At 40.7% G+C, this 288,358-nt stretch overlaps 5 protein-coding genes across 30 annotated transcripts; 4 read left to right on the forward strand and 1 right to left on the reverse strand.

Annotated features, from left to right (window-relative positions):
- Positions 1 to 32,854: 32,854 nt before the first annotated feature.
- LOC143695712 (uncharacterized) lies at positions 32,855 to 83,353 on the reverse strand. Its single transcript, XM_077190838.1, has 5 exons — positions 83,217 to 83,353; positions 79,428 to 79,524; positions 37,903 to 38,095; positions 37,058 to 37,821; positions 32,855 to 33,989 (listed from the first exon to the last, which is right to left on the reverse strand). Exons 1-5 carry the CDS (start codon positions 83,351 to 83,353, stop codon positions 33,717 to 33,719), a joined length of 1,464 nt encoding a protein of 487 aa, XP_077046953.1. The 3' UTR covers positions 32,855 to 33,716.
- Positions 82,571 to 179,730, forward strand: EPB41L3 (erythrocyte membrane protein band 4.1 like 3). 24 transcript variants are annotated; one of them, XM_077184359.1, is made up of 26 exons: positions 82,571 to 82,759; positions 113,623 to 113,843; positions 118,639 to 118,836; positions 137,891 to 137,995; positions 140,241 to 140,283; positions 143,040 to 143,115; positions 144,659 to 144,877; positions 145,191 to 145,278; positions 148,772 to 148,924; positions 150,977 to 151,074; positions 152,419 to 152,594; positions 154,682 to 154,902; positions 158,434 to 159,000; positions 163,001 to 163,054; positions 164,935 to 164,970; positions 165,138 to 165,203; positions 165,680 to 165,871; positions 169,075 to 169,149; positions 169,563 to 169,664; positions 171,653 to 171,775; positions 172,293 to 172,685; positions 173,705 to 173,836; positions 174,274 to 174,372; positions 175,446 to 175,526; positions 175,793 to 175,909; positions 177,144 to 179,730. In XM_077184359.1, exons 2-25 carry the CDS (start codon positions 113,634 to 113,636, stop codon positions 175,901 to 175,903), a joined length of 3,618 nt encoding a protein of 1,205 aa, XP_077040474.1. In that variant the 5' UTR covers positions 82,571 to 82,759; positions 113,623 to 113,633; the 3' UTR covers positions 175,904 to 175,909; positions 177,144 to 179,730. The 24 variants fall into 24 exon arrangements, with proteins under 24 accessions (XP_077040474.1, XP_077040504.1, XP_077040493.1 ...); XM_077184389.1 differs by having other exon boundaries at positions 154,736 to 154,902; XM_077184378.1 differs by lacking the exon at positions 177,144 to 179,730 and adding an exon at positions 176,756 to 176,958.
- LOC143695683 (uncharacterized) lies at positions 169,981 to 171,646 on the forward strand. The gene is made up of 2 exons (XM_077190423.1): positions 169,981 to 169,998; positions 170,413 to 171,646. Exons 1-2 carry the CDS (start codon positions 169,981 to 169,983, stop codon positions 171,439 to 171,441), a joined length of 1,047 nt encoding a protein of 348 aa, XP_077046538.1. The 3' UTR covers positions 171,442 to 171,646.
- A 24,766-nt stretch (positions 179,731 to 204,496) lies between the features above and the next one.
- ZBTB14 (zinc finger and BTB domain containing 14) lies at positions 204,497 to 210,707 on the forward strand. 3 transcript variants are annotated; one of them, XM_054643673.2, is made up of 3 exons: positions 204,497 to 204,792; positions 206,943 to 207,011; positions 207,414 to 210,707. In XM_054643673.2, the coding sequence occupies exons 2-3, from the start codon at positions 207,009 to 207,011 to the stop codon at positions 208,755 to 208,757; spliced, it is 1,347 nt and encodes a 448-aa protein (XP_054499648.1). In that variant the 5' UTR covers positions 204,497 to 204,792; positions 206,943 to 207,008; the 3' UTR covers positions 208,758 to 210,707. The 3 variants fall into 3 exon arrangements, with proteins under 3 accessions (XP_054499648.1, XP_077040628.1, XP_077040623.1); XM_077184513.1 differs by lacking the exon at positions 204,497 to 204,792 and adding an exon at positions 204,987 to 205,003; XM_077184508.1 differs by lacking the exon at positions 204,497 to 204,792 and adding an exon at positions 206,553 to 206,648.
- A 10,649-nt stretch (positions 210,708 to 221,356) lies between these two features.
- On the forward strand, positions 221,357 to 240,916 carry AKAIN1 (A-kinase anchor inhibitor 1). Its single transcript, XM_054634899.2, has 2 exons — positions 221,357 to 221,645; positions 236,618 to 240,916. The coding sequence occupies exons 1-2, from the start codon at positions 221,630 to 221,632 to the stop codon at positions 236,806 to 236,808; spliced, it is 207 nt and encodes a 68-aa protein (XP_054490874.1). The 5' UTR covers positions 221,357 to 221,629; the 3' UTR covers positions 236,809 to 240,916.
- The last annotated feature ends 47,442 nt before the right edge of the window (positions 240,917 to 288,358 follow it).

A 288,358-nucleotide genomic window follows, 5' to 3' on the forward strand; every position in this document is an offset into this window, starting at 1 on the left:
TCCTCTTCTCATCTCTCTTTATTAGCAAGGCTTGATCTCAGACCTCAGAGTTCCTGCTCTTCGTAGCAGCACTTAGAAAATTGAGGGAGAGGAAATGAACATACGTGTCCCCACTGTGATAGGGGAGAATTGAATTCAAGGATGGAGCTGAAGGAGCTGGTCCATGTCATGCAAAATTGCTCTTGGTGTTCAGGAGAGGTTTCTTGCTACTGTGAAAAGAGGAATCCTATTTCCATTTTCAAAAACGAAAAAGTAAAAAGAAAAAGCAATGAAGAAAGAACTACAGCCTGGCCAGCCTCACATCAGTAAGTACATTACAAAGCAAGTCCTCACAGTTTGTCACATACTTGGACATACCTGTCCAAGTATGTGACAAACTGAAAGTTTTTGGAAACAACTAACACAGATTTATCATGACCAAGTGGAAACTGATTGACCTGATTGCATTCTGCAGCAAAAATGTGGATATTTCTCAGGTATCACACTATCCCCATTGGTTATGATGCTGTTTGGGTTTTGCCTTCTTTTCTTTTACATGTTCTCTGTATTCTTCACACATATATTTGTCACTCTGTCACCTATTGTATTAGTAGATAGTTTTCCCAGTGCTTTCCCATGGCCTTTCTGTAAGCAGAAAGACAAAACAAATTCCAGAGCTCCAAGCCCCAGGATGTACAAGGCCCCAGTGCTGTCTTGGTTCTTCCTGGGAACCAAGGCTGAGAACAACTCTTGGAGATACAAGGGCAAAGTACAACTCATGGGCAAAGTACAACTAGTGCTGAAAGGGGGGACTCCAGAGAAAGGGCTAGACCTGGGGGGGAATTGCATCCCCACTTGTGCTCCTAATTGGTGCTTTTATCATTTTTGCTAATTTTCTAAAACCTATAAAAATGTACTCACCCTGATGGGGTGGACTTTTGTGGACATCTTTCCATAACTGCCTTTGGAGGCCTTCAAATAAGGATCCCCTTTTATGTTACCTCCTTACTAAAATTATCTTGAGTTTCATTTCCAGGCTGAGAAAAAGGCAACAATTATCTTAGATGAGAGGACGAAGTGTGCTTTTAGCAAATTGGTGGATGATACAAAATTTGGGGTGAAGTAGCTGAAGGACTGAAAGGCAGGACTCTTAAGCTGAGGACCTTCTGCAAGCTATAGCAACCTCATGATGCTCAATAAAAACAAGCATGGAGGCTTGTATCTGGGATGTATCTGGGATAATCCATCACATGCATTGGGGCTGACTGGCTGTGGAGCAGCTCTGCTGGATGGGACCTGGAAATCCTGACAGACAAGCTTAACGTGAGTCAGCCACACGCTGTTATGGCAGTGGGAACCATCTACACACATGCATTGGGAGAGCATGTGCTGCTTCCTTTCCTCTTGGCACTTGTGAGACCACATCTGGAGAGCTGTGACCAGTTTCGGTCTCTCCAGCACAAAGAAGTACATGGATGTGCTGGAGAATGTCACAAAGATGTCTGGAGCACAAGACATAGGAGAGTAGAAGGAACGGGATTTTTCAATTCTATAAAGGAAAAGAGACTAAATTGCTGTCTACAACTACCCACGAGGGTGTTTACAGTGGAGATGGGGATAGATTTAGCAGTGACAGGGAAACAGGATGTGCTGCAGCCATTGTAAACCCCAGTAGTTAAACTCTGAAACAAGCTGCGCAGGAGGTCTGGGCAGACTCCATCCTTGGAAAATGCTAAATATCAGGGCTTATTCTTTACTGTCATAGTCCAAAAAGCATGCAGAAAATTTGTTGATGAACATCTATATAGCAAAACCTTTACATGTTATGATAGTCTTTTCTCTCTTGTCTTTCTCAGCTATGTCTAATCCCTTCACCCTTCCAACACTAGGTGTTTCAAACTGGTTTTCCTGGGTATCTTTTCTCTCCTTGGAATTCTCTCTGCACTTGGTGGCTTCCAGAACCGGACACTGGGCCTTAACTACTGATCCTAGGCACCACATGAGGGAAAAAAACAACCTGTTTCTTAAAACTCAGGTATGATTTTTAGGTTACAGGATAGAAAAAGTTAGTTTGTTTTTTGTTAAAGTAACATCACAACATCAGCATGTATGTAGTTAGGGATCAACTGTATGAGTTAGGTCAGCTTCTGTAGTGGTGGTATTTGGCTGCATGGTTCATACTCTGTTTTTTCACTTCCTCTCTCACTCCCCTGCAATTTGATGCATTGAAATTAATTTTACAAACTTCAGGCAGTTTTCAAAGGTGTAGAGTTTGAAGTATCCTTTTCAGAGTGCCCCAAATTGGCTTTTGTTCCTTCTCTGAGATGGAATTTATTAAAAGAGATAGTAGGTTGTGGCACTGTATTACCCACCACACCAAATTTGTAGCTAACATCATGCTCAGTTGCAATAACAGATCTCTTCAGCACTGAGGGTAAATAACCATCACCAAAAAAGCCGCAGCATTTCTTGAAACTTTTAACTTGTTCTTCCTTAGCCTTAAAGTGAAGCTTTCTGGTTTGTTCCACAAATTTCTTTTTCAGAGATGCATTCTGAACTTTTCCTGTTCTCAGACCTTCTTTGTCCTCAATGAATATTCAAAGAGAATTGTTCCAAGATTACTTTGGCTTATTTCCCTAGACTTCTTCCTGGAATTTCAGCTATCCTGACAATTACAATACTTTTAACTCTTTATGAGTATTAAATATGTTCTTCCAGATTATGGCTTGTGTCTTAGTCTTCTGCTTAAAACTGCATTAAATGTCTGGCCACAAATAACCTTAATTGCAGGTGAGATACAGATCCAAAATAAACACTCACTTTCACTAACCCTTAAAAAAATCCCAACATAAAAGCCACTGGTTTTGCAGGTAACTGCTTTTTATGTAAACATTTACAACTGACTTGGTTCTCCTGGATCCTTCTTCTTACCTTTTTTCTCCATACAATCTATATTAAGTGTGAAACTCTATTTCTTTTTACTGATCTTTACTTTTTCTGTTTTGCCTCAGAAATACCCTTCACTTCACATTGGTCAGTGTTTAATCTCCACATTGATATTCATTTCAAACTGGACACTTCCCCACTGTTCCAGTATTGTCATTTACTAAAGTTTTCCAGAAAGTGATCTGACATAATGGATGTTTCACAAGCTTCATGTGGGCTGACATTACTGAAGCTGTACTATATGCTGTTATGGTAGAAATTATGTACTTGTTTTCAAAACAAATGCTTGCTCTTAGTAGTGATCTTAATTTTTCAGGACAGAGATTTGGTCTAAATATTTATAGCTGAGCCAGTTCTGCAAGAAGAGTGACCAAAAAAAAAAAAAAATCACGTGCATCCTAAAGACTGAAATTACACTTTTTTAAATCAAACATTCTGATTAGATAGTAAGTATGCAAAGGCTATAAACAGGTATTGTTTAGGAATGTATTACTTAAATGCAAATGTTCAGATGCTAGGATTTGCATTACACTTCTTTCTATCCCCTGAACAGCTAGTGCATACCAGCTAAAGACAAAAAACTGGCAGAAGGGAAGTAGTCTGTCATTCATGGCTAGCTTAACATGAAGCAGAAGGAAATGGAGAAATAATCTTCATAGTTCTTATTGATCCCTTTATATTATTACAAGCTAGAAAGTCAAGCTATTTATTGACTGAACTTTGGATAGCCACCTCTGATTAGCTCAGCTTTCATGAGCAAACCTTACAGTTCAGTGAAAATGCTGCATACTGTCAGAAAGTGTAGGAAGATGTGAGGTTACAAAACAGATGTCATTTTTCTTCTTTACCAGATAAATTCAAAAATATTCAAGGTTAACCTTATCACAGTTGATGACAAAACAGAAGGTGTTGACATGCTTCTGAACTTACATTTTTCTCATTTTTATTGAAAAATAAGGTATTTGTCAAAGATTGACAAAATATAGACTCACAAGAAGGAATATATTAAAACTATAAGTATTTTTCTGGATGAGGCAATACTTGCTTACTGAAGTTCCCAGACCAAATGTAATGATGCTTCTACACTCATGTTGCCTTTGCCAAACATACTTACAGAGGAATATCACTTAAGTTCCAGTCTGACATACTTTGGTCACAGAGGTTTCTCCCTGGAAAACTTTGAATTTGCAAGACCAGCAAGTTTGGATTCTTCACTGGCAAATCAAAAAGGGCTGAGGGACCTGCCTTGGGGCACTGTCCTGTGCCATCTTTAGTACAGTCTTTAGATTCAGACAGAGAGGACAATGCAGCCCTTGATGTCTCACAGTCTGTAACAAACTCAGCAAAAAAACCTGCTATGAGACCAAGAAAATCTAGGGTCATGTGTGTTTCCAGACCAGTTCCAGGAAAGAAAACTTCTTACTATCTGAAGATCTTTGATCAGAAGTTATTCTGTGCTCTGCATTCTGTAAAAACAGATCTCTAACACCCCTTTGGTGGTGGATTCGGAGAAGGTGGAAATTTTCTTCAGACTCCAGATCTAGAGGTAGGTGTAACCATGAACTTTTGAGCAAGATGCATTAGCTAGGTGCCTGGCAACTTGGATTGTACTAGAAATAAAGACATACTCTCATTTTCAAGCTTCTTTCTAGAATAGGAAGGCTTCAAAATATTAGAGCTCAATTCAACAGGAATGAGAATAGAAGAAAATTGAACTTACAAATAAGTGGAGTAAAGTAAGAAAAAAAAGGTGGCATTAAGACTAAACAGACCAAGTATTCTCAGAAGACAAGGATCAAGTCATCTTTTAAAATCCCATAATCAGACACTCATAATCTTTTATACCACTCATAATCTTTCAACTTTAGCTGCACAGAATAGACCCTAGTGATAAAAGTTAAAGGCAGCTAATCTGTACGAGTCCTCCTCTTGATGCTTTTCCACAGATGATCCAAGATACCAAGCTGGAACTGTATTCTTTGGGTAAGAAAAAACCACCATTGAGTCTAAAATCTAATCTTAATGGCCATTCATATTGATCCAGTTGGATAAAAATATTAAAGCCTAGGGCTGTTCTTCCTCCAGGGGATGCAGAGTACCGAGTTCCCTCTCCTGGGATGATCAGCCATGAGGGGTCCAACACGGCAGAATCACTTTTTTCCCCTCTTCCTTTGGACCTGCAAGGAGAGTATTATTTCCAATGCAAGCCCTCTCTTCTAAAAGAAATTAATTTCCAATTTATATTGCATCAGTTGCAACGCTAGAAAGCACTGGTGGACTTTTGCTGGCATTTTCCTAAGCTTCTTAAATTCATCACTTCTTAAATCCAGAAGATAAATATTCACAGGATTTTTGGTTTAAAACTAGTCCTGTTGGGCTGTTTTTTATGAGCAAACTTTTACAAAAGTGCTGCCTGAAATGAAATGCGAAGTAACAACATTTTGGATTAACAAACAGCCATTTTTAAAATAGCTGCTTTTAATTACTGAGCTCTAAATCAAAAAGTCAGTGCAACATCAAGGGATGCTTTTCTCTATTGAATGTGAACATCATTTAAAAGTGAGATGTCTTCTAACCCTTTAATTTACACCTTCTAGGGATGGTTCTGAGTCACAGTTCTAATTTCTCCCTATTTTTTCCTTCATGGGTTGCAAAACACATTTCAAAGTCTCAAATAAGTGAAGAGACTTGATCCAAAATTCCTTGGCAAATCTCCCTCCTATTGTGAGGAATATTGGATGCCAAGAGTCCAAGATTGAACTCTGTAAGGACGGAGTTTTCCCAACACTCCTGGGTCACTTCAAATATCTTTTGAAAATCTGATCTTTGTATATTGGGTGGCTGAAGTGTTGCTATCTGTATTTTCCTACAGTAACATGCCTTTATCCCTAACATTGGGATAAATGTTTACTATTTTTTTTTTTTGTCATTTTGACATTTCAGAAAATTAGAAGAATGCTTGATTTCGATGTGGCTCTTTTACCCAAAACAGAACCTCCATATGCCTCAAACTCACATAGAAGAAGAGGAGTGCATTAAATGTTGCCACCACTGAGCCCTGGTACTCATCCCAAAAACATAATAGAAGACTATCATAATTATGTAAAACTTTTTACAAGGCTCATAGTGTTACTACCACAACACTGCTTCTGACATGAATGAGATGAGTTTCATTCACAAGAGAGACAAATTTCATTCAGGTATTTGTTACATCCTGCTGATGGCTTATAGTTTCTAGTATCTGAGTTTTTATCTTACCTAATGGAAAATATATTTCTTGACTGTGATATTTTCTGAAGGCAATTTACTCAAGAGGTGCAGAAGGCAAGCAGTGTGGTGGGTGATTTCTAATGTTCTGACAGTACATAGTTTGGTATGGGGGAACATTTATTAAACAAACAACATTAACTTGACCTAAGACTGAAGTTTGATCTCTAACAGGAAGACCTATCTAATGATTAAACCATGGAATTAGGCTGTGAGGAGTATAGCTAATAAAAGCCTGGGGTTTTTATTACCTGGGATTATAACTGGGATGCTGCAATTCTTCATTCCAGACACATGCTGACCACAATGAAATCCAAGGACCAAGGGAGATGATTTAGAGCCACTCACTGAGAAAAGAGCTGCTTCCAGCCAGCCAAGGAAAGGATTAATATGGGAGTGAAGGCTGGACTCTGACCTCTTTTGAGGCTAGGTGCCTGAGGGAAGCATTCGAGGTGATTCACAGCAGGGCAAGATTCATTGAACCAGAAGGGAGGTCTTAAGGAAGCTGACTCCACTTTTCTTAGCTCTGTGGTATGTAGCTGAGAACAGGCAAGGTTTGCCCCAGGTAAAACAGACTGTTTTGCCCTAGGCAATCACAGAAGAGTTGGAATGACCCTGAGACCAGATAAGTGGGGATCCCCACCCAATAGGGGTGTGATTTAGAAAATGAGGTACTGTTCAGGAGAGTGGGCTCTGTTGGGAGAAAAAGGAAAAAGGAGGGTCACTTATTACCCCTTGACAGAGCAGATTGATTTGGCTGAATGGATGGGAGTACAAAATGCTGCCACTCTTTCTCTCCCCTACCTGTAACACCAGCATTTAAGCCTTAGAGGAGCTGTGCTCCTGCAGTGACCTGATAAGATTCCCAAAAACACTTCATCCAAGAGAAAGGGCATACTCTTAGAGCACAGTGTTTAATGTGTTCTGGTCATTCTTTAAATTTTTTTCTGTAGCCAAACAAACAGCTTTTAACATAAATTACAATGATTTCAGTAAAGCCAGGGAGAGAGCTTTGGAGTTTAACAAAACCAGTCTTAAAGCATGCAAATTTGGTGAGTTTTTGCAGTGGGTTTAGAAATAGCTGTCAGAATGTCCTTACAATTTGTGGTGTGGTGTGGCATAATGAATTTGGTGCCACCACCAAATTTTAGATATTGAGGGCTAGATAGATATTTGAAGAAATTTAGGTGCTCAGTCCTATGAATGTAGAGAGGGCTTAGGATGAGAGTCAGCTGCCTCGGCTCAGATGGACAGAGTCCTTTCAGGTGCCTGATGGTGCCCAAATAACCTGCATCGGGCAGGCAGACATGACGTGGTCCTGACATGCAGGAATCCCACTCGGCTGGAAAGGCCCCAGGAGGACACCCATGGGGAAATACAGTGAACTCTGGACACCCAGGACAAGGCACTTGAACCACTTTCTCAGTTTTTGGGGCAGTGTTTGCTTCAGGCCCAGAGGTGCCCATGTGGGCTCTATCTGCTCAGCCCTTGCTGGGGAGTTCCACACCCCACTGCATTTTGGGGGGGAAGACCATTACAGTGGGTAGTATCCATGTCCAAATTCACCATATTTCAAGGGAGGAATAATATTTTTTTTTAATTCTGATCTGTGAAACCTAAGTGAAAATTTAGTCCTAAACCTGTATTTTATTATGTTTTGATAAAGCACTGCAAAGATTATCAATGCTTTATTAAAGGTTTTTAATATGCTTGATTGCATATATCCCAGCCAAAATCTTCTCCATCCTACATAGGTATTTATCTCAGCCAGCAGATTTTGTTTGCTCAGATCCAAATTAGAAAGTATTTAAAGCAGATAGCACATTTCTAAAAATATACTGAATTTACAATGAAGCTTTAACATTCTCTTGCTAAATTTCACACATCTGACTTGATTTCTGAAAAGAAAAGGTAAACACAGAAATTTTCTTCATTAGTTCTCATGCACTGCTTGCAACAATAAAAGGGGAATATTTCCTATATTACTCCTGTGTATTTTAAGTGGAGAAGAAATGCCCATTCCCTTTACAGGCAAGGAAGTAAAGTTTCCAATTGCAGTTAATGCCATGTTTTGTTCTATTTATTGGTAATGTAAGCTCCTATGCAAATTGAATGGCTGCTGTTCAGACACAGATGAATAAAACAGGGGAGGATGAAACTAAATTACTTCTGTCTGTCTTAACGGGACTTTTTAACAAAATCTACTTTACACAGCCACGAATCTTGCCAGGTTAAATTCTCACTTTAGCCGTGTTCACATTCTTGCTAATTTATTTTAACTGCAGCACAGAAGGTTAGGGTAATGGGAAGAGCTGAGAGTGGAATGGTTACAGTGAAACCTGCTGCCTGTATTTAGATAATTTTCCTTCCAGTGACAGTCCATTAAACTTCTGAATTGTTTTATTTTCTATTAAAAAAAAAACTATTTGCTTAGTCTATGAGTCCCAGGAACTAATGAAAGAAGCCTTAGAAGAAAATCATCAGATTTTTTAAAAGTAGAACTAATATGATGTGCAGAGCTTGTACAATACTATAACTTTTGACTTTGTAGAAGATGAGAGATAGTGTTACACAAAAGATACTTTTTACAGAGATTACAAATGTTCATTTATCCATTAACTTTAAAAAATAATAGTTTCAAAATTCAGGTTTAACAAATTGTTCTAGTCACTACTTTAAAAAATCAATTTCTATATTAAATATATGTGGTATATTAGTTGAACTCCATTATTTTTTGCTACTGAACAACAGAATATAAAAAGGGTTTCCATTTTAGTATCATACAGGTGTACCTTGATTTTTATCACAGAATTCAATATAAATAACATTTTGAAATCATCAGTTATCCAAAACTTTTAAGAAATTTTAAGATTAGTTTATATGATACCTTCTCTTTTCTACCCCTTTCTTCTCTTTACCTGATAGGGCCTGCTAGCTCTTCACTTCTCCGTCACTTGATTGGTCCAACTACTGCAAACTAATTGTGAAGATAACAGCAGTCACTGCAACAAGATAATACACATCTCCCAAGTGATGTGCTTAAACCCAAATCTTACCATTATGCTTTTGAGTACATTATGATCTCATATTTGTCTGCATTTTTCTGTATTTTTGGTGATGTCCAACTTGTTAAGAAATAGAACATTTCTTACTTCTATGAACATTTATGTTTGTTGAGAGAGCCCAAGCTGTCCAAGCATGTTGGAGTTCTCACATTTCACACACAGGTCTGGCCTTTAAAAACTGCTGAGAACATACTCCTGGGCAAAAATGGACCCTGAGCTATCCAAAAGAAATATAAGCCAATGAAGGAAGAAAAGATGACTGTGTGGCCTTATGTCTGTACTTATGGGAGTATGAGATATTTCAGACAAGAAAAACAAAGGATGACAATGCAATAAAAGAAAATATATGCAGCAGATTTAAAATGCAATTCTTAATTCATTGCAGGAAGAAACAGTATTTAAAATACCTGTTCCAGGCTGCAGAAGAAACTTCAGGCCATTACATTAAAAAAGACAACAAAAACAAAACAAACAAAACCCCAAACAATAACAAAGAAAACAAAAACAAAAACAAAAACACAAAAAAAACCCAAAAAAAACCCAAAAAACCCCTTCCTTTTTATGACAAAGTGGGAGAGTTTTAGCTTTGTGTACAGATCCAGAAATATCTCAAATTTATAGAATAGTTTTAGTTATAGCAATTCTTTTTAAGAGAATCTGACCCTAAAAATGTAAAAAGTCAGTAAAGTAGTTGTTAGAAAATACGACTATCTTCATATTCAACACAGGATTCAGTTTGATGCATGCACTACTCATAGAACTCAATTTCTTTCCTAGAATGTGTGGTGTTCTCTACTATCCATCAGGACAGGTCTCATGGATGGTATGTACTGCCTTGGCTAGAAACTGGCATGGAATTTTTCATATAAAATACAAATACAACATTGTTAAATATACATTTTATTTAATCTACTGTCATGACACATGAAGCTATGGGTGTTAATGAAACACCACAAATCAACAGAGTACATAGAAGTTAACAAATTGGCTTTTGCCTTTTTTCTTTCTTTTTTTTTTTTAATTTTCTGTACAATATGAGTCAATTAAAGTTATGATGACTGAAAGACAAACATTTACCTGTTTTTACACCCAAACTGAATGCTGGTCTGGGTTCTTGATTCTTACAACTGGTACTTCAGTAGTCACTGACTGAAAGCTAATGCTGTGTGCCATTTTTTTAATCTGTATAGACTGTAAAATTTGTATGAGATCCTTAGTATTTTGCTATGTGAACCAATTTCATGAACCATGAAACCCAAGAGTCTGCAGGTAGTCAAATCCATTTCCTCAGAGCAAAGCTGTGTCATTCAAATGTTCAAATACATTACTGAATTTGGAAGGAGCATTTGTGGCATGTTGTCCCTGAGTTAACCCCTCACCAGAAAAATACAGGGTGAAATTAAGACAAGTTTCTACCAGCAGGATCACCATGTCCCACACTTAGGAAATTATTTTTTTTCTGAGTTTGGAGCATTTAATAGGAGCATCCTGATCAAGGTCCTCTGTGAGGTTGTATTGGATGGATATCCTGTTCCCCTGAGAGGACACAGCATTGGGGAAACATCTCATGGAACCTGTAGCTGCTGAAAGCAGAGGCTGCTGTGCACCTGGTCCCCAGCCCTGCTCCACAGCCAGCTCATTTAGTTGGGAACGCTGTTCACAACGATAATGGTGTTTCATCAGCTTCTGCAGATAGGCCCACAGACATGTTCAGGAGCGTTGGGACCTTTTATTTCCCCCTAGGCACAGTATGGAAAGTTGGTTCTGTAAGTTATATGGCAAAATGACCTTACCAAATTGCTGCCTACACTTTCCTTTCTTTCCTTTTATATGGTACCAGACTGGACGATACATTTGTTAGTGCCCCAGTGAGCAGCCAGCCCTGTTAGGTGCTCCACCCTCTGTTTTCACATACCATGAGAAGTGAAGTGGGCAATGCATCATATTTGGGTAAAAAATATTATTCTGAGAATGAAATCATCCTTTCAGAGTTTTATTTTAATAGCAATTTCCCCCACCCCAGGAAAAGATAATCAGACCATGTAACCTTACTATTCGCAATGCAAGTAGTGTGAAAGCTGCGCCATGGTCTCTAGGCATATCTTGGAATTAAAAAACCCAGCAAACTTATAGCAGCCCAGTAAACAGAACTGTATTTACCTCAGCAATAACACCTTCTTTGTGACACATCATTTTCCTTTCCCCCTTGCAACTTCATAAGCTTTGGAAAACATGTTTTTGAAATATCTCTGTGTGTGAAGCTTATTAAATTAGTCTGTTCCGTTTGGTATTAAAAAAAAAAGTAGATTAAAACTCAAGTCATTTCATGGTCTGAAAAGAGTGTCAATAAAAGTGAAATAATGTTTGTACGGTTTAGTAAGGTGGGTTAACCTTTCAAAGAACATAGCAAATGCTTTGTGGAAAAAGAAATTACATTCACATGTCCTCTTGGCTTCGTAGAGGTAGTTTTGTAATGCATCATGAAAGAGCTGCAAATACTTGTATTGAATAGAAAGTATGCTGATAGTTGCCCTGTGGCAGGTTTAAGAAATACGACAGCCAGAGTACACAGCTGAATGGTTGCTGTGTCAGTTTTGACATCTGTTTTGGAAGAATTTTGTCTGTCTCTAAAGCAGTGTGAACCTCAGTGTACAGTCACTTTGGAAGTGTTAGCTAGTCCACGTTGTGCTGAGCACATTGATGCTTTGGAGTGTCAAAAGCTGCTCAAGATATTTTAGCAATATAGAAGCCCGTTTCCTTTGACAGAAGATTCAAGACAAGGCTGTGGGAGAGTGAAATTTCTTCTGGAAGATTACACCCATTTCTATATTAAGTGGCAGAAAATCTTCCAGTCACTCTAGCCTTTGAAAATTATGATCTAAATTCTGAGTCTGCTTATATCCTTCCCCTGACTGGGTGGCTGAAGCCCAGAAATTGTCTCCACTGAAACAAACTGACTGTGTATGTAGATGAGGAAAGCTGTGGGCTTGAAAGAGCCTAGAAGAGTAACCAAAATGGGGAAGGCAGGGGAATGTGGTACAGCACGGAGAACTCTGTGCAGTTTAATCATTTTTCTGCACACGTTTGTTCTGTTCCCTGTAATAGCTTATTGTAATCTAAAATTCAGTTCATTATGAACGGGTTTTTTCCCATTCTGTTAATTTGAGAGACTTTTACAATTAGAATTCTTAAACCAAACTCATTTAATGTTCAAAAAGACAGAATTGTGGCTAATTAAAGATAACAGCAAATCAACCACATAAAACAATCCCATGCTGTACTGAGTATGATTACAACAGCCAGCGTATTGAGCACTGTGAGATATATCTTCTGTTGCTGATGGGGAAATATGCTGTGTCTTCTCTGATACTGCAATTTCCCCCCCTTTGCTCAGGTAGCATTTATCCATTTTAAAAAATGCTGTCATCCTGCAGATTAGTTGCAGGCAACAAGGCTTTTCATAGTCTGGCTCTAATTCCCCATTATGATACAGCACTGTGCCTGAGGCATTGCACTGCAAGCAGTAGCAAAGATTTACTTTCTACCAGTCAATGCTGCACAGGCACCAGAGCCAATCCTTCTATCGACACTGCCTGCTTAAACAGCTATGGATGGTTCATCAACCCCCCCTGTGCTAACAGAGAAGAGCACACAGCTCTCATTATTACTTTTCTTCACAGTTTTCTTTATCCTTCAGTTTTGTTTTTCTTACTGAAGATTTTAGCAGGCCACAATGGAGTGTATCTGGTTAATAGGCAAGGCATAAAATAAGTTTGGAAACATGTTAATCAATTTGCGAGGAATTTTCAGGTACTGAAATAACTGATTAACATTCAAACCTGTGCATAGGCGGAGACACACATTATCAGCATCAAATTAGATGTCAATTTAAACCTGCTAGCTGAACTCAAGCTCCTCTTCAAGAAAATCTTGGGACGTGCAGACGGATATTCAAAAATAAAAAGCTTTGAATTCTGTTGTTATAATAGGGATGACACAGAGAGTGTCTGGACTAAAATTATTCCACTCAAGATTCCACCATTAACCTTAAAGCCTGAACTTAATTTCACTTTATACAAATTAAATGAAAATCTGGAGAGTCAGATAGAAGTAGTCAAGAGGGTCTACTTTTGTCTCAAGAGTGACCCTCATTTATGAGGTTGTGGATATAGACTTGAACTGGCATAACATGAATAGTCACACTAAAGTGTGAATTTTTGCAGAGTCAGTGACCTTCGTATTTCAGACCATTATTACTAGCACAGAAATAAAATAATGGAACAAAGATACAACTCATCTCTTGGAGGACTTAGCTGATATTTTAGGATACTTTGTCTGCTGACAGATGCTAACTAAGCTAGAATAGTAAACATAACCTTCAAGTGCTCATCTTTGTAGAGAGTGTTTATCTGCCCAACTAAACCAGCACAAAAGCCAAAGATTTGCTGAAGACATATAAGGCTCCAGTGCAAAGAATATACCTGTTAATATTCTCTTCTAAGAAGTAAAGCTACCTTTATTCTCACTTATAATGGATTTGTTCTGAAATTATGGGAGCATGAAAAAGAATTGCAAAATTCTCTTGCCAGTTTTGCACACTTTCAGGGATTCTTGAGCTGTCAGAAGGGGACAGAAACTTATTATTCATGAGAATCAGGCCCACTGTATTTAACAGCACAGAATAACACTTGAAAACTGTTCAAGAATGGATAAATCTAGGAAAAATAATAGGTAATCATTAATTAGATTTGGAATATATCACACATCTCCCAGACTAAGGTCCTTTTAATTAAAAATGAGTGTACAGATTCCAGTTTTCCCTGTATGAAAAAGTCATAGACTTTATTTTTATCTACAATTGTTCTTGGCAATCCATGCCAACCCGTAAATACTCTGGATTTTGTCCCAAAACCCTCCAGTAAATGACCTCATTAAAAATATAACAGTATAGAATAAATTGGCAGAACATGATTGCAGCTTCCAAAAGGCTTAATCTTTTAATGTGCACAATTACTCTAGTAACTGGGGGCCAAATGCAGATATAGGTGGAGGGTCTCTGCTACTTAATATTAATAGAAATATTTGTATTTAATATCTGTTTGTGTCTGGATTTAATCTGGCTTAAACTGTCAACTGACTTAATGAAGGTACTGCTTAGGCATTTTTTCCAAAGTGAATGTTTAAAATCTGTGAGGGTAATTTGGGAAAACTCGTTATTTTGTAGACATAGCCTTATTTTTGTATCTACTTTTAATTATCAGGATATGTCTGGACATTTCTGAATCTCACAGATTCAGAAACATGTGAAACACCATTTGTACCAGAGGTCCCAGGTCACATCTCTTTACAGAAAAAGCAACAAAACCAGAGTTGATTTCATTCACATTTCTCAGCATGAGAGCTTGGAAATAGAAGTGTTACTATAAATAACAAGGAAAAAATGTAGATTTTTACTAAAATCTAAGGACTAATTTTTCCTTAGAATAGGATCAGTACCATTCCAGTATTTCTGGTCTTCTGTTTCTCAGAGTACCAAGATATTACATCTTCAGTGCAAACTGCTCAGAAATTATGATGTTGGGACAGCATTTAAAAGTATTTTGTATCAAGTCAAGTACCTTCTGATATTTTATAGGTATAAAGGAAAGGATTTTTTTAAAAGCCCATGATAAAAGCTTCATTTGGAAAATGTATGTTTACACTTTCAAACAGAAATGCCTATAATTCTGATTATGTGAAGCCATTTTTTCTGACTATATTTATTCAGCATTTGTGACAGTCACTTTGGCATCATCTCCTTCAGCATTCCCATTACAGGCAATTATTTTAGTATGTCAGAGTAATACCCTGGAATCCCTTTGACATGGAGATCTCCCTGGGTTTGGGGACTGTTCTTGCTGCAAGGAGCTGATTTCATTAAGCAGGATGGACTAAAGGCTCAGTCCTGAAAACCCAACAGAGTCTTGCTGTTGCTTGCCATGGCAATCCCCAGGGAAAACCCTGGGGGCCCAGATGCTAAAGCAGGGAGTTCATGGCTTCCTCTACACTCCAGCTTGGTGCTCTGGGTTCAGCCTGAAGGGGTTGAAGTTGACAGCCCATGTCCATGTGACTGCCTGCTTGCTCTGGCACCTCGTGTGAAGGGACATCCTGGACAGTTCCATGTTTGCTATCCAACACTCATGATATGGCTTTGGGTAGTGCTGGTCGTGGCGTGGACAAGTGCTGATCCCCTGGTCTCTGAGTGTGGTGGGTCAGCTTGGGCTGCAAATCCAGGTTCTTCCTCTCCCTCCTCAACAGTGCAGGGGGGAATGGATTAGTGCAAGGAGTGATGAAGCCAGTGCAGCAGCAGGTTTCCTCTTCAGCTGCATTTCTTTAATTTTCCCCTCAGACTCCTGTCACTCCTTTCATTGTATTAAAATTAAATCTGTTAAAAATGTTTTTACTGTTAGTTCAGCTGAAAACTGAGCTGGGCTCTCAGAGTGCTTTAGCCTATTTCATTCACAGTCATTTATCTTTCGTCATTTTGTATTTTTTAATGAGGCTTTCCTCCACACAGAGCAATAATCCTCCATCACTCAAGGCAAGAACTACCCCCATAGGTCTTCTTTCTCCACGTGGAATCCCACAAAATATGGACATGTTATGGAAGTTTAAATGTCAGTATTCTTCCACAATGCCTGTTGGTGATCAGGAATGGCAAGATGAGACTTTCATGAATGCCAGACAGAAAGAGACAGCATACATTTGGTGTTTCTAAAAAGGGAGAATATAACTGCCCCACTTAGGCAGTCCTGTGTGATGTCCTGTGATCATCTGCATGCCTTCCTACCCTCCCTGCCTCCCTCCCTTATCTCCTCAATTTTCCTAGTCCATGAGACAGGTGAATGAACAACGAGCTTTTAGGGCAGCAAAGGCAGGAAAGACAGAAGACTTGGAGGGTGATGGGACTGGTGCTACCCCTTCAGAATCTGACTGCCAAAATTAATGGCCCACAGAGCACAGTCTCATCCCTTAAGACTTGTTGGGGAAAAAAACCCAATCTTTCCACCTTGATGAAGGAGGGTTTGCTGAGTGGCAGAGGGAGCCTTGGCTTAGAGACTCATGGTAGAGTGTGGGCATTATGGGTGGAAGACAATGGGAAAGGTCAGAGCAAGGGAGGTGTAGGTTGTCAATGTCCAAGCACACAGTTTTTAGGAAAAAAACCCCATGCCTTGTATGTGTATTGACTTTTTCTTGGCATGTCCCAGGGGAGATAGAGCCACAGCTGCTGTGCTGGGTGAGTGCCTGTCTGGATTGCATTTGCTCCACCACCTGTTGCAAGTGGGGAATCATATTGTCTATTGTAGAACGACAGACTTTAATTGCAAGCAAATAAGCAAGGGCATGGCTGCAGCTCTACTGGCTCTATTTTGGCCAGCTGCAGCTCCATGAAGAGAATGCCCAGGGGAGGAGAGAGGACCTTAGCCCTGGTAAGAGACTTTTCAGTAAAAGCAGAGGAGAAAATTCACTGTTTGCCCATACAGATAAAGGATAAGGAAGGAAGGAAGTAAATAAATAAATATAATAGCTCTCCTTTAATAATTTGCTTCTAGCAAAGAGATATATCTGAACTCCTGTTTTAGTTCAGAGGATTGCAGTTTATTTCTAGACACTGAAATTCATACAGAAACCAACAGGTTTTCCTGCCTAAATAAAGCAGGGGAGAAAAAGCTGTAAGCATACGGTAGCCTTAGAAATCTTATATGCATGTTGCAGTGAAGATGAGAGAAAAACAGCTACTCTTGCTGAACACACCACTGAGTAATCCACCATGATAGCCACACTGCTACCTTGAAAGAAATCATGCTTGTTTTAATGCGGCACGATGGATGAAAAAAATAACCTTGGATCCACGAGGAGCTGGAGAAAGAACTAATCAATCATGTTCTGTTTCATTCTTTCTAAACAACTATTGTTGCTGATAAAAGGTAAGTAAATAGAATTTATTATCCCAGTGGAGGAAAGCTGAATTAGTTGCCTGATGATAAGCTTCCACGCCGTGAGCAAATTGCCTGTTTGCAGACACTCCAAGCTCCAGGGAATGTGTAAGGTCAGAGTTACTCCTTGTGCTGAAACACTGCACTTGGTTTGAAAGGCTGTGCAGCTGGTGATCCTCACCCAGCAGGGATTCACAGGCTGCATTCTGGGGCCTCCCTCACTTGCAGACTTGGCTTGGCAGCACCAGTGCTTTTTATGTGGCCAGGCATTCCCTGCCCAGGAACCCGGGATAAGGCTTCACAAATGAGGGACTCAAACCTTTCCGAGCAGATCTATTGCTGTATACACTGGGAAAAAAAAAAATCAAAAAACAAACTAACTTCTGCAAGCTGTCACATGGGGAATGAATCCCTTTGGCCTGGAGAAACGGGGCTTGGGGGCTCATGTGACGGAGCAGCTGTGGGTGTGAGTGTGGATGTGGGCTGGGGGAGTCTGTCTCAGCTCACACACTTGCCACTGGCCAGATCTGACAGCAGGTCCAAAGTTATGCAATCTTCACACCCTGAAAGTTGCATGAAAATGAACTGTAGTGCAGGTCCAAAGGCCACTTTAGTGCTTCCTCCAAGGGGAAGGCTGCTATGGAATTATACCCCTTATACAGATATATACCAGACAAGGTAAATAATGACTGGGTTGCTCACTTAAAAAAAAAGAAAACAAAAAAAAACCAAACCAACCCCACAGTGAAGATGAGGTAGTTCACAAATTGAGAAATCCCTGTAGGAACTGTCACTACAAGAATTTTATGAGTGATTAGTTACTCATCAAGTTATTCCTCCTGTCTGCTTTTCCTCAGATAGTTCCCCTGTTAACCTACTACACCTCTATAAATACATTTAATTACTGTGGAGCAAAATAAAAGTTCTGCTACAGAAATGTGCTTTACAAGAGCAGCAAAAAATTTGAAGACTCATTGCCCTGAGTGTGTGGGATCAGGCAAAGGTCATGTGGATGAAATATAACATGATCACCTAATTAAACCATCTCACAGGGAGCACACACATGGAGAGTGTTCTGAGTCTCTCTTAACTCTGTATGCTTTTCTTAAATTTTGAAGGCTTTCCTCTGAAGTACTTTTTTCTTTATTTTTTCCCTTTATAAAAAGGCTCATTTGGAATTGTTCTGGAGGGCTTAATGATTTCTTCAAAAAACAGGCATGCATCATTTGAACCTTAGCAGCAGCATTGTTTATACTCACAAGTACAGCATAAATCTTGGCTTCCAGATCACTTTTGCTTCTGGAACAGTGGGGGGTTGTGCTAGACTGCAAGCCAGACGTTTGGAAATGAGGGAAGGTGAGATTCACACTTTGTTATTGGATTTCTTAGATATTGACCAACAGCAGAAAGGGTGGAGATGCTCCTGGGATCAGCCTGACTTCCTGGAGGGCAGAAGAGTCCAGTGGCTACAGACTGTCTGCCTCCATGATCTCTCTTTACTTTGCTCTTCCCCACATAATTTGGTCTTTTATCCATCCATCTCTACCACACTCCCCAATGTCTCAATATTTATCCCATGTGCACTTACTCTGCCTTTCCAGTCCTACTCCAGCCCTCTTTTCCCACAAATGGATCCTCCCTCTCCCTTGGCACTTCCTCAGATGCACCTCCTTTAACACTCCTCCTTACCTCCAATGCCAGGCAGGGGTTTCTGCCCCTTCAGCTGGCAGGAGCCCCCACAGCAAGGTGATGAGCTCTCTGCTTACAGGGGTCTGACTTGACCACTCCATACCTGGCTGTGGAGTAACCTGGCTGCAGGCAGCATTTCAGAGGACAAGCTGCCTCCCCCAAAGCTGTGACAAGGACATCTAAACTGAAATAATTAATTTGTCAAGTAAGTCAAAAGAAAGTTTAATGGTGAGGCCAGTTCCCTGCCCACAGAAGAAAAAGAGGATGGTCGTAATATTTCTTAAAATGAACAGGAAAGCAGATTCTTTCCTCATCTCATCCACCAAAGCTGTTCTGTTGTGAAAACTCTGGAGGGGGGAAAAGTCAGCTGGTAGAAGATGTTTTTGTACGTGGGTTGCTGCCCCAGAGCTACTGTGCAAGGCAGCAAAACTGGCTGTCAGATGGAGGCTGTCAGTCTGTGTCATAGTGGGGGTAGCTCTCCGTTCTGCCTCGTGGAGCAAACCTCTGCCAGCAAGGGGACAAATCTCTTGGATTTGCCAAGTAATGGCAACCATTTACTCTGCTTCTCCCATAACTCTTTTGCAAAGAAAAAGTTCTCTATTCAAATGCCCAGTGTACCTTCTAAGACACCTAGATAACCTGCCTTCCCTTGAAAGGGAGGTGTCCTGGCCATATGTGCAGACCAGTATTTGCAGAGGTAATGCCTTGTGTGGCTATCTCACTGCAAGGAGATCCAAGCTTGGCTGGAAGCAAGCCTTTTGTGATTCCTATCCTCACAGAGCCATATAATAGAAGAGGACTGTGATCCAAAAGCTAAGCTTTCATTAATGCCAAAATAAAACTCATTTATAAATAGAATGCGAACCAGGTCATTCTTGCCAATCCAAGTTTGTAGACAGTCTGAAATAACAGCTCTGAGCAGTATATAAACTGTTCCCATTCTTCTCAATGTGGTGCTAACTAGGAAATCTAATTATCACAATTTAAATGTCAGCATCATTAAATGTTTTGCTTCTGAATACTCTAACAGAAACATCCAGTTATATGCACTTATTACATTCCCAAACCACCTCCCATATTTTTCACCGTATGCCAGATGTGCCACCTGTCCTCTGCCCAGTCACCAAAACCTCCAGATTCCTCCCTACAATTTTTACTACAAAGTAATTTAGCATTGTCAATCTGACAGCCTGGGATACATCTTGAAAAGCTGGGGAGAAGGTAAATAAAATTTAGTGTTGAAACAAAGACAGCAAGAAATCCATTGCATGCAGCAATACTAATTTAATTGAATATAATACTGGTTTTATTATTCTTTTTTATGTTCAGTTTGACCCAGTAAGATGTTCATGCTTGCTTTCATCTGGATCTGATGGCATTTCAGTTTGTTGAGGAGCTGGTAACAAAGATATTGGCTAGAAAGATGAGGCAACACATAAGGGTAAATATTTGTCAGAAGAGCAGTTGCTGCTGGTTCCTCAGTGCAAGCACTTTTCACTGGTTGTTGCATATGCTGTGCCAGAGGCCATATTGAGAAAATGGCTGTTAATAAGTTGCAAATAAACCCACGATTTATTTCACTATTCACCCAAAGCTTTTTTTTTTTTTTTCTGTTGAAGATAAGAAGCTTTGTTTTAAACACTTGAATCAAATGGTTACTTGAAATAAAAATTGAAATTTCAGACTCACTCATGACAGAATCATAGAATCATTAAGTTTGGAAAAGACCTTCAAGATCATTGAGTCCAACTGTTAATACAGCATTGCCAAGCCCACCATTAAACCACGTTCCCAAGTGCTACATCTACACGCCTTTTAAACACCTCCAGGGAGGTGACCACCACTTCACTGGGCAGCCTGTTCCAATGCCTGACAACTCTTTCATGAAGAAGTTTTACTAAACCTGTCCTGGCACAACTTGAGGCCATTTCTTCTTTTCCTTTTGATTGATATTTTGGAGAAGAGGCTGAACACCATCTCATTATAACTTCCCTTCTGTTAGTTGTAGAGAAAATTGAGGTCTCTTGTGAGGTTCCTCTTCTCCAGGCTAAATACCCCCAGCTCCCTCAGCTGCTCCTCAAAGGCCTTGCTCCAGACCCTTCACCAGCTCCACTGCCCTTCTCTGGACACACTCCAGCACCTCAATGTCCTTCCTGAACTGAGGGGCCCAGAACTGACACAGGATTTGAGGTGCAGCCTCACCAGTGCTGAGTACAGGGGGGACAATCACTGCTCTGGTCCTGCTGGCCACACTGCTGCTGATACACACCAGGATGTCATTGGCCTTCTTGCCCACCTGAGCACACACAGGCTCACGTTCAGCTACCAGCTCCCAAAGGATCTTTTCCCCCAGGGTGCTTTCCAGCCATGCTGCCCCAGCCTGTAGTTCTGCAGGGAGTGCAGGACCCAGCACCCGGTCTTGATAGAAGGGCAGTGAAGATGGTGAAGGTGTGAGCACCCATCTTCACCCCTGGATAGTCAGTTGCTCTGCAAGAATGTTGTAGGAAACAGTATCAAAAGCTTCACAAAACTCTAGGTAGACAATATCCACAGCCTTCCCATCATCCACTAAGCACATCATCTTTTCATAGAAGGAGACTGGGTTAGGCAATCAGGACCTGTGTTTCACAAGCCCCTGCTGGCTGATCCCCAGGTTGTCCTGCATGTGTTATGGCATTCAAGATGATCTGCTCCATGAGCTCCCACAGCACCCAAATCAGACTGACAGACTGACAGGCCTCTAGCAACAAGCCTGTGCTGACCTAGAGTTTGTATGCGCAAAGTGTAGACGAAAATTATTGTACTGAAAAGCACATTCTATGCATGAAAAAATCAAGAGATGAAGAGATGGGTTGATGTAGAGCTGCTGTAGTATGGCTCTGAGCTGCTGAAGCTCCCTCAAGGTTTTCCCTTGAAAACCCTGTGGTTGGAAGTGCACAATTCTGGCCTTTCTGTCTGCTGCCTGCCCAAAGGGTGCCCATGCACAGCTCGTGTGAAAAAGCAAGTCCTGTGTCTGGAGCAGGCTGAGCTCTCACACAGCTCCTGAGCATGTCTGTAGCCAGTGGGGGAATGGTTCTGCCCATGACAAAAGCTGACATCTGTCCCAGGTGTCTGTTCCCAAATAAGACATTGCTCAATAGGAGAGACAGATCCAGAACAAGCAGCCAAGGCTTCTTGAGGACAGGCACAGACACCTAACTTTGGCTGCTGGCAAAGGAATGTGTCCAAAGTAAGAATTGCAACCTGAAGAACCTGTGAACAGAGCACCCACCCTCATGGGTCCTCCTCTGACCACCATAGGTATTTTACATTGCAAGCCATCACTTCTCTGAGTGGTTGCCATTGCTTCTCTGAGTCATGGCAATGTCCTTAAAATAACAAAATATATTATAGAATTAATTTCTTGAGATCATGGGTTTGAGGTTAGACTATGAGCTAGACTTGCAGTCCTGACAAGAAAGGCTGTATCCAAATGCCTGATGGCAAAACATATTTAATGTGAATTACACTGGACCGCAGAGATGGCAGCAGTTGATGACACTTTAGACTGATTTTCCAGTGTCTCTTGTATCAATAGATGTATAAACAACTGCCCCAGGAGCTGTGCAAATGGATCAAAATGAACAACCAGGTCTCTGAACTGTAGCCTTCTTTCCAGATGTTCATGTGAGACACAGGTTACAAAAAATGTCTCCCTGATGATGTCACCTTGGACAGGAAGATAAAAGAGAGCTTCTTTTGTCAAGGCACCTGTACTAACCACATTCTCTCTTTCCTTTAGATAATATCACTGCTGTCAAAATCAAATTGAATACTTTGTAGTTTCAAATCAGGAAACATGAGTGTTCTCTCAGAATAATCTATAGGTGAGATTCAAATTGCAGTTCCCTTTAAAATGTAGGCTGCTGCAGTCTGTGTATTTGTTCTAAAGTTTTCCAACTCAACAATTTTCTTGAAAAAGAGAAGGCCCGGTTTTCACTGGTACCCACTGCAGACTTCAAATAGATGCAAATTGTGATTTTGGAAACAACTAATCAATGAGCACATTAGCATAGGGACTTTATCTCCCATATAACTGGCATGCAACTTCATGAATCCCCTCATTTGGTAGACCAAAGAGGTCCTCTATTCACTCAAGTTGATCAGCTCAATACCTCCACTTCTGAACTTGGTGTCTCAATCAAAAAGTGTAGTGTGGGCTACTGCTTGTTTTGAGCTACCTCCAAGAGCTAATTGATAGTTCGTTTGATGCATCTTTGCCATGAGTTTTGGAATGATACACCAATGGAAAAAAAAAAAAAGAAAGATTCATAGCCAGCCCAAAGAGACCAAAGATCTCTGGTGAGGAACTTGGTGAGGAACCATAAAAGAACAATTCAGATGGAAACAGCATTGGATTTCTAAGGGTATTTTGTTCTTGTTATATCTTTTCATCTCTTTCCAGTCTGCTGATGCTCAGAGCGGAGAGTGTGTGGTCTCATTGCAGCCATCCAGAAGGAGAGAATTAGTGGTCTGCTCCATGACAAGATTAAAGAAAAAAGAATTGTAAAATAAATAAAAGTTTAGTTGGATACCACCATTGTCAGTGGGAATGAAAACCAATCCAAATTTTGAAGTACCCATTCACAGAGGAAAAAATTAGAAAAATAACCAGATATTCAGTAGTGGGTCGGATCTTAAGCCTCTCTAGGGAAGAATAGTCTCCAGAGGTGAGTGGAATCTTAGCTCCCGGAGCAAGTCTGCGGCAGGATCTGGAGCTCATCTGTGAGTCTCAGGATGGTGCTGTCTGGAAGTGCAGTATTTCCAAGCAGGCAATGCTTTATTGTGTGCCATACTGCAAATACTTTTGCTGTTCTGATCTTACCAGACTGTGAACTATTTTCTTTCCTGCTCCTGGGGGATCTCACAAAGGAAAATTATAAACAAACAAACAAAACCTTCTCTTTGTTCCCATGTCCTCTGACTGTTCAGTGAAGTTCTCCTGTGAAGAAGAGGCCTGAACTGCAGCTGAATGGGCAAGCTGAGCTGAATAAATACATTTTGATGAGTTGAGATCTCAGAACTCCTCAGTGGTAGAAAGTGCATTGATACAGATCCATCAAAGCATTTAAAAACTATGTCCAAGGCTCTTAGTACTGGTGATATTTGACCGATAATGAAAGTAATTTACTTGGCATCATCCCTTCCAGAAAGAAAACACACTAATGGCTTGTTATTTGATAACTGATTTCAGTGGAAACATTACTCATTCTTGAATAAGGTTTTCATCCATAAAGAGAGTATCTAATCAATGGCAGAGGTCTTGGCTAAAGTGAAAAAGTATTTGGAGACCCTTTGAAAAGTCCTTTCCTTTGGCTCAGATAGTTTACATAAAGCAATATGATGAGGTTTACACTTTGAAAACTTCTTTCACTGAAAATGGAAGAAAATTTTAACCAAGAAAGTATCTTTTACCTGATATAGCTTTTGCTCTAATAAATTATTTCTTCCTGCAAATGGCCTACTAATCAAAATAAAAAATGAATGTACTTTTTATTCTACCTATGTATGCTATTGAAATTTTACTTTGTTCAGCTTCTATAAAAGGGACTTCTTTTTTTTCTCAACTGTCTTTCTTTCCAATTTAATAAATATATAAACAAAATATGTAATACAAAACACATACTGGAAAAAATTGCTTAAATGTAGAAATTAGAGGAACTAATATGGTTTCTGCATTATTTATTTTGCAAGGAGTAAAAAATGCTGGCCAAGAAGTAGCTGAGTCATATTAACCTCTGCTAGCCTGAAAGCTGGAGACACTCAGAGATGATTGCAGGCAGCTCTAAAGCTACCCCAGGTAACTGCAGTGCAGAACTGGATGAAGTAGACTTTAGTAAAAGGAAAAGCGCATAATGTCTGGAGAGATGAGGGATTGCAATGGCTATTTGTTGGTCTTTGAAGAATTTTTTTTTTTTTTCAAAAACCTCATGTCTGTGTTTACCAGCAGTACCAAAGTTGACTGGTGAAATTTTTTATGAAAACATAGTTCTTAAATAAGTATGGCAAATTTTTTAAAGAAAGCCATTTTGCAAAAATGAACAGTAGCATTTGTAATAGCTAAGGAACAGAAACCTCTTAGGTACCTCACAGTATTCACCTAAACTGCTAGTAAAGAAGATTCATATGTATTTTCTTTATTTTATTAATTCACTTCTCTTTCTTAACAAATGCTATTTTCTTATAATTTTTACATGGTTGAATTAATCAAGACTAGTGAGAATAGCCCTATTTCTATTCAGGAAAAAAAAAGATAAGAACCAACCTCAAGAGTCATGATCATCCTGGTAAGAGTTACTCAGATGTGCTTAATAACCAGGGAAGATAAAGTTTTCTATTTTACTGGAAGCATGCACTGTGTTTGGGAAAATTCCTTATCTCTCTATGTCCTAAATACCAATGTGGAAATTGAGAAATGGCCCCTCCTGTTACACCCATACAGGAGATGATCTGCAGCCTGCAGGATGCGTTTGGTTGTGCCAAGCCGTTCCTGCTACTCTTAAATCCTGAAGAATTATTGTTCAAAGGAAACTGGAGACATCCAAACCCATGTCTCACATCCTGGAGGTTTTAGAGTTTCCATGGGATTAATTATTTACTGGGACCTAGTTTGGGTCTGGAGTACAGTGAGGGAAATTACATTTGAGTCTGAGAGCACAATATTCACCTCTCTCAAGTCTGAACTCAGCCATCGGTGTCTGCATCAGCTGCATCAACCAGTCACCAACTGGAATAGAATTTGAAATACTTTAGGAGCAATTGCTGATGGTTTTCTGCCTAGAAGCAAGATAAAACAGATTATATCTGCAATTCTAAGGCACTCTTTTAATTCTGAAATGGTAATGTTTTCTAGACCAAAATGCAGTTAAACTGAGGGACAGATAAAAATGGATAATAAATTATCCTGGTTTATTGTAGGTCTTTTGATAACATTTTCTATACATATGTTTGTAGGACTGAGCTTATAAATCTACAGTTTTAATTATAGAATTCTGAAGTTAAGAATATTGAGTCTATGCTGTCAAATCTTTAATTCTGAGATGTTTCTCCCCTGTTAATAAATGGAATGATTTTGCCAAGGAATGTCATTGATTTTTTTTCCATTTTGCATTTCATTCATGACCACTTTCATTTTTCAGAAAAAAAATCCATTTCTGCAACAACAAAATTTGTTGGACAGTTGAACTGCTACTTACTCTTACTGTAACATCCTTCTTAGTTCATGGTAAAGTTATTCCATAAGATTTTCTCTCTGTGTTGTGACTTACTTTAAAAAGGATAACAGACAGAAAAATCCTGAAATTCTTAAAAATCTCTGACATTGATGTAGAATGCTTTAATGCAATATAAATGGAAAGTTTCTGTGTAAGACTTTGGAAAAATTATCCTGTTTAGGCTACAACAGTCCATGGCATCACAAATTCATCTTCATTGTGATAAAAATCTCTCAGCTGCTTGAACTCTCTCTTAGTCATTATCTTATATCACAGTAACCTTTGGTAATCAGTACATATTAGCCATTTTCCTTCTGTTTATTATAAATCTGAATTAAAATCTCAAATCCTATTCCAATAACCTGCTTTATTATCTTTATTGTAGGCATGAAATCTAGTCCATAATGTTCTAATAGAGGGGAGCACTTAATGGTTGTATATAAAAGTAATTTCATTCCTTTAGAAGCTTTACTGAGCAAGGTGCTTGAGGATTAAAATTGCCCATAATGTTATCAAAAGAATGTAAAACATATTGAAAAAGTTTCATAAACAACATAAAAATGTCCACATTTCTGTTATCAAGATAAAAGGCCACAGAGTAAATGCAAACTGACAAGTTTAATTCTAATATTAACTTTGAAGGCACAATACATCCTCTGAAGTGGCACAGTCACAGGCTTATTGGAGAAATGATGACAGATGACCCACATGACTGATCTTCTTCCCAAACTGCTGATCACACTTTTCAGTGGTGTTCTTGTTTCCTGCACAGGTGTCAGGCTCTGCTCCCTCCCAGGGTGGATCATGGGGCCTCCACCAAAATCAGTGCCACACATCCCTTTACACTACCCGTGACTCTGGCACTTGGCATGTATGACATGGGATGGCAGGTGTGGTTGCAAGCAGTTTGGAAAGATTTTTAGAATATAAATTCATTTGTGAATAACAGACTGACAAAACAAGGCTTAACTGCTGCAAGCAATACAGCCTGCTAGGTTACGTGTGTAAGGCTTAGTGTAGTGGGACTGAATGCCATAAATTATTCACAGAAAAAGTTATGGCTTTCACGAAAATAATACATATATGGATATGTATATTAACTTATATTCTTTAAGGATTTTATATATTCTCCAGTCTGCATACAAGTAACACTCAGAAGTCAGAAAACATATAACCCTTCCTATGGCATTGCTAACAACCCAGAATACAAGACTTCTGCTCTTTATATGCTCTTTGCAGTTGTCCCGCTGGAGTGATGACCACAAGAAGTAACCATTCAGTCTCACCCATAAACCCCACACAATTTTATAGGTAGGCTGTGTAATTAGAAATGTTTTTATGCCTAGTCTCCACATTAATATCCATGCTAGAAGTCATAATTAGAGCTAATTGCTGTCTTCTGTTGGGCCAAGACTCCAAAGTGGAAAAGCTGTATCCTTTGCTTATGGCTTTATTGTCTTTCCAGCAACACTTGAAAATTAGGACCTCAGTTATGAAAAGCTATTTTCCTCCACTGACATGATTAAGAATTATGCTACAGGTGTTAAAGAGTTACTGAACTGAATTACTTAATTAATTACTGAACTGATCCATTCTGCTGCTGTTGCAGTTGTGTGCCTTTTATTTTAGTGTGTGGGGTTAATAAATTGTATAAAAGCAGTTAAATATGTCAACAAATTTGCAGTTATTGAGTCTAATTGATGCTACTCTGTATTTCTTTATGCATTACCTATTGTTTGCAGGATCTATTTCATCTTTCAGCTTATTTGAAGTCTTTTGTTTTTTAAGTAGAGCCCTCATGAATGTTAATAATCTCTTTTTTTTACTGTAATAAGAAGTCTATTTGAGGTGCTATTTTAATAATTAGTTTTGATCCTTTTTGTTGAAATTGAAAACGAGATTAAAAACAGATTTTATGTTGATACTCACCCAAGACAAACGTTATCTCACCAAGGAATTACCATCTTCTCTCTTTCAGTCACCACTGTGGAAGGGCTGAACTGATTTTCTGGATTTTTTTTAATGATATATGTAGGTAGCACTTGTCTTGTGATAACTTTTGCAGCTGTCAGGAAGTTTAACCCTTCCTCTCCAGAATTTGAAATTTGTGGTCTAATGAGGGATAACAGTATGGTCTGAAAACACATGTGAGTTCATTAGACAGTCCTGCCTCAAGCCTTTTTTTATTTTTGCATATAACATGCCCGGCAGATTATGAATCTTAACTATGTGCAATGATTCTTTTGCAATCAATCCATGCTGCTAAATCACATACAATAATCTCAATGGTTTTAATAGCAACTGTCACAGTAACTGTAAGTGACATTGAGGTATGACAGAGCCATAATATAAACGCTATCAGGAAGCACCTCTACAAACTTTCTGATCCTCAGAATGTTTTCAGTTCACTTGTCATCTTTATTTTTTCAACTATAAAAGCCAAAGCTTTAAAAGAAAATAGTGAAAATAGGCAGCTACACAAGCATGCTCCGCTTAATGTCTTAGGCTTCTTGGCAGCTCACATCAAAACAAGCCCAGCCTTACCTACAGCTGGATCTGGCTCTCCACATCCATCCTTGCCCACCTATGACAGCAGATGCAGTGCCCATGTGGCTGGAGGCTGTCCTCTGAGGGCCACGCAGTGGGAGATGTGGCCAGGAACTGTGAGAGGGAGAGCACAGGCTCGGCAGAGCAGGGCAAGCCCCACAAATCACAGCACCTGCCTTGCAACTAGCTCTGATCCCCAGCTATAGCAAAGGGCAATTATAAGCCCCTACTACTGCACATTGTCAAGGAAAACAAAAAAGAAAGAAAGAAAAGCAAGAAAGAAGGGAAAAAAAACCACAAACAAACAAAAACCCAAGGGTTTGCAGCTTGCAAATGTTGGTAAGATTTCAGTCTATAGGCTCATCCCAAACTCCTGAGGATCTGAATCCTACTTCTACTCCCCTCTCCCTACATGTCAAAGCTTACCTCCCACTTCAGAGAGCTATGTACCCTTCCCAGCTCAGCCCTTGACACAAACCAGGTGCATGAGAAGACAAAAATGGGGAGCTGCCATGCTGTGCTTTGGGTATGAGTCCTTAGCATTGCAGTGGAGGGTGGTAATGGCAAATAATATTCCAAATAAGTATTCATCTGTCTTTAACTATGAGGCACCTGTTCGTTCAGAGGACTAAGGCATATGTTTGTATCCCCCTGTGTTGCTAGACTTCTTCTGTGAGTGTTGGCACAGAAATGCAGGCTCGAATTTTCACCTTCAGATTGGAGCTATTTTTGTTGTATCAGTGAAAAAGCCCAAATTACAAACAGCCATCTAAGAGTACAGAAGCATAATTTCCACTGTCAAATTAAAAAAGGTTTAGTCAGACATGACAAAAAGCATTTTATGTGAGCTTCATGAACATGTTCAGAAGAAAAGATGGATTTTCAACAAGCTGAAAAGGGACACATTAAAAGCAAATGTAATGAAGCTTTGCTGCTCTGGTACTGTACAGCATCCTGAAGGGATTTTTCATGTCATTGGGGTAGAGAGCAGTGCTTCTCTTGAAGCATTTCCCTAGACAGCCTCAGGAAATCAAGCTGTGACACACATCTGGATAGCTCTGTACACAAATGGCATCACATTTAGAGACAGACTTGGCATGGAAAAACCCATAGTCCATGCACAATTACGCATTTCTGCAAATTCTCAGTTCAACAAGAACTGTAAGTAGACTGAACAGCTTTATGAGCAAGTGACTATTTTTCCATGCCACAGACCATCAGATATAAAACTTTATTTGGAGAACCATCTACAGGAGAGTTGGCTGATATTTTACCATTTTGAAAAAGATATCAAATCACAAATCTTCAAAAAAGCACAGTAGGAAATATGAAACATATTGGAAACATATTGGAACATGGCATGATCCACTGTTTGCACTAAAATAATAGGTGTGGAAGATTAATTCAGAGAATCAGAACAGCGTAAAAATTCGTCAGACTGGAAGTATTTAAGCAGCTGAAAGGGTTATTCATACAAATTAGATGTTGCTTTACTGTTTATCCCTAAAGGAAGAAAGGTTTCATAACTTTGTGGGAGAAGCTGTATTGCTCCAAGGCTGCAATACACATCTTTTTCAGTCTATTTTGTGAGAGGAGTTCTAATTGACAGCAGGATGGGACTCCAGCCTGCTTTATGGAAGACTGATTTAAGTGCTGTAGGTTATATGGTGTTGCAGTTAGATAAGGCTGCTCCTTGCAGGAAGCCAATGTTCACAGAGTTCTAGGGCTGCTTCAAGTCGACATTGTTTTTACAAGTTGGGGAAAATCTCTTTGTTAAAATAGAAATATTTTTTCCACTGAAACACAGAAGGACAAGAAAGTTAGAAGCTGTCTTCCTGTTTGTGAGATCTTTTTCTGGGCTTTTCAGGGCTGGAAAGAAAAAAAAAAGTCATTTGCTCTTGGCTACCTTTCTGGGGCCACACACACTCTGCCTGTCTGGTTGACTGCTTGGTTTGTGCTTCTTTCCATCCACAAGCTAATGCAAAGCTTCAACCGAATCAATGCCCCATTTCCTGGTTTTGTAACCAATTTTCAGTGAAATCCCTCTAGCCATGTGGCTGAGCTTCCAATCCAGCCTTCCTATATTGTGTTGCACCTTGGGCGGTGGCTTGTCTTGTTTCAATTACCACTAAATAAATGAGGCTTTAATTCCTCTTTCATTTCATCTAAAAGAAAGACGATCAGCATGCCCTTCCACTTCAGTGTGGTCTGGGATTGTCCAGACTTCACACTTGCAGGCAGCCACCAGTTCTGTCCAAAAACACAATATGCCTCCTGCATATTCACGTCAGCCAGACCAAGGACAGATGTTTCTCTGGTTTTATTGCACTTTTGGCCTGGACTGATGAGCCATTATAAGGAAGAATGGACAATCTGCAATACTGCCATCTCCTTCACTTTGACATAGCTTTCCGATTGAAAATCATCTAATATGTTTTAATTTGAAACATGGGAGTGTATGCGTTCTATCCCAAACTTTGAACAGAAGTATTTTCATTTCAAACTAAAGAATATATATACTTGGCAGTGCTAGCTGGGAGATCCATGTGGATTTATTTAATTTTTCAAATTAACTCAGAAATAAATTTGATGGCAATGAAAAAAATGCTCTTTATTTTACAAGCATAATATGGTTTTAATATGCTGGCATGTTGTTAATGATGCGTAACATATTTCCGTTCATCAAAGTCACAAAATGGAATTGCAGTGGAGCCATTTGTTGTTTTCTCATTGAGAAGTAGGAAGAATGTGCTCTGTGCAGTATCTGAATTACTCACAGAATCACAGAGTGGCTGAGGCTGGAAAGGACCTCTGGAGGTCACCTTGTCCAACCCCCCTTGCTCAAGCAGGGACACCTACAGCAGATTGCTCAAGGCCCTGTCCAGATGGCTTTTAAATATTTTCAAGGAGGGAGAATCCACAACCTCTCTGGGCAACCTGTGCCAGTGTTTGACTGCCATCACTGTAAAAAATGTGGGGGTTTTTGTGTTCAGATGGAATTCTTTGTGATTTAATTTGTGCCAGCTGCCTCTTGTCCTGGCACTGAGAATCACTGAAGAGAGCCTGTCTGTCTCATCTTTGTTCCTTCCCATCAGGTATTGACATACATATGTAAGATGCCCTTTCTCTTCACCAGGCTGAGCAGTCCCTGCTCCCTGAGCCTCTCCTCCCACCTCAGAAACTTATTACTGATCTACAATTAATGATCTCTAGGGCCATTAGCTGGACCTCTCTGCAGTGTCTCAGCATCTTTCCTGTACTGGGGAGCCCAGAGCTGGACCCAGCACTCCAGCTGTGGCCTCACCGGTGCTGAGCAGAGGGGAAGGATCACCACCTTTGACCTGCTGGCTACATTCCTCATCCTGCAACCCAAGGTGCCACTGACCATCTTTGCAGCAAGGGCCAGTTGCTGCAATGAAGGTGACATCACTGGCTGGGGATCAGCTGCTCATACATCAGAACCTCCAGGCCCTTCTCTGCACATACATCAGAACCTCCAGGCCCATCAGAACCCTCAGGTTGATCCAGCTGATCAACCCCCAGCCTGTACTGGTGCTTGGGGTTGATCCTCTCTAGTCACTTTGCAATTTCTTTTTATTAAAGTACATTAGATTCTTACCTGCCCATTTCTCCAAGCTGTCAAGGTCCGCCTGGATGGCCACACAACCTTCTGGTGTATCTGCCACTCCTCCCAATTTTGTCTTATCTTCAAAGTTGTATTCTGCCCCATCGTCCCAATCATTAATGAAGAGGCCCCAGCATTGAGCCCTTGTGTGCTAGGGACTTGTCCTCAACTGGACCTACTGCCATTGATCACAACACTCTGGACATTCAGGCAGTTTTCAGTCCACCCCACTGTCCTTTTACCTAACATATATATTGACAGCTTATTTATGAGGGTCTGACAGGAAATAATGTCAAATGCCTTTCTTGCCTTGAAATGTTTCAGGGTAAACAATGTCCACTGCTCTCCCCTCAGCCACTGTGCAGGTCACCTCATAGCAGAAGCCTGTCAGTCCCCTTAAAATGACAAATAATGTATTTCATGCTATTCTTTTTAGGGGTCAAGCTATGGAGCCTGAAAAAGCAGCATTTCATGACATTATGACAAAATAGTTTCATAATTCACAATAGTTTATTTAAAGTCTCTTCTGTACAATTCAATAGATGTGCACTACAGATTGTTATTATTATAAAATTAATTGAAATTATTCACGAAATAATGAGACAATCAATAAATAAAAGCTCCGGAGACATAGAAATGGCTTTTTCATTTGCAATTTTAAAACAAAAAAATGGCATTTTCTTATCATCAGTGAAAAATTGCTCTCCTGACATGGGCAAAGAATGATGCTAAAGTAAATTCCTTTCACTGAATAAAAATATGGTGTGGGTTGAATTTAAAATTTTAAACAGCATGATGTGGACATGCAATTATAGTCATAGCTAGCAATAAACGACCAGTTAGATCATCTGGTCAAGTCCCCTGCCAATGCTAAATTGAATTTTGCATTCAGTTTTTATTTTTTTAGGCAGTTTGGACACCTTCAGTAAATGTGATAAATACATGTTTAAATAAAAGTTATTTTGTGGTGTCTCAGTAGCCTGGAGAGAGAAAAAGAGAGAGAGAAAGAGAAAGAGAAGTATCAATTCAAACTACTCACTGTTGATACATCAGGTTAGTCTCATTTCAGCTTTACAAGGAAGAGCTGACAAGCTTTAAAGGAGGCCTCACTGCACAAAGAAATCGATGGTAAAGTGCACATTGATTTCAATAAATCTCTTTCAGTCACCAAACCCTATATTAGCTGGGGAAGGGATGCTGCCTCTTCCTGTCTTTTTGTCTTTAAACATCACGTGTGCTGATGATGGTACAAAAATAAAGCTGGGGATAGCTTTAATCTCAGGTAATAATGTTCTCCAGTTTGAAAGCAATCCTCAGGGACTGGCAAATTTTAACAAACACTGCCCTGGTCCCTCTAACAAACCCCAGTTTAAAATGACCAGGCAGGGACAAAGCAGCTTCTGTGGTGTAGAGTTTCCTTTACTGGAAACAGAGCATTTAAACAAGTGCTTTTGGATTTTGCTGTAAGCAGGTGAGCTGTCACACCAGGATACTTTTCAGGAACATGTTGCCATGGCACAGCAGTGAGGATTGGTGCCATGGTGGAAGGTCTGCAGGATGTGCCTGGGGCCAGAGGATGCCAGTGCTGCCAGCTGATGTGCCAGTGATGGTGGGGATGCAGAGACTTTTCAGGAAGGTCTTTCTGCAAAGAAAACACCATCTGCATGGTATATTACTATAGTATTCATTACCACTTTTACGGGCACCTAAACTTAATTGCAAATCTGCACCTCTGGCCTCACTCTCAGAGCATAGATCTCAGGAAAATGTTGGACTCCTCCTTCAGAGTATGAAGTACAGTTGCTGCCAGCCCCTCTCCCACCACTTGATCTCCTGGAAGTGTGTTAATAAGCAGTGGCAGATGAAGCATTATTAATTGGGTTCATTTAAAGTAAAAAACCCACTTCTGCCACACAAATAATACAGAGGGCCCATAAAAGTTTGGATATATGAGGCCAGCCCACACTAGGAACTGCTGAAACGTGTGGAAATAATGATGCTCTCTGGTGTAAATGGCTCTTTAGAGTGATGCTGCAAATTCTTCCCTTCATTCATCACCCTGTGCTCACAGGATCTGTGCTCTCCTGAGCCAGCCCCCTGGGATATCCCACGTTCATATCACGGTCAGAGATGAACGTCCTCTCTGTCGCAAGGATTCAACTTTTTATCACCTATTACCACAAGTTGTCATGTCAGGTTACTGTAAATCAGATTAACATTCCTCTAATGCAGACTTTGCAGGGAAAACTTGGCAGGGGAGTTTCAGAAAGGGGTGCTTTGGATGGTAATTTTAGTAAGAAGAGACTCCCATATAGTGTGCTAAAAGCATGAACAACAATATAAAAAAAAAAAGAGAAAAAAAAAGAGAAAAAAAAAAGAGAAAAAAAAGAGAGAAAAAAAAAAGAAAAGGCTTAGAGCTGTTACATCCTATTAAGTAACGATGTAACAAATGTATGTAAGCCACCTCCTGAAACCCGGTTTTGGAGATAGGAGCAGAAAGCACCAGCGGAGGGTCAGCGTGATTTATTTCTCTTTTACCTGCCCCAGAACACCCTCATTTCCTGATGAACACAATGGCTTGGCACAACTTGAAGCCCAGCAAGTCAGATTTCTCTCAGCAGACATCCTGATCACTCTGATAGATATTTTAGGAACTCACCATTAGTTCCTTTAATTAATGCCTCTCCAACAGGGACTGGCGTGGCCTTTTCCCACATCAGCAGAACAAAATACCCTTCAGCCATTTTGTCCCAGGGCTGGGTGATCGCTTATGAATTACCTGAATCCAGTTCCCCTAAAGCCCCAGGTACCTACTGCCACCTTGGCAAAGCACCAGCTTCCCCCAGGAGCCTTCACAAACTTAGCATTCACTCACTTTGTCACCTAGCACACACTTGTTCTACACACCTGGACCATTCCTAGAGCCCACCTCGACCTTGGCAGAGATAAGAAACCCCTTATAGTGTGGGGTGCACTGTCAGTCCATTCCACAATAACCAGTGGAAATCTGTGGGGCATGGCAATGCCACTTTCCTGCTCACAGCTTCACTGCTTGCCTGGCAGCCCTGCTCCTGCTGGGCAGCCTGGCCCACACCACGGTACCACACGCTGGAGCCACGTCTCTGCTGACATCACTTCGCTGGATTCCTGCTGATGCATCGGCCCGGGTCGTGTCCCAAGTCACTCACCTCGTCCAGAGCGTCTCTTGCATATCAATTTGCAAAGCTGTAAAAGTCCTTAACTGTACATAGATCCATAGTAAAAAAGAAAAAAAAAAAACAAAACAAAAAAACTCTCTTCAATAGCAGGATGTTCCCTCTGAGCCGACCTAAGCATAACTTATCAGAGAAAATTATCTCATATGCTGAACAAAACTTTCCCCATTGGAACTTCAACCTTTGCCACTGGAAGCTGGCACACCGTGCCCCGCCTCCCAAGGAGATCTCCCCCACGGGTATCCTTTGAACTCTTAAGACTACATGTGATGGATCTCAGCAATTATTTGCACTGTGGGCAAACTTCAGGCAGAGGTGCCAGCAGGGGCTGCTGGCTGGAAGCCAAGGGACGCCACAGCCCTTCCTACGGCCGCCTTGCACCGTGGCCTCTGGGACACAGCCCTCCCTGCCCTGTCACTTGCCGCCTCCGGGAAGGGAGACGGCCTTCCCTGCCGCCGAGCAGAGGGATTTGCTGGGCACTGTGTAGTCAGCAGGCTTTCTAAATGCAGCAATTCTGGCTGCCTCCCACGGGGGATAAGTCAGCCTCGGCGTGATTTACAAACCTTGGCAGGGTCAGGTATAATCTTGGTGTTAATGACTTAGGCATGACACCCAAAGCTCCTGGTCTGGGAACAGTCTTCTGCTTGTCTGGAGAGACTTCTCACTACCATTTTACCAAAGACAAGTCAGCTGAGAGTAGTTCTGGTTCGTCCTCTGTATGCCAGGAAATTCTCACTACTGTATGGGTATTCCCATCACCTCCAAATGTGGCTGAAAATTTCCTATCTTGAGACAGCTGTGTTCCCAGGAACTGCAACCTCACTTCCCCAGAATTTCAGGGTGGTTGCTCTCAGATCTAAGGGGGAATTTCCACTGTTTGGAAACTGCTTTTTCAAACTTCCGCCAGTGCAGCTGCATTCTTGTTTCTGTCTCACAGCTCCCAAATACTGTCCTTCCATGTGTCTAGAGTGCACTTGTGAACGGGCTGCCTATAATTTAAATAAAGAAACAGACTGAAAAGATGAGGTGCTCAGGTTTTTTTGTGGGCAGCATTGCTCGGGAAGCCCTCGGGAAGCTCAACCGGCCCTATCCTCTAGCTGCTGCACAGAAGTTTGCGGTTTCCCTGGATCTGTCACGGACTACTCACCCTGTGACATCCTGCCTGAGCTGCCGCTGCCTGCTCGGGGCATTAGTGACCATGTTCAGATGGTTCGGACCGGGCGGCAGTGCCTGCATCAAAGCCTCTCAGCGCCTGCTGCGGCAACGAGCTCCGCGTAAGCCTAACAGCACGGAACACCGGCATAAAGTAACCTCACGGACCCGCTTTTAGTACTTTCCTTCTTCCCGCAGAAAAGAAAAAAAAAAAAACAACAAAAAAAAAAAAACAAAAAAAAAAAACAAAAAGAAAAAAAAAAAACCAACAAAAAAAAGCCAAGCCAAACCAGGGACCGTGGTGGGGTGGCAAGAGGAGCCCGTGCCTCGCACGACTCCTCACCTGCCCCGGCCACCAGCTCCGCAGCAGGAGGGTCCCGCAGCGCGCTGCCCACTGCCGCCCCCGCGGGCGCTCCGGGCGGGCGGGCGGGCGGAGGCGGGGCGGCGGCGGCTCCAATGGGGAGGAGGGGGGCGGGCCGAACCGAGCCGTGCGGTGCCGAGCCGAGCCGTGCCGGCTGCCGGAGTCTGACGGGCGCTGCAGGTGGGAGCCCGGCTCCGCGACGGCGCGTAACTTCGCCGGGCCGGGGCTGTCCGGGCTAGCCTTCTTTGTGGAGAGAGGCAGGAGCCGCGTCCCTCCCGCAGCGGCGGCGGAGAGCACCTCCCGGGACAGGCTCAGGTGAGGAGCCCCCGCTCCCCTCGCTTCCCCGGCCGCCCTTGCTGCCGGCCCGGCCTGGCTGCGCTCAGCGGGGCCCGCGGGTGGCGATGCGCAGCGGGACCGCCGAGCTGTCCTTGGCTTGAGGTCAGCGGGGAGGGCCGAGGGGCCGCGCTGCCCCCGCGGGGCGCGCTGCTGCTGCGCATCGCTCCGCGCCGCTGCGCGGGCAGGGAGGGCTGGGCCGGCGGGGCTGCGGCGCGGGGGCGTCTCTTCGCTTCTTCCATTCCCCTCTCCGCGCTTCTCCTTTTGGCAGTCCCGTGCCCCCGCTCGTCCTCGCCGTGGGTCGTTTCGGGGGTGCCCGGGCAGGGTTTGCCCCCGCTCCGGTGGCGGGGCGGACTTGCTGCCCGCGGTGCGGTGCGGGAGTGCCGCAGGCGGGCTGTGGCTCCTGCCGGACCCTGTCCCTCAGCCGCCCTTCCCGCCTTTCTGCCCTCCGCGGAGCGCAGCATCTCCCGCGGAAGATCAGCCCGCAAAGTTACGCGCGGTGCAGGCGGGGGTGGCGGGTGGGCTGCGGGGGCGCGCAGGGGCCGCGCTGCGCAAGCCGGAGCGCGGCCGGGGGAGCATCCGCTGGTCAGCCCAGCCGGTGCTGATGAGGCGCTGAAACCCCTTTCTGGGGCTTGGGGCTCGTGGTGATGAAGCCGCAAGGTTCTGCGGGCGGCGGGGTCGGTGCTGCTTTAGCGTAAAAAAATGTTTAATAGTGGATATTAATGAGGTGTTCCCCACCTTCCCTCCCCCTTTTCCCTACCTTTTCGGATGTTTAAAAAAAAAAAAAAAACCCGAACTACTCAGCTGGTGACATTTACATTTCTGTAGTAACAGCAATTCATTAGAAAAGTGATACTAGCAGGAAAATGAAAAGTAGTAGTAATGGAGCCCCGGGGTGACTGCAGATAGCGCCGAGGGACCGTAGCCCCCCCCGCTCCCCGGCAGTGGACAGCGGAGGGGGAACAGGGGGCGTTTGGGAGCCTGTGGGAATGCGGGGGGCTGGGAGCGCAGGGTGCAATGCAGAACTGGAAGCGCCGAAACTCTGCATTTTGTGCATAGTTCAGTGCTGGGTGGCCATTTTTCTAATCTTTTTCCTGTCAGGCTGTTAGACCCCCAAAATGCTCATTTGGGACTTGAAAAAACACCCCCTCAGGCTCCCCTACCCTTTTGTTAGGGCTGTTTCGATGCCAAGTACTTGTATTTTTGTATTCCAAACGGGTGATCCTTCATCAAGCTTGAAACCACGTTAAGATGTAGCTAACCATTTGTGAGGAGGATCTTTTCCTCCGCTTCTCTCTGGAGTTTGCATGTTTGTTCCTCTGTTACTTCCAGGGAAGCATTTAGTCCCTAGTACGATGGCTGAAATGGTGGCACGCAATTCAGTGTGCTGCCAGATGCTTACCTTCTTTCAGAGTTTGGGATAGGCTCAGGCAGTATTAAAAGCTTGCTAAGAGGATACTGTTTTATGGTTTCCTCCATTTTTGGGATCTGCTAGAAGCAGTCTAAAAATACTGGATCATCATTCCTCACACTTGTAACTACAAGACTTTCAAAGAACTGTTCTTAGATATGCAGCTTTTATTTTTCTCGTCCCCCCTTTTTTTAACCTTGCAAATTATTGGTCCTTGTACTTAATAGGGAACTACTCTTGTATCCTTGCTCTTGTAATTTGAAGGCATCACTATTGATTCTGAATTGAGCATTTTTTTAGCATCAAATCTTCATTATGACACAGAGTTGGGTATTTTAACTTGCTGAAGAGATACCCCCTAATGTTCCTAGAAGCATCCAACCTTTGCCAAGTGCCACAAACATGTGCAGTTTGTGCAAACTTGCCAAGAAAATGGCCTTTTTTTTTTTTTTTATTGGGAAACAGATTATCACTATCTCAGTACTACTTCTGTCCTTCCTGCAGCAGCATTTATTTCAGCATATGAAGTTTCTTGAAGTCCCTTGCTCAAATATTGGTTGCACATTACTGCCCAGAACTAGCTTAGGAAGGCACTTTACTATCTCATGCAACCTTATCTGCCATTCCACAACTTCATAACAAACCCATTGGAACATGAAATGACCTTGGAAAGGTATCTTTCAATCTGACACGAAGCATTCTCTTAACAGGGAACAGCACTGCTCCACAAAGAGCTGATGTTTTCAAATTGATGCTTCTAAACTGATTTTATTTGGTTCTTTTTTTTTTTTTTAAGAAGGAAGGGAGATGGGTGGAATATTGAATTGGAAAGGAAAATATTTTTTTAAAAACAAACCCACTCAGCTGAAGTTGAAGCACCACTCGGCTTTAGAAGGAGGTGTATTAAGAATGTACATATGATAGTGATACTTAAGTCTAGGGTGAAAACAAGTCTTTAATTTTAATCAAAGGAAAACAGCATTTCCTCTGCCAATTCTGATTTGCTCATTCATAAGATCTTCAAAAGCCCAAATTATTAGTGGGACTAATTGAAAGCTAGTTGGGTGTGTCAAATGGAGAAAAGAAGTGATGAAGTCTGAAGGAAGCTTTACATTTAGTTGTATTGTTCTTGATGTCATAATGTGAAGCTTCTATATGGAAAATATTCCAGGACCCTTTCAGTCCCCAAAATGCTGCTCCTCTGGAAAGGCTGCAAGAGCACTTGAGAATCAGCAGCAGTCAAGGAGGAGCTTTGCAGCTGCGGGGGAATTAATGGAGGGGGTGCCTGGCCAGTAAGCTAAATGGGATTTTGGCCCAGATGCTGGACTTGAGGCATCAGGCCTTGCAAAAGGGTGGTGAGTGCTTTTGTGCCCATGGTGGTTTTACCTCTCAGTGAGATGGTGCCTCCTGTAGAGCAGCGAGGAGCGCCAGCCGCCCACCGCGCTCCAGCCTCGGGAGCTCAGGGTGTGAGTGCCACCTGCTGGGTGCCCAGCCACTCCGTACCAATTTCACATACATCCTTTATACATATGCATGATGCATTTGTGTTTACATGCATATGCTGTGGTTATGTACGTGTTTATTTGCATGCAGGTGTACAGCTTTTCCACACACGTGTTCTTGGGTGAAACTATGAAACTTTGCTAAGACAGACCTGAAGCTCCTCACCTTCTGAGGACTTAGCACAGCTTGTGTTTGGTGACACTCAAAGAGCACTTGGGCTTTGTATTTCAGGGGTAAAGGGGAAATGTTGAAAGAGCTGACATTTAGTGCTGCCTTTGTTTTACTGAAGGCAAGTGGGAATTTTCAGCTGCATAGCTCATGTCTCATGGTGTGGCAAGCTTTCACAAGCACCTCAATGGTCAGATCTCAGGCTGGCAAGGTAGAACTGAAATGGAGGCCCAACAAACCAAACTCAACTCTGTAATGTATCACTTAAATGTAGAATTTTCACAGCACTGCTGATTTCATATTTTTCTTCATCTTAACTCACATATGTCCAAAAGATTTATGAGCATCCCACCTGGATACAAAATATCACTTCTCATTTAAATTACCTGCAGACCTATAGGACTTGCAGAATATTGATGGACTTTTTTTTCTATTTTAAAGAATACATTTTTCATATTCACTCTCTAATGTTTGCATATAAGAGTAAAATATAAAAGTTTGATTCTGACCCAGAATTGCCACTGAAGGTGACACAATAAATCCAAATCTGACATAATTCCCAGCAATGACTTTCCAATTTCCACTAGCTTCCATCTCTCCTAGCCTGCTGGGGCATTGCCTGGAATGATGTTTAAACACCAGTTTGATTCAGCTGAACACTGAATGACATCAGTTGCAGCACCAAGGCTTGTAGTTGTTCTGTGTTGTACTGACACTATTAGGGAGAGATGCACAGCCCTGGGTACTGGGGCTTTGTTGGACAGCTAACCTCATTAAGGCTTTATTGCTTACTTATTTTGTGGTGTGCTGGTGCCAGATGAGTCTTTTACCCTGTCTGTGGATTAGGAGTGGGTCCAAGCTGAACTATAAAAGTTTCCTGAAAACTTTTAAATGCTTTCAGCTGGAAAACCTATATTGATGTACTCTTGTGATAAATTGATAAAACGCTTCACATGGTTTTGAAAGCATATTCCACCACTTGAGATCTGCACTTTCAAGAGTGCATAGCAGTCAGAAATGAGTTGATGGAGCAAAAAGCAAGTAGTGTAATTGCAGAGTTCATCTTAAAGTGTGATTCTAGCAAAAAAAAAAAGCACCTGCCATATCAAGAGGGATTAGAAGACAGGCTTTTGAGGAAGGGGACCCAATAATAACACATAACTCAAGTTCACTGTCCCCTAAAATGTTCACAGTTAATTTGATGCTTGACAAATTGTGATTTCAGTGTCTGGTGAAGAAGCAATTGACCCTAAAATTGCTGCCTGAAGCTGAACCAACATTTTCAGTTTCATAACCAGTGTCATGCAAAAATAGTATGTGAAAAGGAACATGGGAAATTCAGAATGTCCCTGTGGTCTTGCTCCTATGTATCTCTCCTCCCCCTGACCCAAGCAACTGGCATGTGGTGTAGGCAGTGGATACTGCTGCAATTCTCAAGGCAATTTACATCTCATTCATTCATCCATCCCATTATGGCATATTGTGACCTTTTTTCCCCCCACAAACCTTCTGAGCTGATAATGGAACTCTGCCCCTTATAACGTGTCAAACTTGAACAACCACCTCTTGTTTTCACTCAGAAGTGTATCTGCAGTATTGTCAATGGGCTGCTGCTCTCCTGTCTCCTCCCCATTCTAAATAAACCAGTTCAGCAGCTCTCTCCTGCACGAATTCTGCCAGCTGTGAGTCATCCATACATTTTTGTTTTGTTCCTTCCTTGTTTTTGCACACCATGTTTCCCACCTACTCAACATCTGCTTTCGTGTGACCTCTCATATCCTGGTAAATTTGTTAATGTTAAGCTTGCTCCATGCTACCATCAAAATCTGACTTTCCTTAATATGAAGTCCCATGACCAGTCAGGTGACTCAATGGCCTTTACAGTCCTTGGGAGTACCTTGGAGTTGTGTCTGCTCCAATAAAAATGTTCTCCCAGTAATTTTAGCTTACCTTGCAGGGGTAAAAGACAGGTAATATCTTTAGGGCAATCTGTAGATACAGTCACACTGACTGTAATGGGGCATGGTTGCAGCTCTGGGGAAGGACTGGGGTACACAAGTCTGACAAGAGAAATCAGAAATGAAGGCAAATCTTTGCAATCTCTTTTCCCTTTCCTCCCCAATATTCTTCATATGAAGGCACTGGAAAGGCTTCTACTGTAAAAGCACTCCTACAAAAACAGCAACAACAACAAAAAAAAAGTTGTTTGCTAGCAAAGTGGTAAATATGTGAGCAATCATCTTCCTTTTTCTGTAGCCTTTCGTGCTGTCTTATTAATGGGCCGTGAAGGCTGAGGAGGAGGTAACTCATCAGCCATTATCCATCGAGTAGGGGGGAGCTGCAAATTAGTTGCTTGTGCCAGTTTCATTTTTTTTTTGACACCAGCAGATAAATTTGCCTTCACAAGGCATAGTTTTTGCAGAGATCAAACAGAAACTGCATCAGGGGCTGTGCTGGTGGCTCACTGCCCTCCTGAGTTGCCTTGAGATTTATGGAGGTGAAAATGAAAGTCCCTTTACTGGGACCCAGCAGAAGAGCATTGAGTTGTGAGGATGACTATTCCTGAGAACAGTGGGTTTGGAGAATTTGGGTGGTTGAAACATGTGAACTGAGAAGATATATCCCAATCTGTTGGAAGGGACTTTGTAGTGGCCTTTGCTTTTTGACATCTTTTCAGCCTTGTCCTGGTGATCAGTCTGATGGTCACGGAGCTGCTGGGAGATGATGACAGCATTTCCTTCACTGCCTCCTTTCCTTCCACCACAGGCTTCAGCATTCTCCTCCCCTGCTGGTCTGTGCTCAGGACCTTGTGCACTTCCTGAACTTGCACATGCAATTGATTTCTCCAGTCAAAAGAAGAGCATGCCTTTGTCTGCCCTTACAAACACACATGCAGTTTGTTAAGGTTAACCCATAGCAATTGGCATTTTTACCGATCTCTTTGAAGCATTTTGTCTCCAAAGGATTAATAATTAAAAAAAAAACCCCAACCAAACAGAAAAGAAAAAATAACCCAAACACTAAATTGGTCGACTGTTTTGGAACAGTTGCCAAAAGAAATCAATGCTGAGCCTGGGAAAGCTGTAAAATTCTTTCTTGGGTTTCTACTAGTAGGAGAGAAGTGACACACACTGAGTTTGGTCACTCAGACACTGTTCAAAGTCCAAATTGAAAAAAAAAGTCTTTTCAGCTTGGGTGTTCTTGATGGTTTGCAGATGTGTTATAGTGCATAGACACTCAGCTGTGGGGTAGGCTGCAGGCCCCCTTAATTGCAAAGAATAAATTACCAATCCCCCATCCTTGACTGAGGATTCTGAAACTGAGCAGTCACTGTGGTGGCTTTGCCTTCCTTCCTTGCCAAGTGTTACATCTCCTCATCAAGGATTTTGAAATGTGAGCAGTATAAGAGAAAATAAAATACCTTTTTCTATTTGTGATATTGCACACCTCTTACTGCCTGATGGGGGAAGTACAGTAGAAGGCTTTTTTTTTTCTTAAAAATACATTTTCCCCCCTCACACAATGTTCCCTCTGAGGTCAGCCTTGACAGATCTTTGTTAGACTGTAATTATTATTCTTTTAATAACATCGATATTGTGGGGTCTTTTATTTCTTTCTAGAGTAAATTGGAGAGTGGAGGATTGTTTATGTTCAGTAGTAAGAGTAAACAGTAGTGTTGTATTTGTTCATTGAATCTCAAGAGGTTTTTTTTTTTTCTTTTTCTCTTCATTTTCCTGCTGATGGCTATGACTGTGTTGAAACCATGGATTTCACAATCTGGATGAACGGCTGCCTCCTGGAATATGGATAATTTTGGTGAGTCTGCAAAATGAGTTTCTCTTACTTCTACTTGCTTGGGAGAAAGAGGAAGGATGTTATGTATTGGAAGTTGTGCTTGATGAAAGCTAAGGTTGTTTTTGCAGTGTTGGTTTTGTCAATGCAACAGGCAAAGCTTACTAAATTTAAAATTATTTTTGATGGAGTGGGTTTTTTCTTTCCTTATTCTGTTTTATCACTGGCAAAGGTGAAGGAATTAACATGCTCTGTATTAATTTGAAATAGTGTCATGTTATGAGATTGAGTGTTATTGTCTTCGTAATAACTTTTAAATTACTTTTCTGTAAGACATGCTGTGAAGCAACAGCTTAGAACATTTTAATTTTTCTTTTCTGGCTCATTCAGTTGTTTCTGCAAACAGTTCAGACAGAAGATTCATTGGATGGCTTTTTAGAAAAGCACTGTGTTGTTTTTCTTACTGTTCCTAATGCCGGTGTTGCCTGTGATGTGAGCTTTTAAGAGAAGATGTGTTGATGATGTGTTTGTATTAAATATTGTAGAAGAATTTTCCATGAAAAGGTCTTCCATCCCAAGTAGTCTCTGGTGAGGTTTCTTTTTTTAAAATTAAAAAAGCTCAAAGCTCTGTCAGGGTCACACTCTTTCATTGTGTGCAGACACCAGACCTGCAGAATATTCTACTGGGGACATCTGCTGTTGCTCCCTGAGGAGGAGGTTTTGGCACTTAGGGCTTTCAATAAAGGTGACTGGACAGCTGCAGGGAAAACATTTGCTTTGAATAGATCAACCTGGAGATCTGGTCCAGGAGCATGGCTGGAGGTGGTAGTATTTACCCAGTGTTGTCTGTAGGAGTAAAAAAGCTGCCTGGAGGTTGGCAGCTTAGCAGCCTTGGGATTTATCTCTGAGCTATTTAGACCTAGCAGGAGTGACTCATTACTACTAATAGGTTTAATTAGGGAAAACAACTTGCTTCACCTCTCACTTGTGTGGTGTCAGCCTTGCTTATGTACAGCCTTAAGTTTTGAGGGACAAGACAAATGTGATTTGGGAGGGGGGTTGGCTGCATGTCCTATGCCAGGGTGAGGCGAGTGCTCCTGGTGCAGGGATGGCCCTGTCCCGGGCAAGGCGTGGGAGCGAGCGTGGGGCTGGCACTGGCTCCTTGCTGACAGATTGTGGCTGAGTTTAGCTGGTGCACACCCCTTCGGGGGAGGGGGAAGGTTGACATTGGCTCTCTCTCCCTCTCCTCCTTCTTTTTCAGTCTCTTGAGTGTGCACAGTCCGTGTCACCTGCATTCTTGCACTGGTGCAAAGAGCCTGAGACCAAAAGGTGGCCATCAAACTTAAGAATTTCTTATCAGGGACAGATTTAGAGAAAATTTGAGATAAAGCCTGATAGTTTACTTTTGATCATTTCTAAAGTATTGTTGCTTAATCCTTTTTATTGATCCCTAGCTTATGCTGGGAAGCTCTTGTCTCAGGGCAATTTCCAGAGTCCTGGAGGATAATGGCGTTAATCACATATCATGTGACCTTTTAGGCAGAATGAACATTTGTTGCACTGCTGCATTTACCTTTGCTCTTAGTTCTGGTTATGTTTTTCACTCCTCAGCTGCATGGCTTGAGTGCAGTTAAGAAGCCTTCTGCATGACTGGTACTCGGTAATTTGGTGACTGAGTAGCAGTAAGGTCTGTAAGGCAGCTGCTGATTCAAATTGCTGTCCTTTGATGTGCTAAGGAGCCTTGAGGAGCCTGAGAGAGCAATAGCTTCTGGGGCCAGGAAGCAATGCATATTTACTGTGATGGACACACTGCTCAAAACTCTTTGAGTCTGAGAACTAGCAGACTGCATTCCTCATAGCTTTGCTCCAGCATGTATGTTGCTTTTTTGGCCTATTTTGGAATCTGCATGAGTAATTGGCTCTCTTGTTGCACCTATATAAAGAGATGCTTCTTCGATATCTGGAAATGCAGTAATGAGTGCTGAAGTGCTGCCATCACCATGGCACATCAGGGAAAGTTTGATGTGATCACATGGGTGAGCTTTCCACCCAAGTTTTATTCTTAGATTTGTTTTTCACTTTCACTCTGATTTGGTTATATTTGAATTTTTGGCAAATGCTGTTAACAAAGTTAAAATCTGAAACAGCAATCTAAATCACAGAGCAAAGTGTACTTTGCATAAACAGATAAATAGCAGAGCTAAAAGTTTAAGGAGTGCTTTCTTTTCACTGAAAGAGTGACATCATTACAAGCTCTTCTCAGTGGTGGAAGGCCAAGAGACAGTGGATACCAGTTGAAATTAGAGGAGTTCACACTGGTTACAAGGGTAAAATGTTTTCACTCTGAGGACAGACAGCTGGGACACAGGGACACAGGTTTCCTGGGGAGGCTGTGCAGTCTCCATCGTTGGGAGTTTTCAGGACCTGACCAAACAAAGCCCTGAGCTGGATCTCACAGCTGGCCCTACTTGGAGCAGAAGCCTGGACCTTGTGAGCCTGCTCCTAGCCTGAACTAATGTGTGATCCATTAAAAAACCACTTGAATTTAGAGGGATCTTTATGCTGGGAAAAAGAGTAAAACTGGAAGAGTCAAGTGGCATGGTCATGGAGTATGTTGTGATTACAGCAAGCTGGTGGTGGCTGCTGTAAGATGAAAAGGGATGTAGCATCTGGAGTGCTGTCTGGGGCTGTCTGTGAAGGTTTGTTGCTTTTAGTTTTTAATTGAGCAAAGCAATTAAAACCTGACACTTGCTGCTTCTGAAGAAGGTCTACGTTCTTTGTTTTATGCCAATGGTAGCTCTATAACTAATTTCTAAAATTTTGGAAATAATAAGTTGACTTTTGTTTATATTGGTTAACATACCACTTACTTTGTGGGAAGAGATTTCAGGAGAAGGTTCTTCATGCGGAAGACTTCCAGTCTTTTAGGGATTTTTTGTTTAGTTGGTTGGTTTTCTGTTTGTTTTTTTTTTTTTTAGAGATTGATATATGGCTATTTGCACTCCTTCAAAAATTGTGTGGGAGTGCAAATAGGAGGCGGATGAAAATCTGTGGGTTGATCAGACTGAACATGGGCCAGCTCCCCGAAGTGTTGTAGGTGCTTATGGGTGGTATGTGAAGCCAAACAGTGCTTCTGTAGAGAGGGAGAAAAGTGGTCAAGGTACTGGCACAGCCTTGCAGGGTGAAATAGGTGGACTTAAAAAGAGGAGTGTGGATGTGTCAGAGATGACCACAGAGCCTTTGGGGGATCCAAGCACTGCTAATGGTTTACATAACCCTCCACCCTCCAAGTGTTTTCCTTTGTGTTTTCAGGAGGATGGCCTGCAATATTGGAGTTAGTCTGGCAAATACTTGAAAGAGAACAGAAAATGTCTGCTTTTGGTTTTTTTGCTTGATTTTTCTTTCTACTGGAAGGGCATTGGTTTAACCTACAGATTAGCTTTACTCCTTTGTGTTTGGAGGCAACACAGGTGAATGTGGAAAACAACAGTTAGTAATTCCAAATGGGATTTTAAATTTTTTTGCTTATTTTTGCACTTTGTAAACCACTATTCCATCTGCTTCCACCCACATACTTAGTGAACTGTCATTCTTGCCAGTCATGCCCCAGCTGTGATGTGATGCAGTCAGTGAGTGAGCTCCCAGCTAGGCCAGAGTTTCATCCCTTTCATGTTCTGAGACTGAAAGCCACCAGGATTATTGCTGTGAGAAACTGAAAGCTTTAGATTTTAGGCTTAACTTTACCTTGTCTGTAGCCACTCTGCTCTGTGTGTCTGCACAGTGTTTTCAGAGTTACACTTGTGTAATAACTTAACTGTAGGGGCTTTGTGTCCACTTTCCCTACAGCATCAGATACTACACTGGGTAATTTGCCTTTTTTAAAAATTTCTTTTATACATATGCAAAGCTTTTGTATTTGTTCTTCTCTTTGTTTTTCCCATAGCTGGTTATTTTCAGCTGTTGCATGCATAATAGTGCTGATGAACAAGTATTTAGTCTGACACATAAAAGCATAGCCGTAAAGAAAATGAAGCAGGGGAAATTACAGTGGCAAAGGTTCCTAAATTATAGTTGTATAGGAAGATTGTGATAAGGAAGTAGTTAAACATTGCTATTTAGTCAAACCTACAACTGTGGCTGGTACTTCAATTGTCTCCTCCTTTTGCTGACATTTAATTTGTGTGGTTGGTGAGATATTCTTCCTGCTAATAAAGTCCCTGTTTTATTGAACCAGAAGCTTGTGGAAGTACATGGGTGTGTTCTCCCAGATCATTTTAGGTCAAGAGTGAAACAATTGCTAATTATTTTGAGATTTACTTGTAAAGGAAACGTTAGGTGCTTGCTATTAGGTGCTTACCCACTGTTAAAAAAATAAATAAACAAAACTAAGGCACAAATCAATCTTCCCATCTGGGACCAGATATGTGTCCAGTTTAGATATATACTGGGAGGCAAAAGTAATAGGACTGAAGGGGGATATTCACAGACTGAAGTATCAATGTTTGAGCAGGCTGTGTGCTTGCTACAGCTGCAAAGCCCATTGCTTTTATGGCTGCAGTATGTTTGCTCACAAGCCCCAGCTCTGATAAACACATGTGATCATCGTCCCGTGCGTGCCTCTCGTGGGGTCGAGCAGCCACTTGTCAGCGTGATGTGAGTACAAGCCACCATCTCCTAGCAGCAGGGCTCATGTTGGAAGAGCTTTGCTTGCTCTTAGAACATCCCAGCAGTAACCTGCAAGAAGCCAAAGACCATCTTTCATCCACTGGGATGTGGGACCAAGGAAATGTTTTATGTAGGCTTTTCACAGAAATAAGGAGTAACTAGGGCCCTTTAGGGAAAAAGAAAACTTCCACTGATCATCATAGACACTGTATTTTCCCTTCTGGAAATAGCCATTAGGATCCATGTTGGTGGTAGGTCATAACTTCCCTTTGTCTCTCCTCCCAGCCAGTTTATAAAATGCCCTGAGGCAAGCAGGGTTACTGTGGGTAATTTTGTTTGAACAAGAATGGATCACTGTGAGCAAAAGGTAGCTTTCAGTGGTAAAGATAACTGCCTTTGTGCTTATCTTAACCTCGGTGAAGCTATTACCATAGATTTGTTAGGAACAGAATGAGGTGAAGGCAGTGGCCTGGACTGAGCAAAGGCTAAAGCAATCAGTGATAACTTGGCTGTCAGCAGAATTGCACTGCTGGCAATCTGGTCTGAGGCTTTGCACAACTTTATTGTCTGCTTGGCTCCCAGCTGTTCCTGCAAGTGTGTCCTTCAATAAGCAAAGGAAGGGCCAAGGGTTGTCTGCCTGCAATTTCTGCCTGCCCTTTGCATTGTGAGGCCAGTCCAGAGTGGGGCCAAAATACTGCAGAACTGGCAGTTGTTTGTGGTGGAGCCTGAGATAAGTGGGTTTATCCAGTGTCCACGAGGCGAGGCTGCTCAGTTTGGATCTTGGCAACTTGGCTCCTTTTTCTTCGTTTTCTTTCTCACCAGAATAGTTGTGCTGAGGTTTGGTGTTGTTGAGTCCTATTTTTAACACCAAAGCTCGCTTATCTCTCGTTGAATGTGTGGTATGTTTCATTTGAGAGAGAAGGCATTTTATCAACTGTCACAAATGAGCCTTCTTGCTAGAGCTAATTCAAACCAACTGAAAAAGGATTCTTCCTATTTAATTTTAATTTACATGTGGAAAGTTTTCATGCAGTTGGAATCAGTACAGTTTATTGTCAAAATAAAGAGATGCGAGACCAGGCCACAATTCTCTCAACCCAGCATTATGTTTGTCATATGATCTTACAAAATTCATATGTGCCTAATTTATTTCAAGAATTGTGGGTCTTTTACACCAAACTATTATATCTGTAGAGGAATAAAAATCTCTTTGCAGTTGCCTGGTATTGAAGACTGTCCCTTTATGCAGAGATATAATTGCTGGACAGTATATATTTTTGCATTAAGGACAATCACTGCAGCTGTGAGTCCTGTCATGTTTATGCATGACCAGATATCGCAATAGGCTGTAAGAGTTTGCTGCAAGGAGAGCTTTCATTTTTCAGGCTTAGGAAGTGGGCTCCATCTAGTGTTTAATTTAAAGATTAGACTCCAGTTCCTTTTCTTAAACGCCCTTGCAGTGTGGAGAAAGGACATAGAGGAGGAATTGTGATAGGCATTGCTTTTGCTGATGATTATCTAGAATGAGACTTTTTCCTGTACAGCCAGTATGGGAATGGAAACTGAAGCACTGCATCTGTTTTACATATGCACATGAAGCTAAAATAATTCTTTTATGAAATAGCACATGGATAAAAAGAAATTAAACCAGCATTGCAGTGATGTGATCCTGGAATATTTTGTGGTTAGTTCCTCTCACAGTGTTTGATGTGGCATGTTGGAAACCAGCGTCATCTACAAAATCAAAGTTAGAAAACTTATTGTGGGGTTCTTTTACAAAGTAATGAATTTTGAAATGTGTATTGGGTATTAATATCCAGTCAACAGAATATCTTCCAATATGTAATGCTTCTATAAAGAAGCATGTGGGATTCCATCCTCTATAGTTTTCTCAGTATTTCAGTTTTTGTAATATTTAACCCTCCCTCAAATACTAATTTTTTTATTAAAAATTATATTGCATTCTGAACTATTTTTAACTAAAATAGAATAGCATTTGATAGTTAATCGATCATGTCTCTAGTGCCCCGATAATAAATGCTGTGAAACAGAGACAAGAAGCACCAATAAGATTATTTTTTTTTATTTTTGGAAACTGGAACAACTTGAGAAACTTCTTAAGTACTTAAGACTGAATTCAGATTTACTTATTACACTCCATACTGAAGAAGCAGGAACTCAGAATTTTGGTCAAGAGGGCACAGCAGCAAACCTGCAGAGAGGAAAACCTGGGCTATCTGACAACTGATTCATTATTACTACAGTGGGGTTTTGTGTGGTTGTGATTTTTCCCACTCCTTAAAGGGACATTTGGGGCCACTTAAACAAGCTTTTACCCTGAGCAGTCTGGCATTTCGCAGCACTGTGAGACTGATGAGGAAAGAGGCAGGTGGGCACCATGGCTGGGCTGAGTGTGACTGAAGCAGCCTGAGCCACCACCCCTCCCTGCCTGCCTGCATGGGGGTGTTGCAGACCCCTGCCCTTAATCAAAGACACTGGGGTTGTGGGTGCTGCCCTGGTGTTGCTCACATTGCGGCTGCAGAGCTGCCTGCCCTTGCCAGGTGGAGGAGATCCCCCACGCAAATCCCCAGACAACTCTTGGCTTGTGTTCTGCCACTTGCCTGAGAAGTGTGGAGCAGGGGCTGGGATCCAGGCCTGAGTCATTGGCAGAGAGCCTGTTGTTGTTTCATCTGTAAAATATTTGGGGTCTGGGCTTTCCACTTGACACTTGTGAGCCGAGTGCGGACGAAGTTAACGGGAAATATCTGGTGCCAGGAGGGAGTGGCAAGATGGTAGCTTGGACGCGGGGTGAAAATGGGGAGCTGTTGTGGTGGGGTGCTGGGCTGCCCACGTGTCTGCAGTGTTGGGGGAAGGATTGGAGCTGAAGAGGACAGCCGTAGAAATGGGATGTGGGTGATGAAACCCCCTGGGCATGGGGCATCACTGCCAAGCCCTGGAACCTCCCAGTGTTTGGCTGTGCTGGTTTCATTTGGCTGAGGAAGGCAGCCAGAAGTTGGGAGGGGGCTAGAGTATGTATACATACACACACTTTCTTGACAGCTCATCCTTTGTTGTTGTTGTTGCTTTTGTTACTTTTTTTTTTGTTTGTTTTTTAATTTAAGCTTTTAAGACACTGGTGTACTTGGCAACCTCTAAACTTCCCCTGTAGGTGTAAATTTGCTCTCTCAGCCTCACAAGAGATGATGACATTGGAGTAGACATCTGGATTTCTTTTACTATTAAATGCCATCTTCTGTAGGAAAAGAACAAAATAAACCTACATTTTGTTATCTTGTTGAGTTGTTTTCTAAATATAAAATACCACATTGTTAAATTTAGTTTCATTTTCCATGTTACTTAATTTCACACTTATTCTAGAAGTGAAGGACAAGGACAGCAAACATGTTTGTGTCACTTGAGGCTTTTGGGTCTTATGGTAATCTAGTAGATCACTACATATTTTGTGGGTTTTGTGTTTATTAGTTTCCTATCTGGAAGATGTTGTTATATTTCAATTTCTAAACAAAAGTTGGAAATACCTGTGTTTTCCTTAAATCCTTTTGTCACTTTAAACATAATGAAATCTGGGCCAAATCTAAACTGCTGCTGTACCTTTAAAATGTATTTGTAAGGTTGCAGAAGGGCAAGGCAGTATTTATTTTTTGTCTGCCATCAACTCAAACACTGTACCACTCACAAATGCCCTTTGCATGGTAACGAACACCGAACTTTGAGCTGAGGTCAAAGTAACCTCAAAGGTCCTACAGGTGGCTTTTGCAGTCACCCACCAGGTAACAGGATGGGACACTTCACTCACACTGTCGCTTGGAATCTGTGAGAGGCGAGCTGTGAAACCCCTCTGCTTGTCATATCCAACACGGCTGGGATCACAGTGGTGGTGTCTCATGACCAAGGGAGATGGCTTGCTGCTGGCAGGGGAGAGAAGGTCCCAAAGTAGTTGTCCTTTTCCCCCAACATGGCCTCATGGCACAACTGCACCAGCACTTCCTGGTTGTGCCCAGGATGGTATATGGTAAAGCTCTGTGGAGGAGGAAAAACCTCAGGAAGTCTGGATTTATTCATGAGGATCAACAGCAAGGCAACATGGTGGTGGCACCAGGGGAAGCTTGTAAGTCCTGTGTGTTTGCTGCATCCAGCAGGTCCCTCTGCTGAGCAGAGAAGAGACTGAAGGAACAAAGCAAATGCCAGATAGTCCCTGTGCACTGCAAAATGGCAAAACTGAGGGTAATCTAGAAGACAGATGCTCTGCTGTACTTGGAGAGCTGTTGCAGAATTTGTGACAGGAATTGAAAAGGAAAGCAGAGGACATGAGGTTGTAAAGGTGGTTCCAATACATGAAAATTGGGTTTGGAGCTTTCTGATCATTCGTGTTGCACTGTTAGAGAAGTAAAATGCTAACACAGAGATGAAATGGAAAAGAGCAGAAATAATTCATGGTTTGAAGTAGTGCAGGTCATGAAGATGATGTAATTATTCCTAACCTATTTAACCTGAAAGAAAAAGAAAGCTATAAATAAAAGGGTTGGGAGGAGGAGGAGAAAGCGTTTGACTATTAAGATAATTTAACTATTTTAGACTTGTTATCTCCAAGTAAAATTATGGAATAAAATAATTTGTCATCTACCTGTTCTTTTTTAAGTTAGAAGTAACAAATACACAGTGCTGTGAAAGTAAATAGTAAGGGCAGACAGTTGGCATCAGCTAATTGATGTGTGGGGTAGTGTATTTTGAGAGAGAGTACACACTAATATCAATTAATTAGACTAAGTGTGCTAAGATCCTTAATTTAGACCAGAGGTATTTTTAAGGTGTGTGGATGTGGTTTAGCACTGGATTTGGCAGTGGTAGGTTAACAGTTGGACTCGATGTTCTTGGAGGTCTTTTCCAACATAAACCATTCTGCATTTCAGACATTTTCTCACCTGTGGTGTGATCAGGTCCTGGCTGTTAATGTTCCTCAGCATGGTGGGCACAGCCACTGTGTCACAGTAGATGTATGTTCACCTCTCTTGCACTTTTGTCCCTTTTCCCCACACAAACTTGAGCCTGCTGGCCTGGGAGCTGGACCCAGCTAGCACCTACAGTGTTGCATTGGTTTTGGTTACCTGACTTGAACTCCTTTCTTGCTCTGCTGGGGATTGATGTCTTTGGTAGCTGCACAACCTCTTGGGTCTCTGCCATGGTAGCATGTGACATTGGAAATTTATGAGCCAGAAATGTGCTGCTAAAGGACATTCATTTAAACTGAAGGAAGAGAAATAGGGAAGGCAACTTTACTGTCCTGAGACTGAGAGGATTGGTTTCATAACCTAAACCATTGCTTTTATCATTAAATTTTCTTTTTAGTTGAGAAAGAGATGCTATCATCCTCCTTAATGTGCCCATAAGAAATGATAGCAAACATCATCACATTGTAGCTCTGTTCTTATGAGTTTGATGTTGTGAAATGTCTTGCTTTTGGTTTCTTCTATGCTGACACATAAATCATTTCTGAAGGAAAGCTTGTGCTAATTTGTAGACATGAAATTAGTACAAATTTGCCTGTTATTGCTGACGTAATTTCTTCTTTGTCTGACCTCATTCACCTGGCATTAAAATCATATTACTGTATCTCGTTTAAAAGTTGCTATAGCTAAAAGGGAAAACCTTTGCTTTAAGTGTTTTGTTGGCTTGATCTAATCTATGACCTTAATGTCTACTCTGGGACTGGATCCAGATCTTCAGTGCTGACAAGTGCCTTTTAATGTCATTTATTTATTATGGGGAAAACAATTTAAAAGCTTAGTTATTAAAGCCACTTTTTATAGGGGAAAGTAATGAAATTGCCTGGTCTGAAGGTAGAAGTTACACAACTTAATATATAGTTTTAAATAGCATTATTAAACCCAAATACACGCCATTAAAATCATTTGAGGTTTATTTGGTTACAAGACCCAAGCAGAGTTCCTTCTAAAATGAGACTTTGTAATGCAATGGCCAAAAGTTGCTGGTCTGCCAGCAGTGCAGTCTGCAGGTTACAAGTAATCCAGGTTTTATTAGTTTGCTATGCCAGACTGCCTGCCCTTGCACTAAGGCCCTTTTGCTTGAAGCCCAAGGAGGTTTGCAGCTATTCTCCATTAAAAAATAGGCATGAGGTTAATTGGAGTTATCTGGGAGCTGATTGCTGTGTAAATAGCAATATAAAACTAGATTGAACTGAAATATGCAATAACATTTGTGATGGTTTTATCCTTCTTCTCAGATTTCTGCTTTGCTTTTAAGTTATAAGGGTGCAACACACACTTAAAAGTTTTAGATCCTAGAAAAATTGGTATGTGAGCTAAATTTGTCAATTAAAACATCCATGTCCTTGCATACAAAAAAAAATTTATAACTTTTTTCTTTTTTTTTTTTTTTAAGAATGCACAATTCAATATTGAATTCATGAAAGTTTGTTTCTCTTAATAATTTTGGTTAAGGGAAGAGTTGTCAAGTAGTCAACTGGTGTGTAAAAGAAAGTGTTGAATTAATGTTGTGAAAGAAGAAAAGTAGTTTCATTAATTCCAGAGGTGATTTTACTTTTTGTTTGATTTAATGGCTTTCACGCCTTGATTTTCATTAGCATGCAAATATTTCTTCCTTACTGTGCTCAGTGTTGAAAAAGATAAAATAAAGCAAAATACAAAGAGAAGCTATGAAGACAAATCTTTTTCTTCCAGAGAAAAATGTAAATGTTATCAGTACTAGGAGAAATAATATTAAAAAAATATATGCTTCTCAGAAAAGTGCAGTAATCAGAGTTTTGAATATTTCAAGAACAATTTTGTTGTTACATAGATATAGCTCAATCAGAGCAGGAAAAATGCAGTATTGATAAATGATGATGCCACCAAGTGAGATATTTCAGGTGGTATTGTCACCAAAGTGTATTTCTAGAGCTCACAGGAACTAATCAATGCTAGACTACACAGGAGTGGTAACTTTCCTGGTTGGACTTATTTTACCTGCTGTATTTCAATGTGTTTATTTTTTAATAGAAAATAAACCATCATTTCTGGGATATTTGGAAATGATAACTTTGACACCCATTATGAAACACCCTTCTATTTCCTTTTTCTGGATGGAGGTGTGAGAAAGAAAACTCATTTTGTTGTTGAGAGAATGTAGTCCTCTATCTTTTTTACAAAGGAAATGTGCCTTGAAAAATCTATGGCTGCACTGCATCTCGGATCAGCCTATTTTTATAACTTCATACATATGTTGCAGTAGGAACTCGATTGCTTTGCATGTAAAATTTAGTGTTGCTGATGTTAGTGGTACTACTCTGTATATTATTAAAATGGCTTGCTGCAACATTTCCAGCTTTAAAAAAGTAAAAGTGGGAAGAGCCCTGTTGCTTGAAGCCTGCTGGCAAGAAGGTAGGTGAGAGAAGGGTACGTGCATTAAGAGGGGTTGCAGTCTGAAAGTGAAGCAGAAGGTGCAGAGGCCATCAAGCAATTAAATTAGACACATGCCTAATTTATTAATTCATGCACATACTCCATATTTGCTTAAGACTGAGTATTTGAATGGTCTCAATGTCAAAAGGCCTTCTTACATGCTTGAGTTTAAGTGACTTTATAATTCTTGGATTATTAGGAAGAAATTCTTTACTGTGAAAATATTGAAGCACTGGAAGAAGTTGCCCAGAGAAGCAATTGATGGCCCATCCCTGGAAGTGTTCAAGGCCAGGTTGCCTAAAATTTTGAGCAACCTGGTCTAGTGGAAGGTGTCCTTTGCCATGGCAGGCAGGGTTGGAAGTTGATGAACTTTAAGGTCCCTTCCACCCCAAACCATTCTGTGAGTCTCTGATTATGTCCCTAGCTGTCTTGGAAAAATATTGCTCCTAATAAATTCTTATAGCTTGAAATAGGAATGAAAAATTTTAAGCCACCTATTCTATCATTAGAAGAAGGAAATAATGAGACAGAAATTGAGAACCATTTTTTAACAAATGCAGTCCCTCCTCCCAAAGCACACTTGTAACTCCTTGTTGGGGTTTCCCTTTGAAGTCTTACTGTGGTTTTGCCTGACCTGTTGTTTTGTTACAACACTCAGATGTGCTTTTCCCTCCCCACTGCATACAGATGTCTCCTTTGGATCTTCCCCTCGCTTCATGATCTAGTGCTTCTGACCTCCACTTGCTGATGTGCTTGGTGCCTCCCCACTGTGACCAGCTCTTGCTGTCCTTCCATGCCCTCCTGTCATGCTGCAGGAAGCCCAGGTGCCTCTCACCAAGTCCTCCTGTCTCTGGCAGGGCTCTGCCCATTGTCTCAGCCCTGGGTCCCTTCGATCTCACCTCACTGCCAACCTCATCCCATTGTACCACACCTTTGCTGGCCCTGGGCCAGCTGCATGCGGTGCTGTGCTGCCAAGGCTGGTGACTCTCTTTGCACAGACTCACAAGTGGCTGGATGGTTTCCCATTCTTCCCTTGTATCCCAGTTTTCCTAATTTAAATGCTATGTTCGCGTTTACCAGCTCTTTTCATTTCCCTCCTGCTCTGGTTTTTGTGGCTCTCCTGAAGCTGAAGCAAAGTGCTGCAGACCCACTTTCTGATTGAGATCAGAATGGAAGCACAAGGCCCAGGACCCTAAGAGCAGCATTGGAAAGCTTGTTTCTGTTTGGATCACTTACCAGGACAAATCTTTTGAACTGCATTAAAGTTTTGAAAAATGAGTTTCCCTTTAAAAGCCTTGCATTTTCTTGTGGTTATAGGCTGAGAACTGATTTGGACGTGTCCCAGAAGTAGAGCCATTTGGCTTGCTGTTGCTATCTAGAATGGTCACCAAAGACAGCTTTTGTTTTTTAACCTCTACAGAATGTTCCCTGCCCGTAATTGATGTCTGATGCCAACCTTAGATATGTACATGGTGTCTCATGGGGAGAAGAAAATCATTGCAATAAAGTTAACATTTTAGTTACTGATGTGTATTTTCCAAATGTTCATATTTACTGGAAGAAACTTTAATTATTTCATTTTAATGCAGTTAGATTTGTTCTTATGTCAGGCACAAATGAATCAGTGCTTTTCTGGCTCATCACAGTTATTCTCTAAATAATTTTTATTATTATATCAAATCTGAACTATTGAATAGGAATACACTGAATTACAGCAGCTTAACTATTTTTATTTTTATTTTGTACAGCATGTTAGATAAACACTTCTTTCATCCATCATGGGGTACTGTGTTTTGAACGAGAATTTGTGTTTTGGCCACATACATAAAGATCTACTTGTGGATTGAAAGAATATATATCACTACTGCTGGTGAAAACATCCTTCCCTTGCACTTCCTCAGGACCTGCTGGTGCTTGCTCCTATGCTACAAGATTTTACCTTCTGGAGATTTTCTTTCTAACCATGGTTAAATGGCAGCCTGAAGATAGCCCAGGTTTTAATATCGCCACTGAGCAGAATAACACAAATGTCCTGCAGTGTGTGTGTGGCAGATAGTGGATAAATTAATTCTCTCCTCCTCTGGTATCATGGTTTTTAGCTTGGAGCTCTGCCAGTCCAGCAGGAGAGCATCCTTCTCTTAACTCTTTTCCGCCATCACCATCTCATGTTCATGGTCCAGTTCCTTTTCTCCCTCTCCCTGCAGTACCTCAGCTTTCACTTGGATGTTTCTTCCAGATTGACAATTGATAAAATACAGAGTAGTCCTCTTAACTTCTATGTTTTAATCTTCTGTTTACATATTAAACAATTTTTCTTGCTTGCTGCCTTTCTCTAGGTTCTCCTTTTCCCCTGGTTCCTGTACAAAATATAGTCAGAAAAGGACTTTTATTAACTGTCAAGTTTTCAGACCAGTACCTCAAATTCATAAATGGCTCTTGTGAGCTTTTTATCTTTCTAAAGGCTCCCTTTTGTGGTGACACTAAGAGAAAAGCAGTAATTGCTAATTACAGGCCTGCTGGGTGTCCATGGGCTTCTCCTGCCTGCCCTGCTGCATCCCAGGAATTGGCTCTGGCTCCAGTCCTATGCCCCTGTTGCAATATCTGCCTTGAAGCAGCACTTGGGAGGGATGCAACTGCTGTTCCTTCCTACAGTGACATACCTCCTCCTGGTAATGAAAGCAATATACCATTAACAGGCTCTTGTAAAGCAGAGAAAAGCATTTTGCAGTTATTAATCAGATCCAAACATCCTTATTTCCACCAGCAGGAGGCTGGGCTTTTATATGCAGAGATCTATTATCCTTTCTTCTATGTGCCAGAGAGAGACTTCTTCTGTACAGACTTTGCAGCTTCTTCCATATGCCTTCCCCAGCTGGGATGGTGCGCTTTGAGTCCAGTGATGATGATAACTATTATTTTATTATTATTATTTATTTTTGCTAGCGCTTTGTGAGAGGTAAATTTCTCTCCCTTTAGGGTAGATTCTACCTGGTATGGAGCTGAGATACATCCTGTCTTCTTTTGTGGGTCTCAGAAGGTAACAATTCAACACAACACATTGGTTGGAGCAACAGCAGTTGATGGAAAACACTATACCAGCACAAATCATTAAAAACAAACCCAAAAACCCAAAAAACCAAGAAATCCCCCAAAAATGTACTATTGGTTTTACAAGTATCCCATCCTCAGAGATGGTGTCTGTGGCCTCTTGCCCAGCAGAGAAAATTTTTCTTAATGACAGCTCCCTGGGAGGACCATTGGAAGAGATTGCCCCTAATTAATTGTCTTCCTTCAGCATCTTCTCAGCCTTTTTCCTGAGAGATCAGGACATCTCATTTGCTCATGAATCCTTCCCCCTGCCCCAAATTGATAAAACATGTGCCCAGAGTTCACCAGACACTTTGGCAATTACATTAGCAGAGGTGCTGCTCAGGTTTCTGTGTTGCATTTGGCAGTGTCACCCGTGGTGGCTGCAGAGGAGATGGTGAATAGGGTGGCTGGTGGTCAGTGGCCCTGGCTATCATTGCCAAGGGATGGAGGGAGGAATGCTTTAGGAATGCCAAGTGAGTCCCAGGCATTGGTGGCTTTGCAGGGAAAGGAAACTGCTTTTATTCAACTCTGCAAACACTGCAGAGAGTCCTCAAAGTCTCTGAAGCTCAGTAAGTTGTTCTTAAACTATTTAACTCTTGAGTGTGAATATTTGGTATAAACATAGCTGTTCAGCTAAAAAAAAACAAAACAAAAGCCTTTTTTTTTTCTGTGTGCATTTTGTTCCTGAATTAGGTTTCCCATGATTAAAGGGTTTGTCCTCTTTCCTCATTTAGAAGTATTCCCCCACCTTCTTTGCAAGTGTAAATTGCTCTCCTGTAATGAGATCAATGGACCTTCACTGATTTACAGTGGTAGAGAATAATTTGGCTCGTTATGCATTTGATGAGATATGATCTGTGGTTATCTTGGCATGGACAGATAGTAAAACATTAAGAACTAATAAAAAATGTCATATTCTCCAATACTGTGCTCTGGCTGTGTATACATGGATAAATTATTCCATACAAGTGGAGGAAAAGTATCCATGGGTCAGCCCAGATGGAGACTTTTCTCCATTTCCTACTTCTGTTGTGAAACTTTGTTTTGTCAGTCAGGGTAAGTAGAGGCTGTGGTTCAATCTTGGGTGTCCTGGCAAAGTGCAGCTGCTCTTTACACAGGCAAAACTGGAGGGTTTGATTGCGTTTTTTTTTTTGTCTAATGGAAACACAAGTCCTAATGAAGTCTCTTACAGTGGTACCAGGATGAGGTTAAGGGAGATTGTTTTGAGTCACAATCGGGATTTAAAATCAAACAAATCACCTCAAAATTGGTTTTTCCTGTAATTTGGCTAAGTAATCCATTGCTCTTTGACAGCCAGCTGACTACAGGGAAGGCTCTTGCATTCCTGCAGGTTTGGTGCAGATCCTCAAAAATCTCTACCCCTGTGACAGCTCTGGTGAGCAATTTTTGCTGCCTGGAACTCTTGATCCTTTGGGAAGAAGTTAAACATGCTTTCTTAATTTTACTTTTCCTCCAAAAAAAGTGTGTTGCAATGGTATTTTCTGTGATATTGATATGTGTTCCATCCCTGGTATTGGGAATTTTGGAAAGGGAAGTGAGAGTATAAGATAAAATTGATTGTGAGATGTGAGGAATGTACTTTAAAAGCACTAATGTGAATTATGTGCAAGTCTTTTTCTGTAGTTTGGTTTCAGAGGTGAATAATTTTTGTTTCTTAAGTCTATGTGTCTCTCAAATTCACAATTTAGGAACGTGGATATTGCTGAAAACCTAAGGTAAGTTTGAAACAGCTCTGCTGCTGACCAGCTGGTTACTGCAAGTTCCTGCAAGTTCTTTGTAGAAATACATTGTTTCCTTATATGCAAATGTTTTTACCCTCTGTATAACACTCTAACGACTTAGATAAAGATCTGGTTTATTCATGTCTTGCATGTAGAATTTTCTGGACTGACTTTTTGCCCTATACAGTACACGTGGCATTTTTACAAAACACGCTAAGAGGAATGGGAATAAAATGTCTAAAGGGATCACCTTGAGCTTAGAACCTTCATTGTTATAGTGTAAAGATTCAGAGAGTTTTGAGTTTTTCACAACGTGGGTGCCACTGGTGAGTAGGGTTGGGTTATGTCTGTTTTCAGTAATGGCAGAGCTCTTTAGTAGGTTGAGTTTAGGTTTGTTTTGATTTGTTTTGGGTTTGTTATTTTTTGGGGGAGGGGGAGGAAGGCGTGGGCTATGGTTTTGGTTTTGATAGAGAACCCTGTTGTGCTTATGAGATTAGAATATTTTACACACTTTGTGGATTAGGAAGCGCTCAGGAGAACAAAGATGGTTTTGGTAAGGTGAAATAATTCTCCAGCCTCTTGGAGAATTGAACCCTCCTCAGGAGGCTTGGATTAAATTCCTAGGCTATGCTACATTAAAATTGCTCTTTTCCTCCTCTCAGTTAGTGCTGATGACCTGATGGGAGTGTTTTAGCTGCTCAGTGAGGCCTCCCTGCTGTGAATCAGAGAAATTCTCTGGTGGCAGGAACCACAGATGAAATATCTGTGAGTGCATGGCAGCCCTTGGGGCTGCATGCTGTGGATGCTTTGCTTTGTTGATCCAGCAGCTTCTTTAGAATGAGGCATAGCAGCACTGGGGTCTGTGCAGAGAGCTGCTGCCTGGGCTGTGGCTGTGCAAACCTCCTGCGCTCCAAATCCAACAGTGACATCTCTGGGAATCACAGACATTAACTTCCTTAAATACTCTGGATTTTCCATGATTTCATGGCTCTGTCTGATGCCTCTTGTCTGCTGTTGCCAAAACATTCCTCTGGTTTTCAGCCATGATACTTGTGAGAAAAACATGTTTGCAGAAGTGGAAGGGGTCCTTATTTGATGAGGCCAAACCAAGCTGAGGTCAAATAGAGCAGTGGGTTGTTCCAGGGCATCCTGAAGTAGGTGGGAGCCTCGTGTGCTGGCTGGTGCTGGCAGAGGTTTTTCGTTTACACCATAAATTTCCATAATTGGGCAGGACTTTATTTTGCTGCATTTTGTACCAATTTCAAACTAGAGTAGGAAATTAAGGTTTAGGTGTTCCCCCTCCTCCACTCCTTCCACAAGAAATGACAGCAAAGGTTTTTAGACTTGATTTTCATTTTTACTATTATTTTTTATTCTACCTAAATGCCTCATTCTGCTTCTAGTGACAGTGATGGGAGGAGTAAATGCAGATCTGCCAGGACAAGTAAGCTCTTGGTAGGTTTTTCAGATTTGGTTTTGCTTTTTTGAGAGTATGCTTCACCTCAACACAGATTTCATTCACTTGTGTTGCAGGTCCAGGAATGGGAAACCTTGTCTCAGGTTCTGTAGGATATTTGTAACTAATGTGAGCCAGCATCCAGGTACAGCCCCTGTGTCCTTGGCATTGTGCTCCAGTAGTGCCCAAGCACAGCAGTGACAGCAGTCTGAAGCAGGAAGGATTTGGGGTGCTGAAGGGATTTGGTGTGGCATGTTCTCTGAGTGGCAGATGGAGTTCAGTACCTTCTCTGATGTCACATGTGATTGTGGTGGCAAAGAGCTCTTGGATAAGGTTCCCTAAGCTTTTGAAACCTGAGCCTGGTTCTTTGAATTATTCTCTGAAGCTACCCAAAAGCAAATGCAAATCTTTTTCATCTTTGGTAAAAAGCAACGTGATCCAAAATATCGTGTGTTAATTCAGTGGCTGCATTTCTTCTTGTTCCTGAAAACTTCCCAAGTCAAGGCTGTGCTCTGAGCACGGTTTTGAGGTACATCAACCAGTTTTAGAACCTACAGCTTAAAACTGTCATGGGGTTGCTCTTCTCAAGTACAGCAGAATACAAAATCTGATCATATATGAGAATATGCAGAATAATATTAGGAAGTGAATAAACTACATTAAAAATTTTTAGTAACTTTTGTAGGACCACAGTCTTTATGATGCCTAAAGCTGTTCTTTTAAAAATCTTTTATTGGAATCTGTTTTTTTTAAAATTTTATTTTACGTGTCTATCATTTCATGCTGTTTAAGATTTCACAAGTGAATATGCTCTGCTTCTGTGGAAAAAGTTAATAAGCTGCAGATGTGATTTCATTCTCTCCAGAGGTAAATTTAAACCTAGTAATTCCTTACAGGCTTTGAATCAGTCATTCTTCTTTTCTTTTTCTTAATACCTAGCTGATGAATTACAAAAGTAATTCAAACTTTGTTTTCGATGTCTTTTCTGCTGGTAGCTGGCAATTCTTTTGCTTTGATGCATATCAAATCACGGCTCACTGAGGCTCCTCACAAACAGGAGTGCAGAGCTCTCACATTGCCGTACTCCTTGGGGTTTACACTTTGGGTTGAGAACATGAAGTCATTGAGGACTCTTGATCTTAGAAGCCTTAGAAAATTTTGGTTTTGAAAAAATGAATTCCCACCACCCCTGGCTATTGCTTAGAAAGTCATTACTCTATTGCTGTTTTTTATGCCATTTGCACAACCTTTCAGAATAATATGCTTTAGAAAATTGTGCAGTGAGTCTTGACAAAATCAGATTGAAGGCTCAAATAACAAAGGCTGAAATTGTAATGTTCCTACAGCTAATGAAGTGTAATTTACCAAGTCAGTTCAATAATTTGCCTCTAAACTTCAGAGTAAGGTTTTATTCAGTGACTGTCAAATTTAAGATACCCCAAGCCTCGCAGATGAAGCAAAGGCCATGTTTATAGCCCATTTACACTGGGAACCAAACTGCCTATGTGGAGCTGTGCCAGCTTGGGACAGATGAGAAACTGGCTCCCTACAGAGAGTATCAGATCTGTGTTTTTCACATCTAGTTTTTGACCCTGACATCCAATGCAGTAACCACAAGTGGAGCTGAACTGCTGGCAAACAACTTTCCTTTTTATTTTTGTTCCACAGTAGAAACGTGTCAAGTACAAATAGTGAAGTTCACCTGCTGTTGTAGCAGCCCTCCTCTCAGAATTCTAGCAGAGGACAAGATACCAAATGCAATCACACCAAAAAAACCCTAGGAATGTAGCAGATGGGGCTTTAGTAGTTTGGGAAGGGGCAGAGGATGATGAGGAAGCAAAGCTGGCCACAGCAGGGACTCTGTTAAAGTATTTTGTCAGACAAGCAGCAAAACAGCAATGCCATTGGTGTGGGAGGTGATTACACCCCAGCTGAGATCACCATCAGCTGTTTGGGGTGGGGCCATGCATTAGACCTCGGGGGGAAGCTAGTCATATCACTTACTGGGTCAATTAAATACTGTAGGAACACAGCATCCTACCTACATTGCTGCAGTGGCAATGGATGGATTTACCTTCCATGAACTTTACACTTGAGAAACAAATTCATTCTCCATTGTGGGCAAAGTGTAATTAAACAAGAATCTCAGAGGGATGAATCAGCTAAACCTATTCCTTTCTCCAGCTTCCTGCTTTTTCTTCAACTTTTGTGTCTAATATTAATTTGATTCTTTCAGAGACAGACATTTTAATTGATTAAATATACCCTAGAGGTTGATAATATGTTGCCAACGTTTTTAACAATATGTTCCTTAAAAAAAATCATCCATCAGCTTCATGCTTTTCTCAGAGAGGGGGAAAAGAAACCTGTCAATTCTATGTCCTTCATCTTGTTCCCCAAAAGATCCATCATTTCTTCTTGTTGCACATCTGGTTTAGTACTTCCTAGTTTGTGTTGATTTTTTGTCTGCCTTCAGATGAGGGTAGTTAATATTTCCAGAAGTGATGATGGAAGAAACATACCCTTTTCCTTCTGTGGGAAGTGGTTTGGGGGACCTTTTCTAATGAAGGCTTCATGAACTTGCAGAGTTTGCCCTGCATTAGTGGGGCTCCTTTGAGAGCAGTGGGCACTGAGGGGCTCCCTGAGTGAGCAGGACTGTCTCAATCCTAGGCTTGGACACGAGCTGTTAAGAGGTGTGCTGGGTTCCAGGTCTAGATGGGCAGTCCTGCCAGGGACTTTATTCTCCAAAGACTTTTCCCTTGGTGAGTGTGATTCCCATTCACCATTACAGTGCCATGCAAAGGAATGAAGTTTTTAGGAGTTAGGGAGAGCCGCAAAAAACTGCACTGGTGGAACAAGAGGGAGTCCTGTGAAGCTCAGCATAGAAAAATGCAGAGAACTGCACCTAGGAGGGAATAAGCAGTGGCTGGGGAGTGGCTGCCTCTGTAACAGGACTGCAGGAAAGGACCTACAAGTCCTTTTGGTGGACAAGCTGAACATAAGTCAGCTGTGAAGGGCAACGACAGAATCACAGACCATAAAATCATTTAGGTTGGAAAAGACCCTTTAGATTATTAAGTCCAGCCATAAAAGTAACACTGCCAAGTCTTCCACTAAACCATGTCCATGGTTAAAAAAGAGCACAGATGGAATGTCAAGAGAAGTTCCCCCTAGTCAGCAAAAGACAGGTTATATCTGGAGTCCCATGCCCAGTTTGTTCCCATGGAAGAAAGGCTTTCATTTTCAGAATGAAGGTTATCTAGATAGCAAGGAGGCTGAAGAATAAAATGAAGGACCAAGAGAGGTGGAAAGTGTGATTTTATATATCTCAGAGAAGAAAGTAATCAAAGAGCAATCTTATGAATTGTCTATAAATAAGGTGGATCAGCCTCATCCTGGAAATGTACGGTAGCAGGATTTCCTGCTAGGTGTAAAAAACCAAATTTCATTGTAAAGATGATCAAATATCAGCAAATGTTGCCCAGGGAGTATCCAGTCTTCATCCTGGAAGGTATTCAGAACTTGACAGAACAAATGCTTGAGCAGTCTGATCTAACTTTGAAGTTAACCTTGCTTTCAGCAAGGAGATAGGACTTAATGATTTTGATTCTTCCAATCATAATTATTCAATGATTCAATTCAAATCCTATGCTTTTTGAACCCTTTTATTTTTATCAGACTGCTAGTCAGGTGTTTCTCATGGAAAATGTTTTTCAACACAATTTCTCCTGATTTGAAATACTTCAGCTAACTCTTTTATCCAAAAGGAGTCTATTTCTCACCTGGAGGGGAAGAGAAGGGATTTGGGCTTTTTACCAAGCCAAAATGATCTTAACCTTGTTTTCAGGAATGAAAGGATAATATATTGTTTTACCTATATTAGGATTTTTTTCTGTTCTTTCTCAAATGTTCTGTTGTTCTTGTGCTTTCAGGCAAAGCCTATTAGCTTGGCAGGCTGCATGGCTTTTTGGCAAGGCCTTACTGAGTGAAGAGCTGCACAAAAAGTTTAAGTTTAATGAGGATTTGAGTTCAAGTTGGTAAGACTAGGCATGGATGGAAGGGAAGCCTCCGAGTAGAGACTGTGATGAAGATCAGAAAGTGGGGGAAAAGAAGGAAGCAGGACAAAAGTCAGGGGAAGGGACTAGAGAGTGATCTCTTTGCTTTGTCCTAGGTAGGACTTGTTAAAGGGTGTGCTCAGAAGCTGACCAGCTTCTGTTTATATTTTGCAGAAGGGCTGTGATAATAGGGCAAGGCCATGGGGGTGATGAAGTAGCAGGCTGGGCTGGACTGATCCGTTCAGTCCTGTCCATTACTCTGAAGTTCCCTACTGGGGCTATGTCAATTATCTGAATTTTTCCTTTTCTGAAGTTTGAGCTGTGATTTGAGAATTTCAGTACAAGAATAATGAGCTGCAGCTGAAAAGTATTGGGATTGTGCTAGAAGATACCACGTGGTATAAATGATCTTGCCTGGGTGGCACCAGTTGGGCATCCCAAACTGATGGATGCTTTTGACATTCATGTGTGTGGCTCAGTCCCCTGTGCAGAAAATGTGGTTGGAAAGGTGGCAATTATCAGTATTGATGGCTGTTCTTGCAGTGCTCGTTTATCAGTGTTAAGCACCACAGGAAAGGAAGTGAGGAAATTGATAACACTGTCCTCATGACTCAGTTCCTTAAATACTCTTTACCTTTTCCACTAGGCAGCAGTTCCCTCCTGGCCAAAAAAAAAAAAAAAGAAGAAAGAGGAAGGTTGAACATAGTGCATGTAGAATGCAACTTAATTCTGCCATTTCTAAGTATTGACTTCTATAAGGTTAATGTATTCTGGTAGGTAATTTTATCTATAAAATTGTGTTCCTATTAGATTGGTCAATATTTTTGTTGTAAGCATTGGCCCTAATCATTCCTCTGAAGCTTCTCAGTCTGCTTGCATTACTCAGCATTACTGATGTAAAAGGAGAAGTCCAGGTTGTCGTGTCCAGTTTGCTTAAAGAAAAGGTAAAATTATCTTTCAGAGTCTGAGTGGACTGTTCTGCTGCATGGGTTTCCAACAGTTCTTTAACCTCACTGATAGTGAATACATGTTTCTTCTGAATTTTGGCTCCTGCTTGTGATACTGTTGAAGCCTTTATTTTTAGAGTTGCTATCTTTTCTCCTGCTGCCATATCTGTCTGCTGAGTGTTGCACTCCTGCCAAGTTTCACTTGCTCTAGACACAACATAAACATAATTACATGAAAGAAATGTGAATTTCCTGGGATTCGCTGTGAAAAGGGGGTTTAGTTTCAAAATAATTTCACTTTAGTACTGTTCCTAGTCTTAATTCTGGCTGTATAAAGCAAGGGCTACCTGTTGTTGATGTATAGCTTTAGGAGCTTTAGCTCCTTTCACTGCCTGAAGTTTTGAGATGCTACAAGAGAAGAAATAATAAAGTAGCTTTATGTGTATTAATGGGAAAAAAATTGTTATTTTCATACTGACATCAGAAAGGGATCACTAAAACTGTGAAATAAATTGGGTGTGAGGGGGAAAAAAAAGGAAAATACAGGAGAAAAATATTTTATCTTTCTTAAAAGGAAGGTGGTCCTACTAGTAGATGGTACTAAGGACAGAAAAGATTTTATTCATTGTCCTCTGAGGTCTGTCTTCATCCCAAGGTCATTAGTTTTCTGATTATTAAGACTATCATGTAAACCACAATGAAAATTTGGCCATGCTTTGAGAAAATAACTTTGATGCTAAGAAAAGAAAAAAAGGAAAAAAACACAGCAAAACAACAACCACAAACAACTTTGTTTTACTTAGATCAGTTCAGAAAATGCCTGCTTTTAGTTAGCTCTGATGAGTAAAACTTTGAGGTTGAACTTGTGTAATGTGCTTTACTTGATACTTGAACATTGCTTTGATGACTTTTTTTTTTAACTTGTGGCAGAGTCAAGGAAACAGAACTGAATTGGTAATTTGGATGAGTCCTGGCATCTGATCCAGTGCTGGTGCAGATGGATGTAGCTGCACATCACAGCTATTGTAGCAACAGAGATCCACTGAAAACAAATTTTTGTTAGGATCTAGGGTAGATGTTATGTAAACACATAGGCAGCTGATTTAAAAATTAAAAAATAAGAGAGGCTCTCATTGAGAGACACAGAAGTAGTGGAATATAAAATGTTAATTTTATTCCTGATGCTCTTCTGTATGATGTAGGACTGTCTGATATCTGTTGAGACTAAAAAGGGTTTGATTCTCGCTTATCTAGATAGTTTTCTTCAGCTGGGAAATAAAGGTGGTGCCACAAGCAATGATGAAGGGAAGGAACTGCATCAAGTAATTGCAAAACAAGGCATGGATGAGCCCTAGTACAGAAGACAAGGCTCTTGGGGAGGCTGCACAGTTCATGGGTAATGTTCTTCTCTAGGATCTTTAGATTAAAACCAGCTCTAGAGAATAGGCCCCAAACTACTCCCATCCTGAGCTGTGAGCCCAAGAAAATATTATACTACCCTTGACCACATGTGGAGCAGTGTCTTGCAATGATTTAAAGGAAGGAAAAAAAATTCTGTGCCCATCTGTGTGAATCTGTGAATATTGGCAATGTTTCTGCTGGCCTGAATAACTTTCAGGCTAATTTCTGAAGTTCCTGGCAGAGCAGCCCTGGAGCTGTGGGGGCTGTGCCCTACTCTTCCCTTCCTCTTCACTCAGAGGCTGATGGCAGCTCATGCCCTGCCTGTGCTCAGCCTGACATCGTGCCAAAAGGATGCTCCTTGTGCCTCCTCTCTGTGGAGGGGGACAAAAAATATGCTTGGGAAAGAGGGATAGTCCAGACCACGTGTTTTGAAAGTTCTCTTCAACAGGGAAGGATTGGTGAAAACCCAGCTCTTCTGTGTCTGCTCATTGCATGCTAAGATAAGATAAAGTTGTGAAACGGAGCAACCTATTTAAAAATATTCTTCATTGTTAGAGAAAAACATGGGCATGAAAGAGGGAAAGACGGGGTTGTGATGTGGGCTGGTCGTGCTCTCATAGCACCCATTTAAATTCCCATTTATAGTTTCCTAATACACTCATCTCCTTTTTGCCTCAGAGCTATTTTAATTGAATTTGCTTGCTCTGCCTGCCATTTAGCTGTGAGCTGCCCTGACTAAAGGCAGTTCCAATGCAATAACAAACCGAGCTGTTTCACTAAATTTCCGGCATTAGGAGCAGCTGACCTTCATGTGCTGCACTGGGGGGGTCTGTGGGGTCTGATGCTGAGGGATGCACTCAGAATCAACTGCACACGTAGCTTGGATGAGAAATTACTGTAATTGTTTTAACTGTCCATATTAAACACAATTGCTGTCTTTTTACGTGCTGGTGTGTTTGTGTCATTTTCAAATATTGTCTGCATTTGAATTGAATTATCAAATGGGCTGAAATGGTAACCTAGAATTCTTTTGGGATGAGTGTGTATTTTGTAATAATTAGTTCATTGCTGAGCATAATTTAGCTCTTTCTCTTGAATGTACTCTTTTCATTTATTTAGAAAAAAGTATTAAAAAAATTCTCCACAAATACAGCACTGCTACTCTTGGATAAAATGCAAATAAAGGAACTGAGTCAAAACTGTACAGCTATTAAAATAGTCTTTGTCTAATTTGCAAAACAGAGCAGTCAGACAATGCATTGTTTCTCTGACACTGTATTTCTGTTGGTTTTGTTGGGCTTGGCCACCCTGCACAGAGCAGGGACAGCCTTTCATCATTAAACTGATGAGTTTTCCTGTCCTTTTGAATAGTGAGGACTTCACCTACTGAACTGTTGAGATTAGACCTCTTTGTTGAAGGGAGGAGTAGCATGTTTGCTTATGTAAAGGTACTGTGGCAGACAGTATGGATAGAACAGACTTTGTTTTTTTCCACCTGTGTTGTACTCCTGATAGTCTGTTTAAGGCCCTTGTTGAGTGAGTGATACGATTTTCAAACAGGTTTAGAAAGTCTCTGTTGTTTCTCAGTGGCTTGGTTGGAAAAGAATGTGTTGAGATAAGGCCTGTCAGTATTGCCGATGGGCAACCCACGTGCAAACAAGCAGAGAGGAGGCTTATTTGTGTGGTTTATAATGCTGCTGTAATTCCTAGTTTTATAAACAACCCAACTGTCCAGGCAGAGAAGCCCTCTTGTGAAATCCAATATAATTATTGGCTGCTGCCAGAGAGCAGAGTATGCGTTAGGAAATGGTATGGAGGAAGCAGGGCTGCTTCTGTCTGACCCCTCCTTTCCTCTCACCAGCGTGCTCAGAGTCAGTGCAGCTTTCAAATCTGATTTGAAACCTGTTTGTTTAAGCAAACTGCTGGCTCTGGTCTTGAAAATCATAGAATCATTAAGATTGGAAAACGCCTCTAGGACCGTTGGGTCCTATACCCCAGCTCTGCCCAATCTACCACTAAACCATGTCCATAAGTCCCACATCTACATGGGGGTTTTTTAACACTTACAGGGATGGAGGTTCCACAACTGCAGTGGACAGCCTGTTCCAGTGCTTGTTATCTTTTTCAGTTAAGAAATTTTTTCTTAATATCCTTCTATTGCTTAGAATAACTTGAGGATACCACTTCATAAAATCACTTACTAGAGAACATAATAGGTCTTAGAACAGGGGGATGCATTCTCAGTGTTATAGTGAACACTTGGACAAAATGTCTTGATTTCTTTTTCTCATTCTCATAGCCATGATTAGTTTGAATTTCTTCTATGCTAGAAAGTAAACTTTATCAGAGTACAATGAAGACTACAGAAAGTAAGGAAAATTATAGTCTATAGAGGTATAAGAAGCCTGGGTAAGAGCAGGCTTATTGTCAGATAAGATAGACAAATATTGTCTGTCCACTAAGGAGTCTGAGATATACAATGCTATTATTAACTAAAAGATTTTTAAAACTTTTCTTTGTTGGGGTTTAAGAAATGTCACATGACTCAGCATGATTCATACCACCTCTCCTTCCCATGCCTAATTTTCTCATTTGAGTAGCTGTTACAATACTCAGCTTCCCTTCCACGAGTTTTTTTACTACTCTTTGGAACCATAAGGTTTAAGCAAAGTAGAGATGTAGGTGGGAGGAAGAAGAAAGAATTGAAATTATCTAAGAGATGTGGTATATTTTTATTTCCCCAAATGTATGTGTATAAAGAGAACCCAGTGTAGAAACAAATATAGGAACATTGGAAATTTGTGAAAGAGAATATACAATACAGTTGAAATTACCTTATTGCTACGTTGCAATGCTTTCAAAATACTTCTGCTGATAAAAATTTCAGGCTGGTTTTATTTGGCTCCACTTTTTAGTATTTTCATCTCATCTATTCCACAGAACCTAGATTTCTCAGGTCAGATTAATTGTTGGTCCTTCATAACGAACCAGGTTGATCATATCTTGATAATTAAGATGAAGTCTTCCAGCAGTGTGATCCTGGGATCCTCTGGAGTCATGCTCAGCTACCCAGGACACTGAAGGTGTTCTTCACACCTTTCCAGCTCCCTTGAGCTTGAGTGCAGGGCTTGTGGAGGTGAGTTCCCACTACAGGTGGGAGGTGGAGGTGCTCTCTGGGCTCGTACAAGCTCAGCACTCACTGTGTGGTTACAAGTAGCTGTTGTTTCTCCCTCTCACTCCGCTTCAAATATGACATCTCTGTGCACGGTTGTTCCCCATCTGTAAAGTTCTCAAATATTTGCAAAGGCCTAAGTGTAACTATAACCGCTTTCTGTGGTCTAAGTAAATCCTATCCAAAATATTCCTTATTATTTAACTTAGTAATGCTGTAGGCATTTCAGAAATGTCTCTATTCTTCACTTTTTTTTTTCTCTTGGAAGCAAGCAAAAAAACCTGAACTTTTCCTTACACAGGGCAAGTGTTTTATAGGTTTCAGGTTCTGAAAGAGGTAACAAGTGGTTAAGAGCAGTTGCTGTACTCATGGTAGAAAAGCTGAGGGTATTAAGGACTTCAAAGATAAGAAATTAAGATGTAACATGCTACATTATCTTACCATAATGGCTCAGTTTGCATGTACATAATGCATGGTAACTGCTGTTTTATGGCGAGTTTCTCAGATGCTGTAATTGCCTGGTGAACGTTGCGTTGCTCTGTTCATCGACTGATGAATTCTATACAAACTTTAGACACATCACATAATGGGATGTCTGGGAAGTTGCAAAGTGAAAATTTTATTTGATAAGCTGAAGTAAAATTGATAAATAATAGGGAACATAATTTTAGCTTTAAAGATGCTTTGAAGAAGGTAAGTGAATAAAATATCCACATTGATGATGCAGCTTTTGCAACAGACCTTGTAATTTACATGCATTTCAAGATCACAGTCAATTACAGAAAAACAAAACTTTGCTTTGCTTTACTTTGTAAATTCATCATTGGTGAGTTTAACTTCAGAAGTCCTTACCTTAATCATTATAGCTGACATACAGCTATAGTGACAGTCAGAGTATTTGATTTCGTGGGTGTTGTGGAGTATAGAAAATTTATTTCTCTCAAAGGCTAGACCTTTTGTCATGTTATTCATTCCAAGAATTGCTCATCAAAAGTTTATTATTACTGTTGTTCTTATCATTATTATTTGCTACTTATTAAAAATAGGGGAAAGGAAAACAAACTGAAAACCTACCAGTGAGGAATTCACTGATGACATGAGAACACTTTCTTCTTGAAGATAATTTCAGAGTACTACATGAAAATGATCCTGCTCTCTGAAGGGGTTTGGCACTCTTGCACCCTAAGAAATGCATCACCACAATTGTGGTGGATACTCAAGGCTGAGCTCTCCAAGAATAAGTCACTCTATCTCCTGCCTTTTTGTCTGGTTGGAACACGAGAACAAGAGCTCATGTTTCATCATTCCTCTGTATAATCACTTTCAGGTTCCTTCAAAGCATGGCAGAATCCCCCACAACGGAAAATAAAGCAAGACTTTGTATTGCTTAATGCAAAGCAGAGGGTGGCTGGTGCAGGGAGAGACACAGAGGCTCTGCACCATGAGACACTGCCACAGCATCTTTGATGCTAAGCATTCCAATCCATCCTGTGCAGTGCCATGACAAATAAAGACAAGCAGTGCTGGTGGTGTAGCCATGGTGGTCTAGGATGGATGGTCTAGATGAGCAAAGCTTGCCTCTCTGTCTAGGGGACGGGTTTTTTGTTTTGCTGTGAGCCCGAGTGGGCAGGGATCCTGTTTGATTTATCGCAGTGTGTGTGGTGATAGACAGTCAGCGTGAGCAGTGCTGCCTGTCAGCTCACACACTGCCAGGGCATGTGCTCCTGCCTGCCTTGTAGAGTGATCCAGAGGGCTACTCAAAGCACTGAGCTTGCTGGGGCAAGCATGGAGTGCAGAGGACTAGGAGCAGTAATAAAACCTTATGAACGCAACCTTTCCCATATTTCATTTTCATCTTTCCAATTTTTCTCCCCAAAATGTGAAAGGAAGATAGGAGAGCAACTCATTGAAGTCATCTGAACCCTCTGAAGGCTGTTTTATGAGTTCATTTATCTGGCTTGCTTGTGTTTCTTTGTAACTTCTTTCTTCTGCTGTTCTTCTGTTATTTTCATCTATAAAAATAACTCTTAGGCTATAGATTAGCTGCTGTACAAAGAGCAGTAAAATGGCCCAAACCTCCAGGAATGGACTTAATAGCAAAGTCAGAATTGGAGGAGTTTGGGACATTTAATTCCAAACTAATCGAGTTATAGAATTTTCTTGCAATTGTAAAGGCAACAACTGTGCACTGCATATTGTGTAAATGTAGTGCTTCGTATCAATGCCACTGTGTTTTTCCTTTGAGAAAGTATTTGTAGGTTTCATTATGTCTTACACTGTGTGTCTTGTCAGGAGAAAACAATGTCTTAAACTGAAAATGCTCCTTTTCCAGCCTTGTTGCCCTTGTCTGGCACCTCAAGCATCAACAAGGTCTGGTTGCTTTGCTTGAGAAAGGACTGTTCATTCATGGCAATTGCAAATTTCTCCTAAGCAGATGGGTCAAGATACTGAAGTGCAGAGTGATGCAATCCATTACCATGGTGCCATCAGAGTAGAGCGGGCAAGTTGGCAAACTGAGGACCAGCCCTGTGTGTAAGCCCTGACACTGTTGACATGATTTTATCTTGAAACAGAGATTCCAGTCCTACTTTTTCTGTTTGTTACTTTGTTTTGAGAGAGGAGCTACATTAAAACCCTGAAAAGTGGGAGGGCTAGGCTACTCTGGTTGGTGTGTTTAAGAGGGCCTTGGAAATAATTTGACTGAAGTTTGAGAAAAATTAGTTCAAATGTGGAGGAGACTATAGCCTGGAACTCTTTGGTTCACAGGCCCTTTGTAAATATATTATTTTAGTTATGGATTTGAAACCACTGACATGTGCTTGACTTTAACTGTCACCAGTGGCTCTGTGTCAGCCCTCAGGTACACTGAAGGGATGCTTGCTTATTCCTGGATTTGGGTAAGGAATGGAAAGGCAGTGTGTGCTTTGTGTGGTTTTGCTCAGCAAATAGATTTTTCAACCTGAATATTTGTTCTTGTTTTAGTTTAGAAACCTTAGAAACTTCAGCACACAAATTGTTTTAGTTTTGGTTTGTTTTTTTTTTTTTCTTTTTCTTGAATGTGATGACAGGAATTGTGACATTTACTTTTCTACCAAAAAAAATTGTGCACCCAAAAATTAATTTCCTGGGAAAGCAGCAGAGCATCTCTTCTTCTAAATGCAGGATCCTTATGTAAGCTTGTGCATTCCTATCAGCCTATTTTTCTGAGTAACTTTTTTAAAGCAGGCGAGCTGGCCTGATGCTTAAGGCATCGAGGATGTTGCTTGGCAACTTTGGGCTGTGCATGCGTTTCTGTGGGAGCAGCTGGACAGATGTTTGCACACAAGCTGACTGGGAGCAGAGCCTGGTGGTCACCAAGTAAACCCAGTCCTAAAATTATTGTTTCAAGGGATGTGTGATAAATTAAACATTTGCACTGTGAGAGGCTGTTCATGATACTTGTTATTTGAAAAGTGTAAAAAGCTTTTCAAAAGGTGAGAGGCTGAGATGCCTTTCTGGCTATTTTTTGGTGCCTAGGGGACAGACACATACCATTTGTCATTTGGGTGAGTGAAATTTGTTTGGTTTAAAGCTGTGAGTTGAAGATGATGGTTTGTTATGGTGTGTATTGCCTTTCCCCACCCCCCCAACTGTACCAGTGTCATTTTGATGCTATTAAGAGGATTTACCCTTCAGAGATTCCAAGGCAGATATCACAGAGCTGTTTTGTAGGTCTGTGTCAAGTTAGCAACTGGCTGCATTTCAGTTAGAAAGAAGACAGTGGAGTGTGACCCTCTGCTACTTTCTATCCTGATATACAATTTGCTGGGTGCACACAAGGCATGTAACTTTAAGGTATGCCACTATATTTGCTGAGGAAAAAACACAAATACCCTGTATCAGTGAGTAACTTCTGATTTTTCCCCATGAGTACTGATAGTGAGAGCGAGTTGCAGAGGGAGTAAGCTGTTGAAGCAGAAGGAAGGAATGAATGTCTCTTCACTACCTTCATGTTAACTGGCAGTGTCCCATGAATTGGATGTGAGACTTAAACTGTAATCTGGATCAGATGATGTTTTAATGCATTTTGAAAGTGTCTGAGCAGCTATGAATTTCAGGTGGAGGAGCTCCTGGCTATGTGCAGAGGCTGTTTGCTGGTGCTGGGCCAGCCCCTGTGAGCCCCACTCAGGTGGGGGCTGAAGGATAAAGGTATAATTTTGATCAGTTGCTCACATAAATAAAGGCTGATGCCCAACATCATCTGATGCCAGCACAAGCTGGCATGGCCCCTGACAGAGGCAGTGGTGTGATATTGCTGTCATTTTCACTGCTCATGTCACACCACACCACCCACTCCTCAGTCTCATATTGATGAGCTCTCACAGGAAATCATAGTGAGCAATTGATCAGATTTATTGCTTCTCCTCTATTTTCAGTTCTAACTTGAAAGGGTTTGCCTGCTTCTTCCCACAGACTTAATAAATATTTGGAGTGGCTTAGTGAAAGGGGCAGGAGGTGGAGGTGGGAAGGAGCAACCGAGAAATTGTGGATTGATAAAGAGGTTTCTCCTGTTGGTATTGCAGATGTCTAACTGGGAGAATGTGGCAAACTGGGCCAGGGACAGGCTGTGAGGAACAAGGGTGACATCTGGCTTGGTGGGCTTGGAGCCACCAGGCACAGCCCCAGGTCCTTGTTTTGTGAAGAGCAGCCACTTCTGCTGTAAAGTTTTGTGCAAGGGAAGATGTAAGAGCAAGATGAGGCAGCATACTGGGAACAACTGTGCACTTTTCTAATTAGAGACAGAGAAATTACAGTGCATAAATTGGGGGTTTGCTTTGTTGCTGTTGTTTTCTTCAAAAAGTATATTTGATAGATTAAAAACACCAGCCCTTCCTCTTTCTGAGAGTTTACTTATTGTTGTCCAATCTGGGTTTTTCTACTCTTCTGTCACTCTGGGAGATTAAAAATGGAGAGGGATAGCTCAACAGGAAAGATAGTGAACCTAAAGTTCTTGTTTAGACATGCCAGGCCAGAAATGTTTCAATTGTAAGGAATCCTTGAGCCTAAAGGAATCCTTCAACCATTGAAGAAAGCAACCTGGGACATCTTAGCCTATAAGACAACACAGATAAAGGATAAATGTGTTCTGTTTCAAGCAGGCCTTCTTATCCTTTCCCAATAACATTTTAGTATGATGATAAACATTCATTGTATTTTAAACAAGAATCTACTACTGCTTCCCTTAATTGCTTTTAACCTTAATTAGGATGAGAGCTGAACTGTGTTGGGTGCTATGCAAACACTCATTAAAGTTCCTTCTCTCCCTGGTAAATCTTGCAGCTAACGAAGACAAATGATATGAAAGCAGTTGGGGGCTATGCCTATTAACCTGGCCACTGCAAGCCATTTTATTATAGGTGTCATGAGGAAGAGACATCTTCCTCATGGGATTTGTAGAAGGCAGTTATGATTCAGGATGGCATTTCTATTTCTGATAGTAGTCCATAAATTTGAGAATTGATTCTTCTTTGACTCAGTGAGACTCTAGCTTATGCTTAGGTAAACTTCATCTTAAATCTTTCTCTGAATTAGGTGAAAAGACATAGAAGAGCTAAAAATAGTTTTATAACTAAAATGCAAGACTGGGTTTAATGGTATGGAAAAGAAGGAAGGAGGCAACCTAGTAAAGGAAAATAGTCTGTGTTGACCTCCATAGAGATGGTTGCCATCTGGGAAGTTTGTGGTCCTAGAGCTGCTACTGGAAAATGAAAATTGTCCTTGCCTCCCTTATTGTTGGGCTGTTCAGGAACACTAATGAAATGAAAATAAATTTGTACTGACTGCATATTGTACTGTCGGTTTCCTGTAGTCAGCATATATTAAATCAAGCTACAGTTAAACTGTATTAATGACTATGAATAAACAAAATAAATAAAAAATTAAAACCTTAACTGTGATTCAAAGCTTCAGTTTATTATTCTCTCTGAAAGGTAACTCTCATATGTTTTGGTCACAGCCTCTGGTTCATCCCAAAGCATCATGTATCTATAAAATGTGACTCCCTTTGGATCATAATGGGGGCTGGAGAACTGCAGCAGGAGGTAATCCTTGATAATCCAGTTAATGCTTTCAGCCAGAAAGTAGCCACAGATATGAAAGTGGCAAAGGGCAGTGCTGAATTAATTGCAGTAAATCTTCTATGGGCAGGATTTCAGTTGCACAGTGCTGGGGCCAAATTTACTTATTGTTCCTTTGCTAGTTTTAAAATGGGGTGGATTTGGCAGTGACTGGCAGAGAGTTACAGACAACAGACCACATAAATCTCTTCTCTGAGGTCAGTAAACCAGTGTCAAGAATGAATCTAACCTGCTGTGTCACTGAGTTCTGCTTAAAGATAGCTCATCTACAGGTTTACTACTGACATATTTGAAGGCAATGGTAATATTGGCCAATTAGTGGGCATTATGTTTGTAGTGAGTGAAGACAGAAATAGAAAATTTGGTTTGATTTCTAAATCTTACCTTCATCTGTTCACAGTGATCATTCTTAATTATGAGAATTTTGTTTCATTGCCATGCAGAAAGTTAAGCTGCATGAGTCATGGACAGAATGGTTTGCTTTTAATAAATGGAAGTGGATACGGTAATAATAAAAAAAAAAAGAAAAAAAAAATCAGTTTGACTCCAAACCCATCTGCCCGTCTAGACAGATAGTGCCAAGCTCCTGTCTGCTAAGAAGTATCTTCTTAATAATGCTGTATTAATGCTAGGACTTTTATAGTACTTGCCATTTCTCAAAGTGCTGTGCCCAGCTAATTCATCATTGGCTGGACTTAAGACGGCTTTTTGCTGAGTTTGATAGCATTTTTGTGTCTTGCTTTTCTGTTATGTGCTATTTTGAATGCCATGTCCAATCAATTAGAGAATCACAAGAATGTTTTAGGCATCAGTTCCCAGAGCTGGGCAATAATCCTTGTCCCTGTTCTTCCAGGGTTGCCTATTCATCTTTTCCTGGCAGAGACCATGTGTCTCCCCATTCCTCTCCCCTATAAAAAAAAGTCCTTGTAGTGGCCAAATGCTTTGCACAGGCCTGTTTTCCTTACCACTGTTTTCCTCTGAGTGGAACCCTGTGGGGAAGGGGTGTGTGTGTGTGTGTGTGTGTGTGTGTTGACACCTTTTCCTTCCCCACCTTTAATTTACCTGCTTCATGTTTGCTATTATTTCTTCTGTGGCTTTTTCTTCCTCCCTTTGAAGGGCTTTCCCAAGCAAGTTGCAAGTGTTTACCAAAGCTGAGAAACTGGAAGGGCAAAAGGGGTGTATGGATAGAGGGGAGAATGGAAGGCTGAACTTTCCACCTATTTTACCCCCTTCCCCAGCTGTGGGTCATTCTCCTGGGGGATTCTGACTCTTGCTCATACAGTTGGGTCCTGACATCTCAATACAGAAAATGGAGAAAATATGGGGAAGATATATGGTATGAGGGGAAGGAAAACTGCTTTAGAGGGAAGATGAAGAGATGCCTCTCGTAAGGGCTGAGGAGGAATAGATGGCTGGGAAATCCCTGGCCAATAGGTATGGTGCTAATAGAGAGAGGGGGAGAATGGGCCAAACTGGATATGAGAAGAGGAAAGGGGATGGTGTAAGAGGAGCAGGGTGGGAGAAGTGTTCTGCAGTCACTGAAATAAAGAGGAGATGGTGTGTGGGTGGTAGCACCCAGGGAGCTCATGTCTAGAGCAGAGGGTGTGGGGGGTTCAAAGGCTGTGCGTTCAGAGCAGCTGTCAGTGTGTGGCATCCCACCTGCATCCCACCCAACCTGGTCCTGTTTTTAAATAAGCAGAATGTAGGAGTTAAAAACTCCTCCATGGCAGGCAGCAAGGGCTGTGTGACTTGCTGCCAGCAGGGCCTTATGTGGAGGTGAGAAGGGGTTGCCTTGGGCTGCACCAAACCTGATGTGTTGGGAGTTGAATGGAACTCATTTGCTCCTGACATCTAGGTGTGAAGCACCACCTCCAGAAAGAAAAGAAAATAGCAAAAATAAAGTTATTGTCCCATAGCAAGGCAGGAGATCAGTCTCTTCTCATACTACCTGGACTTGTCATCTGGTGTCTTCCTTTTCTGTAAATGGACACTATGTTAATTCCAGTGAAGTGCAGGGGGGTTATTCACATTTCCCACCCATGTAAGAAGAGTATGGATTCAGGCTTGCTATAAATTACTGAAAATTTTTTTTAAAAATTAAAATGCTGAATAATGAAAACCTAAACTTCCTTGGAGCTTTCTTCTGACAAAAGTCATGACAACTGGGGCAACAAACCCACTTTGGAATTAGAAATTAACATTTGAAAATGAAAAAAAAATACTGTGTTGAGAGCTCTGAAACTTGGGCCCATATTGGTAGCCCAGAGGTACCAGCTGCCTTTAATCTGTTGCAAAGATTTCTTGTTTGTAGGAGCAGCCTGTTAATACCACTTGATGCTTTGAGGTTAAGTCAATGTGCTGGAAGTCTTCTAGAGCCTCAGATGAAAGATGCCATTATGCATGCAGAATATCCACAAAAGGGATCACAGAGAATAGTGTAACTGTGGGGTAAATCTGCCTGCAGTACTGCTCAAGGACGACATGGGTGGCTGGGGAGCACTAATAACTCCTGTGATGTGTCTGCATAAAAGTGATGTCAACACCTTCCTCTGTAATGGGCAGTGCAAGAGCTGCCAAAGATTGAGCTGGTAAATTCTTGCTGTTTTTTCACAAATATTTCTCAAGTCTCCTAGTTTGCTTTTGAGACTCAATTTGATTCAGAGCAAGTCAGTCCTTTTCTTACTTTCCTCTTGTTTTGTTTTATTTTTTTTCAAATCAAACCTTGTTAACTCTAATGTGCATCTTAGCTGTCAAGTCCATTCCCTTGTGATTTGTGATGGCTTCCAGAGCTCCTGGTGGAAAACAGTATACAAGTCTTGTTATTTCAACTGCGTGACCAGAGGTATGCCTCTCTTAGTTGATGGCATGCATTTTCCTTTTGAATTCTCTTTCCTTCTCAGGCACATTACAGTGTGCCAGGCACTCTTGCAGAGCAGGTGAAGAGGGCAGTGTGTGGCTGGCTACAATTCCACGTGAAATACAGAGCAGCACAGTTTTGCAGATCTGAGAAATGGTATGATTCTGCCTACTGTCAAAACCTCCTTCTCTTCTTAAATCCCCCAGAAATGCTGCTAATTAAAAGAGCTGTTCCCTGCCCCTCCCTCTCCCCTTGATTCATGTCGGAGCCCTGAGTATGATTTGGATCTCATAAGCTTTGGGAGCTCTGTAAGTGCCCTATCTAAAGAGAGAATAAGCCTCATTTATCCACTTCACTGTACCAGGATTGAAGGTGCAGCATCAGACCGTGTTCATCTGTCACTTTTCTGCAGCCAAGCCATCACTGCCCTTCCTGTGGTCAATTCCTCCTCCAGAAAAGAGCACGTTCAGCTGCTTCTGGTCCCCTAGAGAAGCAAAGGAGCAGTGCCTCTGAGCACGGTGATGCAGCAGTCTCAAACCCAACAGCCACTCCTGTGTGTGTAGAAGGGAGAAGTCAGTTTTGTGCTCTAAGAGGAGCTATGTATTTACCATACTGGAATGGTGCAAGTCAGATTAATCCCCTCCCAAACTGCTTTTGTATGCGCTACAAATTTTTGATGCTTTCTGACATGTGGCATGTTGTGGTCTGTACTGGAGTACAAACTTGACTGTACTGGAGTACAAACTTCAAAGTCATCTTTGGTTTTACATTATCCCTTTTGGATCAGGAGCTGATGTGCAACAGGACTTATATTTTATTCTTTTTTTTTTTTTTATACTTTGGCAATATTCTTGAGGGAAATATGGTTCATATTTTAAGAACATGTAGTTTGTCACTGAAAATTAAAATTGAAAAGGCCCCCCCATTAAAACCCCCACATGTAATTCAAAGCTAGATCTTGCCAGCTCACAGCTTGCTGCTTTTAAGCTGACAGGGAGCTTCTCAATCGCAGGGGTTTGCCTGAAACTGCTGCAGCTATACTCATCTCCCTAAATACAGGGATTCATTTAGCTGAGCCAAAAACCGGCCGAATCCTTCCGGACACAGGTGGGGATCCCTGTGCTGGCGGGGTGGCTCTATGCCGTGCCCGGGGAGCAGCCTGCGGTGGCCCAGAGAGTAGGGCCGGCGGGAAGGCTGCCTCCACAGACCTGCTGGCATCCAGCTTTTGCCGCTCTCTCCTGCGTACAGTTCTTTTTTTTTTTTTTCTTTTTTTTTTTTTTTTTTTTTTTTTTTTTTCCCCCTTTCCTTTTTCCCTCCCTCTCGCCGGAGGAGCCTCGGCAGCCCTGATTTGCTGGGGAGCGGCGGAGGCTCGCTCTGGGCAGAGCCGGGCTGCGCTGCCGCTGCTGACGCGTGGCCGCCGCCGCGCCGGGAGCAGCCCCGCGCCCGCCGCCCCCGCGCTCCGCTCCGCGGCCGAGGAACCTCCGCGCCGCTCCGGCCCCGCCGCCTGCGGTGCCCTCCCCGCAGCGGGGAGCTGAGGGTATGCCCGGGGGGGCGGGGGCAGGTCGCATCTCCCCCTTTTTATAATAGATACCTATTTATTTATATACGTGTGTGTGTGTATATATAGACATATATAAATATATATGTGTATATATATCTACATCATTCTTAGGAGCCATTTTTAAGTTGGGGGGCGGCGTGTGCGTGCGGCCAGGCTGCCTGGGGGAGCCGGGGCAGGCAGCGAGCGGTGTCCCCGCAGAGCGGGGAGGGCGGCGGGGGCTCTGCGGGGACACACACAGGCTCGGCTGCTCCCGCCGCAGCTCTGCCGGGCGGCGGACGGTGGGAGGGCGAGCGCAATTTTAATTTTTTTAGGACGATACGCATTTCTGTGGGAAACTTCTGTAGGCGGCGGAGGGGGGCGGGCGAGGCGTGTGGCGTGGTGGGGCGCACCCCCAGCCCCCCTAGGGCCGTGCCTCGCCCAGTGCCGCGCTCACCTGGGGGACGCCACACCTGGGCGGTGCGGGGGCCCGGCCGGGGCTGCGCTGCTCGCCATGGGGGGGTTACCCCCTACCCCCCCGCCCCGGGCCGTGGCTTCTGCAATGCGGTGGGTGTGGTTATGCACGGAGCACATCGCAGCCCCGGACCGCTGCAGTGGCAGCACCGCGCCGGCCCCCTCCTGGCCGGCAGCGAGGGGCCCCGCCGGGCCGGGCTGGGCTGGGCTGCCCCGCTCCGCTCCGCCCCGCGCTGGAGCCATCGCGCCTCCCTGCACCAGGTGCTCGGGAGCGCGGCTCGGACACTGGAACCCCTCACTCACTCTTCCCCATCCCTCCTCCTGGCCCCGCGGAGCGCGGCGTGGAAGTGTCGGTGCCAGGTGTGTGGGGAAAGGGGAATAGAGAAGCCGCGGGTGCGACCAGCGTGGGGGCTGAGCGGGTCCGTCGGTGCTCCCGCATCCTGGGTGCGGCTCCGCGCCCTTGGGCTGCCAGAGAGGGACCGGTGCGGGTCGGTGGAAAAGGATTTTGTCTTTTTCGGTTGTCCCATTTTTAATTCAAAGGCGAAACTTCATCACATATAGCGAGAAGCTTAAAAACTTGCACTCCTGTGGAAATCGCAAGAGCAAATCATCCCTGTCTGGCCTTGTGCTCTCGATTTAATTTCTCTTGGGGCTGTGCTGGAGGAGGAAAGCGCTGGGTCAAGGCGGTTGTTACTCTCACCGCGGTTCTCCGGCGTGTGCCCCTGTTTGAGGCAGAGATGGAAACTGTTTCCTCCACTGAACATGCACATTGCTTCGAAGTTGAAGGAAACTACTTACAGTGTTTTTCTGTCAAAATGATTGCAAGTCAGAGGCCCGGTTGCCAAAAAAAAAAAAAAAAAAGGGGGGAAAAAGCTCCGGGTTAGGTGTGTCCCATCCGCATCTGTTCTTTTACAGCCTGGTGAGCTGAGTGATACTTTTTTTGTTTTACTTTTAGTGTTGTCAACAATTGTCTCTGTCCATAGAAAACTGAAAGGTTTTTTATAAAGAAAGCAAGTATTATTAAATCCTATTAAGAATAAGAATTTAAGCAAACTACATAAGGCTTGGACCAGTAAAGGTCAGATGCAGTTGAATGTATGCTTTTTCTCTAATTCTATGGAGAAGAGTCGTTTCAGAGAGTATTAAAAGGTCAAGATCATCATGCTGCATCACTGATGTTGTTAAATTCACTGCTCTTGCTGCACCTCTGAGTGTGTACATGCATAATAAAGTATAGGCAAATACTGCTATGCTGGTCTCCTTGGGTTGGAAAGTTTCAGCTCTAGTGTGAGGATGGGAGCTGCATGGCAATCAGGGGAGGAGAGGAGAGCCTGAGAGCACTGCATTGGGGTAAGAGCTGCTGGAAGTTTATTCCTTATGGCACTGCATGAACGCGAAGGCTCCTTGAGCTGCTGGCGTGCTGTCGACCTGCTTGCTGCGGCAGGGAACACAAAACACATCGGGAAACATTAAAAATACACTGGCTCTATTTTATCAGACCAGCGCAGCCCCGGCCTCTCCCCTCTCTAATTGCCTGCAGTCGCATCCCTCTGTTAGTGGTGCAGCTGATGGCCTTTTCTCCCCAAAGGCTTCCCCATAGGACGAGGAGCTGGTCGGATGCGCATCAGGAGCTCATCCCATGGGAGCCCGCTGCTGCGGTGGGCAGGTTTAGCCTTGGGGAGGAGCCGCGGGGGAGGGGGGGCGCAGGGTGTGGCACCCATCCCCATCCTCCCCCTGCGCCTCAGCCTTGGCGGCTCCTCGCTGGGCAGGGCTGTGGCTGGCTGCTGGAGAGCTGCACCAAAACTGGAGAGGGCTGGTTGGGTCCGGGTTCTGTTCTCTCTTCCCAGAAGGAGCAAGTGAAGGTGAAGCTACAACTTACGTAATGTTTCATTTAATCGGGATGAAATCTTTTCTTGTCTGTAGTGGAAATCTGCTGAATATTTAGTCTTTAATGAGAAATCATTGTTATTCAGAGATTTTTCTTTGAAATCCGGGAAGGGGTAGGTGATGGTAGATTTGTCCCACAGCAGCGTGGTCACACCTATGTTTGTTATGTTTGTTGTTAGATGCATGGTTGTGAATTTCATGGGGGTTATGCATGGTTGCTTTCCTAAAATATGTAAAATGTCACTTTTTTTTGTATTTCAGGCATGATTATGAGTTAACAGAAAGTTCTTGAAATGTGTTAAATGTGTTATTCACGGTGGGTGACATTCAGACTCTTTTCATGGAAATCTCATGTACCAGTAAATGACTGCTTGTTGTCTGAGAGAAAACATCAAACCATTTATAAGTGGTTATAAAAGACTTCTTGTCTCTCATGAGATGAAGCATCAGCTTTATTTCTTGGGCTACAGCGTTTTCAACACAAAAGTGTGAAACTATGTGACTTTGTCACATCAAAGTACATCCTTGGCTGAGAATCTGTGTGCGTTCAGTGCATGTTTAATATAAGTTGGGCTTTGAAAACAAAGGGTCAGTCTATGCAGGGAGGGCTGTTGTGAGTCTGCAGGATTGTGTTTTCTCAATGTGTACAGCATGGTCCTAGGATTTTGTGGTTTAGCGTCTTATTTATCACATTTTTACAGGAAATATGTTATGACTGCAGTGTTTGAATGTTCAAAGTGTTTTGTTCAAACAAAATTTCTCTCTAATCAAGTGAATATAAATGCATGCATATAACTGAAAAATATGATTGCTGTCAACTAAGCTGAAAATTAGACTGAAAGTGTTTTTTCTGGATGATGGATTGTTTCTATTTTGTATAAAAGTTGTAGAGTATAAGAGTGTTACCCAGAACTAGACTTAAATAAGCATCACTAAGCAGTTTGAGTCAGTAGCTTAAAGGAAGTCTTTAAAAGAGATGAACCACTGGAAGAATGATAGATTAGCTAGCTTTTATTGCATGTTTCTCTAAATTTTCAATCTCCAGTGTTAGCCATTTATAATGGCTGGGGAATGGTCCAAGTCTAAATGAGTATATGGACACATAGCACTGACTCTCTCAATAGCTCGCTCGAAACACCCAAAGAGAAAGGCTTGTTTGCTTTGGGAAGATCTCCATTTCTTAAAGGGAACAGCCCAGGTAGTGGAGAAGAGGAGCATAAGCACTTTCCCTGGCTTTGGTAAGAGAAAACCTACAGGCCCTTTGCTCCCTGCCCTGCCACTCTCAATCATTGTCACCATCACCATCAGTGCAGAGGAAGCTCGGGAGGATTGCTGAGGACTGAGTAGCTCTGGAAAAGCAGAAATGGGTCAGTATTTGGGACAACTGAGTTAATCTGAGACAGTGTGCTGTATAGGCAGCAAAATCAATATCTCCTGCACCCTTCCTGAGTAATTCATATAATGCAATTTGAGTAATTGTCAGCTTTTTGTCTCTGGAGGAAAATGAAATTTTTAAATTTTACTTCGTCTTTGTATCAGCAGAGCTGGCTGTTCTTGTATAAAGTGGGTAAAAGCAAAAAGGAAATTATAATCTATTAAATCATGAATCTATTTGCATCCTATGGGATGCAGTATATGAAAGAGTATTACATAAATGAAAGTTTAAAAAGTACACAGAACAAAAAAAAAGGGGGGGGGGTGGCTTTTGTACATAGACCTCATCAATTTTTACCCTTTCCTTTATAGATCTTGGAAATACTTTGTGTGCCACAGACAGAGACTCCTTTTCAGTGGCTTCACTATCAAAACTGATCTGTTAGCAAGCTAGAAACAAAAGAAGTACTGAAATCTGCATGAGGATCCTCCACTGCATGTTTGATCCCACTGAGAAAAGTCTTTCAGTTTAAAGGGTTAAAAAAGAATGTGGAAACTGGGGACTCAGAGCATGTGTTGGGGATAAAGGGCTAGAATAAATGGAAAGCATATGTGAATATAAAAAAAAATTCAGAAAGGGTAAGGGAATGTGAAGAGGAAAAAGCAGGATACAATTTTGAATACCTGTTCGTGTGCGGGTATTTGTAAGAAACAGATGTTTATTGGCAAATGGGTCAGGGGCAAGCAGTCACAGCACTGCTCTATTAGGTGAGACTTGGGAGAAGAAAGCTCCTGTGTGGGATAGAGGATGGTTGATGATTCTGATTTAGGGCTATGTTAAATTTGGGACTGCAAAGGTGTAGCATGTGCTTATTGCCTGGCTTTTACTGCAGCCTTTTTCCCAAAACAGGAGTTGGTTTTTGTTCCCAGATGGGCTCCAGGTAGCAAGTGAGTGAATAATTTGAGGTGGCAACAGCTGACCCTGGTGGGCTTTTGTTTGGAGCCCTGTTGATGAGCAGTGGATGTTCATGGGATAGAAGTAGGGAAAACACCTGGTCCTGGCCCAGATCAGGCTAGGGCAAGCTGCACACTTAGGCCTGTGGTTTTCTTCCGCTCTGTAGTTGTGTCCTGCTCCTCCAGTCAAGCTCTTGCCTATTGCTCCCCCTGCATGTCCCCTTTCCCTGGCTGAAATTACTGGCTGGATCCCCCTGTCTTTGGGCTCCTTGGTGGAATCCCTAATGGAACCCTATCCTCTGGCACTCTCCATTTTTCCCATCACCCAAGAAAGTGGCCAAGTACTTGGCCACTCGCTTGCTTCTCCTCCTTCTCATTTGGGATTATTCCTTTATATTCCTTATCCTCAGAGCTTCATCCCTTGCAGCAGCTCAGTCACAGCACTCTCCTCCTCCCAGGAGGAGGTGAGTAAATCCTGGGAGACAGCCACATGCTGGGGTGCACCAGCAGCCTTTTCCCTGGTGGCAGGAGCTGACACCACTCATGGCATCCAGGGAACTTGACACTGCTGGTAGCAATGGAGCAGGGGGACTCCTTGGTGGTGGAGGTTGCTTTGTTTAGTCTTTATGAATCTGAGGGCAATTATGTGTAACACCTCCAGTTCCCTAGGATGTATTGGCTGCAAATAAAATCTAGTTTAATAAACCAGGAAATGCAAACAGGCTGTGAAGAAGAAGAAAAAAAAATAACAAAAAAACACACCAGCTCTTCCAGACCTAGGAAACATATGTTTATACTAACTGAGAGACCTGTTCTTGCACCCTGACTCATGTTGGGGAGTATCTTAGTCCGCCAGTCTTCCCACGGAAATCGGTAAGCCTGGCTGTGAAGCAAGGCTCAGTTTGGTTTAGATGGAGGGATCAAAATCTGACCCAGCCAAATTGTAGCTCAGGTCAGGAAGCTGAAATCTTTCTAAGGACACTGGAAATGATTACTTCACCAGGTGCTCTGTATTTATCACTCCCTTCTTTCTATTAAATTACTGCTGTTGCAGAGCAACTGTTGGGGCAGATGGAACTTAGCCCCTCTGCTCCCAGCACGGTGTGATTCCAGAAGGTGCCCCACAGATGCACTGGAGTCCATACATGGGACATATGCATATATACAAAGAGAAACAGCACTGCTTGCCTGTGAGAATTATTTGTAGCAAAAAAATGATACCTCTACTTTGTTCCTGGTAGTGGTTCCTAACCTTACGTATCAGTAAATACCAGGTTTGATAAAGTCAGTGGGTGATGTATAAAAGTGTGTGCTCAGGAAAGCAGGGTCTTTTAGTTTGGTCTGATGGTTTGATAGTCCAGGCACTGGTTGCACAGAGCCCTCTGTGTGCGGTGTCTGGCACCGACATTGGCTGGGGAGGTTGGGGAATGATGGGCAGCTGCCTTTTTGGAGGTCAGCATGTCACTTTGTCTGGGAGCAGGCATAAAACACAGGTCTCACTTCCACCTGAGGGGCTGGCACAAGGTGAAGTGGCTTCTTGTAAGCAGGTTTCTTAATTGATCATTTTTTAATGATCGTGCAGTTTGCTGACACCAAGGTGCTGGAGGGAAGGAATGGCATTCAGAGGGACCTTGACAGGCTGGAGAGGTGGGCCCAAGTGAGCCTCTTGAAGTTCACCAAGGTCAAGTGCAAGGCCCTGCACGGGGGTCAGGACAAATCCAAGCTCAAATACCGGCTGAGAGATGGATTGAGAGCAGGCCTGAGGAGAAATACTTGGAGGTGTTTATGTAAGAGAAGCTCAACATGACAGCAAGGCATGATCACAGTCCAGAAAGCCAACAGCATCCTGGGCTTCATCAAAAGCAGTGTGGCCAACCAGCTGAGGGATGTGGTTCTGCTCTCATGAGACCTTACCTGGAATATTGCTTCCCTCTCTGGCTCCCCAGCACAGGAGAAGTGTAGACCTGTTGGAGCAGATACAGAGGAGGGCCATGAATGTGATCAGAGGCCTGGAACACCTCTGCTAAGAAGACAGACTAAAAGAGTTGGGGTTGTTAAGACTGGAGCAGAGAAGGGGAGACTGCATTGGGACATTTAAGGAGCCTTACAGAAAAGATGGCGAGATTTTTTACATGAGCATGTAGTGATAGGACAAGGAAAAATAGCCAGGTTTTCTAGAGAAGTTGTGGATGCCCCATCCCTGAAAGTCACAAAATCATAGAATATACTGAGTAGGAAGGCCCCATCAGGGATCATAAAATTCAACTCCTGGACCTGTCCAGAACACTGGAACATTCACACCGTGTGCCTGAAAGCATTGCCAAAGGCCAGGTGCTCAAGGCAAGATTGGATGGGGCTTTAAGCAACCCAGTCTAGCGGAAGGTGTCCCTGTCCATGGCAAGGGGGCTGGAACTTGGTGAGTTTTAAGGTCCCTTCCAACCTAAATTATTCTAGGATAGTGGCAGTATGTTGCTACTTTAATCATGTGTCTAACTGGGCAATGCTGTTGTAAAATCTCAAGAACAGCCCCAGAAGGAAGAGCCCAGCTGTAGGATTGAAAGGTAAAGTGAGATGACAAGGGGTTTTTTTTAACCTTGGAGTTTGTCTTTTCCATTTCTTCTATCTTTCCCATTTAGATCATTCCAGAAGACTAAGGTTTTGGTCAATTATATGTGCTTAAAGAGAAACACTGTAATGTAGTTTCCACTGTACTGGAGCATTATTCTTGTACAGCTGGAGCTGGCAGCCTTTCATTCCCTTACCACCTCCTTTTTTCTCCTAAAAATAGCAGCACACTACAGCAGTATTACAGGAGAGGCAGAAGAACGTTTCCTGAGCAACAATTTTTGCCGGATAGTGGTTGAGGTAGCATCAAGAGCAGATTTGGGGGAAGTTGGAGGAAGATATAAATAGGAACAGAACAAAATGGGACAAAGATAAAATTGGTACGGAGAGGATGAGGCTGGTCAGTGAAAAGCCTGTGGATGGTGATGTTCACTGGGCTGTGTAACAGTCTGCCTGGGGAACTGGGAGAAGCCTCAGCACTTGAATCATTTAGGAGTTGTCGAGACGGAGCACTCGGCAGCTCTGTAGGGGTAACAGACTCACGGTGCAGATCGGAGGCGTGGGTGACATGACCTAATTTTCGTCTCTGATTTCTATGATTTATTAAAGAGTTTTGCAGACTTTCTCTTAGCAAGCTTAGAGCTGGAATTTGAAGCATGGCAATTAGGAGGATCCTTTAATAGTGTGCTAGCACTGTTGGGGTTTCATCAGTTACTTGCAGGGGTAGTGTGCTAAGTGCAGAAAACAGAGGCTGGGGACAGGCTCTATGCCAGCTTAGATCTGGTATTGACAGTGGTTTGCTTTCTGTGTTCAGTTCTGCCCTCAGTGCCACTACTAGTATTTGTGGATTACAATAATCTATTCATGGGCTGTAATAGATATTTTGGAAAAAAAAAAACCCAAACCATCACCCACAGCCACTCCTGATGCCACCCTATTTAATGACACTCTCAAGAAATAGAGAATAGCTGATTTGTCTCACTATCCTGATCCTGGGAATCCCTTCGTGTCTGGGTTGGAGAAGCAGAGCCAGCAGACAATGCTTCTGCCCTCACCAGTTTTCCAAGATAGGGAGAAAAGACAGCACCCACTTCCTTCATCAATATATTTAAATATATTCAACCAGGCTTTCTGTCTGCATAAACAATGTATCTACTTTTATTTGCACAAACTAAATATGCCACACAATTACTGTGATGGTGAAATGCTGGTATACTTGAAAGTATATATGAAAGAAATGCTGAACTTACTTGAAAGCTAAACTAAACATACTTGAAAAGCCAACCTTATGCTTCTAAGTGTTGGTGCTAAGATTCTTATTTCTGATCTGTTACTGTTGGCCACAGCTCTTGTGAAGCTCAACCACACAGAATTTCATACTTAAGGTTTGAAAATATTCTCTCCTCATCTGCTACTTCTTTGACTTAGATTTCTTGACTTATTCTTCATTGTATGAACCTGAAACTGTTTTTCTTACACTTGCATCATATATAAACTAGCAATATTTTAATGTGTAGCTTCTCTGCCAACATGATAACGCAGAGCAGTAAAGCCAGTCCTTTTCTCAGCCCTAGGGGACAGTGATTGAATTAAGGATGCAGAGCTGAAGAATAAAAAAAAGTTCCTTCCTTTTAAATTGTTACCAGCTTCCCATTGATGTGCTGTAGAACAGACATAAAATGTCTCTTGTCAGTACGGGCAAACTGCGTGGTTTTGGGGTTACCCATGGGGGCAAAATGGCTACATTGACCAGAAGGATACCAGCAGCCTCTGTTACAGTAATGTCTGTATTAAAGCAAACTTTTTACCTGGATTTGGACTTCCTCCTTCTCGAGCTCCAATGTTGTTTTAACCTATCTGCTTTGCAGACGTGATCTCTGTATTTTCCCCATCCCTTGTTGCTCTGAATCACCTTGCCTCACCCCAGTAGGAGTTTGGGTATTGTGATTTATTTTCCTGTTTCCCTGTGTCCTGCATTTTCCATCATCTGAAGTGCCCCTTTCTAACTCTAGCCAGTGTTTCTTCTATCTAAAAGCAAAAGAGCTGGTACAAAAAAAGATGCCCCTCATGACCTTCTGATCCTGTGATGCTGCTCTGAAGAATGTCGTTGGTGTAGTTATGCCTCCTTCTTTAAACCAGTCTGTGGAAGTCAGTATAAGTGTTTGATATTTCCATAGATTCTTAGGAAGTCTTGCTGTGCTTTTTCTTTGCCCAAGTGAAAAAGTTCTGGCATGCACTAGAAGATGCGGCAACAAAACCTCATGTTAAAAACTTTCTAATTGCTTAATAAGATACCCATCACTCTCTGGCTTCCGAGCAGCTATAAAGGGATAAAACAGATACATTAACTACATACTGCATTGTGTGCTTCACTGAAAATGCTTTGCCACCTTTCTTTTAAGGCACGCCAAGGTTATCATTGTTCCTAACCTGCAGAACTGTGAGTGTGCTTCCTTGGTAGCGTCCTCTGTGCCTGGAATGTTGTTGTAAGAAAAAAAAATCTCTGCAGGACAGTATTTGGCAAACAGATCAAGGTCTCAGCCAAGGAAATACATTGTCTGTTCATTTTCTAAACAAAACTAGCACAGCTGAAAGCATGTGTTTTGTATCTGGTTTCCACTGGCTGTATTTTGATTTTGTAAAGTAGATGTGATATGCAATTATTTCTGCAAACGTGACGTTGTTTAAAAAACACTAGTTGTTAAATATTTCTTAATTAAATGTTGGCTGCTGAGTCTGAAAGAAACTGTCCAGAAATTCAGAAGGGATAGCATAAACATTAACAAGAGTCTGAATAAGAGTTTACATAATGGATAGAATTATTTCCTACTTAAAAACATACTGGAGATGTGGGCTGAGCAGAATTCACTCTTTGACTAATCTCATGTTTAAGCCCAACATCTCTACATTTCCAGGCAAGGAATCCTGCTTTCTGCTGGCATTTAGTCTTTGTTTTAAGACCTTGGATAGCCTACTCTTAGCCTACTATTCTGAAGTTGTGGTGTATGGAAACCCCATTTTATTAAGACTGTGGACATTTTTGGAACTTTATTTCTTTCTCAGTTCTGGTAGGACACACAATGAGGAAACTATTGATCGCTTATACTAGAGAGGCACAAAATTGGTATAAGAGTAATAATATAGCATTGCTTAAGATAACAGTCACTCCAGTTCTGAAAAATGCGTGGTATCTTCCAGTACTGGGGTTCCATTAGAAAAAGGCAATTCCTTGAAAACTTGGTGTGAGCTTGGAGTATTTCACAGACACACCAAATAAAATGAATTGGAAGGGACCTTCAAGGATCTTCAAGTACAATTCCTGGCCCAATGATCACACCATGTGCTTGAGAGTATTGTCCAAACACTCCTTGAACTCTGCCAGGCTTACTGCTGTGACCCTTCCCTGGTGAGCCTATTCCAGTGACCAGCACCCTCTGGGTGAACCTTTTCCTAATCCCTAACTGAAACCTCCCCTGACAACACTTCAGGCCATTTCCTCAGGCCCCATCACTGGCAAATGAAGTAGTGACTAGCAACAGGAAAAGTTTTCATTCAGTTTCAAATAAAAAGCCACTCAGTCTCCTTTGTCCTTCCTGTCTGACCCACAAGTACAGTACACAGAGCTCTTTCCAGGTGCAGATAAAGGCCTCAACTTTGTTTCTGTCGCCTTCCTTGCAAATCACAGCATTTCTTATCGGTAGGCCTGCCCCGAGTCCTCCCCTGCTTTGGAAAACAAATGGTAGGAGGTAGCAGTGGGGACAAGGACGAGGTGCTGGGCTCTCCTGGCTTGCAAGGAGCAGGACTTCACCCTGTGGTGCTACAGGACATGGCTTCCCCTTCTCAAGGATGCTCTGTAGCAGCTCCTGGGGCTGGTGGCTGACTGCCTGCTGCGCTTGGTCTTTTGTCGTAGGCGCCGCCAAGATGAATAATTCAGTTTGTCAGGTGAAAATTTAAATTGCATCAGTCACACCTCTTCTAGAGTTATCCTGTGATTAAAAATGACAAACGGGTTTCAATGAAATACTGTTTTCATGTTCTCCTAACCTCTCAACACATACGTATTTGAAGCTTAAGAGTGTCACACGCACTCTTTGAAACCCGTCTTTAAAATTATATGTTTAATGTAAGGAGGGAGAAAAGTTTCACCTGTAGTTTAGAGAGAACTGAAAGGGTATCCATTTTCACCTAAAATATTGACCTTTTTTGCCTTGCTGCTAGGAGCAAAGCCATAGCTGTTCAGGCTTTGAATTTCTGCACCTGTCTGGCATGATCTCTTTGCTGAGAAGTGATGCTTATAGACTTGACAAAACCTGAATGATTAATCTGGTAGCCTACCAAAATAGCCTTACAGTAGCTGATAAATTTATGCACAGTTATGGAAATCCATTAAAACCTGGATGTTGAATTGTTAATCTCAAGCAGTAGTATAACATGGAAAACCAATGCACTCCTTTCCTGAAGGGGCCCCACTTTGTTTAAATGGCTGGTAACTTCCAGCAAGGTTGCAGCTCCATCCTCTATGAAACCAACCTGCAGTTTCATAAACATGAAGGCTGCATCTTGGCACTCAATTTTGCTCTGACACATGAGGCAAAAGGCAAAACCAAAGCATGATGTGACTCCTGAACATGGTGAAGGAGACACCGAGGAGGCTGATCCCAAACATCCCTAAGCCTTGATCAGCAGACTACAGGCTCTGGGCTGTGAGGATTGCCAGCTGGCACTTGCCAATCATGCTATGAATGGAGCCTGCTTGCTGGTTTTGGTAATAGTGCTTCAGCAGTCAAGCAGATGTTGCCCTGCTCTATAACAAATAGTATCTGGAGATACAGGCTCCTGGGTTTTGGTGTGCAGAGTTGCAGAGCTCTGGGATTGAGGATGATGTGCATGTCTGTCCAGCCTGCAGGTTTAGATTGGGGAAACCTTTTAGGCTCAAAGGCTCAGCAGGTGCCCCAGACATTTGGGGATTACAAAAATAACAACATTTTGTGGCTGTTTGGGGGGATTTTCTTGTAGTGGATCTGAAGGGCTTGTGGATGATGAGTCTTTGAACCCCATGCTGTGTTCCCACTGGGTGTTACACTGCCTTCACCTGCTTTGTTCAGCTTTCTGGGGGTCTTCTTATGTCACGTTACCAAAAAATACAGCATTAGCTTCAGACATCTTCTCCCTTTTTCAACTGTGAAGCCAGTAATTTTCTTATAAAATATCAAGTCCTCTTGAACACTGCAAGAATAGTACCAGACAGAAATGTTGTCAACTAGCTTTGCTATTCAAATAATCTCTTACATGAATGTGAAAAATACATTTTCAAGATTGAAGTGCTAACCCCAATTTACTGTTGCAATCTAAAGTAAGATATCAGGCCTTTCATTATTTTAATTCAGGCTCCTGTTTAAACTTTAGGCTTAAACCAAACAGCTTTGTAGATGCTGTTGGTTATAGAGCTCTTTCTAGTATATTTTCCATACAAAATGTGTAAACACAAGCAGTGTTTATGCATCAATTTTCAAGCTCTTTGCATTCCAGCTATTGGCACTATAAAAATGCATTAGTTTAATTGTTAAGATAATACTACTTTGCCATTTAATTTCCCTGGTAAAAGATGAGACCGTTTTTAAGTGAATGGAAGGTTTTTAGCCAAAAACCTGTAAAGGCAAGAGGCTTTGATTCTAGTTCATGGTCTTGGAAATTGGAAAAAGAGCCTTTTAAGGACTACTTAGAAAGAAATGGTGGATATTGGTGCCATCTCTTAGTGTGGCAGCTGGAAAGTTTAATTATAGGCTGGGAAGTCAGTTAGGGATTAAGGAAAGTGGTAGTAGAAGGGGTGAATGTTAATGACAGCTGTTTGCTGTAGGCTTCAATGAGGCAAAAAAACATATAGAAGATAAGCGTAGGGACAAACATATGCTGGCTTTGAACATTCAAAAACACCAGGCCTTTGTGCCTTGGCATGTGACACCAGTTTGAGAGAATTCATTTTACCCCCCTTGCACTTGTGGAGGGGGGAGAAATTCTTTCTTTCAGAGTCCCCAGCACAGGGGAGCTTGTGTTCACAGTTGGAAAACAGCACCTGGGCCAGGGATAAATATAAACCAGGAGAGAAGCATGTACTCATATCCTCATTAGGAGAGTGGAGTTGGCCTGAGAGAAGGGGATCCATATAATGAAATGTTTGGTCTGAGGCCCTGACATGCCCATGCCTTGCACTGGCTTTGCTCTTGTCCCAAGCAGCACACTGCCTGTGCCTGCAAAGACCTGTGAACTAAAACAAGTTAGAAAACTCATGGCATGGAGTGTAGGGGTTGTAAGCACGTCGTAGCTGGGGTTGCAGACTCACACATGCAGTTTGAGGGAAACTCCAAATCCTTTTGCTTTTGAAAGCAATACATTGGGAAATAGTTCTGCATCTGCTCAGGGTACACATAAATCCCATTGTACAGGTCAGGCACTACTGCTGAGGTTAGAAACACTGCAAAGGGCAAGGTTGGTTACAGCCATCACAGTGTTAAGGCTGAACCAGTCTTCCTGTCATTCTCCCAGGCACTCAGTTTAGGTTTTTCATTCAGGTACATTCAGTCTGTTCTGAAAATAGCTAAATAGCATTTTTTTTTTCTTCTATGGCACAGGTTTTTCACTATATAAATTTTGTTTGAATGAAGAGGAGTTGGAAGGGATGTGTGCCAGACTTAAGCCTGCTAGGTGCATACATGACTTAACAAATCTGCTTTCTAACAAAAAACTGCTTTCTGCAGTAAGCAGATGTCATCCTCTGAGAGGAATGAGGATGATAACATGAACCATCTTTTGAGAAAAACAAAGACTCCCAAAAAAAAATCAACCCCCCCCCCCCAACCCCAAGAAACTCCCAAAGGCAACCCAAAAAACCCAACCAGCCCACGAAACCCAAACCAAAAATACAGCCTTTTTGTTATGAAGAGTGTTTGAAACAGATGTGCAATCATGGCTTGTTGGTGTTTCTAGTCTTAGAGAAGTTTGGATTTATCCTTCTTGTATGTGAGTTTTAAAATTGCCTTCTATTCAGCCATAGTAGCAGACCTGCTGTACCTTGCAGACAGCTATGGCTGCAGTATTAGAGGAATAAACTCAAAGAATCATCTTCTCCATTAATATTGAACTAAGTTGAACATGTGCTTTTTTCCTCACTTTCTGTTGGATAAAATTTCATAGATTTATAGCTGCACATGATCTTCCTTGACAATTAAAACTTGCAGTGCACAGAAATGTATTTAGTTTAATAAGCTGCAAAACTGTCTCGTATGAGACTTCTGGGTGTTACAACACTGAGGTTGTTGCAAAAATAATTCAGCCTGTCTGCACTTACTTGCATGTGACCAACCTTAATGAATGTATGGCTGTGGTGTATAGGGTGGTACAGTCGACTGCTTGAAAAATAACAAAATAATATTCATTAAAAAATTGGGAGCTTTTGGGTGCTTGCCAGTTTTGGTTACAGCTGGAGCTGGGTGGTTGAGTGAAGGGGCTGATGGTATCTTCTGTCCTTGCTGGCTTGAGTAGGTGCTGGGTGGGTGCAGTGGCACACAGAGGTTGTGGGCTCCCTCTTTGGCCCAGCTGCTTCCCACTCACTGGGGAGGGACAAAGAGATTTACACCTCTGGTTCTTGGAGAGCTTACAGTTCATGGGAAGCTGTCTGGCATTGGACAGAAAGCACTTCATATGCTATTTAAAATGCTGGACAAGAATTCACAGCAGGCATTTCCTGTCATCTGAAGTGTGAGCAGAGGAAGAGGAAAAAGGAAAAAGCCCTAATAAAATGCATCTCACTTTAGGGATGGAGAAGCTGAATAGTTGAACCTGTGTCACTTAAGGCTATGTCAGTGCAGACCAAGTGCTGAATTGCAGATGAAATAATAAGAGATAAAAAGAATCCTTGCCTTTTTGAAGGCAGTGCACTTTTACAAGACTGTAAAAGATTATAAATGGGGTGAAACAGGGAAGAACCTCAAATGTGTGTGGTTTGGAAATTGTGCCCTTGATTGTGTGCTTGCATGTTAGCAAGAGAAGAAATCTCTAACTTGCTCACTCTGCAGGCCTGCTGTGGTTTTCTGGGTAGTTTCAGTTTTGGTGGGGTTTTTTTTCCCTCCAGTTGATTCTTCTCCCTTCCTCCCTCTGACCCTCCAAGTCCCCCTTGGAGAACTCATTAATTGCAGCTGTAATTCTGAGGCTTAGATGCAGTTCTGGGCACACATGACCCTGCCATGTTCCTGGTCTTACTTACTACTAATGGATTAGACAAAAAAGAAAGTCTCAGAACCCCACCCTGAAATATTGCAAGCTGCTTTTCTTCTTAAGAACTCCTAAATATCCAAGCCCACACTTGCATCCACTTAAGCCAGCTTGAACTAGCTTCTCTGCAAGTTTTCAGTTGTCTGAATGCCAACCATTGTCTACCACTTGGTTGGAATGAAGCAGAATCCTATATTGGCCTGTCAGCTCTTTCTTGGCTTCATGTCCCCAAGGCACGTTCATTCTCAGTACCAAAGGTAGGAAGAGAAGGTCTTCTTGGTAGTGTAATGTAGGCTGGGGTTTTGTTCCCTCCTGAGAAACCAGTATTGAAATGGTTCTTAAAATACATATTAAAGGAATCAGTCTTGATTTCTCTCTTTATTTTTCCATTTTTTCATTGCTAAGGCAGAGCATGTCATTCATTTCATGAGCATATTATGATGCCCAGAATTGACCTGAAATTGCAGTCTTTCCTCACCATTTAACTTTTGGTTCACTAAGGGTTGAGGCAAACGTTTGCCAGCATACTGAGAGGAACCTGACACTTCTGTTGCAAATAACTTTTCCCCAAAAGCACTGCTTGCATTGGAACAGTTTGGGCTCTGGCTTGCAGCCATGGGTTCACCTAAGCATGTTACACGAAGTGACAGGTAGACAGAGGTAATACATATTTTAATGTGCTTGACTCAGCTAGAGACCATAAAATGAGGGAGACTAGACTTTCCTTTCCTAGCAGATGTGAGCTTGCTCTCAGTTTATTAATAAGTTGTGACACTGCCAGCAATGCCACTTAGGTCAGCTTAATGGCCCTGTGGCTCTTGAAAGTGGACAAGAACTTTTGAGTTCCTGCCTTGTTTGGAAGGTGTTCTCAGCTCCTGTGAAACCATTACAGCAAACATGCTGGGGGTCAGCCTGGCCAAGTTTCTAACACCCCCAAGACCTGTCAAGTAACTGGAGTGTGTATGGCAGCAGTGAGTTGAAACTATAGGTGAAAATGGAAATTTTTCCAATTGGTACTGCCTAATATTTTAATAAATATGAGAATATCGTGGCATGAATGTACTTTGGATACAGGGAGCTGCAGTTGTTCTAACATAAATCATGTGCACTCCTGTCACTGAAACTAGATCTTGTATGATAATAAATGCTTTAATTTTTTGAATGGTACCCAGAAAAAGAGAAGGGACTTTGTAAATATAAAATTTTTTAAAAAATCAAATAATATCTAGCTAGTAAGTAGGGCTCTTTCCTCACTTTTTGTTGGATAAAATGTAGCTAAGTTAGTTTTTATCCATTATGGAGATCCTTAGGCAGCAGTGTGGAGAAAACAGTGTGGGATTATGAATGAATCAAAGGTTAAAACTAAGCTGATAATATTGTCATAATATGGTGAAAATATTGAACTCTTTGCTAGCTGGAGGTACGAAGAGAGTAAAGTTCAGATATAAAACTGTCCTTGCAAGCTGTTCAGTGTCAGTAAGGACAGTTGATCTTCAGCTGAAAGTAGGGTTTGGATGCTGTTGCTCTGGAAAGAGGTGAATTGATGGCAAAGAGAACAGAGCAGAGAGGAAAGAGCCTGAGAGAGAACTAAAAATAGGACTGCCAGAAGAGGCAGAGGAGAGAGTGGTCTGAGGGGCAAACAGCAGCTGTCTGCGAGCTGCAGAGCCATGCTATGCACCCACTATTGTCAGGGTGGGGAGAACTCAGTACATTTCAAGAACTAGGTCAGACATTTGGGAAAATTTTCCCAAATAGCACGGCTTGGGAGTCATTGCAATAAATGGAGTTCCCCATGTATGAATGAAGTTTACATGGGGAACATGTAAACTTCAGCATTGTGGGATTTTAGTAACAGTTGACATAAATATATGTCAGGTGGAGTTCAGACAAGGTGGGCTGGGAAGGAGACCATGGAGCATTGAAGTCAGTGTGCAAGATGAGCTCCTAATTAAGATCCACTATGCATCTGATGTGCTTGTTTTGTACTTTTGGCATGCTTGCATGTCTGGACCTCTCAAAGAAAATGTGGTGGCTGCTGCTGTAGGGATCATTAATGCCATTCTGGAGCTGGGGGAAGAGTTAGTTGGTTTCTTGCTTCTTTGCAAACTTCTAAAGCAACGATTGCTTGAGGATAAAGTGTCTGTGGCCTCAGCTGTAGTGAAACACATGCATATAGCGAAGGTGACAGAGAGCAGAACGGGTTGGAGCCCAGCTGCAGGGTACCACTTCCCTGGAGCATTCATGACATCCAGGGAGGGGGTGGATTACCTCATTCATTTTTTAGTTCAGATGTAATGGCACTGTGAATATTGGCACAGAGTTTTGTGTCCCCATGGAAAACAGACTACAGAGGGAGCAGAAGAGGGGAAGGAGAGGTGAAATGTGACTCTCTTGTTAATCTAGCATCAGACATAGCTCTAGGAGAAGCTTGTGGTTGTTGAGTCACCATTTGTGATGCTCTAGGGAGTATTTCCTACATGTTTATTAGCTCCTGAGAAGGTTGAATTGTGCACTAAGAAAGTTGTTTGATATGTTAAACTTTGAAATTATAAATGCCTTTCTAAGCAAATTTTCCAATAAGGAGTTAGACAGTTACCCAGTTACTTTTTTTTTTTTTTTCCACCCAAACTAGCATATAGTGTGGAATGTAAATGAATTTTACATGCTGTGACCTGAAGGGTACTGAAGGAAATGGATTGGTACAAAATAATCATTAGTTACAATGCACAGCAGTCCTTTGTCACTTGGCCAGAGACTCTTGCATAGGCTCCTGCATAATATCAGGAGGAAAGATGGCAAAAGCCACTGTTCATGGACTTGTTTCACTGATTTGGGCATTTACCTCATTAGCACATGTGACAAGTTTGAAACTCAGCACATTAAATAGGATCCGGTATCAAAGTCTCTCACTTTGTTGCTGAATTGTAGCAGTCTCCCTTAAATTATGGTAGATTGTAGTGACAGAATTAGTGGCCTTTTGTAGTGGACAGAATTTGTAGTCTTAAAAACACACTATCAAACATTTAGCAAAGGTATATATTTTTAAAAAAGTATGTGGGGAAGGAAATAATTTTAGAGTCATTTATTACAGAGTTTGGGAATTGCAGCATCTAGCTTAATTACCTTCACTTCTCCTTTTAAATTATGAATATTGATACAGAATATATATTTTTTATTCTCATTTTAAATGCTCACTTTCTGTTGAGTAACCTAGATTTATATGACTTACTTTTTTTAAACCCTAGTGATTTAAAAGCTGCAAAGAACTTTTCTTTCTGCTGCAAGAGTTTGTCTATTCCCTCTTTTTTTTTTTTTTTTTTTTTTTTTTTTTTTTTTTTTTTTTGTGATTAAGCTGAATTACTGCAACTTTCTGCTTTCTTGTTTTGCCCTCCTCCCTCATTTTTTGTTTTCTTCCTGCTGTCTTGTGGGGACACTTCAGGCCACCTGTCTGTCCCAATTGCCTCAACCCCTTCTGTCCTCTCTGAGCTGCTGTCATTTCTATGTGTCTGAACTCCAAGAAGGTCATACACATTGCAGAGGAATTGCCAGATCTGGTGACATCCATCTTCAGAGACAGCATAATCCAGTATAACACTGGGTCAGGACTATATAATGTAATTACTATGGAGCTGTATGTGGAGCATTTCAGGGTTTAATAGGTAAAAAGGGTTAGAGCCTCTTTAAAGAAAGCTATTTTCTTTGTCAGGCTGTATTGGATGCTGGTCTGCAAATCCTTGTAGCATGGTGTAGCTGCACAGATGGTGAAAGGTTTTGGCTTTACTGGGATGTTATGTGAAGACACCGAAAGCTTGCTCTTAATACCCTAGAGAGCTGATTGTGCAAATGACCCTCAGGAGTGAACTAGTGTGCATTGGGAGATGTGAAAGGAGCTTCCTGTGCTTTGGAAACATGTAACTAAAAAAGTTCTAAAACATCTAAATCCAAGTGTGACTGGCTCTGGAGAGAATCCTGCTTTCTGGCTGTTTTTAAGTGAGCTCACTCTACAGATGCCTGGACCCACCATAAATATACTTGTTGTTCGTGCATTTCCACTGACCAATTTGTTCCTAGAAGTCCCTGCTCCCACACCGTCCTCAGATCCTGGTTTGCATCCAACACATGATTTTACAGCTGGTGTCTGTGAGGCATTAGGGCTGACTGCTGGTTATGTGCATTTGAGTCTTGGGAGTGGGGGAGAGGGAAATGTTGAACTGCATTTTCAGATGATGCTGGGAGATTGTTTTTGCAGTGACAGTGTAACCTGGAGCACACGTGTCATGGGCTAGCTGCTGGTGCCAATTGAGCAGTATTTTTGTAATCTCTAGCAGGTAATTAAAGCTCTGGGGAGCATAGAGATCCCAGAAGAGTTTAGGTATAAAAACCTAGGTGTCTGATGCCATGGGTTTGGTTGTTTAGGTACACAAGATTTTAATTTGTTTGGGGAGCCTGTGGTTTCCTGATGCAGTGCTCCATAATGGAAAGTCTTTTACTTGATATTGCAGGATGTGTTTTATATTCAAAACTGACATGAATGCCCAGGAGATTAATAGCTAAATATGAAATGAATAATCCATTTCAGAAAAACAGAGACTGTTACAACTAAAAACACTGTGATACCTCACCGTCAAGTAGTCTTGCTGCACCAGACCCATTTAGTGTCTTCAAAAGTTGAAACACAGGGTGTAAAATTAATGTTAGTATAGGAGGGAACAAAAGGAAAAGAGGAAGACTAAGTAGGAGCACTTTTGTCCCCAGTTCTCAGCATGATGGCTCTCACACACAGAGCTGCCTTTATTTAACTAGGACCCAGCATGAATTCAGGGTAGTTCCTCTGCATTTTTTTCACTGCCTGTGACTTCTTCCTTCCTTTTGCATCTGCCTGAATTTTTGAAGTCTTCTCAATTTTAATCCAGCATGGAGGAATCCACCTGGAGCTCCTAGAGATGGAGAGCAAGCAGTGCTCTGGGATGTTGTGGGGGGAAGTCATTGCTCAGGCATCCTGCCTTGCATGACCCAGGTCAGACATCTGCTTCTGAGAAGAAGTGATTCATGACCCCCTTAAAAACTGCTTTTAAAATGCTCCGCTCTGGGGAGGTTTATGGAAAAGCTGCTGAAGCTGAGCGTGCTGCAGGGCAGCAGTGCCTGTGAGCCTGTGCCAGGGCTGGGAGCTGGGAGCAGAGCTTGCAGCCAGGGTGCTGATTTGTGTCGTGCTGGGAAGGAGCAGTGCTGGACACTGGGAATGGCTGTGGCCAGCTGAAACATCAGGCCACTGCCTGCAAAATGCCTGTCTTCCTTTCTTCCATCTCTGAACCACACTGGATTGGAAAAAAAGGCCACAAAAACGTAAGTGAATTCCCTCCAAACCATAAAAATGGGGGAAAAGTATCCAGTCACTGAAAAGAAATCCGAGCAAACCCAAACAAAAAAATTATACCGCTACATTGCCTTTGGACGTAATAATCTGGGGAGGGTTTGATTTGTCAGTGAGCATTCCTTTGTGACTTTTTTAATCACTATTCAGTAAAATAAAGCAAAAAACAAGTGGTTTAATTGCTGGATTTTAATTAATAAGATAAATCAGAAAAGTTGAGATGGTATTTTTAAAGTACAGTTCAAATTTTCTTTTACTGCATAGGCTCTTCCATCCTCTGAGCTGGAATGATAAATGTCTGGTCAGAGGGAGTCAGAAGCCCTTGGAGGAGATGAGCTTGATGCTGTGATTTGTACCTTGTCTGTCTGATTCTCTTGTTTCTGTGAGGTTAGGCAGGTCACCGGCTTGGGAGCACTGGAGCACAGTCTATTTAGGTACTGCATGAAACAAAAAATATTGTTCACAGGTGTTACAGTATTTTGGCCTGAGGGTAGTGTGATAATGTAGCACACCTGCCATGTGTCAGCAACCCCGTGCAACTCTTTTTTTTTTTTTTTTTAAAGTTTGAATTGGTTCTATTTTCTGCTCAATATAAGAGAATATGAACTTTAATGATGTGATGCCTGAAGCACACTCAGCTTCTGTGACATTAAATACAACTTTTAAATAGTGAATGCTGCACAGGGAGCCCCATGTGCACATTTGGCTCCAGAGCAATTTAGAAAGGTCAAAACCTCATGTAAATGTAACCCAAGTAATCAAAGTCACTTGTTTGCAGAAAATCAGCCTGTGCCATCGAGGGCTGTTTCTTGCCTTTTTAGTTTCTGAACGAAGTATTTATCAATTGTTTGTAATCAAACTGCAACTAGTTTTGCTGTGGGGTTTTGTTTTGGGTTTTTTTTTTTTTTGCCAAGATTTTTTTAGTGAAATGTGGAAATGAGGGGTGAAGTTGGGTGTGTTTCTCTGCAATTCTCTCATGATCAACATCTGTGGGATGTTGCTGTATTCTCCATTACGGGTTTCTTCATTTCCTTCTCCTCCTCCTCACATCGGCCTCCTTCCTGTAATTCCCTGTTGTTTCTCACTATACAGACTTACTAAGTTATTTGTGTATTATTTCTGGTTCCCTTTACCTTCCTGCAATGCAGTATTTGAGTGGATTAAAGTTTTCATTGGGAGCAGACGTTTTGCTGAAGTCTGTTATAAGAAGCAGTCATGTTTCTCAGGAGTTCTGCTTTCACTTTTGGGTTTTTTTAATGAATAAAACAACTGTCAGGTTTGGGTTAAATTGTGCATTTCTATAGTTAAAACCCAGCACTCTCAGAGAGGTGTGTGCTTGCCAGCTCGTGTACATGAGATCTTCCAGGCAGGAGCCATCTGCAGGAACTGGCTTGAATGGTGGGCAGTGGCTGCAATCAACGCTGCTTTTGGAGCTGGTGGATCAATCCTGGCAGTGGGGGATGAGGGGGACAGAGCCACCCCTCACTCTGGATGCAGGGAAGGGTCCAGAAGCAACTGCACCCCATGCCTGGAGACCTGAACGGCGAAATTAGTGGGAAAATGCAGTTCCCTTCTTCCGCTGGTAAATCCATGTTTGCCCCTGGGGAAAACTGCTTGGATCAGCAGGACAGGAAAAAGTGATCCAAAACATGCTATGATGGCCTCATTTTTCTTCTCCTGTTCAGAAATTAGGGTAGCCTTGGGGTGCTCTAGATGTTCTGACCTCCAGAAGGTGATCTGTGGTGTTTTCAGGGAAGCTGGTCAGTCAGACTCTTCATAAACCTTGTGTGCAAGTGGGGCAGCAGAAATGGCAGTGATCCTGGGCTTTATTGCTGTGTGAAGTCCCCCCTTCAGAGAACAAAACAGACCCAGGTAATTTCATTGACTCATAGAAATTAAAGGTAAACAGGGGACAAAAATGTCTCCCTGTGCATCCAGGTGCTCTGAAAAAGAAGAGAATACATGCCCTTTGTGAATTCAGGGTTGTCAACCAAAGTGGAAGGGGTAGCAAAATAGAAGAAATCTTAATATCTTACACTTTACAAAGTTGCAAACAGAGAATTTTGTTGCTTTTTTGTCAGTATGCAAGTGTCCCATGATGACTCCACACCGCTATAGATAACCTCTTCTTGACTGTCATTATAGTTGATATGCTGTCTACTCTAAATCCCACTTGATGCCAATCAAGCTCTTGCTCCACTGTTTGCAAATGCTTGATTACTTTCTGTCTGCAAGAAGCTTGAATGTATTGCAAGGCTCTTATCAGCCCCTCTTTCTGTTCCCCTTCCCAGAGTAAACAAATCCAGCTCCTTAAGTGTTTTTCCACTGGTCACATTTTCTAAAGCTGCTATTGTTCTTCCTACTCCCTTCTTGACACTCTTCAGTGCATATTTTTCAAAAAAATATGAATCCCAATCTTAAATATAATATGCAGTATACCTCTCCCTGATGCTGCAGAGAGCAGGACACCTCCAGCATTATGTCCCACAGAAATTCATCAGACCCTCATGCTGCTTCATTCCTGCTGCCTAAGTCACATCTTCCTCACCACTTTTCACTTCTGAGTCCCCACTGCTGCTGCCATTACCCTTACAGGAATGCAGTCAGATTCAGCACATATATGGTTTTCTTTCAGACTCCTTTGCTCTTCTTTAAATCAGGAGAGGATGCCAGTGGTGTATCCCAACCTCATCAGTGTGATACTGAGCACGGATCAGGCAGTCTCCCATCTTCCACTGATCCCCAAATAGCTGCGATTCCTGAAATCAATAAGTTTTTGCAGGTTAGCATCATGGTGCTGATAACTTTGTAGGCTAGGTGGGCTAGGGTTTGGGTTCTTCTAATCACTTGTACACCTTTCCACCCCCATCCTTCCTTTTTCTTTTGTGATAACATAAGCTATTTCTGTACTTAACTTATGAAAAAGTCATGTGGGGCTGTTTTAAAAGCCTTTCTAAAGATAGGCTCTGTCATCTGTACTACTCTACTTCCTTTTTATCAGCTGGGACAGATGCCCTGTCAGAGAGAGAGTGAGAGAGGCATTACTCTAGTTTGACATGACTTTTTGATACATTAATGTTGGCCATTTGTTGTGTTTTGTTCCTTATCTCATTATTTTTACAGGATTAGAAATCCTTTTGCAGTGTGCTCCAGTAACTTTGATATTAGAAGTATTCTGGCTTTTCTGCTTCCACATTTCCTTTGTGAGACTGGGTGCTGTGTTTAGTCTTTTCATTTCTTTTAGACCTTACCTGGCCTCTCTGGCATCTGCATAGCAGTGGTTAATGGTTTAAAGATGATTGATGGTGGTTCCCCAAGCACTGTAGGAACCTTTTCAGTGCTCCTGCTGTCTTGAAACCACTTGGCTGACTGATGTGTTTGCTCTGTTCTTCCCTTACTCCATCCAACCTGAACTTGCACATCCTGTGTGTCAAATGAAATATGCCCCCATTATCTGGTCCCAGCTAGCTGCTGTGAAATGAGGCACTGGAGAATTCAGCCTTTCTCATATTTTGTAACAGGCCTGGTTTTCCTTCTCATGTATTTATAGAGACTCTCTTCTTATTGTTTGCCACATCTCTTGGTTAATTCTAAGTCACTTGGCATCCTAGTCTTCATTTCTCTTTTATGTTCATCCCTGAGTCCTGTGTCTCTGGTTCTGCTTTGCTGTACAATCCCTTTTTGATATATTCCTCCCCTTCCCAGGTCCTTTCAAAGCTTCTGACAGTTTCTGTCCTCAGGCTTTCTAGGTGAAGTTTCTCCAGAAACACTTGGCTGTATTTTCATTTTGTGGTGGTGCTGCCAAGGGGTGCATGTGTGCCTGGGATCAGGGAGTTTTGGGTCCTGACGGGTAACTCGTGTCTGAAGTTCCCTTTTTGTCCCCTTTGAAAGGTGTGTCTGGTGGTTTTAAGGTGCCTTCTCCATCTCCTCCAGATAATATTACTACTTCCTTAGATGTTGCATCTGGTTTTCCTTTCATCTTCATCAAGAAACTTCAAAGAAATCCGTATCATGCGCCTTTCTAGAAGGCCAAACAAATATTTTAAATCATGCTATATCTTGCAACACCTCCAAGCAGTTTTGTTTATTATTGCTGATTAGCATCTCCCTGCCCTCCCTGCAGTCTCCCTCCTGCATCTGTGCTTGGGCCTCTGTCCTTTGCCACCACATCTGTTAAGTCATTTAGCCCAGAGCACTCTCTGCTGGCACAATGGCAGCTCATCCAGATGCTTAGCACCTTTCTCCATTGGTTTCCCTCTTGTCTCTTTTCTTATTACTTTTTTGACTTTATTTTAATGCTTTTTTTTTTTTTTTAATGTGCTGGCTCTAATGAGTTTGTGCCTATATGTGTATATTTAAGGTGCAGTAGTGAACTCCCAGCACAGCTGGTGTGTCTGTGCATTGAAGCATAAGGGTTGCACTTGCTGGGCTGGAGCCCTGCAGCTGTGTCAGACAGATGGGGTACCCATCAGTGCCCAAAGGAGGGCTGTTGTTTCCCCCTCCCCATCCTGTGGAGATCCAGCCCTCCCAGCTGAACCACCAGGCACCCAAAGTCACACGGGTGCCAGCATGAGAAAGGTGACAGGAGCATGAGGTTGGGAGGGGGCATCCAGTGGCCCTTTTTGGGGTTGTTCCCACCCATGTCCATTCGGGACACATCTCTCCAGGCCCTTTGACTTGTTGATATCTACTGAAGTAACTGTAAGGCCAGGGAAGTGCCTCCTCTGTGAGGCTTCCTGTTCTGCAAGGCTGCTGGCACTGGTGATGGATCAAGAAAGAGCTGGTTTGAACTCTTGGGGACCCTGTGCCAGGTGTTTGTGGCTTGCGTGCCTCCTGCTTGTGAGGGTGAAACTCATCCACATTAAAGAGGATCAACAGAAAATTATTGTTTTCCTAAAAGGGAACCCAACTGGAAAACTGGAATGAAGTGAGCTGAGGTTCAGGCAGTTTGATGAAAACAGTTTATATTTCAAGCTTAGAAGTCGGCGTTGTGGTGTGCATTCTTTTCTTGAAACATACATTGGCATTTCTGTCACTGCTCATTGCAGCAATATTGTTCTCCATATGCTCTTCTCATCAGCATCTCATCGTTATTGGATAAATATGTCTCTCATTATGCAGAAAATTATTTTTGAAGTATGGAATCATTATTTTGTTACATAATTTCCAAATTTGGACCTTTGCAAAGATTTATAACAATCTTCAAGAATTACTGTAATTAAAGGAGAACTTTCTACAAAGAGAATTAATCAGATCAAAGAAGCATTTAAATGTAAATCATTAATCCATGCATTACAGGAAATAGTTAGTGGCTATGTATAGTTCATTTAATTATACTTGGTTCAATTTTGTTTTCTCATTACATCACAATTTATTCGGAATCAATTTGCAATTTCTTGTCTAATGTGACTTCTGTTTGCTTAATATAGCAGATATTTTCACTACCATGTATTTATATATAAATAAAGGTTCATTTATGACTGCAGCGTTAATTAAACTGTGGGCTCTGCTGTCAATTAGCTGTGAATTTTGTTGCTCTGTGGATGCAGCACAGAAAGTCTGTGCTCTGAAAATGAGAGGTAGAGTGTCAAGTTTTTGAATGTATGAATTTGTACAGTAGATTGAGGCTGTCACTTGCTGCAGGGGACCAGGTGACACAGAGGACAACATGGTTTTGGTTCCCTTATGGAAAAAAGTAAATTATGTTCTGTGAGTCTATGGTGAGTAATTGGTAATGGAAATGGGAATCTCCCAAGCTGTAATAGGTTGGTAGCTGAAGGAAAGAAGGCCTAGGTGTTGTGTCAGGTTTTAGGATGCAGGAGTTTTACATAAGTGGTTTGCAGGTTTTGTAATCCTTATGTAATGTCTTTGTGTAGTGTGAAGGTAGGAAAAGATTTATTTTCTGTGATTTGGTTACATTATATGTAAAATCATTATAGAATGCCATGTTGATTTTTTGAGGTTGCGTTTTAATACTTTGATAGTGTGTTAATATCTATACTCCCTTACCTGTTGTCAGCAGCACTAAAACACTGACATTTTAATATTTTACTGATATGTCTATTTTACACTGCTGACAGTACATACACTTTTAGCGTAAAATTTTAGTAGTAGATTAAAAGAAGCTAGTTTTGGGCTTCCCCTGTCCCCCTGCCCCTCCCTTTAATCAAAAATCTTAATTTTCATTCTGATTTTCATTCTGCAGCCAAATGTACTTTTGCCTTGGACTATCCAGTTATAGCAGCATCTGTATTAAGCTTGGATTCAGCTAATCTTTTGGAATCTTTGAATACTGGGTTGTAAGCCAAAGTGTAGCTATCCAAGAGCACATCTGGCTTGCATAGTATTACCTCATTTGTATAAGTTAGTGCTCCCAGTTTCTCTTCATTGCCTTGTTTTCTGTTTGCTGGAAAGGGGAATTTGATACAGAGGCTGTGCTGGCAACAGAAAAAGTTTAAGGAACTTGAGTGTTTTCTTTCTTCCTGTGCTGAAATTCACATTAGAAGTCATGGTTTTGGTACATAGCCAGTTATAGTAAATAATCAAATAAGAAATTCTCAGTCAGCTGGGTGCTTGATTAATGTTCAGGCACTACCAGCTATTCTGTCAGGTTTGCTGCATACAAACAAAGGCAGAGTAATATTTATGTTGGTAAATTTCTTAAGATTACTGTTATTTCTTTCAATAAGTGAAATTACCTCTTCCTAGGAGGATTGTTGTGCTACTTATAACAAATGAAATGCTGTCAGAGTTCATGTGGATAAGCAGCTGTTTGCTGAGGAAGGCAAAACAACTTATTGGTTTGCACTGAGAGAGGAATGTTGTTTCCTGCCTTGTAATTAATGTATTTTCAACCCGCGCTAGATGGAAGGAGATAAATCTTAACAGTATTCTCATCTGAGGAGTTAGTAAGAAATGGGATTTGCAATGTGTTTGCTTTGCTTCTATTTACACCTGTAAGAGAACAGTGTGGGAAGAACAGTATTTTGTTCTCAGTATTTGTTATTAAACGTGCTGCAAGCATGGGGAAATAAAGACATTTGGAAATGGGCAGCCCTGGGTTAATTAAATCCATCTGCTGTCTGACTAATGATAGTAATATTGTATCCAGGAAATCTCTTATGCTGAAAGATTTGATAAAGCACACAAAGTTTTCTAATAAAGCACTCTTAGAGCCAGCAAGAACTCATGGAACTGGAGAGAAAACCAGTGACTCCTAGAGAGTAACTCACTATTGTAAGGCTATGCTTCATGCAAGAATGTCCCAGAAGGATATAGGAACCTCATTTGTTGTTCCCTGAGATTCAAAATTATAACTGGCAGGAACATTAAAACTTGTTTACATCTCATCCTATAGTGAAGTTGTGGTTTATGGGGTTATTTTAAATGTCTGTTTCCATACTTGCAAACAGACTGGATACAAATGTTCATTAGGAAAGAAGCTACACAGGTGCAAAAATGAGCTTTCAGAGGCATGGTGATAGCAGCTGATAGACAACAGACTTTTGGTTAGTACTGGCTGGCAAATTGATCCTATAGAGATCATACAGCAAGTAGGATGGTTGCTGTTTATTTACACTTCTCTAAGTAATATCAAGAGGAGGGAAAAAGTATTACAACTTAGTTCATGCATTACTCTTTGTATTGGTCATAGGTGCTCTTTCATAATGTTTGAGCAATGATTTTTGTAGCTGTAAGTTAGGTTTTGGTAACTTACTAATTCATGATTTCCAGAAAAGAAAACTGAACACATAGTTTGAGTTTACTGCAGTAATTATTTGATTAATTTGAATTTCATGTCCTCAAGCACTTGTACAAAACAGGGTGGGGTGGGTGGGGGCAAACTTGAGACATTTGTGGAGACCTGGTGCTTTTAAAGCAAGGCAGATATAATGAGTGTCAGATGAAGAATAGTTTATTCCATGTTGATTTGACAGATGGGTAAAGCAGAACTCTGAGATGAATATTGTTGTTCAGTTTAATGTCTAAAGCATACAAAAAAGAATGGCTTAGGAGAATTGAACATGGAGGATGGGTTTGAGTGATCTGCATTGGAGGAACTTGTTTAGGCTTCCTTCGTAGCAAATTGAAGTCGCTCTAGTATGTGATTTATCACAGCTTAAAGCAGGAATTTAAAATAGGTCAGACGAATCCCTCTCTGAAACGTCTGTTTTTCTGCTCTGCATTTAAAGTGACCATCTCAGATATGGACAGCTGAAGTTTGATTAAATGAACACCTTTCTCACTGTCACATTTTAAGACCCAAGTTAATTATTGCTTTTTGTAGATGCTAAGGACAATTTGTTAAATAACACATTTCAAAAAATGGTTTTTTATACAGTTGTGCCAGTTTGAGTGTAGAAATTTATGATGTGTTTCTAAACACATGTGTCACATGTTAGTACCTTGAAAATGTGGCCTGAAGCATAAATCTGCCGTGTATGCTTTCTAGTTCTGCTTCTCTCTCGTGCTGTTTTGGCTGGCAGGGGGTGGGAACAGGCACCCCCCTCCTCACAGTGCAGGAGCTGAGCACAGGCTGAATGCTGTGACTTGCTTTGCTGTGCAGAGACATGTATTCACTGGAGAGCTTAGCCTTGAAAGCGCAGAATACACAAGTGAGTTTGAAAATAGTAATTGGCCTCGTTTATAACATTTTCTGCCAACCAATTTAGCTTATCAAACATTTAAGTGAAGAAAAAGAGAAAGATTTGCACTTCCCTTATGTTCTATAATAAACTTGCCTCTACTAGTAAGCATTGTAGTGTATGTTAGGAGTTCACAGTGACTTTCTAGCAGGTGAATTAGCCTATGTGTGTTTTGTGGAATCACCTGTAATTGCACAGTAGCCATGGCTACCAGGTTAAAGAAATCATGTCCTGATGACTAACAGAAATAGATTGCAGGAAACTGGTTTGCCTTCAAGTTGCTTAGTAGCAAACTATTCAAGAATAAGTTTGTGAGGTCTGAGAACATATGAATAACAAACATCAAAGCACACTCCCTTTGCTGAACTGACACAGTCTGCTTTTTCAAATCCTTGTTTTGGTAAAAAAATTACAGTATTTTTTTTAAAGTTTGGGTTTGCAAGTATTTAGTTTGAGAATTGGGTGCCAGCCACATATTTGCAACAAAACTATTTAATTAAAGTAGCTAAAATTTTGAATGAAGATTGCTAATATTTTCATTTTGATTTAGTACTGGACAAAGTTATGTAGAAACATAGACTTTTCACATTCAATGAAAGTTGTATTCCCTTCATTTGAAATCTAACACTTAGAATGACTTAATGGAAGTCTTTATGGTTTCTTTTAGATGGTCTAGCACTTATAAAGAAATGACAGAAATGTAGATGAACTCAAGTGAGGAGGACAGAACAGGGTTTAAGGGCAAATGTATGTTTGCACTGTTATTGGTGGACCCATTTCAGATGTTTCTAGTATTAATAGAATCATTAAATCGTTTAGGCTGGAAAAGACCTCTAAGATCATCTAGTTCAGCTATTAATATATTGCTTGGAAGCATTAAAAGTACATTTCCAAAAGGGAGTGCAGATGTTGAGGAGCTTAAGTCCTGTTGATTTAAATGTAAAGGACAAAAGATTTCCTTTTTCAAGTTTCCACATGGTTTAGAAACCCAAACTCCACTGGGTTTTGTTAGATTTAAGGCCCAATATGTTACTCTCTCTCTATGAATTGCGAGCTATGTATTCTGTATTTAACTTGCACATAAGTCCTATGATGTCTGTGTATTACTATGTAGAATAAGATTTTTTGGCAACGTATTTTTTCTCTAGAGTATGGATGCATTTACACCTGGTTTTTTTGCACCAGGGAAGCTTTCCTAGGGATTCTGTTTGGTCCAGTGTGATAGGCAGTTAAGTTTTAAAGGCTGAGGATATTGAGAGTAAAACCATCTGATCTTTCACATCCATGAGATTGTACTTAGTAGGTCTGCTCACCCTGTCTTGCAGAATAACCAACCATGACTACAGAATCGGGATCAGACTCCGAGTCCAAGGATAAAGAGCAGGATCAGGAGGAGAGCCCTGCGCAGGAAGGGGCGGCAGAGACCCAGCCTCAGGAGCAGCAGCCACAGCAGCAGCCGCAGCAGCAGCCGAGTGAAGAGCAGCAGACTGCGCTCGAGCAGTTCTCGGCTGTGGCAGCGCACAGCACGCCCGTCAGAAAGGAGCAGGTAAGGCAGCCCACGTACACACACTCACTGCACGCAGCTGGCTGAGTGCCCACCTCCTGCTCCCGGGGAATAACCGGCCTGGCACGCGTGGAGCGCAAATATACGTTCAGATACGCGTGGAAGGGTGTTTGATGGGATGCTGTAGGTCTGGGCTGGTTGGTCTTTCGCGTTTAAAGGAAAAATAGTTCTCATGCAGAATGTTTTCAAATTCACGGCAGGTATTCCTGCCCCCAGTGCTTAAACAGGAGGGCAGTCTCATTAACTAAGCAGGAAACATCTTCGACCTTGCGTTTGCATTAGATAGCAAACAGTGTCAGTTTTTATGAAGCTGAAAATGTTTTCAGAGTTCATTTCTTTTGACACCTGCTGAACACTGATTTCATGCTTGCTTGTCTGATGTGTGAGCCATGAAGAAGCTGTGGTCCCTTAAGTTTCTCATGGGTCTGAAATGACTGTATTATAATTACTTGAGCTATTCATGTAATAGGTTTCAGAAGAGCTATTGCATGCTTTTCCATTTAGTTCATTGTTGCACTTATTAAATTTCCAGAAGCTGCTTTCTTCTTTCCGTTAATAATTTCCAGTCAATAGGATTAACAGGCATTTTTCTTCATGGGTAAGTGACACACAATTAATGAGGTACCTGCAAATCTCTTCCTTTAGCTTTGTAAGGTTATGACCCTCATCTGATTACATTTACCTTTGGAGAGTGGAATAAGCCAGTCTAGCTCCTCCTTTTCTCCATCTTTTTAAAAATTCTGGCTGTTTGAAGTGGGCTCCTGTTCTTTTACCTGGTTGGGGTAGACAATGCTGGTGAAGCAATTTTTATCTCTCAAATAGATCAGAAGTTTCCTGAGATTAGTTTGGGGAAAAGAAGCAAAGCTTCTCCAGAAGAGATAGGTGTTGAATAAACTGGTCATTGATTAAAAATGTAATTCTATCAGTCTTTGGCATAAGTATTATTATTTATGTGGATGTTTTTCCAGATACCTTCAGTAATCTTTCCACTTCAAGTTTCTTTTCACATTAAAAATGTAAAACAAAGAAGCAACAGCAACAAAAAACTCCAAACAACAAAATAAGCCCAACTCCAAAATAACCACACACAAAAAAAAAGCCCAAACTAATTTAGATACCAAGCCTGTCCACATGTGTTTAGAGGTGTGGGGTGCTCTCATGTGCTGCATGATTCCTTTTTTTTCCCAAAGATCACCAGTGAGCTGCTTTCTGTAGAAGGCAAGATAGAAGAACTGGGTTAGTGAAAGGGATATGTGACACCTTCCTGCTGAGATTACCAGACTGAATCCAAATGTCCATGCTGTAAGCAGACTGCCAAATCCAACTGCACTGATCAGCCCAGTGTATTTCATTGTGCCTTAAGTGTCTGCATATCAGGAAAGGAACATTTAAATGCAGCACTAAGAGACAAAGCTGTTTGCAATAGTGTCATTAAAAAGCCAAAAACTGAAGGATCTTATTCTCCCTCTTGCTGTCCATAATCACAGTGAGAGAGTGTATTTTTGCTCTTACTTGTATGAGAGAACCTTGGGAAAGAAGATTTAAGTTACCAATCCATGACAGTAACTTTTCTTTGTCATCCTATGCCCATAAAACCCCCCAACAATTTAATGTAGGTGAATAACCTTTTCATATTGAGATTAACAGGTATCAGAAAAATGAGTCCTTCCTATCAGGTGTAATAATGCAACCTCACTTTCTGCCTGCCTTCCTGTCTCTTTGAGAAAGAAAAGGTGGCATCACAGAAGGTCAGGCACCAAAGTTTCTGAGTAACTACCATAAGTAGATGGGATTCATGTGTTTTGCAAGTGTGGCAACATCACTTCATACCCCAGTGAGAAGCTGCAGAGCTAAAGATCCAAGATCTTTATTGCTGAATCCCCTAACTCCAGAGGCATCCTTTGAGAGGAGGTCCAGATTTAGAAGGGCTTGAACATAGTGTGTCATACATGGGAGAGATTTTGCTCAAAAAATGCAAACCCTGAAGCAACTTGTGCTGCATTAGAATTTTGTCCATAGTACTTTAAAAATACTGCAAAAACAGGACACAGAAACTACAAAAAATAACCCCAAAACACCCAAAAAAACGCAAAACAAGCAAACAAACAAACAAACAAAACAGTGCAGAAATACCTTGGAGAAGAATTTAGGAGAAATGAATCCATGTTGCAGAGTGAAAAATAATTCACTGTGTACATGGGTCTTTCACTGGCCATTTTTTTTTTCCTGGATTCCAGGATGTCAGGTTTCTTTAGGAAGAAGAGACTTAATACAGTCTGAAAGTACCTCAATGCCTGAACATGTCAGCATAGTTTGGGGGAATTTTCTCTAATGGTTCTTGGCATGTTTTGTTCTCCAGAAAAATGAGAGGAAAACCTTTTGTATGATTTTAACCTAGACACAGTCCCCTGATCTTAATGTAGATGGGAACCTTAACAAACAAAATAACCTCAGTAATATTTTTTAATATTTATAAATAAGCAAAACTCTGCAGTAGTCTTGAACTACTGACTGTCTTTATGAAGGCAAATAATGACTAGTCCATTGGGATTCACATAAATTGCTCACAGGCTGAGTATGGTTCTAAGATTTAAATGGATGAGGGGTGTCCTTGTTGTGAATTTTTTTCTCAAGCAGCTTTTCTGTTTTGTTGAAAGAGATTAGTTCCATGCTGGGGTATTTTGTTGGTTGTTTTTTTGTTGGAGCACAGGGCTAACCCTCACGTGACAAATGTAATAAGCCACTGGTAAGACAGTGCATTTTTCCCCATCGCTGGAATTACTTTTTTTGCCAACATATATGCATGTGCACCTTTCCTGGCAGATTTCTTTTGACAAAACATACAGAAATCATCACAGCGCCTCTGCCTACCAGCAGCAGTGCAGTTTTGCACAGAGGCCCAAGCAGGAGGCATCTTCAGTGTTGTTTATTTCTCCTTGCACAAGGCTGGACCAATTGCCAGCTGGCTGCAGATGTGGTAGAAGGCTAGCTGGCCTCAAGCCTTGCTGTGATCCCAGGGGGTCTCTCCCTCTTCATCACAGCTGCTGTGAGTGTTAAATGCTCAGCAAACAGCTGATCCACTTGCCTACATTGTGCCTTCATCTCCCACCAGTTTTCAAGGTATGTGAGTACCTTGACATCCAGGTACAGAGCTGGTGTCCAGCTGCTGGAAGGAGGAATTCCTCTTGTGCTGGAGCTAGATGGGGGAAGAGATGGCTGGTGCTAGGTTGTTCCTGAGGAAGAACATTCATGGCCCAGAAGATGCAATAGATTTTGAAAGCAACTCTTGCCTTTTTATCTTTTAAGCCCCACTCTTTTCCAGTTTCCCCACCCAGGAATGCCCAGGAGGCCATTGCTGTGTCCTCCTTGCAGGGAGAGGAGGACTGTGAGGTCTTGCCTTACCTCTTTGTAATTTGTGGGCTTTGGTGGCAGCTAACAGTGTAGGGATCACAGCCAGCTCCAAATTGTCCTTTCCCCCCTTGTCAGAAGGCAGAGGAGAAACTTAAAGTTTGTTTCTATTAAATCACTCAGGGACAGTACCCCGTGATTAGAGGTACAATGTTGTTTCAGGTTATATGATGCAACATTGTTCTTGTCTCAAAGCAGCTTAAAGCCTTGGGATGGATTTGCTCCATTCTCATGAAGGTTTATTATATACAATGAATGGAAACAGACTTGCAGGATTAATTTACAATATATTTCCACTAATGCTTGTTGCTTATTACACTGAAATAATTCAGAGCCAGAGCAGGTTGGGGTTTTTTTGCCTTGTAGTGAGATAACAGAAAGATGTTTTTATTTAACTTAAGCTCTAGATGAGGTATTACTGCACTCCTGTTGAGGTTTTGTTTGGAGTCTATCAGGGATATAACTGATGAGAAGGGTAATGACTGCAGCACAGTGCTGTTGCTAGGAAGGGTGAAATGCTGTAGAGCTGTTCTGGCTTTCATCTAGAGCTGTGGAGAGGACTGGGGACTGTGCTGCATCACGGGAAATTCAAATGCCCTGACCCTCAGATAAACCCGAGCAAAAGCAGCCAGGGTCGTTTACTTCTTGCCCCTCTTCCAAATAGCACCTACTTCTCTCCAGCTTGAGAGACCTACTGGGCATCAGCAGAGAGCAAAATTCATCCTCTCATCCTGTGTGTTTAGCCAGCTGGCTGCACATTAAAGTTGTTTGGCCCCTCACTTCTGTCACGTTTTCTTAACCCTTTTCTTGGGTGCTTGAGGAGCCTTTCACTCTCCCAGGGATGAATCCCCTTATGGATTCATGCTGTTCAGGGGGGAGCCATGCTCTCATTCAGGGACTGTTTTCCCACTGACAGCAAAATTAGTGCAAACTTGATGGTGTTTTTCTATTCATATGACACCATGGAAACATCGTATTATTTAACAGGTACAGGACTTCAAAGTAATATCAAGAAAGTGTAGGAGTATCTGTTCATCAACAAAATTTACTGATTACTCAGTGCTTCCAAGATGCCAAAAAGCAAGTAAAGGAAGTGGGATTTTGTACCTGTGGAAAAAGTAGAAGCCTTAAAATATTTTCACGAATGCCCCTCCTTCATGGGCATTTCTGTACATTTTGGAGGTAGAAGGGAGGGCTGGAAGGAATATGGGAAATATTTTCCGTAAAGACTGTCCTGCATCAGGGGCTTTCTTGTCCAAGCCTCCAAAAAAGGCTCATATAAATGCTTGGGTGCAGCATGTACAGTGAATTGGAGGGCATGATTGGTTTATCTTACTTCAAAAAGCATCTTTTTTTTTTCTCTTTTTAGGCTACAGAGAGGGAACAGGAGTTTGCTGCTGCGAGTGCAAAACAGTTGGAATATCAGCAGCTAGAGGACGACAAGCTCTCTCAAAAATCTTCGTCTAGCAAACTTTCCAAGTCTCCTCTAAAGATCGTCAAGAAACCGAAAAATATGCAATGCAAAGTGACGCTCCTGGATGGATCGGAATACGCCTGTGAAGTAGAGGTAAATGGCTTTTTGTCATCTTATTTTTTTTTTCATCCTGTCAGGAGGTAAATGGTGAAAATTGTATTTCTAATTTAAGAAAAAGGATGAATGGCGTGATACTTCACCAATGGCAAGCACAGAGATACTTTCATTGTTTTCTCTGGAGGTTGGTGCACAGATTTGAGCTAGGTGAGGGTTTCTGAGCACTCCCTGAAACAGCCAGAGACTGTGGATTAATTTTCTGTTGGCACAAGCCACAGCAGAATGCAGAAAACAAAGTATGGGCAACAAAGTCCATAAACAAAAAAGGATTTTGATCTCACTGGGCTTTTCTTTTCCTTGGTATTTTACTGAGTTGAGTCTTCCATTGAGTCATTGTCCATACAGAAATTCTGACTATTGTGAGATTACTGCGGGCATGAGAGACACCCTGGGCAAGTGGGGAAAATGTCAAGCACAAATGGCAGTGAGAATGGAGAGTTTTGTGTGCTTTTCCATGATGTCTGTGAATCATAACTGTGTTTGAATGTTACTGGCAAAAAGATGCTGTGATTTTTCTGCAAGGAAGCTTGCCTTCCCTGCTGGGACTCTGAGAGGAACCTCCCTACATTTGGGAGGGATGATCTTTGCTGTCACTTAAAAGCCAGTCTGTGCCTGTGGGCAGACCCATGCTAAGAGGATGCCTTCAACTCCAGAAGGCCCCAGAAAAGCAAAAAGTGAGCACATTTAGCATCTCAGAGTAAGCATGAGAAAATTCAGCATCTCAGGGTGGACCCTTTCTCCATTCAGTCATTGTCATCAAGGTGATTTTTGGGCACTGGACCAGCCTTGTCCTGTTTTAGGTCAGAAGGTCATGAACACAAGACAAGGCTGAGCCTGACCAAGCAGTGGCTGCAGGGGAAGGATGAGTGTTGGAGGGCCTGGCTAAGCCAGCCATCCTCTGGGAAATTGCTGAATTCCATGGAGAAGAAAAGCCACCTAGGGAGAACAGGAGAGTATAAAGGCAGAGATTAAATAGTCTGCAGGCTTGAAAAGGAAATCCACAGGAGCATGGAGAAGGAGAAAGGATGGAGAAAAGGAGTACCTGACTGGGAGCCAAATCTTTGCCATCTTTACAATCATGTTGCACACAGCCCCCTTGTCCTTCAGCTGCTCTCATTTTAGGTGCTTTGGAGAGTGGCAGGTGAGGAAAAACCTTGTTGGTTTTTAGTTAACCCCAGCATTACAGTTTGGGTCAAAAGTTGTCATGCTAGGAACGAGCTGCAAACAGAAGCTGGTATTTTACTACTCTTACAGCATCTTAGCTGTCCATGTGGCTGAGTATCTTTTAATTTCACTGGCCAAGTCCCATGTTGTTTCCTTCAGCCTAGGACTGGCTATCTGGACCCATCCTTTGTGACTATTAAATGGTCATTTCTTGACCTGCAGTCTCAGTTTTGTCACTCAGGGATAGTGTGGGAGCCATTAGCTGGAGGAATGACTCATACTGGCTTTGATGGAAAGAGTCAACTCATTTCAGCTTTTGCCTCTTGCTTTTAAAATGTGAGTCACTTTTTGGAATACAATCAAGCAAATCTTACCAAATAAGATTTCTATGGAAATCTTGTCTAGCAGGCTGAGCTTTATCAGAATCTAAGATGGAGCAGAAAGGGAGATTTGTTATGTTAGATTTCCACTTATGCAAAAAAAATGCTGTGAATAATATTTTTTATAGGAACTTTCACTCTTTCACTACTTGAGTTCTCTTGAAGCATAAAAATGCTGGCATATGGAAGCCATCTTGTTTTATTGCTTGTCAAATTTCTCCTTCTGCTTTGCAAGTTCTGAATAGCTCTTGAATAATGTCCAATATAAGTTTTGTATGATTTTTTTCTACTTACATTGCTGAAATATTTTCAAGTTGTATTGACTGTCATCAGTAATCATTCTATCTGCTTCTAAGATGATCAGGCTTCCCTGGCAGAATGCAATACTAATGAGAAGAGAGCTCCTGAAAGGATGACTTTTCAAATGATGAAGCTGTAAGGCTATGATGATGAGTAGACCATGGGGTACATTGAAACAAAGTTAGTTAGGAGGAACAAATATTTCAGGGAATGAGTGCAGCTGGGGTGGTGATGACACCTTACATGCCTTAAACAGTGTGATTCAGACTTTGCATCTGTATTGCTGATACAACTGCAGGTGCTTCTGTGGCACAGCCCACTCTAGCCCATGGGAGTTCTTGGTAGATCCAAAGGAAGTCCACTTCCTACATGCATAAAGTTTAGCTACAGCAAAAGGATGCTGAGTCCAGCCAAGACAAATGATGTGACTTTCACTGTGCTTTTTCTCCAGAGGAGTAAAAAAGTATTCACAAAGGGAGTTAGCAGGGCAGGGAAGCTGAGGGTCTGTCTCAGGTGACATCTCAGGAAGTTGTGTAGGAGACTGAAGTTGAAGTTCTACAGAAGTTTTGGGTAATAAAGTTCTGTGTCAGTTACAGAAACTCAGTGCTGCAGCATGAGAAACAATCCATCATATTTCAAAAAAATGCTATCATATTTTAAGGATCACCTTCAAGTGAACTCACTGTATCAATTTAAAGGGGGGAAAATGTATATATGCACAAGCATACGTACATACATACATACTGATATATATATATGTGTGTGTGTGTGTGTGTGTGTTATTCTCTGTCAGCAGCACACAAAGCCACGAAGTTTTACAGAATCACAGAATATTATGAGTTGGAAGGGACCCAAAAGGATCATTAAGTCCAGCTCCTAAGTGAATGGCCAATACAGGGATTGAACCCGCTCCCTTGGTGTTATTATCACCATGCTGTAAGCAAGTGAGCTACTTGCAGTTCTTTCTTATATATATATATAAAATATAAAGTATAGTAAGGCACCCAACAAATGATGAAGGTCAGTAAGTACCCCAAGACTAATTCTTTAAAAGAAAAGGGAGAGGGACAGACAACATGGCAATCAAATATTTAATACTTCCATTTCTTGTGTTCAACCCACATAACTGCATCTTTCAGAGTGACAGTGACCCAAGGTAGGGATGTGACAATTTTTAAATGTGAGTCAGAAATGTCACCCTGTGTTGTCAGCTCCTTTCTTTCTGCTCCGTGTGTATCATGCTTCTACCCACTGAAGGCTACAAAGCAATGTAATCTGGAAGGACTAGAAACTTAGAAACCTAATTTTGAGCTAGAATAATAGCTCTGTCAGTGAATCTTGATTTGGATGCAGGCCAGGTATTTATCTCTCCAGAATTGCATTCCCTACTCTGGGAGTTGGGGATCATTATAGAATCCATCAGTTACTCTATAAAGTGCTTTGCAAATGACAAATGCTTTTTATGTATGTTAAATATTAATGTAATTTAAAGGAGCTTATTGCTCTCCAGTAGAGCGCAACCTGCAGCTTATCAATTATGTGTTCATCCCACTAATGACCTGGCAGCTGACGTGGCACGTACTCACAGATTGAGACACTTCTGAGGCAAGTTTGGTTAATCCATTATGCCCTTGCTGTCCTTTGTTTCAGAAGCCCCTCTTTCTTATTCCATTTTTAATGCTGAACGTTTTCACTGTCTGCTGCTATATCTTTCAATCTCTCTCACATTCAGGGCTTTGCATTTGTGACACTGGGGGTTTTTTCATGTTGTATGAGATGTATGAGGGAAAGTGTAGTGGAGCCAACTTCAAAGCTGAGGTTAACAGGGGGTCATCTAATGTAGTCTCCATTCAGTGAAAGGATCTTAAGCAAATACCAGGTAAAAGCTTTCCCTTGAGGCCCTGCAGTGTTACTGCCTGTGTGCTCTATCTGTCCTGACCCAGAAAGTCTTTCATGCAGTAACACATTACAAGCCAAAACCAGGTAAAGGAGGTAACCCAACCTGTTCATTCATCCTCCTCCAAAACCATAAACCACCAGTGTCACCATCTGTACCCCCAGTGCTGCTCTTGTCAGAAGCCTGCAGATGGTAGTGGCAGCCTTATTTCAGAGCAGGGTTTCCTTTCCAAGGTGGGATGGTGCTTCCCCTCCCCAGGGAAAGCTGTTGGCTTTTGGAAAAGAGGTATTTGTACATTGACATTGTCCCCAGTCTGCCAAGACAAACAGCCTCAGGGCAGCTGTGTGTTTCTCCCATGTCATGAAGAGCCTGGAGATTTCTGAGGGGCGTTGGATCACAGGAGTCGATGCAGTCCATTCAGAGGGACAAAGCCTGGTGGTTTCCACCAGATGTCTGCCCCTGCTGGCAGTGGTTCTCCTTGGGTTGTTCATTGTGCTCTCCCAGCCAGCATCATGCTCAGAAATGTTGATTGTCAAAGCGTCCAAGGCCAGAGCTGTGGCCACAACTGCACTTCAAATTGTCTCTTTTAAGCAAGCTAGACCTATGCTTTGCATTCATTGGTTTGAAGAGCTAAGGAGAAAGCAATATCCAAGACTGCAAATTAATTTCAGATAACCTAAAAAAGGCAATGAATGCACTACTTCAAGTTTTTCCTAAGATTCAAGAAAACAAGCAAAAATTACTTATTTCTGGGTTTCTTCAGCTTTAAGTAGGAGCTTTCAAATGGTGTAGTACAATATGTTTCTTCTAGGATTTATTTCCCTTTTTGTGCATATCAGCCCCATCTCAATTTTCTGTTATCTAGACCACTGCATTTTAATTAAAAGATGCAAGTGGAACAAGTTGTCATGCTCTCCATTACACATAGCCTAATTTAAAGTGTCTTCCTAAAACAAGTTGGAATTTGTCTTTGTTGCTGCTCTAAATATATACATGCTGTCACTCACAATGTGAGGGCAGAAAGCTGTAACATAATCTGTCTAAATAAATGGTAAAATAATTAGATTTCATTTTGAAAGGCTCAGCTGTCTGAGGCCATTGGTAATTTATACTCTTTCGTCATTCCTGTACCACTCAGACTTTCTTATCATGCAGGCCACCAGTGAATGAAAACAAATGTTTCCATGGCAGCCTGTCTGTGGCATCTCTGCAGCCCTACATCAAACAGCAAATTGACGTAGGATCCAGATAAGCTGCACAGCACATGGAGAAACAACAGCTCACAAAGTATTACTGTTAACCCCACTTCTGTGTGAGTGGGGGTCAGCTGAGGTGGGAAGGGACTAGTAAAAATACACTGTATATGGGTATTTTTAACTCCAGTTTTCTCAGTCATGCAACTTGGGCAGTGGTTCGGTGTCCCATGCTGCAGCCACTGTTACGCCTTTGTAATGAACTTCTGGTGACTTCCTCCCTGGTGGAGACCACACTTTCTTAATGGATTTCCCCACATCCTCAGGTGACATCAGAGTTGTGTGCTTGAGTTTGAATAGCAAGAAGTTTTCTTTTCATGCATTTGAAAACAGGGCTTGTGACATGGACCGAAGCAGACTGGAGTGAACTGGTCCCTTTCTGCCCTACACAAGTATGGGTTGATAATCCTTTTTGAATGGACATGAAATAAATGGATTCTCTAATGGTTGAAGTATTGCTTTTCACATTAATTTCTCATTTTCCTGTTAAAAAGTGTGAATACAGGATGTTTCCTTAAAAAATAAGTTATTGAGGATTGTCTTTGGACAGGCTTGAAGGGTTGAGAACAAGCAGAATTATTTCTGCATTGCCACCTCTGCCAGCAATGAAGGAGAGCAGTGGCTGCCTGTGCTGCTTTTCCTGACCTGCAAGAGGAAAAATCTGGAGGAAGAATCCTCCTGTGTTTCTGTATGATAGAGAGGGACTGCATGGCCCTGTGGTCCCCCTCCCCACTCAGTCCCAGCCAGCCCTTCCCTGGGACTTTCCATGTGTGGACCCACCAGCCGCTTTTGCACAGAGAGTTTATTAACATCAAATTTCTCCTCGATTTTGAGGTAGGTTTTAAGGTCAGGAAGGAAACCTTGTAATAAGATGCACTCTGCATTCTGGGGGGATACAGTTTCAGTTACCCCCTGCACATTTTAATTGTTTAATGAATTCCATACAGTCTCTTGCAAATGGCTTTACATACCAAACTGATTATTGAATGCAAGAGGAGTTTTTTTAATAAGTCTTTTCCTTTTGACCTACTCATTGCTTGCACTTCACTTAATTTAATATGAAGACCTTTGTTTTGAGTCTTGTTTCTTCCCCGGGATATGTTTCACTAAAAGTGGCTGGGTTGAGAGGCATCATCGCTGTTACACAGCATGTTTTCTGTCCCCAGACCCTCTAATTAGGGCTGACTTGGATTAGCCAGGGGATTCACTTAAGATCTATGTTACCTGACACATGTCAGTAGGAGTCTGAGTATTGCCTGAATATGTTTCAGCTGAATAAAGTTAATAAACAGTTCTTCTGACTTGGTTTTTCCAAATACCGTAGGCCTCTTTTTATGAGTTAAAATAATTGTCAATTCAAGAAGCATAATGATCTGGAAATCAGAACCAATGTCATAATGATCTCATAATAATCAGCTGTGAGGCTGAGAAGAGAAAGGGGTTTTTTTTCTTCAGTTTGGTAATTAAAACAAAAATAATTTTTGGGCTCCCTCTTAGTGATTATGATTATTATTCTTATTTCACTGAAGCTAAAGAAATCTAAATTAAAACAAGTCAGGTTGAGCTAAGCCTTTTCAAAATGCCGCAAGGCTGAGGAAGTGGGGCTGGAGCATTTCTGCCTTGCCAGGGCAGGCTCAGGTCCCCCGACAGCCTCTTGTGGCTGGGAATATCTGGGCTGTGTGCTATTCAGGGGGAAGGTCTCTTATAACCTTGGCAGGCAGACACCTAAGCAACTAGACAGATATTTTCTCCAGTTCATATGCAAGTATTTTAGAGATTGAATGAGGAACCAAGAATTAAAACTAAGTCACTCCTTTAGATGTACCAAGTGGACAGCAGGTGGGGCCTTAAATTACACATTTTGGCATAGCAGAGGACATGGTCACAATCAAATACCAGAAGCTTAAAAGAAATAAAATGTACACATTTTCTCCAGATCTACATTTTCTACATCTAATCCTCTTAACGAGCATCTTTTCTTAATAGTTTCTGAAAATTATTTGTGCAGTGAAATGTTGAGTTTATCAGGCAAAAATAGTCATTTTGATACCTTGGAGGTGCCAGCCATTTTTCATAACATTGAAAACTATTGTGAGCAGTCCAGCTACATGGACAAATACTTTCAGCTGCTCTGAAACTGCATATATTTTGGTAATAAATGGTTAGCTGAAAACTTTCTACTGAAATAGTGCCTCTGGTTCCTTCCCCTTGGGGAACCAGCTGGACACAAGCCAGGCAACAGGAGCTTGTTCTCCATCTGGCAAAGTTTTTAAAAACTAGGTTTGATCATGCACACTCAAACTGAGGTGCTGCAGGGTTCTTTGCTGGTTAATCTGTTTGCAAGAGTCCAGGAGAGGATGATCTTCCACCTGCCTTTCACTCCAGACTGAGAGATGTCTGTTGGTTCCAGGGGTCCTGTCCTTGTCACCATCCTTGCTGATGGCCTCACCAGGGTAAGACTGCATCAGTCCCTTCGTGTTTGTCTTCTCCAGGCTTATTGCCTGGGGTGGTCTTGGCCCCAGAGAGCCTCCAGCTTCTTACTGGAGTGCCTTGTGCAGCCAGCACCCAACCTCTGTGTGTATTTTTTAATGACTGCTGGAATATAAATCAAAAAGAGTGGATGACAGGCTTTGTCTTTTCCCTTTTCCAAATGGACACGCAAAGCCTTCTGCTGTTTCTGTACAGTGTGCACATTCCCCCCTCTACCTCATGCCCAACCAACACAGTAGTTGCTGATTTTCATGTTGCTGCCCAGTCACGCTCCTGCCCAGCCTCCCTGCATTTTGTCATGTTTCCTGCTCTGTTTCTGTGTCAATGAAGTGCCTGCTGCTTGTTCCAGTCCCAACCAAGCTGTCTAAATTCATCAACTCTGTTTCTAGTTGCTCCAATTTATAGGTGCTGTCCCCACGTTTACACTTAGAGTTGTCCTTTCCAGACCTAAACTAAGTAAATCTTCACTTTATTATCACCCTCTACATATATTACCATTTCAAAGAAGTTCTTAATGCCTCATACGGGTGATTTTTTTTTTTTCCAGCTGGGCCCCGTGCAGCACTGGGCTGCTTTTATGTTTTCTCATCCTTGTCTGTTGATACAGTGAACAGAATTCATAGACAGGGCTGGGTGGTGAAGTATCTGCTTGCAAAGCAAAGTGTTGATAGGCAGCAAGGTCTGTCTCTCATGGTTTATCTCACTCTGGCAGAAATGGTTTTGATCTGAAGTGGATAAATCTTGGATGTAGCCTGAGAACAGGATATGTTAGTTTTCATGAAAACCCCAGCACTGATGGTGCAATACCATCTAAGGTACCCCAAATCTAAAAGCCTGATCATCCTGCTCCCTCTTCTGCCTCAAGAGCATCTTTCTCTGCAGTGTATTTTTTTTTTTCACTCCAGGCTGGCAATGTAGGTCAGAGAGAGCTCTGTGGCTTTTAAATTCATATGGCAAGATTACTCTGTAAATCGGACTATGTTGACAGTAGAGCTTTTTCAGCTGAAAATAAACAAACTGTTTATGGGGGCTTTTTTTGTTGATATATGCCAAGGACTATTTATATCTCAGGTAGTGATTGGTTCCCCTTGCTATGTTGGTACTAGACTTGTGCACAGTTAGTTAGCACGTGAGATGAGGAGAGATGAGTGTTTGCTGAGTTTATCCAAGTATAGGTAGAATAAGGAAAATATTTATAGCCACCACTGGAAAGCTTCAGCTGCTGCATGAATCCCAAGAGACCTGCCTGAGTTACTGCAGAGTGTCTTGCAGGAGGCTGTAGGGCAATCAGGAGGCATTAAGCCAATGGATCAGCTGCATGTCTAGCTAAAATCCTAGCCCAAACAATCTGTGCTCTCAAGAAAGCTGAGTGAGGGGGTTACTTTCTCTGCTGAAAGGCCTTCATAAATGGAATACTGTTTATTATTTTATGTCATGATTTAGCAAATGTGTAAAGCTAATGAATGTGCTGAGAACAGAAGTTCTAATTGAGAAATTGTGTCCACTTTTTATATTCATTTGTCAGAGGGTAGTGCTCATAAGCTGGTAGCAGACCTCAGTTTATACAGTATGCAGTCTCTTGATGCACTTGGGATGCATTTGATAATCATCACATTTGACAGGTATTTCTGTAGCCCTTGTGCACATGCAGACATGGCTCTCACACTTCCACATCCAAAAACATGCTCCAGTGTTCATTTTTTATCGAGTGCCCCCAGCATGGTTGCATTGTCATGAAAGGAGTGCTCACTGTTTTCCCAAAGATGCAAACTGTGTGGAGCACCCATCAGTACACTTAGAGATTGTGTGGTGCCAGTGCTGGTGTGATCTCTGCTGCTGATGTAGAAGGCAAAAACCCTAATTTGGTTTGATGCCAGAATCGGGACTAGGTCACCAATCTTCTTACTGGGATTTAGCAGTCCTCTGGGTTTTTTTAGATTAGTGCTGGCTGTTTAGGATTGCCAGCTCAAATGGCATTAAAGAAGGTTGCCCCTGATAAAAACTATGTCATATTATACAATGTCATTGACATTTGCTGCAGGTATCTGACTGTAGCATAGGCAGTGTTACGTGTTTATCTGTTGATCTAAATACTTGGTTAGCAGTTGACAGAAAAGGTTATTTTCAGGAATGGTAATACATTTCAATATGGTGTATTACAATAAATATCAATAAGATGCTGAATTATAGTACTACCATCATGGGGGGAAAAAAGACAGTGATCAATCATCACTTTATGTTAAGATACCTTCTCATCTACTCTGTTTCCTTATGTGGCATCACTTATATGTGCAAGGCAGTATAAGATAGTGTTCTAAATTAAAAGGCAGAGACAGATATGCAAAATATTATTGCAGGTTTTATTTCAAACTATAACTCTATATCAGTCCCCTACTGGGATGTTTTATGAAGGTTCACACATAAAGAAGTTAATAAAGAAATAAAACAGTTGGAGAGGTTTTATTGATATGCAGCTTTCAGGAAAAGCATTTCTGTACATGAGGTAGCTTTATAACAGAAAAGAAAAAAAGAAGTCTTTTTGATATAGCTTTTTTCAGAAAAATCTTTTTGAAATTGACTAATTCTCAGTTCCCCGCACTTTTGGCTAAATATTTTATTAAGTAGATATTATCTGGAGTTTTGACTTGGGACATTTCCAAATACATTTTACCATTGAAGTATGGAAAACTTTTGAGAACCAAAAAATTAATGTATTTTGCTTTGAACATTTTCTTTTCTTGGAGTGTGTCCTTTTTCCCATTGCATCCTAAAAGGCTGGCAAAAACGTCTTGTTCAATATCTCCTACACTTGGTGGCCAACTGCTTACAAACTGGATGAGAGGGTTCTGTCCATCTAGGGATACATTTATGAACATTTATGATTAATGGCTATGTGTTATATTTTGAACATTTATGTCTCCTCCTCATCCAGAGGAGGGCAACAAAGTTTCTCAGAGGGCTGGAGCACTTCCTCTGTAAAGACAGGACTGAGAGGGTTGGGGTTGTTTGGCCTGGAAAGGAATCCAGGGAAACCTTATTGTGGCCTTCCAGGAGTTAAAGGGGGCTTACAGAAAAGAGGGAAAGAGACATTTTACTCAGACAGATAGTGATAGGACAAAGGGGAACTGTTTTAAACTGAAATAAGGAACATTTAGATTGGATGTTGGGAGGAAATTCTTTACTGTGAGGGTGCTGAGACACTGATTTCCCAGAGTTGTGGATGCCTTGTCCCTGGAAGTGTTCAAGGCCAGGTTGGATGGGACTTCAAGCAATCTGGTTTAGTGGAAGGTGTCCCTGCTTATGGCAGGGGGGTGGAACTAGATGATCTTTAAGGATTCTTCTAACCCAAGTCATTGGTTTATAATGGTTTGCATATGCAGATTTTTTTCTGCAAGAAACCAAGTAGTTGGAATAAAAAGTCAAAATGAGTTAATTTCCTTTATTTTTAAGCTTTTTTTTTTTGGGCATTTGTTGTTTGCTTTGTCAATGTATATCCTCCCTTTGTCTTTGGTGTACAGTGTTGCACTGCTAACTTTGCCAAAGGTTTCTTTCCCTAGAAGAAATGACTTGAAAATGTTTTGTGGAATGCCTAGAACATGACCTGCAACACACTGAACTTTCAGATGAATTAACTGTTATTGATGCTTCTGGAACTGCCAGTGCCATTTTCAGCAAGCACGGCAGGGGATTTAGAGACCTAAATTCCAGTGGTTAAGTCATGTTATGCTCCCAGATGCTTTTATCCTACACGTTACACATGTGATATTTACTTCAGTGAACCAGAGGAAAATTTGCTGATTTTCAGCCAGTTAAGACTCCAGTAAAGATTCTCTATCCTGTTTTTCTTTCTGGATTCTCCTTAGCTTCCTGCTGTGAACTTCAGTTGAGAAATGAGAGATTTGAAGAAATTCAGGGGTTGTTTTCACTCCTGTCACCTTTCTGCTTCATCTTCTTTTCCCTGTGGAGAGAAACTGTGGAGAAGTATAAACAGGGAAAGAGTAAATCCTTTGAAAATGCAAATTACGAATGTGTGGAAGTGAAATTAAGTTAAACTTCCTTGGAATGACTTTTTCCACTTATCTTCCTTGAGAAAAATTGCTATTTCTTTCTGCTGGCTTCAATGAAGACATGTTCAAAAAACATGTCTTCTATGTTTGGAAATTTTCTGGCCTAAAGTGCAATGATCAGCTCCTAGAATTTCTCAGTTCAGCTCTTTGGTTCTTGAACAGCTCAAAGTCTTTTCAGGAAAAACATGGGAAATGTCATGGTATGTTGATTATTATTTCATTCACAGATGAAAATGTGCTCCTTACCAGAATGACTGTGTGAGTTTAGAATCTCTGATTGACTTTCTGTAGATGGAGAAGCAATATGATGTGGCCACAAGCTTCTCTACATTTGGAACTACAATGAACATTCACTTACAAATTCACATCTGTTTGTATCCATGTATTGTATGCATCAAATTATATACATACTTGCTTATGCATATTAATTTATTACAGATGTGTGATGTTCATATCCCTCCCCCAGAAATGGGATTCTCAATACAAAAGTGATATTGCAGGCTTGGTCACTTTAGCTTGCAAGTAATGAGTATTTGCAGGAGTATTGGGGTTTTTTTCCTGGGATTTGGCAGATATTTTGTGTAAATCGGGTAGTTCATGAGGAAAGAATGAGAAATTGTGTTGTCAGGAGGCTGGAATTCAGCGACTCAGAGACTCAGCTGGGGGAATTTTGTTAAGAGAGTGCTCTCTGTGGTGAGTACAAAGTATTCCTGACAACCAGTTAATCATTTTCACTTGTTTGTGTTGCAAGAATAATTGCAGAAGCTGCAATATGGGGATGGAGAAGCTTCCCCTTGTGTATGCTTCTTTATTTGTTGCCATATGCATTTTAGTAGATGGTGTTTTACTTGTGTTTGCACATAGGAGACTACCATGCAGCCCATGCAGTGTAGAAAATGAAAGTATCTACCAAATTAAATTGCAAAAAGTAATTTAAATTGTAACAGTTAAATGAAATAAAATCAGTGCTCAGCACACAATTGGAAAATTTTTCATCAAAAAAACATTGAAACATTGGAAAGGGAAAAAAGAAGGCTAATTCTTTCCCACCAGAAGTAAGAGGGGAAAAGGAAGAGGTTAGTACAGCCACATGCCAAAATACATTACAGCATGCAAGGCTAGAGCCAGCCCACACATTTATACAGTGCATTGTTGAGATCCATTGGAAAGTGCAAATGCTAATTAGGAATGTGAACCAGATAACCTCAACATCACTTTGAGTCCAATTATTCGTACTGGGATTTCATGATACTGATCTGTTTGTCCTTATTCCAGCGATCCTGCCTAACTAGAGTTATTACAGTAATTGTATGGAGTTGGATGCCAGGCTGGAGCTAGTGTGACATTGCTCACTGGCAGCTTGGCAGCTTTTCCCAGGAAAGCAGCAAGGTCATTTGCATTTGTATTTGTGCAGAAAGTTACATGTAAACTCATCCCTTTTAAAATCCAGGTCCACAGCTGTGATACATTTTCATCTTGCTGTGCTCCTTGACTGAGCAGAAAGGGAAGTGGAGTTTCAGTTCATCGGGCTGTCCTGACCTTGTGGTTACTGTGCAGTGGAGTTGATGGTTATTAGTGGCAAAAATGGATCCTGTTATAGATGTCTGGCTGTAGAACTCTGTTCTCACTTTGTGTTTTCCCTAGCTCTGCAAAATTTGGTCTGAATGTGATCCCTTGTAATTGATTCCATGCTGCAAGCAGCCCTTGCTCAGCGTTCTGCACCCACATGAGACTGCAGCGTTGAATGCCAAAGCAGAACCGCCCCAAAGTGCGTCACTTTGGAGGCTGCAATAGTTTTCATTTCTAGGAAGCAAAGAGGGCTGCTTGCTGCTCATCAGCTCCTCATCCTGTTTCCCTCTCAGTGAGAGGAGGGTAAACTGCTAGTGAGCAAAAATAGAGCCTTGAGAGTCGACCAACACTCTGCCCTGTAATCAGACACTGAACCCCTTGGCACCTGGGGAGGTGCACAGGGATCCCAGTGTCATGGCTGTGATGTTTCAAAGGGACTGGAGAGAGACCCCTGACATGAGCAGGGCAGGGGGCAGGTGTGGTCAGGCCAGCTGTGGCATTGCCTGGCCAATGTCTTGAAACCCTCTGAGAGCAGAGGCTCCTCAGCCATGTTGAGCTACCAATCCCAGAATGGCATTGCCCCTCCAGTGAGAAATCTGTCAGACAGAGGGCTGGATTCTGTCTGAAAGAAGCCTGAGTACTGACAGGTCCTCAGCATGGACAGCTCTAGCTGGCATAGAGGTAGGAAAGGTGGCTGGTCCTGTAGGCTGGAGGTTACCCAACAAGTGAAAGTGGGTCATTCAGGGTGAGGGGCAACAGAAGAGGCTCAGGCTGCATTATCAGGGTAGGTGCCAAAATGGCCTGCAGAAAGACTGCAAATGATTGTTTCAGGGACAGGACAGGTTTGCCAAACCAAGAGGCACAGCAGCTTGAAGACCTTTTGGAGAGGTGGTGCCTCCTGGCATGGGGCAGCCAAGCCTACTGCCTTTCACAGAAATAAAATTTGTCCCTTGGAGGTGGCAGATCTGAATGCTGATAAATTTTCTTCTGGCACAACTGGCTTCCAGCCTGGGATGCACAATCCAGCACATAACATTTGAAATCTTCCTGATCTCTTTCCTATATTTTACTGACTCCCAAAGGAATTTTCTGGAGTCTTACTACCACCTGTAGGACAAGGAAGTTGGCATCATATCTTTGTATTAAGTTGCTGGTTGCTCATTTTTGATGTAATTTTCCTTGTGGCTTAACACAGTACAATAACATATGGGTTTGGGAGCTGGGTTGGCACAATACAGAGCTTTTTATTACTCAAGGGTCCTGATGGGCAAAAAGGTGAACAGAAGTCAGTGATGTTCCCTGGCAGCACAGAAGGTCAGTACCATCCTGGGCAGTGTTACCAGCAGGCTGAGGGAGATTATCCTTTCCCTTTTCTCAGTCTTGAAGTACTGAGTCTGATTCTGCATTTCCCGGTACATGGGAAACATGAACATACTGGGCAGAGTTCAGCAAAGGGCACAGATATGAGGAAGGCCCTGGAGTATGTCTTTTACAAGGAAAAGCTGAGAGCTGGAACTCTTCAGCCTGGAGGAAAGAAGGCTCAGGGGGATCTCAGCAATGTGTATCAATATCTGATGGGAGGAGTGAAGAAGACAGAGCCAGAATGTGGTTGGGGGTACACATTTGCTACAACAGGAGACAAGGGGCACAAAGTGAAAGACAGGAATTTCCATTTAAACAGAAGAAAAAAAAATCACATGAGGGTGGCCCCCACAGGCTGTGGAGTCTCCATCCATGGAGGTATTCAAAACCAAGTGGGCATGATCGTGACAAATCTGCTTTAGTTGGTGCTTCTGGAGAAGGGAGAATGGACTAGGCAAACTCCAGAGGTGCCCTCCAGCCTCAGCCATCAGTGGTTCTCTGATTACCATACAGCACATAGTTTGTGGCTGAAGTGATAACAAACACTTGCATTTTGTCATTTTGATAATGTTTGCTTATTATAGGTACTTTACAGCTTATGGGTTTAATCATAATAAAGGAAAACTTTCTTATTATTGTTCTGCATTAAGAAATACTGAAAGTTGTAGCTAAATTTTTGCCAATGAGAATAATTGACTTGATATTAATCTTGTTATCGAGGCAGAGCAAAGGTGGAAGTACTTGAATTTTTGAGCTCTTCACTCTGGGTTCACAGTCTTGGTCTGGTGATCTTATAAGGTGATGGGGGTATGATGGAGGGATATGGGCTGAAGAAGATGATGTGGGAAGATTTGAGCATGGTGCAGAAGCCCACTAGGGGACAAGAGAGCCTTTAGTGACCTTCAGCATCCTAAGGAAGGAGAAACTTAGCATCAAAACTGAGGAGAAGCTGGTGAGAAGAGAGGCTGCTTCTCCTTACGTGTGAGAATTGCTGGCAGGCACTGGCTTGCCAAGTTTGCTGCTGCTGGCTCCTTTCACTGGGAACTTCACCAGGAGGCTGTTTATTCCCATTCCAGCTTCAAGAGAGAGCCCTGGCCTTTATAGACCTTCAGGGATGAGGCTGTGAAAAAACATAACATTTTTGCTCCCAGACCTTTGTGTTCATTTATACCATTTAATCTGTGTGTTGTATCCCTTCTGTTTACTTGATTTCCCGGAGCTTAAGCAAAGCGTCTTTTATCACGTCTGCACATTTCCTTTCATCCCATTCATGCCTGAAAAATATCTGACAATATTTCTAGTGGATGCTCTTGCCAGATTTACCTTTCAGAATTTTTTTTTTCATTTACAAAGTCAGTATTTTATAGCACAAAGTCTTGTTTTTTTATTTATTTTTTGATCCACGTTTTTTGGACTGCTGGGAATTGATTGGCATTTTTGGCATTAAGTTGTGATCCACAGTAACCAGCAGACTGTCAATCTTTCATCATCTTAGACTTGTCACTCCAACATAATGGAAAAGGAAGGTTTAAGATGAATTGAGGAGCTGTATGATTTTGTAAGTTGACCTTTCTCTTCCCCTCCCATTCTCTCCCTGCCAAAGCAATGATATCCTTGCCTTTTATGGCAGGGTTATTTGGGCATGCAGTAAAATAAAAACAAATAACAAGGGCAAAACAGGTCTGTTCAATTGATTTAATTATATATTTCTAATTGAACCTCCTCATTTCCCATGAATGTATGCAACAGCTTCCCTTCACTTTGTTTCTGTGCAATGATGCTTCAGAAACACTGTGCCTGCTCACAACACATGGTTACAAAGTGGCACTGCTGCCTATGTGTAGGGGCATGCATGAGGATTTCTCTTGCATTAGGAGAACAGCAGGGGTGACTTCATTTTAGGCTGCTCAAATTCCCTCAGAGTCCTCTAAATCCTTCTCCCACAGGTCATCTCTGACCTGGGAACAGGCAGGGTGAGGGGCAGTGGTGAGGCTATGATGTGAGGTTCATCCAACACTCAGTGGGAGTGTTTGGACACTAATGGCTGTTTCTGTAGGAGGAGAAGTGATCTTGGTCAGGCTTTCCCTCAACCATCACCAGTTCTTACCTTGTGATGGTGAAGAGAATACACTGGCCAGGGGGGGCTGTTAGTTACATTTTGATTTCTCATGTCCTCTTGCACCACCAGCAGGATTTCCCCCATCCTGATGCAGCAGGAATTTTGTGGAAAATTACTTATGTACAACATGGGCATCTTCATACAGGAGGAGGAAGAGGAGGTTAGATTGCCAAGAAAATTGTTCCAGATTGCCATAGATACTCTCACTTGAAGTGTGTAGCCAAACAAGAAATACTGAGCACTGGGGGTTTTCTGGGCATTTGGTTTTTATTACAACACAGTCCTGCACAGCTGTTTCCTGTAATTCCCTGTTAAAATATCATACCTTGCAGCTGCTCGCTACTATTTCTCAAAACAGACGTCTGTGTAGATCTCTGTAGCTATGGATTGGCCACATAAAACAGCTCCTGTGCTGGCCTTGAGTGACTCTTAAAATTAAGAGAGCACTGAAGTGCCACAGTTCGAATACATATAAATGGTGCACTGCTGCAGACCAGTGTTTTTCAGAGCTGGTGTCCTCTAGAGCTAACCTGCTTGTTTTTCCCAATTCAGTACAACTACTTAGTATGTTAACAAGTAGAAGAGCAAGAAATTTGTCAAAATGCTGCATTGCTTGCTTACAGCAGAAAAGTGACCATTTTGGCTAAAAGATTCTGAGTTGCTTCCTCTCCACACACTAGTATTAAGATCTTTTTTATCTGCTTCTTCCTCTACAGAGAGCACCAAGTATAAAACCAGCAACCTCTTGTTACCTACTTTCAAGTTCAGGGCGTGAAGAATTAACTAAACATTTGTTTTGACACTATAAAGGAGCTGGGGCATATTTATGCTTCCTACTTACAGCGTGGAAAGCATGTGACACACAGAACAAGGCCTTAGAGCTGTTTGCTCAAATAATGCTGGAAGGCACAGTAAATGAAGTTACAGGAATACACTTGTAATGCACTTCTGGGCCTGGTTTTCCTTCCTCAGCTGGAGAACATTTTTTAGGCCACGCTTCAGTTTCTCCATTGATAAAATGTAAAGGATGTTTTCCACTGTCCTTTCCAATATACCATTTGAATGCCAGTAAAAATACCAAATTTAACACAAATTAGATTACGCTGCACAACTCCTTTCATCATCTCTTGTGATGTTTTCACTGGGTGTTAGGCAGCAACCCTCAGTTCTTTCTTTTTTTTTCTCTTGGCTTGCTTAGGACTTCTAAAATAGTTTCAGGCCAGCATTGGGCTCCATGGGTTTGTTGGCATAGCTGTGTGAGCTTGGATTTTGAACTGCCCTCTCCCAGCCAAGGCTGCTGGGCTGGAACTGCAGTCTGGGTGCAGCTCTGTTGGCAGATGCATGTAAATTTGGAGGTGGCATTCTCTCCTCTTTTTTGTCAACTGCCTGCATTGCCTTTGAAACAAGTAGTGTGTTTCCAGTCTGCTTCTAGCCATGTGTATGCTACAGATAAAGAAAATGCTGTGCTGACATCAACTAAAATATTTATGTATGCGTGTGGTCAGAATAAAGTGGGGAGATTTTTCCTTTAGCTGAGTTGCACTTTGGGAAGCAGGCAGTGATGAAACACAGCGATAAATATGGACCAAATAATTTTGAATTGTTTATCGTAGTTAATGAATATCAAAGTTGGCATGTGTAGGTTATAAAGAGGATGTTTCTGTCTGTTTGGTTTTCTGGAGGGTTATTTTCTCAATTTCACATACAATGCTGAGAAACAGGATGACCTGAATTTTTACTGTCCAGTGTGATAGATAGTACAAAGCTTCTGCTAAGGGCTCTAGATGCTGACAGTGAGAGGTCTTCTCATCTGACATGCCAGCAGTAAAGAAGGTTACTGGGGCACTGGAAAGCTGATTTTACCCAGCTGCGTTCCCAGTCAGATACTAGGCTGCTCCCATGATTTCCATAGATGGCATAATCACATTTCCCTGTGTATTAGACAAAAATGGGTCTTGAAATCAGTCCACATTGTTACCAAAGCAAAAAGTATGTCCATGTTTGGTTTTTCCTCCAGTGGATTGCCCCCCCAGTCACAACTCTGATAATCCATGACCAGGAATATTTTGTACTGCTATTTGTTGCTACTTGCACACAAAGAATTGCTTTGGTTTGCAAAGGTGTGACCTCATCATGCTCTTGAAACTGGAGTTTCTGAAAGACAAAAGAGATTTTCCTACTGGAAGTTGAAATATGACATATATGACTTATTTCTAACTCTGCAAGACTTGAGGTTTTAGGAAAAGAGGATTTGCCCCATTCAGCAGAATATTATGAAGCTCCAGGTCAATAGGTTGGAAGGATGGATGCATTGATTTGAATCATTTTGAGGTTACTGGTTTGACAGAAAAGGTGTTATTTTAATGCTTATATTACTTTATTTTGCAAACTTAAGCGTCTTTTTATTTGTTTTCTGTTATTTCCCACAGAAACGTTCCAGAGGTCAAGTGCTATTTGATAAAGTGTGTGAGCATCTGAACCTTTTGGAAAAAGACTACTTTGGGCTAACATACAGAGACACAGAAAACCAAAAGGTAACCCACAAAAATGCAGGTGGCCTTTGGCATGTGAACATCAGAATTCCCTGAGACACTCCCCAGACAGCTGCAAACAATCCAGAAGTTGTTTTTATCTTTCTTGCCAAGTTCCATATACACAGTTTGATCAATTGTTTTTTTGTGACTCTACTCCTCAGGATCATCTCCTGTGCTTCCCTGGGTTCCCTCTCTTTCAGCAATTTATGACATAGAAAATAGTAATCATATAGCTGATGCTCTTTCTAGTATGATTTATTCCTTTACTGTCAAGATGAAAGTCAGATTTACACTTATAGATACACTGCAAAACACATAATACTAAAATATGGCTTAATAATAGTGATTGGGACACAAATAGGCAGGAGATGTCTGACTCTTCCTGCTAACTGCCAAGATAAGGGAAGGCTTTAAGCCTTGACTTTATCTTAGCATTATTGTTGATTTGACTAAGGACATTAGTCTTCAGAAGCAGTTGGTAGCAACAGTGAATCACATTCTGCTGTCCTGCATTCCAGCTTCCGTATGAAACAAGCTGTGTATTACAAGTGTTGAAGATGATCTAATGTGAAGGTGTTTGGGACATGGTACCATAAAAGAGAGAGTATCAAAGCATAATTTAAAATATGTTGTGCTATTTTGGCATTTTAAGATAAATATTTTGACAGAAGCCAATACAAAACTTCTTAGCAGTATGCACAGTATCTCAGCAGAGCTCATCAGCTGAGGGTATTTTGTGCTTTGTGTGGCCTGAAAGGTCTTCCATGATGGAGCTGGAGCTTCTACTACTTTTTTCGCTGTTTATGTCTTGTGGGAGCAACAGTTGTGTTTTCTAGGCTTCCTTTTGTTTCAAATATATATGATATTAAATAAATCAGTCTTTTTGTTTACTTTTCCCCCTTTCTTTACAGGCTTCTTTGTTTCTAATTCAGAAAATCACTTAAGCAGATACTTGGTCCTTGCCAGCACAAGATAATGCCCTAGCATGTGCTTAGTTTTGAGTTTTGAAAAAAGCTAGGCAGAAATCTAAGTGCATTTTCAGATAGTTATGCTTTCCTATGGGAAAGAGAAGCATGGATTCATTATTAGCACATGGTTTAGAAGCACTAAATATTTATAGGTCACCAGTTACTTTACAGAGCTGAACAGTTAAAAGAACAACTGCCTGCCACCCCTTTTATTGATCAATAACATGCATATTTTTAATGTCAAAGTACTTAGCAATTCATCACCGTCCTCTGGCACATAACTTCCAGCCAGACAACATATGTGCCCACATCCCATGTCATCTTTGTAAACAGAAACCCTAATGTGTCTTTAATTTCTTGGTGCATAATGTGCTTTTGTGCTCAGCAATAGCTGGAGATCTTCAGGCTCAGGTTTTGCACCACAGAGCAGGTTTGGACAGCTGCAAACTGGTTGTTTTTGTTGGGGAGGGATTGTTGTGTTCTGCTTGTTTGGTATTTCTTTAGTGTTTTATTGTCTCTCTGATACATTTGTTTATCTTTCTTTGGAGAAAGTGGAACTTTCCTGGGGAAAGCGAACTTTTTGTTCTGGGCTCTGACGCATTTTAAATATTAATTTGATTCTCTTAGAGGTCAAGACAGCAGAGGCACTGAGACCCCAAGCTGCTGTGTGTCTCCTCCAGAGGGATTTCATCTGCTTCTTGGAATCTCTGGAGTACTAACACATCACTGGGATAATTCTCCACCTCCTCAGCAGGGGTTTTGTCTTGCATAGTAATGGGGCTCTGCATGGTGTGGATGGGGGCAGAGGTGCTGTGGTTCTGCCTCTTATTTTCCCTGGAGAGCCCCTCATGCCCATGCTGCATTGCAAACATCCCTACTCTGCACTTGCTTAACGTCTGCCAAGTCTTTTCCACCTTTCCAGGATTGGAGGGGGAAAAAATCAATCAAAAACACCTCTTTATAACAAGCTTGCAGAAATTGTTTTCCCTGAAGATACTCTGCAAAAAGATCTCTGTGGGCTCATTTTACCAATTCCTATTTTTTATTCTTTATTTCAAATCATTCAGGCCCTCAAAGTCTGTGAAGGTTAATAAAAATCTTGTTTCTACCCAGGACCACATCTTGAAAGTTAGTGTTAGCCCTGCCTACTGCTACTCCAAGGAGAAAGGAGTGGCAGAGCTTCACATGTTCTAGCTTTGACTCATAGCACTGTTTTAAAAATAACGTTTATTGTGTTTTCTAATTCAAATTGAAAAAAGGAAACATTTTCTTTGCAGAATTGGTTGGACCCTGCCAAGGAAATCAAGAAGCAGATCCGAAGTAAGTTTGTTATCATTGCCCCTTCTACGTGTCTCCCCATGGGGACAAAACGTATTTCCAGTCATCTCTTGTATCCTGTCCCCAGTCTTTAGCAAAGGAATTATGTACATCCTTTAGATTTTTTTATGCTAGGATGATGGTGGAGCATTACTGATGCTCGTAACACGTGAACTTGTGTTGCTGAAAACAACTTGACATTTGCAGTGATGCAAAATCCTGAAGTTTGACATTAAGCAATGTAACCTTAGGGACTAGGCCATGTATTTGAATTATTTCTTGCATTACTGATATTTATATCATATACAGAAGCACTGTTCATGCCCCATATTGAAATAATTCACTGACGCAAAATATTACTCTATCTAAAATATCTTTTCTTTCTTCATTTCAGAAGATTGATCTCTCTTCCAAAAATGACCATGAATTTTCTAATTCAAAATAATCTTTTTAAAAGCTCAATTGTTATAACTAAGCATCTAGTTAAAAACTTAGTATAAGTTTCTACTAAAAGCAAAAATCTATATTCTAAATCTATATTTCTATTTCACTTTGGGGCTTCATGTATTGGAAATTCAAAAACTGCTCAAAGGAAAACCTTTCTGAGACTGTGGGGTTCAAAACTTGACTTGCATTTTTTTACTTCCCCTCACTTTTAAAAATTTACAAAATGCCTATGTGTATGACTTCTGTGGGCAGAAAAGCCCCAGTAATATTTTTTTTCTTTGCACATTTTGTAAATGACCTCTTCTAGCACTTTTGCTTCCACAAACAAATGTATCTGGTAGTTCACATTAATTGGGTAAAGCCTGGCAAAGAAATCCCTTCCCTTTCCAAGATTAAAAGGGTTAATTTACACTGGTGGGAAAATTTCCCCACTTACTATGAACAACTTCCCCTTTCCTCCAGTATTATTTTCATTACAAGTAAGTGATCTGCAAAACAAGTAATGCAGATGTGCCTTTTTTAATTCTCATGAAGGAATGGATCTGGAGAGGAAGGTGCTTTAGACCACAATGAGTCAGTTTACACAGATGGTAAATACAAGTAAAGCAGCTCAGCTCTCCACCACATATTTGAAATGCATTTAATATGTACCCAAGCCACGAAATAGACAATGAAAGGTTGTGACAGTGGGAGATTAAGCAGGGCAGAAGAGTCTCATCCTGGACTTGAGGCAGTGGACAGTTGTGTTTGCAGAAAATTACAGTAATAATTTGCTTTCTCTCTACAATTCATCCCAGAAGTTTGGAACAGGCCAACAGTGGAAAAGTAGTGCTGTTACCCATAATGCTTTCCAAAGCATATATATACTCCTGCTAAACTGGCTGAGTTGTACAACGTGCAGACCACACTGCTGGGACTTCATCCCAGTGGTTGAGAATGGTTCACATCCCATTAGTTATAACCCACTAACTTGCACAGTGTTAGGTTTTATTCCAACCCTGTAAATATGGGATGAAGACTGCTTAACCATCTGTGCTATTATGATAGGCTTTATCATAGGTTTGATTTATTTTTTGTGCCAAGAAATAGATTTACAGGCCATGGTCCCTTCCATCTGTTGTGGAACCAGGTGTCGCCTCTGGCTGCATTCCCACCTTGGGGATGGTCTACTCTCTGCTGGGACCATGCCTCATCCTCGCTTCCAGCCAAATCTTCCTTTCACTGTCTTTCCAAGAAAATGGAAAAGTTCCTAGAATCAAGGACTCCAAAAATCTTGCCAAGAGCTGAACTCCTGATGGTTAACATAAAAACTCTTCTTGCATATTCATAGAATCATTGAATTGTTTGGATTGGATGGGACCTTAAAGACCACCTAATTTCAACCCCTGCCATGGGCAGGGACACCTCCCACTAAACCAGGCTGCTCAAAGCCCCATCCAGCCTGGCCTTGAACATCTGAGATTAGATGTGTGGATAACCAAAGTGGATGGTACCTCCCATGGGATAAAATTTCCTTGTTGCTTGTAGGAACAGTGTGGTTTGGGGTTTTGTTATTGCTTTTCATTTGCATTCAAGTCATGTGCTAGTGTAACCTAACCCTTTTTTTTCAGAACAGCTTCTAAATTTACCTACTATGTTCAACTCTATTTTTAAATCTTGATATTAATTTTTTTACAACATTTAAAGCTAACACTCCAGAAATAATTTTGCCGAGATACAAACCAGTATCCATCCCATGGGTCAACTAAATTTAGTGAAATAAAATTAAATAAGAATTCCCCAGTGCTATGTACTTTTGCAGTCATACTCTCTGTTTGTCCTTGCAGTTTTGTCTGCACAATAATTTATGTCTGCTGAAGAAAGGAGCCATGTGCTGAGGCAGCACTCTGAGAGGATGCTGTGAGCTGATTTGGGCAGCTAGACCTCAGCACATCACCCTACTCCAGAGCCCATTCTTACTCTGGCTTGTGGTCTCTGTGCTTTGGGTTATTGGTTTTTAAAACTTGTACAGACTGTGTGGTGCTTACTTTCAATAAAACTTGTTCTCAGACTGAGAGGTTTTTTTAGTATTAGTAAGAAATTACTGCTCACTCAGAGTCCTCACTTCAGTGAAAATCCTGCTAAATAAGAAAAGAGCTGTAAAATCTGATCTAATACAGTATCTTCAGTATGATGTATGGGAAAAATATTCTAAAACCTGTTCTTATTAATTGCTTGTCTGGGATATTTTTAAGTTTGCTGGTGATTGAGTAGCATGAACATCTCTGTTTGCATTTGCAGTGTACTTTCAGTCAATCTATGTTTTTTTCCAGGTGGTGCTTGGCAGTTTGCATTTAATGTGAAATTCTACCCTCCAGACCCTGCCCAGCTATCTGAGGACATTACCAGGTGTTTTAAACATTAAATACCTTTTAAGAAGTGGCTTAAAAGCTGGTTCTGGTCGCACTTACACTCTAATTATACAAAAAAAGAAATGTTTTATATTCCAATTGTCTCTGTTTTTCATATGAGCTTATGGAAAATATGCAATACTTTGACAAAAAAGATCGTGTGAACAATGTCTATCCTCTGTGTTATGAAGTATTTTGTGTAGTTTAAGCCTAATCCCCAGATTTTTCAGTATGTAAATTCATTTGAGTTGATTTTAATATTCACAAAGATGCCTGATGCCCATTTTGGCGTAGTAACAAGTTATTACTCTAAGTAAAATCATGACTATGAAAGAAGTGAGATAATGTTGTGGTTTGGTGACCATACTGAATCCAAAACAGAGCAAGCACCGTACCAGCTACTTAGGGAAAAAATGAATTCTTTCCCAGCTGAAGCCAGGATAGGTGAGAATAAGCACGCATATGCAAATTTTGTGTATCATTTGACAAAGTAAGTGATCAGTGTGCATGGAATAGAGAATATGGTGGTAATTAATAGCTGCTCCCTCCTCTGCAAGTCACTCAGCTCTGCACTCTACACCTCTACTCTGGTTTTGTATTCACATTGCAACCACAACAAAAGAACCCAAAACTTCACTTTATTTCCTCGTTGAAAGGAGGCACAAAAGTTTTGATACGTGATGAGTTTTTGTGCCATCAGCAAACTGTTCCTCAGCCTGTTGCAACATCTGGTAACCTTTGAATATTTTCAACCTTCAGTGTTTTATGGATTACTTGGTGTTTTTAAGGTAGCATGAAGCCTTTGGCCTTGATCAGGGTCCCCTGTGGAAGGTACTGTGCAGGAAGACAGTGTGCCAAGAGTTCACAATTGAACAGAGGACTTCCAAAGGAAAGGATTGCTTTACTCCTCTTCAGACTCCTAAATTTCCCATGGGAGTTCTGCCTTTGCCACCAAATCAATGCTTTCCACTTTTTTTTTTTTTTTGTTTTCATGTATCTGGTGAAACCATCCACTGCATATTTCTGTGGTTTTAACAGCACTTGCTGTTTAAATGTATTTTTGAGAAAACACAACATGCTGCTAAAGAGACAGTTTATGTTTTTTGAAAGAATTGGTGTTCTCCTATTCTTAAGTGAACACTATATGAGAGATTTAATTATTTTTTTCTCCTGAAAGAATTATCAAGTAGTTTTATATGTAAGTGATTTATGATAGAAATCTAGTATGTTTAATGGGTATTTCTTCATCTAGCTCACTAAACAAAGTAATAACTTTATTTAGAGATCTCCATGCTGCTGTATAAAGATAAATTAGGTGTTCCTACTGATAAATTAGGCATTAGGCAAGAGCTTGGGGTTTTGGGAGTTCTGGGATTGTTTTACAAAATTATCATTGTCCTTGTGAGTGGCTGAAGATCTCTGGCCTTGGCTGTCTGCAAATGCCTGTTGGATCCGAGGCCTCTTTCCAGTGCTCGGGCGGTGCTTCTTTGGGGGCAGCGGTGCAGGAGCCCTGTCTGAGCTGCTTTGGTGCTCCCTTGCAGGTACTACCTCTGCCTGCAGCTGAGAGATGACATCGTTTCGGGCCGGCTGCCCTGCTCCTTCGTCACGCTGGCCCTGCTGGGCTCCTACACCGTGCAGTCGGAGCTCGGCGACTACGACCCCGATGAGTACGGCAGCGACTACATCAGCGAGTTCCGCTTCGCGCCCAACCACACTAAAGAGCTGGAGGACAAAGTGATCGAGCTGCACAAGAGCCACAGGTAAGCACAGGGCATCAGTGTGAGCTCCAGCCTGCTTCAGGTACCATCTTGGTGCATCAGGAGATGTTAAACTCTGCAGTGGTGTACTTAAGGTTTTTCTGGCAAGGCTCCTCTGCATGTCTTTGGATAGAGAAGAGCTTTGCAGCATGTGAGTTAACAGGGTCTGCACTAGAGCTGTGGCTCTGGTAGGTACCCAGCTACATAAGGGGTAAAACTATAGTTCTGACAGGCTGAAAATGTTTTCCAGCTGCTGGGTTTTCTTTTGGATTCTGTTTCCTTAACATTTATGCTAGAACTGGTTACTTTTCCACAGGGGAATGACACCTGCAGAAGCTGAGATGCATTTCCTGGAGAATGCCAAAAAACTATCAATGTATGGAGTAGATCTCCATCATGCCAAGGTATGTACTTTGGTTCTTTCACTGGCCATAGTGAAAGACATATGCCACTCTCCTGTGGCATAGTACTTGGATCTGCATAGGTTCCCTGATTTATTTTTTCTTGTATTTTTGAGACCGGGACGAATCATGTGTCAACATGAGGAAAGGTGACTCATGAAATAAGCATAAATATATCTTTTAACCATAACATAACTTATCCTATAGATTCAAAGATGTTGCACATCAACTTTCATGTTGATTAAACAAATGCTATCCTTGAGGAAAATACTGAGTGGATGAGTTGATGAGGGAGAATTTTAGAAGCTGTCCAGAGAGTGGAGAATTTTCTTTTCATTCAGCTACATTTTCCAGTTTAGTAAGGCCAACCATGCTATGTTAACTGGATAGCAGATCATTTTTATGCTGCAAAGGACTTTAAGCAATTATTTAGCTGTGCTGGAAAACTAATCAGATTGATGATAATGGGGAGAGAGCAGCTTGTCTCTTTCCTGAAGTGTGGTTGTTGCGGTTGACAGGGAGGGCAGTAATTCTCCTGGAAACATTCTCCCATGATCAAGTAGTTTCTCTAATCATCAGCAGGCTAAGTTATGAATAAAACATGGTCATTCGTACTGTGGCTGGAGAGAGTCACTTATTAGCCTTGTATTGGTTGTCGAATTTTTGGTTTTAAGGTTTTTTTCCCAAATAAATAATTACTATTGTTTTCTTCACTCTTCAGAGTAAGACAAATGGATTTTAACATTTTTGAGGTTAGCAAGCATCCTTGGCAAATGAATATGGAACCAAAGAATCCTGCCCTGTGGAGGGAACTGCATTTTCTGTAAAGGTCAAGTTATTGTGAGCTTGGCTTTTTGCTGCAGCAGCTCCTTTCAAGAATTGAGATAAATTTGCAGCTTGGATTTTGAAAGAGCCTGCAACCGTGTCCCTGGGGCATTTCATAGGAGCTGTACATGTGTGTTACAGAATTCAAGGCAATCTTTTGTGTTCTGTTAATTGCCTTCACTGAAAATGAAGAATCTGTGTACAGCTCAATGGGCAACATCTACCAGGAGGGATGCCACTGCCTTCCCTGTATCCTGCAGATACACACACTGTCTTGAGGCACATTTGCAGCAGAGAGAAGTGGATTGGCAAATGTCACAATGCAAAGAAGTCCAAAAACCAGTAACTAAATGGATTACTATTTTAAAAAAGTAACAGGCTTTGTTACTGAAAATTTTACATAACATAACATTAAGGCCTGTTTTTTCAGAATATTGTAGAAAAGCTGTGAATTTTAAGATGGGATATTATAAGATAACCATTTTATTTATTGTTTCCTGAAAAGGTATTAGTATCCTGGTTTGCTCTTCTTTTTTTTTTCATATTGAAAGACTGAGAGAAAAGTAGAAAAAGTAGAAAAGCTAATCTCTCTCCAAACTGATGCTCTTTATTTTAAAAAGCTGCAGTGATAACCAAGATGTGCCTGTCTGTGGGTTAAGGAACCCCACAGTCATCTTGAAACCTGAACTGAAGGTGGGAAAAGTAGACTCTGCGTAAGAAGTCATGTTTAGTTTTAATTAAGTCTGCCAGTGAGACTTGATGATGTCAGGCTAGGGAACAAGTATCTCTGTGCATGTCTTTTGGAAGTCATGCCACAGCAAATGTCTCTATGTAAATGTCAATTCATTAAGGTTGTGCCGATATCTTCAGTGTTGGACTCACCAGCTCAGATTAAAACTAGTTCTCAGTTATCAAATGCAAGGCTGTGATGAAAAATATGTTCAAATAGACAGACTTGTCCTCTGGGCTGTCACTATTCTGAGGAAGGCCACCCCATCTGTATGCAGAGCTAGAGGGATGTGCCTCGGACATTACAGCTAACAGGTTCCTGTCCCATGTAACCACATGGCTCCTGAAAATAGCCCAATTCTTTTATTCCTTTTATTTTACACTAGAAGTAGCATATTGGAAAACAGTCTCTGACACCAACAAGTAACAGAAGTCTTGAATAAACTTAGATTTGTGGTGAAGATGGAGATAAGGAAAGAAGGTATTTCTCAACAATTTTTGAGAAAGTGTATAAAAAGAAGTCCCTTGCACCTGCAGAAACATGCCATGTATGAGCACACTTACATTTCAGACATTCACCAGGTGGTGTGATTACTGCAGTGAGACTTTTTATTTCAGAATGTGTTCAGTGTATTTAGATATTGCTCTTTGCTTAGGAAAGTGAAACTGAAGTACATTGAAAAAAATTAGCTTTGTCTTTTCTGTAGTGCCTGATGGTGATACCACACATGAGCTGTATTTAGAAAAAATCTATCTTTAAGTGGTGATACCATCGTTGTTGGAACATATGTCCTCTATTGATGTGTTTTCTAACACTGGAGTGACTTCGTGGCACTATTTCTGTGTTGTGATTTTAAAACTTTTTTTTTCATTTCAAGCTGTGCCATTGCTGTTTCATCATGACTGACCATGCATACCATTGTGTTGGTCTTGAAGTGTAATCAGATTTTCACCAAGTGCCTAAAAGATGGCTGGTTGGGAAAACTAGAGGAATATGATGATTTCCTATCATGATTATCATAGGGTAACATCTCCATAGCTTCTGCAATCAGGTTTTTGTGACTTTAGGTTATTTAAAAACAATTTACGAAGAACTCAGTACTTTGAAGGGGATTCTTCTTTTCTCTATCAGTACTAGTACTTTAGCTAAATGAAAAAACAGTGATAGAAGATAGTGAAAATTGGTTTTAGACTATTTGAAGACTTCTAAAGGAAAGAAAAATCTATATTTGTTTCTTAAAAAAAACAATATATATGGGTATGTTCTGACAAGATTGTGGACAGATCTTTTGTGTAGTGCTCTTGTGTCTGAGCTACAGCCTCCTGGCAAACATAGGTTATAGCACAGTCACAGTCACACACTTTTAAAAAAGAATCCTTTTTGGTCCAAATGCCCGACTTTATGCCCACTGGGCATTTCAAGTGAAAATACTGAGCAAAGATGCAAAAGCATTAAAGAAATTAGCAAACTTTCTAAAGCCACCTACTAAAGGTGAGTGAACTACAGAAGAAAAATTTATCTAAGGATTCACAAGGCTTAGTCATGGAGATGAGTGATACCAGGAGAAGTAAATTTTTATGCTGTCATACCTACTTTCAATCTGGTATTTATGCTAATAACACTTTTTTTATTATGCTAATAAAGCTTTGCTATATGATTGATGTATTTCTTTTAATGACATCTAAAATTTTCCTCCTCCTTTTGGAGTCTTTGTTAAATATAAGGAAACATTGGAAACCCTCAGTTTCCTTCACCCTGCCCAACCTTACTATTATTTGCATGAGTGCATTCAGTGAGGAGGGTAACGCTCAGAAATCAGGTCACTACAGCTGATGCATTAAAAAGACGTAGCTCAGATAGAAACACAGGATACAGGAATCTGTAGTACTGTAGGATGCAAGGATAGAAATACTCAACAAAGTTCATTGCTTGCTATTCCAGGATTCTGAAGGAGTGGAAATCATGCTAGGAGTCTGTGCAAGTGGACTCTTGATATATCGAGACAGACTCAGAATAAATAGATTTGCCTGGCCAAAGGTTTTGAAAATTTCCTACAAGAGGAACAACTTCTACATCAAAATCCGACCAGGGGAGGTAAGGGCATCCTGGTTCTCTTAAGTGGATGAGCCTCTTGAGAAAACATATGTTTTTACTGATTTGTTGATTTGTTTTGTCTTATAAGCTTTTAACACTCCTCTCCATTTATATTTCCTAATTTATGCTGATTTTCCTAGGAAGGGTTAGGTACACACTTTCTTTAAGATGCCGGTAAAAAACAACTTTGGTGTTTTTCTGTTTACATCCATGAACTAATGTAAGGAATAAATATGGCCATCTGCACATAAAAAGCTCATCCATATCATGAATACTTTCGGCATTTAAGTAGCATATTGCTTATTCATGGAGAGCTTGTTATCCTCCCTCATGCTGTACATGCAACTGGCATTTATCTCAGCCACTAAGAGATGCAGACAGGCCATACCAACCTTTATAAACATATCAGACCAGTATATTTGCAGCATTTTGGGTAACTGCACACATTAGCCCTCCCAGGCCCGCAGGAGCTCCTGTTCTGGCTCTGGGGAAGGGGATGTGAAACCTCGTACAGTGAGTGCCCTCTCGTGGCTCAGCCGGATGCAAAGCAAATACCGACCTCAAGGGCTGAGCATTCGCTCTCCCAGAAATCATGGATATCATGGAAGGGTTTGGGTTGGAAGGGACCTTAATGATCATCTAGTCCCAACCCCCCCACCGTGGGCATGGATGCCATCCACTAGACCAGGTTGTCCTAAGCTCTGTCCAACCTGGCCTATAAGATGATAACTCTTGAGAAATTCAGGGTCATCACAGGCGAAGGAGGATTTCTCTTTTAAATGCTGGTACAATAATTGGCCTGTGATAGATGAAATCCCCATATCCATTTAGAGTGTGGAGCTGTACAGCAGGACAGAAATCACTTAGATGAGGACTGGCATTTCTGCCTTAATGCAGCCAGTGTCTCTGGGACTGACTTCATAATTGATCTGGGAAACTTGCTGGGGCTCCCTACCCCTGAGCCTGAGTCTTTTTTAGAGTCTTAAACCAAAATCCACAAACCTACATCTCCTGCCTGTCAGCAGACACAGTTTTATTAACCAAATTTCTAGCCTTGAATTTGATTTTAGGAACCCAAACAAATTCCCAATGCCTGCACTGAAGCTCTGCACCACGGCTACCCTGTTGAGCTCTGCTGGTCTTGGTATACAGTATCCTGTGACCAGGCCATAGTTCCATGTGTAAAATAGTTCCATAGTTCCATAATCAATGCAGCCTCTGTCCAAATTACATTTGATGATAATGTGATTCACTAACTCACGTCATCTTTATTATTTTGTTATTTCCTGCCTTATTTCCCTGTCAGCTTCCATAGGGATCCAGACTTCCTTGCAAGTGCCTTTCTGTCTACCTTTCCCCCATCACAGCAACTCTGTTTTACCTACTCAGCTATCTGCATGTAGCCACCAACATGTTACAGCAGATATAGCTGGCACAGCTTCTGCATCTGAAATATATAAATTTGCAGTACAATCTAAAGAGGTCTGTTTTTATCTATGGACAACTCTTTTCAATTACCTGTCTTGCCTCATCCTCCTCAGATGAATTAATTCTAACCAATGTGATTTACTAACAGTAGTACTTTCTCTGTAAATATCCTTAATCTAAGGCTGTGTGAGACCAAATCAATCCCTAAGGACTATTGCTCACCTCCAGCTATTACTAGGCTTCCCACTGTAGTTATAACTAGTGAAATTAAATCAACAGGATAAAACACTTGAATGATGTTTTCTCAGAAGTCTCCCAAGTCTTAACTGAACTCTTTGTTACTATAGGGTACAAAACATCACTGTCACCATAAGAAATCTCTTGCTCATTACTAGTGTTTCCCCCCAGAAATGATCCTCAAAGGTTGCCATAGATTATCATTTACAGCTTCTTTCCCAGAATTCTTTCTGTAGAATATGGATATATGTGGTTATGTACATGAGCATATACATTTGCCCTTGCAATGAGGTGATACAGATGGAGGAAATGGAGATAAACCTGTGTACACTGTCTAAAAATAGATGCACAGCATCAAAAACATACTTATTCTTTTTTCCTACCTAGTTTGAGCAGTTTGAAAGCACTATTGGGTTTAAGTTGCCAAATCATCGTGCTGCAAAGCGCTTATGGAAAGTGTGTGTTGAACACCATACATTTTTCAGGTATGTGGATTTCTTTTCCTAAAGGTGTGATGTAAAATGCGACAGAAAATACCGATTTTGTCAGCAGAGACTAAGCCCTTCAAATCAAATTTTCTTTTTGATCATGAGGTACCTCTGAGCAGATAAAGGAACATACTTGCTTTTTCAAAATTTGAGATGTTGCACCCAAATTATTCATACTATTTCAGATACATAGTGCTTAAAATCACCATATGGTCCTAATTAATCACTTTGCTTTATCTGTGCCACGATATTATCAGCTGCTATAATTAAAGAGATGAAGGACTCTGCTGCATTACTGCATATAAGCTTGCATAGAGAGAGCAACTTATATGGGAGATTGTGGGGGATGTGGGAAAGAGTTTAAAAAAGAAGATTTTTTTTTTAAATTATATATGAAAGTACAGACAGTAGTAGGTCATGGGTTTTTTTGGTCACCCAGAATACACAACCCATAGGTGTAAGTTTTGGATTACTAAGGAGTTTTGCAGCTATTTTTTTGACTTCTAGGAAGATTGGAGAAAAATGTGGAATAGTGAAATAAGTGCTGTAATTAGTTTGTGTTAAGAACATCACTAAACAGATACTTAAAAAAGGAAACCCAAAAGGGTGAAATTTTCAACAGTTTGAAAGGATGTCCAGTGCTTAAGAACCCCCTCTGGGGAATGTTTGGGAGTACTGAAGAATTTCCCTCCTTTCTTAAAACCGTTGGTTCAGGCTGTCTGTACATTCATATGAAATGCAATCTTAGCAGCAAAAGATCCAAAGAGAAATGAGTGTGCATTTTTGGGGTATTTTCTGATTTTTAATGAAAAATAAATGTCTGAAGCCTAGACTCCATAGCAGGAGAATGACTTCTTCAGCCAGCTGCCATGTCCAAATTACCGAGGGTGGGAGAGCTCTAACCTGAAAAATGTCTACACCCCTGTGAATGAATACTGCCTGTCATTCACTGGAAATCAGTTCTGGCCTTGTCCTCAGCATAACATCACCATGTTAAATTTTAAGAATACATCTGCATTTCAGCCCAGTCGGGCCTCTGGTACAAGGAACACCTTTTCAGTTTTGGTAATCAGAAAATAGTAAATTTCATTTTCAAGCATGTAGGAACTGAGTGATTCTTGCCCATTTGGAAGAATTCAGATCTTCAAATGCTTTAGCTAAGTGATTTTGTCATGCTGTATGAGGGGCATCCTTTGATTCCCTTTTAGCCACAGACCGCTGAGGCACAGGTTATGATGGAGAGCGATACCCAGCAGTCGTCTTCTCTCCTCTGCAGAAACTGATCTGTGGGCTGATTTTGGAGGAGGGGGAATAACAGGTGCACTTCTTGGTGTGTTTTAGGCTCCTGCTGCCAGAAGCACCTCCAAAGAAGTTCCTCACGTTGGGCTCCAAGTTTCGCTACAGCGGCCGGACGCAGGCGCAGACAAGAAGAGCCAGCGCTCTCATAGACCGCCCTGCCCCTTACTTTGAGCGCTCCTCCAGTAAACGTTACACCATGTCTCGCAGCTTGGATGGGGGTAAGGGCCTCTCAACTGACCTTATCAAACATTATCATCACAGTGGTCACTGCTTTAGATTAGGTGTGAAGCTCATCGTCTCCTCTCCTTGATATTTGGCTGAGTAGAGGCTGTGAGTACCTGCATGTTTGCTGCAGGGGTAGAGGAGGAGGATGCAGAGAAATTCTGTGCTGAATGCACCTCTGTGGTCCTTACAAAGTGTTTGGCTGGAAGATGTCCTTTGGAGCCCACTCTCCACAGAGCCTCTGTCCTTGGCCTCATATCTGCTTCCCTGATTTGGGGAAGGATGGGATGGACTTGCCTGCCCAAGAATGTCAGGCTTTAACACTTTTTCAGAGTTTGCATGAGTGACTGTTTGGATTTTGGTTGAATCTGAGATTTTCTTGTGTGTAGGTTTTTCACTTAAGTTATTACAATCCAGAATTTTTTTTCCCCTTGAGTAATAACACTTGATTCCAATTACCTCATATCCTACTCCAATGAGCACTAAGAGAATTTTTTCATACATTATTTTCGAAGGTATGAAATGGAGAGTAACATACATAGGTTAATAGTACATCCTTCCTCTCTTTATCCTTGCTTGATGGAGGTCATGGTTCTGCTGCTGACTTTGTTTAAATCAGTGTGTAGTTCAGAGTATCGGCTACTTCCATCAGCTGTTACTGTTGTCAGCTGTTGAGTAAAAAGAGGCTCTAGTTGTGTACTTTATTTTTGTAGGAAAAAAAGACTGAGACTAAACTCAGATTCATTACAGATTTAAAAAAAAGGTGAAATTCTCTTGCAGAATATCACAAATTGCAATGACTATAGTTGGTGGTGGGGATGGGGAGAAGCTTTGATTTAAAAGTACGTGTGACAAGCCTTTTTCTCTCCCTCTAAAGGTGCTGCTTGTCATTGATTATTTTGGAATATTCTAATTCTGATGTGCTTCTTTCTCGTTACCAAGCAACTGGTGACCTGATTGCTGTGCATGTGTTTCAAAGCAGAAATTATCCTTCTGCATTATTTTGTTTGTAACATTTAAATAAGATGTCTCCCTCTACTCCCTTTGCTTTCTCCTGCCTCCTAAACTTAATCCCAAGAGACAAGATACCTGAGACACTTTACCCAGCATTTGTTAGACTCTGCAAGTTGTTAATTTGCCTAAGTGCAAATAGGGGAAAGAGGTTTTTTAAATCAATGCTTATGATCTCATCACTAGCATTGTTACTATAATGCAGATGAGTCTGTAACATTCTGCATTGTGCTTACATTGTGATCAGACTCTGTCATTTGTTACAGATGCAAGTGAGTTTATAAATTTGAATAATCCTATTGGTTTAGAAATTATTTACTCAATAGTCAAGATCAGGGTCTGGGCATATGTTACAGTTTTGATTACATTCTGTCCATAAAGGTACTATTGCTTTCAAAATAACTTTTATATATTTAAATCTGATTAATTACTGAGCACTTGCATCCTAAAATATTCTGGTTGGGTCTGCTGAACTGAATGTCATCACATCACAGAATTTTTTAGGATAATGAGCTCACCTAAGTGGCAGACTTTAGTACTCAATAATACAAGGATCACAATTCTTTTTTCTCAGGTATTATGCCTGTGCTATATCAATACTGTCATTTTGTGTAATGCAGCACGTTACTAAATTTGCATTTGAGCTGCATTTTTATATTCTGACAGATTTAAAAAAAAAAAATCTCTTCCACCCCCATGGCTGATGTCATAGCTGGTTCTCCTTATGTTTCTTGCCTGATAACTGTGGCAATGCATTGCTTTTTTTTTATGTGTGTTTTACTACAGTGCTAATTTTAACAGCTTGCTAACATTTAACAACTGTGTAATGCACACATTAGTTACAGTAATGTGTGTATACACATCCATAATATATGTATATGCATATAAAAGCTATGAGCTTCAAGTAAACAGTTTATTTAAATGTATGCACATGCTTCTGGTTTCCTGAAACATGACATAGTTGTGTTTTCAGTGTTATCTCAAATGTTTTTCTAAACCAGCTTTTTTAATTTTATGCAGCTTCTCAGCAAAAGCTATTTCAGATTTTCCCTCTTTAAATATTTGCTTTTAGCATCAGTGAATGAAAACCATGAAATGTACATGAAGGATTCTGTGTCTGCTGCAGAGGTTGGTACTGGCCAGTACGCCACAACAAAGGGCATCTCTCAGACCAACTTGATAACCACTGTGACTCCAGAGAAAAAGACAGAAGAGGACAAAGATGATGAAGAGGGCAAAAAGAAGAGAGCAGAGGAAGTCACCCCGATTTCAGCAATACGCCATGACACCAAGGTAGAATTTTCTGGGTTTTGTATTAAACAAGGCTGCCTTGAGAGTGCTTGGAGAAACACAGAATTTTTAGGGAAGGGGGAGAAAGAGGAAATAAAACTGGTTCTGTGAAAGGAAATATACTATGTGTATATACATGTCTTGGATCAGTGTTTTTGTAGTCCTTTCAGTTTTCATATGATATTGTAAAGTTTAGTTCCTGCCTTGGACTTTTTTTTGAAATATGTTTAACAGTCAGAATGATGTTTTTCACACAGCATTCAGCAGCTCTTTAGGAAATGCCCGGAAGTAGCCTGGCGGTGCATGTTTGTTCTTCTGGTTTTCGGTCATATTTTGACTTTAGTATGGCCATCCTGGCTTTTTATTTTGGCAACAAAATAGTTCTGTATTCTTGTATGTAGCTCTGTGCTTTAAACTATTCCTCTTATACTTCTTATAACACTGTTTCCTTGCATGAATTTCAGTGGGCATTTTTTCTCTATTAACTTCTGGATATGAATCTGGTATTATAAGCAATTTTTTTTTCTGGCTTACAAAAGCATTTGCTTCCCTTGTTTGAAGTTTCTGTTGAAAAAAGCATTTTTTATTGATGGTTCTCTTATCAATTGTTAAATTTGAGTCATCCCTCATTAACTTCAATCCCAGCACCACCACCACTCAGAGGACAGAGGACACACATACACACATGGTTGTGCATAATATCTACTGAGATATTAAAACAGGGTAAACCAAACAGAAGGATGGAAAAAATAGTAAATAGAGATTGACAGTGAGTGAAGAGGAATACGGTAGAGTAGCATTTAGAAAGTGTACTGTGGAATGCACTTGTGGAATGCACTTGCTAAACAAGTAAGGTTTGCCCTCATCTTTTAGGAAGAAAAACCTTGAGATATATATATATTTATATCCACAGAACTGTCAAGTGTATGCAAATGTTAAACCTGTATTTATCATATAAGGCCACAATGAGCTACATAGCAAAAGGATCAAGTCCTCAAAAAGAGTTGCGGTTAAGGTACTGAAAACCAGAAACAAATTGAGTTACTGAAAATTGCGAATGAGAAAGATTTTCTTTTGAAAGTCTGTGCTGTATTTAAAAGCATAATCTCTACAAAATTTAAATCTCTGTATTTAAAAGATAATCTCTACAAAATTTAACTGGGGTCTTTATGAAACTCCGTTAGTTTCCACGTGGAGAAAGAATGATGAAAATCAAATATGTAGAAAACATTCAAAAGAAGCTAGTTCTGTTATAAGTGTTTGTTAATTTAAGTCAATGGAGGGATCAGTTGTATTTTGAAGATCATCTAGCTATTCCTTATATATGGATAGAAATACTCAGAGATATTTTAGGAGACTAATTTGATGGAACTTATATATATGCACAAATGATTGATTTTTACCCCCACTCAAGAGATGAGTTCTTTTTAAACCATCATAAATAGAGTTTCAGTTGTGTAATCCTACAGAGATCTCAGTCCTGCTTCGACATGGACCTGTTAACAGTTTAGTCTGTCATCATAAAGAGAATGTCTCAAGAAATACAAGCTCAAAATCAAATCCCTTCTAAGGGCATATAAATGTTTTAGGTATGTTTTCCATTAAGACATTTTGCCTTTGTTTTATCCATGTGTATTGAAGTACAGAAGTTATTCTAAATATTAACACTGTAGAGATGTCAGCAAGTGAATAGTCTGAATTAGAAAAGAACACATTTACTTTGGATTTTTGTCTTTACAGTAAAGAGAAGTTGTATTTGTGTGTGTATTTAGCTCACACAAAAACCTGTGAGTCCATGAGCATTAAGTTTTGACTTGATCTTACTACATTAAACCCATAAAGATATTTGTAAGTGGTTTGAAGCTAGGCTTGGTTCTGATTGCTTAGTTTGGGAATACAGATTCCTTGAATTGATAAATTGCTAGAGAAGAGAGAAAGGGAAATATGAAACAGGAAGAAAAGGGGTTCTTCCATGTAATTACTTGGCATTCCTACCATTAATATACCTGGTAGAGTTCAGGCTTAGTAGCAATCTGTGTCTAAAACTTGGATCTGCTTTTGGCTCCAGTTCAATACCAGCTTGAACTGGAGGCAGATACTGTTGTGGCTTTTATGTAATTTTGCTTTTGGGAGCCTAGAGTGAAAGTGAAATGGCTGTTATAGCTCCCTGGGGAGATGTAGTATGGATGCAGCAGCTTAGGCACTTAGGGTTTGGTCATGGATCCAGTGGGCCACTTCAGCTACGTGCACTTGGGGGATTTTGGCCAAAACATCTCTGATCCATCAGCGTTGTGGCAGATGTGTTGTACTGGGTATACATTTTGGTGATGACAGTGGTTTTTGTCCTTCTAAAGAGCAGTGGTTTCTGCTTGCATGGAGCATGTGAAATGACAGTCACCACTTCCACTGAATCACCTCCCTCCTCCTACCAGTTTTTTGACCTCAAATGACCTGAAAGGCCAGTTGAATGCCCTACAAGTGGCATATCGAAGCAAATCCTGCTTGTTGGTAGCCAGTATTCTTGGCATTGTGGTAAAACTTGTAGGAACAGCATCAGGGGCACTTTTGCCTCTTCACCATGGGTAAAGGGTTATATTTTGGTTATGGGAAAATGTGGCTGTGTGGGGCAAAGACCTCTCTCTAGCCAGCCCCCCCTTCAGATCCCCAGTGAGAGATTATGGGATCAGCTGAGCCTCAAGTCTCAGCTCCCTTCTTTCAATGTACGGCTGAAGAGATGGCAGCATGGAGGGGCTGGCAGGGTGCATGGCTGGGAGGGGCTGAGCCCCCAGCACTGCCTGCTTGGGCTCACAGTGAGCAGAGGTGAGGGCAGGGCTCTGGGGATGCCCAGCAGGGGCCAGTGGTGGGAGCTGTGCTGAGGAACCAGCTGCTGGGATATCTGTTGAGCAGTTTTTTTTTTCCATCAGGTGCATTGATGAATGGATTTCTGCTCCCCCCACCAAACAACGTGTTTTAATTTGGTTTATGGCCTAGATTTTTTTAAAAATACTGCAATTGAGGACTTGGAGCTTTACTTATTACTGCTGAGGTTGTCCAAGGCATAGATGGGAAGCATTTGGCCCCCACCAAGTCTCCTCCTGACTGCAAGAATGCTGTCACAAGTAGTGCTGGTATTAGAAATATGTTTCCTTCTTTGTTGCTCTCCATATACTTCTTGTTTGAAAGCTTTATTATCAGAAACCAATCTTGCAGTAAGTGGAAATTGGCAACACCTGAAACTCCCCATGTGGCCATGGAGGCTTTTATGTAAATCCTGTGCTGCAGAGGACTAGACAAATGTTGAATCAAGAAGTTGCCTTTTGTAAGCTGGAAGCGTGATTCACTAATACCTGTGGTGTGTGGCGTGGGAACATGCACCGTTCAATTCAGTGGAAAGCTGTGGTGTTAAAATACTGTTTATAATTTTAAATATATAATATATATTATTTATCATCACGGAAGAAAATTAACTAATTACAGTTTTCTTTTTGTCCTTTTGCTTTTGCGCCTTGTTTGCTGCCCTTTCTCTGTCACCAGCCATCTTTGCTTGGCACTGACTCCCACCACTCTTCACCATCCTCTCAGCCTGGCCCCCATGTATCTTCAGCAAAGCTTCGCAGGAGATGCAAGGAGAGCACTCGGACAAAGTCCTTAGGCTGTGAGGCCCCCAAAGAGAGTGCTCCAAAACACAGCGAGTCGGAGCCAGACTCTGACAGAAAGGGGCGAGTTTGCTCCGCCGAGCAAGACGTGGCTTTTGGCTACAAGCAAAAAGCCGGCAAAGGCGGAACACTGTTTTCCTTCTCCTTGCAACTTCCAGAGTCATTTCCTTCCCTCCTGGATGATGATGGCTACCTGTCGCTCCCTAACCTCTCTGAAACCAACCTCCTGCCTGCCAGTGTGCAGCACTACCTCCCCATCCGCTCCCCCTCCCTCGTGCCTTGCTTCCTCTTCATTTTTTTCTTTCTGCTCTCTGCCTCTTTCTCAGTGCCATACGCCCTCACTCTCTCCTTTCCTCTGGCTATGTGCCTCTGCTACCTGGAGCCCAAGGCGGCCTCCTTGAGTGCCTCACTTGCCAATGACCTGAGTGACAGTTCAGAGGAAGAGGTGTGTACCTCGGCATCGAACACACTCTTTTTCGTGTTCAGTGCTTCAGTCCTAACCAGTGTTAGATTGCTGCAATAGTGGTCCTACTTTCAGAGCCTCATTTCTGTCTGTGCTGATATGTTAGAAGGGATTTTTTTTTGGTTTGGGGGTTGTTGTTTTTTGTTTTAGTTTTTATTTTTTTTTCTTCTTTTTTATTTTTTTCTCATGCTGGGAGTACAGCTCGGAGCCCAGGGTTAGGCACAACACTGTGTAGAAGAGTCTTGGCTTGAACTGTGTCAGTTGGTTCAACGTGACTTGCACTACATGACAAGACCTTTTTCTTCCCTCTATCAGTTTAGAATAGTTTTAGGGTTAGGATAGTTATCTAAATAGGGGGTATTAAGTATATTTCTGCATAATTACTGAACATCCAAATATATGAATATGTGTCTACATTTATGTATATGACTAGCTGCCTAACAATGATGAGCACCCTCACCAACTTCAGTATGTTCAAAGTCCAGATAGACTCAGCTTTTTGCAAAAGGCTATCAGCTGTAGCTGAACCCCAGAAAAGACTTTCTGGTCCAGCAAAACCTGGATCTCGATTTTCAGCCTTGATCCCATCTCTGCTACAGATTGAATTGTTTTCCCATGGTTAAATCCAACTTATCAGCGAGGGGTCAGATTGGGACAGCTGTTCTGCAGCTGTTGCAGGAGCATGCCACGTGGGCTGCCTTGACATTTGCAGTGTTAGATTAGTACTGCCAAAACTGATGCCTTAAGCCACCAGGGTCATCACGGGCAGATGAACCAGCTGCAGCAGGAGTCTGCAGTGGTTCTGGGTACTGTGGATGTGATGGTAAATCCAGAAATAGGAAAGGAATCTGCTTAAGTAACAGAGAAACTGGCATCTCAGTTTTTGCTGGAGCCTGATTATTCTCTGTTGAAGAGTAAAATAATGAGTTCAGGTTTTCCTTGATTTTCTGTTTTCTTCTTCAACTTCAGATACAAAAGTACAGTTTTGCTTTGTATATAAAGAAAAAAGCCCAGATCAGATGGTAACAGACCAGCTGGCCATGTAAAAAGCCACCTTGGCCACTTGTTGATAGTCCATTGCAGTAGCTCTCTTCAATAACCAACTTGAACATTGTCATCTGCTGCTGTTGGTTTTGTGAGACTTGGTGCAGGATTTACTTTCCTTTTTATGGAAAGCCAAAAGTCACATCAATTTGTCTTGTAAAAACATTGTCTTTAAATGCTTTTGGCTCTGTGATGCCTTACAACTAAAAAATAATGTATGATTTCTGATAAAAGGCGTCCAAAATGCTACTGTCTTATTTCTTGTCCTTATTTTGAGACAGCATTTAGGTCTCAATTTGCATTAGCTCTGCACTTGGATTAATCTAATAGCAGTAACAGCATTAATATATTTCCAGCTCTAGAGGCAATAATGAGGCAGTGTTTATGTAATACATTAGTCTGTTCCTCTTTCAGAAATGAGTGCTTCTTTTTGTTAGCAAAGTTAGGAAGTATTGAGCATAAAAACATCTAAAATAGGCTTTTTAGTATCGCTCTTTTATGAGGGTGATTACTCTGGCAGTGCTTCCTGGCAGACAACACAGACTTGTGCCTAATCCACGGGGTATTTCTTGTTCAAAATATTGCATGAAAGTGAATATGTTTTAAACTCGGGCATGTCTGCATTACATTGGCAAAACAAATCACAGCAATTACGATCGCAAGGTAGGAGAGGTGCAGCCACAGCACGTCAGGAGAAGCTGCCTCTGTCCTGCTCCAGCCCTCGCCTGCCTGCCAACCCCACCTCAGCTGTACCTCAGCCCATCTTGGAGCTGAGCCTGGCCTTCCTTACTCTTCACTCCAGAGGAGACCTGCCTTACTCAGCCTTAACTCACCATTCCCTGCTCTGTGATAACCCCAGATCTTTATTTCAAGTAACTCAGTAATGCTGACTTTGACTCCATGGCTGTTGATTGGCTGATTAGCAGATATGTATGTTGCAATAAAGCAAGCTTTATGCTTTATTTAGGATTTCATTCCACTCGTGGTAAAAGAAATAGGAATGTTTCCCGCCCCCCACAGTTCTCAAAAGATTGCACAGAGAGATGCAGAAGACTACAGCCAGTATCCTGAACCAATACCTTATATTGTTGAGCTTGTATCTGGAGTTAGTCCATGCAGTCAAAGACAGAATCTCACTCCTTGGAATTCACTAGCTTCTGTGTTTTTACCTTAGCAGCTAATTTTCTATTGACTTCACATTCTTAAAATGAACCCTATATGCCAGACTTGTGTTACAGTGCCTTGACACGATTTTTAATTCTTTTTAAATGCCTAGATGCATTAATGCCTCTTTGTTTCTTTTTATTTTTGTAAACAGGAGTGACAATGCATACTTTTTTTCTATTGCCATATCTTTACAATTGCCTATAACGTTATAAAGACATGAGATCCTTTGTTAATAAAGAAACAATTTTCTAGCACTTTAGTGAAAGCAATTGGACCAGCCTAATAGACTGCTTTGACATTACACTTCCATTTAAAAATAAATGTGGTCTGTCTCAAGAGTGGTCATGACTTGAAAAATTTCATCCCACTTCCATTCATGCACTTAGCAAGTAGTGCAAAATGCTTGTTTATTCTTCTCTCTGTCACACAAACAATACAAGCTCTTCAAAGAATAAAAAACAAGGGTATGAAAACAAATCAAAACATTGTCATTTGAAACAATGGAGTTGTCAGAAAATGACCAAAAAATTGAGGAAATTCAAAGCTGAGACTGATACTCCATCCACCAGTAGGTTGTTCTTTTGTTCTTGTTCATATTGATGGGATTGGAGGATGATGTGTGTTGTCTTGGCTTTAAATTGCCTGCTGGGGTTACTATCTACGGACCACAGAAAATCGCTAATGGAAACCAGAGTTTTCACTGCTACCAAAACAACTTGGATGTGCCAGTCTGGGGCAGTAGGGTGCACTTTACTTACTAGTTTTCCATATGCTTACCTGACATCAGAGTAGTTTTTTGAGCTCTCTTCTCAGTCTGTAGTAACCTCCACTCCCTTCTCTCTTAATCTTGACACTTGTGTTCTCCACTAAAACGTTCTTCATGCAAAGCAGGGATAGATCAGTCTGTTCAATGCTGTGCTTTGTTTCATTTTTATCACTCATACCTAGTAAGTGTTTGGGGGGTGGGGGGAGTTACTTTTGTTTTTCTCCTGCTTTCATCCATACTCTTAAATGGAATGAGAAGTATTTTTTTCTTCCTTTAATGGCAGTTTTCTTTCTTTTTACTATCATTAACAATTATCAGCTGCTCTTTATTGGAACCGAGTGGGATCTGAGCCTTACCATTACTCCACAGACAGTAGATGGGCTGGGGGTAGGGTTATTTGAACTCCTTGGTAATGCAGACAGCCTCATGGTGTATAAATGTGGAGACAAGAATAACCTCTGTACAAATGAGGGGCTGAAAGTCAGATGACTGTTAAAGTAGCTTTTTTGTTGTTGTTGTTTTTTTAAATTATCTTTTTCCCCTCCAGATAAAAATTTAACCACTACTTATATTGGCTAGAACAAAAAATTAGTTCAATAATTTTCTGTAAAATTCATTATGGGAGGAAAAGTTCAATTAGAAAATATTAGTCTCTTTTTTCCCCTTTTTTTTTAAGCTATCTGGTTTTCTTAAGGAAAAAAAAAAATCTGCTATTCAAATAACAGTTTTCCAGTAATGCTTTGTTTGGCTTATAAATTTGTTCCAGTAAAGCCATATACTGTGTACAGTACGCCTCGAGTCTTCCTCTGAGTCTGTTCTGTTTACTAATATAGCATTTTTATTTTGCTTCTTTGACATGTGCGTTGTTTGAAAAGCAATGCTAATGCAGTTCACAGGGATGTTGAGTTTAACAGTTCCCCGCGTGAGCCGCGTGTACTGATGAGCTGGGTTTATTCTTTATTCCTGCCTTCCTCTCGGGACCCGGGTACTTGTCTAACCCAATAGACTGACAGTGAGCAGACGGATACTGCGGCTGATGGTGAGACCACTGCCACCGAGGTTTGTACAGTCGCCATCACCCAGCTATGGCAGGGGAGAGCGTTTGGCCTTGTCTCTTCCCGACCCTGGGGGCTAGACCACATGTCTGCTACGGCAGCTCAGGGTCCCTCCCTGCGCGCGTGTGCATGTGCGTGCCTGCAAGCGGGACAGCTTTGCCAGGAGAGCCGAGTTTCCGGTGTTCCCTGTGGGCTCCTCTTATTCCTGAGTTTGGTTTGGAAGCTGCAAGGCCTCTGCGTTGTGTGGCTGGGGGGGCAGTGGCAGTGTCACCCGTGCCAGTGCTGCCCACCCGGAGGGTTCTGCTAGCCAGATTGTGCCCTGGGGGTTTTTGTTTGCTTGTTTGCTCTTAGACTCTGAAGCCTGAGTGGGAGAGTGGGGAAAAGACAATGAAAAGCTGTTTTCAAATTTACTGAATATTCTCACATTTTAAATATCTAAGTCTTTTCTTTAATGTAATTTCACATACGGCCTTCGTATGTAATCTTCACATATGGCCACTACTAGTCCAGGTATTCTTTTCAGAGGAGAAATGTAAAATGTTTATATTTTCCTTACACTAAGAAACCTCATGTCCACAACATGGTACATAGACTGTGCAGGCAAATTCAACCTTATGTTGAATTTTATTATATGCACTGAAGTGCATATAATGCTTTCATAATTAATATGATTGCAGCTGCAAACATGAGCTGAATTTCATCTGACATCTGCTAGAAGACAGAGTCTTACCACAAACACTACTCTAGGTTTTCAGGAGGATCTCATTAATATTTGAGACTGTTAAAATTATCTTCAAGGAAAAATTTTCTGTATGACACGTCAGGACAATTCAGCCTTGGCTGTAAATAGAATAAATTTGAATGGAGTTGTAAAGTAATCAACAGATTTTCCCATGAGTCATTTGTCTAATTAGGACTATATGGAAAATTAACAATAAAATAGCAGCATGGGCATTAAAAGAATTCAAACAGTTCAACAACATAAAGTCTGTTGAGATGAGTCAGAAGTACAAAATGTTTTGAAGTGCTTCTTCCACTCATAGGCCTTGAGCACTATAGAAAGTAAAACAATAATAAAATTGTGACATTTTAAATGTTCAGTTTGTTACTCAAAAATGCATGTTAATATTCCTAGTTGCTATCTTTATTTAGAGGAGAAGATATAGCACATATCAGTTGGATATGGATACCTGATTTTCAAAATGTGTGGTATATCTGCCACCTGAAAATTGCACCCTTGGAAATAGGGCTGCTGGGGCAGTCCTTATGGTGTTGCTTTTGAAAATGTGCACCGAAGTGGATGGGATGTGTGTGCCATTCCACATGATAGGGCCTGAAAGAATATATACAGGCTAAATATAAAATAAAATTACAGAAATACAGAAAGGGACTATGGTTAGGGAAATAGCATTTTAAGCAGATAAAATGTGCATCTTTCTGTAGAAAGTGTTGCAAGTTGTTTGCCCATGGTGAGTTTATGCAAAGCTTTGCTTGTGGCCCAGATTATGTCCTGTGTGTAAATTCTGGGTTTACAGAATTCCAAAGCATTAGCTGTTGCTGTTCCATCCTAGACTAGCTGTGACCTTGGTGAGAAGGTGCATCTGCTGCTCCATAAATAGAAATTTATGAATGTGGAGTGTAGCAATATTTGTAAAAGGAAGATGTTTACCGCCCCTTTGATAACAAAACACGAATTTGAGAAGTGGACGTTTGCTCTGAGTTAGGAAAACCGTGCAAAGCCAGTGTGTCTACTCCTTCTCCTTAAACCCTTAATGAGGAGAAAATGGGATTTTAACCTAGTGTGTACCTCTCACCAATGTTCATAAAGCCTTCATTCATGCAAGTGGGTAAGGTGTTGTTTTCCAATCTTTCTCATGCTGGCAGTCGGATCAAGAGGAGGACGGAGATCTAAAGGCACAGGTACAGAAACAAAAGGTCTAGATGTTGCTCAGGTATCAATGTTGGAGGTGTTCGCCTCTTTCAGCATGTTACTGTCGGTTCTCTGTGAAGAAATGTGTAGAAACAGCATTTTGTATCCTTTCAATACTGTGTCCCTTACTTTTCCCTTTCTTTTTCACTTCTTTCAGAATAGTCTGATTAAGCGAATACAGGGTGAAAATGTGTATGTCAAACATAGTAATCTTATGTTAGAGGTTGGTATTGGTATATACCAGTGCATGTACGTACATGTGTGTTAGTTTTAGTGGTAAACTGTGGATCTGCACTATGATGCATGAACTGTGTACTCCCACCTGCTAATAGATTATTTTTTTCTCTCAGATTATGATGACTCCTCTAACTTGTACTATCAGTATCGATATATGCGTGTGCCTCTATGTGTGTGCCTCCACGCGCATATGTATGTTTGTTTGGAGCCTCTTTATCAGGTGCAAATTATAGTGATATGGATAGGCTCTTTAAGAGTGTATTTAGACTCACTTGTACGAGATATGCTATGCTGTTCTCTTTCAAAATGCCACATTTTCACAGAGTGTTGTGTTGGTGCTGTGCTCCCCGGCTCCCTGAGCTGTTACTTCCCTCTATACTAACCAAGTTGTGTGTTTTGGCTCTAAAGTGTGGTTGGCTTAGGATGTATCACAAACTGCTCTATTCTTTTAAAACTGTCTAGGATCTAGACAAAACCCAGGAAGATCTGATGAAACATCAGACCAATATAAGCGAGTTGAAACGCACCTTCTTGGAAACCTCCACAGAAACGACTGTGTCTAATGAGTGGGAGAAGAGGCTTTCCACATCTCCCGTTCGGCTTGCAGCAAGGCAGGAGGATGCTCCTATGATTGAACCACTAGTGCCTGAAGAGGTCAGCGTGAGCTGAAAGGCTTCATTATGTATTTGTCTATGCAATTTTACTTATAGCAGCTCTCACTAGATTAGAGGCCGTAGTTAGGGGCCAATCCCTGCTTGCAGGCCCTCCCTTTTCTCAGGACGCAGGCTCTAGCAGCAAAGATGGGAGGAAGAGCAGATACCATAAATGTATACATATATAAATATATGTATATATAGAGAATTAAATTCACTGGAAGCCATGTGGCAGAACTGGGTCTCTCTGAGACCCAACGCCTGTGCAAAATACAGGCGTTGTTGCAGGTTCAGTGAGCTTGAGGAAGTCCAGCCATGCATAAAGAAACCATGAAAGTGATGGAGAGGAAATTTAAACAATGGTGACTGGATGGGAGAAGTGGTGTAGTGAGACAGGTGGGAGCTATGGTGCCAAGCTTGAAAGAAAAATACAGAACAAAGGGCAGAACTCTCAGTCTCTGAAAACAGGGAAGTAATAATGACAATAATTAGACCTTCTTGGCCAGTTCCATATGGAACCTGATGGTTGCTGCAGTCTGCTGGATACTGTCTTTGAAGACCCAATGCAGATTGCTAAGTATCTCCATTTTCCTGCAGTGTGTGTGTGTGAAAAAATCTTGCTCACTGTGCACTCTTGAAGCGCTTGTGAGAAACTTGCCAGTTTAAAAGCTGGTGTTTACTTGATCTGTAGGTGGATAAGGACATGTAGGGGTAGCAAGGCAACATGTGTTGCAATAAAATACATAGTGTAGTGTCTTGGCTTAAGTCCAGTGGAGCAAAAAGAAATAAGCTTGTGTGGTCTGCCTGAGAGTTATTTTTTTATTCTATTATTAATGGATATCTGGTTTCTGTCTCACAGGAATTATCTTTATGGGTTCCTCTCGGTTTTAGCATTAGAAACCAATAAAAGGTCATGAGATTTTTTCCTGTGCCCACAGCCCTGATATAATGTTCTAGGGAACTCAGTAAAAATTGTCTGGAAAGTGTAAATTGAAGGAGTGTTCTGCTTTCTCACCTCAGAGGTTGGTCTTGCAAACCCATAACTCTGGGGAAGGGCATCCCTGGAGGCATGCAGGTAGCAAGTGTCAGCTTCTCCTCACAGGGAAAGGAACATTGCCAAGGAAAGGGGTCTCACCTCCTCCTCTCCCACATTATAGCTAGTGGCTGATGCTGGCACCAGATGTGCATTACTGTGGCATTCAAATTGGATTAAAATACGTAAAAAGCAGGCTCTGTGCTCAAGTCTTCCCTTTTGAGGGGAGCACAGAGGAGTTTTAGTGTTGCTCCTACTGCCACATTCAGGAATCATAACAGACCCTACTAACAGGATGGTTTGATTGTAGTTAAAAATAAAGTTTTATCATTCTAAGAATTAAAATTGTAAGTACAATGAACAGGATGCATTTATCATAATAAAGATGTAAGGAACTCTTGGAAAGGGTGGCTAGCTGAGCCTGAATCAGAGGATTGCAGGGGAAGCAAACTTAGCACCACCCTGTTTATTTAATATCTTTATTACTTTAGGAATGTAATAAACAGTTTTAATTAAAACATACAAACAGTATTAAAGTATTGCACAGCTATGTAGGCTTCACCCTGATGAAACACATCTGAATTTAACCATTCATTTGGAAAGGAAAAGGGTAAGAATTATACATGCATCTAAGTAATACATCTGTTTCACAGAACCTCATCCAAATGAAGGTATTTCTGTGGAAAATTAAGAGCAGACTTGAGCTATCAGAGCCTAACTCTGAAATGACTTTTGCCGTAGATAGCACCTGGCCATTCCTTTGGTCCCAGTAAGTGAGATGGTTTCAGTTCACATGTCCTGATGAGAGGGGATTTTTTCAGAAAAAAGCTGGAGCCATCCATAGGTCAAAATCAGCATCTTGATGTCTACTAAGAAATGCAGAGGAAGTCAAGATAGTGTAGTGCCTTCTGCTAATCAAAGAAGTTACACCTTATCCACTTTAAAAATATGTTCAGTGCTGTTACCTGTAGCTCCTTCTTATAATAAAACAAGAACAGAGGAGAAAAGATGTCTTTTCAAAATATGATCTTCAAGCACATGGCACCTGAGTGTTTGGTCAGTTTAACTTTAAGCCACTGGTCGCTGCTTGGTTTCTTAGAACAGATGGGGAAATAATTTGGTTTTCCTTAGTAATGAAAATTATAGTTTTAAATATCTTCCATGATACATCTACAGCCAGATAGCTGTAGAACATGAAAGCCATTATATTGACAAAGTCCTTCACAATGTCTAATCTGACCTGAATTGGATGAAACCAACACTTTAGGAATAAAGGAGTTGTGCATCTGCTTGCAGTCAGGGAGTTGAACCATTTGTCCCTTTCTATTTTCATATTTCTCTTTAAATTTCTGTCTTTCCTCTTGAGTATATGTACCCTTTTATCATGCCAGCTATAGGACTTCCATTGGCGTGTCTATTGAGTATAGTATTTACTGAAGTCACTAGAAAGGGTTTGGCAAGAAACCCATTTTGCTCTGCAGGGGCTTATGGCCAAATGACAACAGTGGCCAGCCCACAAGGTGGGCTCAAAAGCCTTGGGAAATTGAGTCTTGCCTACATTTAACATTTTCCCAGTTGTCCAAGATAGAGATACTCTTATTATTCCCATAGCACTGGGAAAGCGCTGATGGGATAAAAGTGAGGAGATTCCAGTACAGGATAATAGAACAGCAGTTAGCTCCCTCTGTAGGAAAAGTGCTTCTAAGAATTCTAATACCAGCAGAGAAAAAGAGAGAGCTGAAATCATGGCTGGGCACACCTTCTGCCTGCTTCAGCAGAGAGGGCTGCAAACTCAGGAGAGAGCCTTGCCCAGAGTGAAGGTGCAGGGGCCTGTTCTGGGCTATTGGTGGAAGCTGTGTGAGCTGGCATCAGCCCCAGTTAAATAAATCATGTGACATGAAGCAAACACAGTGCATCCACACCTGGGTCTTACTCAGTTTGGTGGGTTTTGTGCTACACTTGTGCATACCATTTGTATACTCATGTCTCCTCTCCATAGAGAGACACTGATTTCACTTCTCATTGGAAACCTCTATGCTGCAAAATGATTCTCTTTAGTTCTGTTTCCTAATTTTCCATGAGATTAATAATTTGTAGAGAAATATGAGCTACTGTGAAGTATAGTATATATACCCTCCATTTACTAAAATCATTTATTCCCCTGACATTAGACCAAAGAAGAAACAGAAAAATCAGAAAAACTCATAATTTTGCAGAAGGGAGGTACTACATTCCTTGAAATGCAGGTAAAAACAAACAATACTTCATTGAAATGCAGTCAGAAAGGATGGCGATGATTTATTATTTTATTATCTTTTTTCATTTCCAAGCCCTCCCTTTTCATATTTTTTTATTGTTATTATTTAATAAGTTCCAGGCAGAGATATAATCTGGAGACCAAATTCTGAGGAATGGGTCCTTTCCAGAGCTTATGGCTTCCTAATGGAGACTGATTTCTTTGCCAGTTAGAAATCTACTTGCACGGTGCAGTTTGGATGTTGTTTGCAGTTTGCATGCATTTCCAGCATAAACCTCACTGAGAACGTTACGGGGAATGAGGCACTTCTGTCACGAGAATGCATTTCCTTTATATTGTCAACTGAATTTAGATTATGTTGAGTGATGGTGAACTTTATATTTTTATTGGTTTTTCTATTAGCCAAGTGTGATAGAGAAGAAGCTGCAGGAAGGAGAATCTGCTGGCACTTTGGTTACTTCTCATCAAATCATTATCCAGAAAAGTATCCCATCATCCCTAGAGGTTATTTTTAACTCATTTGATTTTAAACTACATCATTTGCTTAGTTAAATACAGAAGTTACAGTCTTAAAGTCAAATAACTGGATGCTGATTGCATAGTCAAAGCAAATCACATAGCACATTTGCATGAGGAGGAAAAAAGATGCTGCAATTAAGTTTCATTCAGAATTTTTAGTAGTATGCTTAGTTTATACAGTTTGCTGTGTTGTGCTTCTCCATTTAAACAATCCTGAAGGGCGTTGATGTTCTAATGAAAACAAGGAAATTCAGTGCAGGCTACATACAGAAGAGTGCTATTCTAAAACGTCATTAACAGCATGTTTGTAACAACTAGGGTACAGTTGAATGAGCTTATTTGCCCTATTTTTGTAATTTGTTTTTGACTGTAGCTTTGTTAACCACTGCAATATGTGATTTTTAACCCCAAGTTGATTCCAATCACCACTATAATTACGTGCTGACATGCTATTTTGCTTCAAACAAATACAGAAATAGTGTGGCAAAAGTAATATTTTTGGGTCCATGTTATATGGACCTCTGAAGAGAGAGAATATGCAAAGAAATCATATTTTTCCTAAGGTGATTCTGTTTATTTGCTTGATAACTGCTCTAAGAGGTACAATGCTAGAAGTTATTATATGCTTTCAGAAGAAGCAACATGATTTCTTAAAAGTCTTCATAATTTAGTTCTCCTGAAGTACAGATAAACCTGCAGATATTCTAATTTAGCTTTTATATCTCAAATATAGGGCACTGAGGATTGGGTTATTATAGACAAAATACCCTCTGAGGTAGTTGATGGTGAATCGGAAAAAAATCTGGCATACAAAGTAGTGACTGTGAGCAGTAAAACTGCCTTTGCACCTGAGATATTAAAATCCAGTACCGTTCTAATGCAGAGCTTTGAGGACTTGGAAAGTGAAATACAATCCAATGAGGAGAATAAGCAGAAAATGTTCACCCTAGGAAAGTCCTATGATACCGTATCTGGGAAAATTGTAACCATGACAAGTAAAGCTAAAGAGGTCGAGAAAACAGTACAGCCTTCAGGAGAAACTTTGCAAAAACTGGAAAGGGAAGTTCAAGAATCTGTGAAAATCGTTCCAATAGTGGCCAAGTATGAAGTCCTCAAGCCTGTCACTGATGAGAAAGCCAGGCGGGGATCTGATGTGCAGAGCACAAGAAGAAAGCTGTCTGACTCTCTGACACCCATAAAGGAAGCAGAATCCCTATTGCAGAGTCCTGAAGAGGAGAGTTTGAAAAAGACACTAAGGATGGACCAGGATTTGCAGTTACTTGGTACACTGGAAAGCTTACAGCTTGGCAAAGCAGAAAAGCATCTTGGCGGAGAAGGTGTAAAAGCAGGGGCGTTTGCCCGGACAGATAAGAGCCTGTCTGAGTGGAGATATTCCAGAGAACAGCCATTTACCATTGCTACTGCTCACTATGTTACTGAGTCGTCTGCATCAAGAGTAGTGGTAACAAGTGGCTTTGACTTCACGCCACGATTTAAAGATAAAAGCATGACTTCTTTTAGGCAATCCCTTCACACCACCCTAGCTTTGAGTTCTCTTGCTGCCTGGCTTTATGTTGACAGCAGCCAACCCGGCTTATTTTTTTTCTCTCATACTTTGAATCCGTCTCACAGTCTGAAGCAGGCATTATATAAGGCTTTCAACCTTTCTGGTTTATGTACTGAAATTCAGTATTGCTGCTGTGGCTTGTTAATAAAAGGAAAAAAAAAAGGTTTGCTTGAACCAGCAAAATGCCAATGCTAACAACTACGCTTTGTAACTATTGCTTACTACAGCCATTATGAATTCGCTCTGATTTATTTTCCCATTCTTTTCCTGTTTCCAACCTCTCCGTGCCCCTGCAACCTTCTCTCCTTTTCCTCCTTCTCTGCCTCTGGTTTTGGCAATTAATATGTCTGTGCATATGGGTCTGCCTTTTTTCTGTGTATGACTCTACATTTCTTTGTCTATTTAGACTAAACAGTCCACCAGTGAAAAAGCCTTGGATGGTTCAGATATCTTCACTTTAATAGAGTCCGCCAGAAAACCAACTGAGTTCATAGGAGGGGTTACTTCTACTTCCCATACCTGGGCTCAGGTGGCTGCTTGATTCCCTCCATTGATGTCATAACCATGCACCAATTACTTTTGCTTTTCTCTTATTTTATGGTTTTTTTGCACAATATGGAACTGTACAACTAATGCATGTATTCATGTGTGTTTTCTTTTGATTCAATGGACCACAACAGAAGCTTCACCAAAAAGAAAAAAAAAAAAAGGCTACAACCAACTTTTCTTTTATTTCATTTTATTTTGGTCATTTTGTGGGGTGCTGTATTTTGCCTTTGTAAAACTCACACAATACTAATGAGAAGAACACCAAGATCAAAATTTCTCTTCACTTTTAAAAATTTTGCTTCTTGCTTTGTTTTCCATTTCCACTATACTGATAACATCCCGAGAACAAAAATCCATGCAACGTGGGAGAAATAACTTGGCAAAATATAATGCCCATTTTTTAAAAATTTATGTTCACAGTACATTAAGCTTGGGCGCTACTACAAATAGTGTTGCCTGCTTCTGATGCTGAGGGTTTTTTATCTCCTTCCCTGCAGAGAATAGAAACGACGACGTCTCAGGAGATAACTTCCAGTGACATGAAGCAAGCAGTTCAGCCGGATCAGGATACAGTGCAGAAGGTTGTACAGGAGACTGTAGTTGTCAAGGAGAGACATGGGATGGAGGTGCATGCAGGCGGGGATCCTGCTAAAGTGGCCGGACTTACGCTGGATGCCCAGGCTGAGGCAGCGTCGGCGGTGGCTGCCGGCGTGAAAGGGAAGGAGGGCTCTGCTGGGACTGAGGGGGCCAAGGAGGAAAAAAGGGAGGAGGCTGGGAAAGCCCTAACCAAACAGGAAGGAGTCGCTGCCGCTGCTTCGTGTGAGCAGGCGGAGGAGCACAGAACAACAGTCCAACTTTCAGAGTCTTTGGAAAGAAAACCTCATTTTGAGGTAACTTGTTGTTAAATTGGTCATGTCTGTGCTGAATTGTGAATGTAGGCTAATAGTAGGCTAAGTTAATTCCTGTCATTGAAAGTAAAGTGTGCTCAGCTTGTATGATTGTACTTTTACAGAAAGCAGGTTTTTTCTCCTCTTATTTCCTCCTTGCATGTCACCTGCAAGGCTTGCTGCTGGTTTCCATCATTAGCAAAATGCCATGCATGTTTTACTTGTAACTGCTTTTCATGTTGCAGAGAAATACCAAATTTCATGGCATTTTATGCAACAGATAACAAGATCAGCTGGCATTCTGTTTGGGAAAGTCCATCGATGTTGGCAAAGTTCACATGTTCCCAAAGACAGGAAACAGATTGCTTTTTCCATGCTTGATGCAATTATAAATAAATGTTCTGTGTCTTAAACAGACAAGGTTCCTTATCTTAGCCCCATTAGTAGAATTGCAAGAGCTGTTTTGTGCAGGGTTTTTTCCCCAGAGATAAAAAGGCTAAGCCTGGACAGAATTCATTCTCTTGTCATTCTAAGAAAATGTAGAATCACAGATTCTCAGAACAGTTCAGGCTGGAAGGACCCTCTGGAGGTCATCTGCTGCAGTCCTCTGATCAGACAGAGCCATCCAGAGTGAATTGCTGCTCAAGACTATGTCCAGAGAGCTTCTTCTGAGTATCTTCAAGGAAGAACATTCCACAATATCCTTGGGAAACCTGTGCCAGTGTTCAGTCACTCTTACAGTGAAAAAGTGTTTCCTGATGTTCTCAGGGAACCTCCTGATTTTCAAGTTGTGACCATTGCCTCTTGTAGCATTTAGAGCATTTTGGACTTTGTTTTTGTAAATGTTGCCAGCATTATATACGTGACTGTACCACTGTAATTAAGAGAATTTTATCTTTTTTTTTTTTTAATGCAGAACATTTTTTAGCTATTCTTTCTTTGCACCAAACAAAAAAAAAATATTCTGAGAAATCCATAACCTCTGCTAAATGTTCCAATTCTTTCTTTTTTTGTTCATGCAGTCACCAGTTGTGAAGACTGAGACTATAAGTTTCAGCAGTATTCCGGCTGGTGGGGAAACCCTTGAAATTTCAACAAAGGAAGTGCCAGTAGTCCATACAGAAACAAAAACCATTACATATGAGTCTTCTCAGGTAAGAAATTCTGCAAAAGACATGCTCTAATTTAATGTTCCTTTAAGGAACCCATTTCTTCACCCATCTTTAAGTGTATGCTTTAGAGTGAACTTTTCTAAGTTGTTCAAGTATTAAATATTAGTATGAGGAGGATGTACATAAGAATAACTTACCTGAGGGTCACTCTCACGTCCTGGTGTAGGGCCTTTCCAGAACATTGATGAAACTGCAGATTTAAAAGTTCATCTTCTCATCTGTGCTTCCAGAGGGGAAGGACAGCCTCCAGATACACAGAGAAATACTCACATTTGGTTGCCCTAACAGCAGTTTTTCCATACCATAAGATAGTCACTTTATGAAGAACAGTAGAAATAGTGAAGTTTAACAGTCCAGTTCTCTATTCCCTGTGCCCAGGATCATTTTTTTGGTGACTGCTTTTCTCTTCTGGTTTCTAGGTGGATTGTGGTGCTGACTCTGAACCAGGTGTATTGATGAGTGCACAAACGATCACATCTGAAACCACCAGCACTACAACTACTACACATATCACCAAAGTGAGTCCTCAGAAAACAGGGAGCTCCTTTTTCACCAGGGTGTATGCTATCTTAGCTTTGGTTCTATGATTTATTTCAGAAAGGGAACACATTCTGATACTCTCTTGATAAACTGTTGTAAATTTACCATAAATACTTGTCTTTATTCACCTGTCTTTGGCTATGCTGAGATTGATTAACACATCATCCAATGACTTGACATGAATCCTAACCCCTTAAGGTATGTCTATGCAAGCACAAAACCTTGCTGTACAGAAACACTCGATTTAGCTGCAAATGCTACCTGGAACTGGAAAGAGTATAACCATATTGGCATATTCCTGGAAGGAGCAACTTGTCTGAACATGAGGCTCCATTGACATGACTATGCCTTTCAGCCCTGAGATTAGCACTGCATGGTGTTGAAAGCACATAGTGAATCCATATCCTGTAGCCATAACAGGACATTCAGTCAGCTCCAACACCTTGGCTCTCTTTCTGGGTGGTACCCTGAGGAACTTGCCCACAGCCAGACCAAAAGTTCATCTGCACAGACAAACCATGCTTTGTCTTCCAGATTCTAAGGTAGCATTTAAATAACAGTTCCTCCCTAAATAGAAATTCTCTTAGTCTTGTAACAGCTCTCCTACCAATATTCACTGAGTACAGGATTTCATCTTTCTGCAGTGAAGTTCCCTCATTAGTAGATGAGCCATACAAAGGCCATGCCACCCCGTATGCCATTCTGAAGCATGCAGTTGGACTTAAATAGGTCTGAATATGGGGCTGTCTGTACTCTCATTCTGTTTTTCATGGGAAAAGTTTGGCATTTTTGACACACAAACAGCTCTTTTGATGCATGTGCAGATTAACTCAAACTATAAAATTACCTGTCTTGGAAGGACATCTGGAGGTCATTAGTCCATTCAGAGCCTTCAGGCCAACTCCAGAGCTGCTCACTTGCAGTCCAGGTTGTCCCCTCTTTGAGCTGTTTTGGTCCAGGCATGAGAGGGTTCCTGCACTGATCATTCTGGGGATGAGTAGCAGCACTCTAAAGTGAGTTACTGACATGCATTTTCATCCCTCCCATCTAGACTGTGAAAGGAGGCATCTCAGAGACAAGAATTGAAAAACGGATAGTCATCACAGGAGATGCAGATATTGATCATGATCAGGTAAAAGCTACAAACTGCTAAAAAGGCTGCCCTGAAGACTGCAAAAGAGAACATTTCTAAACATTGCTTTGACAGATATTATCCATACTGGCATGCCTTATATTAAACTGGAATAGTAGTTAAATCAGTGATGGTATATTTCATATTTTAATCATTTTCCTCATTTGTAAATTGTGTAATATGTCATGAATCTCTCCACCTTGCTATTGATCATGCATGTTCCACCTCCTTTTTGTTTCTGCCCTTCTGTGGTTTCCTTGGGATAGGCGCTGGCTCAGGCAATTAAAGAAGCCAAAGAGCAGCACCCTGACATGTCAGTGACCAAAGTAGTGGTACATAAAGAGACAGAAATCACACCAGAAGATGGGGAGGATTGACCACAGGTAAGAGGACCAGATGATTTTCCTAGGCATTTACTGGGCTGGCATGTTGCAGATGTTGTTCTCCTACCATATTTCACCTTTAACTCTTCACTTTCTCTCACTGGCATTTTCAAATTGCTGGTTATCAGTTCTGATATTTGAAAGTAAACCACATTCAGCTCTAGACATCTGTCTTCATTAAACAGTGCCAGCTGGAGAAAGAGAAACTACTCATTTGCTTTCGTTGGCTCTCTGAAAAGTCCTCATTGTCCATGCTTTGTTATAGTCTAATTTTCTACTTCTGAAGTCATAAAAAATCTGTTGTCCGCTTTTGTGTCATTTAAGAACAAAAACAATTTGTTCTTAAAGGTGTGCATTTTTGTTTAAAAATGCCAAGGGAAAAAACCTACAGCTGCTTTTTAAATGTCTTGTGCAGATATGTTGAAAGTTATGCTTCAATTCCTGACTTGCAAAGATATGGTCCAACTTGCTTTTAAACGCAGTGAATTAGTTTGTCGGTATTTGGGTGTCTTGGCTTTCTTGTACTTGAAAGAACATTTAATGTTTTAAAGCAGCATTGTTTATCAGGATGAGATGATAATGCAGCTTTCCTTGCGTCTAGCTTTTCCTCAGCAAAGGCATGCTCCCCAGTAGTGGCTGGCTAAACAGACGCCTCAATATTTCTATATTTATTCTGTGTGCAGAAACATGTCATGCATACTAACCTGCTACGCAAAAGCTCTTAATGCCAGCACCATTGCACAAATTGCTTTGAATGCTGTATGCAGAAGGGGAAGAAAAAGCTGCTTGTCAGATTTGTTGAATCGATAGCAGCATTTTATTCTTAAAACAATATGTATTCCCTAGCACTTGGTGTAAGTAACAGAGTATAATGCACAGCACCTTTTGAAGCTCTTTGGCTCTCCTGCTTTTGGATATACAGACCCTAAAGAAAACTGAATTTCAGTGTCAGTTATTTATTTGGAAGATGGAACCAGTCACTAAGGAGTGAGTAGCTGTGATTCTTGTGGTATTCTGCTAATTGTTTCAGAGACAGCTCAATGTGGCTTGCTTAAAAGTCTATTGATGTCACTAATTTTTTCCATTGGCGTCAGTGGACTTTGGATTTGGTCCAAGTTGCTTATAGTGGGATATGCCATTTTCAAACAGCTTTTCTTGTATGAACAAATTGACAGAATCTCTTTTGCAAGAGTGTAGTTGCTTTGAATAATTAACTCAGTTCTCTTTTCTGCAGGAATAACCTAGAATGCATATGAATCCAGACATGCATACCAGTAGGAATACGAGAACCTATACGGAGTCTCAGTTCCTGACTTGTATCTGACTATGGAAAATTTCAGTACAGAAGAATTGATCTTGACCGTTAATAAAGAAACTGGCAGAGATACCTTCCCATAGAAAGCAATCTGAATCAGCAGCAGTTAAACAATATTGCATGAAGCAACAATAAAATTACAGAAAAGCAGCATTTTTAATTTTCTTAAAATGTCTAAGTTTTCAGCTTTACCTGCACGTTCATAAACAATATAAACAGTGATCTCATGTAACACATAAACAGTTCATGCCTTTCACAGTTTCTGAAAGTCTAAACAAATTAAAATTTGTTAGGTGGCAAGCCTTTTGTTTACGGATATTGTAAATGAAGATTACCCCGAAAATGCTAGAAGCTGTATAGGTACTGTGTATAATGTTTTACCACACATTAGATGTGCCAATAACACAGTTTATTCAGTAAACAACTTGAATCTTATATTTGTTTCATCTGGTTTTATTACTGCCCGATAAACGATGATGAATCTTTACTCTTATCAAAACATATAAATGCTTACAAAGTGTGCTTTGTATACCTGACTGAATACCTTATGAGGTAGTAATGATTTTAGTATATTAACTTTAATGATTTTTGTCAGCATTGTTCAGAGTCAGCTTCCAGTCACCCTTCACAGATCCTAACCTTGTAAATTATATGTAGTTATTTTGGAGAAAAAAAAAATCTGTATTTTACTTAGTTTGCAGCTTTAGAAAATTATTAATCTGAAATAACCGTGATGGTTTTCTATTGATTTCCCTTTTGTTCTCAGAGGAAAAAAAAAATCTGTTTGAGAATCTGGTCAGCATTTACTATCTAGTTCTGAGTCAAGCCTTAACCTGTACAGAACGTCCACTGAAAACTCTCTAGTGTCCAGCTCTAATACCCACGGAAGGGATAGCATCCATTACACTGTCAGCTGCATCACAACACATGGTGAATGTATGTTTCTGCATAGTGAAATAAAAGTGGTAAATGCATCTCAAATCGTATTGTTCTGTGTCTAAAAGCACCTAGTGGTCTTTAGTATTCAAAACATCAAAATGTTATGTTTGTAAGACACCAGAGGTTTCACTCATGTGCACAGTAGATGTGTTTTGTTTTCAGTGGCTGACACTGCACTGTGCAGACAGTGGGAGTTAGCAGAGAATCCAAAGGGGTGACAGTGTTCACCTTTGGGCATACGATGTTTGCAAAGGAAAAGGACTGTTTGGTTCCTTCTGTTTTCTCTGGTTGTGTAACATTTCACCGAAGCTAAATGAAGAATTTTGTTGTTGCTTAGAAAGTAAAGGCCAGTAGCGCTTGATCCAGATCCACTCTCTTTTTTGTACTTTGGCTCTGAAACATGGATAAAATTCTCTTTAAAGCAGTATTACTTATTGGTTCCTTTCTTTTTTTTTGCTCCTTTGCCACATCTCACTGACACTTCCCTGGTAGTTTAAGAGAAATTTGTAAGGATCGGTTCACCCTTCAATCTGTATTTCCTCGCAGGATTGAAAGGCAATGGGTACAAGCAGACTTTTCAGGACATAAAGGGCCAAATTTGCCCTTCATTGTTTACACGGGGCTCCCTCCCATTGAAGTCAATGGATTTGCCTTCAGTGGAGAGCAGGATTTGACCCAGTGACTTGTTAATAAATGTTTATTTTCATAATTTAGAAAGAAAAATAGTATATATAGAGAGAATAACCTGTAGATAATAATTAAAAGTAATATCCCAAGGCTTTTAAAGCTTTGCCCTTAGTCTCCAAAACATCTTCCTTCCACCAGCCATTCTTCATGCCTTTAAATCTGGAGTGCTAACGATGTTACCCCTCCCTGCCCCCCCGTCATTGTTACCTCTCTCCTAATGACCGAACAAAGCTGAAGGTCAGTTGTGATCTTTGATGGCCCTCTCCTCCTCCTCCTCCTAGCCCAAGACCATCTCTGTTCTCATGCCCCTGAGTGACAGTAGGCTCAGCTCTCTGGTGCTGCTGGTGCCCAGCGGCAGTCGGGGCTGGAGGAGGTCCTCACCCCGTCCTGGCCGGTGGCACACCAGGTCCTCGCTACTGCATCAGGAGTTTAAAAATAGACTCTGAAGCCATACCGATCCTCCTTCAGGTGCCCCTCATGTTGTCAGCTAGGAAACAGCATTGTATTACCTCAGAGAGACACGAGGCCATCGCACAGCCTTCTCTCCAGAGTTAGCATTATATTTTAGCATGGCTTGAAGAGATTGTACTCTGGTGATCCTTCACAGTATGTACGCTGTCTAAAGATATTGCATTGTAGGAAGTTAGTCTCCTTGGAAAGGACACTCACCACTAAGATACCGCCTAAGCGCATATAAACTATGAGGAGATGAGAGTGGACAGGCAAGGACATCTCAGTGCCACTGTTGGTAGTAGACCCTTGTTTGGGGGATGGTTCCTGGAAGTTATAGCTTTGGTTTTTGTTAGAAACTGTTTCTTGGGTTGTCTGCCTAATGCTGTGCCACATGAAATAAAGAGCACCTGCCTGTTTCTACCAACCATCTTTTGTCTCTGTCTCTTCTCATTTGTTGTTGGTCTTTGTCTGGCTTCTCAACATAAACCAGCCTGGAAAACAAACCATCAGTGTGTTACTTGTGGGCAGCATTGCCAACACAGACACCAGCAGGGGAGGCAGTCTTACTTACTTACAACTGGAATCCCAGCTTCAATCCTGAGAGAACTGACTACTCTGAGCCTTTATGGTAAGGGCTTTGCACACCAGGCAAGAATGGGCATAGCCAGTGACCACAGCAATAGTGACCATTACACATACAGAAAGAGTGAATACATCTCACTAACAATTAGCCTTTTTAAGGCTAATTGGAAGTCCTTAATATTTATGCCCCTGAAGTTTTTCAAGGGTGTCTCATCACAAATGGCAAATAATGGTGTTTCTGTGCTCAAGCAAATTTAAAAAACATTTAATGAGCTTCTAAATCCATATACTAGATCAAAAGAAGGATTTAACAGCTTAGACTTATTTCTTCCCAGAGCAGATTTAGGCAGTTGGTGAGATTATGTGCTTCATCTGTACAACAATTTGTATCTGCAAAAATGATAGCTCCTGATAAATAGTTCTTCATGGCATATAAATTGGACATTGAGTCAAGGTTTCAGTTCGGCAGTCACACTGGCAAGTCTTGCTGCAGGTTTCTTTCCTTACACCAGAACAGTTCTGTCAGTTCAGATCAGAAAACCCATTTACAAGTTTCAGATTTACATCTTCACAGGAATTAAGGACGAGTTAAAGAAATACATTCCCCTTTTTTATACCAGAGCAATAATGGTCGAGATTCTTCAGAACCAGAAATCAAATCATTATTTTTAATAATGTTTCCTGTTGAGGGTTTGTGACATGCCTGAGGCAATGCTGAGATCTCCTGCAGTCCTATATGGTGGTTTGAGGTACTGTGGATGGACTATGGCTGGACAAGTGAAACACTAACTGAGAAACACTAACTCAATTTCTTATATTATTTTTAAAGAAAGAAAAATAAGCACTTTTCTTAGATCTATAGATCCCAAAGGCCATATCAATCTTACACCGCCAATAATGGGTTTCTGTGTCTTTTGTCACTAATTTTGTGCTACATCAGCAAAGTCTGCCTGTGGTTGCTCCAGTGCCTCAGAGCAACACAAAACACCAGCCTTCATACTTAAAATGACTATTATTTATGCATCTTGTAGTTCCATTTCAAGGATTTACATATAGACAAACAATGGGGCATCTTGTTAGTTTTTCTATAAAAATATTTTCCATATTCACTAACTGTAACCAGATTATTCCATTACCTTGGAATAATGTTAGCCCCTGTTCAGACTGTACCTTAGTCTGGTTTATGCCTTTTGTTTCCACCTCCACCATTTTTTCTGGCTCCTATTCAACATCAGTCTTGCTCCTCAGCTGGAACTAATGGTTCCTGTAAGGGCTTCTGGAGCAGAATTTCAAAAATCCTTGTTTAAAGGGAAACCAATGTGCTCAAATTACACAAAAAAAGTCAGTCAACTTTCTTCCATTATCTCATGTTCCCAAATTCAGCTATAACCTCCATAAATCAGTGACCTCACCCTTGCAGCTGAAATGACCATCACTCACTGTAAGTAGAATTAATGGCCTGTCTTTGAGCATGACCACAGTGACATAAAAGGGAAAAGAAAAATGAGAAGGAGTTCTGACACTGGAAATTGTTTTCCTTTTTAAATACATTCGATTTTATCTCTACAGTCTACCAGCTCTACTTTCTCCAGTACAAAACTTAAATTACAAACCTTTTATTCTTGGGTGGGGTGGGGTTTTTTTTGTCCAGAGTTGGCTAGGAATTTCTTTTCCATTTTCTAGAAGTATCTTTGCTGTCTGATGTGGTGAGGTGTACCATGACTCTAAACTTCTGTGTGTAACCAAAGCTTGGGCAATGTCAGCTAACAGGAGCTGCAAAAAAGCAGATCCCAGAACATGTGCAGCTTTCAAGCTGCCTGAATTACAGCTCAGAGGGTGTATTTGCACACAAGCCTTGCCTTACAGTGCACAGGTAAAGTACTGGACATGTGTTATTGGGTGGATGATCCTGGGTGGCTATAGTGTAAAATATACAATATTAGACAAAGCACATTAAAGGGCTCGGGGAAGGGTGTATCATAAATTGTACAAAAATGCAAAGAAACAAATTAAAGCAATATATCTGAGTATACAAAGTAAATAATTAAGAACTTTCAAAGCCTTTTCCAGTAGGACATGTCCAGCTAATATGATGTTTCCTTAAATCAAGGGTGATTCTAGCCCAGATGTCATTTCTCAGTGGATTTAGGAGGCAATTTCTCAGACATCCTGGTTTTCTGGCCAAACAGTTGATGCATTTGGCATATGAAGGCTTCTAAAGGCATTTATATTCCTGCACTCCAATCTCCAATCAATATTCAACTTAGATAGATGTGAATCATTTTATATAGCCACAGAGGTGGTGACAATTTAACCACTCATGTTTAGAGCTCCTAAATCCTAAGCTACTGGACTAACACACCCACACATTTTCACAGAACATTATTTGTTCTGAGAATATTTTGATGAATTCATCCTTGAATATCCATTAAACAATATATTTTTTTTGTTTCTTTCTATTTAAAAGGCCATCAGGTGATTGACATGTAACAAGATTTTTTTTCCTGCAATCAGATGAGATGTCAGTACGGCTACTTTTTGGCATATCATTCTATAAAAAGGGAACAACAAACCACTGTAACATGTGGCCTGATATCACAGAAGTAAAAGACTGACTTGAATACCTGTGTGATATGGTTCTTGTAATGAGGACACATCTGCTTACTCTGGGAAGACAGCCTGCAATAGTTATCCCACCACTTCCCAGTTATTTTAAAATCTTTTGTCTCTTCTTGCTTACTTTCATATTCTCCAACTTGATCCACCTGTGTTTGGTCTGTCAGGCTTCTCTCTGCATCTTTTCTGCTTCCAACTTTTCTCCCAGCTTTTAAGCAAACTGTATCTGATGCTTCTCTTTTTATCAATTTTGCTGTTGCTTCTTATCACACCTATCAACCTTCTTTAAAGTCTTGCTAATTCTCCTGCAATCTTCCCAAGTCATCCATAACCACTTCAATTCCTACAATGATGATACACCCAGTCCTTAAATGCATATTTCTTTGCTTTCATATCTCTCTATAAATTTCAGTCTTGGTTCATTCTTCTCATCCCTGGTGTCTTTCCCATGAGTGATTTTATCAAGCAGCACTCTCTGATTTTTTTTTTATAGCCACTTTCTCCCTCTTCAACCTTCCTATGATCTCTTTCAACATTTGCTCATTTTTGCTCACATTGACACTTGGACCTTTCATGTTTTCTGGTCCATTAGCTTTGATGAGTTGTCATCTGCTTTCAGACCTTTCAAACCCCATCCCTACTTTCTCTGCTCCTCTTTCTGACCTGTCACTGAAAAGCATGCATGATGGAAATGCTGTAGAATATGTAGAAAATATTCTTTTCTCTAACAATAATAAACTACACTCTTGTATTTAAATAAATCCCACCCCCAAGTAAGGCAATCTATGTGCTGCCTGTTGCTTCTACTTCTTTCTGCATGGGCTCCTGCCCATACCTTCCAAGGAGAGCATAATTAACATGCAGAATCAACAAGCAGAATGACTATTACCAGCCTATCTACTTCCTCTTCACTCTCAACTTGCCCTTTTCACAGCCATAGAAGTATTTTGTCTACTTCAACTCCTGACAGCCTCAACACATCCTCATGATTGCATCTCAAGGGATCTTTCTCCTCACAGTGTGTCATGTTTGTTACCACAATTTTACTTCCTAAATTTTTAGTTCCTCTGATGGTAAAAATGTCTGCTTTGGTCCCCCCAGGTCTCAATATCACATCTAGATTCACGTTGTCAACATTATCCAGAACTGCTCTCTCCCTCTCTGGAGGCCAACCTGTTTTCCCCCACAAGAGATAGCACAGCAGCTCTTCTCCAGGCTCAGGCTCAGAACCAGTATTTTTCTGTTGTCCCCCATGACTTGCCCTCTCTCTAGACACATTCCACACTTTTCTGTCTCAATCCTGTCCTCCTCTGTGCTCACTTAAGTCCTTCTGACTCTCTATCAACTCTTTTAGCAAAGGCCCTCCTTGTTTCACTCCACTTTTCTGTGGAAATCTTTGGAGCTTGTGGCATGCATCCAGTCTTCCTTTACACTGCCTTGCTGTGATCTTGTCCAGGAATGTGGATTCAGCCAGCCCATATTTCTAACTTATTGAAAGGGTTAGTATTGCTTCTCTTCAAGCAATTTGTGTATATTTACAGCTGCAGCACTGTTTAGTAGAAACAGCTCTGTCATGTCTGTTACCACATTAGAACTTCTGTGTAAAGGCAAAATGGACATCCCCCCTGGAAATGTGATATTTGTTAGTGTATGAGAATAAAGGGGTAACATCATTGCTATGTTGATAAATAAACTGTTCTGGAATAAACCACCAGTTTTATTCCCACTGATAAAAATGCCCGTGACCAAATGGGTGTCTTCACTTGGGCCCGGCATTGGAGTCTGAACTGGAGCTGGATTCTACCTGATCTGCTCAGAGCAAAGGCTGAGGAATGGGACTGTTTCCTCCCATTATAGTACACATGACCCTTACATAAACCTTGGGAAGTCAGTGAAATCTTCTGATCCACACAAGCCAGGCTGCTGTGACACAGGCTGAGCAAGCCAGGTATCAGCTCACTGATTTCATGCATTGGCACATTTGTACTGAAATGGTGCATCAACACCAGTGCATTTAATGCTGCAGGAGGAAGATGGCATAGCAGAAGAGAGGCAGGCAAAGCACAGGCTCTGCCATAGCCTTGTGGGTGACAGAAACCTTGGCTGAAACCCTGCAGGTTCCATCTGCGTTGTGAAGTACATAAATCACCCCAGCAATCAAAGCTAATGGATACTGAGACAACAGTACGGCCAATTGGCTACCTACCCAAATTTTATCATTATACATCCTTGTTTTTCCAGAAATACATGTACAGTGTGGGAAGCTGATTCCAGTTTCTCCAGTGAAGTATGTCAATCTGCTATTGACAATTAACCCTGCAGTGTCAAGGAAGCCATCTGGGTCTGTGGCAGGCAAAATCCCAGTGCTCTAGTGATTTGGAACAAGGGGTTTTTTTGTCAAAAGAAAACTAATTTGGCCAAAACTAAAAACCTGCTTTCACAGTGATGTGAAAAGATCCCACCAACAGCCTTTTCAAAATGCCATTAAAAGCATCAGTATCGTTGACCTGTTATGGTGGCAAAATTATTTCCTTCACTTTGTATGATGGAACTTATTTTTGAGCCTGGGGAAGATGATATGACTGAAAGACAAGGTAACTGGTAATAGTTCAGGATCAAGAAAGCTGCATCTTATGCCCAAGTCTCAGTAAAAAAAACTTTGCTATCATGTCAAACTCTATAATGTGTCTATGCTTTAATCTTGTACTTCTTTAAGGCAAAAACAACCGTGGCAAAGGGGAAGAAAAATCTTGTGGCTACTCATATATGAACAATCATGTGGAAGAAAGAAAACCTCCAGGTATGGGCAAGTAAAATAAGGGAGTAGTGTTGCAGCAGATGGTGATACAGAACAACCAATAGCTATGTGGGTTTTGTAGAATTCTTGGGGTTTTTTCTTTAGGAAAATGAGGTAAGGCAGACAATGCTAATGCAGAACTTTTGTAGAGGTAACAAAACCAATTTGTTTAAGTGACGCTTGGTAAAAAAATAAATCAGACAAAATGTACCACAGGTGTAACAAAAAGTTCAGATATACAAGACAACACATCTCTTCTGTTAGCATGTATCCTGTAAATTGTACTCTTAGTCATAAATTACTACCATTGCTGATTCCAAAAGGAGTAAAAATAATGATGGGCTAATGTCCATCCACCATCTGAAACAGGAATATTTCACCTTTACATGCTATTAGTTGAAGACCTTGATGAAGAGAGATAAGAACAGAAAAGGCCATCCCCATAATGTTGCTAAATTCCACAGCACGTCCTCAGGTTATATAATACTAAACTGTATCTCTAATCATGTCTTTAGATACCAACAGCTGCATTGTTATTTGATGATATTTTTAATGTGTGCCAGGGAATAACTAGGGAATAGAGTCTATATCCAATGCCTGCACAGTTGCTGTGCTGATGGCTCAGCCATGAGCAAAAATTTCAAGGGATTTCATTATGCAGTAATATTTGCATTTGTATTTTCCCCCTCATAAAGAGGCATGAAACTAAAAATTGTGTGAACAAGATTGAAGTATTTCAACACTAAACCAGTAATACTTCTTCACCTACATGAAACTATGCAAAGCAGCTATTGCTGAGACTCCCAAGTGATCTGATTTCAGCTGTACATAATTTGATAATGATGTTCACCTTAAATTATCTGCTTGGTCAAAGTAGCCTTGTGTGCTCAGCTACTCTGGCAAATAGATTTTTTATAAGTCAATTAGTAAAGCTTTTGTCAATTTGATGCACGCTGTGTTGGCACCAACAATTAAAACTCACCTACCTCTTGCACTGTTTTGCTGCTGGAGAGAAATAATGATCTTTTGAGACAACAGTAGTATCTAAGACCTGCTAATAGAGATGTCTCTGCATCCATTTCTCTCCCAGAGGAAGAAAAAATAAGTGAAGACAGCAGAATTTCCCTCTTGATTCTCTTGGGAATACACTGATGGATAGAAATCATTATCCCATGCAGGCTTTGCTTCTGACAGGGCAAGCCATTGTCCTCAGAAAATGTGGTATTTGAGAGTACTGAGAGCACTGGATCTGATATTGTCTTTTGGATCTAGTGGTGCCTTTTCTAGCAGGTTTTCAGCAGTCTCCTGGCCAGCCTTTTCTGCCTAGGTACGCTGTAACTAATCTAGAACTGCACAGGGGAGAAACCTGCCTCTCCTGGTTCTGCTTCCTATATCCCTCCCAGGTGTTCTGCAGTGTTTCTCACTGTTATGCATTATGGACCCCTTGGCTCTCATCCTTCTTCTAACAAAGCCTTCAGCTTCATCTCAGTCATTTTCTCTGGGATGAAATCACAGCCACACTTCCTGCTGAGCTTTACTGTCATCTTCCTGGTACAAAAACCCAGCAACACAAGTTTCAAGACCTGAAGATCTGACCTTACCAAGTCTTTTGTATTCAGCCTACAAACACAATATCCCTACTACCTTGATGACAGAAATTTTCATAGGCATCCATATCCATATCCATGTAAGGTGGCAGAGAAACTTCCCTCATGCCAACTCACTTGTCAGCCGACACCTGTGGCCTGCTCAGAGCCTGCTATGTTTGGCAGTCAGGGCTAGGATCTTTCCAAATTATCAATACCCATGTTCTGGGTCCCAGTCCCTTTTCTGGATGTGACTGAGTATTAATCTTTCTGTTAGCAGAACAGAAATGCATAAAAAAGCTACCTAAAAAGAAGTTCAAGCCTATAAAATATAACACCCTCCTCTACTATTTTCTGTTTTTATTTTTATCAAATGATAGCTGCAAAATATCTATATCTATTTTTCAACAATTATTCCTTAAAAATTCATAGTTCTTTATACCCTGCTGCTGTGGCTGATGAGCAGAAGTTCACAAATGCAACATATGTTAATGTTATTGCCATCAGAAAACCATTTTTAGTCTGTATTCAATATATCCTATTGGAAATATTAAGGTATAATTAATCTCATCGCTGGTGCAGAATAAGTTGAATATTTCCTTCAATATCCTTAATAGGAACTTCTTCCAGACTGAGCTCAGTCATTTGATGTGCAGAAACAGGCATCCCTCTCAAATTCATGTGAAGGTGACTTCAACAGTAAGAAGCATGTGCCTAGCTCCAACACAGCAAAGGTGAAAAGAAGATCAGTACCTTTCCTCAGACAGTTTGTATTTTTGCTTCACTGGGAAGGACATGCCCATCCACTTCACAACAGTGATCTGCTGTCATTCAGAGATAGCTTCCTCCACATGTCCATTTTGTGTGTTATGCTGGTCATCAGCATGGCTTGTCAAGATCTTGCTTTTGCAGGTGATAGGACAACCCAAACATTGACAGCAATTCCTTTACTTCTCTTTTCTCTTTATGTTTGAAATAAAATTATCAGGTAGTTCTCAGATCAGCCTCAGCAAATGACAGGGAAACCTGTCATTTTGATTTGATATTATTTTCTGTATCTTTGTTCCAATGCAAGTACAAGTGAATTAAGCATGGCAGTGGCAGTGGGAAGGCACAGCTTCCAACATATGAGAGGAAATCTCACTGGGAGACTTTGTCTCAAGACATGGAAATGTGTAATGTGAGAATTAAAGTATGCATATTCCTTTCTACAGTGCATATTCCTTTCTATGGTGCCAGTCAGGGAAAGAGTTGTGACAGACCTAGAAGGAAATAAAGCATCTGCCTATATCACACAGGTAAAAATAAATATTTGTCTCTAAAAAGAGATTAAATGTGGAAAAGAAGGTCTGTGTATCCCAAGGTCTAGGAGTCAACCTGAACAGATGTAACCCTAAAAGAAGGCTAGAGCAAACAACAGATCTCTGGCAGATTTACCAGGTTGTACTGAAAGCAGGAGAAGTAATTTGGAACAGAAAATTTACTATATGTTTGCAGTCTAACAACCAAATTTGTGAACAGTACTTGCTAGATATGTTACTTTTGTTAGTACAAGATCTGCAGTCTAACTTGAAGCCAGATGAGAAAAGAGAAAGGAATTCTGCTGTGGCAGGTTTTGTTGTGGCAGCAAACAGAACTCTGCAAGGTCTTCCCATTTCTATATAAAACCTTCTGGGATTTTAGTAAACTTTATACAGAACATATACATTCCACTGTTAGCAGGAACTCAAACTATCTCTTAAAGCCCTCTTGCCCTTTAAAACTGTATATCTTTAAATGTTGCAGGAAACTGTGTGTATTATTTCTCTGAAGTATGATCTTGCCTCAGAATTTTACTTCAGAAGATGAATATTCCTTCAAACAGGATTTTTCCACCCAGTATCTGGCAATAAAATCACTAGCAATCAGAGCAAATCCTAGAACTACAATATCAGAGCAGCCTCATAATTACAGCAATGAAAATCAAGGCCTATGAATATGACAGATCTTTCAGGGCCCAAGCTGGTGAGGTTCATTTTACCATATGAATGTAAGTCATGAGGCAAATATACCTTAACTTCGTTATTTTTTTTTCTTCCATGGGAAACTGTAAATACACAATCTAGAAGCTCCTGACCACACCTCTAGGTTTAAGCCAGTGTATTGAACCCAGGTTGTATTGAACACAGGTTGTATACCTGGCATGATCTTTGCTGACTTATTTCACACTGACACACTGCAAAAAGACAGGAACTAATAACAATTAGTTTCATCATCAGTAGAGTATATAGTTTGTTTTACTAAACTATCTTGAACCTCTGCTCATGGTCCACAGCTTCATTTTGCAAGATAGAGAACTCATACAGAACAAGAATGTGGATTCTTCCACTAAACAGCTTACAGGCAATGCAAGAGAGGACTGCTTAGAGACACCTAGGGGAATAGAAAGCTTGTCTACTATAAAGAGTTTTAAAAGGGGAACTTTTAAGTAGGACATGAAAAACACTTTATTCATGTTTATAGAGAATTTCCAGAACAAACTCAAAATAGTCCCACAATGGCTGAGAGAAAACCTAAGGTAAACTAAGAAATTAGGATGAAATGTTTGATGACTGGACTAGTGACAGGACATGATTGTGGGGGCCAGTGAGGCAAGAAACTATACTGTACCAAGGTAGAATGGAGCCAAAGATCACAGGGGATTTTATTCAGGGAAGACACAAACTCAGTAATTGTGCCTGTAGGGAGTTTTTAGATAAACTTATAAGGATGAGGAAATGGGCAGATATAATCATCCATCAACAAGGAGGTCACTGACATCTGAGCATGAGGGACCTTGAGAAGAGGAGAAAGACATTCAACAGACAACAGTAAGTCAAAATTAAGGCAATCCTCTATAGGTCCACATACCAGGTATCCAGGAGATAATAGAAGGGTCAGGTGAGATTGAGTGCTCTTAAAGTCAGAGTGGGTGAGAGTATTTGAAAGTAAGAAGACTAGAAAGTAAAAGCTGTCCCATCCTCTCTCTGGACATTCTGCACTAGTGATCTTGAGAGGGAAAAGGCACCCAAATTTTTCTTGTGTTGCTGCTTATGTAAAACTTCTGTGAGCAACATATTGTATGTTCAGGAAAAGCAAAGTAATTAGCTGAGCAGAATTCATGGCTAAATTGCTCCTGCAAAACGAGCAAGCAAAAAGTTTTAACAGTGTGTTAGAGGACTACAACAGAATATTGCTGAATCAAAGCAGCCTGCAATGCCTAAGGCTGTTATGACATATTTATCCTCTGTATTGACAATACATAATCCTGTGGCTCTTTAACTGTCACAGCAAGACATGCAAGCATATATAATACTGTTAACACTTAGTGTGGTGGGCTAATAGACAACATACCAATCCAAAGCTCTAACAGATGCTCTGACTTGTGCAGTGCATGAAATACTTAAATATTATGATCATTAGCAGCCTCTTCTTGAGTATCACATGCAGTCTTGGGCACTACAATATGAAAAAGACATAAAGCTATCAGAGAGCATCCAAAGGAGTGCCAGGAAACTGGTAAGGATATCCAGGGGAAGCCTTATGAGGCAGAAGTCACTTGATTTGTTCAGTCTGGGCAAGAGGAGACTGAGGGGAGACCTCACTGCAATTACAACATCTCACAAGGGAAAGCAGAGGGACAGGATCTTCACCCCAAGCGTGATTGAAGCAACAGCTTCCCAGGGAAGCAGTCATAGCACCGAGCCTGACAGTGTTCAAAAACCATTGGGACAATGCTCTCAGGCACAGGGTGTAATTCTTGGGGTGGTCCTGTGCAGGGCCAGGAGCTGGACTTGGGTGATGTCTCTGGATCCCTTTCAATGCAAGATATTCTGTGATTCTAACAGTCGGTGTGTGATTAACCTACCAAGCTGTATGCGCTTAAGCTAGTAAATTCACTTTTGAAATATCTTTTTAATAAACAGCTACACCTGAGCTTTTAAAGCTAGAGGGCTAACAAAGGCTATCTCAGGTTCTTCTGAAACACGATGGCAATTATGTTTGCAAAAGAAAATCCCTGAGAACTGTACAGCACTTATATTTGGTGATCTTAAAACAAACAAAAAAAATTCCTGCTATTTTTCTCTAAATTTGGATTTGGACAGAGTTATAACACAGCTAAGTGCAGATTTATGTGTTACAGTATCTCCTGAGAAGCATTTGCCCTCCCAGGTACAAAAGACACCACATGGGTTAAAAGTGAAATGATTTCTGGAATATTTTTGTGGATGTCATATACATGTGGATGTCATGTCTAAACAGAGGGGCTTCTGCTACTGAAATGAATGACATCTACAGAATCTATGTCAATATAAGAGGTGAAGTTTATAGATGCTGTCATATCACTCTCACTCCTGCTGTGTTTCAGTCTGTTTGAAAGACACCTCTGAAATCAGGGCTTGCACTGTTAAGGTCCCAATTGTATGCCCTAAGAAATTTCTAGTGCATGCTAGGACTGGTTTCACAGGCACTGATGGGAGAAATTCACAGTATGGTGTCATGTCAGTCAGAAAAAATGGCCACTTTCTCTTGTAGGGGTGTATTTGAAGCAAGAGTTATCCTAGCACTTTGATTTGCTTAAATGTGTATGGAAACTTACTTGTCATTTTAACAGCTGTGAAAGCTGGTAAGTGCATGCACCTAAAACTGACAAAAAGAACTTGGGCTTACTTCTATTAATAACAATGCACCTTATTAACACAGGAGAAAGCCTGGAAAATGCTGCAGTTACAAAATATCTCTAGCTTAAAATGTGCACAAATAATCCCAATTATCATTTCAGTGAGTGCTACCATGATGGACAGCACTGGCCAGCATGTGGAAATTTGTGTTTTGACTATGGTAAGCTCAGAGAATGAGATTCAATACGCAATAGTGGTGTACCACACACTTGCTTTATTTGCACATATCTCCACCCAACAGGTAGGAACATCCACAATGGCTAGTTGCATTTTATTTATGGAGTGATGACAATTGAGATGAAAAAGTCTGTGAAGGGACAGAATCTATTTTAAAGCACTCTAGGCTTTCCACCTGGCACCCACCATTAAAGGATGATCCAGACTGGCTACATTACTTTCTGTAAATTGGACTACTTGGCAGACAGTAGGCAGAGCCAGCATGTTAATCTTATGACAATTGTTCTCTTTCCTCTCCATCCCTATCCCATTTGTCTTATCTTACATACAGATACTGGGACCAAGGAGAGACTGTAAGAATTGTTCCTGAACTGTGCATGTCTATTATGCAAGGTTTTTGAGAAGTTGCTGTATCTTCATTGGTATTACAGTTGGATGGTCAGTGACTTAGTTGTGAAACTCTTCTAGGGTTTTCCAAGAAGAGATTCTTATTTTGGCATATGTTTCTCTTCCACATTTATGAGACCAGCTGACTGCTTTCATATCAAAATAAAACATGAAGGCAGACTGCAGAATATAGAAAGCAGAAATGGTTGTTTAGCCATCCACCTTGAATTCTGTGAATAAATACAGACAGAATGGTAAATGCAGGTTAGTTAAGTCGCATGAATAACATAATCAGTTTGCAAATTCTGCTGCATGTATACTATAAATGATTAATGTAACTCTATTTTAAAGCACATAACTCGATTTCATAGCACATTTCAAGCAAAAAGACTTCTTGTATTACCACCACAGGCTGTAGTTGTATCACTCACAGTTTTGGCTGAGATGTCAGTGGGCATTTAAGTCCCCAGTATGTATGAGGTAAAGCAGATTGAGTAATGTTTGGGATGAGCATAAGGCATGATTGTTATTAATCTCTTCATACTGAGACTGAGCAATGTTCACTTGCTCCAAGTAATTTGGCAGTCACAGCTGCTGGAAATATTTATATGTGCTCTGTGAAAAAGACTCTAACAGACTGTAGTTATAAAGCATAAATTGTTCAAACCAGGCAAATGTAACTTCTACTTATTTCCATGGGACTAATAATTCACACAAGCCTGTAATTTATTGCCAGTTATGCTTCCTGTACTTCCTGCAACTTTTACTGCAAAGTATTGAAGCACAGACCTGAACGTGGTTGAAAAGTCCATGTGCAGTTGAATTCAGTTTGAAAAACACACACACACACAATACTGGGTACTCAAGCAGAGGGAAGAATCTTGCTCAAACAAGCTGGTAAGAATAGCCTGTTTTGGCAGAAATTTTGACAATCCTGTGGCTGAACAATGAAGGCCAAGTCCAACTGTACATCATTGCACTAGGAGCAGCAGCACACCACAGCCATTTTAGGTTACCATTTTAGTGTGCAGTAGCTATAGCCCATGGATTTTTTCCAATTTTCCAACCACTTTTATACAGACTCTTTGTATAAAAGAACTGGAACTGGAAAATCCAGAGGTTTCCTGCCTCAGTCAGAAGCACTTATCAGTACCATATCTTCTTGCTGCAGCAGGCAAACTGAAAATTAGTTTGCTATACCTGTTGCACTATATTTTTTATGTTCTAGTCCTTCCATTTCTTATTTTATTAACTGTGTTTACCCATCTTCCTAAGGACATACTTTATCCCTGGGGACCTTGTACATTAGTTGCATGCATTTAACCCATTATCTCAGAAGCCAAGGGCAGATTATTTTCCCATAGTTAAACATCACAAGCTACAGTGTACTGGGTTATTTGTAAGCTACCATCTGCAATGGTAGCAAAGTCAACCTACACCTATTAGGGTGCCCTGAAACACCACTAAGAGTGCTGTGTTTAAAGTCAACATGGAAACACAGGTAGATCTGAGCTTCAGACAGACAAATTATTATGTTTTTTGACACTAGACTTCATAGGAAACTAGATGAAAAAAGAAATTTGTGGAGTATGCTCTGGTAATACCAGACTTTTAAATAAAACAAAGCAACACAAAACAGCCAATGACAACAACAACAAAAATAACCCCAAACAACACCAAAAACCAAGCAACCAAACACAACAACAACAACAAATCTCCAAATCTTAGTCCCTTTGCTTGGAATACTCTATTCTGGTAATTCCTTGTCTGAATTGACACAAAGGATGCAGCCCTATAAAGGCAAAATGAACTGTTGTATATGTCATTGTGTTTGGGCACCTGTCATATCTGTCACCATGGTTCCTACTGACAGCAGAGGAAAGTGTTTTGGTAGCCACTACATATCATTTTCTTAGAGCTGCATATGTTATTTTGTAGTCCAGTAAATACTGAGGACTCTTCCAAACCTCTGGAAGATGCTGAGTAGACAAGGAACAATAGAAGGAGGAGAAAAGGGAAGAGCTGCTTACATTGTGTTGAGTTAGTATTTCCAGCAGATCATTGCTTTGATATACTTATCTTTAGATTTCTTAGCAATTTATAAAACTGTGGCAAGGAGATTTGTCTGAGATTGCACAACAGATGTATGTGATCATGGTTTAAATCTATTATCCTTAACAGACACCTCGTTTTCTTTTGGATATGTTTTTGAATTCTAAGTCATAGCCTTTAATTTATATGCATTTGGGAGATTATTTAAAGGCAAATGGCTGGTATGTACAAAGTAAGTGACTGGCAACTATTTTCCCTTACCTCTCCTACCTACAGTTTTCAGTTAATTTGACTGTAATTTCTGATATTATGTAAAGCTTTTTCATGTGTTTCTGAGACGATGAAAATCATTCTTATGTACAGTTTATACACTTGCATACCAGTAAAGATTTCTCTGTAGCCACCATATCCCATAACCAATAGTTAAAATTCCTTTATATTGAAATATCATGAGGTCCAAAAATGATAACATTTCTTTTGGGCAAACAATTAGCTACATGATATAAAGATGAAGCTTACACTAATAAGGAACATGGAAGAAGATCCAGACTAGTTGACAGGGGATTGCTTTTGTTTTAAACAGTAAAACTAATAGGTTTCAGTATAACCATTGTCTTTATTCCATAGCATTCACACTGTGTAGCACATGAGGATACAAGTAGCCTCAATACATTAAAGTAATAAATTAAATATTGCTTTTGCAGAATCCAGTCCTAAGAAAGCAGACAAGGCAGTAATAATACTTATACTAATTCTAATACAGGATTTTCATTTTTCTAAACTCCCATTAAACTAAATGGAGAGCCAGGGTTTTTTTCATCTTCTAAGAAATGAAACCGATGATTTACAGTAATAGCTTTGGATTTATCAGAAAATAAATTCTGTTGCATCTGAAGAGACCTAGGATGTGTTCAGTCCTATCTTTAACACTGCTTCACAGTGTCTCACATGGAAATCAATGGGAGCCATTCCAGGTACCTTTGTGGATGTTATCTCTGAACACTATAGCATTTGAAATGAGAGAAGCACACTTTAAAAAAAATCCCTAAATGCAGTCTTACATTTTTCTTTCATACTCTAACATACAACTTTTTAATGTTCTTGAGACTACTAGGAGACAAAGGTAGGCAACATTATAATTTAAAATCCCATTTCCCCTCTCCCTTAAAAATGCACTTACACTTCTACTTTAATTTGGTAAATTTATTTCCCAAATTCTTTGTACAGAGCCATAGAGAGAGATATTTTTCAATGCTTTTAAAAGATTATTTCATAGCTCAACCTAAATTTTATAATTTTTTTCTGTATATGAAGTGATGTGTTCAAAAGTAAATGTTAGTCAATGAGCCAGTATTATCTATGCATTGTATTTTAAATTATGGGTCCACATCTGTTTCCCTAATGAGGGGCAATATTCTTGCTGACTATGAGGAGAATGAGCTCAAGCAAATTTCTAGGCAGCAATTTTTCCCACCTTCATTCCTTTTCCTAACAGGCCTATGGTAGTCTCAAGATATTTGTATGCACCTCAGGTAATACACATAAATATGAGAAATAAAATCCTCCCTGCAAAAATCCATTGTATTCTGCAACTGGGCAGTGACCAATGTCCTGTATCTGCATTTATGAACAGAATAATTGTTCTTAATATGCAGGATCATGACATCTCCATAACTGTGCTGCCTTTCAGAACAGGCATTTTGATGGCCTAATGGGGTATCCTCTCTCCTTGAAGACTATGTATTTCCATTAACTTGACATTGACTCAAAATGCTTTTCATTCCACCAGTCCTTTATACAATTATTTGTTCACTGCACTACTTGCTTAGGGCTGACCCACATAAAAGGGGAAGGAGCTGTTTCTATAGATCAAGCAAAAGAATAGTCTGATTTCTAGAAATTTAGGATTAGAGCTTTGGTAATCTGAGTGACTGAGCAGTTAAGACTGCATCATAATGCAAATACACAGAGGATCACAGTGAAGATTACTAAAGTAACCTTAATTCTTCCTTCTTTATCCATGGAGTGCTTAACTTCAAAGCACATTCTTTTAATGCAGTCTTTTGGCAGTTGCAGTATTTCACAGACTGGCAAGCCAAAAAGAACACTATAACCACCTAATTTGACAGCCTATGTAAAACAGGACATAATGTGACTTGCTGCTGTTACTTTGAGCCAATTAACTAGGGTGTGACAAAGCATAACTTTGAAAGGCATCCATTTTTTCACTTGAGGATTTTGAGAGATGAAGAATCCATTCGTTTTCTCGCTGGTTTATTCCAACAGTTAATCATTCCCTCTGTTTAGAAATAAAGTATGCATCATTGCTTATCTGAATGGTTTCATGGTCACAGCTTCCAGCTTCAGACAATTCAAGTCTTTGGACTAAAGATCCCTTTATTTGCTCAGTATTTTCTCTCCATAAAGTGTTTTAATCTCTGTAATCAATTCATCCTAGTGCATACTTGTTGAGGAAGCTAAACAACTAGTAGTTCTGAAGTCTCTCACTCTAAAATACTTCCTACAGCCGTCCAAATAATTTTGAAACCTTTTCTTTTTTCATCCTCTTCAGAACATGGGAACCAGAAATGTGCTGTGTTTCAACAGGAGATGAAAGACTGAAACCCATCACAAGTCCAAACCAAAACCATGCACACCTGCCCCAGCTTACCCAGATATATCTAAATATTTATATACCTATATATCTATACCTGTACCTATTCGTTTTCTTGGACAAAAGTTATGCAGCCTTTTTGGGACAGGTACAGACCTATTAGATTTATAAGACTAATTCTATTTTATAACATCTGTTACATTCTGCAAAACATTAAATTAAAAAGAAAAATTACACAACAGCAAGGCTTGCTGCCACAAGCAGTAGAAGAAAAGCAGACAGCAAGGGGAACACTTTGCCACCTGCCACTGTTCTAAGGTTGGGATCCTTTGTAGGAACACTGGTCCTTCATCCAAGGATGTTCAGACAATCCTCAGCCAGGGGGATCCTGCTAGTGCTGTTGCCTTTACCAGATCTGTGTCAGTCCAACCTTAGATTTCACCTTCCTACTTCTGGTTTATTTTCTGCATTTGAGGCTGCTAGACAAGATTCCACCTTCTGCAGCACTCCTACAACCATGTGGCAAAAAACATCAGCAAAAAGTGATATCTAAAACAATCTTATCGCTACTACAAATGAGTCATATCTCAGAGCTGCCTAAAGGCAATGTGTAAAGCTTGTTCTTTGGAAAGGAAAAGGTTATAAGCAAGAGCAAGCATCTGAAGAACTTCAGTTTCTCTTTCTGTGTTTGCTACTCCTGTATGTATTCCTGCCATTAGAAGGAAGATGGTTTAAATAACTGACATTACAGAAAAAATTAATTCCTCCTCCTAGACAGCTATTACCACCTTTAATATTAAAAGTCACTTCAGGGAAGAGAAATGGACACCAGAGAAATGGACACCAGGTCGTGTGTTTGTCCATGGAATTGAAAAGCCAAACCTTAGTTCCTTAATTTTGTGTGACATCAGGATGACTCTTTCAGCTTTCTAGGCTGATTTATTCCATTAAAATTAATCAAACACTTCTTCCATTATCTATTTTTTTTTAATTCTTGAATGGGTTATAATTAATTATATTTAATTGTTTCAACTGTGCACAAAAGGGGTTTTTTGCTTCTAACTGGAGTACAGTTAAGCTCAAATGATTTTCTGTGGTTATGGTGGGTTTGGGGTTTTTTAGTGATGTGTTCCTGCAGCAATCTTTAATGACTTAGCTGTTTGATGAGATCACTTCTGAGAGATCACTACTTTCATTATCATAAAATTGTTTTCATGCTTTCTGCAAATATTCAGATTCAATAGTGAGATTGAAAATGCAGTTGTTAACAGTATGAAATCTTTCTGATCTCCTTGGAGAAAGGTGCTGAAAAAGGCTTAAAATGTACAAACTAAAATAGCAGAAGTGCTCTCCATTCTAAAACTCACACATTTAAAAGGTGAAAGTCTGTGGTCATTAGCAAATGTGCAGCAAACCCGATAGGCTGCACATAAACCGTCACACATAAAGCCACAGAGCTTGTTCACTGCAACGAAACTTTCCATCTCTCTTTACAGATATCAATGCCAAAATATGCTCAACTGCTTGGGAAAATGTCAGCAGATAAGTGCCTGCAATGAACTAGTGAAGCAAGCAGCTGTACCACCCAGAAGCAGGCAAAGCTGTCTTTTAGGAGGAGCCTGATGCCTCTCTACTAATGGCATTTTGTGTGAGGTTTATGAAGGCAGGAATACTGGTCGTCCAGTGATGTGAAACTATCATACTCTATATTGATTTTAGTTTTTTTACAGAGCATTGACTAACAAATATAGCAATGGGGAATTAAATGGATTGTTCTTGCTCTAAACAATAAACATCTAACTGTTTTAAAAAACATGAGGTTGGCAAAGAATGAGGTTGACAAAGAATAAGTTTGGAGGGGACTGAAGGCTGTAGCTGTGAGATGACTGATTTTTCAATTATAGTCTATCCATAATTATGAGGAACAGTTTCCAATATTCAAACACAAGATAAAAGCTTGGGTTTTTTTACAAAATAAATACATCACAGTAAATAGCACTTGTTTGCATTTGGCAAGCTTGGCTCCTTTCAGAAAATGCAGACTATGCCATGTCCAAATGATTCTATCATTAGGAAAAATGTCTTCAGGAAAAGGGTCATCAAGTATTGGACCAGGCTGCCCAGGGAACTGGTTGAATCACCATCCTGGAGGTATTTAAAAGGCATGTAGGTGTGGCATTAGAGACATGGTTTAGTGGTATACTTGGCCATGCTGGCTTAAAAATAGGACTCAGTGATCTTAGAGGCTTTTTCCACCCATAAATGATTCTATCATTAAAATTCAAATGTGAATAAAATCATTTTCGCATAGCCTTGATGAGATCCATGATATCTTGGTAACCACAACTCAGCTCAAAAAAGAGTTAAATTGCTCTGTTCTGCCCGTTCTCATGCCAGCAGATAATTCATCCAAAAAAATTTGTGTGCCCTACTTACACAAACAAACTGGACAGCGCATAAATAATTCACAGAATGGCAGCCTCTTTTATTAACTGCACACTGACAGAAACATGAAACATGGCTGAATCCACCATATAGGACCAAGTTCTATATGTAGTCTGTAAATCAAAAATGCACCTGACCTGTGAAAGAGGAATTTGTTCTTTTTTGATAGATCAGGCACGAAGAAGCTGTAATACATTTGTGGACCAGCTGTTTCTTAGCAGTATGTTATACTGCTGGCAGGTCTGCAGTACAAGCAAGAATCAAGCACAGATACAGCTCTCACCAAGTGAACATTAACTAATTCACCAAAAAGCTTTCTATTTTTCTTACATACTACACCCTTAAAGGTCAAGAAATACCCAGGTTAAAAAACAAATGTGTAATTTTAAGCTTTTATCCATTTGATACCATCTTTACCTAGAATGATAATATATATATATAAATATATATCTCCCTCCTTCCTTCTTCTCTGGGACCTCCCACATTTGTTCAGTGCTCTCTTTCCATTGGGTGCTGTGAATAAAGTAGACACTGCTATTCCTTAAAGTCTCTACCTGTAGCATTTTTTACCTTCAGCACCAGAATATAGGATCACAACTGAATCAGGAAGGAAGGAATCAGGTAGGAAGACAAAGGGCAAGGGACAAAGACAAATCAGGGCAAGACAAAGACAAATCAGGAAGGGCACAAAAGTAAGGAAACACAGAGAGAACACCATGGGAAAGGAAGAAAAAGTGAAATTTCATTATATGCTTCTGGCACTTGGCATTGGAAAATGGCATTCATCCTTCTTCACTCCCTGTCCATATGGTTCTAATCAAATAAGGGTGTCAGCAAAGTCAGGGAATTGGGCTGAGAGTAAGGTAATTGTCAACGAAGGAGAAAGAGAAAGAAAAAAAGGGAAAAATAAGAGGATGAGTGAGATATAGGGGAGAAATAGATAAAAATATTGAAGAAACAGAGTCCAAACCCCAAAACATGAAAAAATATATACCCCTAAAAGAGATAGGGGGAATAGGGATGGGACATGGAGACAGAGAGGATATTAACAGGGACAGTAATAGGGTGTGTGTAATTATGCAAATTACAGCTAGACCCGACTAGACTATGGGATGTCTTGTGCACGAACAGAGTGTGAACTGCCATGTTCACATGGCCACATCTTTTTATTTTCCACAACTCCTGACAATCATCTGTCTCCAGGCATTACTATACATGACTGTAGATAAACACACCATAGCAGTAGTGGTAGCATTAATTGGTAAGAAAAGTATATCATTAAAATGCTCGTCTACTTAGAATACAACTGTACTAAGTAAGATTTTACAGATCAGGTTCTCTCGACAGGACTTGTGTCCCTTCAGGCGTTGGTGCAGACTGCAAGCTCCAAGTGCTGTTCAGTCATTTGGAGGGTGGCGTGGCCTCTCACCACCCATTTGTACAGCTTAGCCAGGGGCTGTGCCACCAACCTCCATCATCTATGCTCTGCTCTTCCCCAGTTGTCTCTACTATTTCCTCTTTCATGGGGATACTTGAAAATACAGGCACGAGTAAGTGATGTGAAAACATGACTAACTCACACGCAAATTTCTGCCGGGAAATTTGCCAGGTTGCTATGGGAAACACACACTGCAAGGAGCATCTGCTCCCTGACTTCCCTCCTCTGTCCTAACACATTCACTTACATGCTCAGGAGGCTTTGCTGTCCTTGCTGACACACAGGAATATACTAACAGGGTCTATGACTCCCTTTCACAAATACTGGATGATTTGTATCCTCACCTTGTTTTGTGCACTCAGCCTGACAAGAAATCTGACCCATGGAAAATCTGTGTCCTTGTATGATGGTCAGTTCTGCAAGACCAAGATACAATCTCAACACATGAAAACTGACCATAATATCATGATGTTTCTATTGTCATTTGGAACTCACACAGACATAAACCTAACCATTTCAAACAAACAGGAATCCACACTTAATTTGTATTTTACACCAGTCATCACTTAGAAAGTGTTAGATGGAAGCTTCAGTCTTCCCTGCAGGCCATCTCCAAAGCCTCATGCATGGTTATATGAAGTGGCACTTGTCATTCTTCCCTCCTGTTACACAATTTTCTAAACAAAACAAGAACATCCTACAAAGGACTCTTTTCCCTTACAGATATCCCTGCAATCCAAACAGTCTGGAAACAGCCTGTTGGTTCAACATATCCACAGCATCTACAGTCTAGTTCATCAGATAGGAAAACAGCAGAATTACTTCAAAGCCTAAATGTTAATCTGTGCTAACTGGGTAAAGGATCATTTAATAGGAAGAGTGTTTCAATCAGATACATGATTCAAACACTTCTTTTGCAGAATGGAATTTTCCAGTAAATTGAAAAAATACTTGATTTTGGCAACTGACATGACTACACATATTAGCCCACAGACATGCTAGTGGAGATGTGATGGGTTTTACTCTTATGCTTCACCTTCAATAATACATATTTTCAATCCCAGGTCTTTTCATCCAGAATTTTTGTGGCATTTACCTTTTTTCCCTTGTTGCAGGTTTCCCACAGGGTCACAGCTTCATTTGGGATTCTTCCAGCTCCAGCTGGGGGTTCTCCGTGGGCTGCAGCTGAATATTTGCTGCACCATGAACCTCCATGGGCTGCAGGGCAACCAACTGCCTCACCATGGGCTGCCCAACAGGGGAAATCTCTGCTCCAGTGCTGAGCACCTCCTTCCCCTTCTTCTTCACCTACCTTGGTGTTTGCACAGCTGCTTCCTTCATGTATTCTCCCTCCTGTCTCTCTGTTGCACAGGTTTTGCCCTCACTTCTTAACAATGTTATCCCCTACCTTCCTCAATGATGGGCTCAGCCTTGGCCAGCAGTGAATCTGTCTTGGATTCTTCTGGCATTGGTTCTGTCAGACATGGGAAGCTTCTAGTGCTTTTCACAGAAGTTACCTCTGTTTTCCTCCCCATTACCAAAAGATTGTCACACAAACCCAGTAGAGTATGTCATATTTTTCATTACATATTAATGTTGCACTAGGTTTTGGAAACAAGGGAAAGAGTTTGAGGAGTCCTCTCCCTGAGAAGCAATAAGCAGCAGAGACAGTGTGTGAACTGACCCCATCCCCCAGTCCCCTCAGCAGCTGGCAGGGAAAAAAAAGAAGAGAGGAGAGAAATTGGGAATGAAGTTAAGCCTGGGGAGAAAGGAGAGGTGGAGGAAGGAGGTTTTAAGTTTCAGTTTTTATTTCTCTACTTGGATTTGACTGGTAATAAATTAAAATAATTTCCTCAATGGAGACTGTTTTGCCCGTAGCAGTAATTGGAGAGTGACCTCCCCCTGCCCTTATATCTCAATACATGTGCCTTCCAACATACTTTCTCTCCCCTGCTCAGCTGACCCTGACTTTGGTGGGCACCAGGCATCCAGCCAGAGTCAACCCACCACACAGTTAGATAGTAACAAAGATTTTTAATTTTTTTTTATTATTCTCCACAATCCATAGTTACTGAATCTGGATATTGAACATATGCTTCCCCTATTTTAGTATCTCAGTGGGAGCTACTAATGATACAATTTGAAACACATAGAAACACACATTCAGCAGTAGCCTAAGATACAGAAAAGCAGAGAGAAAAAATGGATAGCTGTAACTTTTGTAGTTCTTTTTTCAATCACTAGTTTAATTCTGATTACCCACAGCAGAGCCCAGCCCCAAAAGCTAGGCATATCCACACTGTCAGGTACAGATAGAGCAGGAGGAGACAATGCTAACGAAATGAAGCAGTGCCATTTGCTGGTCATTGTGGTAAGCCAGCAGCTATGTGCTTCTCAGGAGCAATAAGGTTATTGCAGGAGCGTTTGGGACACTGTCAAAGAAAAAAATAGCACATTGTGAAATTGTAAAAGGGAAGTTCCTTCCAAAGTGGAGAGAGTTCTTTTACAGGAATCAGAAATACTTCAAAGACTTCATGCAATCATCTAATGGTTTGGGGTTGGAAAGGAACATAAAGGTCATCTAGTTCCAACCCCCTTGCCATGGGCAGGGACACTTTCCACTTGACCAGGTTGCTCAGAGCCCCATTTAACCTGGCCTTGAACACTTCAAGGAATAGGGCATCCACAGCTTCTCTGGGCAACCTGTTCCAGTGCTTCATCACCCTCACAAGGAAGAATGTCTTCTCTACATTCAACCAAAATATCCCTTCTCACTTTGAACCCATTACTCCTTGTCTTATTTTAGACAGTTAATTCTGCCTTCTGAATGTAACAATGTTACTACAAAAACGAGCCTGGAAGTTCTGACTGCCCAGGCAAAATAGGGACTTAATTTCATTATATTTAACAGGGGGTAGGAAAAAATTATTTAAAAAACCCAGCAAAACAAAGCGATCCAGCTGGACCAAAACCCAGTACATATGTCAGTGCATTACACAGAAAACCTCTCAGAAAATAGCCCAGGAAGGCAAAGGAGTTATCAACCCAATGAAAAAGGTCAATTTGTTGCTCCCAGGAGATGACTCCACTATTCCAGTGGGTTCTTTAATTCGCTGTACTTTCCAACACAAGTACTGACCGATTTTTTTCCCAAGCAGACATGCTGCATTTCACACTAGCAGAAGCACTGTAAGGTTTTATTCATGTACAAATTATTCCAGTGAAAGCTGTGCCATCAGAGCAGCATCTCATGAGATGCTTTTTGGAAAGAAAACCGGAGGTGGGAGATGAGCAGTGCAACAAAAGCCTTTATTCCTTCCTAGCGATCGCGTTATGCCTTTTAAAATCCAACCCCCCGAGTATTTGCACCAGGGAGCGCGGGCGGGTTTGGGTGGGCAGAGCCGTTCTGCTCTCGGTGGCGGGCAAGGGACACATCAGGGGCAGCATCGCTCCCGCACCTCCCGCCGCCGCCGCCCCTCCGCGGACGCGCGCGGGCGCGCCCCCGAGCGCCGCCCAACGGCCGCGCGGGTCCCGCCGCGCCCGGCTCGGGGCCGAGCCCGCGCCGCGCTCGCCGCCGTGCGCCGCCTGGCGGGGGGAGGCCGTGCCCGCGCCCCGGGCTCGCACACGCGGCGGGCGCAGGCGCGGCGGGAACGGCCGCGGCCCGCGCGCCCCCGCGGCCCGAGCCGCGCGTCCCCCGGAGCGGGGGGAGGGCGATGGGAACTGGTGCGCCGCAGGCCCCGCTGCTCCCCCCTCCCCGCCGCCCCAGCCTCCTCCTCCTCCTCCTCCTCCGCGCTCCCCGGGCACAGGCGCGCCCTCCGCTCGCACCGCGCATGCACGCACCCCCCGCGCCCCCCCCTCCCCGAGCGCGCGCGCGCGCGCACTGGAGTGCTCGTGCAGGAGGCGGCGGTGACGGCCGGAGAGACGCGCGCAGGGCCCCCCCCCCCCCCCAAGACCCCCTCCCCAAATTCCCCCCCATTCCCTCCCTCCCTCCTTCCCGTCCCTTCCCCCGTCCCCCTCCCGCGCGGCGGCAGTGGCAGCGGCGGCCCCCCCGCGCCCCCCGGGAAGCGCGGCTCCGCGCGCGAGGGCGGGCGGCAGGTAAGCGCGAGCCCTCTCCCCCCTCCTCCCCCGCGCCCTCCCGCGCCGCGGCCCGGCCGCCGTTGCGCTGCGCGCGCGCGCGCTCTCCCTCGCACGCCCCCTCCCTCCTCCTCCTCCTCCTCCTCCCCCTCCTCCTCCCCTCCTCCCCCCCTCCCTCTGCCATCCCTCCCCCGCTCGCCGCCGCCGTTACAGCCCCGGCAGCGCGCGCTGGGTGAGATGGCGCTGCCGCGGGCGCGCCCGCCGCCAGCAGCCCCGGCGCCGCTGCGCGCCTGCCTCCCGCGGGCGAGGGGAGGGCCAGCGGGAGGGGGAGGAGGAGGAGGAGGAAGAGGACGCGTCCAGCGGCGGATGCGCACGCTGGGGCGCGCGGGTCCCGCGCGGCGGCGGTGGCCGCCGCAACAAAGGGGCGCGCGGCCGCGTCCAGGCGGCGGGAGCCGCGCGAGAACCGTTGGAGCGGGGGAGGGAGAGAGGGAGGGAGGCACAGACGGACGGACAGACGGACGGAAGGGAGCGGGGCGCCGTCCCCGCGCAGCCCCGTGAGGCGGCGCGGCGGGAGCGCCGGGCTCGCTCCGGAGAGCGGCCGCCTGGCGCTCGCGGGCGCCCCCGACGCCGGGCCGGGAGCGCGGGCGGCGCGGCAGGGGCCGGGCCGGTCCCCGCCGGGAACCCGCCCGCGCCGCGCCCGCGGGTGCGTGGAGCGGGCGTGCGCCTCCGCGGTCACGGGCACGGCGGCCGCGAGAGCCGGCGCGGGGAGGCACCGAGCGCGTCCCGAGCAGTCGCAGCCCCGCAAACACCTCCCTGCGGCCCTTGCGGAGGTAGCGGCCGTGTAAAAAGCGTGTGGAGGAATAAATCTGAATTGCCCAGTGAAATAAGTAACCAGAGCTAGAAACGCTCTGGGCGAGTGCCTGACCCGCTCCATTCGCAAAGGAATAACTTTGTTCTTTGCCAGTTGCACACCCCTGTATACTCCGCAGCCCTATTTTCAGCCAATTACTTCTATAATTCATTCTCAGTGTCGACAGAATTGCAGCAAAACCGTATACTGTTTAATAGGACAGTGCAATTGCTGCTAGATTATTGCCAGTGACATTTTGATGCTTGCTTAAGAAGAAAGCATTTTCCTATCTTGCAAAGAACTTGAAAAAAATCCCATTTAAATAGTTGTTTGTTCTACAATCTTCAATGCTGGACCGATACATTTTCCTGGGCCAGCAGAACCAGAAATATATACAATATCGCTTTCCAGTTTTGTTTCCTTTTGTATATTTCAAGTATTTACAGACTTACTATCTAGCTATCTTAAAATTTGGTTATTTGGGACTAAGAAAATAATTTTGGCTGTCCTTTTTTTACTTTTTTTATTTTAATTTTTCTGTGTAGCCAGGGACACTTTAGCGGACGTGCCAGACCTGCAGAGCCAGGTGTTCCCATATCGTGTGAAACACACAGCACCAAGAGTTGCAAACCTGTCATCATACCTGTCATCTGCTTCTCTTTCATATATGGTTACAGATAAATTAGATTTTAGGGAAGAAATTCCCAGGAGATCTATGCCAGGTGGCACTGGATTTGTTCCAAAGTATTAAATTCCCCTCCTCTCCACTGTGTTTCCTGCTTTGGCACAATTAGATGTCAGTTGGGATTGAATAATTTGAAATTATGTGTCTTGCATTATCCTTCTGTTTTCTGGTATCTCTATAGTTTGGAAATCTGGTACACTTGTCCCTTTTCGTGGTCCTGGATGTGCATGCATCCCTGTCCCCGCTTTGCTGTCCTTTGGGATGTTTGGTCTGCTTGCCAGACCCTCTGCTAGGCTGGCTCAGCTCTCTGGTTCAGCAGAAGACTGATCACCTTGTTGATGGGTCGGTTACTGCGTTAATTGTGGTGATTCCTGGGGAGGTTTTTCAGACCTTTAGATTTAGTGCAAAGTTAAGTAGCAGGAAAGTGGAACCAGGGAAGTGCAGTAGCCATAGGAAAATAAATGCATGGAGTTGTCCTCTACAGTTGTCTGTAGTGTCACTGAAAAAATAACTGGGTATTTAAACTGTATTTTATCTAACTTTAAATAATTGAAAATGCTGTCTTTTAACACTCAGAATAATTTTTGGAATCGATATTATCACATACTGAAATGTTATTATCTTCCCATCTTTCAGGCTGAAGGTGGCCCATTCTGAGATTAATTTAATAATCATTTGCTTAGAAAACTTCCCGCATTGTTCATGGTAAGGCTTATATTTGATATGTCAAATATAGTTTGTCGTGCAGACTTATTTAGACTATTTCTTACACATTTTTAGTGTTAATATTTCCTTTGGCTATAATAATGACTTATGAGTTGGGTCATACATTTAATGAGAATTGGAGTTTTAAAGAGAAAGTTTTTGATTTTGTAATAAAGATTTGAATAGTTGTAAATTGTGTAACATAAGAAAATAATTTTGAACATTGACAATTTTAAAATCAGTTTCAGAGTAATACTTTTACAGTGTAACAGGCTTTTTGTGGTCATTTTATGAGAAAAAAAAGTTGGGTTTTTTTTAAATGATGGAAATTACTTCATCTCTTGGGGTTTTGTGACTTAGACTGCTTTATAAAAGTTACAAAATTTTCCTGTTAATTTACAGGAGTTTTTCATCAGTATGTCTGAAACCATTAAATATAATGACGACGATCACAAAACTGTGTTCCTGAAAACATTGAATGAACAACGTTTGGAAGGAGAATTTTGTGACATCGCTATTGTGGTTGAAGATGTTAAGTTCAGAGCCCATAGGTGTGTGCTTGCTGCCTGCAGTACCTACTTCAAAAAGCTTTTCAAAAAACTTGAAGTTGATAGTTCATCAGTTATAGAAATAGATTTTCTTCGTTCTGATATTTTTGAGGAAGTTCTCAATTACATGTATACTGCAAAGATTTCTGTTAAAAAAGAGGATGTAAACTTGATGATGTCTTCAGGCCAGATCCTTGGTATTCGATTTCTTGATAAACTCTGCTCTCAAAAACGTGATGTATCTAGTCCTGAAGAAAACACACAGTCCAAGAGCAAGTACTGTCTAAAAATGAACCGTTCTATTGGGGAACCCAATGATACCCAAGATGATGAGGTGGAAGAGATTGGAGATCATGATGACAGTCCATCAGATGTGACAGTAGAAGGCACTCCCCCAAGTCAGGAAGATGGTAAATCACCAACCACTACTCTGAGAGTGCAAGAGGCAATTCTGAAAGAGTTGGGAAGTGAAGAAGTTAGAAAAGTAAACTGCTATGGCCAAGAAGTAGAACCTATGGAAACAACGGAATCTAAAGACTTAGGATCTCAGACGCCTCAGGCACTCACGTTTAATGATGGCATAAGTGAGGTGAAAGATGAACAAACTCCAGGATGGACCACAGCAGCTGGGGATATGAAGTTTGAGTACTTGCTTTACGGTCACAGGGAACACATTGTATGTCAGGCTTGTGGCAAGACCTTTTCTGATGAAGCGCGTTTGAGAAAACATGAAAAACTACACACTGCAGACAGACCATTTGTTTGTGAAATGTGTACAAAGGGCTTCACCACGCAGGCTCATTTGAAAGAACACTTGAAAATACACACGGGTTACAAGCCTTACAGTTGTGAGGTGTGTGGGAAGTCTTTTATTCGTGCACCAGATCTAAAAAAGCATGAAAGAGTTCACAGTAATGAGAGGCCATTTGCATGCCATATGTGTGATAAAGCTTTCAAGCACAAGTCCCACCTAAAAGACCACGAAAGAAGGCACCGAGGAGAGAAACCTTTTGTCTGCAGTTCCTGCACTAAAGCATTTGCTAAGGCATCTGACCTAAAAAGGCACGAGAACAATATGCACAGTGAAAGAAAGCAAGTTACAGCAGCCAATTCCATCCAGAGTGAAACAGAACAGTTGCAGGCAGCAGCCATGGCTGCTGAAGCAGAGCAACAATTAGAAACTATAGCCTGTAGTTAAAAACTAAAGCAGGAACTTTATCAGAGATAATATAAGAAATTAAATGGAGCAAAATCTGTTGTTGACATACATTTAGACTGAGAATCTTTTCAAGAAAGAATATTTTTAGAGGATTTGAATGTTACATAGGAATGCATAGCATCGCTTGCTTAGGTATGTTAAAACATTTCAGAGATGGGTATTCTCAGAATGTGAAACAGTTTTGTTGTCACTAGCAGTATAATGCACTAATAACTGCTTTAATTTGAGAATGTGATCAAGTTCTCTGTAGCAGGGATCATCACTGGCCGATACTTTGCTTCATCCAGTATGCAATACTGAATACGATGTAAACATTGCAATCAGTAAGAATCAGTGACTTATGCTTGAAAACGCTGAGATCTCAAAAATCATAAACATGGAAAGAAATTATTTGGTTTTCATAATTCTTAGGTGTTGTACCTACAATTTTTATGAGAAGCATACACTGAATCCCTAAGCTTTTTAATTCTTCCTTTTTTCACCTAATGTAGGATGGTACAACAGAGTGTAAAGGAGGATGGTAATCAAAATGAAATTGCTTCTTATTCCATTCCCTCAGATATCCTCCTATTTTTATAAAGGTGGCAAGTTTTAATGAATTACTTGCATTCTTGATAAAACTGCATTATTCACAGGGATTCTGGCTGGCAAAGCAGAAGTGTCATGGCATTCACCAGTCCCTTCTGTGGGCAAAAATGTCTGCCTCATTTGTTTTTCTGTTCACTTTTATACAGGGCCCCAGAGGTGGGACTGGGCCACAAAGGAAAAAGGGTGGAGCATGGAGGAGACATGCTCCTTACTCAAACCCAGTAAAAATCAGTAACAGCTAATACAGCCTGAGATGGTTTTTTTTATTATGCAACTTCAGGTCACCTAACCTAGCACAGTGAAGGCAGAGGAGTATCTGCAGGAGCAGGTGACCAGGTGTCACTGCCAGACTCCTGAAGCTGCAGCCAAGGGTGTCACATACCTGCCCGTAGGCTCAGCTGGGGTTTGCGTCTTGGCTGATCTTACAGCTCATAGGTCCTGTTCAAGTTTAAAAGCTTCCACCTTTTGACACACCACCCCTCATCAAGAGGGGGACTTCAGTGAGTGAGTTCTGTCAGAATTGATCCTGGGTGAGTGTTCACTATTAGTCAGTTGCTTAGTCTATTTTTTTTTTTTAAAACCAGCTGGGGTACATGCTGATAACAATAGTTAACTCACAGAGTCAAGGAAATAAGTGGTCTTTGGATTGCAGTCTGCTACTTGTGGTCATCAAGAGAAGACACAGTAACAGTGGCAATGCAATCCAAAGGTATATCGACCCTTTATTTTAAATTTGTAAATACTACAGCTGTTGTGAAAACTTCATTTGAAGTTGGAATGGGCAAAAAACACACTCGGGCACATGGTTGGTAACATTGGTCACTTGCAACACCTATAGCATATCAAAGTGTTAGACCAGTTTCTGATAAGTTACTGTGTGGTAGATCACATCTTGCTTTTCTTAATAGAAATTTAAAATAGTGGTTTTGAAACTGTTATATGGAACTTCAATTATTGAGGGGCTTTTATTTGGTCTAGGTTTTTTTTTTACAGCTTCGTTTTATTCATGTATTCATCAGGTTAAGCAGTTATCTTTAAATGCCAGTAATTGTTCAAATGCTGGTCTGTAAATAAAACATGACCTTAATATTTTAGAAAATGTAAACTTTGGACCTTTACCAATATATTTTTTTAAAATGTTGCTTCATTTTACATTCAGTAATATTAGTTTGTAAACAAACTATACATTTTGTACCTGTGCAACATCAGAGGATGTGTATTCATTGCATTTTATTGGTTCTCTTGAGGAACATGATAAATGACCATTGTTAAAATGTTTTACTGTATATGATCATAGATATAAAGATAGTAGGTCCAAAATAGGATCTACTTTTTTTTTTTTCTAAATATATTCGTCTTGCTATGTTTTCTTATCTGAAATTGTGTGCACTTCTTCCTAGGTAAGTTGGGGTTGAAAAGACTGTACAAAACAGATCTGTTATGATAAGAGTTCAAAAGTGTAAAATGTGAAGAAAGTAAATTTTCTCAAGGTCTGCTATGAAGAATGCAAGAAACCATGAGCATAAATTACAGCAGTAAACAATTACATTAGAAAAAAAAAAATTTTAAATATGAATCACTAAAAGAGAATGCCTGGGGAGGTACTGCAATCTCCACTAATGGTAACATTCAAGAATGGGTTAGAGAAACATCTATTAGGAGTGGTTTAAATATGGTTTCTTTTGCTTTGAAGCTGAGGGATAAACTCCATAACCTCTCAAGAAGATCCTCATTGGGATTTTTTTTTGGAAAGTAAGAAATGAAAATGGAGCTCACTGGGACAGCAGACACTGGAGTGGAAAGACCAAACTCAAGTATTACAGTTAAAGAAAACTGCTCCTGACTTTTGAGCACAAGTGGTCAGGCTGCAAATTTGAGATTGTTATAGAAAAGCAGGCTTGCATGAGAAGACTCACAGTGGAAAGTGTGAGAGCATTGTGTTTTACATCAGAGTAGTTTCTGCTTATAGCTGTAGAAGTTACAGGTGTGGAGGGATGGAGATACCCTTAGCTGTATATATATTCTTGTTAGAGTGTTCTAAACTAATCTGTATATTCTGAAAGAATGTTAGCCTATATATTGTGGGGGTGTGTCTGTGAAGTTCAGGTAAATTTGTCTGCATCTTACAATGCTACTGCTCCCATCTCTTTCCTGTCTGTGCCAGAAGACACCATGCACAAAAGCAGGTGTGCATCAGCTCCAAGCCAATGAGGTTTTCCAGCTCAATAAGCTGTAAGGTATGAGCTGTGTCCATTAAGAAATGGGCACATTTTTATTTTTGCTTAGACAAAGATAGCAACTGCTTTTACAGTTTGAGACAGTGGATGAGATTCTGTCAAATTAATGGAAATTTTGCAGATGGTTCTATTGGGGCCAGACTAGACTAACATTCCTTAGAAGGTTTTTTGTTTGGATTTTTTTTAAGAGAAAAAGGAACAAAAAAGCCCACATTTTGAACCACAATATCTGCCTAATTTCTCATCCTAATCATATTAGCCATGGGTATGCTGCTGATTATTTGGCACAACTCAGTTTGGAAACTGGAAGTCTCCCCAGCCCTTCTTTTACATACTACTCTTATCAATATTTTTGAAAATATTAGAAAATTAAGCAAATCACAGTTGAGTGAGTACTTGTGGGGGTTTTTTTCTGCTTTAATCTTTCAGAAAGGTTTAGACCTGGTGATTAGAATTTTAAAGCTTGTTTTGTGAAAAGAAATTCCTCATGCTCACTTCAGTAGCAAAAGTTTGAGGTCAGCTTCTATTTGTTCCAGTAAGCTACAGAATACTAAATACTCCTCAAAATCTTGCAATTTAGGTAGCCAAACTGGAGTTCTTTTGAAGATCAGGCCTCAGTTTTCTAATATAGAGATTTCTTTCATGATTCCATTAAATAGGGATACTTAAAATGAATAGAATTGTGTGAAATACAGAATAAAATACCAGATTATGTCAGAAAGTCTACCTTAAAGTTAGAGTATACTTCTAGTGGCACTCTATCTTTTATTAAGTATTCTATTAATGCATACAGCTGTAGTGTTATAGAGAAGATAAAGCATTTATGAAAGAGACTACATAATCTACTGTGTGCAACAGATGACTTTTCTGAATGTAAGCATTTACAGATAGGTACAGAACAGGATAATTCTGCCCGAACAGTAAAGACAGATCTAAGGAATTTTCATCTTTTTCTGTTAGTCCTTAGATCACAGTAGTGTGCTCAGTCAGCCAGAAATGTGAACATTTCATTAAAAATTCCATTACAGCAGTTGGTCTGTCATTTGTCTTCATATAGATCTAAAACAATTATAGTAACATTCTTATTCATTTCAGAACAGATGGAAGATTCCCATGAATAGATTTGTTAAATATGTGTCATGAGTTGAGACACCTATTCTCAGGAAGTATTTTTAAATATAATGCAAGAAATCTGAAATAACTGAATAGCTAAAAATAGTAATTTATACAGTAATTTATACAGTAATTTATACAGTACTGATATGTTTTCAAGTGTTTTTCTCTCCACTGTCCTTCTATATTATTTTTGTTTGCATGCCATGATCATTTAGATATTTATAGAACTCTGAAAATTGGTAAACTTCAGTGGTTCCAATATGAACAGCAATGTAACTCTTTAAAATAGAAATAATATTTTTGAATCTGGTTAATACATATTTTTTAATTTACTGGTATTTTTACTATTTAGTATCTAAGCATCTACTTTTTATAGGTAAACCTGAAAAAAATGTGGACTATGAATAAAGATGTACTACATCTGATCTGTTTGGTATAGGGGTATCAAAAACCGTGGCCAAAGCAGAACTTCTGGATACCTGTATCTCAGACTCTTTCTATGATTTTTGTTATAAGTTTATAGTTTGAGAGCATGAGTTTGTAAAATGAGTGGTACTAACAAGAAATGAGAATTCTTACTGAATCAAAATTCCAAATGTACTTTGTTTTTGATAATACTGGGCCACTTTAAAGAAGTATTAAGGACAGTACTACATGCTACACATTAGGCAGTAGATCTAAAGTTGTATTTTCATTCAGAAGTAAAATAAATTCATAGATATGATGCATTCAATACAGATCTTCTTCATGAAATCATTAAAACATGAGAGCACTTTTTTTCCACCAAAGGATGAAAGTTTTTATGTTTAGAAAAATGGGTTTTCTGATGTAAACCCATTCTGTTAAAAACAATGACCAAAACCACTCAAACCCTGCAGTGCTTCCACTTGCAGTTTACTGACCTTCTCCCAGTGGTCTGTCTATACATTTAAATAATCTGTATATGCAAGCAACATACTGTAATTTTCTCTTTTAAAATATTCTAAAGACCAAGCTTCCCTGCATCTAAGTTTTCATTCTTCACTAATAGAAATCCTTTTTTTTTTTTTCAGAGCAGAGGGTACCACAAGCAGTGCTTACAGACCAAAGCCCTGTTGTGGCATTTCAAATTGCTCAGACAGGAGAATGGAGTATAGTGGAGCTCCACTTGCTCCACTGGTGGGGCTTCCACGAGGGTCAGTGGAAAAACAGCCTCAGTTTGGAGCAGCTTAAGCTATTGTGGAGCTGCCTCCTGAGACAGCAGCTTTGTATTTTGACTGCAGTCATAGTGAACTGCAAACTGTTGCTAAAAGGGGTAATCTCATTTTCTCTTTTTCTTTCTTCCTGTTACCTTTTGCACATTTCCTTCTTGTTTGTCGCAGGTTTAGTGGCTTTTGTGGCTTTACAGTAAGTCAGTGGAGTGATTTTACATAAGAAAGCAATTCAGTGCTTATGTGAGTTAGTTTTAAATTGAACCAATTCATTAGGTCTGATCCAAAGTAAGTGGCAGGAGCATGTTGCTGGAGTTAGAAGGAAAGGAGCAGGGCTTGTCCAATTTTGGCACCACATTAAATACAAAGTGGTGAAGCACAGCACATGTTGCACAGTGTTTGTGAGAAGCTGCCAGGCAACAGAAGGGATCAGGCACCGTTTCCTTGCAGCATCCATTGCTGGTAGACTTGTGGGATTTTGAACAGGGTGATCTGTGTGCGTCACTTCTGCTTTTTCAGGAGGATGGAATTTGGGGATTGAAGTTGTGGGAGCTATTTTTCTCCTTCTCCTTTGTTGTTTAAATTAATTTACTCCTGTTTGCCTCTTATTCAACAGTTCTGCACAGTCTTGAATGGTGGCAAATTGCTCAACTTAAGGAGAAAGGGTTCTTAATAAAAGACAAAGGTATTTAGTTCACTGAAGGACAAAACTAGAATCCCAAAAGTCTGAAAAAAAACATTTTCAACATAATTTAATTTTTGCAAGTATTAGAAGTAAACAATATTCACTTCATAGTAATTTACATCTCTTGTAGATCTGGTTTAGATACCATGCTGGGAAAAGAAAATAATCACTTTTTTTAGTTAATGCAGATAATATATATCCAAAGTATAGGAACAGATTCTGTATTTCACTAGGTAATGTCAGCTAGACTGCTTTTATCATAATTTAATTTTCTGCCTTTTCAGTTTAGGGTTCTGTGGCAAACCTAAAGTTTGAGTGATTTTGGCTTATTTCTACCTATAAATAGGAATCAGTTTAAAGGCCTGGATATAAAAATCGTAGGTTTTCTTAAATTTCCACTTGGTACTTGACAATAATGAGTTTTAAATGTAATTCTTCAACTGTGTAGCTGAGGCTCCAGGAGGCATTCTTTGTTAAGAGTGGCCTTCTTTCAGTGTAAAGTTCTTCCCTGGAAATGAGTTCTGCTCACTGATTTTTCTCATGGTTCTCTATGCTAATTTAACAAGAATTTTTTTCCGATTTGAAGTAATAGCATTTAAATATTTCCTTTTTACAAGGTGCCTTATTATAGCTATTACTGATTTTGATGTTTTACTGATTCATCCACATTCTCCAGTAACTCTGATAACAAGCATGGTCCCTATATGCATGCTTCCTTTTAAAACATAAAATAGAACTTATACCAGGATTTGGAGACATAAATTTGTAATGCTGGTGTGAGGTTTCAGTCTTTAACTTAACAGGACTGTACAGGAAATCTTATACTCCTGAAAAGCAGTAAGATCTCTTTGACTGCTTGTATTGGAAATAATTGATTTTTCAAAATATTTGCATATGTGTGTTCTCTTTGTGTTTCTGAATTTTTTTAATCTGACATCAAATAAGGAAAAATAATTCAACAGTCCATTTGGAAAGTAGGAAGGAGCAGCTCTACCCTTTTGTATTTCAGAGGAGTTAAAGGTCTGAACATAACTGGGCTTAGTTACTAGACTAACAGTTATCTACAACTCTATATACTAACAATTAAAACTTACAGTTTTAAAGAGCCTGACAGGTTTGCTTATGCTGAATTGCTTTGCAATTCAGTCTGCACAAAAAAACCAACCCTGAAATACATGAGAAATGCTTACTATAAAATGTCATTGCTGCCATCCTAATCAGACATATGTTAGACACAAATGTTTTAATTGAAGTGAACAATTACCCATTTTAAGAGTCTTAGTCAATGTTTTCAATCTGAAGTGTAGGTTTCATTTTCCACTTCAATAATTAACTTCTATCCAGCTGTGTGACTTTCTTGCAGATCTTCCATTTTTTCAAGGACATATTAAATTGAGTCAAACAGGAGCTCTGACTTGATGGATGTGATAAATTCTACCAGCATAGGATTGTCCTGTTATAGATGCTTTCCAAATGGACATGGATTATGCTCTGAGAATCTTGCTGTCATAATTTAAAGTTTTAGAACTCTACTGTTTTATATCCTTTCTTTTGTATCAAAGTTGATGTTTTCAAACTTAATTTAAAATTCACATATTTATCTTATTTCTTCACATTGCTTAATTTTTTAGCCAAGCATGATGAAATCCCCATTCTTTTGCCTTTATAAGACCAGTTAGGAAGCTGCATTGTGTATTTACCATTTGTATTTCATATTGCTGCGATTCAGTATAATTTCCCTATTCTCAGTTCTTGAACAATCTAAGCTATTTAGTAGCCCATTCAAATTATGGCTTTGGTATTTACATCTTACTGACCTTTTTTCTTTTCTTTGAGCATTAAATTAAGCATGTGGTTTAATATTTAGGTTTACTTTTATCAAAATATATAATTGATTGATTGAGAATTCTAATAGTATTTTTTTCTAAGTCTAGAAATCTTCATTCATTCTAAAGCTGACTTTTCTTCTCCTTAGCTCATTGGCTAGCTGGTCTGCCATGGGTCATAAATGCTTCTCTCCATTTAAGTTCCTTGAAAACTTGAGAAAAAGGCCTAATTTTATGACTTGTGTGTCAAGTTGCACACACCAATAAGCTGTGGCATGATCAGAGTCTTAAAACAGTTTTCATAGAAAAAAGAAAGACACATACAAAAATATTCATTTTTAGTGAAGTGAATGTTTTGCTGATAGGAACAGAAAAGGTTTGAAGGTGAGACTTTCACTTGAAGGAGGCTTCCAACTCATCCTATTCATTTTCAGTATGATGCAGAATGGTATGGCCTTGTCCATGGAGACATGTCAGGAGACATGTCACACAACAGTGGTTGTGTGTGAGGTCCTTTAAAACCTCTGCCTATGTTTCACAGTGTTTCTGCTAGATCCAAAGTCATTAGCCAAGGACTTGACTGAAATGAATTCCTTGATGTATAAAATAATTCCTGTGTGATGGAAAGACTCTAAATTTTGGACTGTGGCTCATTCCTCTGTCTTGGTGAAAGGACTTACAACCAGCAGAGGTGTGGCGGGTGGGAACAGCGATTACTTTGGCTCCACTGCACAGTTGTGTATGTAGTAATATTTTAGGTGAGTCATTGAATCTTTTATTTAAACCTCCTGAGGTTTATCTAGGTCTTTGTTTTGTCGACTGGGTTGATTCTTTTTGTTGATTTTTGTTGATTTGGGTTCAGCTTCTCTGATATTGACTCCTGTCTATAACAGAAAGATACCAATTTACTCTTTATGGGACTGTTTGAAGATAATCATTAATGGGGCGAGGCATTCAGATGTGAGGGTGGCAATATAATCAGTTAGAAATATTACCTAGATGGATGTGGGTGTTTTGGGATATCTTTACAGGCTGTGAGAAGTCCTGGGGTGGATGCATCTTTGTGATACTTTAAAGAACCCAAACAAACAAATCAAAAAAACACCACAAAACTCTACAGCTATTTCTCATAGACTCTGTTTAAAATATTTTCATAGTTGTATATCACAGCCCTGGACTATTATGTAGTTTATCAGCTTAATTAAGAGAAATGAATAGACCAGTGAATTAAAATACTATTTTAATATACCAACTTACCAATAGTAAAATACTATTGGCCACACTTATCTTTAATGGTATTCACTTTTTACTGTCTTGGGGGAAATGTTGCATTTCTGGCTTTCACAGTGTCATCTCTTTGGCCGCTGTGCAGCGCTATTCCTCTGAAAAACTCATGGAAAGGTAACCGGCTTTTCATTTCATTATTTTTTCAGGAGAATGGCACTTGTGTCTATTTTTACTTTTTGTTCTACTTTCTCTGTTTATTCTCTACTTCTATCTGTTAGAGGTATATTAATCAGAGAGATTTTAAATGTTAGATTTCTAAATCTAGGATCCTGACTATTGTGATCCCTGCTGTACAGATTGCAATTTGACATTTCAAATAGTCATCTAATGTTTAGATATTTCTTGATGACACCCAGTCACAATTTCTTCTAGACAGCTTCCTTGCAGTTTCAGATGTAATATATTGCATCAGCTAGTAAAGATTTTTATGTTAAGCTTAACTGTAAGATTACAGTGACTGTAATTGCTTTTTGAAGACCATTATGATCTTAGCCAATATAGCAAAAGACATCAAATAATTCAAGTAGTGTCCTACTTTTCCCTCCCAAAAATCTAGATTTGATTTTTAATGTATAAGTGTGGGAAGAAATAAAGAAAAAAGGCTCAGAGATAATTCGTTCTTGAAGTTAGGTAAAAAAAAATTTTACAAAATATAATACTTTTGAATGTAGTTGATGTAAGACATATGAAGTCTTATCTCTTTATATTAATTTTATTATAGAATGCGTTCATTTATGTTTAGGTGATTTATTCTGCATGATTCTTTTAGAAAAGAGTTTAAAATACTACCTGTAAAATGTTAGTTGTACGTTCTTGTTAGCAAAACATAGAAACCTTGCACGTCACCAGGTGGAAAGGGCTCCTTCCTGAATAGAGATTTACTAAGCTTCTGAACCTATGTGACCAAATAATTGTTCTCAGCTCCATTAGAATAAAGGGCTTGCTTCAGATCTAAATCTACAGAATTATGAATAGCATGGATGATTTAAAGTGACATCAGTCAACATGATTTCTGTAACTGTCTAGAAATGTTAGCTGTCTGTTAAAAAAGTGTTCAAGTTTTTAACAAAGTACTTTATAAGTAAGCCAAGACATCCTTAAAAAAGTATTTAAAGCTACATACCAAAGAATTTTACATTGGCAGGTGTTATGAAATCAGTAATTCTTCACTTAAAGATCAATAATTTAAATGATATACAAGGCAGGGACTGTATAATTACTGATAAAAATATATGCAGATGTTTTTGTGTTTTTGTACTTCCTATTTCATACATGTTGATGGAACATCTTTAAATGTATTGTGTGTAATTATATAGTCTCCTTTTTACCAATATGCTTAATTCTCAAGGGATTTTTTTTGTATAAGTGGGCATAACTAATGTTGTTTTCCACTTATCTGAAGTTAAATGAAAAAAAATTAGTGGTGCACTCTTTGTTTCCAGGGTTGTACTGCATTAACTGCACACTCTTTCTGAGGTGACAGTTTACTATAGACCTCTGTCCTGTGCAGTTATCTCAGTGATTTTTTGGATGCATTTGAACTTGTGACGCAATCCAAAATCCAGAAATTACCTTTATAACAAAAATAAGTTCAAAAAGCTTTTTGATAACATTTTTTCCTCTAACAGAAAACATTACTTGCTGTTAGCTTTAATTTGAGCAAGAAAACTGAAAACTCTAGAATAAAATGTGACTGGTTTGAGTTATTTATCAGATTAAATACAGACAACAGTTAAAGAAAGATGCTCATTGGCATTATTGTTAACGAACTGGATTCTTTCACCAAAATGATGTAGGTTCTGTTACCAAGTTGCATACACCCACCTAGAATTTTGCAGGTTACTTACAGACTTTGATATCACTGTATAGTATTTATTGTTTTACTAACCTTTTAGCAAGCTGCTCCACCATCTCAAAACACAATCCCTTAGAAACATCCATATAATTTGAGAATGCATGTAATAGAAATATGTTCAATAGAAATTTTTTTGAGAAGTGCTTTAATACCTTTTTTAAATTATAGATAACTCTCCATCGAGCATTAAGGGTCACATAACAGTTATACCATAAAAATACCAGTGTAAGTTTTCTTGCAATCTTTTCGGATTATGGATCAGTCAATATTTTCTAAAGATTATGGGGTATCTTTTACCTTTCTCTTAAGAATGCTGAATATTGAGGACTGTATTCGTTTTCTGTATTTTGTGTGGGATACTTTTACTAGAAATTCTTCTAATTGAGTTCTTCTGTAATTCGTTCCCATACTTAAGGTGAATGGGAATAATGATGGATGAGAAAAGGTTAGAATAGAGATTTTTGAAGTGACATTTTTAAAGGGAACACCATTTCTGAGCAACCAGGGGTATGTTTATGTTCATTAATTCAGTTGCCATCTGAGAGAAGTGAAACTGATCCCTGAAATACAAGACAGAAGAGGGAAACAAATAGCAATAAGAAGCTGAAATTGCTAAGAGGAATAAAATGAATATCCAGAAACTGGATACTAGAAATGGTAAGTGAAGATAAATCTGGAATGAATTCCCAAGGAGAAATGATGTTATACACTTAAAAAAAAAAGAAAAAAACAAACAAAAACCAAACCAACAACCCACCTCCCCCCAAAAAACCCCACCACCAAATAATTAGTTTAACTTTGACAGTGATGCCACTCTTGAGTTCTAGCTGAAGTATACAAGCAATATTATTTAAGGAGGTCATCTTTTCTGTATTTTAAGAATAAGGCCTTGTTTTAAGACTACAAGTATTTCAGGTTAACTGGAGAATTCTGTGTCTGTGAAATGCTTGACTATGAAAAGAATGAAATAATCTTGTGAGAGTATCTTAGGTTATGAAAATATGATTGGAAAATATATTGCATATTGCAAACATATACATGCAAAAAGGTATGCTTTTTCTTTTAATGTACTTTCTATAATTTGCACTGATAATGTTTTTCAGAATCCCTCTTGTAAGTTAGGCTTAAAGAGGAGAGTTAGTTTTTGTAAAGCTTGTCCCATCTGGATGCATGTTTCTCACTTCTGCTGTAGAAGTTCATGGCCCAAAGGAATCCTGACTATGAGTTGTACAAACAAAAGTAAATTAAACCTGAAACATAAAAGTTGGTAGGAAATTTTAAAATTTTATGTAGTCTTCTGTTGTTGACCCTCATAGTCTTTATTTTATTGCTATTCATTATTTTCTTTACTGTTTTGCTTTGATGTTGTCTTTTATATGCCGAAATATTCATGTTGCCTCTTAAAGTGCTGCTGTTGGGTACAGCTGGGTTAACGGGCCTGTGAAATCAGAGTATAAATTCCTCAGCATCTGAGCTTTTGGAAGCAAAAATACTGTGACAAAATATGGTGTTGCTGAAGCCTATTACCAGTGCTGTCAGCTTGCATTGAAAGCAGCGCACCCCAAAATGTCAGGCAGCGGGACTGTTGTCGAGAGGGCTAATTAGGAGCAATTAGCCAGTCTCCCTGCCGGGCAGATCGCTGCTGCCTTTCTCCTTTTTGCCCTTACCCCTGCTGTCACCGCAGGCTAAGGAGTTATGGCAGTGATGCTTCCCTGGTAGAGAGAGAGAGAGAGAGAGAGGGAGGGAGAGTGTGTGTGTGTGTGTGTGTGTGAGAGAGAGAGAGTGTGTGCGTGTGTGTGTGTGTGTGTCCGTGCGAGCGCCCCGGCCCCCTCCCCGCCCCGCCGCATTGTGGAGGGAGGGACCGCGGCCGCCTCCGCCGCCGTGCGGGGCCGGGCGCTGTCCGTGGTGCTGAGCCCGGCGGGACGGGCGCTGGCCGAGGTGCTGATCCAGTAGGGCCGGGCGCTGGCCGAGGTGCTGATCCCAGCGGGGCCGGGCGACGGCCGGGTTCTGATCCCAGCGGGGCCGGGAGCTGTCTGAGGTGCTGAGCCGTGCTGCCCTGGCGGCACCATGGTTTTCGCTCCAGGTAAGGACAGCTGCATCCCGATCCCAGCCGGGTAGCATCGCAGGAAGGCCCCGGCCGTGCCGGAGAGGTGCTGTGGGGAGTGGGTAATGGGTGAGGCAGAGCTGCCAGCAGGCAGAGGCAGGTAGGTTCAAACGAGGATGTTTAGCTTAGAATTTCTTTGTGGATCCGAAGGTTATGAGGGTTCTCATCATGGACAGGAGCCTCCTGTAGAAGTGTGAAGGGTGCTGTGCTTGTCAGACTGCACTAAAGGGTCATGAAGGGGGATGTGGCCTTTCAGTGACTGGAGAGTGAATCCCCCTCTGCACCCACAACAGTGGCTGCTAATATGACCATCCCTGAAACTAATGGAAATAATTTATAAATTTCATTTCCTCTTTCCTCCCCCTCAAAATAAAATAAGTATTTGAATTAAAAAGAACAGAAAGTTTGTTTAGTCTAGTTTTTACTGGAGCTAAATTGAAGATTTCAGCAGTTCATGTCTAATGTGAGAGTTCACTGTATAAGAGAGCAGAATCTCTAGTGCATAGTATACTTTTGTGTTAACTCATAAAAGAAGCAAAACTATGGCAATTTTCAATTGGATTTGGTACATTCTGCTTGGAAATAGGCAGTTGGTTGTTCAGAAAAGGATGGAGAGAGATGAGAGGCCCAGTAGCTCCAGGGTGTAAATGTAAGTCATGAGTAATATCTTCTGTAGGGACATGACTTGAAAATAACTTCATTAAAGATGTATAACTTTCAGTAAAATAGTGGGTCAATAGAAAAGGGAAAGCAAATGCTGCAACTTGACAATGAATAACTATTAATACTTTTGTTTTGCAAAGCTAACAGAAGTTTTATCTTTCATGAAATTCTATATCCAATCTCTGAAAGGGTAAGAATCCAAAAGTTTTACACTTTTGTATTAAAAAAAAATCTTGGGTCTAACTTTGCTACCCAATTCAGTTAAATTTTATAAAAAACAGTATCTCTTTTTAACAATCTCATTAATTTTGTCTATTTAATTGCCTGGTTGCTCTCTATTTCATATGTTCATGTTTACATCATGCTCTGAAATTGGGATCAAGTTATTTGTCTTAATAGAACAATCCACTGATTTTTGTTATACACCTTCAGCATTAGTGGCTCTTTCCTGAACTCCTTTTGTCTGTCACACTGTCACCATTAACTGTACAAGTTTTTGAAATGCTCTGTGGGACTGGAATACTTCAGGAAGAGATTACCGCTAAAATAATGAAAGCATGCACATTTTTTATCCAAAGACTGAAGGAGAACAAAGCCCAAAGCTCATTAATAACTGCATGAATTGTTCTTTTCACAACTCTAATCCATAGATGGAAAAAAAATCCTCTGTCTAAAACTGTTTTATATAGTCATTCTTCAGTTTTCCTTTACTCAAAGAAAAGCCCATGGTCTCCTTGCAAATATTGCCATAAAATACTTAGGGCAACTAAATGGGAATTAGTAAAAGAGACGATAAAACAATCTATTGTGTTCAAACAGAGCAAGCCTGAGTAGATTCCAATTTTTACTGCTTTTCTTCCCTGCAAATCAGCTCTGCCCTGGCATTATCCCTTCACCAGATATTAAAAAAAGAAATTAAGAGGTTTATGCATCTTTAGCATCTTCATAGTACTTAAGGCCATATGATGTAAAAATACTATAAGTCTACTAAGAAACTGACTTTCATTTCTTCTGTCAACTTTCTGATTTTATCTTACTGTGATGAATGACCTCATTTTCTGTTCCATTTATTTGTTGGGGTGTGAAGGAGGAAGTAAAAGATTTATCTAACTGTAAATGGTTAGGGTCAGATTATAAAGTTCCAGGATGGGATAGAAAAAAGAAAACAAAACAACAATCAAAAGAAAATTCTCTTCCAGAAATAAAAATTATGGAAGTAATTTAGCTGACAACAAAGAAAAGATTTTGCAGATGAAAAGGATGATGGTCTTTTTCTTAAGGTCTTGGACATATTATTTTGGAACTCTGAATTAATGGACTATATTTATAAACTGTTAAGTAGAAGCAGCTTATCAAGTTTAAATTACTTTTTAAAAGGAGAAGCTGACTGACTATTTACTGAATACATACTTTCCTGTTAATCTTCAACTCCCTAAAACTTATTATCTCCTGTGTTGAGAAAAATAACACAACAAAACAGCACAAAAACAAACAGCCTCCAAAGAAGCCTGGCTATTACTGAGATGGATAGATAGATAGATAGATAGATAGATAGATAGATAGATAGATAGATAAATAGTTAGATAGAAAAACTCTAATAAAATGGCCAGTATTCCATGCCAAAATTGGACCTCCTGGCTCATTTTAGACAGTGTACTGCAAAAAGGTATTCTTCATTTTCTACATTTATTCATATTCTTCCCACTTAAAATTAACATTGAGACTGTTCCAGAAAAGGAACTAGGAGGGCATTTTTCCTTTTCTTGTTTTAATTTGGCTGAGGCTTCATTGCATTGTCTTGTGCTGATTGATTAATGATGTGCTGATGTATAGGAAATGCAGTCCAAGCTCTGTGAGATGTCTGGGCATTCATTTTCCTGGATAATTCACACATGTTGTACTGCCCTCTAGAATGGGGGGATGATACATGAAATTCACACAAGCTACACATTACAAGGTTTAGTTTCTTTAATTTTCCTGAATTGAAATGCTTTAGGCAGTTTGAAATGTAGATTACAATAACTATATAACAATATATTATTTTAAATTGCATGTAAGGATGGAAGTATGTATGAGACTGCAGTAGAGAACCATGAAATTTCAAGGATTAGACCAAAAAGCAGAGAGAAGTCATAATTTTGAATTGGCAGATCTTAAAAAGTTTTTCTTAAATTTTATTTAGAAGATGGTATAATCCAGAATTTTAAAAATATCAGTACCAGATTAGCCTATAAAATATTGCTAACTATAAATAATTCCACAGATTAAATATATGCCATTGTGAGGTAGGAAATAAAGGGGCATTAAAACATTTATTTGTTCTAATACATTAGTAAAAATTAGATTATGCAGCAAGATTTTTGCTGATAGCAGATCATTAGTTTACCATGATGTGATCACTTCCAGTATCAGCATTTACCAGATTTAACAGTAACTTTAAATGTTGTTAATCAAGCTACTTCTTTGCAAAATTTCACTTTTCCAAAAATTACCTTGGGCATATTCCTTGCTTCTTTTCATTTCCAAAATGTTTTCCTAATGCAAAGATAAAAAAAAATAAAATTTACTTATGATTTGTCTGCACAAACACAATACAAAGGTGTTTTTCATGCTTCAAGAATTTTTTTCTGATACTATTTTGCACAAATCACTCAAACACATGTCTTACTCTTACTCTGTAAAACCATAAATAAAGTAACCAAATAATAGAGTCTCATCACTGCAGGCCATAATTGTTTCATCCAGTACAAAGCTGTGATTTTCTGGGTTTTGTTTTTTTGTTTATTTGTTTGTTTGTTTGTTGGCATAGTTTAGAAAGGAATCAATTTTGAACTGAATACCTCAAAAAAGATTGGAATATTTACATTGACAGGTTGTTTCAGGTCAAACACTCCCTTTCTTAAGCTTGTGTCTGCTTTGAATTGTGTGATTTCATCTTTCAGGTGAATCTTGTTATTTGTCAGTTTAATTTGAAGAATTCTTTTTACCTGGCAGTTTCTCTATAACTAGAAACTCAGATGCTTTATTCAACACCCTATAGTTCTAGAAGGAGGAGGAGGATATAGAATTAATTTTTGTATCAATATTTTTATGTTAAAAAAGTGTGAACACAAAGTTTAAAGATAGACATTAGAGAAGTCAGAATGTTCACAGCTCAGCGCCTTTTTCATGCAACAGCAACACCAGTAGGTTTTCAATGAGCTTTTCATCAGTGCAGCTGTTCTTGACATTTTTAAGCTGGGAGCAACACAGCAGACTTGTATAATGACAGTGAAGATCAGAAACGCATCCTGTACCAAACATTTTAGGAATCTCATTACACTGCAATTGAAGAAATAGCAGCTGCAAACTGAAACAGATGTTCTTACTGGTCTGAATAGTCCTGATCTTCTCCAGTGGAAAAACTGGGATAACAACAACCTGTTGTGTTGCAGAATGTGAAGATGTGAAATTTCTTGACTTAATTTTTCTTTTTTTTTTTTTTTGATTACAGTGTTACAGGTACTATTGCAGATTCCTGACCACAATAACCAGATCAAGACAGTATGGAAGGGCCTGTTCATGAATGCAAAAATTGCTATCAATAACTTTAATTCTTTGAAGGTACACTGTTGTGGGATATCTCCAGTGTTTGTGCTGACTGTGGTACTCTGGCACTCAGTTATGCAGTGCCTTTCATCCATGAGAACAAGACAGGATACAGTTATTGTCCTTATTAACTGCTGTGCTACATTCTGCTACTGCTCTAAGTTCTGCAGTCCCTCCCAAAAATCTCTAATAAAAAATGTAAAAGTGTGTAAATATAGGATTCTTATTTGATAGCTTAATGTTGATAAAGTCGGTGTGTAGGACATAATTTGAAAGTGAAAAGCAAAACTATTTGTCAGCCTCATACAGTCTGAAATAATAGAGGTTTTGTTGGGTGTTTGTTATGGCTGGTAGTGAGTATGGAGGCCAGTTGCTGCCCAGAAGTGTCTGAATGCATTTACAGCTCTCAACAATAGTTCAAAGTGTTTGCCACCTGGTAGGAAGAAATCATATAGGAGGAAATTCCCTATTCTCTTTTGCTGAAGAAAGATGTTTCTTGTGCTGACCTTTTCCCAGTGACACATTCATCTTTCCCCTGCTGTGAAACTCCACTAGCAGACCTCATTAGTGAGGTGAAAGAAATTTAGTTCATAGATATTCAGAAATGTGATGAAATTAGCAAGTTAAGAAAACAATCAGCAGTCCTAGGTACAATCTTTCTTTAAAGTACGATTCAACATAGTGTTTAAAAATGGCACACAATTTGTTGTTTCAAATATTTAACAGAACTGAAGGCTTGAATAAGTGAGGCTGGCACCTTTCACTTCGCTGTCACTGGATTAAATCCTAGGTGTGAGAAGAATTCTGTTATCACAGTGGCTGTGTATGGCCTATATTGAAGGAGTTGTTCATAGTTGGGAGATAGTGGTAATAAGTGATATAGTCCTTATTAACATCCTTACTGAACTGTTTATTGAGCAGGAAAGTCAAATTGTAAATGTCGAAAAGGAATGAGTTACGCTGACCTCTAGAGTTTGTCCCTCCAAGTCATTGTTCTCGAAGGTGAATTGTTTTCTTTTACTTGTTATAGACATAAATAATATCATTCCAATCGTATAATTTTTATTGTGCTAATGGAAATAAATGCCCTTACTGTAAAATACAGTGAATGGTAGATTTTTTCTATACCTCCAATCTTGTCTATTAAAGATTTTAAGGACATAATGCATTGTATTATGTTACAAATACTAGGTTAAACAAAAATTATTTGCAAGCAATGCATTCAAATTTATTCATAGCCTTTGTGAAGTTTTTTGCCTATTAGTTGGCCATGTACATCATGTCTTTTACACAACAACTTGAAAGATTCTACAGAAATTTAGTGGATATCAACTGGAACAGAGTCTTTACTGATGTTAGCAGAAATTAAAAGCTGACTTGAATAGCCCTAAAATGCTTCAGTTTCCTTTAGAGTGCCTTGCAATGGAAGTCAGGGGAGGTGAGCTCTGTGTTTCTGTTGTCTGCCCTTGCAAATCCTGTAGTTGTGTTTCTAGAAGATGCTGTCTTTCATCGTTCAAGAGAGTTTGAAATTTTTTTGCCTGAAGAAGTAAAATGAGCCATGTTCTACTCAGGCATTTCACTAGTGGTGAGGCAGACATAACCTCCTGTGGATTACTTGTGTTTGCTTCACTTTGTAGTATGTGTATTGATAGAATAATCCTAAATTTTCTGTCTTTGGGCAGTGAATCCACTCATGATTTATCAGTACAGAAGGGTTGCATATCCATTAACACTTCTGTTAAATACTTGCTGATTGGCATGACATTTTGTCTTGAAGTTTTCTTAATATAGCAGAAAATATTTCTCTGGGAAGACAGAGAATCAATTCCAAGAGTAGAAAACAACATGTGATGGCATCCTGTTGTAGAGAGATTCTGTCAAGATTACAGCTACGAAATTAAAAATTCCAAAAAAGGGTTTTGGTCTTTCTAGGTGCCTTTTAGGTTTATATAATCTGTGTTTTACTTTCTATCATGACTTTGTGCATATACATGCATGTGTATATGCCCATGGGAATGGCCTGAAGGTGTGTCAGGGGAGATTTAGGTTGGATATTAGAAAATGGTTCTTCACCCAAGGGGTGGTCATGGCACTAAAATAGGCTCCCCAGGGAGCTGGTCATGGCACCAAGCCTAACAGAGTTCAAAAGTATTTGGACAGCACACTCAGGCACATGGTGTGACTTCTGGGGATTGTGCCAAACAGGACAGGAGTTGGACCCAATAATCCTGATGGGTCCCCTCCAACTCAGCATATTCTGTAATTTTGAGATTCTACATCTACATATACATATATATATACATACATATATATATATATATATATATACACATACATACATATATATATATATATATGAGTATATATAATCTCAGGCTCAGTTGCTAATAGCTGCATTTACAGCTTTCATACTCCACTCACATTCTAAAATAAACAGGGAAATTTTTCTGTACTGCTGTGCATGTGCAAATTTAGGGCTTTTTGTGGGGGATTTTTTTTTCCTGGGGGTTTTTGTTATGAGGTTTGGGGTTTATTTTAGAGCAAGAGAAGGGCTCTGCTTCACCTGACATTTGGCCAGACAATTCAATTTTTGACTCTGAATAATCTGGTATAAATTGAAATATATCTAAAATGTAGCAGGGTGTTTTCACTGGCTAAAGCAGAATTTTTGCTGGCTTTTTACAGCTCATGTAACCTTTTCCCTATTTTCTACACTTAAAAAGAAAAGCAGGTTCAGATATTGCAAATTTTAATTAACCTATATATAGTTCTTTAAGACCAAAACCCACAAAATTTGTAGAAACACAAACACAGCAGCTAGCAAAATAAACTTCCATTGAAAACTTGCCCTTTGCTTATGCTCTACAGTGGTGGATACTGAAAGTCTTCTAACACAAAAGCTGTGTTTCAATGGGGATCTAAATGAGCTTTTTGATACAGATTCAGAAGACCTACATAAAAGTTATGTAGATTTCTGTGCTTAATGTTTTCTTTTTAGATAGGAATCTCTGAGCACCTGAACTGTAGAAAATAGAAGGCAGAGGGGGTCAGATGATGAGTGGTGTCATTCAGGGCCCCATCTTGAAACTGGTGCTCTTTGATACCTTCATCAGTGACACAGGCAGTGGGACTGAGTGCACCCTCTGCAAGTTTGCAGATGACACAAAGCTGAGCTCTGCAGTTGGCCCAGCAGAAGAATGGGATGCTGTCCAGAGGGACCTGGACAAACTTGAGGACCTCATAAAGTTCAAAAGTCCAAGTGCAAAGTACTGCACATGGGTTGAGGAAATTCCAGAGATGAGCACAGACTGGAAGAACTCATTGAAAGCAGCCATGATGAGAAGGTCTTGGGGCTACTGGTGGATGAAAAACTGGATGTGAGCCAGCAATGTGCACTTACAGCCCTGAAACCCAACCATATCCTGGGCTACATCAAAAGTAGTGTGCCCAGCAGGTCAAGGGAGGTGGTTCCCCCACTCCACTCTGGTGAGATCCCACCTGTAGTGCTGCATCCAGCTCTGGCATCCTCAACACAAGAAGGGCATGGACCTGTTAGAGTGGGTTCAGAGAAGAGGAAAAAAAAAGATGAGGAGAGGCCTGGAGCACTTCTCCAATGAAGTCAGTTTGAGGGAGTTGGGGTTGTTCAGCCTGGAGAAGGGAAGACACTGGGGAGACCTTCAGGGAGCCTTCCAGTGCATAAAAAGGGCTTATGAGACAGGGAGATTGAGTTTTTATATGGGTAGATAGTGATAAAACAAGGGGAAGTGGTTTTAAACTAAAAGAGGGAAGGTTTAGATTAGATATTAGGAAGAAATTCTTCACTGTGAGCATGGTGAGGTACAGAAACAGGTTGCCCAGAGAGGTTCTGGATGCCCCATGGCAGGGGATTTAGAATTAGATATTCTTTAAGCTCCCTTCCAACCCAAACCAATCTATGATTCTATGATAAGGGTCACCTGTGCCACTGGACCTCTCCCACCTTAGAAGAAACAGCTTTTGGTGTAGAGAGGTTTCTTATTTTAGTATTTGCAACGTGCTCTCTAAAAGAAGTAGGAAAATTGTGCAGATGAAGAGAAAATAAATTTTTCATTAACTTTGAAGCAGCTGGTCCCAGATGCTCTTTAGGGAATATCTTCTTTTTAATACACTGAACTGCAGCCTAAGACTCAAAAACCCTGTTAAATTAATCTTAGTTTACAGTGTTGAATTCAGAAATATTTCTTTTGGGACCAAAATCTGAGTATCGCATTTTTGAGTTTTGGTGTGACAGAATTGTCAGTGATTAATATTTTTAACTACATTCAGACTTCAAAGCTGAAAGACGCAGTCCTTAAGGAGTGAAGTTATTCCTATATGTGAAAATACCTAGAAAATATATAGATTGAAGTGTATAATCTGGTTTTAGTTAATATTATTGAACTATGGCAAGAAATCTTACTAAAACATTGAAAAAATGCTTAAGAATAGAGAGGTCTCAGCAATCTCTTAATCTAAAAAATTCATTTTCACTGGCATATTTCAAATTGTATTAAATAACTTGCTGGAGTCTTTAAAAAGATAGCTTTATATATAGCAAAAAACCCAAAGAGAATTTCAGATATTCTTATCTCTTAAGAAAGAATAAAAACTCAGTGGAAAAAAATTACAAAACCTGAGTTGAGATATAGCTAATGTCTGAATAAAAAGGTACAATGAAGTATTGCTGTGTAGACATTAGTATGTCTTTTGAGACAGCTTATCTGCATTTCTGCTCTTCTCTTTTGCCTTTATATTCCTCCTCTATTTGTATTCAGAGCATAGTTATTCCAGCTTCATTCTTAAAATTTGTTTTGAAGAGCAAAGTAGTCTGTGCTGGCCCCCTTCATGACACAGTCCCTCTTCCATGCTGGCTTAACAGCAAGAACTGGGTATGAGGCTAGGGCAGAAAATAAACCTGAACAGAACCTTAACTTTGCAACATTGACTTTCACTAGAAATCCCCTGCACACAGCATGTCAGGAAATTGGAAAAACACAGGATCCTACATTAAAGTATTTCTGGCATTTCTGATATGTTCAGTGTCCTCTCTTCCTCAAGGAGTCAGGGTAAGTGAGTACTGTCTCCTGCTGCTTGACAGCTATTAGTCAGGACCTCACTGGGCTCTATTTTAGAGCATGAGAAATGGTACTCGACAGAATTAACTCTAGTGCAGTTAAGAATACATTTATTACTATTTTTTTATTTTAAATATTAAATTTGTAACTTCATTGTAGGACCTTTTAATGAGGTCTCTGAGCTCGCACCATTACTGACATTGAGACAAATTGGGTTTCTAATTCTGTAGAATATTTTAATGACTCTCATGTGCAAAGTTGGTTTGTGCACATGTGTTGTGAAGTCTTCAGCCCTGGCTGATTGCCATGTTCATTCACTCTGAATGTAATTAACATGACTCATCAACATTTTGTGATTGTGAATCTCTTCTTCAAATTAGGCTTCTTGTGCTGAAATCCCAGCACCAACCTCTAAAGCAAATCAAAGAAGGAGAAATCTTAACCACTTCAATTCACAGGTTACAAAATATTTGCCAGAGGAGGCTCAACTTCTATATTGTGGCCAACAAGATGGAGAGATATGTTACTGCCTAATGGCAAAGGGAAGCTAAAGAACTGAGCTTGGTTTCTTGTAGAAGAATATCAATATTGATGCAAAGAATGTTAATGTTAATTATTACAACATTCACACATACATGATGTCATTACAAACCTGCCAGATTCTGTAAGGTTTTTCAAAATCTGTAGTTTATAAACACGATTTACATAATAACATGCAGCTTTTTGCTGTATGCACAGCTCCCATGCATCCACACTGGACCTTCTGATGAAATAAAATCATCATGGTCTTGTCTATTTATACTTTCATTCCATTTAAAATTTTCATTTTTCCTGAATTAAAAATAATAATAATGATAATTCTTATTTAAAAACTAATTCTAATGTTGCAATGCTGCAGGAAAGAATAATCATTAATTATTGCAATCCAAAGCAATATATTGTAAAACTAATGGTAAATTTTTAGTTAAAGACTATACCTGTATAATCTTATGTAAATTTGAAGAAAAAATATATTTACTTCTTGGCTCTTTCAGCTTCAGAATTGTTGCATAAATTTAAATTATAGCTAACAGGGGAATGCATTATGCGTAATTCTGAGTTTTAAATTGACCAGAAGTTTATTTAGGGAAATGTGATTTTTATTCTTATTTTTAGATACAGTTAAAATTCAAAGTGGTTTATACAACATACAGGAACAATAAACGTTACAAGCTTTGAGGAAAGGTGAGTGTAAAGGTCTTTAACTCCTCACTGTTTATTGACAGCATTAGTGGATCTGGGATAGACTTGCATCTTTGCAAGATCATGCCTGTCATAGTTTACCTTCATGATAGTATTCCAAATAATCCTAGGAAAATGTACAGCAGGGAGCTTAGTTGTTGATTCAAACTTATCAGCCATTATTGAGTGTTACTTATTAGGAGTGTTTTATAAAGGTGAAATAAATTTAACTTCTAGCTAGCTGAAAGGAAATAGCCCCAGGGGATATCAACAGAAAGTGTGGGAGACTACTTTGATTGCAGGCTAGAAAGGAAGTGACTCAGGATACTTTGAAGAAAATGAAGTGTATAAATGAGAGAAGGCTGATGTGCAACCAGAGTAAATTTCCTAAACATTTGATGTCTAAATGCTTTTTCTCTTTAGTGTATTTTTTCCATGTATAACTTTCTAGAATATTAAATAGTGTAGAAATTTCTCAGAGGATGTAAAGTCTTACACGCAAGGAGTCCTTAGACTTAAACTAATATTAGTTCTATTAATTGAAATTAATACTTGGAATTTACTTCAAATATTTTTATTCTTTTTCCAAACTTCTGTCATATTTCCCTTCATGGGAAACATCCTCAAGCAAGCCAATTTCAAGGCACTGATACATGCCTCTAATTTTAGGTAGAAATGGAATATGTGACTGACTCCTGCAGCCAGTCCAAGATTTTGATGTGTTTTGGATCTCTCAAACTGTATTTTGGATTGCAGAACCAGACCAGTGTTTAAAAGTTACTTTTCATCTGCTGAGTTAGTTGGCATAAAATTTATGGAGAGTAGCACAAGGTAATAAAAACATGCTAAAGAGGCTTCATCATGTGTTGATGATAAAATTGCTGGTTTGTATTTAACATCCCTTAACCCAGATATTTCAGTATTTTATTTACAGAATTGGGGTGCTGGGTGTGAGGGGCGAGCATCCAAAGATAGAGAACAAGTAAAGATTTTCTAACTTCAAGAGGAAAATGTAGTCTTTAGAGAAGGAAAACTAATAGGCTGCATGTGTTTCTGATGTTGTTCAAGTTTTTCCCGGAAATTACTTCAAATGACATATTTGTCATGGAATTTTAACTTAACAGTTATACTTCAAATCTTAAAAAAATGGTAGGTAAAAAAGAATTATATTTTATCATCTTAGTAACTCTCATTTTGATTAGCTAAACATGAAACACTTAGCCAGCAGGAGCTATGTATTTTTTTTTTTTCACTTGACTGAAAAAGTGCAGTTCTTAAAGTGCCTAATTAATTCTATAGGTACTCAAATTTCTGCCTGGATGTCCACAGCAGTCTGTATTTCAGCAAGGTGGACACAGATATGTTCCAGCTCAGCCCCTTTGGGATTCTTGTATGAGTCATCTCTGCTTTCCTTTCTTCTTGCTCAGAGTAGGTCCAGTGTATCAATAAATAAGTGAGCTTCTCAGAAAACAACTTTCCAACTGCTTTCCTTGAAATTAATAATTGGAAGAAGAGGACGTAGTGGGGATGCTTTTTTGGGAAACTGCTGTTTACTCATTCGGGAAGTGGAAAAGTTGTGATTTATCGCAGCCTAGCCAGCTAAAATCCCAGGAATGGAGTAGGTTTGTGGTTGGAAGGGACCTCTAAAGGTCATCTTGCCCAGCTCCTACTCAAGCAGGGTCATCTAGAACCACTTGCCCAGGATCACGTCCTGTTGGACCAGCTCTAATAGGTACGATATACCCAGGGGAGCTGGATGTTTGTTTTTGACTGCTTGAAGTCTCTGGCAGTCCAGCTCCTACAAATAATGGTCCCAACACAGGCTCAGACCTGGGTCAAACACAGTGTCAGATATCACCCTCCAAAATAACTATCATTTTCACTTGGTTTCTAATTTAGATGGTCCACACAAGCTGCCAATGGTCTCATTGTTCACATCACCCCGGGCCAACAACTTTGATTCTCTCTGTGTCTGAAGCCAATTATCTCTTGTTATCTGGGTTGCTATCATCCTAACAATTTTACACAAATATTAATTAAGTTTATTCAAGCTGCTTCATTTCCATTCTGTGCATACCTAAACCCTCAGAGGCTGGGCAGAGGTAGTCCAGAGGTTTTGAGTTCTCTGTTCTTGGTTATCTCAGCAAATAAAAGAATCATCTAATGACTTAGAGCTGAGCAGACATACTCTACATCTCACTTATCTGTGTGGTGCTTTCAGACAGGTTTTGCTCCTGAATAAACAACTGAAAAGCCCAGAGAGAAATGCACTTGAAATCTCTTTTTGTTCAACTGACTGTTGCTATGGATGACCTTTCTAAAGTAAAAATATTTAAACATCAGACTTTGTAGATTAATTGGCAAGGACCAAATAAATAACAAAGCATCCCTAAGGAGAGCAAACTGAGTAATTTTCAACAGCGATGTGCCTAATCACAGTATGTTTTCAATTATATTCTGGGGGTTTGTGGCTTTGAGGATTGGAAAATTTCTTACATTTCATATAACCTCATTGTCTATTCCAACATATTCATTTTTATTTAGAATTTTATGTTTATCCCTGCTTTTGTTAATAATTTATCTCCTGAACATCAGATGTGTTGATTGATCTTTTTCAGCCAGGCAAGAAGACTAATTAGTTGTGTGATAAAATGTGAGTTTATATTTGAGTAGTAAAGAACTATCTATACTTGATCTGTTAAATAACATTTAATTCCGTCCAAAACCACACTGTTTCAAGTGCTGAGGAATGGAAAAAACTGAATCAGGGAAGCTGACTGTGCCAAGAATTCAAGTGATTTCTTCAGTCAGCTTTTTGAGTTTAAAACACTTTTTCTATGTTTTCACAGGCTTTAACCTCTTACTTTTCTTTACAGTGATGAGTACCCCAGACCTGGGCACAGCACACCAGTCTGACTGGAGCTGAGCACAGGGGTAGAGTCACCTCCCTTTGCTCCTGGCCATGCCCTTTTTGTAAAGACCAGCATACATTTCTGGACTACAAGCCATCTTAGACAGCTTTTTGTCTACCAGTACCAGACAAAAGCCAGCTTTTTGTCTACCAGTATCCCCAAGTTCTCCACAAATCTGCTGGTAATAAATTCACCACCCAGTCTGCATTGATATTAGGCATTACTTTGACCCAGGTGCAAGACCCCTTGTCTCTTCCCTCAAGCATATGGCATATTCCCTAAGGAATCAAGTGATTCTTTTCTTTCTATGTTAAGTTTCCTTGAAAAAAACCTGAACATTGGGAATTCATCACAATTTCAGATACGCACCTCTCATAAAAGCACCTGATCTTTAATTCACTCTGTTTGATTTCTCTCAGGATACAATTCTTAATATATGTAATTAAAACAGACAGTAAACTACAAATCCTATGTCATGAAATACTTGAGCATAACAGTTAACTAAGAAAGAACTGAGATGAGCATCTTTAAAATCAAATCTAGTGATGTCAGTAGCACCTAGGCTAAGCATTTCAATTAGAAACTGATTTCCTATATGCCAATAAGTGCACATAAGAATTCTTTTTTTAAATCAGTATCAGCTGTGACCATTACAGACTATTCTATATTGTCCAAATTGAGACTTATGTCAGGAGTCAAAATACTTTTAAAGACAAACCTCTTAACATAAACTACTCTTCTTCATTCCCAGATGTCAGTAGTCATACTACATCATTTTTCTCCAAGTTTTAACACTTTAGCCAAACAAGGAAGTTTCACTTAAAAATATGTATTTGACAGGTTGTCATAGAAAATGTTCTCTGTTTTACCTACAGGGATCTGAGTATTTCTTAATGTTTTGCAGATATTTTTGAAAATCTTTCTAAGGGTTAAAAAGCTACTCTAAACAAAATCTTGTACCTTGAAGTCAATTGGGATTTGATAGATGAGGGCTTTTAATCTGAAGTAAAAATAAAAGAAATGTTAATGAAACAGTTGTTTTTTTCTATGTGGTGGTGAGGGAATACATATAAGGTTTGCAAAATAAAGTCCAATTCCCTATCCAGAGGCACAGCTCAAGACAAAATGGATGTGAATCACAGCTGCATGAGAAAACCTTCCTTTCCTGTCTTACTGCATAACACATCTGTTTTTGTTTCAGCTGTGAAGTTACAGCTGTCCCCAGTGCTGGGGAGTGGGTAATTGAGCTGTATGACTCAAAATCTCCCCCTTCTTTCAGTCCTGTGGTGCTGAGCACGCACAGGCACTTTCCTCCCTAATTTATCTTCTTCAGTATTGGCAGGTTTCCTATGTAATAAACTGTCCTCAGTCACTCTGTGATTTTGCTTCCCCCCTCCTCTTTTTCTGTCCTTCACGTTTTCATGGACTAGCCCCAAATTCTTAGTTCCTTTTCTTTTTTGTTTGGCTCTGGCAGGTGAGAAGCCAGGGCTGGAGCAAGATGAAGTTAAGCTGCAGATTGCCAGCAAGCAGATTGTGCAGACTGCCATCCTCCGAGCAGTGCAACAAGTTTCCCAGGAGAGCCAGCAAAAGGAGAAGCGGACAAACACCGGTACAAGCCTCCAACTAGAAAGAGGAAAACTAACCAAGAAGCATGAAAAGAAGTAAAGGAGGAGATTGGGGTTTTTCTACTCCAGTCTGCAAGTGTTTTCAGCCTTCTCTTTAGTATCAGCTGTATTGCTAGTGCAATGCTACTGCTGTAAAGCAAACCAAAGTATTATCACACCTAGACATAGGGAAAAACTGCAATAGTCCTCATCTGAGAAATACTAAGTGCATTAGATGAATAACTCCATATTTATGCAGTGCCTCTTAACAGAAACAATATAACCATAGCTGTAAAAGTAGTTTCAAGCACAAGCTCTAAAGATATGAGCTTATTCTCAAAAGCTTGTTGCCAGTGCACTTTCATGCTAAGTTCTGTGAGCACCATTTACGTCAGTTCAGCTGGACGGACTCTTCTCTGCATTACTGGGCTCACTGAAGCTCTCTTGGCTGAAGAAATCATTTATTGTCAGGTGTAGCAGAATGATTTCAGGCTCCCTTGAAGCACGGGTTTGTACTTTGCTTTGATTAGATATGAACTATGTGAAATGGCAGTATAAAGTGGATTTGGTAAGTTCTGTGAACCAGTGTATTTTTTCATCTTGGGGGAAAAAAAAAAAAGCAATCCAGTATGACTGCAGTGACTGTGATCTATGACTATGATCATATACCTATGATCTATGTCTTTTTTTAAAAGAAGATAAATACTGAAGTTTTAGTCTACTTATTTAAATACTTCTATACTTCTGCATAAAAATCACTTGTGCCTCAACTATTCCTTTTAATTTTCTTGGTATTGAAAGAAAAGGAACTCATGTGAAGAAAAGGATTTGGCCAAAATTTGCTCCAGTTTTGCAATTCTTCTGAGTCTTGGTTTACAGACAGTGAAGACTGAAGTGTCTTAAAAAAAGGGGGGTTAAATATATTAATATCTTTAAGGATGAAAATATACAGTATCTGAATTCTGTCATGGTAGGTATGTCTCACCTGCTGGGTGTAAAGTGACTTTGGATATTTGCAGTTGTTACATATTCAACTTAAATAGCACTGCGTGAAGCTGGTGATATAGAGCTTATCCTTTCAACTGCTCTATATAGCTGAAGAAATCCATGATGTTTCTGAAAATACAAAGTAAATAAATGTACCCTTCACTTTTATTGCTCCCTTTATGTAATGATGATTGCACTACTACACATGTGAAATGAATAACAGTATATTTAATTCCAGAAGTGGCTTGTAGCTCTGCTTCAAATGAATTCCTGTAGTAATACACCTGGAAATACAAAGAGGAAGATGCCCTGCAAAACTTTCTTAATGGCTTTTCTACTCAGCTAGATGATCCTCAAAGAGACTGTGGGTTAAATAATTGGCTATTACTGTGTCCAGTTGCTTGTGTTAAATGATTTTGGGATTCCTTCTCTCAGACAGAGGCTTAATCATGAATAACCACATACTGTAATATTAAGTCTTGGTAATCTGCTTGGTTTCTTTTTTTTTTTCTTTTTTAAATTTAACAGCACTGACTCGTACAAGACAGTGATTTAGCTCAATTTTCTTTCATTTAACAATGCAAAGAGGAATTCAACATGATTGAAAGTGTTCCAAATAATCTAGTAATAAAAACTGACCTGGATTCCAAGTAACAGGTGGTTCACTTCTGTAGACACTGGGTGAATTTTTATTCAAGCAAACTTTGAAAGGTGAAAGTAGTTGGGTCCTGAGGTATGTATGTGTTTTTGTAATAGGGATTTTTTAACCATTAGCTTTTTCACCAGTTCACCTTTGTTTGGGAGGTAACTCTTTTCAAGCACTCTTTGCATTTTTCTCTCTGAGAGCCTAAGAAAACTGATCATGAATAAAGGTTCAGTTCTGAGGCTGATGAGCAGACAAGTCTGGTGGATGAGAGAGAGCAAACCTGTTGGAGAGACTCTGTGGTGCAAAATGGTTTTTGCCATGGACTCACCATGCTGCAGGAAGGAAAGATGCAGAACATCTCCACTTCTTCAAAATTATTTTACTTTTTAAATGCTTTTTGTCCCCAGACATTTGAAATATGTTTGGGTTAGGTGTTTTCTTTTGGTTGGGTGGTTTTTTTGTTGTTGTTGGTTTTGATTTTTTATGTTTTGGTTTTTTGTTACTGATAATAACCTTCATGTATTTTTGAAACTGTTCCTTTTTATGCCTTTTTTTTTTAATTAATCATTTTGGCAAAAGAAGATTTTCAAAATCCAGGGCCTTTACCACTGCTTTTGCTACTTCTTCTGCCACTGCTTCATATGAGCCTATTCCACTCCTCCTCCCACTGTGCACTTCTACAATATCCATTTACTGTCCCTTTGCTACTGCCCTAGTCCTGTTAGGCACACTATTTATTACTCAACTGTTTAATAGTCATGTCCATCATTGTCAGAATACCAATGCCATCAGAAGTCTAATATCTTGGAAAATAAAAAATGGCTGGGAGCCTTGGCTTCTTATATGCTTATTAGACAATCTCATGAAGTACTCTGTGCTCATGAGGTTTGTAGTAATTGATGCATTATTCAGCACAAAAGAATACATATCTTAGAAATACAAGGCAATCAAAAAGGTATCTATAAGTAATTAAAACAAACTTACCACTTATTAGCACTTATAGTGGTAAGTAAAATGTTGTACAAATATGTGAAATTATATTTATCACAACTCCATAAGAGCAGAGGAATCATGTGTGTGTGGCTATCCTGCACTATGCTTGTTATGTTGTCATTCAGGTTGATTATAACAATTTTATTATCATGATGCACTCTTCTTTGTAAGATTAATAAAGCAGCAATGCCTAAATGGAGATTCACATGGCCACAGCAGGATGTTGTAACAGATTACTAAATGCCACCGTACATCAAGTTTTTGGTCCTGTGTGGTTACACTGGAAATCTCTGCTCTAAAATAAATAAAACCAACAACTGTGACTTGGAAACAGCCATATTAATTTTGTCATTTCAGAAAAATAAAAAAGCATTCTGTGATAATATTATGAGTTGGAAATTCTTGGATGTTTATTCAATAGCAAACAATCACCTAGAAGTCTTGGTGATTGACTGACTCTACTCAAGTTATGTATGATTATTTTTTTCTGGTGATATTTTTCAATGTCTCAGATTATAGTATGTTTACAATGGTAAGTACATAAAATTTCTTTGTAACTATTCTTAATATGATTACCATGAAATATGCTGCAGTTGTTCTTTAAATGTGTGCCTATGTCAAATACACAGTTAATGTGTCATTACTGAAGGCTTTGCTAAAAAAAAGTTTAATTTCAATTAGTATAAAATATAAAAGGAAGTAAAATGAATTCTTGAAAGAATATGTGATTCACCCATTCCTTTGGTTATCCACTCAGGTCTGAGAAGAAATTAAATTAATAAAAACCTGACTCTTGACATAAAGTATTTTTCACAATGGGGTTCCTACAACACAGGGATCAAGTTGCCAAAAGAGTTTGTGGGAGGTGGGAGGAGAACCTGAACTATTAGTAAATGTATTCTTCACTGCTTCAGTAAGGAGTGAGCAGCAGTACTGATGGAGCCTGATGAATGGGTTTTCTCTTCATTAGGTTTTGGTGCCTCATGGTGTGGTCTGGCAGAATCTTTTTCCCTATTTTGGGTAATAGGTTTTTAATTTGTGATGTATCCTGCTGTTCAAAACAAGTACAAGTAAGATCTCTATTCTTTGCTTCCAGAACTTCATTCACAACACCAGGTGGACATGCATGAACTTTTGTTTTTAAAGATCATCTTCCCTGGATTTAGTCAACATGCCCAGTGATTTCTTTAATCCCTAAGACTGAATGGGTGAGCACATATATTATCTGTGTGCTCAGGGAACACCAAGAAATAGATACATATTTTAAATTCATTTGTTTCTAAGCTGTTCTTGTCTGTCAGGCAGATTTTCTTTGTTTAATTAACATAAGCAGCTTTTCTTTTCTCATCACTTTTCCTCCAGTGACTTACTACTTGGATTTTGTTGTACGAGCTTGCTAGTTCTAACACTAAAACAACAATAGTTGACATTTATAGTTTGGCTTTCATTAGAACCCCTGAGGTGTTACATGTTCCATTTTGGTGTGGTTTTCATCTTTTCTTTCACTAAAGATGAGTAAAAATAAATGATGTACTAAAGAGAAGGAGTTTGTGTGGGAGTTGTAGTTGTGTTGGCATTTTTGGGGCTTGCTTTTTTCTCCTCCTTTTGCCTCTAGCAGAAGACCACATGGGGCAAATCATCATGACTCATTCACATGCACTGTGACAGTAGCTCAATGTAGAACTTGCACAGAAAGAGAGAAAATTTACTCTTACATAAGCTGGAAACTGAATTCAGTTATTCTAGGCTGATTCTAAAATGTTAGAGTAAGACACTCCTGACAGTTTAAGGAAAATATTCCTGTGCGCTTTGAGAGTTGAACCCCATTTAGAAACACCAGCTAGTGAAGACTGTAATTGCTTGCTTTGTAATATGAGGTGGAAAATAAGTACTACTGTATTGTTCTGAAGATTTAAATGATACCTCCTTGTGTCTGTGGAAGACTTTGAATTGTGTCTGTGGAAGACTTTGAATTGTGTCTTTTGGCAAGGTGACCCATTTGCTCCTGCCCTATGGAGCGAATTAGCTGCTCTTCTGTGTGCACATGAATCCCAGAAGGTTTAGCTCCTCTCTTCAGTTGCTACAGTAGATGCCTTTGCCTTGTATTTGCTTAGCAAACATAACTCCTACTAATGCTGTTCCCCCTCATTTCTTTCCCGTGAAGCAGCTCATTCTAAACATCCTCAGTTACAAGACTAACTGTAGAAGCCATCTGCTTCCTGAAATGGGAGAGTGAATATAATAAATCTTCTTTGCCTCATTGGAGGGATATTGGCTCTTTCCCACATCTCCCTGTATGTGTTTATTTCCAAAGAGGACAACTCTGTTAGCCAATGCTTCCTTGCTATCACTGGCTGATGTTTTACCCATAAAGTTTAGCCAAGTGATCTTCAATATTTCCTTCCAAGGAAAAACTGCTTCAGGAACAGAGTTTGTCCTGACTTGTCACAGTTTATTAGACCCAGCTGACTTCAGCTGATGACATACATGATTTGGTTTTTTATCCCCTATGGTATAAGAGCAGACTTTTAGGTCTAATATCTACATTGCTGAGGATCTAATAGTTTTCTTGGTGCTCCACCAGCTGAAAAAGTTTATATATGTCACAAAGTAGAACTTAATGTAAAACTTTTCAGATCTTGTAATTCTTCCCACCATATTTCCCAGAATCATAGATACTTTTATACAAGTACTTTGTTTTACTGAGTATTACACTTGCTAAATCTATAGGCAGGAACAGGGAGCCTTGTTGTCCTCCTCTGTTTCAATCACTGAGACCTGCAGAGAGTGTCAGAACTGCACTGTTTATGCCAATGACCCTCTCAGCACTGAACTGCTTTTGTGGCTCTTCTCTTCACCTCATGTTTCTTTACTTTTATGTATTTACTTCCAGAAATCAGGCAAATCAGGAGACCCACAAAACAGGGATATCTGAGATACCAGTGGTGCAAGAACCAAGTGTGTCCCCACATCATTCTCAATTTTATAGCTTTTCAGGGTTAAGAAATATTAACATTAACAGTCCAATTAACAAGGGCTAGTTACAAGGTGATCAGTCAAAGGTTGAACTCAATAATCTCAGAGATCCTTTCCAACTTAAAGAATTCTGTGATTCTGTGAAATCAGCCCCAGGTCATACATCCTACTGGTAACTAGCTAAAGGAACACAAGACTTGAATTCTCCATTTTTTCTCAGCACTTGAGACACTGGGATGCAACCAAGTGAAGAGCTGTTTCAGTTCAGGACGTATGTGACCTCCTTCTAGTTGCTGAAGGTGGCTTCAAAGATCAGTGCCTGTGTCAGGTGACAGCTTGCTCATCACTGTGCTCAGAGGGGCTGAGTGTACAACAAAGCAACGTCTCAAGCCAGGCTCTGAGGAATAACACTTTGCAGAAGACCCTGGGCTTTCACATGATCAGGATAGGAGTACTCCTCCATGAGACAGAGAAGCAAAACAAGACACCCCTTCTGGGGGGGACTGTGTCGGTCTTTTGTTCAGTTTTGTTTCATTTAAAAGAGAAAAAATTGAGACCTTGAGTGCCCCATGTTTGCTACCTCACTACCAGGCAGAAAAGAAAACACAGTACACTCACCAACAAGTTGGAAATTCAAGGCCACTCTTCAGGGTAAGGTACCTCAGAAAAAAGCATTTTTTTCAAGGCCAAAGTGGTAACTTGACCACTGCTTTGGTAACTTGACTTGTGCCTTCAGACTTTCCCCCTCTTCCTTATAATGTAAGGAAATACTCATTTATGCAGGGTAAAGTTAACCCTGGGTTTTTTCCCTGCTTATTTTTTCTTTAATTAGGCCGTACTTTTTACTCTCAAGGTCACTTTTTAAATCTTTTTTATCTGAAAAAGATGCATGGAAAAAGAAAGGATTGGGTTAGTCCTGTAGTCTCCGTCTAAATCTCTGTGCTCCAGTATATCTGAGGCAACATATTTTTCCTCGATTTAGGCAAAACTCTGGGGTTTTTTGCATGTTTGATTCTTTAACAATTTTCCCTGTGCCTGTGTTGGGTGTAGAAGTAGGATCATAAAACCACTGCCACATTAGGATTTTGAAAACTGATGTAGTGTCATATATACTAAAACATTACTTCCTTGAAAAAATTCCTTACTCCTGGAAATCAGATTATACAACCCCATCTGCCCGGGTAAGAATTAGGTTAACATCTATTTTGCTTGCTGGGAGGCTAGAAGACTTTTCCTTTCTTTCATTTTTTCCCCCCACCCTTTTCAAATATCTGCATCTGAGGCTACTGACATGATTATTTGGAAAGCTAAACATCCAACTAGGGAGCAGGGTGAGAGTCTGTGGATTAGGATCCTAGCTGAGGTGAGGGGACTGCATACAAAGCTGATGACATGTAAGCCCAGGATCTGCATGTCCTGTGATGAGGAGGTACAATAATAAACAGCCCATAACAGATTATGATGTCTGGATTCTACAGCTTTCAGAGTGCAGATGGTGATGCTGTCAGGAAATATCAGCCCTCGCTCTCTGAACGTCTGTCACATTTCATTAGGGTGCCCAGATGACTGTTTCCTCCAGCGCTGAGGCTTGACAACAGATAACAAATGAGTTCTGCTGGTAATTGCCACGTTCCTTATTATTTTGTGATCACCTCATTTCACTCAAGCACCCATATCTACAGACACAAAAAATGCTTTCACGTAGGAATTTTCATGTTGGTGGTGACAACAAATGTGTCATCACACAGGGAGACGCCAAATGCTCTGCAGAAGGCCAAAAGAAACCCATTTTCCTCTCAGTATGCCTCTCTAGAGGAACAACACATCAGCCTAAGGCTTCAGTGTACATTTGCAGACACCTACAGGAGACAGACAACTCCTCTTTGTTTTGTGACTGTCGCTTTTTGTGACTGTGTCTCTCCTGCTGTCATTTTGCCTCTACCTTGGACTGAGACTCCAACACTGGAGTCACATGGAGAACAACAACTTTTTATAAAGAGACGTGATGAAGCCATGGTTTTGGCCTAGCTACACAAAAGTAGAGCTAAAAACTCTATTTCCTACCCAGTCTTCCTGGCATGCAGTAATGAAGCTACAGGGTTAGGGGCCCTGGCCTCCTCTGTTACATTTCCTTCCTTATCAAAATATAAAAGGACACCACCAGACCACCAACACTGAAAGGAACGGGAATACAGGCCATAAATGGGCATGAAAGACTTTGGAAAACACCAGTCCAAATTCTGAGGGGACACTAGATCTACAGGGATGCTCTGAGGAAACCATTTTCCTACAGATGCACCCTACAAATCTTTATTCCTTTATAACATAAATCATGGTTTGTTTTGGGGTAAATGAAACAGGAGTCTCTTTTGGGAAAATAAATTACTTACCACTATAAACTTGCCCAGACCAGAGCAGATCCTCACTACTCAGTCTTTCTTGCCTACTTCATGTGTGCATTATGCATGGAAAAAAAGCCCCAAACTTCAAATGCAGTTAATTTCCATTATGCATGGAAAAAAAGCCCCAAATCTCAAATGCAGTAATGGGAGTGTGATTTGAGCTATCACAGGCTCTGTGATAGCTCACATCACACCCCCATTAATTTTTTGGGGTTAGGGTTAATGCATGAAAGCAGAAAGCCTGTGATGTGACATGAAACCCACAACTAAACATATGGGTCAGACTGTCAGAATTGTTTTCATAGTCAACTCCATCCCAAAAGTCTTTCACACTGCTCCTTGTTGTTGGTAGTTTTCTGACAAGTCTTCTGCTTGTATTTGTGGGAGAGAGAGACAGGTTGGTGCCAGTTTTGTCTTTTTAAAAACGTCTTTTGCTGTTAAAGGGAAACCATTAACTTATCTGGAAACAAAGAAAACTTGTTCTGGCTGAAGCTGAAAGAAATCAAGGGGTGAGAGAGCAGCTGCACTTTTGTGTTCACAGTTGGTACGTGGATGGATTCAGAAGCCATTAGCAACTTCAAAACACAAAGATTTCTAAGGGTGTTTTCTGGAACATGTCAGAGCAGGAGTAGCTGATAAATATTCAGTAGGCTCTACTTTTGACAGGCAACTTTCCTAGTACTATAAATGAACTCCTTAAGATCTCACTGTCAGCCATAGTGGTCCTAAAATCTCATATGAGCAGCTTTTTGGTTTAACATATATTCTCAGCTGAACCTCCTAGAGATAAATCAATGATAGGGAGAATTTTTTTCTCTAGCAAGTGGGGTAAGGGATTTTATAAGTCATCTCTTTTCACATACTAGCTCTACCTGTCTCTGTGCAGAAAAGGCAGCCTGCCAAGTTAGCCATTATGCATCACTCAGGGCAAATCAAGAAGAAAAGCCAAAGGCTCCAGCTGGGGTTTAGAAATTGTACGTGCGTATGTTTTAATTGCATTAAAGGTACATGATGTTCCTGAAAGAACAGCACCTGGAGGGGCACTGGCTCTAGCTCATTACCATTTTGAAGTCTGCAGTATACCTGTTTCTAAAATTACCTTAGAAGAGTCATGTAAATAAATCAATAATTAGAATGAGCTATAGAATATTTCTCCTAGGAGCTGAGAAAATATTATTCATGTTTGCCTTTATTTCTGAACCCAGTTACAGTTAATGAACCCAAGCTCTTAAAAATCCTGGCAGGATTCTCACTATCTTGAAAGAAGTCTGGATTTTACCCAATTACACTTCCAACAGTGGCTTCAAAGCTGCAACTGCTGCTTTCACATTGTACAAATTGCAGTCCATGTCTTGGCAACAAACCTTATGCAACAATGCACAATGAGCTCAGCTGAACCCAAGTTACCCCTCTATGTGATCATCTGGGGTCAGTGGTGAAGTTTTCTTTGCCTGACTTCCTGAGAAAGTGAGGTTTACACGCTCGCATTAGCTGTCAGGACTTGTGTCTCCTGAAATCTTTTGTATCTGTTGGCCCATGCAACGAAACCTGACAGAAGGGTCTCGAGATGTGACACCCCCTCCTGCTCAAAGATGGGGCATCTAGGGAAAAATAATGGGGAAGGCTTGATTTTGAGGGATGCTTTAAGGAAAAAGCAGTTCTCCTGAGCCTGCCTGAGCTTTGTATAAAATGTGATTACTTTATATGATATACACTTTATATAAAATGTGATTACTCTAGGGCTTATTTGTAACAGGATTTACTTCATTGTGAGACATCTCAGTAGACCTGGACTTTTGGAGACTGGGGGGTTTTCTTGAAGGTTTTGAGTTCTTTACATGAATTACAGGAGCACCCTTTATTTGATACCTATGCAGAAATATTTGCTATCTAAGCAAATGTTTACAAAGGGCAAATATTCTCTCCATAGGTACTTTAACAAAGGAAAAATCAAAATTCACACATAAAGGAGAGAAAGGGAGAGTAAATGCACATATTAAAAAGGAGAGAACAATTTCTTGCTAAAATATGGGAAATCATTGACTGCATTCACTATTCTTCATATAAACATGTTATTACCTGCTTTTATCAGGTTTCAATAATGCTTAAAACTTTGTGAGACACACACACAACTCAGAAACAGCAGCTGCAACAAATTCTTTCTTTAGTACCAAGATACACAAACAAATTACACTTTCTTTTTCTTCTCCATTGTAATTATGAGTTTTAGCCAAAAGATGTATCTACAACCAAAGAACTTGTTATTTAGTCTTTGTTGAAGCTCACTCTTCAAAGAATGCATTACATTATGAGCTGCAGCAAATGCAGGCTCTGATTGGTCTTAATGTCCAGAGTAACTTCTCATATTGTAAAAGAAATAGTAGTATTAATTATTTATTCACTGAAGACTACTCTCAATGCTTTTAATATATAAAATAAAAATTGCAGCTATGCATTTTTTACCTGATTCACAGACAGAAATGCCAGGAACATAGAAAACTTGTTAAGATTCTTTAGCTGCAAATGCAAAAGTAACCACTCAGTGAAGATATGCCTCAGGATTTCTGAACATTTAAGCAAAACATCACTTGCAGTCTGAAACAGTTGGAAATGATTGAAAATTCAAATGATGACACTATTTTCCCATGAAAATTCTTTCCTTATTGGTCACTGATGCTGGATTTGCTGTAGTTAAATTACTGCAGTCATTCCCTAAATTTGTGAATATTCCCAACTCTTATAAATATTTTAATAACTCTTAGGAATATTTTATATTTCTGTGAATTGTGGCATCAGAGGAAAATACTCTTTTGCTAAAGAAGTCTTGAATTCTTTTCTACAAAGAGATGCCAGCAAAATAAGAAATAGGGTTTTTTAACAGCCTACATAGCTCTGTTTTTTGTGGATGCTAGAAAAAAAGGCTTTCATCCGTGTTTGCAGTGAAGCAGTCCAAAAAAGGTCAATATCTCAGAGAGCTTTCTGGCAGAGGTTTTCAATCTAGTTTTCAATTTAGTTTTCCTTTTAAACATTGTTTTAACCTCAAAAGCACTACCTTTCCCTTGTGAGCCTTTCCCAGGGCTCCCACCACGGAGCCCTGCAGCTTCCTCAGCCATGCAGGCAGCACTGCACTCTGCTGTGTCATGTCAGGCTATATCACAGAGCCCCCCTGAGGTGTCTCATGCATTTTTGCATGACTGGTAGCCCTGCGTGGAAATTTTAGGGAGCTCTTGTGGCAGTGCCACTGTAGACACAGCTGCTCCCATCCTCAGAATGGTTTAGAAACCTTCCCAGCAATCTTTCGGACTTTAAAATGAATTTTTTTTTCTTTTTCTTTTTTTTTTTTTAATTCTGTGATTATTTAATTTTGTTGCATGCATTTCACTCTGAAGGTAACCAGGCACTGGCACAGGTTGCCCAGAGAGATTGTGAAGTCACCATCCCAGGAGATATTAAAAAGCCATCTGGACATAGATGTCATCCTGGGCAACTGGCTCTCCACAGACTCTGCCCCATGCATGAGACAGGGCAGGACCAGACACCTCCTGTCCCTGCCCAAGTAAGGCAGAGGCCAGCTCGTGGCCAGGGACATGGCCATGAGAGAGAGCCAGGAGACCTATCATGGATGGTGATGGCAGATAATAGTTTGTGTAATATGGAGGGGCTTGACAGCTGGCCTGCAAGCAAAGCTGAGTTAATAGAAGAAATAACAACTGGTGATTTTCAAGTGTATCCATAGCAAGGAAGAAGGCAAGGCTGTCAGCACGGAAACAGATTAGAAAAGATACAGGAAAATTTTTGTAAACTAGACTACGTGCCTAAGTAGATGTGTATATGTGCCTTATTAAATTTCTCTAAAACTTTTGCCAATTATATTGATGCTAATTGCTTTGCACCAATGAATATAATGTTATTGTAATGTAGTTAATAACTTAAGATCACGCTTTGTTAAGAGTATATAAGCTAGAGAACATGCAGAATAAAAATTTTTTTCTTCTTAGACCCCAATCACGTGTATATGTCACATCCAACCTAACATTGACATTGTAACCCTTGTCACTGCTCCAATTTTAACATTAGCACACATCTGCAAGGAATTAGTCAGACATACACAGTGTACACAGTGATTCTCCACTCTACAATTTTGATTATAAGTAACTGTTCACGTCTTTTTCATGTAGGTGATGTGACAGGTCAGTTACTGCAGTTGATAATGTTTAGTGCTCTTATTTCAAAATCAGGTTGTCTGACACAACAGGTCTGTATTATTCCCCTTTGGTGATGTAGAGCAGAACCCTTTTAAATCAATCAATTATAAGAAGAATATTTTCCTGTGCATTTACTAAAGGAAATGTATTCTAACTCAATGCAAATGGGATAAAAGTATTAAAAAGAGATTTCCTAGTCCAGACAAGGCTCTTGGGTTTCATTCAGTCTTACATTACAGTATTTTATGTTGAAATATAAACTTTGTTTCAGGAAATTAGTAAATTCAATATGACAGAGTCCATAAGTAGGACTGAACAAGAACTAGAACACATTTTGGTTGTGTGCTCCTTAGCTGGACTGACTAAACTCCATTTTCTAAAGCTGAGTTTGTCGTTCAAAAGTCCAGGGTGTCAGGCAGCTGCCATGTGAAACACAGCATTGCATGATGCACTGGGAAATGACTAATGGGGCACTGTCTTGTGATGTTCAGTGTTTATCCACAGTCAAAACTTGTACTTCCACTGAGACTCCCATCCAGAGGGGACAAGTAACCCACGGGAAGTGCAAAGGGGAGAAGATGAGAGAAGAAGGGCTGGGCTCAGCCAAAAACAACCCACATCTATCCCTTCCAGGTCACCTCCAAACCATGGAATGGAAACAGTCCTATAGATGTAAACCACCAACAGCCCAAAAATGAGATAAAAGAATGGCAGAGGCAGGGTAGCCTTTCCCTCTGCATCAAGCACTCTGCCTTTGGAAAGGAATGGACACAAACAGATGAAGAGCAATGGAAGGCTGGTGTTGAGAAGCTGCTATTACAAAGCTTGAAATAAAATTTTAAATTATTTCATTTTAAGTTATATTTTGAATAGAAAGAATGGAATGCTATTCAGTGCAATTTTAATCAAAATACAGAAAAAATTGTTATTAAAATGCACGGTTTATGCTGAATACATTTAATAAAAAAAGTGACTCAGCTTTCTGGAGGAAAAGTCTTTAGAGGAATCACTGATATTCCCTGCAGGGGAAAAAAACCTCAGACAGCAGTTACAAGACAGAACTAAAGCTCTATGAAATGGGTTAAACCTCTTAATATTGGGTTATTTCTGGCTACCAAGACCTGAGCCATGTGGGAAGTCTTCAACAGTATTTGCCTAGCATGAGTATTAAGAGATAGTAGAGAACAGGCATATTTTCATAGTGATTTTTTTTTCAAACTTAACAGAAGCTGATTGTTGAACAACTCTGAGACTGAGTGACAGAGTTAGTAAAGATATTTTTGACATATTAGTTTGTGAAGATGTAAAAATCAAAATAATGATGTTTTCAATTGTAAAGTTACTACAAAAAATTTGAAAGTTCCCACTCAATGAGTAGGAAAATAGCCAAGAACTAATCCGAAGAATGGTCCAGCATCTTGTGGATGCATTTATGTGAATCATACAATGTGCTTAATTTCATAATGACATTGGCTCCAATGTAAAATACATATTTTGTGTTAATGAAATTAATTCTAACACTAAAATGGAATTAAGTTACCTGTGTGATAATATAACCTATTTGTCCTGCTGGTTGTAATTTTCTCTGTATTGGTCCCCCCCTCACCAAAGGATGATTTATCTCAATTTCACTGTCATCCTCTTAATGAAGTTAGCCAAGATCCCCAGTATTAAATTAGAGAGCACACAGGCTGACTATTTGGAGGTCTAAGCTCTTTAAACAGCCTGTTCCTTTTTGGGGCAAACCTTTTTATTAGATTTATTTTGTCTGGCCTTTGTAAATTACCATCAATTTGAAAGTTTTTTTAAGGTTATTCCCTGAGAAAAGAGAGGAAGCGGAATCAATCCTTGCTCCTGCAGAACTGTTTCTTGTGATATAGTTATTAGGCAACCTTTAAAGAAATTAGATTGTAGTCAGCTTTCAGATACAGACATATTATATGATTTTTTTTCAATGTGACTACAGTCTGGTTTATTTTAGAGCTGTTCAAAATGGCACAATTAGTGTGCCAGTTATAAGGATGGTGAAAGGCAGCTGCTGTGTGCTGCAGAGCAACCTGCACGTGGGGGTGAAGGAAGAATAATCCCTTGGAACAGTGTCTGGTTTGGCTGGCCCACTTGGCTGATGCAGCTCCAACAGAGTTCCTGCTCTTCAGCCTTGGGTGTCTTCACAGTCTTGGCATTTTCTGAACCATTTCCTGGGATGAAAAGAGACCTGCAAATATGGATCCAAGAATACTGCTTCTACCCCAATCATTTTTTGGATCTGACCATTTCGTTGTCACTGGCAGCTAATGGGCCATTCTCAGAGGCCCTCTCTTCAGCATTTTTCAGGCCAAATATTAAAAACAAAATATCTTCTCAAAATCTAAATTATTTTTAATGCTGTATCATAAGATTAGAGAATGGTTTGGGGTGGAAAGGACCTTTATAGGCAACCTAGCACAAGCCTCCTACCATGGGCAGGGGAGCTTTCCACTGGACCAGGTTGCTCAAAGCCCCATCCAGCCCAGACTCAAACACTTCCCTGGATGGGGCATTGCAGGTTGCACAGCTTCTCTGGGCAACCTGTTCCTGTGCCTCACCACCCTCACAATGAAGAATTTTTTTCCAAATATCTAATCCATATCTAATCTATTTCAGTTTAAAGACATTTGCCCTTGTTTTATCACTACATGCCCTTATCTAAAGTTCCTCTCCAGCTGTTTTTAGGCCCTTTTGGACACTGGAATATGTTCTAAGGCTTTCCAAGGACTTCCTAGATCCATCTCTTCTCCAAGATGAATAATCCTAGTTCTCTCAGCCTGTCCTCACAGGAGAGATGCTCCAACCCTCTGATCACCTTTATGGCCCTCCTCTGGACTGAATCCAACAGTTCCACATCTTTCCTCTTCTGGGGATACCAAAGCTGGATGAAAAACTCCAGGTGGGCTCTCACAAGAGTGGAGTAGAGGGGCAGAATCACCTCCCTTGACCTGCTGGCAACATTTATTTTGATGTAGCTCAGGATATGGTTGTGTTCCTGGGCTGTGAAGCTGCATTGCTGGCTCATGTTGAGCTTCTCACCAACCAATGAGGCAATAGCTGAGGTTTTGAAAAGTGTATAACTTCTCTGAGCAAGTCAACATCAATTGGTCATTAATTAGATCCCTAAATTAACCTTTGTTATAAAGGTTAATTATAAAGGCTTTCTCTGATCTATGAACATGGGAAAATTGGGTTTTTTCTGCTTACTCTGAGTGTGTTTTTACAGCATAGTCTGGGGTCTTCTAAACAAAACATTTTAGATCAGTTTATGTGAATATTAGATTCAAAATTTGACTGTCTAGAAAGAACAGGAAGATTACCTGTGATTCTTTGAGTACTTTTCCTATCATAATTTCTGAGGCTGTTTTTTTTTTGTTCCAGAGCACTTTAACCACTCTCCCAGGCTCTAACCCAATTGTCTCTGATTCCTGTGGAGTATCCAACTGAGAAGAGACAGGAGTGGTACGAGTCATCTCGTGCCTCTTTGACAACTGCAGTTCAGCCTCCCACATCTCTCTCCCATCTTTGCCAGTCTGCTCCAACAGCCCCAGAGTGTTCTGTGTGCCCTTGGTTGTACCTCTGGAACATGCAATTGTCTCTTCTAGAAAATTTAGGTTGGGCTGCAAAGCTGGGAGAGGTAGTAAAAGTCTTTTTAATGGAACCCAGCTACAGGTAGCAATCCTGATCACCAGCCATGGGTTCCTTTACTTTACACAGGGAAAAAAAAAATAAACCAACATCAACTGAATTATGTGGTGGGTACCCCTCAGCCTTGCAGGAATATCCTTCACTTTTGTTTGTCATCTACTGTTGTCTTCACAGATCAGAAATTATTTGGAGACATGCTAGCATGGAAAGTCAATGAGGAAAACACAGAGTGTTTTCAGTGGTGTTTGGTATTTCTTTTCATTGCCTGACAAATAGATATGCTGCTTTCAAGTTCCTTCAAAATAAAATAAAATAAAATGAAATAATTTTGATGCTTAAGAACTATGTTAAATAACTTTTTGGGTTGGCTGCTCTGGAGGTGAAATAATGAATTTGACATTTAAGGATAGTGATGGCAATTACTGTGCTCAGTTACTGAAACTGAGAAGGTACTTGCTTTATTGACAGAGGACTAACAGCTTTATTAATATTCATTCCAAGTCAGAGGCAAGTATCCTATTGGTAAGTAGCTCAATAGTACCCATCACAATTTATAATAGGAAACTGTTGATCATACATGACACTCCCTGATGCAAAACTGAGGATTTATAGTGCAGGGAATTCATGAGGATATTAAAGTCTTTCCCAGTGAGCTGAGGATAGACACACAGTTAGACAGAGGATACTTACTTAAATGTTAATTAAGAATTTTCCACATCAACACACCTTTTCCACTTCTTGCCACTGCATATTGAAATACCACAGGATACTTCAGATCATCATTTTAATTTTGTATATTTAGCACAATTCTGAGTATTTTTAATGTCTTCTGTAGATAAAAGATGATAAATATTCCAGATGAAGATTCTTTCCAAACACACAAATTATTTCAATTATTTTGGCACCACTGGGCTAACTCTTTTGAAGAACCCTTTTTTTAATTCTGATATACAATGCACAGATAGGAGGAGGGAAAGAGGGGTTTCTCTTCTTCCTCTTGGAAACACAAGAAGATGGATTTGTTGAAGGCTCTGGGAAGAGGGGAGATGATAAAGATGGAGACCACTCTGTGGTTAGTGAAAATTGTGTACCCAAGCATGGGGCACATATCATGACAGGAAAGACTTGGCCTTAAGAAAAAGTGATCAGGAGTGTAGTCAATAAGAAGATTCATGCTCTTGCACTATTTCTAGTAGGAATTGAGTCCTTTCAGAAATGTCAAGAGAGACATTTGAGCAGTCATGTAATTTACGTAGTGGATTCTGTACAGCTGGAACCTGCATTTCTATAACTTTCACGGGGTTGCAACAAAGCCACTGCATCATCCTGAAAAGTAAAATAACATCCTCTAAAATGCTGGCCAGAAAAAGGACTTCTCAGAAGTTACCTAGGGGAAAAATTCTGGGGCAATGAACTTTGTAAAGCCAGAAAATTAAACTTGTTCTGAAGGCACAATGCTAAATAGAACAGACTTCAGAGTTGGAGTCTTATGGCTGACATATTAAAAATCAAAAAAAAAAAAAAAACCAAGCAAAACAAACCAAACAGAAAACAACAACAAAAGGTATTTTCCCTAATAATGGCATCTGGACAAATCTGTCTTCTAAGTGGATTCTCTAGTGTCTAGTAATTTAGGAAGTCTCGCTGCAGACTCCCTCAGATGGCCTGTGCAGCTAGCTGTTTTCACAGACTTTGCAAGAGCCTAATTTCTCTGTTTGCTAGACCTTTATTAAACCTAAATGAAAGCAGACAGCAAACTTCACCTTCCCATTTCTGTTGCTCTGAAAGCCTTTTAGACATGTATTGAGAGAAGCCCTCATTTGAACATTTCTTTTAATGGAACCCGGTAATGATGTTTTCTGGCAATAAAATTTGTTCATCTCACTTATGAGTCTGCTAGTGATTCCATTTGCCATTTGCATTTTGAGAGCCTGTATTTTGTCTGACTTCTGACATTTTAATGTGGTCTGAACTCACAAAATTTTGGCCTCACATACTAGGAAAATCAGGACTTTGGAGAGATGGCAAATCAAACACAGAATCAGTCAACAGTTTTAAAATTTTGGCTTATGTTCATATAAAAATTAAATTAAAAAAAAAAGAGGAGTAAAATCATGAAGCCTGTGAGGTAGGAAAAATACCTGTTAGTAAGAGTGGTAGGATTTAGACTGCAGTAATTGCATCAAGCACAACACTTATGTAGACTTTTCGGGAGGGCCTACATTGCAGTCTAAGCATGGTCAGGCTCCAGTTGAGGGGTTTTTTGAGATTATATTTGCCTACAGCATCTCTAAACCAAAGGTCTGTTTCTGGGTGCTTGATTATCCAGACCAGTGTCTGCTACAACACTTCCAACATTTGGCTATATTGCATGGGAGGGACTGAGAGCACTTCTGTTTCCAACTCAGTTGTTAAAAAAAAAAAAAAATACAGGACACTTTCCAATTCCTGATTGTGTCAGGCAAATCCCACCCTCATGGAACATGAGTAAATATTCTTCATGAATAAAAAGATTAGTGTACAGTTAAATATTAAGAACCATCTATATTCTATTGCTTTTAGGTCAAAACAACAAGAGCACAATTTTATTCCTTGGCTTCAACAATGAAGGACAGTGATTGTCGAAACTCTTCATATATGGTTAATGTGGGGAATCCTAAACCACACACTCATGAGAAGATTTAGGTTAAAAAGTGTGAAATGTTATGGAAAGCCCCTCTGAATGGTCCAGGCAGAGCTAGTGGACAGTGTAATGTTCAGCAGCATAAACCTGTGGCTGGGTCTTTGGTGTCCCAGACCCTGCAGGCTTGTGACAGCAGGAGTGCCTCAGCCAGAAATTCAGGGTAGAGTTCACAGTGCACTGCCCAGCCCAGGGGAAATAATGTGTGCCACCAATGCTTCCATGAGCTCCTTAGCAATGTATCACCAAGTTACCTCTGGAGAAGGCTGCTGCAGGCTGCTGTGTCAGGTCAAGCAATTCTGCAATGCCATCTTAAGGTGGGGATTTAGTTCTGAATAGGGAGCTGCAACATGCAGGGGCAGGGATTGTGCTGTGCCATGCTCCTGCCCCACTGCACTCATGTTGTTGGCCACACAGACACAAGGCTTGAAAAGGATGGCCTGGAGGAAAGAACCACAGCGTCTTGCCTCATAGAGAGACACATTTCTGTAACTAAACAGCTCAAAAACTAGCCTCAGGTGATTCTCTGGTGACTACTGTCACCAAATTATGAAGGAAATGAAGGAATTTATGTTCTTTATGTCACAGTGAACTACTGACTTATACATGTAACTGGTCATCACTAAATACTGGGAATACTTAAGGGTTACCTTGGGAAAAAAATGTTTGAGTGTCCAATAATAGTTTGCTTTGAACTGATGTCATTTGGAATCAGAGCAAAGAGAACAAAAATGAAAAGGGTAGGGTTATTTTTACAGCCTGAAATATGGTATATTAATTTTAATTAGGTGAAGAAATTGAGGAGATGCTTAGAGAGATGGAGAAATAAAGGGTAAGAAAGGACAGAGACAAAAGAGCTATCAGGCATAATGTTCAGAGAAACAGTTATACCTGTAACACTGTGTAATTATTAAAAATACATTGTCCCTTAATGCTGCCAATAGGACTTGGCATCATCTGCTTCTTAGCTTTTGTGATAAAATAGTGAAAGTTGCTCATATTTTTCTTAAAGTATGATATGACTGAAACTGGTCCAGTAAAAATGAATTTCATTAACCCTTTGAGGAATAATGTGGCACCAGGCACAGGTGGCTTCCTCCAGAGAACAGAGATAGGCTTGGGAGACTATGGCAGAGAAAGTCAAATGAAATCTTGACCAGAGTTGCAAAAGAAGTCTGTGAGTTGGGTTATTATAGTAATGAAACTGCTATTTTCCCATAGAACAGCACAATGGAAGGTTTCCTTTGTTTTCCCAGAGGGAAGCTGCTGTGCCCCTGAAAAGGAGAAAAAAGCATCTCCCTAAGTAACTTCAGTCAAATCCAACAGCCAATAAATTTGCAAGCAGTGACATGTGACATGAAGTTTTCACACGGTATTTAATTAGAAACTAAATTTATGGTCTAGCTGTTACACAGAAATAACATCCTAATTCATTTAAAAGCCTAATTGAAAGTCACTTCAAAGGATTCCAGCATTCCTTTCTCAAGATGTTTTAAGAGTCTGTGTCATTAGGCATTTAAAAAAATGTTTTAAATCTTTTTTCATAATCCCATGTGTCCCAAGCTTGATTGTAGTTTTACTACTAAATCATCAAGGACAGAGATGAGTCTCTGGGATAAAAATTCCCCTTAAGGTTTTATGGGTTACTGATTATATACATACCAAGACCATTCTAATGTATTTAAAAGAAAGAAGAAATCTTTGCTGATCTCTTTGTAGATGCTAAACAGCACATTTATCTTTCCTTAAGGAAAGGTATATTGTAAAAACAAAGCTGGCACTGGTTATTTAATGCTTCAGAAGGATAAAGCTGGGCCAGCTCACTTTCCTTTGAAACTCAGTTTTGGTGTTTGGACCGTTTTGTTTTGTTTTGCCCTTCCTCATTGAGGTGTCAGACACCTCAGCTGTTCCCTGTGGGCATTTTTGGGCAGCCCAGCTGAGGAGGGTCATTGCTGTGGCTGTTTGAGAGCTCTTGGGAAAAAACTCTCCAAGACTTGCTTAGCTGTAGGGTTTTTGGACTCAGTCTGGGAAAGGGCAGCACTGAATGATTCAGGTCCTATGAACTTTGGCAGGTACAGAGAATGAGCAGCACCTCCCAGAAGCAGCAAAACTCCCAGAAGAGCAATGGGAAGGGGACAGACAGATAGGAATAGTTTAGTGTGAAGGACCCCTCTGGAAATCATCTAGTATTTGTATGAACAAGAGCTTGCAGGATGATGCTCATGGCTGCTCTGGCATGGAAATGCTCACAATTCTCTGCTGAAAAATTATTTCCACCATGACCCTGAGAAACATTTCAGAAATCTTTCTCTTCATCAATCACGTTTCATAAAGCTGTTGAAAAAACATACAGAACTTAGACAGAAAACAAACTGACAGACAATCTGTCAAGATATATGAACAGTTGTATATATTTTAATTCCTGATTTTTTTGGTTTTTTGGGGTTTTTTTGTTTTATTTTGGTTTGAGACTTTTTTGTTTGTTTTGCTTTTTTTTTTTTTTTTCTCTCGAAATGTGCCTCAAAGTGTAGGAAGGCCAGACAAAATTCATAGAGAAGCCCACTGAGCTCTGTGCAGCTGGGTGTGCCCATGCTTGCTGTCACCCAGCACTGCTGACAGAAGTATCCAATCAAACTGTTTCCTGATCTGATGGAATTTCCCCTAATTCAGAAACAGATATTTTTCAGCCACTTTGGAGTCTGCACTAGAAAAGCAAGACCAACTTGCTCAGGGAGAAAGTAGTTCTTTTGCACACTTCATTGTTATTCGCAGTTTGTCGTGTTTGTCCAGAAAAGGGCAGTGGAAATCCCGGAGGGTCTGGAGCACAAGTGTTACCAGTGCAGCTGAGGGAGCTGGGCTTGTTTTGTCTGACAAAAAAGGAGGCTCAGGGGGGGACCTTTTCACTCTCTATAACCTGAAAGGAGGGTGTAGTGAGCAGGGTATCTGCCAGTCTTTTCTCTCAGGTAGCAAGTGCTGGGATGAGAGGAAATGGCCAGAAGAGATGTTTAGATTGGATATTAGGAAAAAATTCTTCACTGAAAGGGTTGTTGAGCACTGGAACAGGCTGCCCAAAGGAGGAGTAGAGTCATCATCCCTGGAGGGATTTAAGAGACTTGTAGGTGTGGCACTTGGGGATGTGATTTAGTGGTGGACAGGCAGTGCTGGGCTGAGCGGTTGGAATTGATGACCTGAAAGGTCTTTTCCAATCTAAATGATTCCATGATTTATGTGGATGCTCTAAGATAAAAGTCACATGAAGCACAGACCAAAGAATTGCTCTAAAAACACTGAGTGATAAACTGGGTTGCAACTTTCCAACACAAAACTTTTGTACCGCACCTCTATTTCTGGAAGAAGAAAAATTTAACTTTATTTGAAAAGCTGCCCACACAGCATAAACTTAGAACCAGTCCCCAGACAAGTTTTTCTCTGCAGAAATGACTGTGCTGCATCCCTCTGGTGATAAATATGAGAGACCCAGCCCAAGGGGGAAGGAGAGAAGACGAACAGCCTAATAAAGTACTCATCCTGAATAATTCATTGGATTAAAAATGGAAAGCAATGTATGCATTTAATAAACTGTGTTTGTATTAATTATGTGGAGGGAAATGAACATGTCCTGAAGAGTCTCCCTGAATCTATTGGTCAGTGCTGGAGCAATGCCAGAGTAATGCCAAGGTGATGCCAAGGTAGTGCTGGGCTGCTGCCAGGTGATGCCAGGCCAGTTCAGGCTCAGGACCAGCTGATGCTGAGTAGCACTGGGCAACACTGCAGTGATGCAAGGCAAAGCCAGAGTGGTGACAGGGCAGCCATGCAGCACTTGGCAGGTGCTCCCAAGCCAGTACCAGGGCATGGCCAGCAGTGCCAGGTGCTGACAAATCGGTGCCAGGGTGATGCCAACTTGGTGCCAGGTCCGTACCAGAACCATGCCAGGACCATGCCAGGGGTGCCCGGACCATGCCAGGTCGGAGCCAGGACCATGCCAGGGGTGCCAGGGGTGCCAGGACCATGCCAGGACCATGCCAGGACCATGCCAGGGGTTCCAGGACCATGCCAGGTCGGTGCCAGGACCGTGCCAAGGGTGCCAGGACCATGCCAGGGGTGCCAGGACCATGCCAGGACCATGCCAGGACCATGCCCGGTTGGTGCCGTCCCGGTGCACGGGCGCCGCGGAGGCGGGCGGCGGTGCGATGGCGCCACCTGGCGGCGCGCTGCCGCCAGCGCAGGCGCGGTGTCTCCGCACCCGCCCGCGTTGGCAGCGCCGCTCCCCGGCCCGGGCGGGGCTGAGCGAGGGGCGAGCACGGCACTGCCGGCAGCACCTCCGGGAAACGGCGGTAAAGCCTGAAGGGAGTCAAAGCAAGCCCGGCAGCTCTCGTGCTGTCAATGAACCTAGAAATTATTTATAGTTGTAAAACAACAGTCCAATAAAAATGAGCAAAATTTACTGTGTTTTCAAGCTTTGTTATTCAATTGCTTTGAAGACTTAATCTTCACTGTCCCAAATAATTTTTTCTGCTTCTGAACCTATCCTTATAAGTGCTGTGGTTGTTTAGGTGTAAGTAGCCCAGCTGCCCCATAGAAAAAAGTTTTTCATTTGGTAAAGCTATATGTATGCTTCATTTGGGCTTTGGCTTTTTTACCCTCTTGATTTGGTTATGGGTTTTGATTTATTTTTTTTTAGCTCTATGAAATCAATTTTTTGCCCAAAAATCAGATGTGCAGGAGTGGAGATACCAGGCTGCTGTGGTAGGGCCTCATTCCCTCAAGAGCTAATGATGCTTCAGAACCATTGGCTTCTGTGCGCCCCCTTGTTTTGGGAAGATGCTTGAATGAAGTGACTCACAGACCTTTGGATGCTTACTGCAGCATCTGCATTTTTTTGAAAGAGCAAATGCAGTTTATGCCATGTCCTACATTTTTCCTCTTATCACCTGTGTCCACTTGGAATTTATATTCATTGTACATTTAGGGCAGAGCCAAGGCTGTTAAAAATTACTCCCTACATTTTCAATTTTCTGAATTTGTGAAAGCATTTTACTTCCCAGTCTGTTGAGCCTTATTTTCCAAGCAGGCCTGTTGTGAGGCATCTTTATGCAGACCATGCCACCTAAAGATATGGGGGCTTCTCCTACATGCAGAGTGCCTTTTATCCCCCTGGCATTCCTCTCCCACCTTGGCTGACCTTGGCCTCTTGATTTGAGGACCACCTTGTCCTCCTTTGCTGATGGTCCTCCACATTACTAGAGGAAAGGTGGATTTTGAGACATGAGTGTATTATGCCGAGCAAGGATTAAGCCTCCTGAACTACTACATGGAACTATCAGCATGGAAAACTGCAAACTACTGAACTACCAGCATGGAAAACTGCAAACTCACAAGTCTTCTCTCCCACCCTGTGGTGGATCTGGTTACTGTAATTATTGGGGGGTTTGTGAAGATCTCAGGAGGAGAATGTGTGCAGAGAGGATCCAGGACCAAGAAGTAGGTGAATTTTACCTTGAGGAATGTATAAAAAAAGTGGAGGACTCTTTTGGACAACCATTTGTCTACAAGGACCAAGAAAAACAAGCCAGATGTGTCTCCCCTCCAAGGTCATTTACAACAACTCCAGGTGAGAGATGGAAGAGCAGCAGAGCAAGGAAAATAGTTATATGCAGATGAAGTTAGAGATGGGGCAGAATTGCAGCCATGGGATGGCAGCATGGGCAGACCCTCAACAGCATGGAATAGGGGCTAAGGGAGAGGATTACAAGTCAGGTAATGTTCATGGTGAAGATCATCTTGTTTGATGAAGACAATGCCACTGTGGAAGGTAATCATCTCCTGTTGAACATCCAAATGGAAATTACATTGTCCTCAGAAAGCTGCCTGTTCTGTAAATCTCAATTCATGGGCAAGCCAAGAGAACACAAGCCCACCATGGAAGTGCTCAACATTGCCATGTGTACACAGACCTGCTGTGAATTTCCTCAGGATCCTGAAGGTGTCTGACCAGCTGATTTCTCAGGACAATTTACAGTTTGGGACAGGAGTGCAGCAGCAATGTTCAGCCAGAGGCTACAGGGCATGGTCATTTGGGGCTGTGTCCATCACCTCCTCCTCCAAGGCACTGAGCAATACCTGACACAACCTTTCCCCTGAGACTGGAGAATGCCTGTGTCCAGAAAGTCTTGTCCCTGGATGCCCTCTAATGTCCCCACTGGCCCCTATCACTATCTCTGAGCCCATCCCCAGCTAATCTGTCCTAACACCTTTTCTAATCTAATCTAAATAGCTGCTGGCAAACCCACCGATTCTGATTGTTAATTCTCCAGCCTCCCTGCTCTAGCTGGCTGCTCACACAAGGCTGTCCCCTTTCTACTGGTGAAAGAACAACCTTACTGCCAGGGCAGAAGTCCCATATCCCTGGAAATGGTGAGAATTAGTGGCTTTCCAGACAACAGAGGTAGGATTTAGAGGGCATAGAGTGGAAGTAGTGCATCATCATTGTACCTGGTCAAAACAACCTGGACAAAAAATACAGGTTCTGAGATGTGATGCTGAGATAAAGCCTGTACAAGTGTGGAAGAAGATCACATGCATCCAAAACAAGGTTTATAGCTTGTTCAAACATTGAGTGCCACTGAAAACCTTGAAAAGCTGGATAGGAAACAAGACTTTGCCACCAAAGACTCACCTAGGAGACTACATTAGGGAAATCAGGAACAGTACACATTTTGTCTTTCTATCTTTCTTTCTTCTTTCTTTCTTTCTTGGGTAAAAATACTAGAACCCAAGATTTGTTTGGATTAATTGGGTTAATTAATTTGTTTGATTCATTGTTTCACTGTATATTTTCATAGAAACAATTTTCATATGTTAATATTCCTCATTCTAGAAAACAGTGCTAATATTATTGTGCTGTAGAATTTTTCAGATATTTTAGACATAGTTGATAAATGGGTCCTTTTTTCCCACACCAAAACTCCCACAGAGCAAAACCTTTTATTATTGAAATTCTGGATGTTTGGGGAAGGTTTTAAGTTGATGCAATGTAAAACTGCTTCAGGGATGTGAATGGTGAAATTAGCAAAAATGACAATAAATCTCAGATACTCCCTTTGCATGACTGGGTCAATTAGTTGAAAAACCCCTAATTAACACATAGCGTCTTCCATCTCACTCCAACTCCTGTCTGAGGTTCTCTAATTGCCTGGGAAAAAGTGTCTGTGCTGAGCAGCTGCAGCATGGAGGGCAGGAATCAGAAATGACACAAATTTGGTTCTCCGCTGCTGCAGGTAAACAGGAGGCCAGCTCACCACGCCACACTAATGAGTCTAATTATTGATTGAAACACATCCAGCTTGCCATGCTCCATTTTGCAGTTTGCAGGGCTGTGGGGTCATGCAACCAGCTCAATCCAACAGGGAAAAACCTTCCCTGCTCCCAACCCAACGCATCTAACTCTGCCCACAAGGCTGCATTTGTCACCAATTAGGGTGACACCTGACAAAGCAAACCCTCCCAGCAATGATCTGTTTTCTGTTTACTATGCTGCAGTGGTTTGTAACAAAACTTACCCAGAGAAATTAACACTGATGTTAGGCTGACGTGGAAAACTTGTTGAATAATAATTAACATGTTAATATGGATTGCCCGAGTGATTTTTTGTAACAATTCCAATCTTAATGGAATTCTCAATGGTGAAACAAATATACTTCTTTCTCCACTCCAAGGTAAAAATCTACCTTCAAAGGCAAAAAAGCTCTGGTTACAAGCTATTACCTTGAAGAGGACTATTAAAATATACTGTAGAAAATCTGAAAGGAATTTCTGACTGTCTGCACAATGCTGTGGTCCTGCAGTAAACTTGACTTGAATGAGGCTCTTTCAGCTCACCAAAACTGGGGTCAATTTCCTTCCCAAGGGCTTCTTTTCCTTTGCACTTAACCCCTGCCTTGGAAGGACTATAGCTGCAGTCCCACAAACAACCTGGTCTGTGTTTGGTTTCAGGGACCAGGAAGATTTGATAGGCATTCATGAAAGCATTTAAGCTTTCCAGTTCTCATTTTGACTGCCAATTTAAGCTTGTGTGGGTCTATCCAAACACTAGAATTCACTTTTTTAATTCAAAGAGTTTATGTTTCATGGGTGGAAATTGCCTTGAAACATCAGTTGCATAATCTGTCAATGGGGAGAAAATAGATGCAATAAATATTTGACAGAATATGCTAAGGACCTTTACTCCACTTCTGCAACCACTTCCAGTTAATTTCAGGAGGATTCTGGACATTTGGAGACTGGATTAGCCTACTGGCAGTGCTCTTCAGGGCAACTGTTACCCAGGAATCATATCCAGACTTAGTTTTCTGGATAAAAATGCATCACAATGAACAAATATGCAGCTACCACCATACAGTCAGCCCAGAGTGAATCATTTTTCACAGCAAGAAACTATTGAAATTTGAGAAGATTATGGATCACAGGAAAAGGGCATTTCTATAAATAATTAGATTGGAACCAACAAATATGAAACTCATATTGAAAAATGTGGCTGTTTATGAGATGTGATCTGTGGTTGCAGCTAAAAGAAATGTTCAGAGACAGATTTCAAAAGCAATGTGCACTTTTCAACCTCCTTCTGCAAAGAGAAAAAGCCTAGGTTTTGGGTTAGAGCAGAAGCCACACTTTTCTGTGTAAATAGGCATTGTAGGGGACACAGCACCAAAAGGGCTTTGTGCAGAGGACCCTGAGATGAAAATAGCCAGGAAAACTGCAACTTTTTATACAGCATCTAATGGTTCTCTTATGCTTACTAATGGCCAGACCAGATGCACATGCAGTGGGTGCTGCACAGCAGCCCTCTGTTCTCCTTGGCTCCTGCTGTAGCACTGGTGCAACAGGGGCTGGACAGGGATGCTCCTCAGCCTGGTGAGAATGGGTCACAGAGGGAATCCCAGAGGAAGCCCCAAGACTGGGGATGTGCCTCAGATGAATCCCAGTGGGGCATCAGGATGCAATATCCCTGCCTCCCTGCACGGTGGCACATGGGCAGGCAGGGCACTCTGGCTTGGACTAAGCACACTCTGCGGCACAGGCATGGCCCAGCTGGGACCAGGCTCAAAGCACAGGGCCACACAAAGGGGTGACTTGCAAGGAGGAGCTCATCCATGCTAACACAGCATGTCCATAAATCCAGCAGGCACAGGATGCCTCTTTGGTCAGTGTTCAGGGCCAGGTACTCAGCTGGTTTAAATCAGCATGCCTGTTCCGGCATTTGTGGAGTCATGCAGATTTAAAGCAGCCGAAGACACAGCCCAATTATCAGCAAGTAACCACATTCTGAGGCTGTAATTTCAGTCTGAATAAAATATGAGTGGCTTATGTGACAATTAGAGTTTTCTTGCTAGAGTGATGGCCACATGAAGCCTCATTTCCTGCTGATATAATGCACATTACATTGCACTTACCTGCCAAACACATAGGCTAGCCTGAGCTGTCACTGTTGCCACTTCATGTGCTTTTTTTCTCGGCTCTGACTGATTTTTTCCTGACATGCCTTCCCTATTGCTTTTCCAGTTGCAGCCACAGTGCTGTGCTGCCCAACCTGCCTTCCATCTCAGACTCTCCCCACTGCTTTGGGAGAGGCCACCTGAGATCCTAAAGCAGAACACAGAGGTATCCCTGAGGTACCAGTTAAATACAGGTGCAGGCACAGCACAGGAGTGCAGCCCCCAGGTACTCAGGCAACCTGAAGGCCTCAAGCTACTCTACACCTTGGTGGTACCCACCCTGAGAGATTTTAACTGCTCCTTACCTGTAAGCTAAACATCTGGGCATGCTGCAGCCAGAGATCTGAAGTGCAACCTCTTTTTTATTAGAACAGCAAATCTCAGCAAATTGCTTTTTGCTCCTCTCTGGAAAGTAAGACAATCACACTTCAGAGCTCGAGGCTTGCTCTTGTTTTCCCCACAGTGTTTTCTGTATCACAGTCTAGACATTACTGCATTTACTGTGCTATCCATCTCTCAGTGCACACACATGTTCACTCTTTTTCACCATCTGGTAATCCCTGATGCACTCCATCACTTTATCACCCAGAAAGGCAAAGAAGGAAAAGATAAGGAGCACAAAGGTGCTCTATGGGTTTATATTAATTAAGCTTAGCTTAATTACTTGATTTCATTGTTGCAACATTTCTATAATAAGTCTATACTGAATCATTCAGAATGTTTTCCTTAATAAGCACAATAGCTGTGTACCCACCTGTGAAGAAAGGCAGGCAGGTGTGCAGACCTACTTCAGACAACAGGCTCCAGCTGGGATTACTCACCTCTCTACCACCCACAGCTACAAAAGAGCAGGATGTGCCTCTGTTGGGAGACTTGGTAGTCAGTGTTTTTATCTTAGCTGACTTGATTCTTAAAGCTTTGAAGTAATCTGAGGAAAAGCTGCATTGTGATCAATGGGAAGCAGAGATTGAAAGGAAAAGGTACCATGGCTGCTAGTAATGTGCTCATAGCACTTGTGGTTAGGGGGGCTCTTCTGTGGGGTTGGTTGCCTTTTTTGAGAGAAGCTTCTTTCTCTCTTTCTCTCTGCCCTGGGCTGACTTCCCTCTTCTCTTAGTTACTTCCCATATGTTCCTGCCTTTTGTTAGATTTCATCTCTTCTTTAAATGCTCCTTTTCTAAGTGAGTCCTGGAATAAAAGTTTAAAAAAATCTGATACTTGTGTCAAAACTCTTCCTGTTTTGTTTTGTTTCTGTCCTATTTTTTTTTCACCTACTTCCTCTGCTGTTCTCTTGCATTTGAATCCTAAAGCCTCTTGAGGATAAGACCAAGTTCTTTGTGAGTTGCTGGAACGGTGGCTTTCCATTAGAAGCCCTCAGGCATTGTTCTAACATATAAAAAAGCTGATGATGTTGTTTCATGTACTTTGTGACTAATTGCTGTTATCACTTGCACAACTAATGATTACTTGATGTGTGGTTAATTAAGGAACAGTTCAAAGTGTTTCCTCTTGTTGTGTTTGTGATCTATGAATATCTGAATGATTCCAAACTGTTGACAGCAGAAATTCTCAGATAGAGTTGTAGTTCATTAATCAAATAAAAAAAACGTCCTAGAAGGGGAAATTGTCATTTAAATGATTGCTACTTATTCTGGAAATGTATAATTAGGGTATACAGCTAAATGATTTATTGTGTTCTGTACCATGAGGTTTCTAAATCATGGTGGAAATCCTTGCATGAAACAGTGATATGTTCCAGAGAGCAAAATTTTTTGTTTCTGTGTTACTTGCAATTATAGAAAAAATTGTGAAGAGCATGATGCTTTTCAATGACACATCTATTTTACATAGGCAAGGTCCCATATTCAAATAGAGGATTAGGAAGAACCAAAAGGGTCATGTTGTGGTTTTGGTTTTGTTATATGCTGAAAAGAACCCAGATAGGTTTGAATCTGAGAACTGATGCTTCTTTCAAGTTTTTCCTCTCTCTGCCTTAAAGTACAGGAGAGTTGCTCTTTGGAAAGTAAAACTTGAGATCAGCAGCCGTGAAGGGTTTGGTTCTTAGGGTGCTGTAGTCCTTTGTCACATGTTTGCCTTTTGAGGAATTTATGTAATAAACTGGAGGTAATGCTGACAGCAGAATGGTGAACCAGAACCACTGGGGCAGTGTCTGGGCCCTTATCTCATGTGGGAGAATGAGGAGAAAAGACACACCTGAGCAATGGGTAGGAAAGTCAGAGTGCACCCTTTTGCTGCTGCAGCCTGCTATGGTGGCAGGTGTCTTGCAAGAAGTGTTGGATATGTAATTAGGATGAAAGTTCTTTACACTGCAAGTTGTGAAGGTGTATGCATCCTTTTCATAGAGAACCTATTGATTTTGGGTAGAGTACCTATTGATTTGCTACCAAACATCATGATATACTTCCGTACAAACCTTTCTGTCTTCTGACTTAAATTGCTACAATTGATTCCTGCTAATGACATTTCTGCTCCTGTATAAGCAATGTGTTCTTGATGCCTCTTTCTGGAAGTGCTAATCTGCTTTAAGCATAACAATCTCTGCACTGGAAATAAGAGTCACTGACATTAAACAGAAGTAGAGGAAACCCCAGAAGTGGAACAGTTTCTTCCCTGTGTAATGCAATGTTATAACAGGCTGGGAGAGGGAACATTTGAAGTAGCAAAGAAACCAAAACAGCATTATCTTTTCATTGTCTATCAGTGTCTTCCCCCTGAAGGGGGGGGAAAAAAAGGCCTATTTCAAAAAGGAAATGGCACAGTATGTCCTTTGAAGCTCTTGGTGGCAGTGAAGTGTCACAAATATTTCAGTGCAGAAACTGCAATGGGATTCTGAACATCAGGTTAGGAGTGAGTCTGAGGGTGTGGAAGATGAATTTTCCTGTGCTGGCCAGAAGCTCCTTTGTTATTCTTCTGCATTATTTACACCACCTGCCTTTAAATATCACGCTGGGGATTTGTCTGTGGATTGTCTGTTTGGTTTGTGTTTAGATAGATGGTTCAATAAGGAAGGTAACCAAAAGCAGAGTATATGTTACACTGAAATCCCTTTAGCTTTGCTGTATGCAGTTGCAGCCCCTCACTTCTCTGTACATCTTTTTGGATTAGTGTTCAAGCTGTTGAAATGTACCTGATACAATTCACAGCATGATCCTTTGAGAGTAGGAACACTGCCTGTTTTCCTCTCCTTTCTCCCTTTTACCAGGGATGTAAATGACTGAGTACCTCTGTTTTGCTAAGGAAAGTTAATGCCATATAGGTCAGAGTACAGATGTGCTGCCAGCAAACACAAGGAAGAACCAAGGTGCTTGTCCAAGTAGTTTTCCAACAGTGTAGCCAGGTGAGAGATGAAAAGTGTAGGGCTTTGGCTGCAAGCTGGCCAGCAGCTGCCTACCCTGCACTGCTGGCTGCAGCTTGGTAAATATTCCCATTCTCCATCTTCCTTGTCCTGATGGTTGCTGCTGTTAGCTGCTGACAGATAATTAAAGCTGCTTGGTGTAACATTGTCTGCAAGTGTCTGCAGAAGTTGAGTGGAAAAAAGGGGAAGTTCCACCTGGTGAGATTAGAGGGAAGGAGACCTTTTATGAAGACAGATGAATTCAAATGCAAATGTGTCCACAGAAAGCTTGTAAAATGCTATTATCAAAAAGCTATGATAAAGATTTCCAGTTTATCTTTCTTAGAGAAAGAGGCTTCCCCTGTCTTCCATCTCCAAGAGGGAAATTTCCTGGTGCTGCTAAACAAGATCAGTCAGTTGTGATTTATGTTTTGCATTTATCACTCTGTAGACTTTGTTCAAAAACATTATTATTACTTAAATTACCCAAACAAGACAATTCATTTCTTCTATTGGCTAGTATTGTGGGACTCTTTTATTTTTAATGGGTTTCTGAGTCACTTCAGATGTCTCAATGCTTTTTTATTTGTTACTTGTAACTCAGGATTTACAGGTTGCTCTGTGGCCTTTGGCAGTGCAGATGGTTTGCCTTCTGTACATCGCCATGCTGCTGAACATACCTTTTCCTCTCTCTTGAAGGTTCTCATAAGGGTTAAATAATAATTAAATATTAATTTAAAATATTAGTTTTCATTAATAAATAATTACTGGCTCAATCACCATTCTTTACTTAGAAAAGCAAACTATTTTGAGGATGTTTCCATAGTAGTCAGTGAGCCTATGTGATCTAAGTGCTGCAGTGGTGAGGATTGTGGGCCTGAATCTTAGGCACATCTAGGGTGTCTGTTTGTGGACTCACTTGGACTTGTTCATGTGTTATCCTATTAGCTCCAGCTGTTTGCTTCTAAGGGATCACTGCCTAGACCCATAGGCTCTTTTCTGCATCCAGGTACCCTGCTGCTTCTACTTGCAACTGACCAGGACAGCTGTAAACTTGCCAAGTACAGTGTGAGCAGAAGTGATGAGGCTGAAACACAGGTACCTTTCCACTGACAAAATCACAGTTAATCTTTGGTTTTCTTTTTATTTCCACTTACTTTTCCTCTTGCTTTTACGCCCTCCTCTCCAACGGGAAAGCAGCACTTTGTGTTTGTGTTCAGGTGAACACTTTCTTCACTAAATATTTCAGGGAAGCCTTAAAAGCCCCAGACTGTCAGCAGAGTTTACTCTCTTGGGGCAGCTGGAGTGCCTGTTTTTCACACACACATCTGGTGGGCAGCATAACACAGTCAAATCTTGCCTAGTAAATTTGGTGCCATGGGATGGCTTAGCAGAAGCTCACAAAATTACAAGGGTTGCTAGATAATCAGACCTCTGCTAGACTGAGTTGTTGTGCTGGAAATACCTCATCCTTTTCCTGGAGAAGCCTAAGAAAAGCTGTGTGGAAATCAAGGTCTGGTCATCCCACACCCCTTTTGTTCTCAGCAGAATACACAGCCTGGTCTGCCCTGTTGCATTCTCCTCTTGGAAACCCTACTGCAGAAGGAAATATGGTCAGACATGTACCAGAGGGCTGGTGAAAATGTAGAGGTGACAAAGACACCACAACAAACACAGAGCCCTCCACCCTGCCCTGAGGGGTGCAGAAAGCCAAGGGATCTTTGCAGGAGCCAGGCAGTGCTGTGCAGTGAGCTGTGGTGGGCAGTGGGACAGGCAGGCTCTGCTGATGCACAGCTCCCCAGGAGTGGGAGCAGCTGCCTGGCTGGCGGGCAGGATGCTGTCTGCATTGTCAGTGTGATGTTAACAAGGGAAATGATTTCTCCTATGTGTGGATGGGAGCAAACTGTGGTCCAGGAAAGTGCTTGCATGGCAGTGCCCCTTGCAGCTGGTGGTGTCACTGCCTGCTCCAGAGACTGCAGTGACCCCAGAGCAAACACCTCAGGAGCTGAGCACAGAAAGTGAGCCTGTCTAGTGTGGGTTTGCTTTGAGCACAGCTGTGATATAGCAGGGCAAAGATTCATTCCATGGTCTCCTCTCCATGATCCCTTCCAAGTGCAAAGGGAAGGATTTGGCATTTCAGGAATTTAGAGAATGAGGCTTTGTGAACAGTTATGTCATGTCTTCAAACAAAGAGTGGAAATGTTTAAAAAGATAACTTGGTGCTTAAAGCTATTAAATGCTACTAAGAAATAGAAACAGAACTGGCAGAACTGAGGTGTGCTTGTGCAAGCCTGCATGTTTTGTTGTTTTGTTGGGTTTTTTTATAATTAGAAGCACCTGGTGTATTGACAACATTTCAATGATGTTCTGCTTGGGGTTTATTTTGAGGAATCATATCAATAGCAAATCACAATAACAGATATTGCCAAGCATGACAGTATTACAGCTTGTCTTAAGGTAAATGTTGGATCTGTATATGAGGTTTAGAAATAGCCTGGCATGGTAAAAGGAATGTTTGAGTCAAAGAGCTTATGTTTTAGCAGTCAGGGAAGATAGCATTTCTCAACTGCTTTTCTCTTCCTAAAGAACTGTGACCCTCATAGTAATTGTTCCAATTCTGTTCTGTGAACTGTGACTATGTAGTTAATGAAAGCTGAAATGGGAGCTAGAGAATGAAGTAAAGTTTTTGAACACGCATAATAAGGTAGAATTAAATAGTGGGACCAGAAAGCGATATCCCTGCTCACAATGAGTAGCATCCTCTTTCTGTTCTAGCCTCATTAGAGAAAAAGGGACTACAGAGACTCAAGTTCCATTTAATATGAATTAATCTATCAACAGTCTGGTCTGGGATTAAAAGCAGAATTAAGTTTTAATGGAGCATAAACACTTTAAGGGTTTTCCATTTTTTCAAATTTGTTCCTTTCCTGAAAAAAAGGAGATAAGTGCTTAATGCAAATGTGGGACTGGGTAACACACAGTGAGAGTGAGAAGAAAATGATTTAGGTGAGCGAATGAATTTTCAAATAGAAGGAGAGGAGATGGATGACAAGAGAAGTTAAACAAATAGCACATAATTAATTCTCACAATTTTACCTAATGCTTTGTGACATGGCTGTCACTAACATTGTCGGGAGCTATAAGTGAAATGGGATTCAAAAAATTTCCAGGCAGCAGTAATCTCACTGTGTTGGAAGAATTTTTTTCTAAGATGCATGTCCCCAGTTGTACACAGCTCAAATATACATGAGAGAGGTGCTTAAAAAGCTTAAGTTGTTCTGTAGTGACTTTCATCTTAGATTGCTGCTCTCATTCCAACTAGCCATATACAAGCCACATGGTTTTTAAAATTGTATTTTTTTTTTATGTGACTGCCCTCCAGAGCACTCTCTGCAATTATGAAAAGTCCATTGATGCATCTGATATATCAGTTTTATTGATTCATTTATAGATGTCATTGGGATTTTTTTTTTCCCTATTTGAAAGCACTTGTTTTCCCTGCTACCTGAGACTGACAGTGCCTACAGAGCAGAGATTGGCTTGTGGTTTTTTATTTAGGATTTCCCCCCAACCCCACTATATTTAGGTAATGCTCAGCTGGGAAGAAGCTGCTCAAATCCAGCAGGTTGAGAGGGGGTGCGAACAGAGCTGAAGTGCAGTAAGGAGTAGAAAATAGCAGAGAGCAGAAAGGAGGGATCAGAGCTTGGCAGAGGGTCAGAAAAGAGGAAAGAGAAAAAACTGAGGCTTGAGTTTTTTCCCAGAAGAATGGTTAAGGAACTTCACCAGGGAATAGATTGGTGATGGACCTTTCCCATCTTAGCACTATGTAGGTGAGGCAAGGAGAAGGGAGGGCAGAGGAGTGGAGGGAGCTGCACAGGGATTCATGGCTGCAAACCCAGAGCAGGGCAAAGGTACTGAAGATGGTGCTGTAAATCCAACAGCAGTCAGATATTTAGAAGGTCTTGTCAATGGAAACAATGTATATGAAGATACAGTCAGAAATTAACTTTGGATCATCATTGCACAGGCCTTACAAGTTTTTCCAGATGGACTTTTACTGAGGATCAACTAGTTACCATGACTGCAAATGCAATTAGACATCTTCACATTGGACCTGGAGACTCTTTGTTAAATTCTCAAGCAAATAATATACTATTATCAACCCCAGCTGGTCATGTTGGGTCCCTAGCTGGCTGTGTTGGCTGTGTCTTGTTAGTTGGAAAAATATTTTTGTAGAGAAGATATGGCTCCTTTAGCATAAGCTAAAAGAGTACTAGTATTATGCTCTGGGCCCAGACTTGGTGAATGTCTGAAACTATTGGCTATCTGTCTGATAAATCAAGACTGTCCAGTACCTAGACATGCAATGGCCTGGGCTGTTCAGTGGATGTGTTTTAGAAAGTGGTGTAAGAATTTGGTATTTGAGTAAATATGAAATGCTATTAGCTTAGGCTTTCACTACTCTGTTTTGTTTGTAGAAGCCAATAAGTAGACCATGGATTGTGGGATCTTAATTAAGATATAACATTTATAGAAAAAGAGTTTTTTGCAGATCCGTCATCATCTAGTGCTAATTACAAGATGGAGCAAACTTAAATGTGTTTGCAAGGGGTGTCAACTGGCTTCATGTGCTAAATGAAAACATGCATCACTTTGGATTTGGGATTAGAAAATATCTTGGCCACATCCTCACCAGCTGTTGGCTCAAGCACTTGAATCTAGAGTTGTATTACAGAAAGCAGATTTTTCTAGACACAACTTACATGAGTAAGTTATACAACTAGTAGGAGTGAGTTATTGTGATTTAGTCTAGTGGGAAATAGCTGACTGTGAGTTTTGTTTCTCTTCTTAACCTTGCTAATTCAAATTGCTATGGAAAAATTTGTATTGCAATTCTTAACAATTCTTTCCTGTGCTCTGACTTAAATTACTTGTACAAGAGATCTCCAGTTCACTTGCTTTAAACCTTGCTCAGAAAAGGCTGTCAGAAATTCTCACAAACTTGCAAACAAGAACTCTTCATCCAACAGACATCAGTATCTGGAAGAGACAGAATAGTTAGGGGTCAAAATTCTGGTGGATGTGTTATTTTCAGGATGTTCAGCATCTTGCTTTAACAGATAAATGCATATTCAGTAAACTGCAGATGTTAGTGGGCACATCTGACTGGGATATGGGTGGTCAGCCACAGAAGAGTGTGCAACAAATAAGCACTTGTATGATGAGACTGTTTCCTCTCTCTGCTTTTCCCTCCAAAGTGTCAGGGACATATGACTGTCACAGCTATTGGCAGTGACACTGATGGCTTGAAAAGGGCAGTTTTTAACTTTTGAGGTCAACATCAGCATCTGAAATTCTATATCTGTTCTAATCCTTTGTCCTAATGCTTTCCATTTACCAAGTTTGCAATAAGTTGCAGAGTTTTACAGGGGGTTACTCTGAAGAAACTCACAGGGGTGCCAGAGCCCCAGGGATTGCAGGGAGGGGAGAAAAAGAAGAATCAAAACTCCTGACCAGGTCAAGCCCATTCAGGGAGCCAGGCTGTGGCCGTTCAAAAATCACTGAAGGAATAATGAAAGGACCCTTTCCAAAGACAGCAAGTGGGACAATTCTCAGTAGGAGCCTTTTGAGGATGGAAGAAAGATGCACCGAATGAAACCATCCTCTGATGACACACTAACAGCATAATACTGGTTACAGCAGTAAAAAAGATTAAACTGAAACTTTGTCTAGATTCTGGGCCACTTTCAGAGGTCATAAAAAGCAACTGAGCAAATAGCTAAATTGGAAGCCAAAGAGAACTTTTTAGCTTGACTTGCACCAAGTTTTCAATAACCATAATCATTAAACAGAAATCCCTCCTGGTATAGGAAGGTGGGAAATTTTATATTTCATAAAGATAAAAGTCAGGCAAGAATTGTTTGATATTCCATGTATTTTCAGTGACAAATCAATGCTGAGAGTTGCAAAATGTCTGAATATATTTCCTGGGGAAACTACAGAAGTGTGCAACTTCTAGCTGCTGTGGGATGTTAGAAGGAAGATGTATCCAAATTGCTGGTGACTATTCTTAGTCCATGTATTCTTGGTTAAAAACTGATTTGCAACTGTCTCCTCGGTATCACTTACCTAAAAACTGAAATTTAAACTGCAGGAGGATAGAAGTGACTTAAACTTTCCCATGTTCTCCTTTCCAAGGGGTATGAAGAGATGGAGGTAGGCACCATATGGACTGGTGGGCCCTAATCTGCTGAAGCTGCCCCACTCTTGCTGTGTGTGACAACAAAATATGACTTTCTGGTGCAGCAGAGCACATTGCTAATATCTGCCAGGTGACTTGATTTTTTTTTTTTCTTTTCCCCATCTCTTCCCTTAAGAACTTAGAGAAAATTTTTATTCTGTGGACAACCATGATGCTTGCTGCTATTGAAGGGAAGAAAAATGGGTTTTTTGCTTTGGTGGGGCTGGGGCATAAATATGTAGATGTGAGGTCAAGTTGGCAACAGTACTGAAAGTCCTGTGACTTTTTTTTCCAAAAGATTGTGGTAAGCATTGAGCTTAATAATTGGATGTTTTAAAAAATGTTGGGCAAAATCATGTTATTGTTGAACTGTGAAGAGCTGTCAATCCTTGAAGGGTAGGAGATCAGGTTTAACAGCACCTGGTCTTAAATTTTGAATAAGAGGGCAGTAGCTTCTAGAGGGAGTCTACCTAGCATGGCAAACTTCTTCCCCACCCCACTTATTTAGGCCCTCTTGTCAGGGGGCTCTTTTGTGGGGTTCTTGGCAAGGACAATGTCCCAAGAGTTTTGGCATGAGGCTGCCGAGGCTGGGTTAGTGCCATAAGCTGGCTTGCACTAGACTTCATCTTGCTCTGGAAAGGTCAGTGCTCCAGCAGCAGTATGGCCTGGAGGAGCTACAGAAATTGAGGCAGATGTAAACCTGGACACTGAGGCAATAAAATGTTCCAGTATCAAAGATGCTTAAATTAGAAGTATCTTCTAACAGTTGTTGGTTCTAATAAATCAGCTTCTCTTTTACAGCTGTTTTATAACAAGCTTTCTGTTACCATTGACTTGAGTGTTTCCCTGTGCCTAGTCAGCCCTTGATGAAATGAAATGAGTGTCAGTTGTGTCCCTCGATAGCTCCATGAGCTTTCCCAAGCTCTCCTGTTGCTTGGGGATGTGCTGAGGGGGTACAGCTGGAAAAGAAAGTGGACTCTTGGGCTGACTGCTGTCTATGTCTTATTGAAGCAAAACCTGGGCTTGGTAGTGGCCCTTCTCCAAAGGAGCAAGAAAAAATCTACAGCTCTCAAGGATAAAAATATCATTAGGTTCCTAGTAGCTCCAGGAGAACAGTTGCTTCACAGCATGTTAATCTGTTGCATACTCACTCATTTTCCCAAGAGTCTTGAATAGTTGGTTGGTTTTTTTTTTTACTGTTTTGAAGAACAGTGTGAGGCAGGTAAATTTTTGTGGGCTTTTTTATTTTAAAGTAATGTAAATGTATGCTTTGGGAAGACTTGTATGAAATGTTATTTATATACTTGGGAGACTGTTTGATGAGGTATTATTGTCATTTGCTCTGTGATTCTAGACACTCTGAAAAGGCCTTAATGTCACATGTTAAGCACAAATAGAGATGCAGCGGAGCAGGGGAGTGATTCATAAGAATAGCACTGTGCTTTCCTGCTGCTGCTGCTCTGCTCATGATTTGTAGGAAAGCTATAGTGAAAAGCAAACCTGCAGCTTAAAAAGGCTTTTCAGGTCTTAAATTACAAAAACCTCTCTGTTGGCATGGCTGACTGCTTCTGAGATTTAAGCTGTCCAGTTTCCCTCAGATGACCTAACTTGTGGTACTTTCATTAGCACTGTACAGTTTGGCCCCTGGAAAAGAAACTTACAGGCAGAGAGCAAGTGTGACTGTTCACAATACTCAGGACTCCCAAAATTGCAGGAAAGTAGGTGAAATGCCACATGCAGATTGTGTGAGAAGTAGAATTTTGCTGGAGTCTGTCTGCTTAAAGAAAAACACCAAACCAGCATACCCTTCAGTTAGAGACTACGGTGCCCAATCCAACCTTCAGCCAACTGGTTTTCTTGGCAGGGGAAGGTGCCACAAGTTCTTGTGTGTGTCCACACAGTGGCACAGATTGGGTGAGCCTGTCCTGCTCCCTGAAGATCTTTCCACAGGGTTATGGAGGCTGCAAGCCCCTGTCTGATAGCACCATCCAGAACTCAGGAGAAAGGAAGGATTCTATTTTCTGCTGCTTCCAAAGTGTCTGAAACTGTCTATTGCGTGGTTTCTGGAGGAGGAAATATATAGTGTTATCTATATGTTCAGATGTTATGGTCACAAGAGATTTCTGGTGATTTAGTGTTTGGGGGGCTTTCTTCTCATGATGGATTTCAAGAGGTTATTTCCCACATTGGATTGAGTTATCTCTTTAAATATTTAATCTTTAAAGACTCCAGTCTCTGCTGAGTCTACCACCTACCAGATAAGCTCTTTTAATATCTAATTATCCTCACAGCTAAGAAAAGGCAACTTATTTCAAGGTTGAATTTGTAGAGTTGTTTTCATTTTGGGGTTTTGTTCATGATTTAGCTCTTCTTTCAGGTTATATTTTTTTTTCAGTAAATCCTTGCTGCTAGATTAAAATAACACGAACAAATCTGAAATATATAGGTACACTTATAACCATTGTATTTAATTTTCAAAATTGTGTTGTTTATTAGAACAGGTTTTATTAAAAGAACAACACAACTGGGAGGGAGGGATTACTAAAGTCTAATTAGTAAGCCTGCTGTCACTATTAAACCCAGAACTTTTGTATTAACAAATTTTCACCACTTTCTCTTGCTTGAATTGCTTCTTGCACGTGTCTATCTACAGTGTCTTTATCAGTTCCTGACCAGGTTTTCCAGCTCCTTGACTTTCATAGCCTGTGTTGTGTTTTGATTCAAATGTGTATCTCAAGGCTCTTTGGAATGAAGTGTTTGGCTGCAAGCCCTTTAAATGTGACATGACCTTCTGCCCTTGGAGGATGCAGAACACCCACACTGGGTCAGGCCAGAGGTTCATCTTGTCCAACAGCCTCTTTCCAGGAATGTCTGAAACAGATGCTTCTGGGAAGATGATTTAAAAAGAAAAAACCAAACCAATCTCCCTCTTGGCTGCTCCCCAAATTACCAATGCAAGTCAGCATAGATGCCAAAGCAGGAAGGCCTTTAGAAAAATAGAATGTGGAAGTAATTTTTGCTTCTAGGTCAGGTATGAGGTTATTTTATGGATGGACACATCCAGAACCACACAATACTATTTAGTCGGAAATAATCTGCACGATGATCAGTTTAGGCTTTGTGAAACTTCAATGTGTGAACTGAAGAAGCTCTATAACAAAGCATGTGAAAAAGATGGTTTTAAGGTTTTTTTCTTTTACAGCCCAAATAAGGCTAAAATAAGCACATAAACAAATCCTCTTTCCATTTAAAGGAGAAAAATTCAATGGAAAAATAGAGTACTTAGTAGAGGTAGAAGGTAAGAGAAGAAAGGGAGCAGTAAAATTGAATGTTTGAGTCTCACACTTGCATGCTTTATTGACTTTATTTGATTTATAAGTGGAGGAAAATGATGATGCAATAAAGCAAAAAAAAATTTCCTGGCTACTGATTCTATGTATAACTTGAGCTGCAGACATTTTTAGACATTAGAGCCATTTTGCTTTGAGCCTACCAATATAAAATACAAATTATTTCTCCAGCACATATCTCTGTGCAACCCCTTTCCTATATTTAGGATAACAAAGTTTCTCTCTTTGTAACATGAACTGGACTTGCCACTCCGCAGTATGGAGAAGGTATAAAAGAGATATGATTTTGTGGGAGAAAAAAGCATGCAGTTTTTTGCAAGCCTCCTGCCACTACTGAAGGGCTGTGAATGTAAACCTATGCTTGTACCCCAGGGCAATTTGGTTTCAAATGGGTCTACCACAGACATGCAGGTGGCAGGACTATTGAAGAAAGGGAAGGAGTAAGCTGTGAAAAGCGGGGAAATAAAATGCAAATTGTCTGCACTCTCTGTCGCTGCTCCAGAGAACTGAATGGACACAGACAAAACCACAAAATGAATGATGGCTAAGCACAAAATTATTTGCAGTGCCCAGAATAAAGTCTGGAATCATCAGACTTTTAAAATCACTTTTATTTTTGTTGTTGATTATGTAGGTCTGAGCCACAAACCCAAACTTTGCTCCTTACAGCCAAAGCTTGACTTGAAAGTATTTGGTTTTCTCTGCTCTGATGATGGAGGGCAAAAAAGTCATGGAGCTGAGAGCCAGATGCCAACACTAGCAGGGGTCTGAAATGAGAATAGGAACAGCTTTTGCTGAGCAGAAGCCATAATGCCATACTGCAGCAGAATATAGTTTAGTGCTTCAGCAAACCCATATTTATAGAAACCATCAGCACACAGCTATGGTCACACGTCTGAAGGTTGCCTTTCACCCCCTTGTAAATATTTTTCAAACAAGACAGAAGGGTGGGAGATAGGAGAAAGCTCAGATGATGTTTAAATTTTTACAGCACTGGAATTTCAGTACCTGCTGCAGAGCAGCTAGCCTTTACCTCCTAATCTGAAATACCAAAACTCACTCTTCTGAAGCTCTTGCCAGTTTTCACGCCCCCTTCCCACCCCCACAGCCTCACCACTACCGTCAGCATTTGCTATGCCATTTTGCTTCATTGCTCACTTGCTAAATATAAGTATGAGATTTTTTTCTTTCTTCTGAGAGCTGTGCTGTGCCATAAGCACTGAATTTTGACAGCTTCTCCACCTCAAACCGCTGAAAGCTGTGGGTTGCCTACAGAGGGGCATAAGTCCATCTTGGGTGAATTCTTGTCTCCTGCACCCAAGAAAGTTCTTCAGCCTGCCTATTCATGGTGTCATCTAGCAGTGATGACCCCCCAATTCCAAACAGATCCAATCTTCATCTGCTGTGGAAAGTTCATAATCCAGACTTGAGTATTCCTGTTCATTATTAGCCAGTTTGCTTTTGAGGCAGACCTAAAGTCCACTTAGTCTCTCAATTTTGCTGGACGAACCAGTAGCTTCATGTTCATCTCCTACCCAACACTGGAGCAGTCAGTGTTGTTGTTGCTCCTTCTGTCCACCTTCTCTCTGGGGGCCAGGAGATCTGGACCTGAGCCCCTTCTGTCCTGGGATTGACAGTTCTCAGCTTTGAGGTATTGCCCCAGTTACCTGGCTGGAGACCTGCTTGTGCACCCCAAAGGAAGATGAGCTACCAGCTTGAGAAAACATCCCCTGAGTAAGCAGTGGGACTATGATACAGAGGAGGATGGTGTTGCTGTGAGGGTGACAGGGTGGAGTACTGTTGCCTTTCAAGGTCAGTTTGTTTCATGGACACATATGAAAAAAGACTTCATTCAGAGCAAGGACTTCAGCAGATCTCTGGTTCAGCCTTCTGCTCCAAGCAAAGTGAACAGATTATTATGGGATTTCTGGTCTTGAAAACTGCAGGACATATCCTGCACTGCCTCTCTTGCCAATCTGGATCAGTGCACAGCTCTTTTCAGTGTGCAAAATTCTGTCTTTGAATCCAGTCTGTGCCTCTGACTTCTTCCTATCCCTGGTGTCTCCCCACTGTGCACTGCTGTGGTGAGAATGCCTCCATTATCTGGGTAACCTCAAAGGTACTGAGGGTCTCCTTTTAGATGCCCCTGGAGCTGTCTTGTCTTCAGGTTTAACATGCCTTGATCCTTGAACCTCTCCTCAGAGAGCAGGTGCCCAAACCCTGACCAACCTAGTGGTACTTTGCTGAACCCATGTGTTGGGGGACTCAAAATCTGTGCACAGTACTCCAAATGCAATATAAAAAATGCTTATCTGAAGGAGGTCATCCCATCTCTTGGTCTGCTGACTGTGCTTCTGATATGAGCAGCCCAAGATTGCTGTATAACCTTTTGTGCTGCCAGGACATGCTGCTGGCTCACATTCAGCTGCTTGTCCTTCATGGCCTCTGAGGCCTTTCAGGAGATGAGCTCCACAGGCAGTGGAGTGGACTTGCTGAATGACTGGGGCACTCTTCAAAAGCCCTTATGTCTTCATTGCCCATATAGCGAATTGACTGACTTTTGCTCTGAAGGAAGTTTTATAAATCTGGCCATGTTTACCCTACCAGTGTCTGTTCAAGAACAGCACTGTGTCATCTAGAGATGTTAACTCAGTGAAATAAGTGTTGCCTGGATGGCTGTTAACTATGCAGTTCCTTGTTAGCATTTCCAGAGGCACATGAAGATTTCATTGGAAAGAAAACATTTATCCCAAATTACATCGATTTGTAGTGCAAACAGAATATATGCAGGTATTCCAGTATCAATAGATGCAAGGGATTGCATCAGAACATGCACGCACATAAAGATTTGCTTGGTTACTACCGCTCCTGATAGTAGCAGCTGCTGGTGTGGCATCAGACTACTTATGCATAGGATTGAGTGTAACCAAGCACTTCTTTCACCCCTGTCCATGGCTTGTACCCAGAAATAAATGACTGGGGCAGCACCACTCCTCTTGTATCTGACTGTAGCTCATGTTCTTTCTACAGTTCTCCATTGCCTTTCAATGTAATCTCCTTTATTTTTCTTATTTCTCTACTCCTTTTTTAGCTGTTTCTAGATGTGCCTTTTTCTTAGGATGAGCTGCATCTCTTAGATAAATATGCCACACTCCCATACCGTAGAGAGACAGATCATCTTCTCAATCTCTGTTTGCAATTCTGAAATGCTGAGATTGTAGGTTATTGCCAAATTGTCAGGACAGATCAACAGTGAGGGCTTATCCAAAGGTCACTGCTGGCAACTCAGGGTATTTCTGGAGAGTGGATCTAAAAGTAGTCTGCAAAATAGTTGTTTGCCAGCAAATGAAGAAGCCTGGTCCTGTAGCTCTGAGAATGACCTTACTGGCCTCAGTGGGACTGTTGTGTGACAGGGATTTCAGGATCAGATCCTCCAGTATGTTTGATAAATGATGCGTGTCCATGGGGAAATTGATTTGTTCAGCCATTCATGAATGCATGCATTTTGAAAAAGCAAAATTTTGCTTCCAGTTTCCCAAGTAAAAGAGCAAATTTCCTGTCTACTTCTAAAAATGTAACATTGTCTTAATGTCAAGATGACAATCTGAAACAACTCATATAATAGGATCTAATTTACGGTGCGGAATCATTATCTTCCATCATCACAGTTAGCTACAAATAATGAAGTAAAGCTGTACGGCACTGAAACAGAGGGAAATGTTCACATTAACACAAAAAGTAATTTGGTGAGACCACATTCACAGTTAGTGGTCTGTTTGTTTTCCCTCTGTCTCCTCCCCCACCTTTATTTTCAAGCATGAAGCAGGATGGGCTACAGTAGTAATGAAAATACAGGTTTCTCTTCTTTCTCTGCTCAGCTTCAGAGGGCAGGAGACATGTCTGCATTCGTTCTCTCATAACCAAGTACCACAGAGTGAGGACAGAAGACCACTGCATTCTGTAGCCTGCAAAAGATGTGCAAAGCACAGCAAGGAGAGGGAACTAACTGGCCTTGATTTAAGATATATGTAAACAACAGTGTGGGAAAGCTGAGTGTCTTCCTACTGCATGCTTCTGTAAACAAGGTAAAAAGCTGCAAAATCTGCATTAGGATTACAGTGTAAGTGGTATTCAGCTAGCTGCAGAGTGATTTGGCCTTCAGGCTAGGAGAAGTTACCCAGCTGTAATGGTTTAACCCCAGCTGTCCATCCAGCACCACACAACTGTTTGCTCACTGCCCTCCTCCCCAGTGAAGAGGAGAATCAGAAACTAAAGATAATCCTTCTGTGTTTAGATAAATTTAATAATGGAAATATAAAAGCCAAACAAAAAAAAAAAACAGAACAAAAACAAACAAAAAAGCTGTGGTAAAAAGAGAGGAATAAAACCTAAGAGGAGCAAGTGATGCACAGTACAATTTCTCACCACTCACTGTCCAATGCCCAACCTGTCCCTGGGTGGCTCTCTGTGGCTCCCAGTCAATTTTCTCCAGTTCATAGAGTGAGAATGACATTCCATGGTATGGAATATCCCTTTGCCAGTTCAGGTCACCTGTTCTGGCTGTGCTCCCTCCTGATGTTGAGGCAGAGCCTGGGCAACAGAAAACACCTTCATTCAGAGGAAGCACTACCTAGCAACAACTAAAACACCAGTGTTTTCAACATTATTCTCATACTAAATCCATAACATAGCACTGTACAAGATACATAGAAGAAAATTTCTTCTATTTCAGCTGAAACAAAAACACCAACTTGTCAGCATTGTCCTTCATATAGATGAAAAGCCAGTACCTGAGCTAAGAGTTCAGAAATAACCAAGTGAGTGCTGCTGCAGCTGTGTACTCTGTGGGATGCAGCTGGAGTCTGTCTGTGCCTCCAAATGGGTGTGGGCTACCTCCCTGCCACCTTCAGAATCTGGCCTAGGTGTTGCTCTTACCTTGTAGCAGAGGTTGCTTTTACTAGTGCAACAGATTATTCATAGTCTGTTGCACTAGTAAAAACAAATTCTGGATGCCTGAAGATCAGAAACAGACATCTACTAGAAAGAAAGTGTTAGTTTAAAAAAGAAGGACTAAACCCTTTCTTGTTCATCCTAAAAAGCTAGAGTACAAACTGAAAACATCTGAGGCTGAGCACCCAAACATCTGCATGCAAATACAGTCAGACTGCGTTGCCTTGTCCAAAGGCGCTACAAAACTCTCTTCAGGTGCCTTACCACACATACCTTATACCCACATAACGTGCTGAGAATCCTAATCTGTCATAGGAACAAAGCCAGGAGAGGGATCAAGAAAGTGCCAAAGTCCTGCTCCTCACAAGTACAGACCGTCAGTGGTGTGTGGGAAAAGTGTACGTTGAGTATGAGCAAGTGAGATGTGCCTCACTCTGTCTTGAAGTCACGAACACTGCCAATACTTACTGTTGTCCTGATGGACCTTGGCTTTGTCAGCATCTAGGGCTCTGGAAGGGCAGCAATCCCTGCCCTTCAAAGAAGGCTGACATGCCTCAAGGGAATAAACATACTTCTGTGGTCCCCAGAGGCGAGCAGTCGCACTCCCAGAACACAGACCTGCAAAAAGGTCAAGTCAGGTCTCCTCCTTGTCTAGGACATCACGAACGAAAGAAAGGCTTAAGGTTTTTTGTGAGGGAAGAAAAATTGCCTCAGACATGAATTTCTCAAATGTTATTTGGAACTTTAAGTCCTTTTGCTTATTGAATTTCTCCCAAAGCATGCACAGAGAGTCTAGGGTTTATTGACATAGCTTATGAAAGATTTTGCACTAATTACTTAGCTCCACATGATGTGTTAGGAGATATGGGATTAATAAATGTAGTTTGTTATTAAAAAATAAAAAAATCGTTGAGGAGGCAAGATATGCACTGCAATACGCTTGCTTATCAAGCCCTTGGTCTTTCAATCTTTAAAGCGTATCAGCATTTCCAGATGAATAAACTGTTTGTGAAGTATTTGTTGTGCCCTGCTTGAGATGGATGACAGAAAATATGACTGTCATATATTCATCCTTCTCAAAGTTTAAGCAAAAACCCAAACAAATCCACATACTTAAGCACATGTACAAGTTGTTAGGTTTGTCTTGCATAAATAGCTTTTCTTAGCATGCTGTCCCAAGGTGTAAAGCCATCTCCTATATTCTCCTTATTGTACACAGAAAAATTAGGAGTTCCAAAAATCTTCTTTCATGACCATCTTTGCTCAGAGGTTTGGTAACTCCTGAGTATTTTGTGCTGATGGGTTTGGGTGGGTTTTTTACTTTCTCTTGGTTTAGGTTTGGCTGCCAGGTTTTGGTCTGGAGTTTTTTATTGTTTGGTGGATTTGGGGTTGTCAGTCTTCAACTAAGCAAAAATTTGGAGGTCTACTCCAAAGGACTTACAATTGAAATAATGAGATGGTTTTAACAATGCTCTTGCTTTGAACTAGTAGTGTAATGAAGGGTTAATGTTTTCTAAACGGATTCCTGAATCTATTTTGAAGATGGATGTGTTAGATTCTCTCATTATGTACACCTGTGCTATGTACTTCTCTGATAGATGGGGCTTATATATTTGGACAGTTTTCTACCATTAATTTCTAATTAGGTACTTGTCAACAGTGTGAATTGGTATTGCTTTTGTTCAGCAACCCTGTGATTGCTCTGTCCACCCTAATTAATGAACAGCTTCCTTATAAGTAGATTAATAGAGGTAGTCCCATTACCAAAAGTTATTTCGGTCACTGTGTCATAGTACACCTCATTAGAGAATTGTAAAATGAAGCAGCATTTCAACTGAGTACCTGATTCTTTTTGTTCTGTCAGCTATTATTTTAATTGCTTTGTTTTTTTTGTGGATCTTTTTGAGAAAGCCCAGGCTTCTGCTCACTGTTCTTGCGTGCAGCCCATCTTTGTGTAAAATGTCATTGTGCTTAAGAGCAGCAAATCTTTTGCTGTATTGCTAGAGAAAACTGTAATGGAAAGTTCTCCATGTTCTGCTTGATGCAAAGAAATAGGTTTATCTATTTTTAAAAAAGTCAGTGACAGATACTGTGAGGGGCCCAGTGTCTGTTAGAACTTGTAACACTTGCTCAGACCAAATGCTGAATGACTGTAAAAGAGTAAGATCATCATATAAACTGGAAGACTGCAAGCAGTATTCACACAAGAAAATTAGGAATCATGGTAGTCAACTTGCCACATTCTGTGTGTATTGGCCTAGTACTGCAAAAACACTCATGGGGAGCCAGGAGTGTTGTGTCCCTTTGCCCTGCGGTGCCAGACAGAGACACACCTGAAGGATGGGATGCATTCAGAGGGATAAACTCAAGAAGTGGGCCCATGGGAATCTCGTGTCTTCTAGGATGACCCAGTGCAAGGAAAAGTCATGATATCAACACAGGCTGGAGGATGAAGAGATTGAGAGCAGCCCTGCTGAGGAGGACTTGAGGGTGCTGGTGGATGAGTGACTGGACATGACCCAGCCATGTGCATTCACTGCCAGGAAAGCCAAATGTGTCCTGGGCTGCAGCAAAAGCAGCATGGCCAGCAGAGCAAGGGAGTGGATTTTGCTCCTCTGTTCTGTTCTGGTGAGATCCCACCTGGAATACTACATCCAGCTGTGGGGTCCTCAGCACAGAAAGGGCATAGAGCTGTTCTTATGATTCCAGAGGAGGGCCACTAAGATGATTAAAGAGATGATGCCCCTCTCCTATGAGGAAAGACTGAGAGAATTTGGGATGTTCAGTCTGGAAAAGAGAAGGCTTTGGGGTGAACTTATTGTGTCCTTCTCCTGTGTAAAGGGGGACCCACAAGATAGATAAAGACTTCTTTACAAGGGCATGTAGTGACATGTAGGACCAGGGACAATGGCTTTTAACTGGAAGAGAGTAGGTTTAGATTAGATATTAAGAAGAAATTCTTTACTATGAGGGTGGTAATGTACTGGAACAGGTTGCCCAAAGATGTAGCTGGTGCCTCATCCCAGGAAGTGTACAAGGCCAGGCTGGGTATGGCTTTGAGCAACCTGGCCAAGGGGAAGGTGTCCCTGACCATGGCAAGGGGTTGGGAACTAGGTGGTTTTTAAGGTGCTTTCCAACTCAAACTGTTCTTTGATACTGGAGAGAATTCAGACATTCAAAGTCCACCTGGATGTGTTCTCTGAGTGACTCTGCCTTGGTGGGGGGGTTGGACTAGATGATCTCCAGAGGTCCCTTCCAACCCTAACTATTCTGTGTGATAAGGCAAGTATCCACATTCATAAAGTGTCTGTTCTTGTTCTGAATCAGTGTGTGCTCAAGCTCCCTGAAGTTATTGATGGTTTGGGTCAAATGATACAAGGCAGGGTGAAACTAATGAAAACATTACTATCTTTAGTTCTTTATTTTGTAGCTAAAACTAGTCAAAAGTTTAGAGAGTACATCCACAGGTGGAGGACAGACAGAAAAAATAAACGTTCTTCATTACTTCCCCATGGAGAAGTGTTACTGGTTCATTCCCGAAAAATTCACTCTAGGGATTGAGCCAGCTGGCTCTGGACTAGGAGGACATGTGTTTGGTTTCCCATCCCATCCACTTTTCTGTCTCCCTTCCTCTCAGGGAGGCATCAAACCACCCTGATATCTTTAAAAATGGGGCAGAGTGAAAGGTGAACACTGACCCCCCCAAAATTTTGTTTCTGATTTTTTTTTTTTTTTGAAGATGCTTATATCCATAATTTAGATCAACATTAAATTTAGAAAGAGAGGGAGACACAGGCTCCTTCTGGCAATATCGGGGTAATACCTGAGCCACATTAGTTCCTTGAAACATGAACACAGAGAATATCATGGTGGTCTTGGACTCTGCTGTTCTGTGTCTCTGGAAAGATGTAAAAACCCTCAAACATGAAGAGAAACAAGCACGTTTGTGGTGACATAGAAGATTTTTGTTTCTTGAAAATGAGTCTTATAGGTTGTTTTATAGTTTAAAGAAGTGCTTGTATTTCACATCTCAGTGGCAGCATTGAGTGGAATATAGTAATTTGCAAGGCCCTGTAGAATTCTGCTCTGAAGTGAACACACAGAAACTTTAGATGGTATTTCAAGCAAAGCCAGACAAATGTCCCAACAAGAATTGATGTCACTACATGCTAGGATAATGCCTTTTCAATAGGAAGGTAGCCAAGAAGAATATAGAACATAAAACATTAATATATGGCATGTAAGATTTCACTTTTTAAAATTTATTTTGCTGTAACAATTAAGCAGTTATAAGAGTAGCCATGCAGTAAGGGAACATGTAGGCTGACAATGCTATTCATAAAAACTAGAAGTTTAAAAAAAGAGTATAGAATTATTGTAGCAATATTCCATGAAAAGTGGTTTGTTTGGGTTTTTTCCAAATGAAATATCATGGCATAAAATTCAAAGATAGGGGTGTTTGTTACAATGCTTATGGTGTACAGAATAGCACAAAAAACTAGATCTGATATAGAACTTGACCCAAGGCATGAAAATCTAATTGGATGGGAAGCTGCTGCTCTGAAATATTTGAACCAGAGTGTCTTAGGTAATTTTTTTTTCCTTCCCTCAAGGCTGTTTACATGAATTGCATGATTGGATAAATACAGCATGAATATCAATCCAAGGGAAGTGTTCAACAAATTTTAAACACAAAACTATCTTTCTAGTAGTATGCAATCCAACTGTTATTCTAGTAGTCTAGGAAGATTATTTTCTATTTGTTTATTTGTGTCAACATATACAACTATCCCCCTTCCAAGGACTGAGCACAAGAAGACTAAAATATCAGTTTATTGATTTAATCTCTTTGGTTAGTAGCTTTGCTAATCATAAAACTTTTTATCCTTTGAGCAATATGAATCTACCTGGGGTAATCGGACTTAAGAGTGCACCTTGATTTCAATGTGTATTTCCACTTTGGAAAGTACAATTCAAGTACAGTCATACTTATATGAGAATTGAAAATAAAACAATTAAACACTTGCCATGAAGAGATCAAAGACACAGGAGGGCAAGAGCAGATAGAGCATGTCAGAAGAGGGAGGTGGATCATTTCTGCTGGATAAAATGGGAAGAGTGGGAGTGATGGCAGCTTCATTAGGAGCCAGCCCTTCAGGTGCCAAACAACCTGACCCCTCTCATCCTAGTGACCCCCCTCACAACAGGAATGAGCGCCTTGGTGTCTTATTTTACTATCTTTTTTTCTGTCTCTCTAAGTGTAGTGCTTAAAACTGGAGGCTCAGTGATGGCTGTCATCAGTGTGAAGTAGAACAGACCATTTGACACAAATGCAGCTGTCATAAATGCAGCACATGTACCCAACTTCATCTGCATTAGATGGTGGTTTTGGTGAGAAGGACTCCTACTTATTATTTTGCACTTGAAACTCCAGTCCTTGTGAGGCTGTGGTCCTTGTTTTGCAGTTAGGTGTTCAATTTAGCAGTAGAAAAATCAATCACTTCATTCTTTATTGTCTTTCATATTCTTGCACCACTTGTCCAATTTATCATAGTCATGATGGCTTTGTCCTCCACAGTATTTTGCTACTTCTTCATCTTGGTGTCTATACATACCTCCTTTTTTTCCATAATTTTTATTTGAATGCTATATCTGTTCTTTCC

The sequence above is a fragment of the Agelaius phoeniceus genome, chromosome 1 (genome assembly GCF_051311805.1).
Source record: "Agelaius phoeniceus isolate bAgePho1 chromosome 1, bAgePho1.hap1, whole genome shotgun sequence".
In the NCBI taxonomy this organism is placed as follows: domain Eukaryota; kingdom Metazoa; phylum Chordata; class Aves; order Passeriformes; family Icteridae; genus Agelaius; species Agelaius phoeniceus.

Bases quoted from the DNA above. Each gene is read 5' to 3' on its own strand.
- LOC143695712 (XM_077190838.1), bottom strand. From the start codon at position 83,353: ATGTGCTCCGTGCATAACCACACCCACCGCATTGCAGAAGCCACGGCC. The intron at 38,096-79,427 runs GTAAATTAAAGG...TTTACGCTAAAG, and splicing joins TAATAGCAAACATGAAGCAG to CAGCACCGACCCCGCCGCCC. The intron at 33,990-37,057 runs GTGAGGAGTCGT...TTTTCTTTGCAG, and splicing joins GGAGCTGGTGGCCGGGGCAG to AAAGACCTTCCTGAAAAGTC.
- EPB41L3 (XM_077184359.1), top strand. From the start codon at position 113,634: ATGACTACAGAATCGGGATCAGACTCCGAGTCCAAGGATAAAGAGCAG. The intron at 151,075-152,418 runs GTATGTGGATTT...GGTGTGTTTTAG, and splicing joins GAACACCATACATTTTTCAG to GCTCCTGCTGCCAGAAGCAC. The intron at 152,595-154,681 runs GTAAGGGCCTCT...ATTTGCTTTTAG, and splicing joins GTCTCGCAGCTTGGATGGGG to CATCAGTGAATGAAAACCAT.